Source organism: Schistocerca nitens, chromosome 9 (genome assembly GCF_023898315.1).
Source record: "Schistocerca nitens isolate TAMUIC-IGC-003100 chromosome 9, iqSchNite1.1, whole genome shotgun sequence".
NCBI lineage: Eukaryota > Metazoa > Arthropoda > Insecta > Orthoptera > Acrididae > Schistocerca > Schistocerca nitens.
This window is the reverse complement of record NC_064622.1, coordinates 453,336,046-453,624,403: the sequence shown is the minus strand read 5'-3', so window position 1 is coordinate 453,624,403 and position 288,358 is coordinate 453,336,046. Positions and strand designations below refer to the sequence as shown.

The 288,358-nt window shown below is 43.1% G+C and overlaps 1 protein-coding gene and 6 non-coding genes across 7 annotated transcripts; 4 read left to right on the top strand and 3 right to left on the bottom strand.

Annotated features, from left to right (window-relative positions):
- The first annotated feature begins 59,451 nt into the window (after positions 1 to 59,451).
- LOC126203566 (fatty acyl-CoA reductase wat-like) lies at positions 59,452 to 265,717 on the top strand. The gene is made up of 9 exons (XM_049937892.1): positions 59,452 to 59,557; positions 101,128 to 101,446; positions 129,856 to 130,104; positions 161,811 to 161,956; positions 181,573 to 181,682; positions 201,494 to 201,677; positions 244,220 to 244,492; positions 258,924 to 259,181; positions 265,545 to 265,717. Exons 2-9 carry the CDS (start codon positions 101,153 to 101,155, stop codon positions 265,636 to 265,638), a joined length of 1,608 nt encoding a protein of 535 aa, XP_049793849.1. The 5' UTR covers positions 59,452 to 59,557; positions 101,128 to 101,152; the 3' UTR covers positions 265,639 to 265,717.
- Positions 265,718 to 276,444: 10,727 nt separating this feature from the next.
- Trnad-guc (transfer RNA aspartic acid (anticodon GUC)) lies at positions 276,445 to 276,516 on the top strand. The gene has a single exon. It is a non-coding gene; the product is annotated as a tRNA-Asp (tRNA).
- A 413-nt stretch (positions 276,517 to 276,929) lies between these two features.
- Trnai-gau (transfer RNA isoleucine (anticodon GAU)) lies at positions 276,930 to 277,001 on the bottom strand. The gene has a single exon. It is a non-coding gene; the product is annotated as a tRNA-Ile (tRNA).
- A 6,073-nt stretch (positions 277,002 to 283,074) lies between these two features.
- Positions 283,075 to 283,146, top strand: Trnad-guc (transfer RNA aspartic acid (anticodon GUC)). The gene has a single exon. It is a non-coding gene; the product is annotated as a tRNA-Asp (tRNA).
- A 107-nt stretch (positions 283,147 to 283,253) lies between these two features.
- Positions 283,254 to 283,325, top strand: Trnad-guc (transfer RNA aspartic acid (anticodon GUC)). The gene has a single exon. It is a non-coding gene; the product is annotated as a tRNA-Asp (tRNA).
- Positions 283,326 to 283,559: 234 nt separating this feature from the next.
- On the bottom strand, positions 283,560 to 283,631 carry Trnam-cau (transfer RNA methionine (anticodon CAU)). The gene has a single exon. It is a non-coding gene; the product is annotated as a tRNA-Met (tRNA).
- A 199-nt stretch (positions 283,632 to 283,830) lies between these two features.
- Positions 283,831 to 283,903, bottom strand: Trnar-acg (transfer RNA arginine (anticodon ACG)). The gene has a single exon. It is a non-coding gene; the product is annotated as a tRNA-Arg (tRNA).
- Positions 283,904 to 288,358: the final 4,455 nt, after the last annotated feature.

The following is a 288,358-nucleotide window of genomic DNA, read 5'->3' as shown; positions in this document are numbered from 1 at the left end:
TTCTTTTAATTTGTTTTTAAATTATGGTTGGTTATCTGTCAGACTTTTAATGTTACTTGGCAAATAACCAAAGATTTTTGTTGCAGCATAGTTCGTCCCATTCTGTGACAAATTCAGAATAGTGGGGATCATGCTTTCTTCTAGTGTTGTAGCTATGCAATTCGCTGTTATTCTTGTATTGGGATGGGTTATTAATAACAGATTTCGTAAGTGAATATATGTATTGCGAAGGTAATGTGAATACCTCTGAGTTCCTTAAATAAATGTCTGCAAGGTCACCTTGGATAGACTCCAGCTATTATCCTGATTACACGCTTTTGTGCAATGAATACTTTTTGCCTTAATGACGAATTGACCCAAAATATGATGCCATATTAAAGCAGTAAATGAAAATAGGCTAATAGACTAGTTTACTGATGTGTTTATCACCAAAATTTGCAATAACCCTAATAGCATAAGTAGCTGAACCTAACCGTTTCAGCAGATCATAGATGTTTTTCTCCCAATTCAATTTCTCATCAATGCATACGCCCAAAAATTTCGAATATTCTGCCTTAGCAGCAAACATCTGTTCATAGTCTGTATTTATCAATGGTGTTATACCATTTACTGTGTAGAATTGTATAAACTGCGTTTTCTCAAAATGTAGTGAGCGTCCATTTGCAGAGAACCACAGACGTCATATTATAATTCCCGTTGTCGCATCCAACATTTGTCCCACTTCTTTTCAGCTACTATCATACTTTCAGAGTTATTCTAGGTGGCAATAGTTAGTGACTCACCCTGTATATTAAGAACAATAAGGGACCCATGAGTGAACCCTGTGGGACACCATTCTTGAAACCTTCCCAGTTACAGGACTCTACTGATTTTTTCAGACTGTCTGTACTGTTAATTTCAACGCTCTGCATGCTTCCAGTTAAATATGTATCAAAAGATTTGTGCACTGTCCCACTCATACCATAAAACTTAAACATATGTAGATGAATTTCATGATTCACACAATCGAAAGCCTTTCAGAGATCACAAACTATCCCAGTGGGTTATGCTCGATTATTCAATGGATTTAATATTTGATCAGTGAAAGCATGTACAGAATTTTCTGTTGAAAAGCGATTCCAAAAACCAAACTGACACTTTGTTAGTACTTCATTCATGTATGTGATGCTACTCTTGAATATATTACTTTTTCAAGAATTTTGGGTGAAGTTGTCAGAAGAGAGATTGGGTAGTAGTTGTCAGCATCAGAACTATCACCTTTATTATGAATTGGTTTAACAGCGGTTTATTTCAGTCTATCAGGAAAAATGCCCTGTTTCAGTGACTTCTACATACGTGATTGAGAATCCTACTTAGTAGTTACGAACAAGTTTTAAGTATCCAGAATGAGATTTTCACTCTGCAGCGGAGTGTGCGCTGATATGAAACTTCCTGGCAGATTAAAACTGTGTGCCCGACTGAGACTCGAACTCGGGACCTTTGCCTTTAGCGGGCAAGTGCTCTACCAACTGAACTACCGAAGCACGACTCACGCCCGGTACTCACAGCATTACTTCTGCCAGTATCTCGTCTCCTACCTTCCAAACTTTAGAGAAGCTCTCCTGCAAACCGAGCAGAACTAGCACTCCTGAAAGAAAGGATATTGCGGAGACATGGCTTAGCCACAACCTTCTGCAAGGTTCGCAGGAGAGGTTCTCTAAAGTTTGGAAGGTAGGAGACGAGGTACTGGCAGAAGTAAAGCTGTGAGTACCGGGCGTGATTCGTGCTTCGGTAGCTCAGTTGGTAGAGCACTTACCCGCGAAAGGCAAAGGTCCCGAGTTAGAGTCTCGGTCGGGCACACAGTTTTAATCTGCCAGGAAGTATCAAGTTTTAAGTACTTTGTTGGCAATGTCATCAATTCCCTGTGAGCTCTTACTTTTGAGTGAATTCATTATTTTCCTTATTTCAATAAGAAAGTTGGACTGAATTTCATTTTTATCAAATTGCATTGGTATAGCCTCTTCCATATACAGCCATGCATTTTCTAATGAATAGCTTGATCCAATTTTCTCTACAACACTTAAAAATGATTATTAAAAATGTTTTCTACTTCTGACTTCTTGTTAACAAACTTTTCATTTAGTTTGATAAAAATTCAGACTTCTTATGCTCTGGTTTGCCTTGTTTCCCTTTTAACAGATGTGTTAATCTCAGACATACTTCTGGACCTTTTAACAACTCTTCTTAATACAGTGCAGCAGTTTTTATAATGTTTCACTGTTTTGGGATCATTACTACTCTTAGCTATTTCCCATTTCTGTTTACAAGATATTGTAATTCCTTTAGTGAAATGGTTCAAATGGTTCTAAGTACTATGGGACTTAACATCTGAGGTCGTCTGTACCCTAGACTTAGAACTACTTAAACCTAACTAACCTAAGGACATCACACACATCCATGCCCGAGGCAGGATTCGAACCTGCGACCGTAGCAGCTGCGTGGTTCCGGACTGAAGCGCCTAGATTCATTCGGTCACAGTGGCCAGCATTCCTTTAGTAATCCATGGCCTTTTACATGATTTCTTACAATTATATTTCACTATTTTCTTAAGGAAACTGTTTTCAAATACACTCACAAAGGTATCATGAAACAGGTTAAATTTTACATTAGCACCAGGTTGCCTGTACACCTCATCCCAGTCTAACTTTAGCAAGCTTTCCCTAAAATTTTCAGTTGTTAAATCGTTAACTGAATGCACTATTTTGGAGGACTGTTTTGCATTACTGTATGGAGCTATATCGTATGCTGTAACTAGCTGTGCATCATGATCAGACAGACCATTCTTAACGGGAAAAGTTTTTACTCGATTAAATTTATCTTCACCTATCAAAACATTATCTATCAATGTGCTGCCTTCTTTACCACCCGAGTAAAAAAATCTATAAATTGAAAGAACCAAGTAATACTTCAAGGTCAAGCTTTCTATCAGACTCTTTCAGAAAATCTACTTTGAAATCCCCACAAACAAAAATTTGCTTTCTCTGTCTGACAGACAGCAGAACAAAGAATCCAAGTTTTACAAAAATAGTTGAAAATTTCTGATTGGGAACCTATACATGGCTAAAATTATAAAATTGCCGTTATTTAGTTTAAGCTCACATGCACCTGCTTCTATATGTTTCTCTATTCTAATTTTTTTTAGTTTCCACATTTTTCATACTATGACAGTATTTAACTTATATGGCAACTCCCCCTCTGTGCGTAGTGTCTCTACTTTCATGTGCTGAAAGCTTATATCCACCTAGATTTACCATTTCCATTCCAGTGACTATAAGATGTTCAGACAGGCATAATACATCTAGTCCACCCTCAGCTTCTAAATCTAAACAAACAAGAAGCTTATCTACTTTGTTTTTAAATCCCCTGATATATTAACCCATTCTTTTACTCCCATCAGTAAACCGCGTTTCAATTCCCCATTTGATTTGCTGTCGATTCTGACGAGGTAAACCCTATGACTGAACTGTTCACAGTAACTCACTCTCTGCCCTACTTTTCTGTTCATAGCGAATCCTACTCCCATTATAACAATTTCTGCTGCTGTTGATATTATTCTGTACTCGTCTGACTAGAAATTCTTGTCTTCTTTCCACTTCACTTCACTGACATCCACTATATCTTGATTGAGCCTTACGACTTCCATTTCCAGATGTTTTAGCTTCTCTACAACGTTCAGACATCTAATATTCTCATGGTCACTTTCCTTTGGTGGTCCCCTCCACAAGATCCAAATAGACAACCAGTCTGGAATCTATTGTCAACAGAGATATCATCATGACAATTTTTCAATCATGGGTCACATGTCCTGTGCACACACATAATGTGTCTTAAATGTAGTGGTTTACGTAGCCTTCTATATTCTCATGCCGTTAATCACTGCTGATCCTTCCGCCTTTTAGGGGCAATCTCCCACCTGTAGGGCAAGAGAGTGCCCTGTGCATCTGTCCATTCTTCCGCCCTCTTTGACAAGGCAGATGACGGAAGGTGGGTGACTTGATACGCCGTATGTCTTTGGCCGCCATTGCTGAGGATTTGTATTCAAAACTGAAGCTGTGGGTCACCAGATTATCATCTGCTCTCTACATTTGTCACCAGAGGAACTGCTGGCTCCCTGCGCTCGCTGGTATTTTTAACAACTCCCCTCTGCCTACTCCTCCTACTCAGAGGCTTTAATGTCCTTAATGAATTCGGATAAACATGTTCTAGGAGAAGCGTCTTTGTTTAGTAATCGAAAGATCCTCTGCCCCAGGTTCAAAACCTATCACGGCTTGAATATTGATTAGTAATAACTACTGGGAGCCGAAGACTTCTTGCATAAGAAGTCACCATCATTCTGCCAATGGCCTTCTCAAATAGGGAAGAGGAGTGGACAGAGGCTCTGGGCACTCTTTTATCCTTGGGGTGGGAAACTGCTCCTAAAGGCGGAAGAGTCAGCAATGATCAACAGCATGAGGATGCAGAAACAATCGAAACCACTCCATTAAAGACACATAACATGTGGCCTGTAGTTGAGAAGGTATCATGATGATCTCTAAATTCGCAAAAGATTCCGCGATAGCCCCCAAATTCCGATCTCTGGGAGAGGACTGCAAAGGGGGAGGTGACCATGATAAACAGATTGAATAATCAAGTAATGGATATCGTTCTACGAGTCGGGGCGTGGAATGTCAGAAACTTGAATGTGGTAGGGAAGGTAGAAAATCTGAAAAGAGAAACGCAAATGCTCAATCTAGATATAGTAGGGCTCAGTGAAGTGAAAAGAAAGAAGACAAGGATTTCTCGTCAAATGAGTATAGGGTAATATTAATAGGGGCAGAAAGCGAAATAACGGTAGCAGGATTCGTTAACGATAGAAAGGTAGGGCGAAGAGTGTGTTATAGTGAACAGTTCAATGAAAAGGTTGTTCTTGCCAGAATTGACAGTAAACTAACACCGATAATGATAGTTCAGGTATAGATGCTGATTTCGCAAGCTGAAGAGGAACAGGTAGAGAAAGTATATGAAGATACTGCAATGGTAGTGCAGTACATAAAGGGAGATGAAAATCTAATAGTCATGGGGGACTGGAATGCAGTTGCAGGAGAAGGGGTAGAAGAAAAGTTTACAGCGCCTGGGACAGGGAATGAGTGAGCGGAATGGCTAGTTGAGTATTGTAATAAATTTCAGCCAGTAATAGCGAATACTCTGTTCAGGGATTACAAGAGGAGGCGGAATACTTGGGAAACACAGGGTGATATGGGAAGATTTCAGTTAGATTACATCATGGTCAGACAGAGATTCCGAAATCAGGTGCTGAATTGTGAGGCATACCAGGAGCAGATACAGACTCAGATTACAAAGCAGTAATGATGAAGGGTAGGGTGAAGACATTAGTCAGGAAGAATCAATATGCAAAGATGCAAAGGAATGGGATACAGAAGTACTAAGGAATAACGAGACACGCTTTGAGTTCTCTAAGGCTATAAACACAGCAACAAGGAATAGCTCTATTAGCAGTACAGTTGAAGGGGAATCGACATCTCTAAGAAGGGAAATCACAGAAGTTGGAAAACAAGTAGGTACAAAGAGGGTAACTGGAAGAAACACTTCAGTTGATTGATGAAAGAAGGGAGTATAAATATGTTCAGGCATATTGAGGAATACAGAAATACTAGTCGCTGAGGATTAAAGTTAATAGGAAGAGCAGGGAAGCTAAGGCGAAATGGCTGCATGAAAATTGGGAAGAAATCGAAAAAGAAATGATTGTCGGAAGGAGTGTCTCAGCATACAGGAAACTCAAAACAACCTTCTATGACATTAAAAGCAAGAGCTGTAGCATTAAGAGAGCAAACGGGAATTCCATTTTTAAATGCAGAGGAGAGGGCGGATGGGTGGAAAGAGTACATGAAGGTCTCTATGAGGAAGAAGAGTTGTCTGATGTGATAAGAGAAGAAACAGGGTCGATTTAGAAGAGATAGGGTATCCAGTATTAGAATCAGAATTTAAGAGAACTTTGGAGGGTTTAAGATCAAGTAATGCAGAAGGGATAGATAACATACCATCAGAAATTCTAAACACATTGGGGGAAGTAGCAACAAAACGACTATTCACGCTGGTGTGTAGAATGTATGAGTCTGGTGACATGACATCTGACTTTCGGAATAATAACATCCACACAATACCAAAGACTGCAAGAGTTGACAAGTGCGAGAGTTATCTCATAGTCAGCTTAATAGCTGATGCATCCAAGTTGCTGACAAGAATAATATACAGAAGAATGGGAAAAAAAAATTGAGGATGTAGTAGATAGCGATTAGTTTAACTTAAAAAAGGTAATGGCACCAAACAGGAAATTCTGGCATTTGCGGTTGATAATGGAACCAAGACTAAAGAAAAATCAAGTTCATAGATTTGTCTACCTGGAAAAAGCGTTCGACAATATAAAATGGTACAAGATGTTCGAAATTCTGAGTAAATTAGGGGTAAGCTATAGGTAGAGAAATTCTGAGAAAAAATTGAAATTCTGAGAAAAATAGGGAAAGAAACGGGTAATATACAATATGTGCAAGAGCCAGGAGGGAATAATAAGAGAAGACTACGTAGAACGAAGCGCTCGGATTAAAAAGGGTGTAAGACAGGTTTGCAGTCTTTCCCCCTTACTGTTAAATCTGTACATCGAAGAAGCGATGACGTAAATAAAATAAAGATTCAGGAGTGAAATTAGAATCCAAAGTGAAAGGATATCAACGATTCGATTCGCCAATGACGTTGGTATCCTGAGTAAAAATGAAGAAGAATTACATGATCAACTGAATGGGATGAACAGTCTAATAAGTACAGAATATGGACTGAGAGTAAACTGAAGAAAGACGATAGTAACGAGAAGTAGCAGGAATGAGAACAGCGAGAAACTTGACATCCGGAATGGTGGTCACGAAGTAGATGAACTTAAGAAATTCTGCTACCTAAGCAGACAATTAACCAATGATGGGGAGCAAGCAGGCCATCAAAAGGCAGACTAGTACTGGCGGAAAGGGCATTTCTGACCAAAAGCAGTCTACTAGTACCAAACATAGCCCTTAATTTGTGGAAGAAGTTTCTGAGAATGTACGTCTGGAGCACAGCATTATATGGTAGTGAAACATGAACTGTGGAAAAACCGCAAGAGAAGGGAATCGTAGCATTATTGATGTGGTGCTACAGGTGAATGTTGAAAATTAGGTGAACTGATAAAGTGAGGAATGAGAAGATACAGCACAGAATAGGAGACGAAAGAAATATGTAGAAAACACAAGGCAAGGAGAAGGATCACGATGGTAGGACATCTGTTAAGACATGAGTGAATGACTTCCATGGTACTAGAGGGAGCTGTAGAAGGCAATAACTGTAGAGGAAGACAGAGATTGGAATACATCCAGCAAATAATTGAGAATGTAAGTTGCAAGTACTACTCTGACATGAAGAAGGTGGCACAGGACAGGAATTGGTGGTGGGCCGCATCAAATCATTCATCTACATCTACATCTACATACATACTCCGCAATCCACCATACGGTGCGTGGCGGAGGGTACCTCGTACCACAACTAGCATCTTCTCTTCCTGTTCCACTCCCAAACAGAACGAGGGAAAAATGACTGCCTATATGCCTCTGTACGAGCCCTAATCTCTCTTATCTTATCTTTGTGGTCTTTCCGCGAAATATAAGTTGGCGGCAATAAAATTGTACTGCAGTCAGCCTCAAATGCTGGTTCTCTCAATTTCCTCAGTAGCGTTTCACGAAAAGAACGCCTCCTTTCCTCCAGAGACTCTCACCAGAGTTCCTGAAGCATTTCCGTAACACTTGCGTGATGATCAAACCTACCAGTAACAAATCTAGCAGCCCGCCTCTGAATTGCTTCTATGTCCTCCCTCAATCCGACCTGATAGGGATTCCAAACGCTCGACCAGTACTCAAGAATAGGTCGTATTAGTGTTTTATAAGCGGTCTCCTTTACAGATGAACCACATCTTCCCAAAATTTTACCAATGAACCGAAGACGACTATCCGCCTTCCCCACAACTGCCATTACATGCTTGTCCCACTTCATATCGCTCTGCAATGTTACGCCCAAATATTTAATCGACGTGACTATGTCAAGCGCTACACTGCTAATGGAATATTCAAACATTACAGGATTCTTTTTCCTATTCATCTGCATTAATTTACATTTATCTATATTTAGAGTTAGCTGCCATTCTTTACACCAATCATTCAGAAGACTGCAGAGCCCCCCCCCCCCCCCCACCACCACCACCTCCAAAGATACTCACTCTTATTTGCCCCAATGATCGAGTTTTAGAGAGCCTCATGGTGTCTCAGGAGGTGTGCATTATAAACAGGCATTTCTACCGATTTCAACACTGTACTGGCTTATCGTCAAATAATACTGACCTCTCGCTGTGGCCCCAGTCGTCATAGATTCGGCTTAATGGTAAGTCACTGAGCCTTCATTCGAGTGACCACTTCCCACTTTGGATTCACCTGCTGGATGGAGCACTACGAAAGGATGCCGCCAAGATGGACGATCAGCAGAGGAAACTGGACGCCGTTCAGCCAGCTGTGTTTTAAGACTGAGGCTGCGTCCAGGAATTGGTGGACCACATCACGCAAGTGATTCACCATGCGGCTATCTTATCCACCCAAAAGTTCTCAGGTCATCTTAGGAGGCAGCCTGTACCTTGGTGGCCCGATGTGTGCTGCTCAACAATGAAGTGTCTGGTTCTGTGGCAACAGAAAAACTTTTATCCTGACTAGAGTAACGATTGGAGCACTTGTTCTACGAAAGATTGGGAAACCGTCATGAGGATTTCCGGTAAAATCAGTCGGTTAACTACATCAGTGATGCTGAAGCAGGGGTGTTTCCAAACACACCTGGAAACGTCGCCCAGACGATGGCAGATGACTGCTACCACCGCCAGCCACGATCCAGTGTTCAGTCGTTACCGTGCCGCCATGGAGAGGTAAGTTGTACTTACACCTGCCCAATATCCATGTGGGAGCTAGAGTCGGCACAGTCAGACACTCATGATACTGCACTCAGTCACGACCAAATCATAGCATCTTGCGGAACTTGAAAACGGAATCAAAGGAATTCATCTCACAATATTTTAATCCGAAATGGAAGATTGGCCAATTTGCGATTGTGATACCTCACCTAAAAATAGCAAAGGCCTGAACGTGTCCTAGTATACACTGGAGTATCGTCTTAACGAGCTGTGTGGAGAAGACACTGGAGCGAACGGTTAATCATCGTCTGGTCTGGTCGTTAGAGATCAGGCAAATACGTACTTAGCCGCTGCCAGTGTGGTTTCAGGATATGTCGACCCTGTTAGAGGCAGCTATCCCGCACACTTTCCTACGTAAATAGCATTTTATGGGTATATCCTTTGACATCAGTAAGGCGTACACCATTACTTGTATACACAGTATTTTAGGGTGGCTTCACCTGTGGGGTTTCCGTGACCACCTCCTCATCTCCATTCGGTCCCACTTATTGTACCGCTTTTTCGGTAACGTGTTGGCGAAGCACTGACGGATAGTTTTGTGCAGGGAAATGATTTTGCCCAGGGAAGTGTCTTAAGTGCTAGCCACTTTTCCATAGCCATCAGCAGCATCACGTGTACAGTAATTCGTGGACGATTTTGCAGTTTTCTGTTCATCCTTCAACACGGCAGCAGCGACTCGTGAGTTACAACTTATTGTGACGAGGTTGGAGGACTGGGCTGCAAAGACCGGTCTTCCGTTTTTTGCAGATAAGTATGTATGTCTGTGTGTGTGTGTGTGTGTGTGTGTGTGTGTGTGTGTGTGTGTGTGTGCATTTCAATCGTTCTCAACGTAAATTTAATTTACCTGATTTGCATATGAATGACAGCATTTTACCTTTTACAGACTCGATGTGGTTTGTGTGTGGTGGCTAACACGCCTGAAGGTAAGGGCTTTGTAGGCACTGAATATCTTGAAGTATCTTAGCCGCAGGTGTTGGGCGACAGACAGAGCGTTTTTGTTGAGGTTTAGTGAGATATCGGCTAGAGTACAGGTGCACAGTATGTGGACCAGTGAGACGACCTTACCTGATGATCATCGACGCTCAACACCACGAGGGGATCTGGTTGTCAACGGCATGCCACCAAGTGCTTACAGATCAGCCCCATGCAAAGGGTCTGTGCCGAGGGCCATTCGGTGGAAACGCCTCATGGTGCGTCAATTATTGAAGACTCTCGTTGCTCCAAATTCACCTTTCACCACACTGTCGTTCTTCCAGCTATGTAAGGCTGGTCTTTCCTCCAGTCGTTCACTCGCAACAAGGTCATTTGGAATCCGCTTGATGTATGAACTGGAGTCACTTGGTGTGGGGCAAGTACAACGCCAAATCCAGAGTTTTAACTGACCGCCCCATGGTTACCGCAGAGCCGCAGGATAATTTTATATTTATTGAAGAACAACAGAGGCTCCGCTGATGCATATGTTTTTAGTTTGATATTTCCCGACCTTTTAAATGAGCTGTCTTCACGAATAGGCCTAAACAGGGGGATTCCATTAGCTTTTGTTGCGTTTTACCTGATCTTGAGCTCGAGACTCGGTTGCCTCAAGATTTTAGCATCTTCGATGTCGAAAGATTTGGAACCTTGAGGGCGCTGTAGCAACTGAGTTGAGCCATGCCTGCTAAAGTACTCGCCTGTTCCGATACCCTGAGTGACCTTCAGCCTCCACAACACATTTATCTAGTAGATAAAGCTGTCAAGGATATCCTGGACGTCCTGCTGCACTTACAAAGGTATCTTTCTGCTGGGTGCTGGGGCACATGGGTACTAAAGGGAACAAAATGGCGGATATAGCAACCAAGGAGGCGTATCACGACCCTCAGTTTGACCAGTGTGCTATGCCCCTAGTCGCCGTCACCTTGCTGTTGAGGTACAGAAAAAAGACGGTGGCTGGAGGTTTCAAACAGAAAACTGCGTCTGGTAAGGAACACATCTCAGCCATGACGTACCTTCTCCCAGCGACGCCCAGGTGCTTCTCATTTGTCTTCGCTTAGGGCACAGTCCATTGAGACGGGGCTTCTTGCTATGGCGATAGGATCCTCCCATCTGAGGTGATCATGTGGTGCACCACTTTTTAGTAGACTGTATTTTCTTATTTAGTTAAGAGGACAGAAGCTCACTTATCGTCCAGTTTGCCTTCTATTTTAAGTGACAGTCACACGAATGTGACGCATCTTTAAGATTTTGTGCATGTCTGGCTATTTCCTAAAATTTTAGGGCGACGATTGTAAATGTTTTGAGGGCAGCGTTTTCTGTAGCTGATTGGCTAGCCACGTATTCCTGTGAATCTATTCTGGTTTTCCTCTTGGGTTTCTTGCGTTTTAATGGACTGTTTTAGGATATCTGACCATTTTTGGCTCTGTCTTACATGATGTGTTCTAGTGTGGTTGTGCTGGTGATCATAGGAAAGATTAAGGGAGAATGAGTGAAGTTTCATGTCAGATTGGTTTTATCGAATTTTCTAAGTTTTAACCAAATTATTTGTCTCTCATTTTCCTATAGGCGCTGATAACCTCGTCGTTGAGCAATCCTAATCCGAAACACACATATATACCTGACGTTGGATATCAAAATTCCTCTCATTTTTTATCCAGCGACAGGGCCCAAAGGCTCATTAGTATAACACAATCTTATTCCATCCCCCAAACAATGACGGCGTAACTCAAACTCTATCTCCCACCTAAGGACATCACAAACCAATAAAATACATTTAGAACTGTGTGCAATATTTGATAAAACAAAACGTACAGCTACAGCATTTCTTTTTATATCAATATATCTTACAATAATGCCACCACCTGGGGAAATCAGTATACTCCTTTCCCTCGCTGCTTATCCCAGCTTGTACATCACAGCTTACGTGCCCTACTACTGACACCTGCTCTCTCTTCTCAACAATAAACCAACTTAAAAGTCCTTTATATTTAACACACAAAACAAAAATACAAGCAGACTCGTGTAGACAATGATTACTGAAAGTGTCTTGATAGCAGCACTAAATTTGAGTAAGAAGTGGACACTGCTAATAGTCTGCTGCACCAAAAATACCTACAGACAGTGCAGTCGCCAACTCCGATGTGGACGAGCCATCTCTCCTCACGGCGGAGTCTGTGCCTCACTCTGGACTGATCTCCAAACTTATATCTCCCATGGCCCATGCATCAGGCGGCTGACCTGGTATCATTTTATGAAGAACACGGCCATTTTTGACAGTGCAACGTGCGTGCTCCATCCTCACCTTCGACTTCCCGTGCTTGTGCAACCATTTTGGCCTTGCATCTTTCTTCACTTCACCGAACAGTTTCACCACACAAGATATTTGTTCCGTGTGTTCACGGCACCAAAAATGCTGAGAACTTGTGTCTTGAAGCTGTCATGCTCCCCCAATAGACTCAAGTCACAGACGCAAAATAAAGGCTCACCTGAAGTTTCTTAGCCTCCACCAGGCAAGAATTCAGTTACACCTGTGAATGGCCTAACTGTTTTACATCGAACCACGCCACTTGTTTAGTAATACAAATCTCGCACAAGCATTGTACCTTCACATCTATTGCCGATCTCTCCCATTCCTGGGTACATAGCTCGTCTCCAGTAATGTTCCACTTTATCTCACTGTCAGCCACAACAACCCCTGTGCTTTCCTGGCAAATTTCCCGAAACACTTGTCTTTCATTAATAATTTGTATCCCTGTTTCGTTAATTTCTCCTGGACTAGAATAACCCAACTCAAGCAATGGCACACATCTTTCAATGTTACATTTTAGTCCTAATCAGAATTTATTTCTCAATAACCGCTTTAGAAAATTGCACTTTGGAAGACTAGCACCAGATGTGCATCTTCCATTTTTCACAACCAGATACAAGAAAAAAACTACACTACGCAACACACAACCTAGCAAACATTGTACCGCAAACATGACACACGCTAAAAAACCTTCCAAAGTTACACAACGCTGGTGCAACGCTGGTATCAGAACACGTTGACACAATACAAGAAACGATAAGCAGTTATGAAAATAAAACACAGATTTAATTAGATGCGTGAGTAATTTAAATTAAACTCCGCCGACTTTGTAACATTCATTACAAGCACTACTCAAAATTCATTGAAAACTGCCACCAAACGAGTCCTGATCAGTGTCGTTAATTTTCATTCGAAACACAATCAGTAAAGTAAAAAATTGGCTATGAGCACTATGGGACTTAACTTCTGAGGTCATCAGTCCCCTAGAACTTAGAACCACCTAAACCCAACTAGCCTAAGGACACCACACACATCCATGCCCAAGGCAGGATTCGAACCTGCAACAGTAGCGGTCGCGCAGTTCCAGACTGTAGCGCCTAGAACCGCTCGGCCACAACGGCCGGCCATCAGTAAAGTAACAATTCCGGAAATCTAAACTGCAGAAGGTCTGTCACTGTAATGCAAAACATTGTGACTGGCGTGAGAATATCCCAAATGATCGAATGCGGGACAGCATCGTCAAGTAATGTAAAACGCCATCTGTACTAGCAAGCCTTCTGCCTCCTTTAGCGACCTGCACCGGTAGAGCCGTCTGAGAGACGGACTGCTTTTCACGAACCAGATATGGATGTGAAACTGTCGCCCAACGAATTGATCGATATGAATAAAATGACCCTCGTACACGAATACCAATTGTTGATTATCATAAACAGTAGTATTGATTTCATTAATAAGCTGGACGTTCCTGGCCGTAATTGACCCAAATTTCTGACGTTTACTTATCGTCTGACATAAATGAACAAAATAAGCAATAAATTACACGTTAACGTGATTAACAAGATATGAAATGAGAAAAACTTACAATAATGAACACTGAAACAAATCGAAACCAGAGCTAAGTTAATTTATCAAAGCCTGCAACGTACAACTGAAACGGAAAGACTGTCGTATCAATTGGATATGCTCGAAAAAGGGTAACAGTGTGCACAGATAGCTCCGGTCGTGCCACGAAGACATATGAAGTCCACATGCAAATGAGAAAGCCTGCTCTGTCGAGGGTGAGCACTTGAATACCTGACAGGTGCTAAGCCACAGGTCTTAATCAAGTTTAAAAACATCACTCCAACGAACTGCTAAGTACGGTTGCGCGGGCAGCCTGTGCAGTCAGATACTGGAGAGTCGAGGGGCATGCTGCTAGCCGCTACTGGTCAGCAGCTGTGTGACTGAATCAACCCCCAGAAATGCAAGTCTGCCTTCTGTCGCAACTCCAAAGTCGTGCCTCTCCGTGTCTCTAAAATGAAGATTTAGCCTTCCCCATCTTCGTCCAGAGAGTCCGAAAATCTTTCCTCTCCACTCTGCCTGAAACCTACGCAAAAGGTACTTCCTCATTCTGAAGTGTCTGCTATACACTGTACAATCATACTTCTTTTTACAGCAGTGATCCACTGCCCCACACAGCAAATCTTTGGTAAGTTATTTCTCTTAATAAGTTGTCTTCTCTTAAAAAGTTGCCTTCTTACATACACATTTTGTAACACCCCACCCGTTGCTTGTCCGATTTTGCGTGTGTTCGCCCGTGACAAACAACTTATACAGAAATTCGGAGTGGAACTGTACGCAAAAATGGATAACGCTAGATTTAAAAGTGGTCCTGTCACCCCTAATTAATCTGCGGTGGTAGTCTTGACGATAAATCACACCTATTTTTACTTTCAAACACGAACGATCACGAACACTTAGGGTGTTCAATGACATTAAACACATACACAAAAATAAAATAAAGCAAAAGGGTGAATTCAGGATCAACTACTGATAGTAAAGGCTCTACTGAATCACAATAATTTCATTATAACCTTCAGATCAATGCTGAATAAAACACAATGAACAATTTATAAATTACCCTCCTAACTGGCATTTGCAGTGATCTGTGTCAAAATCGGTCCAAAACGCGATCTCTTATAACTTGGCTGACCGACTGACATCGACACAAAACGTCAAATAAGAGGAACCACTACACCCCAAAGTACCGTGAAACTTCTGTGGAAACAGCAATTGCACGTGATCCAACTATTTAACGTTACTCCTAATACAGGCCGAAGCGGGAGCGATCTCACCGTAATATTCCTGTTGCAGCGGCGGTCTGCGACGGCGACACGCGGCTGTGCAGTTGGCGTGTGGCGTCTCGGAAAGTACACTCCTACACTACTCGGACAACAGAGCGCTGTCCATAAACTTCTATATTTGCAACGATCTTCCCGGCAGCAAAGAGCTGGCGTGGCAAACGTCCTCTCAGTATGAGAGCCCAGAATGAAAGAACTCTACAGTCGAGCAAGATCGCTCTTCACCTCTGTTTTCCCACCTCAACTTTTACCGAGCGAATCACATCATTAGAAGCTCTAAAAATAGCTAGTTTGCCAGTGCTGACCAATGTATGGCGTGGGAAAAGAATTCTTTTCCACAATTCTTCCCTTGCTACAAAAGGTTCGTATGAGCAGTTGCCAGCGGGTTCGTGCGCATGCACAGAGCTGAATTGGTGTATGACCAGTGCCTTCCTCCCGCTTCTGGCTACTTGCAACGTGCCTGTTTGGTGTATGAGCAGTAGCAGCAAATAGCCAGCTGCTACCCGGAAAAATTTTTCCGGCGCGCCCAAGCTGCCAGCTTCGCGCATGCGCAGAGCAAGGTGAATTATAAGTGGCGGGGGGGGGGGGGGATCCTTCTCCACGTGACCCATGTATATGTTTCGTGTCTTCGTAATATTGCAGGTCTCTTCGTTTACAGCTCCCACGTCAAATGAAATCTAAAGAGATTTCTGTGGCCGGGAGCCATCAAGTGAATTAATATACATTCTCATAACCATGAAAGACCAAAATAAGTTAGGAATTTCAATTTTCTGATTTTATACTATTTCCACGTTATTAGCAATCACCCATTTATGTCTTGATAAAGCTATTTCTGTCTGTTTTACAGAGAAATTTGCCTCTATTAATTTCTTCCGCTGAAGCAGTTAGTTTATTTGAAACGAAGTGTTGCATTCCGCACTATCGGCTACTTTCAGCTTCAAGTGCAAATTTTAATTTTCCTGGACGAATGGCATTATACCATAATAAAGAACCAAACATGAGAATACAGTACTGGACCTCCAAGAAAATTGGTATCACGAAACCCACATGAAAAGCTGAATATCAGGTACTTCAGAGTGCATCTTGACATCGAAATGTGCAATTAGAGCGGAATGAAGCATTTTAGTACGGTTTATGAAATTCCGATGCTTCAGGCGTAGTCTTTGATGTCCCGTTTATGACTCTGTAAGATCTCTTAATGCTATATACGTACTAACATACTTAAACATTTACTTGAAGCTGACTAATTAGGCAAATTTGGTCAGTAGTTTTGAACTAAATATTTCGTTTCAAATATAATGACAGCTGTAGCAGAATTTTACAAATCTGCCTTCTGTGAAAGTGTTTTTCGAAAACAAGGCACCTGTCTAGTACTTCCTCTAGGCCTGAAGTTATTTCTTCATTTGTGTTTACGTCTTAAATTTATAGAATGCCAATACCATTTTTTATCGTTTTAACTCCCCACATGGCTTCTTATTTATTCCTAGAGTAGAATATAAACTGTCAGTTGTATAGTTTCTTTGCCTCACAGACAACCTTGTTAATTTTTTTCACATTTTCAAATAGTCATGAAATTTATTGTCCTTAGCAAAATGTTGTGGTACTTCAAGCTGTGGAGTCTAATTTTGAAATGATATTGTGCCAAGAACTGCTTCCTTATTTGCATTCTTTATCAGGTGGGATATGATAAAACAAGTACAACTAGTCCTCTCAACAACATGCCGCAGGGCTGCACATGGCCATGTGATGCCCCACCACGCACGAAATTCCACCAGAAATGCGACGGAAAGCGTATGAGCAGACCAAGCACCAAGCACGGGCTGCCTACGTCATCGTAGATGCACATGCGCAGTACAGCCTGTTGGTTGGCGCTGTCTGGTAACTGCTCAAACGAACCTAAAATTTCACAAGTAAACTCCGCCCACGCCGGCTGGGAAGGACCACAGCTGTGGGCAATAACACGTTTACTGGTAGTTTTACCCAAGAGACCACTCGACATTTTCCCGGCAAGATTCCCCGTCGTAGCGAACACAGACTCCTGCATTAAAAGTTTTGTTATTCGGAACTCCTGGCCTGCCCCACTTTAGTTACTCGAAGGCGTAAAATTAGTGGGACATAGGCGAGAGCACGCACAGGAAAGCCCGTCCAGCTATCCACTGCTCTGTTTTGGTAAACACTCGAACACCTGCAGCCGCACGTCCTTCAGAGGTTGGCGACCGCTGTGGCCTCTCTAAACGGATTACAGAAATCCCCCAGTTCACCGTTCATACCGTTAGTCTGTGGCCTTCGGCGGCTAGCCGGGGACGTAGCCGAGCTCTGTCTCGCATACTGCCTCCCCGCAAAATCTTATAATTACAAAATCGCAGAATTCTCGCTGCATTACCCAGCCACAGTGCCGTTGCGGTTCCACATAGATTTCCTACACCGTACTATAGAGTATTACTCCAACAAACGTCAACTACTTATCTACAAAGCGATTGCGCCGCTGTCTGTCGTTAAATGGACTCATGTAGGGAGCAAAACTGTTGCCACCTGACGAGTTCTGTTAGTCAAAGTAACTAAAAATATGATTTCCGTTTTTAAGAATACAGATAAATTTAAATGAAATTATATTTTATATGAATGAAAAGTTCTTGGAAATGCAATAGAAATAATAAATATGTGTATAGTTATGAAAAAAAATTAAATAATTTTCAAAATGTGCCACACCACAATGTTCACAGAAGTTAATCTTGTTGCTCATCTGTCATTTGTTACGACTGATAATATTCCAATCTCAAGTCGAAAAAAAAGTAAGATTCTCTCTTGTACTTTTTTGTGATAATTGTAGGATTTTTTTATAGTACAATACCATAAAAAAGAAACTAGGAAAACAAGAACTTCGACAGTGTACTAACGCATTGCATAACTACGAAAAACGGTGAGTGTGATACTTTTCATCCGAAAACTGGCAGAAACATGTTTGAAAATAAAGTGGTATCCCAAGTTTCCATAACCTCAAGAAGTTCCCGTAAAACTTGGTTTGTTATAGCGCCTACATTACGTGTGCTGGAGGAATTCCACAACTAAGCCTAGAGGTGAACAGTAGGCGAAAACAACATTCTGCAGGCCTCCAGGAGGTGGAGGATCTGCCTGCTGACGTGATTGAAGGAGGGATGGAAGGTGATCTGGAAGACACAGGGGATCCTGTTTTATATTCAGAGTCTTACAGAGCTCTGGAAGAGTTGCCATCAAAATAGGTAGAAAGTCTATGTACATTCCCTTGGCTATATACTCATACGCTGTTACCCACTTTGGTTACATACACGACATCACAAAACCCAGGTCAGTGACCTATCCATAATATCAAAAGTTGCATACATTTATCTGCAACATTATGATGGTGCGCCAAGCCACATCCCTGTTTCAATGATGTCAACGAACGGAAGATGGTGGGATATAAATTAAAGATGGCGGGCGGCAGCAATTTTAAAAATACAGTATGTAGTTTTTGCCACAGTGCACCATGTTCAATAGTATTCAATTATTTATCAAAAATTACATCAACACACACACACACACAGAGATAAAGTAATATATCGCCCTTAAATTATTTTTGCGTCGTATTTATTTTTGTAGTATTCGAAAGTACTTGAAGGTTGCTCAGAAGTATTTCGACGCTATGAACTTTTTGCACCATATTTAAAAGCGTTTACATAAAAATTAACTAAGGTAGTCCTTCCGTTATGTAAAGCTCGAATCGAATCTCAAATTGATGATTTCCCACATCTACATTATTCTACTATGATTGTCAAGTATCAGAAGTCACAGAGGCGATATCATCAAAACCGAGCTTCTTGACTGAGCGTTTTGCTTGTTGCAACACGTCTTGTCTTACTGACAATCAGCGTAATATGGTAAGTATGCCTGCTGCGGTGCAAAAGACAAGTGGATTCTGCTGCTGATCGAAGTTAGAGCTTGGAGTTCACTTTTTACTGAGAGTAAACAATGTTTTTCTCAAGTAGAAAATTTGTTTTTCACTACTCATTCTATGCTCGTAATTCTGAGCGTATTTTGGAAGCTGAACTTGCTATGGAAGAGAACAGGTAAAAGTCGACTACAATATTCTGGCTCAATGGAGTGTTCAGCAACAGCATTAAATACAGACACTATGAAAGGTGCATGTGTTTTGACTCAGAAAAGATTTCTTCTCCTTACCCTGCAGGCATTAGATATATGAAATCAAACTCGTAAATGTTGTTCAGGGGTAGCCTTGAGATCGTAGGACAACTCGTAGGTTACATTTATTGGACTCATCCTAGATAAATATGATCTATGATAAGAGCAGCTACTGTTGTAAAAATTCTTTATTTCTAACAAGGAAAGCACAACTGGTTTCAGGACCTGTGTCCCATCCTCAGGTGCATCTGCAAAATGATAAATCAGTAATAACATCTTTTTTTTGTTATGGTTTAGGGGCCAAGAGATGAATACACTAAGCAGATTCAGAAGGATGTAGGTTGCAGTAAGTACTGGGAGATGAAGAAGCTTGCACAAGATAGAGTAGCATGTAGAGCTGCATCAAACCAGTCTCAGGACTGAAGACAACAGCAACAACAACATGGTTTTAGGGCGAAAAACTGCTATGGTCTTTAGCGCCCGATCTGTGACTTAGGAAAAAGGTAAAAAACGAAACTGGAAACCAGCAGCAATGGGAGCAAAACTCAAAAAAGTGGGGAAACCAAAAACAGAAGGAACGCTTAAAAGACCACTATGGAAGGGGGGTTGTTTGTCCCCAAAAAGAGCTTCAAATTACTGACGTCATCTCACTGGCACTAATGAACTCGATCACGCGATCGGCTGATCGCGTGTCATCTGCTAAAATGGAAGATATATCAGGCGACAGCTGTAGACGGGCGCGTAACGGAGTAAAATAGGGGCACTCAAGTAAAAGGTGTCTCACCGTCCACAGTTAAGAGCAGTGGGGACAGAGTGGGCGAGGGTCGCCGCTTAAAAGATGTCGATGGCTAAAAAGACAGTGCCCTATCCGGAGTCTAGTTAAAATTACCTCCTCCCGACGACGAGTTCGGGATGAAGAGGTCCAAGCACAGGGAAGAGCTTTCATGTCCCGCAATTTATTATTGGGAAGTGTCGACCAATGTGCGTGCCATAAAAGAGCAACACGACGACATAAAACACTCCGTAGATAGGCGAAGGGAATCATGCGAATAGCTGGCCGAAGAAGAGAGACTACAGCCTTGGCCGCTATACCGGCCGCCTCATTTCCACAGATACCAACATGTCCTGGGATCCAGAGGAACGCCACAGAGACGCCCCTCAAGTGGAGCAAGTGGAGGCAGTCCTGAATCCGGTGGACCAGAGAGTGGACAGGGTAGAGAGCTTGGAGACTGAGGAGAGAGCTGAGAGAGTCTGAGCAGATAACATACTGTATCCGCTGATGGCGACGGATGTATTGGATAGCCTGGAGAACAGCGTAAAGCTCCGCAGTATAAACCGAACACGGGTCGGGAAGCCGAAATCGATTTGGGGTGTCGCCAACAATACAGGCACTCCCAACACAAAACGATGGTTTTGAGCCATCAGGGTAAATAAATGTGGCATCCTTCATTTGTGCGCGGAGAGCAGCAAATGCCCGACCATAAACAAGAGAATGAGTACCTTCCTTGGGAAAATAACATCTATCCACAACATTGAAATAAGAAAAGCTAAAAGGAATTAACAGAAATTCTTAGAAAACCCCTGTACGCACATTAAAATGTGAGTCTATTAATGATGCACAACTGAGGTTAAAATATGTTAAAATAGTCTATTAAATCTTTCTGGGTCTATGACCAAATTATCAGTCTGTGAAACCACCTATGAGACACAAAAGAATGAAAGACATTAGGTGTCAATGGACATTGATTCAGATATATGAATGGGGCAAGGTGAAACTTCATGTCGGAGCGGAATCTGAACTCGGGCCTTTTACTTACTAGGCAGATGCGCTGAGCACTGCCCCGACTGGACACACTGATTTCCAGAACCGCACGGGCTACTCCGGCATGTCTCCTGAACAAGTTGAAAATTTTTCTCTGACCAAAAACCAAATATGAAACTATTTTTAAAAAAGGACACTCTAACGCAACTTCTTGAGTACATATGCTGGAGGGCAGTGAATATCAAGCAGCTTATATTGGCCAGACGGGAAGGGCTTTTAAAATTAGGTTTCAGGAGCATTTTCTCAGTAGAGGGGGCAGGCTAAGAATAATTCTGCCTTCACTGAGCACCTTAAATCCAGTGGCCATCAGCCATCTACATTCGGGTTTTGCACCACGTTCCCAAAGGAAAGAGGATCAGTCTGCTTGAAGAGATCGAAATTGCTAAACGTTCACACGCTAAGAAGGCTACGTTATTCAGTGATCAGTCGCCAGGAAAAAAATCAGGTTTTCTATGATTGCATGTTTTCCATTTTTAAACAATCTGTCGACTGTCATGTGTGTGCAGCTGTAATTTATTTTTGGCATTGGTATCTTTTAGCCTTGTGTTTGTAGTCTAATCTCTATTTTATTGCTGTACGTGTTTTACTTCAACATTCTTTTACACCGCTTTTGAACATAAAGGTTTTCTATGTCTCTGTACATAGTTTTCGATGCAACATGTTCTGCATTGTGTATATTAGTACATGCTCTATTACGTCTTTATGTACACCCAACGGTTGTCCCGCATGGCGACTGTTACTAATACTATTCCTATAATTTGCATGAGCTCCTATCATTCATATGTACGAGTTTGCACTATGTGAATACGGACGGACCCCTGGGGCCGTTTAGTATATGGCTGCGTTTACAGTTCGCACATGAAGTCCTGTTCTGCGCTGCTATGCCTGTCGTGGCCTCCGTGAGGTAATACGCATTTTTCGGTTTCTCCTTCGTTGTCTACTCATGCCTGATCCGGGTGATTTTATTTCATTAATTTTTAACATTTTTTTTTCGTGCAGTTTGCCTTTTAGTACGTTTTAAATGTCATCATATTTTCAAGATGGACGTGTTTTCACAGAAAATTTCTGAGTTTTTGACGCCTGTTGCTTACGTCTATCTGTATAATTTTATTCGGTCAGTTTTTGAAGCTAATTTTGTTTTTGTTGCAGTCCAAGATAGGACGACGCCGGATTTATTGCAATGTTGTGGTCCCCTTATATTTTCAGATAACCTGATGATGCCCCATCCTGGCGAAACGCGCCGTTCTTCAGATAATAAAGAAAACTGTGCAACCTATGACCGTTTTTAAACGGCAGTAATAGGAGGCTGGTTCACCACCATGCCAAAATGGAATGGAATCCTTCCGACATTTCGGCCACTATTGCAACTGGCCTGTCTCAGGGCTCCTGAAGATAATATGTTGTTTCGCCAGTACACAAATAAACTATTGGCTATTACGAAGTTATCAATACGCCGATAATATTAATCCTGTGAAACAATGTTAATTTGGGACCGTTACTGTGTGTAATGGAACGGTATCTGATTGTTTTTCGTTCTCGAAAGATTCCATTAGAAAGGAAACAACAGCAAAACAAACAGGAATTGAACCAAGGTGCTGTTAGTAATCAAGTAAACTGTAATTCCGCAAAACTAAACGGTCACCAGCCCAATTAGCAAAGTTGTACCAAGTACTAGCATGGTTCATAAAGAAAGTTAACTATTAGGATTGACTATACTTGATCTGGAATTCTGTTTTGCTCATAAGATGCAAGACTGTAGCGCAGTTTAGCAAGAAGTAATGTACCAGTGGTTTAACATGAACTACACTGGAGGAATATTAATAAGTTCGGGCAGAAACTGGCTCTCAGTAACACTTACTGTATGTACATTACAATAGAAAGCTACTGACCACTGTAGATGAATGACTACTAATGGTTGAGCACTAATTACTTGTGCTGAGGGTTCTTTTATAGGTTAATTATTGGAAATTACTACGAAAGAAATAGTTTTCAAGTGATCTCAACATTTGCAATGATTATTATTTGTATTGTCAAGGAACATTCAGTTCTTTATACTATTTAACTCGGATGGGACATGTGATACCTGAATGTATTATAGTCTGAATAACTGTAGCTATCTGCATACTATAGGACACACAAGATAGAAGAATAGCAGCTGTACTTCCTGAGTATTGTTATTGTAATTTGAAATTTAAAACTGTCTCAACTATTAGCATGGGGACCCACAAGCTGGGCCAGAATTAAACTAGGATCTATGTTGAACATTTTAGTCGCAACACACTGATAACTATATAACACATGAAGTAATAAGCACTGTTGATGAATCTTCCTGGCAAATTAAAACTGTGTGCCGGACTGAGACTCGAATTCGGGACCTTTGCCTTTCGCGGGCAAGTGCTCTAGCATCTGAGCTACTGGCGGAAGTAAAGCTATGAGGACAGGGCGTGAGTCGTGCTTGGGTAGCTCAGACGGTACAGCACTTGCCCGCGAAAGGCAAAGATCCCGAGTTCGAGTCTCGGTCCGGCACACAGTTTTAATCTGCCAGGAAGTTTCATATCAGCACACTCTCCGCTGCAGGGTGAAAATCTCATACTGTTGATGAATCATTGAACTGAATGCTTTAAATCTTCTCTGGGTGATTGTGTTTTGATGAAATTTTAGCTATCCTTTTTATGAAAATTACTTAAAGTATTTCAGAACTTATGCTGACTGAAGAGTTATGAAATTTAGTACGCCACACAGTGTATTAACTGTAGTGAAAGTTCAGTGAACAGACTTTTTAGTTTAATAACATAAGATAGTAGGAAATTTAGTAGCAGTTAGATAGGAAACTGTCTAGGTAAATACGAGTGCTCAGCACACAGTTTACAGAACACAAACTTATTATTGAAAAAGAAGCCGCCTAACTGGTTCATGCAATTGTAGAGCATTCATCCGATAATTTGAGGCGAAGGTGGCGCTATTTAAAAAGTATACTTGGCTCTTACTAAGAAATTAGCTTTGAAAATTTTATTCTTAGCATCGGATTTTCGTAGTACAGTGCCAGTCAAACTAAGCCATGAATAATAACCCAAATTATGTCCACATCTGAGGCTATATTATATAATCTAGCCGTTCTTTCGCCTCGTTCGATTCACAAGATGCGCACACATTACCTGCTAGCCACCGACTGATTCATGCCACACAGGAGCCTTGCAGATCGACCACCAGATCCACCTTTTTTCTATGACAGCCTAGCCAGTTCCGTTGTGGAAGGTGTGCCCGCCTATTTTTAGTCGTATTACAAATCTACTTTCCCTATGCATGAACCAGTATTAGAAGTAAAGTTTTAATATTTTCATTCTTTTACGGTACATTACTTTTGAAATTACATCCATAGGTTAATTAAAATTACATAAATAGTCATAAGTAATGAATAAAGATATTTACACAGATGTTACATCAATCAGCTTCGTGATACAGAAGTCACCATAAGCAATAACATACAAAGAAGTTAAATAAGACAGTTATAGTTCATGTAGATAACAGTGTTACAAGAGAGCTTCTCGAAATTCTATCTGTTTGCCGCACTCATCGTGGTGTTCCGCCACCGCTGACTTTGTGGGTTGTCTTAGTCGGATATATCTTTGATGTTGAGATACCAATCTGCTGGCCGGCCGCGGTGGTCTCGCGGTTCTAGGCGCGCAGTCCGGAACCGTGGGACTGCTGCGGTCGCAGGTTCGAATCCTGCCTCGGGCATGGATGTGTGTGATGTCCTTAGGTTAGTTAGGTTTAAGTAGTTCTAAGTTCTAGGGGACTGATGACCACAGCAGTTGAGTCCCATAGTGCTCAGAGCCATTTGAACCATACCAATCTGCTGATTGGTCTGCCCATCTCGCCTACATACAGTAGTCCATACTCCCACCCGATTTGGTAGACTGCAGCAGTGTTTAGCTCGTCAACTGCATCTTTCGTTGAGTCTAGAACACATTTTATTCTTTTTCTGCTTTGAAAAATCGGCCTGATACCTGCTCGACAGAGAATTTTGCCCACACGTTGAGTAACCCCTTGAACAGATGGTAGTAGGGCGATGTTTTGATCTTTCTTCTGAACTTCGCTATTGTCTTCATCCTTTAGCGCCATAGTTTTATCTGTCATCTTCGTCCCATAACTTCTGGCTCCAAAAAGGGACGTGACGTTTCGTAGTTCATCTTTCAGATGTTCTTCATCTTTGATCTTATGGGCTCTCTCAGCTGAAGTGGGTAGGGCGTATTTCTTCTGTGCGGGGTTATGGTGGAGGAGGCATCTAGGTAGCTGTGAGTGCTGGTGGACTTCCTATATGTTAAGTGGCCAAGTTTACGAATAGGCTCCCGGTAAACTCCAACACAGAAGAACGGCAGCATGCCTTTCTCCATTTCCAAAGTGAATTATATTTTGCTGTGTTGCTGACTGAGATCTTGGTGGAAGTTCTGTAACTCTTCACCTCCATGTGGATAGACAACGATGGCGTCATCAACATACATTCTGGCCGTAACGGTATGGACGGGAGTGCTACTACCATTATCATGTCTGCTGCAAAAGACGAGAGCGGGGAACCCGTAACTGCACCATCTATCTGTTCATAGAATTCCTCGTTCCAACTGAAATAGATGGTCCGTAAACAGTGGTGCACTAGCTCGCAGATATCGGGTGCCATGCGTTCCTCTAAGATGTTCACCGCGTCGAACACTGGTACATTTGTCAATAAGGACTTCACGTCGAAGCTGACGATCAGATTCGCAGATGAGATACACTTTTCTTTTAAAAGCGCTACAACATGGGAGGAGTCCTTAACGTACGGATCGGTGTAGCTCACCGAATGGTTAAGCTTCGGAGTCTCTTCGGTACGCCATATATACTTCGTGCCTGTGGAACTTGTTAGATTAGTCTTCTGGCCATGTCGAAGTTGATTCTAGTTTGCTTTAGCAATGCTTCCGTCGTTTTGATTAACCTGGCCGTCGAATTCCCCTTTATCGGTTCACGGAGAATATCCTCGAGCCTTAGAAAGGCTACTCGCAATAGTGGCCGAAAAGTCGGAAATTTTGTATCTGACAATGCCGTTACAGACACAGAAGAATTTTATTGACTGTGCAGAGGGCCGCGGAAGCTTACGCTTACACGTATGATAAAACATGGCATGAAACAGAATATCCTCTTCAGTCCTTGTCCTGCCAGGAGGCTTCTCTCTTAGGAACACCTAAAAACCATCGTTGAAACAAATATAAAGTATGAATGGCCCTACATCCCAAATCCCCATCAGAAAACTTACAATGGTCTGTGTATCAAGGCTCGTCACACACAGACAAAATACTTTGATTCAACAGTTGCTTCCGCTCTTTTAATTGGAGGCCTTTATCCGTTGATGTAGAACCTCCTCTGCGAGAGGCTTTCTGGCAGGCCTAGGATTTCGTGCTATGTACCATGGACGCACTACTTGAACATATGTTATGTATGATTTATGAATTTACATTTTAATGTACGACAGCGCTTTTTTTCTTAGAATTTCTGTTGGATCATTGATAATGTGGTCCCGCTAACAGCAACGTGCGCCTAGATAAATAGTTCTGGAATTTTGGAATTCAAAAATGGTTCAAATGGCTCTGAGCACTATGGGACTTAACATCTATGGTCATCAGTCCCCTAGAACTTATAACTACTTAAACCTAACTAACCTAAGGACGTCACACACATTCATGCCCGAGGCAGGATTCGAACCTGCGACCGTAGCGGTCGCTCGGTTCGAGACTGAAGCGCCTAGAACCGCTCGTCCACATCGGCCGGCACTGTGTGATTCTTTCACTGGTTGTGTGAACCATCTTTTGCATAACCATTTTTCCTTCGACTGATTACAGGAATTGGTGACTGTCCCAGGATGTATTTATGTCTGAATGCACTCTGAGACAGAAATTAGACAGTGAGTAAATGGAACACAAATATATATTTGTTGGTTATTAGATAACCGCATGTAATAATTTTGCACTGCTCCAAGGGGCACTTTGTTGTATATATATGTACACCATTAGTCTAGGGTATATAATTAAGTGTCTGCATATTTACAAAAAGGTGTAGCAGTACAGCACTATAGGACCAGCGAGATGACATCGCAGTGAGACATGGAGCTGTTGCATAGCCAGCCATTCTCTGAGAAGCCTGGAACGAGGCATTCCAGTAAATATGAGTATTCAAATCCTTTGAGATATAAGTTTTCTTAGTAGAAATGTTTCCTTGTGTGCTTATCGTGCAATGTTGGCGTTTATGTCCAAGAGTAAGTTGTGATAGTTATTGATTTAATAGACGTTTACTATTAGCAGTAAATGTCTTTTAAGAGGTTTCACAGTAAAGTAACTCTAGTATGGGGGAGAATTGTTATTAAAGTAGTATATTATTTGACTGCGAGTTAGATATGTTAGAATGGATGACGCTGTGAAGACTTACTTGGAACATGCATATTGTGGCACTAAAGAAAGTGCCGGAGGATTTATAGAAAAGTCTGGAGAAGGGTAAAAGCGATAGAGAATTGTTACATTCTGAATTTAGTACTAAGTCTAATAATGGAGTATTTGCTATAGAAGTAAAATTGTGTGACCAGGCGGCACTAGCTGGTGCAGTGGGCAAAGCCATAGAACCACAGGAATTGTCGATAAGCCTTTTGGTTAAGGATGTCACTAATCAAGTCACAGAAAATAATCGAAGGTTTCGGACCCAAATTAATCAACTGGGAAATATTATGGGCTCCTGAGCAGAGAACACCAAATTGGGGATGGTTGAGAAGATGAAGCAAGACAACCACGATTTAAATAAAGTTGGAAAGCTTTTGATGTTGTTGAGTCACAGTTATGCAATACTTTTAAAAGAGTAAACCCCCTTTTGAGTGTTTATTCCTATATTTGTCTTCTGTACTATCTAGATTTCGGCTTTTATCCCATTATCAAGTACGATGCTAAATGTTGTTGGACAATATTATATCATATCTACTGGGTCAGTCCAAAGTAGGTAAATGAGACTAACAAATGTCTTTATAAAGTAACTGTAACAGTTACATCTTAAAGAAATGTGTTAGTGTTGTTAGTTTCTTCTGTAAGAGAAGTGACTCCACCAGTGAACCTGGTGTAAGTAGCAGAACTTAAGTAACTTCAGCTCCTTGCAGTAAGGAAAGTAGTTGTTGCCATTACAATAGAGGAGACACTACATTGGAGTTCCACCAGTCATTGAACAACAACATCAGTCTGGATCAGATACATACGTGAGAGAACAGACAATGGGATTTTGTGGACGAAGTTAGGAATGTAAACGGGTGGGATCATTTTGCAAACGTTTCTGTGCATCCAGTAATTATTTTAGAATCTGTTTACAGAGATTTACCTTCCTCCTGGGACAGCAATAAAAGCGATAGTTTATTGTAAGTCTTTTGGAGGAAGACGCTTCACAGTGGGCAACGTTAAATCTGAATAATTTTACCATTGTAGAAGATCTCTCTTTAGCAAGTTATGCCAATGTAGGTGAGAATGTGTTCGTCAGAAGCCAACTGAAAAGTAAACTGAATGAAAAACATATTAAAAAATTTTTATCACCACGAGGAAACTTTCCAGATAAAAGTAATACCTCATTGACGACAGCATTTGTAAACTAAATAGATACTGGTGAAGAAGCAGGAAGGTTTCATCTTCATGATACAAGAAAATATGAGATTGTTCACGTGCATATTTTGTTCGTGATAATCGAGGAAAAGGGACAAGGGAAGTAGGTTATTGGAAGAAACAGGGGCGGTGATGTGTGAAAGTAAGACAGAAGTGCGTCCCTGGAAGAATTGTAAGAAAAAAGAATTTGAAGTTGGAAAGGGAAACCTCGAGAAAACCAAAAGTTTATATTTAGTAGTAGTTCGACAAAGGGAGCAGCGAATATAGTTGGAAGCGTTCATGGAAACTACGTGAAACAATTTAAAGTTCTAAGTATCAAGAAGGCTTAAGCATTTTTTTCCTTGGTTTTGTGTGTGCGATCTCGTGTGATTTTCTCGTCAGATTGGTGTCCGCATAAAGGAGTAAACGCATTCAGTGGTGGATAAATTTTGAGTCTTTGAGAATTATGTGACTTCCTTGTTCGATGTGTCTTTAGCAGAGTAAGTGCTTATTAATGTTGTGTATTACAGGAGGACAAACTCTTTCTAATTTTTCTATATTTTAATTTCCTTTGTGAAGATAATCTTGGAGATGAGTAGTTAATTTCACGGGTACAGCACCTAATAATGTCAGTATACGTGGTTTAGTGATCTCAACACGAAAGTATGTGTGTAAGGGGAGGAGACAGAACAAGAGGGTAGCTCACGAAGAAAACAAGCATCGAATTTGTCTTTCATTACAGTTTTTGTACAGGTGAACTAAGTTCAAGGAATGTATGATGAAAATGACCTCTGGACCTTATCAGAATTTAATAGGGGACCAGTAGAATAAAATTAAACACTTAATTCTATCCCCTAGACTATTGGTGTACATGTATATACAACAAAGTGCCCGTTGGAGAGGTGCAAACTTATTACAAGCTGTTCTATAATAACAAACGAATATATATTTGTGTTCCATTTACTCACTATCTAATTTCTGTCTCAGAGTGTATTTGGAGTTTTAAATTAGATAACTTTAGATTTGGTAAAGGAACTGGGAATCATTAAAAGGGAATATAAGAGTCTTGGCTTCTCAACTAGAAGATTAGGTATTGGAGAAAATGGGACATGAGTAAATGTTGCTAGTTTGGTATATTAACATTTCAGAGAGATATAATAACACGTCAGCTATGTTAAGTGAGGATCCCTAATACGCTGAGGCGGGGACGAGTGACACTAACGTGGCAAAAATAATTTTGTGCAGTACGTTAAGGTTCAATTGTCACCTCAACTCATTTCAGAGAGAATTATACCTAAATGTGTAACAAAAACTTGGGTATTATAGAATGGTGTATTGCGAAGTAGTATTTGTATTTTATGTGTATTATTGTAGAGTAGTCGTGTGGAGGCGGGAAGCTGCCATTTCTGGTGGAGTCAGCGATTCCTGCCAAACGGGCTTCAGGTGGCGAGCATCACCTACAGTCAGCATCTTACAACTATTCCATTTAGCGACCGGAGAGATCAAGAATTGAACTATTGTTACCAAAAAAATGTTCAAATGTGAGTGAAATCTTATGGGACTTAACTCCTAAGGTCATCAGTCCCTAAGCTTACACACTACACACTATTAGCCTAAGGACAAACACACACACACCCATGACCGAGGGAGGACTCGAACCTCCACCGGGACCAGCCGCACAGTCCATGACTGCAGCGCCCCAGACCGCTCGGCTAATCCCGCGCGGCGAACTATTGTTACATGTGAGCTACCGCTTTTCATTTATTCGAGCTAATGGTTACAATAAGGTTTAACATGGATGTACTGGGAGTTGAAGGTTGGTCTGAGCTCAGTACGTCTCGTTTCCCATAAGAAAACGTCGCACCGAACACAGTTACGATGGTGTGGTGCTGCTCTGGCCAGTTCTACGGGAGGATTGAACTACCACTACAAATAGTAATTCTATTACTGACCGTACATAGCTCCTAAGGTTTTATATACTATTATAGATATTATGAGAAAAACTAGTTTGAGGTGTAGGTTAACAGTATACACCTAGCTGCTTTAATAAGCCAACCGACATTCGACAACAGTATTTCGTTATGCATCAAAAGCCTGAAATCTGTAGAAATGTGAAGCAAATTGTGTATAGTATTTTATTATTAATTAATAATATAAGATACGTATCTTTATATGGATTAATAAAGAGATTCCAAGAGAATCTAACATCCACTAACAAGTGGCATTAAAAAGGATATAATCAGAACTAAGTGGCAAGTGAAAGCCCAAGATATGTATAGCAAATATTCCAATCTCTCGTAGCTGAACACTGAGCCTTGAGTGACTGTAGATCCAAGGGCAAATATGATTTATCGGATTGCTCATGGCATATCTAAGTTAATTCATGTCCACAAAATAATTAATCTACGTGGCATAAAGAATAACGGCTGAAAGCAACCCCCCTACGCTAGATCCAGACCAGCCACAGCTTGCCACAAAATTTAACTCATGCCTATAAAATAATAAATCTACCTGGCATAAAGGATAATGGTTGAGAGCATCCAGCTTACCCTAGATCCAGACCAGCCAGGGCATGCCACGCGAGTTAACTCTTGCACACAAAATAATAAATGTAACTGGTGTAAAGAATAACGCATGTGAGCAACTCGCTTACCCTACAACTAGTTACAAGAAGAGATCATATTTAGTTACTTTAGGCCAGCAGACAATGAATTTTAAACAAAACTTACATAGCATGTCTGTTCGCTACGATACACTACCAAAGAAAGACAAAACAATAATGAATGAGGGATCCTAGTTACAAAATAACACTCGTATGTTTTAGCGACAGGACATTTCAGCATCGCTGACCATCGATGAGTTTCCATTACAGTGTCCCAGAATACTTTTGTGAATGCATTTCATTGAGCTACTAGACTTTATGGGACATTTTTCTTCTCATAACGACATGGTTATTAGAGTAGATGTGCCTTACGCAGAAGCTATAAAAGATAAAGCCTTTGTACAGGAGTGTGCTCTTTACAAACATTAATAACATTATATTCTTCCTGCAAAACACGAAGAAGACCTGAAGTTGTTCTGTTAGACGAATAGACCTCAATGCTTCGCAAAAAAAAAAAAAAAAAAACGAAAGATGAACACTTCATTAGTTTTAATTCTGCTGGAATGTTTTTTGGTGGGAAATGGTGGCTGACGATACGGAGATTCTTTCTTTTGCTGATTATGTTTACATAGCTTTAAAACAGGTATTTACCAAATGAAGTTGCGTCTAAAACTGAGAAGGTGTTACTGTTGAAGCATTTTTCATAGACACATATTTTCCATATATGAGGCTAGTAAACTAGCTTACAGTCTGATTTTATTAGGATTAAGTGGAGTTATAAAATTTCTTCATTCAGTCAACGATAAACGTAAATCTTGATTTTCTATAATACTAAGCAGGCTTGATGTCTTCAGATGTGCAAATGACGGTAGCTAAACCGAGAAACTTTTTAATGAATATAATGCAAAGTAGAGTTAATGTCCTCAAATATACAGGCGACAATAGATGAACTCTTGAATGAAATGCAAATTAAACTCATTGTCTTCGGATGTGTAGGCGATGGTGAATGAACTGGAAAAATATGTTACTGAATACAATGCAAAGTAGACTCATTGTCTTCGGACGTACAGGCAATACAATTCAAAGCAAACTCGATGTTACAGACGACAGACGAACTGAATTTTTTTTTTTTTTACTGAACACATTGCAAAGTGCGGTCAATGTCTTCATGTACTCAGTGGCATCGGGGTCAGCGCGGGGGAGGACGCTTGGCTCCGGAACCCTTCTTTTTCCTCCACCACAGGTGTTAACCCCAGGCTAGCGACACCGCATGATCAGCTTACTAGTAGTACACCATGTAGTCAACAGGCGACCGACGCGCGACACTCATTACAAAACAGGTGGGACAGGTAGTACCATGCAACACAGAGGCTGGAGGACGCAAGGCAGTCAGTGTCTACATCCTTGATTAGATCTCCTAGCTTCGATAAATAAAATTAGCAGTCACGATCCGCAACTGTAGGGACGTATGTCATTTACTTGTTATAGGTTGGTACTAGTGTTTATGTTGGCTGACTCTGCAAGCTACTTATATTAAATGGAAATTGATTTGTTTTGCTCCTAGAGGAGTCCATAGTTCAGTGATTTATTACTAACACAAGTAATCCCACTGCACACACTATGAGTGTCCCATCACAACACAGATAGCAGCTGTATCCACAGACAGTCCACCAATAAAAAGTAGTTCTTAACGTGGACTCAGTAAACGATCAACAACAAACAGCCGACAGCCAGTTAGCCTCGCTCGCAATCTCAGGCATCCCGGAGTAGCCACACACCCATATTACCCGAACTGGTCAGAACATGAGTACCACGAGCGGCGAGCTGTGGTTTTTGTCACAAATGCTAGGTACCTAATTAACAATTAACTGTCTCATATAAGATTAACAAAAGTCGAAGAGACCGTTATGGTTGTTTTGAATTCAACTTAAAAGATAATCCTTTACACGAAAACTTAACAGTCCAGCTATAACTGTACCGCCGCACGAATTTCCTTTCTAGCCTTTTCTAATATATCACCGTTCCTCTCAAAGATCTACCCAATAAATGCTTTGGTAAATTAATCTCCTTGAGCAGCAAAGTTTTGGTTTATTCTCTTATCGTGCTCAAGTGCTAAGTCGTTAATCTGTTGTGTCATTTTTGATGGTAGTCTGAATATGTTTCAACATTTTAACGTCGTCAAACATTTGGTTTACAATAACCAGAATTTCTCGATAACCCACAGTAAGATCCGAAATTTCGATTTTCACTGCATCTAAAGTCGTGGTTATTTGGTCATTGATGTATTTGACTATGTTATAAAACTATCATGTCCATCCTAATTGATTACTTTTTAGTGTATCATCCATTTTAGAAGATCGTCCTCTGGCAATATGAGACGACTTTTCTTCCATTTTATAGGACTGTTCTTTTAAACTATCATCTATTTTAGAAAATTGTTCCCTCACAACGCGAAAAAATTTTCATTCATTTTAGTAGAATGTTCTTTCAGCCTAAGATCAGTTTTGTTGGTTGGTTCAGCATCACGAGTAGCTAATTCATTCTTTATTTTAGCATCCCGAGAAGTCATCATTTCTGCTAATTTTTCAAACTAATTATCGAATGATGTGAGAGGTTGTCTGCTCGTCGTATCTTCCGAACTAACTGGCATTTGTACGACTGCTTCCTCAAAAAGAACACTGATATTAGCAATTTCGGGCTCTGAAGCATTTGCATCCGAATCGGCCTTCTCCATTGTAGGACCGGAAATACTGCCGCCATCGACAACGATTTTATTTGTAGTCTCGGGATCCGTCTCCATTATTGATGGTTTCCAGATTTTTGTCACAATCCAATTTACTGAATATAGTAACATTCAAACGATAGTTACAATATCTCAGTTAACACTTACAGTAACTAAAAGCTGCAGTAGCAGCTACGTAGACAGACAGACAAGATGGACACTCTTGAAACAAAACATTGGAACGACTAGCATTCCATCTTGCTGGCGCGTAAAAACGGTCATGTTTGACAACTTATTTTAACAATGTTCTGAATTATTTTAAGACTAACAAAATTCGCCATTCAAGATAGAAAATGAGCCAAATATACGAGAAAATTGTAGAACATGTAAAGGTAGTGTCCCTTACCATTTCCATACAATGTTGCATTGTAACAAATTTTTTTTCTCTCTAGATGTGTAATTCTGTCTTTTATAAAATTTTACACTTGGTCGATGTAGTCCTTTGGTTTGCAGCAGTTATACTCACAATAACTCGTCGGATGAAATACATAAAACAGAAAAGATAAACATTATAATACACTTACAACTATTTTCCATGATTCACGTTGGGCGCCAGATAATGACGTGCTACGTCTTTTTACTTTACTTTGTTTTACTTTTGCAACTTCACGGGAGACTAGCGCTTCATTTTAAGATAGTGGACCACTAAATATAATAAACTGCAGCATCACTGTTCCGATACGGATGCCAGAATCATTAGTAACAAAAGCTGAATCCAAGATGTACTAAAATGATCGGCATTTAATCTCAGGGCCGCTGATTACTGTGAGCAAAGATAAACTAATGAGTGGGCGCGTTCGGTCATTACGTGTCCTCACAATCAACTGCCAACTAGGCTGGTTCCAGTATGAAATACATTACGCTATAGAGAAGTAGTGTAATTATCCACACTGGAGTAGGTATACTTTAAAAAATTACAGTAGTTTTAAGAAGAGATCGCATTTCATTACTTTACGCCAGAAAACAATGTATTTTAAACATAATTTACATAGATTATCTGGTCGCTACGGCAGACTGCCAAAGAAAAACGAAACAAGAACCGGTGAAAGCCCGTTCTTACAAAAAAAAAAAAAAAAATAGAAAATTTCTTACACATTTGTGTGTTTTACCGGCAGATCACTTCATCATCGCTGACCTTCAACGAATTTTCGCTACGGTATCCTAGAATACATTTGTATTCATTTCATTGAACAATTAGACACTGCGTGAGGTTTTTCTTCTACCGTACATAAAGTATGGAAAAGTAAAAAAAGGAATATATGCACAGGAGACTGGCTCTTTACAAACATTAATAAAACCACATTCTTCCTACAAAAAGGAACACTTTAAGATTTAGTTTACAATGAAAGAGAAAAAAGTTGCAACGATCGATAGAAGGCATACGTTGTCGTGTGCATCGAGAGGCACTTCGCGCTAAATTTGCAAGCCTGTAGAACGTGAAGAAATTGTTAGTACGAATATCGAAGTTTCTAAAGTCACATACATTATTCCTCGATTAACTCCAACAGTTTTTGTTGCAACTGGATCAAGATCATTAAGAATTTATACATTACTGCAAAGCACATTAGTAAAATCAAGGGGCATGCCTGGAATGATTTTCAGATTTAAAACTCCCTGCTATTGAATTTATGAAGGAAAAAGGAGAGCAGGAAAATTAGAACGTCCGAAATAGATTGCCAACCTCGCCTTTGAAGTGGGCGAGGCTGAAACTGCCCGCTATAAGACTTTGAAATGTGAGAAACAATTTCTGATTTCATGGGGAGGCATTTAAAAGGAAAATCGCATTGTAGAAGGCACGCACTCTGACAAACGCAGTCAATTTTCCTGTCCTTATTCACGTTAAGGAAACCGCGACGTTTGTAGAATTTATGACGACACTGAAAGCATTACAGGGACAGTTTTCTGAAAGTTTTTAGGAGACTGACGGTCTCATATCCGTTTTCGAGCTCGTTTCGAGAACTTTCTCTTTTCTCTTGCCAGTGGCCTTGTGCATATGCAGATGTAACTGATTCATCTGCAAGGTAATTTCTGTTTTAAAGACAAATCGTTTCACGCTGAAACAATCCAGAACGACTACATTGTTTTCCTCAGGTGGTTCCCACGTCCCCGTAATGAGACCGCAAAAAGTATTACATTTCAATCCACATGTGTGTGTGAAATAGATTTTTCCGATTATGAAACTACATAAGTCAAGATTATGTATCAACTTGTGTGCAAAAATTTGAGGAAATGTCTCGTCTATCGGTATGGCGACAAAATGTACCAGATAAAAATTATGTTATGTGCTTATGGCGCTAAAAATAATTTATAATACTGAAAAAATATTTTTTTTTGTGATTTGTGTTGTTGAGAAATGTTAAACAGGAGACCAGATGGTATGCAGTGCGAATGCACTGCAATTTAAATGCAGTGTATTTGCAGTTTCCCTTTCCCCTCCTCCTCGTAGCGTGGCGTAGCAATGGGGTAAGTGTGTAGTGCAACTGAGTGCCATGGCACCCGTGCAAGAGCATGGTTTAAGAGCAGTATTCATGGCTACCACTACAGGGCAAAAGCGTGAAATGCATTTCGTGGTAGAGTTGCGAAACAAGTCAGGTACTGGTATAGTATTTTATTGTTAGTTAATAATATATGTTTTTGTAAACTCTATAAAGAAAGGGATTTTAATGGAAACGTAAGCCCATTCATCTAGGTGACATACTGACGGGATTTGCGGTCAGTCGCCTCCCACACAGTCAGATCTTAATGAACGAGTCACACCATCCTTAAGAATCAATGCAGGTGAATATGAGCCTGACATATTCTTCCGGTTTAGCTCACCGACTTGTCAGTTCTTAGTGTTTGGACTCCTTCCCTTAAGATCACAGCAAATGAATCCGATCCCGACATATGCATTCTACTCCAGCCCGCTCCAGACGCTTACTGCTAAGCATATTTTTATTGAAGTTAACGCCTGCGATGATAGTGTTCGGGATATCGAATCCTATTAATGTGCAACAGATTCAGTAACATGCAGGTCGAGTACCAGCTCCACCATAGGTTTTCCTGCCTGCCTACAGACAACTCCGTCACCTACGAACATCCCACATCTTATACAAATACACAACGAGCGGCTGTACAGTACATGGAAGAGGTCACATCGCACCAGGATTGTCGATTACCCTTCCCTCTTAATCACACACGCTGATCAAGTAAAACGTTACCTGTATACTTCCATACCTATTCTAATTCATCCGTATACGACGTATATCCACAGTGTACAAAAATGGTTCAAATGGCTCTGAGCACTATAGGACTTAACTTCTAATGTCATCAGTCCCCCTAGAACTTAGAACTATTTAAACCTAACTAACCTAAGGACATCACACATTTCAATGCCCGAGGCAGGATTCGAACCTGCGACCGTAGCGGTCGCGCGGTTCCAGACTGTAGCGCCTAGAACCGCTCGGCCACCCTGGCCGGCTCCACAGTGTAAGTTCCGTTTGGTTATATAAAACAAACGTGTACACATACAGAAAAAGTATTTGTTGCACAAAAATCTACAACTGTTAAACTACTTTTCTACATAGCTTCCGAAATTTTGTAGGCACTTGTCATAGCGTGGCACAAGTGTTTGCATGCCTTCTTCATAGAAGGTTGTCGCCTGTATATTCAACCATGTGGTTTTCGAAATTTCTGTTTTCCAGTAACAATTTTATGAATTAGTGATCGTGAGATTTGCGGAACTTCCATAGCAAATGTAAACTTACGGTTGTGCTTAATCTTCTCTTCAATTGTGTGAACCAGTTCATCAGTAACCATACACGGGCGTCCATTTCGTCATCGTGCACTTGATCACGTCCTTCATTGAACAGTCTGACCCATCTCCCAACCATTGAACCACTCATAGCATTTTTTCCGTACACCTCGCAGATTTGCCGATGAATTTCCTTTGGTTTAACTTTCTTTTCATTTAGAAAACGAATCACAGACCTGATTTCACACGCGGCGGCATTTTCAATTACGACTGACATTGTGAAGAAGCACTACAAAGCACACGTCGGCAGCGGCGATCTGAAAATGGCGTACATGTGTTCTCCTTGAGTCAGAGTAACAGCCGCGCAGGCTCGGAACTGCGATCGCAGCGCGGCCGCGGATAGAAATAGAAACGGAACTTACTTTGTGGACGAGCCTCGTATTTCTGGGAGAAGTACGTCGTCTCTCCCAGAGATTTTCTCCCGACACATATGCCAACATGTACGATCCTAGCAACATCTACATCATATTTCCGCTTCGTAGATCAGTTACGTAACATGAACAGATAAGAGCTGACAGGAGTATGAAGTGTTTAGTTGTCTAGTCGATGTTACTGTTCAGCAGTAACCACATACGGGTCTATACATGTTAATGTTGGGACAGCAACTGACAGTTACCTCAAAATTAAAATGGAAACTGAGAATGTACAGTGAGGTGCAAAGGTGGGGCTCATTCAGATAGAGTGAGGGAAGCTGCCAAATGTGATGAGTGGCTGTTGACGCCTGGATACGACTCATTCAGTCTCAGCATTCCCGCCTTGGGCAGCAGGAGTGTTACTGTATTAACACTCACTGTATTTGATGTTGCTACGTTAAAAATTAACAGCTCAGGAGTCATCACAGGGTGTACTTGTAAAGCAATTCTTTGCAGACAAATTCTTTGTACATGAATTACATTTAGAAATAAGAATAGAGTCTATATACAGCTATATGGCACGGAAGACTCTAGTTTTAAAGAAAAATTTGTTAACGGTGGAGGCAGTCCGATGCACTGCATCATTGTACACAAATAACACTGAGTGACGTTTGGTAGCTAGGCGACAGTATTTCACAAATAATTGTTTTTTGTGTGCTGTGAGTTCCGCATTTATTATATGAAAAATCTGTTGAAGTATGTACGAGGGTTGGAACTTAATATTGGTAACTATTTATTTACAACCGATACAAAAGAGTTACATGTTTGCACCTGCTACTGTCCTTCAAAGTAGTCACCAGCGATGTGGAAGTCTTAGTATACCGTCGGCAGAGCCTGTTCTGTTGATGGTGCGAATGGCGCGGTCTACTGCCTGTCGAATCTCAGGAACAGTTGTGAAGCGAATGCCACGAAGTGGTTCCTTCGTCTTCGGAATCAAATCAAAGTCGACCGAACAGAGCAGCCACAGCTTGCGCTGTATGCGCCCGCGGACTGTCGTCCAAAACGACGGATGGGTTGCGCAGAAAGTGTTGCCGCTTCTTTCATAAAGCTGGTCGCAGGTGATTCTCCAAAAACGAATGGTAATACTGTGCGCTGCCGTGGAGGAACGTAATGCGTTAGGATAACACCATGACAGTCGTACACGAGAATCACCATAACTTTGACCATACTGGGGCTGTGACGGATTTCGACTTTCGCAGCGACCCATAATGACGCCATTCGTTGGATTGGCTTTTCAGTTTTGGCTCGTACGGTGTGGCCCATGTCTCATCCAGTGTTACGATACGGCGTAAGAAAGCCTCTCCTTCGCGCTCATGGCGCTTCAACTACTTCTGAGCAGCGTCGTAACGCATCCGTTTCTGCATTTCCGTGAAGTCAAGCAGAACCCGTATTGATTCAATTTTTCGCATGCCCAGGCTTTCCTTCAGGATGCGAAGCACAGTCGTATGCGCCAATCCGAATTCATGGGCGAGCTCACGAATCGTATGTCCACGAACGCGGCAACAGGATGCACTTCTTCAGAGACGCTAAGACGACCTGCCCGATGCATGTCTGTCACAGTTTGCGGACCTTCGTTGAAGGCTTTTCCCAACGTACCATTGTTCTGTACGGCAATGCCGATTCCCCGCACGCCTCTCGAAGACCTTGACGACACTGTCGTGCAATGCGACCTCTGGCACATTCAATCTTGATCGAACTTCGTTCTTCCGGTTTCGAAAACGGTGACACCGTTACGTTAGACCGCTCGCTCACAAGCGACTGTGCTTCCCTCGATTGTGTGCACGTCAGTGACGTGGGACAGGCGATTCCATTTGCTCGGAGGTAAGGTAGGCATGTCAACAACGTGTGCTATCATCGACAATAGTAGATTCCATTGCATAGTGTTTCCATAGCAGTGTTGCCGTAGCAGTTCCAACCTACGTATATCATATTCCAGTGAACCTTCTTTGATTTTGGAATGTTTGAGTAACCGAAACCACGAACAGTACATTTATATCTCAATACTTGAGTTACCGAAATTACGAACAGCTCATTTACATCTCAATGCTCCCACTATCTTACGCAAAACAGTACCACATGTCCACTCTCGCTCCACTGCAGCAAATACCACTTCTGAAGATCACGTATATTCATGGCATTTTTTGCTTTAGAACTACACCCTGGGAGGGCTCCTGAGCTGTTAATTGTAATGTAGCAACTCAAAGTACAGCGAACATTGATGCAGTAACACTGCTGCTGTCAGAGATGGGAATAATGAGATGGAGTGAGTCGTGCATAGCAGTGAACAGCCCATAGCTATAAACGGCAGCTTCTCTTGCTCTATCTGAATGATCCCCGCCTTCGAACCTCACTATACATTCTCAATTTCCACTTTGGGGTCATTTTCAGCTGCTATCCCGACACTAACATGTATTGAAATCTGGATTTGCAGGACAGAGCGGATTAGGTTGTGGAAAGGGGCCCAAATCAGTAGCTGCTAGCTGCACAAACATTCAAACTTTATTTGCTAATAACAATCACACATGCCCTTAAAGGAATTCATAAACAATGCGGCTGAAGGTCAGAACACAAGTTATTAAAATTGCGTTAGGGAATACACACATCTGAGGGCCTTAGTTACAAAATAGAAGAACTGAGAGCTTAACGACTGGCTAACAAGTACTCCAGTAAGGAAATTTTAATAGGTTTTAGACAAATTTTAATTTAATTATGCTGAAGACCTAATCTTAAGATATTTCACATAAGGTTCAGCTGAAGGCCATATACAGAATAACTCAAGGCTTAATGCCTGGATAACAAATAAGGTAGAGAGCAAATTTTCAAATGATGGTTTTATCTTTTTCTTTTTTTTTTTTTTCTTTTACTTCAGACGACTGAAGGCCATTTCTTAAGATATTTCACATAAGGTTCGGCTGAAGGCCACATACTGAATCAATACACGGCTGATGGCCTCACACAGTACTTGAGACAAAAGAAAATCACAATCCAAAACTACAGTACAGTGGTGCTCAGAAGTGTCCCAAGGGTCGGCCTGGGCAGGAAACTCTAACAACAGGTAAGGTGAGACAGGCAGCCAAGCATAACACTATATAATGGGGTGGCAGCACTACTTAGGTATGGCTGAAGAACCAACCAACAACCTAATCAATTCCCTTCCACCCAACCAATGGCACGACAACCGAAATATCAGCGAGGACGAAGATTGCAGCAGCACTACGTCTTGATAATTGGCATCTAAATACAGTCAAGGCAAAATAACCACCCAAGGAGAAAAAAAGGAGAACAGCATCAAGCTGTCGAACTATACGCCATGCCAGACAGTATCAACACGGCAAGGAAAAAAAAATACTGCCGGAAAACGATGCTAACGACCAGGGCAGGTAAATTGAAGGTTAATGGCCATAAGGCAGAAGATACTGCTGGTGCATTTCACTAAAGTTACAATCATTTCAATAATTAAATACCATACAGGAAAACGGCTGCAAAATTTGCCGACTCCGGCACACCGCCGGCCGAAGTGGCCGTGCGGTTCTAGGCGCTGCAGTCTGGAACCGCGAGACCGCTACGGTCGCAGGTTCGAATCCTGCCTCGGGCATGGATGTGTGTGGTGTCCTTAGGTTAGTTAGGTTTAACTAGTTCTAAGTTCTAGGGGACTAACGACCTCAGCAGTTGAGTCCCATAGTGCTCACAGCCATTTGAACCATTTGAACCGGCACACCATATGTTGCTGCTTGTGGGGACGGCCCAGGAAGCAACAACCGTCAGTGAACGAAGAGATGTCACAGCAGTTGAGGTTTCGTAACAGGTTAACTTATTAACTCCAGTATCCAGGTTCCGTGGGCGCCGAACTCTGCAGCTCTCGCAGCCAGTGCCTCACAACTCCGACCACTGGGACACACCTGCCGCGGCCCCGGCCTGACCACACGACTCCCTCGCTGCTCTGTCGCAACCACCTGACTACCCAAAAAAAATGGTTCAAATGGCTCTGAGCACTATGGGACTCAACTGCTGAGGTCATTAGTCCCCTAGAACTTAGAACTAGTTAAACCTAACTAACCTAAGGACATCACAAACATCCATGCCCGAGGCAGGATTCGAACCTGCGACCGTAGCGGTCTTGCGGTTCCAGACTGCAGCGCCTTTAACCGCACGGCCACTTCGGCCGGCCCTGACTACCCACACACCCATGATAATCGACGGTAGTGGTGCGCTGTACCCTCCACCATGCACTGTGCAACTGCTTGTAGTGTATTTGTTTTAGATGTGGGATCTTCGTAGGTGACGAAGTTGCCTGCGAGCAGGCGGAAGACCCGTGGTGGAGTTCGTAGTTGACCTCAATGTAACTAAATATGTTGTATATTAATAGGACTAGATGTCCCGTACACTGTCATCAGAAGTGTTAACTTCGTATAGTCCCTGGTAGTAAGCATCTGGAATGATCTGAAGTAGAATGAATTTGTCAGTTTCGGATTCATTTGCTGGGATATTAAGGCAAGCAATCCAAACGCTAAGAATTAACATGTCACTCAGCTAAAGGATTCATCTGCAGAGATTCTTAAGGGAGTGTGATACGTTCACTAAGATGTGACTGTGTGGGAGGTGAGTGACCGGAAGTCCCGTCCGTGTGTCACCCAGAGACTGTTGCACTACGGTTGGACCGAGGTGTAAGACGTACTTATATGACTGCTGTTGCTGGAGGAAACATTGACACTGATTTGGTCTGGCTTGTACTTGGTTAATTGGCTCCCGAAGTGCGGTACGAATAAGTAGATATTTACTGGGTTTACTTCTAAACAAATAACTACCCCAACATGTATGTGTACTAACCCTCTGGATATACTCTACTCTAGACGGAATACAGTGTCATGGTCGGTGCAGTATCAATCAATGCCTGTTGTGAAAAAATTGAGCAATGCTGTGATTAAGTCCCAAATCTCTCCCTTGTTTTACACTATCTGTGAATTATGGGTGGATGTGTGAATCTGTTGGACCAATGTAAATGTTTCAGTGGATAGTGCACTGGAAACTCTGTGATCCTATTAGATCCGTATTATGGAGGCATAGCGCTTTGTCTGTCGTTCTGTTTCACTGTGATTTGGGGCAGGAATTCTTCAATTACAAATCCATGAAGTTACTCACGACATCCAAGGAAACCGACTCCGGTCTAGGCATCCTCCACTAAAGACCGCACAGGCTCTGCACCAAACCAACTTTAAAATAAATGACCGATGGAAAGAGGAATGGGAGAGCAGAACAGCAGTAAACTGCCACAGTATGCCACGCATCTTTAGTAAACCAAAAGGATTTGATTGCCCTCGCAAAGTTTGGTCAACTCTTAATCGCATCAGAACCAACTGTCGGAGATGCGCCGACTCCTTACACAGATGGGGTAAGCTTCCTTCGGCCGCTTGCGACTGTGGCGCTGAGAGACAGACGGTCAAACACATCGTGCAGGAATGCCCACTAAGGGCATACGAGGGTGACCCACGGGATTTCCTAATGGCGACCCAAGAGGCAATCGACTATTTATTATCCAAGCTGGACGTCTGCTTGTGATTGCTCTTGTGTGAGTGTAAATTTACAATTGGCGGTGTCCTTATATACAAACATTTATTGCTCTGTTTATAGATATGTGATTTTTTTTAAATCGTGTTGTTTCTGTAATTTTTACTGTGATGTTATGAGCCATACGCTAAATAAATAAATAAATAAATATGGAGGCATACTCCATTTGAAATAAAGTGATGCATATCTCATGAAACGGTATGCTGTCAACGAAGACTCTGACTCCATTACATTGTCGTTTTCCTAGCTTAATAATCACAGGAATACGATAAAGATGATAAGGACATGTACAGAGAAATATTTATAGTCATTCGATACTAATTATAGGTGTTCAGCTTCTGAATTTCTTTGTGCAGTCCACGAATATTGTGCCACGTTGTAACTTTCCTCCTGTATGTTAGGGCGCTATTTTTCTCGTTGTGATAACTCTGTACGTAGTCAGTGACGGCTGGAGGACTAGACAGCCGTCTCACTGATGGAACAGTGCTGACGGAACATGTCGGAGATTCGAGAGAATTAGCCAGGGTCTGTGACTTGGCGCACAAGATCTCTTACTCGTCCAATTCAGGCGATTCAAGTGCTGTATATCGAAGACTGGAGTATTTGTGAGAATATAGCAAGCAAGCGACACTCTGACGATAGGGGAAAGTTGGGATGTGAGCACTATACAGCTTCTTCTAAGTGTTGTGGACAAACATATTATAACCTCGTTTCGAGAAGGGACTTTGTTTTCTCGATAAATAAGGGCAAGATTTTTCCGTAAGTTTTGTGTATCGGTAAATTATACCTCACAAGCCATCTTACGCTGCGTGGTGGAGGGTACCCTGTACCACTACTAGTCATTTGCTTTCCTGTTCCACTCGCAAACAGGGCGACGGAAAAAGACTGTCTATATGCCTCCGCAGGAGCCCTAATTTCTCGTACAGTCTCTTCGTACTCCTTAGGCGAAAGGCATGTTGGCGGTAGTACAATCTCTCTGCGGTCAACTTCAAATGCAGTTCTCAAAATTTTCTTAGTATTGTTCCTCGTTGAGAACATCACCTTCCCTCCAGGGATTTACATTTGAGATGCCGAAGGATCTAGCCACTAATTTGGCGGGAGCCAACAGAAACTATTCTACAGGGCCGTATTGTGAGGGAAACCTAGGTCTGCGCACTCACGTGGGATGGTCTGCAGACAGGTATTTTGCTATTGTTCAGTGGGTCGACAGCCAGAAAGTAATTAGCAGTGCATATCTTCAGCTATTTGATGAAGGTTACCACTCATTTTGGTATCGGAGAAAGTGACTACCTAGCCTGTGAAAAGTCCCCAGCCTGCCAGTGTGGCCGAGCGGTTCTAGGCGCTTCAGTCTGGAACCACGCGACCGCTACGGTCGCAGGTTCGAATCCTGCCTCGGGCAAGGCTGTGTGTGATGTCCTTAGGTTAGTTAGGTTTAAGTAGTTCTAAGTTCTAGGGTACTGATAACCTCAGATGTTGAGTCCCATAGTGCTCAGAGCCATTTGAAAAGCCCCCAGAGACGTCACACAAGCGTCTCTAATGATTTCCTGGCGAGTGAAACCGAGTCCAGGTAAAAAACTACTCACCCCGAAAAGGAGCTCTCATGATCAATTTAATTAGTTGTTCAATCAGTTTGATATCAATGACGTGCCGAAGCGAGGGCGGAGTACCAGTGGTATGGTTCATGAGTTCCAGTGACACTTCTTAAAGAAATTTTAATCTCTCATCTGCACAGGGAAACATGGGCATCGAAATAAAAGAAGCTCTATTATGGAACTTATAAAGTGATACGTAGTATTTAAACTGATATTTGCAACTCCTCTGTGCTGCTGTTTGGCTACCTTAAGAGACTCCGCAGGTGACGAGCATTTGACGAGATTCGAAAGTGAGGAGACATTCTGTGACAGAGGTAGGGCGAGCTCCTAGCACTCCGTCATCAGCCAAAAATGAGTTTAATATTCTACTGCGATGAAACTTTACGTGACAGATATTAAGCTAACAGGTATTTTTTACTTGATGAGGAAATATAGCGTGTGTCCTACTGTTGTACAGCATTTTCACAACAAGTAACGATTCTTTAGCAACGTGCAAATACGTTTATGGTCTGATTTCTTCTGTCTTCGAAGATAGTTCGTATGAAAGGGAAGAGCTTATATTTCACGTGAGAAGTTCGTGGTGTATGATCAACAACGTCCCCGTTTCGGAATGGGTCAAAGTGATTTTTTTAAACTAGGGAGCCTATGTCAGCGGTGGAATTACGGTTACAACTATACATCCAATCCATGCTTGCTTGTCGCACAGTGTGCTAAGGGTTAGTGACCCCAGTCCGCGGCCAGTACCAGGAGTGGTCACGAGGTTTCCGCGACCAGCAACTGCAACGGAAGGCTCCGACCTGTCTGTTCTCGCCTGTAGCGAAGGGGACAAGTCCCGGCGTCGGCGCTCGTAGCGCTCTCTGGGTGGCTGAATAGTGAACTAACTAGTATACTGGATGAGCGGAGGTAGAAGCTGACGTGCGTGTATTCTCCGATTTTTATGCATAGATTTGAGAATCACCGGTTGATACCTGGGCGGTCACTGTTTCGGAGTCTCCGGCTTTTGAGCATCTAATACGGCCGGCATGTTGATGCCAGGAGATGGACGCACGACTACTGATGTTGGTTGGCCAATGCGGGTGCAGACCTCGTCCTCGTTCGATACAAAGAAACGTGAAACAACAATGTATTTTGACAACATAGGACGGACATCGATTATCGGTAACCCGAATATTAAATCCAAAGTACTGCTAATAGCAACGATAATAGTACCACCAATGCGCTGTTACAGCAACTACTGACAACTGTGAACGATATGAACACTATATTCCATGATATGAACATGACTTTCAATACAGCTTAGAGTAACTTAAAATGTAACGATTTGTCATACGGTTTTTCAAATTTCAAAACTGAGCAAAAATATGTGTTGGATTATTTCGAGTATCACACAAAAATTCAATGATCTGACAGAAGATCTATACACGGAGCAATCTGAAGATTTAAAAGCGAGCTGTGGTGGGTGGCGCTAGGGTGTTCTACTTTCATCGCTGATACACAGCTTTCGTATGTGGTGGTAGGAGCTTTGATTTCTGCGTCCTGCCATTTGGTCTGAATATAAGTGCAGTTGTATTCATCACAGCGTTATATAACGTATTAGAACCAGAGCTACTTTACCGAGAGAGGTGGCGCAGTGGTTACCACACTGGACTCGCATTCGGGAGGACGACGGTTCAATCCCGTCTCCAGCCATCCTGATTTCGGTTTTTCGTGATTTCCCTAAATCGTTTCAGGCAAATGACGGGATGGTTCCTCTGAAAGGGCACGGCCGATTTTCTTCCCAATCCTTCCCTAACCCGAGCTTGCGCTCCGTCTCTAATGACCTCGTTGTCGACCGGACGTTAAACACTAACCACCACCACCACCAGAGCTACTTACAAGGGAACGTCCCCATCGCACCCCCCTCAGATTTAGTTATAAGTTGGCACAGTGGATAGTCCTTGAAAAACTGAACACAGATCAATCGAGAAAACAGGAAGAAGTTGTGTGGATCGATGAAAAAATAAGCAAAATATAGAAACTGAGTAGTCCATGAGAAAGAAAGGCAACATGAAGGACAGTGTGAGCTCAGGAGCGCCGTGGTCCCGTGGTTAGCGTGAGCAGCTGCGGAACGAGCGGTCCCTGGATCAAGTCTTCCATTAAGTGAAAAACTATTTTTTTTATTTTCGCAAAGTTATGATCTGTCCGTTCGTTCATTGACGTCTCTGTTCACTGTAATAAGTTTAGTGTCTGTGTTTTGCGGTGCGCAAAACAGTGCGATTACTAGACGGAAGGTCGTGCCTCTCCAATGGGAACCGAAAACATTTGATCGCAAGGTCATAGGTCAACCGATTCCTCCGCAGGAAAACACATCTGATATATGCTATCCGACACTGGTGACGGCATGTGCGTCACATGACAGGAATATGTTGTCGAGCCACCTAACTTGTACACTTGGCGAATGGGTAAAAAGATTCTTGTATATCGCCCGATTTAGGTTTTCTTGTGGATGTGATAATCACTCCCTAAAAAGTGATGGAAAACATAAGAATTTGTCACATAAACTGCAGCAAATGAATGCAACAGTTTCAGAGTCGCACAGTTTTCCCTCTGCTCTGTCAAAACATATGTTTTTAACGTTTTCAAATTTTTCCGTGTGTAGACTGTCAAACCATGCATATGTCCAAGCAAATCTGACCATGCCCTGGAATTTTGGAGAGCGAAGTTTATTATGTGTGAGTGCCTGAACTTTGATAATTGTCTGAAAATAAAAAATTAAAATTCTTTACTCTAGGGAAGACTTGAACCAAGGATCTCTCTTTCCGCAGCCAACGCTAACCACGGGACCACGGCGCTCCTGAGCTCAGATTGTCCTTGATGTTGCCTATCGTGCGCATGGACTACTCAGTTTGTATATTTTGCTTATTTTTTCATAGTTTCACACAACTTCTTCCTGTTTTCTCGTTTGATCTGTGTACAGTTTATCAAGGCCTATCCACTGTGCCAACATATAACTAAATCTGAGGGGGGTGCGATGGGGAGGTTCCCTTGTTAGCAAGGTTACAGTCTATGTTGACGACTTGTTAATCACCACCCCCACGTGGTCAGAACACATTCAGCTCATTGTGGAAGATTTACAACGTTCTTCAGAATACAGGACGACAGCCAATTTAAAAAACTCTTACTTTGGCAGGGAGAAGGTAAAATTTCTTGGTCACATTATCTCCGAACAAGGTATCCTCCCTGATCCTAAGCAACTCGATGCCAAAAAAATGGCTCTGAGCACTATGGGACTCAACATCTGAGGTCATCAGTTCCCTAGAACTTAGAACTGCTTAAACGTAACTCCTAAAGACATCACACACATCCATGCCCGAGGCAGGATTCGAACCTGCGACCGTAGCAGTCGCGCGGTTCCGGACTGAAGCGCCTAGAACCGCTCGGCCACCACGACCGGCAAACTCGATGCCATACGCAATTGTTCTGCACCTAGGAACAAGAAACAGCTTAAAGCTTCTTTAGCATTAGCGTCGTTCTTCCGTAAGATCATACCCAAACAACTGCTGAACAGCCGCGCGGTGTGAGGCACCATATCACGCATTGCGCGGCCTCTCCCGTCGGAGGTTCGAGTCCTCCCTCGGACAAATGGCTCTGAGCACTATGCGACTTAACTTCTGAGGTCATCAGTCGCCTAGAACTTAGAACTAATTAAACCTAACTAACCTAAGGACATCAGACACATCCATGCCCGAGGCAGGATTCGAACCTGCGACCGTAGCGGTCACGCGGTTCCAGACTGAAGCGCCTAGAACCGCACGGCCACACCGGCCGGCCCCTCCCTCGGACAGGGGGGGGGGGGTGCTGTTCTTATCATATGTTAATTTTAGAAGTGTGTAAGTCTAGGGAACGATGACCTCAGCACTTTGGTCCCTTAGAATTCACACACATCTGAATTGATGAACAGTGACCCCCTGCTTAATTTATTATGCAAAAACAAACCATGGCTATGGATGACAAGTGCCAATAGGATTTCAATAATATTGAAGAGGCATTAGTGAATGCTAAAATGCTGAGTGACCCCGATATGGAGAAGGACTTCTCTATGTGCACAGACGCCCCCTCACATGGTCTTGGGGGATTGTCTGCTCCAGATGAGAGAGGAAGGCGGTAAGATATTGCCAAAGGTAATTAGTTTTGCTAGCCGCACATTAACTGAGGCAGAACCATCATAGTCTGCATCAGAATTAGATATTTTGGCAGTAGTCTCGCCATTCAAAAAATTTGAGTACTGTTTATGGGGTAAGAGTACAAAAGAATATTGTGATCACCAATCCCTTTCATTCTTGTTGACATACAGATTATTGCACAGGAGTTTGTCAAGATGATGTCTATATCTGCAAGAATTGAGATTCGAAATTATTTGTATCAAGGGAAGTCACAACATCACTGCCGATGCTCTATCAAGGTTACCTCAAGGACTAGATGAATTTAGTGACTTTTTGAAACGGGATTCTGAAATAAGAACTCTTTTTATGCAAAGTAAAATACCGCAATCTGACTACAATAAGTTTTGTAAACACGTGAAAACCAAACAACAATACGACCTAAGATGACGCAAGGTCAAACAAAAACTAACACAGAAAGGCAACGATCAGGTAAAATTGTGGCACACGGAATGTAAGGGTGTTCTATTCCATCGCAAACATATTGACTCAGAAGAATGGTGCGTTTGTCTCCCTGAGAAATACATTCAGGAATTCATAATGTAGACCCATGAAGTGTGGGGACACTATGGGGCAGGTAAATGTACCGAGAAGACAGGTAAACATTGCTATTTTCCAAATTTGAGACGACAAGTACTTCAAGTACTACGAAAATGTACAGTCTGTCAGAAGGCGAAACATTCTAACTCTTCCAAACATATCGAGTTTCACCCGATTTTATTTAAGAAACCTCTAGGTTTAGCTCTCGATTTAGCTAGTCCTTATCCAAGAGGCAAGGGTGGAGTATGACACGCAGTAGCACTATTTCATGTTAGGTGTACATTGTACAACACTGTGCAACAGCGACCTCCATCAGGAAAGGGATCGAAGAAGATTACTTGAGGAGGATAGGAAAGCCACGAGTGATACTTACTGATAATGCCTCACATTTTATAGGACAGAAATGGAAGTAATTTATGTCATCACAGGGTGTAAAACACATCTTAGTATCAAGACTTCTCTCCGAGTATTTAAGGAATTTAATCAGCTCATAAGGACATATACGCCGCACACACACACAAAATGGATAGAATACCTCACAGCTCCCATGCAGGTCATAACAATCTTACAAATTCTTCCACTGGTTTCACACCAAATGAATTAACGTTTAACACTAGACAAAAGAACGAATAGAATCACCCCTATCAAAAATACCAGCGGTGGAAATGACACTGGAGGAGAAAATTAAACAAACAGTAATCACACTGGAAAACAGGGCTGAATATAAGAAGAAAATCTACACTCCTGGAAATGGAAAAAAGAACACATTGACACCGGTGTGTCAGACCCACCATACTTGCTCCGGACACTGCGAGAGGGCTGTACAAGCAATGATCACACGCACGGCACAGAGGACAAACCAGGAACCGCGGTGTTGGCCGTCGAATGGCGCTAGCTGCGCAGCATTTGTGCACCGCCGCCGTCAGTGTCAGCCAGTTTGCCGTGGCATACGGAGCTCCATCGCAGTCTTTAACACTGGTAGCATGCCGCGACAGCGTGGACGTGAACCGTATGTGCAGTTGACGGACTTTGAGCGAGGGCGTATAGTGGGCATGCGGGAGGCCGGGTGGACGTACCGCCGAATTGCTCAACACGTGGGGCGTGAGGTCTCCACAGTACATCGATGTTGTCGCCAGTGGTCGGCGGAAGGTGCACGTGCCCGTCGACCTGGGACCGGACCGCAGCGACGCACGGATGCACGCCAAGACCGTAGGATCCTACGCAGTGCCGTAGGGGACCGTACCGCCACTTCCCAGCAAATTAGGGACACTGTTGCTCCTGGGGTATCGGCGAGGACCATTCGCAACCGTCTCCATGAAGCTGGGCTACGGTCCCGCACACCGTTAGGCCGTCTTCCGCTCACGCCCCAACATCGTGCAGCCCGCCTCCAGTGGTGTCGCGACAGGCGTGAATGGAGGGACGAATGGAGACTTGTCGTCTTCAGCGATGAGAGTCGCTTCTGCCTTGGTGCCAATGATGGTCGTATGCGTGTTTGGCGCCGTGCAGGTGAGCGCCACAATCTGGACTGCATACACAGGGCCAACACCCGGCATCATGGTGTGGGGAGCGATCTCCTACACTGGCCGTACACCACTGGTGATGGTCGAGGGGACACTGAATAGTGCACGGTACATCCAAACCGTCATCGAACCCATCGTTCTACCATTCCTAGACCGGCAAGGGAACTTGCTGTTCCAACAGGACAATGCACGTCCGCATGTATCCCGTGCCACCCAACGTGCTCTAGAAGGTGTAAGTCAACTACCCTGGCCGGCCAGCAAGATCTCCGGATCTGTCCCCCATTGAGCATGTTTGGGACTGGATGAAGCGTCGTCTCACGCGGTCTGCACGTCCAGCACGAACGCTGGTCCAACTGAGGCGCCAGGTGGAAATGGCATGGCAAGCCGTTCCACAGGACTACATCCAGCATCTCTACGATCGTCTCCATTGGAGAATAGCAGCCTGCATTGCTGCGAAAGGTGGATATACACTGTACTAGTGCCGACATTGTGCATGCTCTGTTGCCTGTGTCTATGTGCCTGTGGTTCTGTCAGTGTGATCATGTGATGTATCTGACCCCAGGAATGTGTCAATAAAGTTTCCACTTCCTGGGACAATGAATTCACGGTGTTCTTATTTCAATTTCCAGGAGTGTATGATCGGAAAATGAAGAGTTTTACACATTTAACTCAAGGCAAACGAGTTCTGTTACGAACGCGTTCTAAGTCAACAAAAATAGGAAACGTTAACGAAGAAGTGGAAATTATTTTATAAAGAACCGTATATAATTTCCAAAATCCCATGTCCTAGAGCTTATCAATTAATTTACGAGAGGACTGGTCGAGATAAAGGTCTCTATCCCAACAAGGACTTAAAGGCATTTGTGAAAGAAACATTTTTGACACAAGTATTTTTACTGAAAACGGCTGTACATAGAGTATGTAATAGTAATTTAATTTCCTTTTTCTTTTAAATGTTAGTGTTAAGGAAACATGTTTAGATAAAGAGATTTTTGCTTTTATTTTGATGTATAAAGTAGCAGGTAAGCGAAATTGAGAGAGGGATGTTCAACGATACGGCGCTTCGCCTGACGCGGAGAGCGACGAAGCTGAGCAGAACTTGCGACGCACAGTATAGTGCGATCGCAGTGGCGAGCTGAGTCAGCAGACGACGTGAAAGCAACGACTCACGCGCCTGCACGTATAAACACGGCCGCAGCAGGTTTAAGTATTAGACAGCTGACATGACAAACGACCGCCAGGTAACGCAGTTAAACGCGACTCGCACACACACATATTTACAGGAATTATGTACATATAGGAAGAAAGAAGGAATAACCATATTATAACTATAAACTTAAGGTGGACTAACTCTAATATATGTATGCAATGTTGAACTAAGGAAATGAACAAGAGACTACGAGTACTATCTACATAATATAATAATGTTAATCTACTATATATTGATATGTACAGGCGTTTACAGGAAGTGTACTACAGGACGTGTAACATACATTTAAGAGTATGAGCGATGACAGCTACAATGAAAGCAGGATACAGGGATGACGAGCACAAGTATCTCACGCTTTATAGAATGTTGTAGATACTTTTCTTTACAGGTAAATGTAAGTGGAGCGGGTGATGTACTGGGCAGAACAGGTGAATAAAACGTCTGCATACTGAGGTAAGAGAATGATTAAATCAATGGCCACTGAGCTAGTACACGTTTAATTTTAAGTTAGTTTTAAGTTTTTTCTTTTCAGTGATCAGTGCATCAAAAAAAAAAAAAAAATGGCTCTGAGCACTATGGGACTCAACTTCTGAGGTCATTAGTCCCCTAGAACTTAGAACTAGTTAAACCTAACTAACCTAAGGACATCACACACATCCATGCCCGAGGCAGGATTCGAACCTGCGACCATAGCAGTCTCGCGGTTCCAGACTGCAGCGCCTAGAACCGCTCGGCCACTTTGGCCAGCTGATCAGTGCATCGACAAGGCGTCAAAGAAGAAATGATAAGCTTCGAGAGTGGCATGGTACCATACAAGTTTAACGCGCCGCACCTCAAGCGAATAAAATATATATATAAAATATATATATAAAATATATATATATAAGTAATACGAATGAACGATTCATGGAATACGCAGTAGCATTCCGGTAAGTGACGTCGTAATGATGTATGTTTGTTGCTACCGAACGAGTAAGGGGCCGACCTACACACAGTCACTGCTTCGGAAACTCCCAAGATCCATTTTTCTCTTTACAATATGTATATGACAACATATATGACATTAAACACATGTCATGAATACTTAAGGTACATTTCGTCTGAAGTAAACAATGTCTGTTTCACATAGTAGGAACATAACCAGAATCTAACATGAACAATGCTGATTGAGAGTCTTCTTGTAAGACGATGTATGAGCTATACGCCCTTTCCTTAGTAGTCCGATGGGCCTGTAGTCAAATAGATTCCGTCCACATTTCTAGAGCCGATGCTAAGCGTAGTTACAGAAGCAGCGCGTAGTGTATTTGAAATAGATACTGATGCTTCCCCACCTGCACCATAAATAAACAAGCTTCTATGAATAATGTGAAAGGAATTATGTGTAATGTTTCTTACGTAAAGATTTGTGATACCAAACATACGGATGCATATATGTATATAAGGACGATCTTTGTAACTGCAGTTACGTATATGTATTCTAAGATATGAATGTAAATAAGCTTATTATTTACAAAGTAAAGTTATATGACTGTGAAAATGATCGAAACAAATTTCAATATGAAGTACGTGGGAGTGGAATGTCGGACATAATATGTAATATATGAATGTATTACAATTTTAACTATGTAAATAAGAGTTTGTTCAAAGAATAACAGCATACGAAAGCAGACAATTTATGGAAAATAAGTAGTTAATAGAGCTGGACGGCAGTTCGGCAAGGAACCTGGGTAAAAATGATTTTTTTTTCCCAAAAGAAGTGTGTTGACGCTTAGTACGCGTGTGCAAACCTACAAACATTTTTACTAAACTACATTGCACTTTTAATAAATGGGGAAGTGTTTTTTAAGGAACTTACCTTATCGGCGGGTGCTGATCGACGGATTTCCTCTCCGCTGAATATGCGCTAGACGGGTAAACATTTGGTTCCGGGGCCGTAAGATTGGAGGTCTGTTGTGATGGCATCGACACTACCACAAACGCGCACCTTGTTTCCAAAAAATGAAAAAAATATCTGTGGAGGAATCCACGGTGCAACACGCGACTACTTCGTTGCTTTACTCCGCGTGCAATGGGCACGCACGAGATGAAAGTATTCAGAGACGACGCAGCCGGTAAAAGCCCCAGTTCAAGGCCGCCAGCTACCTGCCACGCGCGTAGGCGCAATAATGAAAGAGTCCTGACCACGCTTTGTTGAATACGCAGAGTATTTGATATTTGTACATCTTTTTTATAACTTGTTTTTCCTTTTAATTGTTTGTATTAATATCTGTAGATATAGTAAGGTAAAGCTGACATCTCCACTTAACATGCCATACCCCTCCCCCCACATCGGAAGTAGATAGCGACCAATTAACCCTCCGTTTCTCGCGCAAAAACTCGTGTCATCGTCACTCGCGCGGATGACTGGTGTCATCCACAAAGCAAGCAGTCCATTTGCACATTTTGAACGGTCTTTATGACCGTTTTTTTTTATTTTTTATTAAATCTAATTATAATACATTTAATATTTGCACACAGTATAATATATTCTAACGTTTGAAACAGTTTGATCATTCGAAGAACAATATCTTCAGCAGAATTACTGGCATTACATGGTCCCTCTTGTTGCTTACCGACGTACGGCTCGAAATTCAAAGTGTAAGCTGTTTTTACATCAACCAAAGCAAACACTTTAACCCACACTTTGCTGGTTTGCTAGGAATATATTGACTAAACAGGCAGTTTCCTCTAAATGCCAAAAGCTGTTTGTCAACAGTAAGATATTCACTAGGTGAAAAATATTTTTGGCAGTTGTTCGTCTTCATACAATGAAGGCTTTCACGACCGGATGGTGCTGTTGTTGATAATTCTTCCGGGTTGTATGGCCGTGGTCCAGGCAATTCTTCTATTCGGCAGGACTCAGCAGGACCAGCCATACAAGATGTCCAACCTAGTATTGGACGAAACGTTAGGAATAGAAGAATTCCATGTTCCACGGGCATATAACCCGGAAGAATTATCAACAACAATTGTTCGTCTTATTGTATTTTATCCTTATAAGCATTTTTTCATATTTTAATGTAAATCTAGTAAGGTTTCTATTACGTTCTAAATTAAATTATAGGTCTTATGATAGTCATGTGATATGACGGAAACCGGTCACCTATGTTCTTGTAGCATACGTGGTGCGATCAAGACTGAATTTTAAAAAGATAAATAAAAAATAAAATCTTTTGTCGCTGTTTCAAAAATGTTTATTAAAATTGTTCGTGAATATTTCAAGTACCTCTCTAATAGCAGCCAACTTGTCAATCTCTATGCGAACACCTGTATCACGGATATTACCAAACCTCAGACACCTCAACAGAAACCTGATCGGTTTTCACTTATGCGTAAGTAACATGATTCAAGTCCGTTTCTCTTTGAGTTATCCCACAATTTCGATAAACTCTTCGTAGAACATCTCAAAGACACACATAGATACAACAAACCAATGAAAGCTCTGATCTCTATCGCATCTGTTTCTTTAGCGTCCCTTTCCACAGAGAAGTTACCACGAACTTAATTGATGTATTCATTACTGCATGTTGCGATAATGCTTATTATGTTTTCATCCAAGAACCAATTCAGAATTACTATTTCTGTCTTTTTTATATGAGCTTGAGTTTTTTGGTTCAGGCAAATGCGTAATAAAATTACAAGATCTGCTTCTAACACTGGTAGGATATTTATTTTTCCTCCGTTTAGTTATTCCATCTTTCCCTAAATAAACTGCATTCTCTTGAGTTACTTCTTCCTGTGATTCATATTCATTATTTTATGACAGTTCTTGATCTGTTCCTGAATCATGACCGCTTTCATGAACAGAATCCTCAGTCTCTGAGTCAGCGCTATCATTGTGAACATCTTCATCACTCAGCTCATTGAACCATTCCAGCCATACATTAGGATCTCTACTATGTCCGAAGTTTTTGCCTTTGACATTTATTCTACAATTTAAAAACAAATTTACGCACATGAAAGATCGATTGAATCTAGGAAAGCAATAAAGTAATACAGACTTACTTTGCTTCAGACTGTGACAGCAGAGCTCACGCGGACGACAAGTTTCCTCCAGACTATAATAATCTTTCATAAGCAATGTATCTTTCGTAACTGAAAGATAACAGTGATTGGAGGTAACAGCCGGAGAGTTGACAGAAAGGTACTGAAAATAGCGCGAACTCAGTCCAGCCCTGTCAGATAAAATTGAGCTGGAAAGTCATGTGGACGACGAGTGTCATCCGCGCGAGCAACGGACGGTTAATCATATGATACTGCCTAACACTGTACACCTTCACACAATGTCAGTGTAGAATGTACATAAATTTCATGCCGATTCATGCTCTTTGTGTTAGCTGTTGGGCTGCCTCCCAGCATGGTCATTCCGAAATCGACCAACAGAACTCACACACATTTCTGAACTCGCTGACTACGCATTTTGCAACGCTCTACTTGCCCTGATTTCTAAAATCGTTGATTGTTTGGAGACTATAAATCGTATTAACTTGCTGATAAGGTATTTTTCTTGTTAGAAGTTGTCAAAACTGTCGGCAGTTGATGACTTATCAGTAACATATGTATAAATACGAAACAACTACTAGCAGATATAACACATTAGTATTGCTGGCAATTTTGCTGCAGCTGTTGCTCTCCTCTGGAAGTACATCATAACATTAGAAAAAATGTAAGTCTAATATTCGCTACTGCTACTAATAAAATGGTATTCCACTTATAATTTAGTTTTCATAATTCGAGCAAGAAAGGTTTTTCCGACTTCCACGTAAGAAAGCTAGGTAGCATATGGGTGATTTTGGAACGGCCAAATGCATTGGAAAAGAGGCAGCGGTATGTAATCTTGAGAATAAGGAGCATCAACACGAAATCTGAAGCAGCGCTGCTGGTTGATATGAAACACTACAAAAGATCGAAGACTGCCTTGTGTGTTTGGACCAGCCTGAATAAAGGCAATATGAGCAACTAAAAAAAAATGCATAACTTCAACTGAAATACATTCCAAAGAAGCAACAGAAGTAATGAGTGGTTCCTCGCTAAGGAAGATATGGAATATGGGGACATTACCCACCAACAGAACTTCATCATTTGCGTTATCAAAAAGATTCTACTGTCATATCCACCACATTTATCACAGAAAGCTGCAATACTGTTAGTAACAAAGGGGAGCCATTGTGGACAATGTCTACCAATAGAATTTGATTAAGTTGTTAAACAACTGTTTCATTCTTTGGATTCTCGAAAGGGCTCTTTACAATGACGTCTACATTTAGCCTATTTGAAATCGGAATGTGGACATATCAGCAACATAAAGCGGGTCTATGTGGACATGATATACCTCGTTAACATTTGTTGTTACCGCATATGTGTCACTAATTGCACTGTCAGGAATATTTTCGAAAGGTGTTCTGCTGTAGACTGAAATACTAACAACGTCAGCAACAAAGTTTGGGTTGTTTAACGAAGATTTCAGTTCTGTCTCACTTTATTCACCTGCAATTTTGCGCCCCTAACAAACTCGTTTGTATGGGACTGCAGCACAATTATCAGAAGACAGTAGGCCACTGTTCTCTGCTCGAAACACACGCCAGCTGGATTTCGTCGCCTGACACGAATCGAAACAAGCAGCGATGCTGCAGGTTAAAAGCACTGGTAAGACATTGCCGCAAGTTTCAACACTCACGGGCTATATCAGTGATATAAGCGGGACTGCAGCGTAAACATATCCTCAACATACTCTAGCATAGATTAGCTTTTCTGTGCATATCTTGTCAATTTGAGATGTGAACAACACACCGTTTGCCCGCATCCCGTGGTCGTGCGGTAGCGTTCTCGCTTCCCACGCCCGGATTCCCGGGTTCGATTCCCGGCGGGGTCAGGGATTTTCTCTGCCTCGTGATGGCTGGGTGTTGTGTGCTGTCCTTAGGTTAGTTAGGTTTAAGTAGTTCTAAGTTCTAGGGGACTTATGACCACAGCAGTTGAGTCCCATAGTGCTCAGAGCCATTTGAACCATTTGAAGCCAACACACCGTTTCTGAAGAAGCTGTCGTGAGCTAAACGCCTTCAACAGCGATGTACTACAGAATTTAGCGTTTATGTAAACAGTAAAAAGTGTCCGTTGGTCGATACACTTAAGAATCACTTGCAGAAAGAACTGACAGATTTGTATGATACATGCCGAAATACACTGTGCTTGTTGAACGTATCAGCAAAAGGAAAACATTCAGCGGTGACCAAATCTGCAATTTAAATGACCGTGATTATGCAGTCAATAGGGCGAAATTACTGAGCACGGACGTGAGAATGTAGTTCGCATACCAAAATTATGTAAATTGAAGTGACTAAATGTTGTCGTAGTTAGCATACAGTAGCTTACGCATCCACTAGCTCTCACGCACAGTCTGGCGTAACGTACACGGAGCAAGAGGCCACGATAGCGACGAAGTTACGACAGATTCTTCACAGAGGTCGCCTACACTCTGGCATCGGTTTTCAGTCGTGTGGCAGTTAGGTATGTCAAAACTTTTCCTCTCATCTGTAGTTCCGTTCAGCAGAAATGGGATGACGTGCTCCCATTTCTGCAAATGCCCCCATAACCAAAAGTGTAGGGAATTTACGTACGTGGAGCGTAGAAATAAACGTTTGGGGCGTCCACCGATAAATCCATTAGTCTCGAAACGTCGCCAACCATTTTTTATGCACAGTAGCATGAAAATGCGCTGGTGCATAATCATGCTTGAACGACACCTGTAATCTTTGCTGACATGCCACATCTTACAGCAAGTAGGCAAAACGTTTCTGAGAGTTACCAAATATGCAGCAACAAGTCGAAAAATCATGTTCTATTTATTCACCTTTGCAAATCGATTTCAACTGATTAACAGCCATCATCGGTGCTTGCAGCCAATATGTGCCATGAGTAGTAATACTGTATTACTACTCAGTTCACATATTGGTTGCAAGCACCGATGAAGGCTGTCAATCAGTTGAAATCGATTTGCAAAGGTGAATAAATAAAACATGATTTTGCGACTTGTTGGTGCATATTTGGTAATTTTATGGTTTACAGTCGCTGCACAACTTGGGAACCACATGGAGCCCACCATTCATAAGTTCCTGAGAGTGTCTTGACACTAACAGTCAAATATATTTTCGTTACGAAGATTGTAAATGATGTTCTTCGCCAAGTCATGTCTTTCTAACTATGTACAATGATTTTCCACACGTCACTTTCAGTTCAGAAATACACCTCCCGGAAATGAAGGAGTTTGGCAGCACTGTCCGTGAGTCATATTTGAACTCCCAGTTTCACTTTTTGCTTGTGGTCATTTTCATCTCAACATGGAGAATCTGATCATTGCTGGAAGTGGCGGCGGACTAAGCCCGTCGGAGGCCCGCCGCGGCGAAACTAAAGAAGACTCCTGGCCTGGTTGGAAACTGGTGTGTTTGGGGTAACGTAAAAAGTGAATAATATAGCTGTAATGGCTGACAAAGACATAGGTGAGAAACTTAGAACACGAAACAATATTTAGCACAGATCAGCCACAGTGCAAAGAACTATTAACGAATAGAGTGAAAAAACTAGTATTTTATATGTCTGGAAACAAGACTTGTACAAGTATAATATCAGTTAGATTCCTAATAATCATCTTGTGGTGCAGTTCTTCTTGTTGTCTCCGTGCTTGCTAAGAAAATAGGATGAGAAGTTCCGCCTTATGCAAGACACCTTTTTTCTTTTGTTTCACCCATACATGTTTCAGCACCTCTGTGCCATCATCAGTGGGTTTTATTTTTATTTTTAACTGTAAATTTGTTGTTAACATATTAAATTTTCGTCGTTTCCAACATTATGTAAAGGTTGCATTTATAACTTAATTGGCGAAAAGTAACATACCTTGCATTATATTATTGTCCTCTTGTTTTGGTAGCTGTTATGCTACAAAATATACAACATGTCATCTGCAAACAGCAAAACGTAATTTATTTTCTATTTGTTATGTATTTACGAACGGAAATAAGACTGTATCACGTTTTCTTTCAGTAACTTACAGTTTTAAAGTTGTGGTACGTTTTCCTGTTTTGTTGGAGAAGTAAATGGGCTTACTTCTTTATGGGGCTTATTTCTTTCTTTCAGTCTCTCTCTCTCTCTCTTTCTCTCTCTCTCTCTCTCTCTCTCTCTCTCTCTCTCTCTCACACACACTGCAAACAGCAAAACGTAATTTATTTTCTATTTGTTATGTATTTACGAACGGAAATAAGACTGTATCACGTTTTCTTTCAGTAACTTACAGTTTTAAAGTTGTGGTACGTTTTCCTGTTTTGTTGGAGAAGTAAATGGGCTTACTTCTTTATGGGGCTTATTTCTTTCTTTCAGTCTCTCTCTCTCTCTCTTTCTCTCTCTCTCTCTCTCTCTCTCTCTCTCTCTCACACACACACACACACACACACACATACACTCTCTCTCTGCCCCAGTACTCATCACACACAGGCAAACCCACATAAACCACACACAACTAACACCAAATACAATTCAAACTCGCGCGCCTCAGCCAGCAGAACACGCTACGAAACAAATGAACGCCACACAGCCACAACAACACGTAATGGCAGCGAAAACTCCGCCTATGTTTTGAGTAATCGAAAAACTGCATTACCACACGAACACAGGCAAAGAAGTAAGCCCATTTACTTCTCCAACAAAACAGGAAAACGTACCACAACTTTAAAACTGTAAGTTACTGAAAGAAAACGTGATACAGTCTTATTTCCGTTCGTAAATACATAACAAATAGAAAATAAATTACGTTTTGCTGTTTGCAGATGACATGTTGTATATTGTGTAGCATAACAGCTACCAAAACAAGAGGACAATAATATAATGTAAGGTATGTTACTTTTCGCCAATTAAGTTATAAATGCAACCTTTACATAATGTTGGAAACGACGAAAATGTTAATATGTTAACAACAAATTTACAGTTAAAAATAAAAATAAAACCCACTGATGATGGCACAGAGGTGCTGAAACATGTATGGGTGAAACAAAAGAAAAAAGGTGTCTTGCATAAGGCGGAACTTCTCATCCCATTTTAGATTCCTAATACTGGTACGAGACAGTAGTTGTTATTGAGATCATCAGAGTACATTTTTTCATGCCTTTATTTTAATGAAATTCCTAATAACGTCATCGAAATCTGTTTCATTTGGAACTTTTCTCTCAGCTGATAAAGTGGACAAATAAACTAGTCGTTTTTAAGAAATCGTAGAGGGAAGATACACTGAAGCGCCAAAGCAACTGGTATAGGCACGTGTGTTCAAATGCAGAGATAGGTAAACAGGGAGAATACGGCGCTGCGGTCGGCAACACCTATATAAGACAAAGGTCCGGCACAGCGATGGGACACTGCATCTCCGAGGTAGCGACCAGGTGGAGAATTTCTCGTACGACCATTTCACGAGTGTACCGTGAATTTGAAGAATCCGGTGAAGCATCAAACCTCCGATATCGCTGCGGCCGGAAAAGGATCCTGCAAGGCCCAAACCAACGACTACTGGAGAGAATCGTTCAACGTGACAGAAGTGCAGCTCCTCCGCAAATTTCTGCAGATCTCAGTGCTGGGCCATCAACAAGTGTCAGCGTGCGTACTATTCAACGAAACATCATCGATATGGGCTTTCGGAGCGAAGGTCCACTCGTGTACCCTTGATGACTGCTCGACACAAAGCTTTACGCCTCGTCTGGTCCCGTCATCACCGACATTAGACTGTTGATGACTGGAAACATGCCTGGTTGGACGAGTCTCTTTTAAAACTGTAGCTAGATGATAGACGTGTACCGGTATAGAAACAACCTCATGAATCCATGAACCTTGCATGTCAGTAGGAGACTATTCAAGTTGGTGGAGACTTTCTCATGGCGTGGGGTATGTGCAGTTGGAGCGATATGTGACCCCTGATACGTCTAGATACGACTCTGACAAGTGACACATATGTAAGCATCCTGTCTGATTACTTACAACCATTCATGTCAATTGTGTATGCCTACGCACTTGGGCAGTTCCAGCAGGACAATGCGATCCCCCACAAGTTCAGAATTGGTACAGAGTGGCTCCAGGAACGCTCTTCTGAGCGTAAACACTTTAGCTGGCCCGAAACTGCCCAGACAAGAACGCTAATGAGTATATCTGGGATGCCTTGTAACGTGCTGTGCAGAAGAGATCTCCACCCCCTTATACTCTTACGGGTTTATGGACAGCCCACCAGGATTCATAGTGTCCATTCCCTCCAGCACTACTTCAGACATTAGTCCATGCCACGTCGTGTTGCGGCACTTCCGCGTGCTAGCGCGTGCCCTACGTGATATTAGGCAAGTGTACCAGTTTCTTTGACTCTCCAGTGTAATTTATTATTCGTTCCTGTTCAGAAAAGCTTGTCTCGCCTGATGAGTTTGAGACAAATATGGTTAAGGAATATTGAACAACAAGTGATGTTCAGGGTAATAATTCGCTGAAGTCACATTTAATGATAAACTGAAAGATTTGTTGACTTGAGCATCCACACTCGTATCGCTTGCACACAGTTGCCTGCGACACCTTTTCACTTCTTGCAGCCCCTTCCCCATTACTAAACTCATATTTAATTTCTACCATGGTCTGCAATACTACAGCCAGATCGTCATCGGAAACTTCAAGCGTAAGTTTTTTTCAACAATTCGGAAAACCTACTTGATTTCGTACATGACCATGTATCGTTGCGGCAATTCTTCTATAATTCGATCTGTGCATTCAAACATGGATCGACGTACTTCTTCTTGAACTGATACTCCAACGTCATGAGCTAGTTGGCTCTGCAGTTTTTTATTTACGCTTCTCCTTCCTCTTCGATCAGTGTTAACGTCCATAAGATTGTAATTTTTTGTTCCAAAAGTAACAGCGTTCCCTATAACTTTATTTCGTTCCGTCAGCAAATGAACATCCATGGTTTTTAATTTGGCGACTTCTTTATATAAAGGCATTTATCGTTGGGCTATATTTACTTATTCCAGTGTCGTGTTCCAGAAGTTGATGCAGGTCACAGAGGTAAAATCAAATATACAGGGTGGGGCAAATAGAAGTGGCCCGGACGAGTGGATAATGTCGGATGTGAATGTATACTTCTTACCACATCCCGTGGCCTGCACACCACATGTACGGCTGCCACGTGATCCGCGCTGCCACAGAGCGTAGTGCGGGCTGTTGTCAGTGTGAGTGGGGCAGAGCAAACGGGGCGATGACATTCACAATGGAGCAGCTGGTGTTCACTGTGGAAAGTTACGTGACAACAAAGTCGAGGAAAAGGTGTGGTCAGTTGTTTGCTGAGAAGCTTAATGGCGTCAGAGTGCCAGCAAAGAGTGCCATTCAACGCTTAATCCGAAAATGGCGTCAGTCAGGATCTGTTTTGAACAAAAAAATCATCACCGAAACGTTCCCAGCACACGAGAATATATGCTGCAGTTCACCAGAAAATGCTTCAGAGTCCTACCAAATCAACCCGATGCCTGTCACAAGAGACCAGCCTATCACGCCGATCATGTAGGCGAATGTTCTACCTGGACCAGCACATGCATCCCCATGGAGCGTCTGTTGTTCATTCATTAAAACCAGCAGAAGCTCCTCAGCGCCTCCAGTTTTGTCAGTTGCTGTTCACTGAGATTATAATGAATGGCTTGGATCTGTTCTTTATGTATGATGAAGCCTGGTTTCAACTGAGCTGTTATGTCAACTCATACAATCGATCTCGGTAGCGGAGAACCCGCATAATTTCCACGAAACACCATTGCGTAAAATGAGAAGGTTTGGATTTGGTGTGCATGTTATTTATTTATTTATTTACACGTCAAGTTCCGTAGGACCAAATTGAGGAGCAAATCTCCAACGTCATGGAACGTGTCAGTACATGAAATTACAACATAAAAATAATAACAGATAAAAATGTTCATGAACCTGAAAGAAGTCAGTCCACAAGTTTAAGTAAGCGCTATCAGCAATACAATAAGAATCAGCTTAATTTTTCAAGGAACTTGGGGCTCTGAGCACTATGGCACTCAACTGCTGAGGTTATTAGTCCCCTAGAACTTAGAACTAGTTAAACCTAACTAACCTAAGGACATCACAAACATCCATGCCCAAGGCAGGATTCGAACCTGCGACCGTAGCGGTCTTGCGGCTCCAGACTGCAGCGCCTGTAACAGCACGGCCACTTCGGCCGGCCTTTCAAGGAACTCCTCGACAGAATAGAAGGAGTCACCCATGAGGAAACTCTTAAGCTTCGATTTAAAAGTGCGTTGATAACTGATCAGATTTTTGAATTGGAGTGGCAGCTTATTAAAAATGGATGCAGCAGTATACTGCACGCATTTTTGCACAAGAGTTAAGGAAGTCCGATCAAACGCAGGTTTGATTTCTGCCGAGTATTAACCGAGTGAAAGCTGCTTATTCTTGGGAATAAACTAATACTGGTAACAAGAAACGACAGTAAGGAATATACATATTTTAGAGGCCAATGTCAAAATACCCAGACTCGTGAACAGAGGTCGACAAGAGGTTCGTGAACTCACACCACTTATTGCCCAAACCGCCAATTTCTGAGCCAAAAATATCCTTGTAGAATGCGAAGAGTTACCCCAAAATATAATACTGTACGACATAAGTGAATGAAAATAAGCAAAGTAGACTAATTTTCGTGTCGAAGTATGACTCACTTTTGATACCGTTCGAATAGTAAAAATGGCAGCATTAAGTCTTTGAACAAGATCCTGAACGTGGGCTTTTCACGACAGCTTACTATCTATCTGAACACCTAGAAATTTGAACTGTTCAGTTTCACTAATCATATACCCATTCTGTGAAATTAAAACGTCAGTTTTTTTTTTTTTTTTGTATGTATGCCGGTCGCATTATAAGTCCTATCTTCTTTCATCAGACGTTGACTTCGACGCGTTACATTGCCACTATTTTTAAACCGTTTGTGGCAGCATTGACCTACAGTCACTTCCAACAGTATGGAGCAACTGACCATAGAGCCGGCCGAACCTTGGAGCACATTTACACGATCTTCACGCCTGACAGGGTTGTTAGCAAAGGTCAGTCTGGTCGCAGCCCGAGCTGACCGACCAGGTCACCCTATCTTTCGGTGTGCGATTACTTTGTGTGGGGAGCCATCAAGTCTAAGGTGTATCACAACAACCCTCATAGTCTTCGAGAACTGCAGCAGACAATTTCGGATGAGATTGGAGCAGTCCAACTACGATCCGCCTCCAGCGACTTTCTGGCCAGGGCCTAAAAGTGCTAAGCGATGGATGGTGGACATTTTCAACATGTACTATAGCCAGGTTTTGTATTTCCTTTCCTCTGTTGTCTTTCTCTGTACCCTAGAACTGTTATCCGGGCCACTTTTTGCCCCATCCTCTAGAAGCTTGCTGCAGATGTAGGATCAAGGCTCGTCTTAGATAGATCTTGCATATCTTCCAAAATGTTCACACCCTTTTTCATGTTTTTTCTTATAACTTTAACTGAATTGTAATGCGTACTCCAGAACATATCAGAAAATAGTTTCAATCTGGTTTTTTCTACAAGTAATTCCCATGTCTATATAGAAGAAGAGAAGAATCAATGTAACTTGTCTGGAGTTCCAAACCAGATAACGCTAGACGGAACTAACGAGAATTCGTGAATACCATAAAGATTTATGGAGTGACTAGCACAGGGATTGAAAGTAGCGTTTACACTAACTTCCCGAAATGTTCGTTGTACTCCTCCATTCATACCTGACACTGACGTGGCATTCCCATAGCTTGAGGTCTGTACTACCCAATATTCAAGCCATCTTTTTTCAGCTGCAGTTGAATATATTTTGACATTTCCTCTGCAGTCTTCCACGACATCCAGCATACCAAAGAAGGATTCTACAGCTTCCACAATGTTATGTTATGTATATTCGTATCTACTCGTAATTATTCGGCTCATTTGGTCAGCTCTGGTTCAGCGGTAGTGTTGTCAAAAATTATTTCATAATATTTAGCATTTGGTGATCTACAGTAAATTTAATTTACACGTTCTCCCAAAATAAAAATAAATTCATTCTATACCACTGTTGTCAAATAAGAGTTTAGTCCACCCGTGGAATCTTCAAGCTCTAAATAATTCTCTTTTAACACTGGATCATCTTTCGCCATCAATTGCAGAAATTCTGAGAAACTTCCTCTGTTTTCCGATGAAACGTCATCGCATTGACCACAGAAAGCAATGTTCTTCTGGGCTGAAAATAGTGTAACATCTGAAAGGCGTTGTAAAATGTTTTTCTCCATTTCTCATTCTATCATTAACTTATACTCGTATTTGTAAGCTGTAGTTTTAGTGCAAATGTGTAAATGGTATATATATAAAAAAACTTTTTACGGAGAATAACTACGTCTGGTAGACAACTGGATGTCGTTCTACAGTTCTTAAGTTCGATGCAAAGTGTTAGCAGAAAACTGTAAAAATTCTGAACACATCCTTTGAGAACTGCTATGGCCTTATAATAGGTAAGTAGAAGATAACTATGTTTGTACTTTGCATATGTGTGGAGCCTCCAAGTGCCTCTTAGTTAATGAATGTACACTCCTGGAAATGGAAAAAAGAACACATTGACACCGGTGTGTCAGACCCACCATACTTGCTCCGGACACTGCGAGAGGGCTGTACAAGCAATGATCACACGCACGGCACAGCGGACACACCAGGACCCGCGGTGTTGGCCGTCGAATGGCGCTAGCTGCGCAGCATTTGTGCACCGCCGCCGTCAGTGTCAGCCAGTTTGCCGTGGCATACGGAGCTCCAACGCAGTCTTTAACACTGGTAGCATGCCGCGACAGCGTGGACGTGAACCGTATGTGCAGTTGACGGACTTTGAGCGAGGGCGTATAGTGGGCATGCGGGAGGCCGGGTGGACGTACCGCCGAATTGCTCAACACGTGGGGCGTGAGGTCTCCACAGTACATCGATGTTGTCGCCAGTGGTCGGCGGAAGGTGCACGTGCCCGTCGACCTGGGACCGGACCGCAGCGACGCACGGATGCACGCCAAGACCGTAGGATCCTACGCAGTGCCGTAGGGGACCGCACCGCCACTTCCCAGCAAATTAGGGACACTGTTGCTCCTGGGGTATCGGCGAGGACCATTCGCAACCGTCTCCATGAAGCTGGGCTACGGTCCCGCACACCGTTAGGCCGTCTTCCGCTCACGCCCCAACATCGTGCAGCCCGCCTCCAGTGGTGTCGCGACAGGCTTGAATGGAGGGACGAATGGAGACGTGTCGTCTTCAGCGATGAGAGTCGCTTCTGCCTTGGTGCCAATGATGGTCGTATGCGTGTTTGGCGCCGTGCAGGTGAGCGCCACAATCAGGACTGCATACGACCGAGGCACACAGGGCCAACACCCGGCATCATGGTGTGGGGAGCGATCTCCTACACTGGCCGTACACCACTGGTGATCGTCGAGGGGACACTGAATAGTGCACGGTACATCCAAACCGTCATCGAACCCATCGTTCTACCATTCCTAGACCGGCAAGGGAACTTGCTGTTCCAACAGGACAATGCACGTCCGCATGTATCCCGTGCCACCCAACGTGCTCTAGAAGGTGTAAGTCAACTACCCTGGCCGGCCAGCAAGATCTCCGGATCTGTCCCCCATTGAGCATGTTTGGGACTGGATGAAGCGTCGTCTCACGCGGTCTGCACGTCCAGCACGAACGCTGGTCCCACTGAGGCGCCAGGTGGAAATGGCATGGCAAGCCGTTCCACAGGACTACATCCAGCATCTCTACGATCGTCTCCATGGGAGAATAGCAGCCTGCATTGCTGCGAAAGGTGGATATACACTATACTAGTGCCGACATTGTGCATGCTCTGTTGCCTGTGTCTATGTGCCTGTGGTTCTGTCAATGTGATCATGTGATGTATCTGACGCCAGGAATGTGTCAATAAAGTTTCCCCTTCCTGGGACAATGAATTCACGGTGTTCTTATTTCAATTTCCAGGAGTGTATTTTGACGATGTGTGGAATTTGATTAAAATGATCTGGTTCTGAGTGTCTCGAGATTTGGAGCCTTCCCCCTTTCTCAGTAGCCCCCTTAGTCCGCCACGACTGGTTACTTTAATTATGCAAAATAATTAATTGATCAATGGTTACCTCGACCCCTTGGTGACACCATGGCACATGGGTCCCCTCCCTCACCACCCCTCGCCCATTTCTTCCCCTCTCTCCTCTCCCCTCCAACCTCCTCTCCCCCTCCCCCCCACCCCCCAACGCTGGAAATGGCGGGAAAGGGAAACTCGGTCAGTCTGAGTTGAGGTGTCAGACTGGGAGGGTCAATGTTGTATTTACTTAAACAATTTATTTATTTAAATATTTAGGAATGCCCTCTCCAGAGGATATCCCACCCCTCCCAAAATAATGGAATGAAAAATCACTAGGTCTGTGTTGGACTGGGTGAATCTCGCAACAGTAGGGTAACATGTCGTCAGTCACATTTCATTAAACAATTTAAGGCTTTGGAATTCTGTTTAAACAATTTTCTGGAGATAAGGCAGTGTTGGGATATTGTTTATTCAACCAGATTGCAAAGATGGATTTCACAAAGTTTATTTACTTATATCTAAAGACCAAATTACACCTTGAAATTGTCGATGTCACACAATTTGTGCAAACAAAGAAAAAAAAAGAAAAGGAAAAAAGAAAAAAGAAAATATAACAGCCGGCTGAGGTGGCCGAGCGGCTCTAGGCGCTACAGTCTGGAAGCGCGAGACCGCTGCGGTCGCAGATTCCAATCCTGCCTCCGGCATGAATGTGTGTCATGTCCTTAGGTTAGTTAGGTTTAAGTAGTTCTAAGTTCTACCGGACTGATGACCTCAGAAGTTAAGTCCCACAGTGCTCATTTGAACCAAAAAATCACAGTACCACTTGTAGCTGAGGCTACTGCTTAATCTGCTCTCGGTGCTACTGCAGCACCATATCCACTCTTGCATCACTGGATAGGACATCTGAAGGGCAATGGACTCGCAGGCCTGCAAGAACAGCTGCAGCAGTAGTATCGGGAACCATCCTCTCAATACCCCATATCAGCCACCTTCGCCATTGGGGTGGATGTAGCCATCATTTGGTTATAGTGTTAGGAATAGCAACGACCCTGTGGCTAGCGGCAGCTCCCTCTCCCATCCCTTAGTGAATGACATCAGACTAGTAACATCATACCGCTGTTAGAACACTCAGTGATTGTGGACGCATTTGTGGAGCGAATCTTGTTCACTAGGATCGAAAACCCTGCAGGAGAGTAGCACGACCCTGTCGAATTTCTAAGCGCGTGCCTTCCTGTTGTGGAAACGGAGCTCCTCGAAGTTATTGGTGATCAAATGAGGGGCAATGCTGTGTATCGAACTGTCGCAACCCCCAAAACTGCCTCTGGCCTTGAAGAGACAAGTCTTCATTATTCTTTTTTTTTGGGGTGGGGGGAACAGATGGCGTGATAACATGGAGCACATCAACCGTCGAGTGGTCTCATGAATCCACCTTGAGGGCTATACTTCCGAGAGGGTCAGCTAAAGCACTTAGCCGAATACTACACCTGAACATCCATGCACATCTCTGTGATCCAGTAAGTAGAGGGTCCACAGCTCAAAAGAAGGCAGATATTAATGATGAAAATAAAACCGACCAGGCTTGTCTTGCATGGTCAGTCCTGACTTGCGAGAGAAATTACAATCATAAGGATCAGCAGCAGCACACATCTCAATATGGCGTACGTACTGACTTTCATAACTGTTATAACTTTATCGAGTTCCCCATCAAGATGCAGGACATACATAAATTTGAGGCTCAGAATACCAGAATATCGTTTCATGTTTATGGGCAGGGAAGTGCAGAACAAGCATATAGTCGTCGGTCCCTTCCCATTTCTCAAAATCTGCAAGTGACCGTAACAGGCACGTAGACATGCTCTTATTCTCAGATGAGAAAAATAAGGAGAAAGACAATTGTCATTATGTTTTGATAAAAGACATGTCTCACCATCTCAGCTCCCAGGTGAGTAAACATATAGGTAAAGAGCATATTTGATTAAGGTGCCTCAGTGCTGTTCCCTCAGACAAGTTATCAGCAAAACATATAGTAGAATTCACTTACAACGACCCGGTGCGTGATATCATGCTTTTGAGAAAAAAACTTTCTTAAGTTTAAAAATGCTCATTATGAGGAGCGATGACTGTTTGTGTTTTACTCTGAACGCCACCTCGCTCCTGGGACCCCCCGCGAATGTGACCCTACGGCCTCACACACTATCTTCACAGAAAAACACGTACCATATGCGGGAGCGTACCAAACTGTGTCGTCCTGTGATTCGAGTCTTAAACGGCACAAATCTTATGTCAGGGACAATCCTGCGATCTGCCTTCTCACTCAACTTGAAAGACTTTCATGGGAGGATGATAAGCTTTACAGCGACAACATTCCCACGACCAAATCGAAGGAGAGTGAAGATCTGTACAATAACGCGGTTGACTGTCATATCTGTGGTCTCTCATCAATAGGAAGCGGAAATTCCTCTTAAGGCCCACCGTCATCTTACGGGGAAGATCCATGGCGCAGCTCATAGTGCGTGCAGTTTAAGGTACCAGTTATCAAGGCAGTTACCTGAGTATAATGCTCACTTTCTTGTTCAGCACTTGGCCGATTTCGGCATAGAGAAAAATTAGGTCAGTGTCCTACCTGAGAGCTTCGAGAAATATGTATTTGACAAACTGCCTATTGGCTTCTGTCTCGGGTTCTTCGGCCGACGTTCATCTAATGATTTTTCTGACGTTTCGCCAGCACGAGTGGCTGGCATGGTCAAAGCTTCACCCTCCATTGCCGGTGGTGAACTGGAGCCGAGCTCGCGGGCGCAGACTATATGTACCTGGCGCGCCAACGTCCGAGGACTTCTCCGCGGTCATTTCCGGTGCGGTTCTCCTCTTGCTACCTACGACGGTCGTTCGCTGCAGTACGGGAAGCCAGGATCCGTTTACCTTAAGGCTTTCCTCTTTCTTGTTCAAACTGTTCGCGTGTTTTTGTATCTCTACAGCTTCTCTGAACAAGTGCGTGTGATAGTGGTTCTCTACAGCCAGAACTTCCGTGTCGGCGAATTTTATTACGTGGTCGGTCTCATTCAATGCGTGCTCTGCGACGACCGATTTCTCCACCTGCCCCAAACTGCAAGAGGAGAACCGCACCGGAAATGACCGCGGAGAAGCCCTCGGACGTTGGCGCGCCAGGTACATATAGTCTGCGCCCGCGAGCTCGGCTCCAGTTCACCACCGGCAATGGAGGGTGAAGCTTTGACAATGCCAGCCACTCGTGCTGGCGAAACGTCAGTAAAATCATTAGATGAACGTCGGCCGAAGAACCCGAGACAGAAGCCAATAGTCAGTTTGTCAACAAGTGGCCACGAAAGCCTCAACAATTTTGAAATATGTATTTCATTCTCCAAATGAATGACGCTAAGAGTTAAACCCAGCTTCCCTGCCCCTCTACGTTCTATTCAGGCACCACTCCAGAAACTCATTGAAACTCTACCTCGGGAGAATGTGCACATCACTCGAGCTGCCTTCCCTGACGAGGAAAAGTTTCAACTTGTGACTAGGAAGGGGGTTTTCCGATGCGAGTGTGTGGATAGTATGGAGAAACTCAATGAAACCAGGCTACTCGACATAACTGTGTTCTCCAGCAACCTCACAGGCGATGCCATTACGGATGCTGAGTATGAGCAGGCCGTGAATGTCTGGCGGGAATTGAATATCCCCGCTTTAGGAGAGTGTGCATGGCTTTACATGGACACAGATGTGCGTTAGCTTGCGGACGTTTTCGAGATATTCCGGAGACTATGCATCACCACATATTCTCTTGATCCCGCCTTTTATTGCACAGTGCATGGGTTCTCTTGGGACGCTATGTTCAAGAAAAACGAAGCGCAGCATCGAACTATTCACCGATCCCGAAATCCTTCTTTGTTTAAGAGAGGGATCCGTGGGTCACTTTACCAATGTGTCCATAGACACACCAAGGCAAATAAGTCACAGATGGGTGACCGGTTCCACTCATTCTCTGATTCGAGTTACATCATCTACTTAGATGCAAATAACTTATACGGGCACGCCATAAAACAGACACTGCGGATTGGAGAGATCCAAGGGTGCCCAAAGACGAACGCACGGAAGTACGTGGAAAAATCAAGGAAGGTATGGCGAGTGATTCTGATATAGGGTATGTTGTAGAGGCAGAATTCAGATATCCTATTAGTTTGCACAATGCACACGCCAATGTCCAGAGCAGCTACTTCTGCGAGGAGGCTCGAGTCCAAAACTGATTACAACGCTGGGGGATAAGAGGAGATAAATTATTCACTATCGTAATCTCCAGCAGTGTCTCAGCGTGGGTGTGGAGGTGGTTAGAATCACCCGGGCTGCCTCCTTCAAGCAGCCAACCCCCCTTCCTCCCCCCCCCCCCCCCTGAGTGAAGGAGTGTATTGTTTTGACTTTAGACAGCTTCCTCGACGTGTGACTTTGAGAAAGAATTTTACAAATTAATGAATAATTCAATTTTCGGCTATACAATGGAGAATTTGAGGGAACGGCGTGAAATTTTGATTACAACCTAATTTGCTGGAGGTTATGGCGTAAGAAAATTCATCGCCTCACCAACTTTTAAGTGCGCTACCATATTCAATGAGAACTTTGTTGCTGTGGAGATGGCGTAGGCTGCAGTAGGATTTACGAAAACTGTTTACGTGGGGATGTGCAAATTAGACCTATCCAAACTCCACATGTACCGCTTTCGTTGTGGGTTTGCAAAAACTCATTTCGCAGATTCTAAATTACTTTATATGGATACAGATAGGTTCATCTGCTGGGTGAAGAACTGCAGTCCGTATGAAGTAATGAGGTTCCACGGTAACGAATTCCACCCGCCCTCATATACGCTCGATAATCCGTACGGTATTGTTCCACAGAATAAGGAGTTTATAGGGCTTATGACGGACGAGGCGAATGAACTGCCGATTGTGGTGTTTCTAGGTTTGCAGTAAAAATGTAAGCTTATCCCACATTGGAAGATGCCACCGAGAGACGGGCTAAGGGTGTGCGTCGTATGGCATCGAGAGCCCTTTCTAACACAGCCTCTGCACATGGTACTGCAAATTAGCATTCGACAGAGAGGATACGAGATGTAAACTGTGCTGCAGTGTAAAGTCGGCCTGTCACCTCTTGACGATAAAAGGGTCATTTGTAATGACGGAACTGAAGCTCTCCCATACTCACGCTATTCGCTTGTAGCGAGAGAAGGTGTGGGGGACAGGGTGGGGGACTCCGAGTGAGAGGGAGAGAATGAGTGACAGAGAGAGAGAGAGAGAATGCATGTGTGTGTGTGTGTGTGTGTGTGTGTGTATGTGGGTATAAATTTTATTTATTATTTATTTATGCACACAGTATGTGTGGGCTGTGACAAAGAAAAAAAATGGTTAAGAGATGTAGAAAGCATAAAAAGAAATATTTTAGTATCTCTTTTGCTTGTCACCTAAATATTTATTTATTAATACACATCGTGTGTACTGTGCACATATGCAAATATATTTGCACACAATATGCATCATGTAAACAGAAATAGTTTTTATGTTTCGCCTACTGCTAGCCGTTTAGTCCGATTAGTTTTTAAGTGTAGATGTACATCGATTCATTCATTTCACTGTAAATTACTTCGTCTGTTTAGGGTGGACGTGTAAATCCATCCACTGTAAATTATTCCATCTGTTTAGGAGGAATTTCTTTAGTATTAGTGTAAGACAAAAGTACCTTTTTATTGGTTATATCCCTTTTTATCTGTGATGTGAACCAAAATATTTCAACCAGTACCACTTTTAATCGGTGATGTGATTCAATATATTTAAAACAGCGCTAATCGGAATCTATGACCTGAACCAAAAATATATCTGTAAAGGATTTCGGACAGCTATGATGTAAACCAAACCAAAAGAACTCTGTAAATTACTTCAAAAATAAATTCGTTACCATATATCTTTGTTGTTATTTCACAAATCGCTATCCTCACAGACGTATATAAAGGTTGTACAAAACGCATAAGGTATTAGTTTGACAGAGAAAAACAAAATACATGAAATATTCGCATGGGACTTTGCCTACCATACTGCCCACACTAGATTATGCTCACAGATAGCACGAGACCATGTGTGTTTCCAAAGATATGTAGCGAACATGTCTAAAATAGTATCGCCAGTGCTTGAGGAAAATCACTGGCATGGTATCTGGAGTAAACTACATGGATTCGGATGAAATGAATAAAAAAAAAGAAAAGAAACAGGGAACACACATATTTTAAAGTAAAAATTCATTTGTTTCTTATCCAACTTAAAAGTAATTTTACATTTTCGTTATCAGACACAACACTTTTTACCCGTCTTCTTTGTCTTTTGTCGATGAAGAGCACGACACCCACAGATTTCCAGGTCTTGAATGGCAGCAAACTTGAAGAATCGAGGCATCCATGCGATCTTATCCTTCCTCTTCACGTAGATAATGGTATCCATGTGGTCGAATAATCGAAGCGACGTCACCGTGTTTTTATAGTGTATGCCAGAACTATCCCAGTAAATTTCATGGCAGAAATGTGTTAACCATGTGTTTTAGCACACGGCACATCCTTGGAAGGTCTAGGTGAAGCAATGTTTGCTGAGAATGCCTCTATCATACCTGCATCTTAAGTGCCTGCTAGGAGTGCAACATCTTTAAATGTGAACGGTAAGTTTATCATCATTGGAACCCTGAGCATCTGCAGTGATGTTCACACCTTGAGATACCATTGCATAACGCACCGATGAGTGAGCAGTAGCAAATCACGTGGTCGTGGAGAACTAGAGCAATGTTGCATTGTGTTCTGGGAAATTTGTACATCTATAGCTCCAGATTTAATTTTAATATGCTGTTTTCAGCGGTCTATTACGATAACTGGCACCAGCTCCTTGAATTTCCTCTTCACCGCACGGGGTAGCTGTGGGGTCTGAGACGCCTTGCCACGGTCCGCGTGGCTCCCCCCGTCGGAGGTGCGAGTCCTCTCTCGGGCAGGGCTGTGTGTGTTGTCCTTAGCGTAAGTTACTTTAAGTTACATTAACTAGTGCGTAAGAAAAATGTTCAAATGTGTGTCAAATCTTATGGGACTTAGCTGCTAAGGTCATCAGTCCCTAAGCTTACACACTACTTAAATTATCCTAAGGACAAACACACCCACCCATGCCCGAGGGGGGACTCGAACCTCCTCCGGGACCAGCCGCACAGTCAATGACTGCAGCACCTCAGACCGCTCGGCTAATCCGGCACGGCGGTGCGTAACATTAGGGACCGATAACCTCAGCAGTTTGGTTACATAAGACCTTACCACAAATTTCCAAATTTTCTCCTTCCTGTTCATAGTATGAAACACAAGACTTTGCATACATGTCATATGCTAGACTATGCACATTTTCATCCCAATGCAGGCGTAAATTATTATAGAGGTAGAATTCGGAGTCAAGTTACTTTCAGGCATTATTTAATTTGCAGTTATAAAATTTGATGAAATCATATGCTATATTCCCTCTTTATTGGTCTGACACGTAAGTATGATGAACCTGGTCGTCTCCAGTTGGCTGGGGGTTTTAATGGACCGCATTCGTCTGCTTGCAGTCGGTAGCCCTGGGTGCTCGAAAACCTCACATGAACAGAAAGATATTGATAGAAATACACCGGCATTAAGAACTTTTAAAAATTTCAAATGCTGCTCACCGTGATGTGTGGCATTTTCCATTTTACTTTATTAATGGTGATCTGGTTCTTCTCTTTAGCTCCTTGAATGTATGGGTTGTTAATCGTTGCACTCCATACCAGAACATACAGAACAATTAACCACATGAACCATAATCAATTTTAAAGATATACGAGCAGTAAATCTCTTGTCCGCCTCGATAGCTGAGTGGCCAGCGCGACGGAATGCCGTGAAAATGGGCCTGGGTTCGATTCCCGGCTGGTCGGAGATTTTCTCCGCTCAGGGTCTGGGTGTTGTGCTGTACTCATCATCATCATCTCATCCAATGGGGTTGCGACAAGAAGGGCAGAAGCCACCCTTAAATTAACCCTTTCAAATCCGACAATAAACATGCCTAACCTGCGAAAATGCTGGACAAAGGCACAAGCATAAGAAGAAGACACGCAGTAAATCTCTTGCTCGCGTCAGTGAACAATCCAGCATTTTCTAAATCGTTCGGATCTGAGGGAGAAGCAGAGAAATACATTTTAAAGAGTTTTTGTTACGCCTACATTGCGTGTACGGTCAATCTGCCTAAGTAGGTATTAAAGTCTTGGTAGTGATTAAAATTGTACAAGACACGTCTTCTGTCGGTGAAGTATCGTTGTAACTCTTCTGGCTGCTCCAAATAAGTCGAAATGACTTTATTTGCATTTTTCTCAACTTACGCCAATGAGTGGGTTCCTAACCGCCCTGTCCCCATCCCCGCTGAGAGACCAGCAAGGGCAAGCGTGAAGATGGGGATAATTACACTTCATGTCTTGGGTGTCAGCAGAATCTAGGTGTTTCAGGCCATTTTTAGCTTCATTCATTGCTGTCAGGAAACAGTTTTTAAAGACCTTCTTATTCAGCATAATCATTTCTTTAGCGCACAATGTGCAGCATTCATAACTCACTTGAATTCACACACAAATCGAACTTAATTTTACCAGACATGGTTTTTATCACCTATAAATGATGCAATGCGCTGTCCTACGGCAATATCCCTTCTCACACGTATTGCCTTGGTTTTAGCAGCTAAAATTCGATTTGTACAGTGATTTCCTGGCAGATATTTATGTTTTGCTTATACAATGTCGTGTTGCGAACACGCCTCGTCAAGCAAGTGGTTCCCCTTATCACCATGAGGCAAACATTTTTGAAGCTTTATACCAGGTCAGCAGCAATAATTTCCCGGAATGTGCAATTTGATAGGAAGTCTGTCGAGAATGCATCTTCTGTCACGCATCTTATGCTACTGTGCTGGTTGTGCTCTTTGCACCCCATTACATAGCAAATCGTTAGCATCCACCCAGATGTCTTGTGTTGCACAAAAACCAAGCCATTTGACTAGTGCTTTATTCCCTCCACGTTTTACGATGTACTCTATGAGAAACACGTGTGGTTCTGAGCTCCACCACAGCGTAAATGCAACCTGAAATTCCCGCGCCACTGATGTAAGTTCTTGGTATTGTTCTCTGCACTTTGGAAACTGCGAATATCTCACTTGACTGGTTTAGGAGTTATGACTTCTCAAATGCCGTCTTGTGTTTTGAGATATGTACCAAATCATCCGCATTAAGTTTCTGTTTACGTGGATCAAGCATTTTAATGCGATAGTACACCATATCCATGAGTCCATTATCACGAACATCGGTTGGTCTCTTTTTTTATTGTGCTGTGTTTGGTTCTATTATACTGAGCAATTATTTCTAGTACGATATCTGTCCATTTTTATGAGTCGCGAACGTTAAAACGCATTCACATTTGACCTTTTATTGTTCTGTTCAGACATCCCACAATATTTGCCTTCAGGGGGGTTAATGTTGAGTAATAATGTATTCCACACCGCTGAATCATGGTCTTGAAATACGTATTGCAAAACTCTGTATCATGACCGGTTTGGAGGTTATCATGGTATCTATTATTCCCTGTCTGTAACAAAATGCAACATTTCTCCGCATTTTTCTTTTGACAGGTAATGCACAGGAAAATTTGGGATATTTATCAGTATCCATTATTTTCATGTGAATATTCTCTCATATGTACAAGATCAGCCTTCCATAAGTCATCCAAACCTTTAATCATAACATGTCTACAAAAGTATGTTTTACGTTCTGGTTTGTGCAGTTCTTCAACTACTGTCTCTATACTCATTCGATTATACATCACTCTCTGTTCTGAATTGAGATAATTATTGATATAACCTCAGCCGAATGAGTGGTACTGTCATGAGCAGTCCTAGTCGATCTGTTATGAGTCTTTAATCTTTCACACTGAATGTCAATACCATCACCACTGATATACCGCCCATCTAATAATAGTGGCTTTATAGCGTCTCTGTATTTCCCATCGTGTTGGTTTCCTGCTTTCCTGTGTACACTAATCAATTGTGGTATTTCACCATACGTCTCCAGATCTATCCTAGCGTCACTGTGACGGTTAATCGTCATTGTTGTGTATTTTCACAGAATTCATCGAGAGATTCAATACATGGTTGAAACATTTCTCGCAGTATCTGCTCTCGACTCAAATGTCCTAACCTTATCAAACGTAACTTCCCCTGAACAGCCTTCCATGCCGTGATGATCTTGTGCTTAGTAGACATCTTGCTATATACTAAGTGGACTGCTCCGTAGGCTGCACCATATATACATTTCACCCAACCTTTACAGTTACATCATGTACTTTCTTTCCAGTTCCATTAACTTTTATAGTTAAGTCGTCTACTTCCTTCCTCTGAATGATGTCTCTAATTCCTTAACCCTAGCGCCTAATTCGTTGATCAGTCTCAGAAGGGTCCGTCTCCAGCTCCTTGACTTAACGTTCGAGTGACTCGAATTTTCCATTCATGTACAAATACATGCTCTGTCTATGTACACCTACCCTCTTGGGCTGTCTGCCTGACATACATGTAAACTTGCCCGTGGTATGGTGTATAATAACATACTCATCACTGTTTTCATAGCTACATGCAAAGAAACTTCTGGAGCTTTCATCTCTATCTGCCATCATTCAGTTTTCTTGATTTACCAATAACAAGAAAACGGTATTTTGTGTAATTCCAGCAGTCTGCACATATAATTACAAAATCATTGAATGACATGTCAGTTCCTACTTGGTAAGTGTGTTTTAGATTCAAATTGTCTTGTTTGAAAGCTATAATGCGATATGCGTTATGCCACACCATCTGTTTCACGATTCTGGATTATGTCTGACTTAAATAAAAGGCGTCAATACCCATACAGCGACCAAAACAGAAACATAGTAGAATTTGATCTTGACTTTCCATGGTGATATTATCAAATACGAACACTATGTCTGGCTTTACTTTTTCTGGTGGGGGTTTGACCACTTTTGCTGAATCTCGTAATGTTACACCATCTACAGCCTGCAATATCTTTTGCAGTAGCTGGAACGTCGGTTGAAACAATGTTTTTGAAAATACACATACATGCTCAATGTGGACTCCATCCAGGTGTGTTAATAGTGATTTGAGGACATTTGTCTTGCTACACTTGGATGGACCCACACTTATAGCTCTTATGCTATCAGGAAGGAGTATCCCATTCTTCTTCTTCTTCTGGTCTTCTTCCACATCATCACAGGACCAATCACTTACAGCAAAGTCCTGATGCTTCACCCACCATTCCATGAATCCACCTACATCAGATCAAGGTGTACAATGGCCTTTTACAGAAAAATTAACACTTGTAATAATAATAATAATAACAATAATAATTATTATTACTATTACTATATGTGTAGCCACTGTAGGTAGTATAATCATCTTACTAACTGAGCTACCATGACTACATTATAAAGTAAGAAATGATGCACCAGATTTGTGATTTTCTACCTAAGTATATATACACAGTATATACATATTTTATTCAAAAATTGTACATAGGATGCAGTACAACTGAGAAATGAACAGGTTCTTTCTTCACCATCACTCCTGTACAGAACTTAGCAAACGACAGTTTCTTATATGCATGGAATTCAGCTTGAAGTTCTCTGAAAGTTATTAGTTGTCCATTAGTTTTTTTGCCACTGTATTGATGCACAGTATCCACTCAGAGAAAGTTTATAATCTCTTTTTACACACTTTTAACACAGTGCAGCCACCTGTTGAGTCTTTCTGACTCACAGGAAAATGTCATCCCTAGACAGAGCGTGTTTGCAACAGTGGAGTATCACAGATAACTGATTGTGTTCTCTGATTCCACACGGAGTGCTGAGTCATCGTACACTGTAGTAATTGAGAGAGTTAGAGTACAACAGTTAATATTTATTAAAAATGAAATTCCTCCAGCTGTACTTAAGATTTTTTTATTTACTTCGCTACTAGTTTCGGCGTTGCGTCAACGCCATCTTCAGGCCCGTATGTTTTGCTGAAATCAGTTCTGCGTGGCTGAGTCTAGAAGTCCGCGGTGAGATCAACACGGGCTGTACATGGATGGCGGGCAGAGCACCTGTTGATATTACCGCGGACTTCTAGACTGAACCACGCACAACTGATTTCAGCAACGTGCACGGGCCTGAAGATAGCGTTGACGCAACGCCGAAACTAGTAGCGAAGTAAATAAAAAATCTTAAGTACAGCTGGAGGAATTTCATTTTTAATAAACATTATCCCACCTTCATCCAGTTTAAATATGGATGTACGAAGAAAACAGTTAATGTCTGGTGGGGTACGAGTTGCATAATACTACGTGGTCATCTGCTGATTGATACAGGGTTCAACAGTTTTCATTTCATCCCACTCATGCTCAGTAAACTGCACTTAAACATTTTAGATACATTTTCCATTTCTGACAACACAAATCAGTCATTGCCTTCTACAGCTACTAGTATACCGATATTTAAACATTTTGGATCTGTAGATATTAAATTGTATGTTGAAGTGAAAAGTATTAGAGTGCTAGGTGCAACTGCTAGCTTCTCATCTACAGTACCTACACCTCGTTCTTCTTGCAACAGCGTTGAAACCTTCTGAGATTCATGTTGGCAGCCAGTACTGACCTGTACCATGTGGGGAGACCACTCGCACACGTCTGTGAGTCAGGGACAGGCTGGGTGTATTCACCACTGAGTGGTACAGACAACAGCACATCATTATCCAGCTCCAGCATTCTGACCATGTACGCAACACAAGCCCATGGTGCCGATGCTGATGCTTGTCCTGGCGTGTTGGAGGTCATTGCATCATGGTCATTACTGCCAATGGTCTGGACACGTCGGAGGTCACTACTGAAAGAAGAAGAAGCAATAAGCATCCACAAAAACAAAGAAACTAGAGCTGAACACAGGAAAAAAATGAAATTGTAGTGAAGCTATATACGTATGACTTCTATGGTTCTTCTCACGCAGCTGCTATAGTGGACCGCATGATCTCGACTGCTGCTGGTGACTCTTCATGGTTCTTCTTCTTCTTCAAGAGCTGACTGAGACGGGCGAGATGTCACATGTGCCCAATGTATGTGACATTGTGATCATGTGACTGGATATGATGTTGCTGCACTCCTCACTCCTATTGGACACTACCAATTCTCAGGTCCCGGTGGAGGGGGGCAAGACCTGTTTGAAGAGACCTCTGGTAGTAGTTTTGTGAGCTTCCTCACTCGGTCAGAGTTGGTACTGACATTGATCTCTCAAACATATAGACAGGACATTTCAGAAATGTTAGACAGTTCCAACAGAAGCAGAAGTCTACTTCAACCCATCCTACTGCATCACCATTATTTGTTAAAATGTATTCTTCTTCTTAAGCTCATCCATTACCTTCCCTTTCCAGTCTTTGTGCAGGGAACTATGGACACAGCCCTCAGCTGCATGATTACAAGTAATGTATCTGTTAAACTTTCACTTGTCCTAAACAGTCATCTCGTCCATTGATCAAGTCATATAAAATAATCTTACGTCCATCCTATCCGGCACTTCAGCACAGACTGAAGCTCCCTCACAAGTGGAGGAGGAGAGAGGGAGTGGGGAGTGTGAATGGCCAACAGCACCTTCTGGTGGAAGTGCTGTGAACTATGTCAGTTGGTCTCTGAACCTCAAGGTGAACACACAAAATGTGATATTTCCGCCAATAAATTTGAATTCCCAGCTATTTTCTTCTTGGAGGAGTGGAATGTCCTCTGGCGGTTGCATTCCAAATCGTTTAAATACATAAATCAATAAACAGGGTGGAACTGATTAAAAGAATACTATATTAACAATAACAGTTCAACATACACTCAGCATGTTTCCCTCCATTTCCAGGGGTGGGGAGGCTGTGGAGGAGGAGTCGAGGAAGTGAGGGAAGGGATGGGAGAGAGGTAGTGGGTAAGGGTAATGTCATATTGAAAATTCCGCATATTATTGTGTCTGGTTTTTAAAGATTAAAAATTTTCAAAACAATGAATTTTTATGATTCTTTCTGTCAGATGCTGAAGAAACGTGACCACAAAGTTTTCTATAACTAATAATAAAAAATTCACATTTTCTGTGTTTAGAAAAATAATTTTAGCGTACATTATATGCCAAAGACACAATATGACTTCTGTGTAAATGTAATTTGTATCCAGTCTTACATGTAAAATTGATAGAGATTCAGTTCTTAATCATTGAGTTAAACTTACCTACATCTGAAACATTTACCTGGACTTACTCCTATTCAGTAATTATTAATGGTGCAAACTTCAATACCACATCATCTGATTTTTGTAATAAGCATAATGTGGTTGTTAAGTACGTCATTTAAACTCAACTAAATTCTTAATCTTTGCTGTTCATACTTTAGTTCATGCGTAAACTCCTCGGTCTAAATAGCGTCACTCTCTCTCACAGTTAAAAAGTTAGGAACGGCATCTAATCTGCAGCCGGTTTCCATGCCAATTTAACAATATGTTTATACATACGAGACATTTTCTTGAATGAAATAACCTGTTAGTTATCCTCGTAGACAGAGGTCAAAGGAATGTTGTTGTTGGTGTTGTTGTTGTGGTCTTCAGTCCTGAGACTGGTTTGATGCAGCTCTCCATGATACTCTATCCTGTGCAAGCTTCTTCATTTCCCAGTACCTACTGCAGCCTACATCCCTCTGAATCTACTTAGTATATTCATCTCTTGGTCTCCCTCTGCGATTTTTACCCTCCACGCTGCCCTCCAATACTAAACTGGTGATCCCTCGATCTCTCAGAACATGTCCTACCAATCGATCCCTTCTTCTAGTCAAGTTGTGCCACAAGCTCCTCTTCTCCCCAATTCTATTCAATACCTCCTCATTAGTTATGTGATCTACCCATCTAATCTTCAGCATTCTTCTGTAGCACCACATTTCGAAAGCTTCTATTCCCTTCTTGTCTAAACTATTTATCGTCCACGTTTCACTTCCATACATGGCTACACTCCATACAAATACTTTCAGAAACGACTTCCTGACATTTAAATCTATACATGATGTTAACAAATTTCTCCTCTTCAGAAACGCTTTCCTTGCCATTGCCAGTCTACATTTTATATCCTCTCTACTTCGACCATCATCAGTTATTTTGCTCCCCAAATAGCAAAACTCCTTTACTACTTTAAGTGTCTCATTTCCTAATCTAATTCCCTCAACATCACCCGACTTAATTCGACTACATTCCCTAATCCTCGTTTTGCTTTTGTTGATATTCATCTTATACCCTCCTTTCAAGACACTGTTCATTCCGTTCAACTGCTCTTCCAAGTCCTCTGCTGTCTCTGACAGAATTACAATGTTATCGGCGAACCTCAAAGTTTATATTTCTTCTCCATGGATTTTAATACCTACTCATAACTTTTCTTTTGTTTCCTTTATTGCTTGCTCAATATACAGATTGAATAGCATTGGTGACAGGCTACAACCCTGTCTCACTCCCTTCCCAACCACTGCTTCCCTTTCATACCCCTCGACTCTTACTATAAATATGCTTTACTGGAGATCGTTTTGCGCATTTGGATCACGCGAATAAAATGCGCGGGAGCCAATCCATGGATAAAACCCAGAAGAATTTGTCAGCAGGTTGAAGTTTATTGATAACGTCACATGAAACGATTTATCAATCAGTAAATCATTGATAAACCAATTCTCCAGGCATAATTAGCCATTGCTGCAACTCGTATCTCAGATATATTAAGTACAGGCAATCCAATGAAGGAAGACTGTGATTGAAAAACCAATTTTATTGTGAAGTTTTACACATATTCTATTGCCCTTCTACATGACCGCCATCCAGATCAAAACACATACTCCATGTCTCAATAGCGTAACGAAATGTAGAACTTAACATTTCAACCATAATGTGGCCTGATACTTCACTGACACGATTACGTGGATCAGTCAGACCATTGACGCTGTTAGTGTACACTTTGTACTTGATGTACCCCCATGCAAAGAAGTCTAAGGATGTAAGGTCCGGTGAATGGGAAGCCCACAGCCGAGGTGGCGGTCTCATTATCCACCTCACCTGAATGTTTCTGTTCAGGTAATCGTGGAGGCGCATCCTCCTGAAGAAATATAACCACCTACCGTATGTCATCATCCTGAAGCTGCAGTTCGAGGAACAGTTCTGACTCTCGAGGTAGCTGTTACCTGTTATTGACCTTTCGGCACAGAAAAATGGGGCACACACTTTTGCTTTTGTCACATGCAACCAAACATTGACCACGGTGCATCGCGTTCCCACTCCTGTATCTCATGTGGTTCTTCGTATGCACATATCCGGCTTTGTGTCTGTGCACTTTCCCACGAACATGGAATGTCCCTTCATCGGAGAATAAAACGTTGTCCATTCAATTCTCGTCCTCTGCAGATTCCAGGAGGACAATACATAGCCCGACGACAGGCTAAATCCTCGTCCTCAAGATGATGCAGAACATGAACTTGATAAAGATCTTTTCGTTGAGTGAAACGTAGGATTTTCCACACTGTGTTGCCAGGGACTTCAATTCCCTAATGAGGCGTCGAAATGATGCCTTATGACGCCTATGACTGGAAATTCAAACCTGCTGCACTGTTTCTGCCGATACGCTTGGTCGTCCACAACGCGCCTCATCACACACATAGCCGGTACGCTTAAAATTGTTCACAAGCAGACGAATATGTGCCATTGATGGGGCTCGTTTGTGATATTTACGGGAAAATTCCACTCTGGTGTCTTCATGTGGTAATCCGCGTACCCGTGCACGAACAATAGCAACACGTTCTTCTCTGTAAAACAACTAACATGAATGTACCAGAATCTGCAGAGAAGAGAAAAACCAATTAGCGTTTTCATGGAAGCAAATAGTAACTTGAGGGACACCCTGTATGCATATGATACAATTTACATACAGGGTCCTTGGGAATAAAGATAATTAACTTTCACTGATGTGGAGTCACGAAGACCTTCATAATTTACGGTACCGTTGATGCCAGTGTTGGAACCAGTCTGGGGAATCCGCAGAGTGGACTGTACAGGAGTAGTGTATCGCATTCTACCAATATCACGGCGGACGCGTAGTCATGAAAGCTTATTCAGTATCAAAATTCATTATTGAGCATGACTTCCGCAAAAGAGGGCGCAGCCTGCCTCCGAAATCAGTCATCGAACCAGGGGCGTCCTACCTCAGCATAGCGCTGGCAGTATGGAGTGAGTACGTAGGGCCAGCTGGCAGCTGGGGCCACCAAACAGGAATACTAGTTAAGACACAAAGAAATTAACGCATGCTAGTGGGGAGACATTTCCTTCAATGGGGAAGTCAAAAATTTGTGTCGGACTGGAATGTGGAGCAGAGGTACAACAAGGAACACCAGATATATATTTTTCCCATGTGGAATGTTTATATATATATATATATATATATATATATATATATAGAGAGAGAGAGAGAGAGAGAGAGAGAGAGAGAGAGAAGTCCATTAGTAGTGACCGGGCCAAATGTTTCACGAAATAAGCATCAAACGAAAAAACTACAAAGAACGAAACATCTAGCTTGAAGGGGGAAACCAGATGGCGCTGCCATAGATCAAACAGACATCAAATGCATTTTTTTAAAAAGGAACACGCACTTTTTGTTATATATTCGTGTAGTACGTAAAAAAATATCAATGTTTTAGTTGGACCACATTTTTCGCTTTGTGATAGATGGCGCTGTAATAGTCACAAGCGTACAAGTACGGGGTATCACGTAACATTCCGCCAGTGCGGACGGTATTTACTTTGTGATACATTACCCGTGTTAAAATGGACCGTTTACCAATTGCGGAAAAGATCGATAGCGTGTTGATGTATGGCTAATGTGATCAAAATGCCCAACGGGCGTGGGCTGTGTATGCTGCTCGGTATCCTGGACGACATCATCCAAGTGTCCGGTCCGGTCGCCGGATAGTTACGTTATTTAAGGAAACAGGAAGTGTTCAGCCACGTGTGAAACGTCAACCACGAGCTGCAACAAATGATGATGCCCAAGTAGGTGTTCTAGCTGCTGTCGCAGCTAATCCGCACATCAGTAGCAGACAAATTGCGCTAGAATCGGGAATCTCAAAAACGTCGGTGTTGAGAATGCTACATCAACATCGATTGCACCCGTACCATATTTCTGCGTACCAGGAATTGCATGGCGACGACTTTCAATGTCGTGTACAGTTCTGCCACTGGGCACAAGAGAAATTACACGACGATGACAGATTTTTTTGCACACGTTCTATTTAGCGACGGAGCGTCATTCACCAACACCGGTAACGTAAACCGGCATAATATGCACTATTGGGCAACGGAAAATCCACGATGACTGCGACAAGTGGAACATCGGTGACCTTGGCGGGTAATGTGTTCAAATGGTTCAAATGGCTCTAAGCACTATGGGACTTAACTTTTAAGGTCATCAGTCCCCTAGAACTTAGAACTAACATCACACACATCCATGCCCGAGGCAGGATTCGAACCTGCGACCGTAGCGGCCGCGCGGTTCCAGGCTGTAGCGCCTTTAAACGCTTGGCCACCACGGCCGGCGGTAATGTGTGGTGCGACATTATAGGAGCAAGGATAATTGGCCCTCATTTTATCGATGGCAATCTAAATGGTGCAGTGTATGCTGATTTCCTACGTAATGTTCAACCAATGTCACTTCAAGATGTTTCACTGCATGACAGAACGGCGATGTACTTCCAGCATGATGGATGTCCGGCACATTGCTCGCGTGCGGTTGACGTGGTATTGAATAGCATATTTCATGACAGGTGTATTGGTCGTCGAAGCACCATACCATGGTCCGCACGTTCACCGGATCTGACGTCCCCGGATTTCTTTCTGTGGGGAAAGTTGAAGGATTTTTGCCATCGTGATCCACCGACAACGTCTGACAACATGCGTCAGCGCATTGTCCATGCATGTGCGAACATTACGGAAGACGAACTACTCGCTGTTGAGAGGAATGTCGTTACACGTATTGCCAAATGCATTGAGGTTTACGGACATCATTTTGAGCATTTATTGCATTAATGTAGTATTTACAGGTAGCCACGCTGTAAAAGCATGCGTTCTCAGATATGATAAGTTCACAAAAGTACATGTATCACATTGGAACACCCGAAATAAGATGTTCAAACGTACGTACGTTCTGTATTTTAATTTAAAAAACCTACCTGTTACCAACTGTTTGTCTAAAATTGTGAGCCGTATATCTGTGAGTATTAGAGCGCCATCTATCACAAAGCGAAAAATGTGCTCCAAATAAACATTCATATTTCTTTACGTACTACACGAATATGTAATAAAAATGGGGGTTCCTATTTTAAAAAAACGCAGTTGATATCCGTTTCACCTATGGCAGCGCTATCTAACGGGCCAACGACAGCGCCATCTGGTTTCCCCCTTCAAGCTAGACAAGTTTTGTTCTTTGTAGTTTTTTCGTTTGACGCTTAATACGTGAGATATTTGGCCCGGTGACGATCAATGGACCACCCTGTATAAGCGGTAACCCACATTCGCACTCTTTGAAGAATCGAAATCCCGCGTACAGAATACCATCAAACGTCCGATTACTTTACAGATGAGTTACTTTTGTTGAGATTACCTTTGATTTTATGAGTAGTTTCAGGCTGTTATATAATCCTCATGCATTACCAGTTTTTTTAATTGCTTCTAGTCGGAAGTAATTCTATAGGTGATAACCAATCATTTTCTTTCCATTCATACATTTAACGATATACACTACCAGAAAAATGCAACATCCTCAAGGACTGTGTTCAGTCTCGCCAGGGATACGTTCCTACTGTAGGATTGTATTGTTAGTGATTCATTTCTCATGGTGATCAACGTTCAGATGGCGCTCAGGCGGCATGTTTGTGCACCTTCTGTTTTGACACCACTGGTAGTAACTGTGCTGAGTTCAGAGGTGAACAGTGTTTGCATGATTCGTTCTAAGGAACATCCACGCCCCACCGACGAGTACGTACTAGAGTGGATCAGCTTCGTCCATTTATAAATGGCGTCGTATTGAGGGCCTGTGGGAAGCTGGACTTACGTATCATCGGGCTACCGCACATGTTGGTGACGTGTCACTGCTTTCAACGGCGCTCTGTGGTACATTAACACACCTGTAGACCACGTTCTGCACGTCTGGAGAGTACAAACGCAAGGCAAGATCGACGCAATGTGCGAGCAGCAGTGGCTCACCGAAGATTATCAAGCGACGAAATTTGGACCTAATGTGTCATCAGGTACCATTGGGGACCCCCTGCTTGCAGCAAAATGTTCAGTCTCGCCTGGCTAGGCTACCACTGACCACGACACCGCAGAGCATAAGTCTAGTCTTCTGGTATCGCGAATGACTTGACTGGAGAGTGGAATGGCGCTCTGTTGTCTTCAGCGACGAGAGTAAGTTCTGTCGGTATGTGGGTGATGGAAGAAGACGTGTGTGCCGTAGCCCCGGTGAGCTGCCTATGTCAGAGCGCATTCGCCCACGACACGAGTCCCACCCCAGGATTCGGGGTGTGGCAGGTGCGGGGAGAATCAGCCACAACTCGATGTCACATTTGGTAAAGTAATTGGTGCCCGCTACGTTTCGCAGGTTGTTATCCCCTTGCTGCTGCCATATCTTCGGCAGGGACGTGACGTGCTTTTTCAGCAAGACAGTGCACGTCCACATTCAGCTGCTGCGACGCGACATGTTCTTCGGGGTGTACAATAACTGCCCTAGCCAACAAGATCACCAGATCTCTGTTCAATTGAACACGTATGGAACATGAAGAAGCGGGAAGTACTCGTTCTCCAGGGCCTGTAAAAACTGTCGCCGAAATGTAACAAAATGCAGAAGACGCTTCGGACTGTCTGAGGCCGGATGGCATTCGGCAACATAATGATAGTTTGCGTGCGAGAATACACTGCTGCGTTGCCACCAGAGTGCGGATATACTGTGCATTGGTGGAACTGTTTGAAAACCCTTTACTCTGGCATGTGTGTTTCATGTGGTCTGAATTTGTTATCATATTCTCCTTCAATAATGGACTACCTATCAACTCACTTGTCAATAAAATGACCTTGAACTTGAAGGTGTTGCATTTTTACCGGCTATATAACATTCGTGGCATGGTCGAAGATGTTTCAGTTACTGTATATTGATGAGACTTCGGGGCATTATCGACATGTCCGGGAAAGTTGCGTAATATTTACTTCTTTTTGTGTCGGACGGTTTTAAGCTTCAAAAATGTATCCATCGATCAGGTTCTAGAAATTATCACCTGGTCTACGATAGGGTTACTGTGTATCCTTTCTTTAGTGCTCAATCCGAGAACTTGTCGGCGGAAGTTTAGTTGAAAGCAGAGTCGGCAGCAGCAAATCCGCAGTCTTTACGACCTGTTACGTGATCTTAATAGTCCGTTAGATTTTATGACGTACATGTAACACCACATCTCGAAGGAGATTTTAGTTTATTCGGTCCTCAATGTCGGGGTCTCCCAGTCATCCAGGCCAAACTCCAAGGATATGCTTACAGAAGCCTTTTTATGACTTCTATGCTGTTATTTATTGAAGGTAATAAACACCCTCTTCTTTTTATTTAAAACACATTTTCCTTTAACAACTCTACCTCTTTCCTGTTCTTTACGTTTTCTAACTTTACTAATAATGTTTCCTAAGCCAGTAAATGAGGCAGTTTGTTGTAGTAGATCGCTGTGGGTTCCCCTCCTTTGTCAGCAGCTATCAGATTTGTTTTAGACCTATTTATTTTGATGCTATTTGGGATATAATGCTTTCATTTGTTACTTATATCACAATAAAATAAGATCTACTCAAAATTTGTCAAAACTGAGATGTCTGTCCTAATGCTGGTCAAGGTCAACTTTGCTGAAGGATGAGATTTCGTGTCCTTACAATCACAGTCTTCGATGCCATCCAGTTGATGAAGAAGTACTGAAAATTCGAGTAGCTGGCTTCTGATTTCACGACTGTGAGTATCAGAAGTACCATGGAGGTGAGTCCGCTACAGGAACGTCACTGAGTGCAAACCACGCACCCTGAAGCGAGAGCACCGCCGCGAAGGAAGGAGCGCTCTTAAGTAAGCGTGCCTGAGCAGAGGTTGTCAGCTGCAAGCTGCCAGTACGAGTCTTTCTAGGGAGTTCCTGCAGAAGTTATATCGTCAAGTCGTCAAGTGAGATAGAAACAGTGGTCGACAGACAGCGGTTAGTCTTCAGTAGAAACTGAAGAGTGAATAGAATTATCGCGTGTGGACAGAGACCGACTGCCTAGAACTGAGTACTGTTAGTTTGGAGCTGTTCTTCAAATAGTGCATCAAGACATAAAATTAGTTTTCAGAGAACAATATTCAGCTTGTATTCATGCAAATTTAGCAGATTTTCTGAATTTACGAATACCACCCTGCAGGTTACGTCACAGTCAGTCTATGTTGGCATTCCATGAGACGAAATTTCGAGTTTCCATTCCCATTTGATACAGTTTGAACACCAAAAAGGTATTATACAGGAATAGCGCCGCAAAACAGTTCGATGCTATGACTAGGTGGTAGTTTAAATTCAGTTACCAAAACAGATCTTACCATGCTCATCTACCAGTTACGTCATCTTACACAGTGACAGCAAACATCTTGACTTTTCCAGTGGAAAGCATGAGAAAAATTATGCAGTGAGTGGAACAAAGTACTAAAAAAAGGGCATCATACATAAATCGGTTGGTAAAAAGGAAGAGTAATAGGCTGTCAACAATTATATTTAAAAAAATTCTATGTCATTGTAAAGAAAATAACCGCGTAATCGTTATATCTACACAGATGAAAAATATTTTTCGGCCCTGCGTTTAGAGCAATATGCCACTTTGTTTTGATATAACAAAAATCATTTATTTTCGTATTACAACGGAAATAGAAGACGTCCATCAGGACAGGTTGAAATAGACTTTCCGCTGCCTTTTCCACCATTCTTCTTCTATAACAGTTTCAATGCAGTCCACATTACTTCTTCCTAAAGTGGTCTTGGTCGGGACATTCCACCTTACTCTGGGACTCCCTCTTGCCTTCAGACTTGGTCTCCATAATTCCTTTGGTATTCTTCGATCTCCCATCCTCTTTGCATGTTCAAATCATTTTAACGTTCTGTTCGCTGTTGTATCATTCAGCTTTTTTACTCCAAGGTCATTCATAACTTCTTCATTTCTCTTCGATTTCTGCAACAAAGGTAGGAATTTCATCTCACTGGCTTGTATTTTTTATAACTTGCTTTCCCACAGTCCTTGTCCAGGTCCCCGGTGCGTACGTCATTATGGGTATAAATTACATATTGTTCAGCACTTCCGTACACTTTTAGCCACCTCCCTTCCCCACACTAAGCCCCTCAGACACTGGCAACACGCATTGCTCTTTTATACCCTGTTGCTAATTCATGCCTCAATCCTTGTATTGTGCGTTACCACACTACCGAAATATTTTAAGTTGTCGAATACTATTCCTTAATATTAATTTATCCCTTACTTTCTCCGTTTTCTCTGGGTACCGCAATAGTCTTGCTTTTGGGCAAACTGCATTTTATGTCATATTCCTTGACTTTTTCGTTTAATATGGCTAGTTGTTCTTGGGCGTCCTTACTGTTGGATCGCCGCAACATCTAATCGACAAATAGCAATAACTTCATCTCACTCCCTCTATGAGCTTATTTTATCTTTTTCACGATTTTATCCATAACCATTATACATAATAATGGAAGTGTGGTGTCACCAGTACTATTAAAATGACAAAGATGAAGCTTTCGTAATACTTTGCTGGGAGAAATTCAGTTGTTTTCTCTTCCCAAGGTTCCCTATACCATTCCTCTGAGGAAACTGCCCTACGCCTTCACTAAATCCAAAATTGTTATCACTGTAACTTTTCCATACTTCCTATGCCTTTCCTTCAACTGTCTTCTTCTAAAGATTGGGTCCACTATTGATTTGCCATGTCGATAGCCATGTTGCTCCTCATTTGTCTTTTGTGAGATATGTGTGATCCCTCGGTTGTTACCATATTCTTTCCAGCCTCCCTTCTGGAACACTAGAATTATTGTTCCCTTTTCCCATTCTGTAGGTACATTTTTCTGAGCCCATATACAGTTTAGCAAGTTATATAACTACTGGCTGCTATCCATGGCTACACTCACATATCATTAGTTTTATTGTAATGAGTGATGGGAAGTAAGTAATCTACTGTACGTCCAATAACGTTAGCCGTCTTCAGGAGTCTGCCTGTTCGAGTAAGCGCAGCTCGTGATGTGCACACCCCGCTTCCCCACAGCTCTCACACTGCATGTCGTAGTGCTATTCACTGTGTATCTGTCGAATGGTGTATGCAGAAGAGCTTGGGCAGATGCCCCCGTCTATGCACTACGCTATTGAAGGAGCTATACGTCGTGCAATGTGTACATTGCGCATCAAATTTTGTAATTTTTTAAAGTGGTTATGTTCGCTGAAGTAATAAAGACGTTCCATTCCCTACTTCACCCTCGCAGGAGTCTAGTTTCAGTTTTTTTTTCTAATGTACTCTATGCTCTTCCTCAGGATTCAGGCTCCATGACAGATTTTATCAACATCGGTTCAGCAGTTTAGTCACGAAACTGTAACAGGTAAAGTGCGTTTCAAACTTATAATATTAGTATGTAAGTATGGATTCTAGCCCACTAGATCCTCTTACCTTCACCATCTCCACAGCTACCTTTCCTGTTTTCATTCTTCTAACTGCTAGTTCCACTTCTAACAATGTAACATATTTCTCTTCTTCCAGGTCCAGGTCCCCCACTGTACCACTACTGCTATTTTGCACATTCAAGTTTATCAAAGTACTCTAACCACCTTCACCTTATTACCTACGATTGCGTCATTAGCTCTCCAATTCCCGCTTTTACCAGCTTTGAGTTAGTGCTTTCCTTCCTCTTACTCCTTGTAATTCCATAAAGCATCCTTTTACCCACATTAACACGCCTTTCCATCTCTTGCCATGCTTTCTTCTTGTCTGTTACTGCTTCGATTTCCTGCTCATTCCACAGTGGTGTTCCTTTATCGTTCACTCTTCCAGACAGTTTACCACAGGTGTTCTCTGCAGAGCATATAAATGCCTCTTTCAACTCACCTCGTGCGTCTTCCACGCGTCCACATTTAGTGCTTGTGTTTTAAAGCTTACGTAAGTGCTTACATTTTTCTTGTTCCTGCGAATGTACTGTTTCCATAATTTTATTATATTCTCCCTTCCTGCTTTTATTATTTCCATATCATCTGTTTTCGTCTTTACCTCCACTTTTCAAATGTCTCCATCAAAAGCCACTTTTGGGAGCGCATTTACATCCGCCAGCTGTCTCCGATTTTACTTTCCACCAGAAAGCAGTCAATAAACGTCTTCGTTCTTCAATCTTCCCAACCGTATCTTGTTATATTTTGGCTATTTTTCTTCTTGAATCATTAGCCGCCCATAATTAAACCCTACCTTACTCCAAAACCATCCAGTTTCTCTCCTTCCTCATTTTTTCCCATATTCGTGTCGACCAATGAGGCCTTCTTTCCATAGCCTTTCATTTCCCACATGCGCACTTACGTTATCCGTCGTTTACATATCCGTAATATCATTCTCTAATTGGTCCAGTGTCAGAATGTAACGAAAACATCACTCCATATAAATTCCACAAACGGTTTTTGTCCGAATATTCATAACCAAACGAAGCGTGAAACATCAACAAACGGAGGATTAAATGGACCAGCACGATGTCTAGTTTTGCAAAAAGGGTTTATTTGTATTAAAGTAAAAGTACTAGGTTTATTTCTGCAAAGAAATATTGAATTGCTTGAATTAAGAAAACTTTATCAGTGATTTGATGGCAAATTCTTGTCCGAACTTTCATAGCCACATGAAGAACGTGAAATTGGAAATGGAGTATCAAAATGACCATCATGACGGTTCGTGTTCCAAAACGTATTTTTGTCAAACGAAGAGTGGGAAACGGACATCACATTGAGCAACGTATGGTGAAGTTAAAAAAAATTTAAAAAAGGAAAAAAAAGAAGAGAAAAAATGTTGAGAGACGATCTACCACCCGCTGTTCTACGACTGAGTAGCACTACACTACTGCTGTAGCGGCTGCTTGTGAACATGCAAAATCTGAGACGTGTCGAAAGCGTTGCCTGCCACAGACGCTTAGGAATTGCTCTAGGGCTGTCCCTGCACAGGTACTTTTCTCAAGTGCTCAAGAAAGGTAGGCAGCGTCACCGACAGTATCCTTTGCCGTTTTACTCATGAATATGTCAATGCTGTACTCTCCCCTGATCGGCACACCTGTTTTTGCAAATCAGGGGCCTGAGAAACGGTAAACACACTTCATTGCCTTGGTTCACGTTTGAATTTCGTAGAATGATTTTGAACGGTCCTTGTGGTTCCACCCTGTGTTTCACAGCAGAAACTACAGTAGCGTGGTGTTGCAGTCTCATGGTACGCTTGTAAAAGGGGCGAATCGTCCGAGGAGTGTCAGCAGTCGCAAAAGCGTCCAAGAACGTCACTGTGTGGGGCGTAGAAATGCAAGCTGTAATTTTGAACGGCGGAATGTGTGTGAATGGACGCCCCAAGGTAAGGGGTGACTTCACTGACGCTCTTTATGCCAGCTCCTAAGCGGCGCTGTGTTTATAATTTTTTCCCCGGCCACCGACATGAAAACCGCCTGATTTCAACGCTGGAGTTCGCTATCCTGATTGACATCGCAAAGGCGTCACGAAATGAGGGTGAGTGGTCGTTAAGTGGTGGTGTGACGCTCTGACACAACCTCAGTGGCGTTGTGCAGAAGCTTGGTGAAATTTGGTGCCAATGTGACGTCATTAAGCCCTCTTATGCATCATAAGATGTTCTGAGCTTATGTACATCATAACAGCAGCTTAATTGGAAAGTGACACTTCCTCCAGAAATTTCCATATCCTACCATGTTTCCAGTTCGTTCATTCGTTATATGATTCCATTTAAGTGATTACGTCATCGGGAGTACGCATTGAGTAGCCTGGGCAATATCACTGCTGACGAACTAGGAAGTGAATGTTTTGAACAGGTTGTAATTACTATCCAAGGAACAGAATTTTTGTGTGGAGCGTCCTTTCTTACGACAGAACCATAAATCAGGCTTCTTTCTGATTTGGTGGTCTGGTGGAATGATGCTTAATGTCTGGGTTAAATTCGCACGTCAAGGAACCAGTTTTAGCGAAAACAAACGGACCCCGTTTACCTCTGGTAACGCCAATTGAACAAAACAGGGCTGCACATTGGTTCATAATCTATATTAAGCGTGGTGACCCTTCGCTACCTATTGAAGGAGAGTGGGTATAAATTGGGAAACGAAAGAGAAGACGTACCAAGCTGAAATAATCTCGGCATTAAATTCCTTAAAATAATGGTTGTTGCCGGTTTCGACTCTCATTCACATACAGAACCTTTCATCACACCAGTACACGTCGAAGCATACCACACTTAGTCAGTGATGAAAAGGAATTCGATTGTCAATGTCTCTTCGTGTGTAGTCAACAACGATAACAACGTCTCCAGTGTTTGACTCCCACTCTGCACAGAACTTTTCGTCACGTTATTTCCAGTTGGGACATTTGCACATCTTAATACTGGTGAAATAAACCGATATTTAACATCTGTTCTAGGAGACAAAGAAGCTAAGTGCGAGATTCAAACCCCAGTATTGCAAAACGTTTTCGTCTCGCTGTTTCAATTTAAACCATTTCGTTAGTGGTGAAAAATTGCGGTATCTTACATTTGACTCTGCTTAGTTAACATTCCGATTAGGTGCTGGACTCGAATCCCCCTTCTTTTCGCATTTTTGTGATGTCAGTTTTCAGTAGTATTGCTAGCCGTACAGTTCTTTTTTTTCTGTAGTTGTCTCCTGTAGTAACCCTTCTGTGTAGCCAAACGACTGAGCCACGAAGAGAGCGAAAGACCTGCTACGGACTTACTTTCTGTAGGTTGCATATAAATCAAGAGGAACGCAGTTCAGGTCATTCGCCTACTTATGAGAATAATAGTACCATGTCCTGAATAAGTATGAATCATTACTTATAGCTCGCTAAAGTTATAGATTTTAATACAGTAATGTTCTTTCAGAGCTAGAGCATTTCCATTTAAAAAAGTCGCAATAGGGAGGAGGAGGAGCTTAGAGTTTAACGTCCCGTCGACAACGAGGTCATTAGAGACGGAGCGCAAGCTCGGGTGAGGGAAGGATGGGGAAGGAAATCGGCCGTGCCCTTTCAAAGGAACCATCCCGGCATTTGCCTGAAGCGATTTAGGGAAATCACGGAAAACCTAAATCAGGATGGCCGGAGACGGGATTGAACCGTCGTCCTCCCGAATGCGAGTCCAGTGTGCTAACCACTGCGCCACCTCGCTCGGTCGCAATAGGGAAGCAGAGCAACAACGGCCAAATGAATGCCCCTTTACATTAGATATTTCTTTTCTTTCCGGTCCTTCAGACAACCAAAAGAAGGAAACAGACACACAAACAACAAAGACTACATAATATATGCATCGTACATAGTTAAACATTTGCTGTTTCTCATATCATAGGCACGAAGGAAGAGTACTACCATTATCTTTTATTTTAGATCCTGTGACCATGCAACCATCTTCTATGCATCTGTTTGCAAAAAGTACAGAAAGACACCGATAATAATAAGTTATTCTACGAAATAAGTTAGCTGTTACTTGATGGAAGTTCTAAGAAAAATAAAGAACTATATAGCGGTCTTCTGTTTAGATTGTTACAGAGAACAATGGAGTTATTATAGTTCATTATGCGTAGAACATAACTATCATCTGATTCAGAATATCCAGTATAAATTATGTTTCTGTTCCAAGAATTTAATCAAGGCGATAAAAAGCTCAACTAATATCAACGAGTATTAATATTTGAGTTTGTGCTGATGACTGATAAACTACATCTGACATATTGAATCCCAATATAAATGTAAAAAATAGTAATTTTTACAAATCAATCTGATTCACTGTTTCTGAATTATTTACTATGTACATATTTCAGTTCTTAGTGTGAATATGTAGAAAGTATATCAAATACTTTTTTCCTAAGATATTTTGCGACTAGATCAGATGTGATACATATTGATTTCAATAGACGTTTGCTGGACGCACGAAGAAGTACCTTTCTCTTTGTTAGATTCTCATATGGCTCCTTTTGTTCCGTTTTTAAAAGCGGGCAATTAAGGGGAAGTGGTTGTCATCGACCATATTTTCATTTCCATGTTCACAGTATGGTGTCCTCTGCAGATACGTTTCAATGAAAGCAAATATATCTGTAGCCACAGTATAGCAGCATCTAAGTATATTTTAAATATTCCAAATATAACAGTTGTTGATGTATTTCGATAAAAATGCGACCTAGAACTATTTAGCTTATCTGAAGAGTGTGACGCATTAAATAATCAACACTTGTTCTCAGAAGGAAGATAAGTTTAGCGACATTTAACAAACTGTGTTGACATATTGCTAAGGGCTGAATGAACAAGATAATAATGTCCTGAACAGGTCCAGTTTTACAAACAGATAATACATTAAGAGTGTGATTAAATACGTAAGTGAAAGAAGTGTAACTATAAAAGGCAAATTTTTTTAACGGGGAAAGTGAAACTACAGTAATAGAAGTAAAGGAACTACGGGGTATGTTAGTAGGCGGGGTAATTTACAAAGTGATTTGGATGGCATTATGAGTAGTATCTGAACTTGTATGTGGCAAGCAAGGGAACCGTGTCACATCACTCAGTACTTTACATGGGCGAATGGGCTGATGGTTATTAATATAACTGCGCTGGCTTCCGCGGCCAGAGTCATTTGACATAAAAGTTTTCTGACTATCGCACCGCGTCATAATGTCCAAACTATAGTGGGGAAACCAATGTCACAATATAGCAAACTGAGAAGGAGGTCACTGTAACCGTGGCCGAAACTTTGGTTTATCTACTATAGCTTTGTACATTACGACGCATATGAAAATGAAGAAACTTTTATGTCAGCTGATGATTATCAGTTGCCGTTATTTCAAGGTATCTCGCCTTCCTTTTTCAGTTTACGTAAGACTTTATATTGCACATTGTAACTATGTCCTGTGATTTGTAAAATACGCTACTGGCCATTAAAATTGCTACACCACGAAAACGACGTGCTACAGACGCGAAATTTAACCGACAGGAAGAAGATGCTGTGACATGCAAATCATTAGCTTTTCAGAGCATTCACACAAGGTTGGCGCCGGTGGCGACACCTACAACTAGCTTACACGAGGAAAGATTCCAACCGATTTCTCATACGCAAACAGCAGTTGACCGGCGTTGCCCGGTGAAATGCTGTTGTGATGCCTCGTGTTAGGAGGAGAAATGCGTACCATCACGTTGCCGACTTTGATAAAGGTCGGATTGTAGCCTATCGCGATTGTGGTTTACCGTATCCCAACATTTCTGCTCGCGTTGGTCGAGATCCAATGACTGTTAGCAGAATATTGAATAGGTGGGTTCAGGAGGGTAATACGGAACGCCGTGCTGGATCCCAACGGCCTCATATCACTAGCAATCGAGATGACAGGCATTTTATCCGGATGGATGTAACGGATCGTGGAGCCACGTCTCAATCCCTGAGTCAACAGATGGGGACGTTTGCAAGACAACAACCATCTCCACGAACAGTTCGACGACGTTTGCAGCATCATAGACTATCAGCTCGGAGACCATGGCTGGGGTTACCCTAGACGCTGCATCACAGACAGGAGCGCCTGCGATGGTGTACTCAACGACGAACCTGGGTGCACGAATGGCAAAACGTCATTTTTTCGGATGTATCCAGGTTCTGTTTACAGCATCACGATGGTCGCATCCTTGTTTGGCGACATCGCGGTGAACGCACATTGGAAGCGTGTATTCGTCATCGCCATACTGGCGTATCACCCGGCGTTATGGTGTGGGGTGCTATTGGTTACACGTCTTGGTCACCTCTTGTTCGCATTGACAGCACTTTGAACAGTTTACGTTACATTTCAGATGAGTTACGACCCGTGGCTCTACCCTTCATTCGATCCCTGCGAAACCCTACATTTCAGTAGGATAATGCACGACCGCATGTTGAAGGTCCTGTACGTGCCTTTCTGGATACAGAAAATGTTCGACTGCTGACCTGGCCAGCACATTCTCCAGATCTCTCACCAACTGAAGTCTGGTCAATGGTGGCCGAGCAACTGGCTCGTCACAATACGCCAGTCACTACTCTTGAGTGACTGTGGTATCGTGTTGAAGCTGCAAGGGCAGCTGTACTTGTACACGCCATCCAAGCTCTGTTTGACTCAATGCCCAGGCGTATCAAGGCCGTTATTACGGCCAGAGGTGGTTGTTCTGGGTACTGATTTCTCAGGATCTATGCACCCAAATTGCGTGAAAATGTAATCACATGTCAGTTCTGGTATATTTGTCCAATCAATACCCGTTTATCATCTACATTTCTTCTTGGTGTAGCAATTTTAATGGCCAGTAGTGTAATAAATATTATAAAGCATCATGCGATTTTTGAGTCGTAATGTACAGAATCCTCTACCAAGAAAGAACGGAGCACAGACTTAGAGATACCTCGGTAGCTGATGTCGAGGGTGTAAATGTAGATGTGGATGACATTTAGTATTACTTTGAACCTTCTGATGTTGGTTCATCTTGTTAGGATTGCAGAGCAGTGGAGAGGCAGGATGCCGTGCTGCGAGCTGCACCCCCGCGTGATGACGCCCGAGGACGAGCAGAGGGAGCTGGAGGCGCTCCCCCCAGACTGGTGGCCGCCTGGAGTGCTGGAGCGGCGCAGCCTCGTCGCCGCCTTCTACGACGGCGCGGCGGTCTTCCTCACCGGCGCCACCGGCTTCGTCGGCACCCTCGTACTCGAGAAGCTGCTGCGCTCCTGCCCCGGCGTCTCGACGGTCTACGTGCTCGTCAGGGACAAGAAAGGCGTGCCGCTGCGGGAGCGGCTGCGTTCTCACCTCGACAAAGTGGTAAGAGTGCGAGTGTTAGGCAGTTAACACGAGATACTTCACTAGAAAACTAAGTACACTGACACACCTGTGAACCATCAAATACGGCGGTTCACAAACAACAACTCAAGTACGCAGGTTATACCAAAACGTTATCGTGGATGTAGGGACCAGGAGGTGCTGTTGAAATAACACACACTGCTAGAGATACCTTTTTATTTTAAAAGACTTTCTCAATAATAAATTTTTAAGTCCGGCACTTAAAAAAAATAATTCTAAAACAGTTTCAAATAGCTGACAAATTTTCTTTATGAAAAAGAGATTGCAAGGTATGACGTTAACAACTTCCCAATTATAAGATTTTAAACAATTCCTTTAAAAAAACCTTTAAGTAGCTAGTTTGTACTAAAGTTAAAATAGTTGTCTCTTGCCAATTAAATAACTTACGTTACACCTGTCAGTTGTTAAAAAATAAATGTGAATAAGCCAGCACACAAACCTTCACATTAAAGGCAGTTCGCAAAAAAAAATTTTCCTTACCTGGGTGAGGGAGTGACATGTCTAAAGGGGCCCAGATCAAAATAGTCGGAATAGTTATTGGTGGTCTACAGGGCCACAGCAGATCAGCCCCAAAACTTGCATTAGAAGCCACCATCTCCCCGAGTTACCCAAACCAGAAGATGTAGCAAGGGCGGTGCCTGTACAGACTCTGAACCACCGAGAGACACGACGCCGAACTTAAATCACCCAATCAAGGTGTGAATGAAACGGCCCGACCAAGAAGCAATTACCACATTCCCCATTCCCGCGGACAGGCAAACGAAAACTGTCGCGCGAAGACCCCAACAAAACCACTGGTGAAGTAACTCATACACTTCACCACTAGAACTTGAGAAACCCCTTATATATATATATATATATATATATATATATATATATATATATATATATGTGTGTGTGTGTGTGTGTGTGTGTAACTCTGTTACATAAAAACGTTACTCAACTTCTCACACTCCACCTCAGCGCCGGAAACACGTTGCACTTCCTTATGCCCGCCAGAGCCAACCGCTGCCAGTGGTTTCAACGGCCGATAAGAAGACATACTGTCCTACTACGCGCTGGTCTCCTGCACCACGTCTTCTAAGCTTCATAAGCCACGTCCATGCGGGTAAGGCAGACTCAGCCCCTGACAGCCAAGAGGTCGGCCAAAGCACGTGGCGAGCAGTTGACGACCCCCAGCAGCAGGGCCTCGCTCGCGCCACCACCTCTCTCGGTCACCGCCCTGCACGTACTCCTCGATCGTCACGCGACCTTACACTTGCTCCACCTCCCGCCAGAGGGCGGTAGCGATCAAACAGTGCGCCAAACCGAAAGCGCCACCGCAAACACTAGACGCGAAGCTAAAGCACTCCGCCTGGCGCGCTTTTCGAAGAGCCGGACACAATTACATCTCACCTGAACACCTCCATTTGCCTGAATGTGGCAGAAGAGAGGAAGAATTAAACATGTAACTAGCATTTCCTATTGAGTCGTAATGAGTTTCCAGTTATTCCAGCTACTAATGAAAGTATTTGATACTGTGATAAGATTACTCCCAACACCATACATACAGATGCACGATACTTCTCGTGTCCTGCTCACCTAAGCCACAATCTCTCACCCTGTCCCCAGATGTGTGAAGCGTAATGGGCGTCAGAACATGCTGCAAACTGCAACACAGCAGCTCTGCCCAAGATGTAGTCTGTAAGTGAAGCGTTGTCTACCGTGCCTCGACTAGAGGTTTCATACACCACGTTCCACGTTGAAGTCTACGCTACTGCTCCTTGAACCAAAGTGTGCTCTACCATACGTCACACAGAAGTGTACTCTGTATTGACCTGTAAGTTCGCTCTCCACTCTACAAATATGCACAATTCTTGAGCACCTTTAATAATCAAAATGCTAAGTGTTAGTCAATGATATATTGTTACCAAGTGAAAAATCTCCTTCCCATGTGAAAATTTTTCAACATTAATCAGTCGTTATATACCAGACCGCTTCGATGTTTTAGCTAACGGTCACCTCCATGCAGTCACTTATCGATAAATAGTGTGTCCTGCTTCTCACCGCTATGGGGTTTATTGAGGTTACCAAACGAGGAGGATTCTTACAACTTATCAGGGCCGATGACATCCATCTAAAGTGGTGACAGCAAGACGACCTTTTTCTCTTCGAAGAGAAAGGGATTTTTGTTCACAAAGCTTGCCAGCCACTTCCGATGGCACATCAATACGTTTATCTATCACTTATTGCCCATCCCATAGTATTCTCGGGCCGGCCGCTGTGGTAGAGCGGTTCTAGGCGCTTCAGTCTGGAACCGGGCGACCGCTACCGTCGCAGGTTCGAATCCTGCCTCGGGCATGGATGTGTGTGATGTCCTTAGGTTATTTAGGCTTAAGTAGTTCTAAGTTCTAGGGAAATTATGACCTCAGATGTTAAGTCCCATAGTTCTCAGAGCCATTTGAACCATAGTATTCTCGGAAAGCGACTTCTCAGCCCACAACAAAGTTTCTTTAAAGTTTTCTTTGCCCAGATGTCCCTCCTAGCAAAAACTGCGATTCTCTGCGAGTGCAGGCGTTAGTCATGCCAAATTAAGTACTTCTGGGAATGCAGTCCTGCACCCACATTGTAGAAAGCATTATGTGAAACCGGCAGTAAGGCTCCAGCTATCGCCATCCCTGATAATCGTGGGTTCGGCGTTCCACATCCGTCGCAAGTGGTCGTTGTCGCTTGCACCCTGCTCTAAAAGGTCAGGCTCAAAACTCCCGGGGGAGTCGCACATCACATTGAGTCATTGGCCTGGGCTGTCCAGCTTGGACCACCAAGCACTTAACTGAGCAACAGAGAAGATTACATGCAAGACCCTAATCAGGAAAATAAGAAATTGATATAGTGGTATACAGCTTCTTCTGACAGTCACTGATGTCCCTCATTACGATCGTTAACTGACTACCAGGTGATGGAAACTAAGTTTGGGTAGTAATGATTATAAATCAAATTATGTCTGGCACTTAAGACACGCGTGTCCAGCAACTGGCTGCTGCGTATCACCATCTGAAAATATTTTGTAATAATAGTGTTAAGTTATGATCTAAAATAAGCTTCTGTGTCCATAATTTGGTCTTCTAATGCTGCAGATATAATAAGAGACTACAAGGAAGCCAATTAGTACTGATCTACATTGCATGCATTTCACCTCAAGTGTATATGCCATTGCTTTGCCTACGTGCAGGCACAATGACTTCGCAGTGCAGGATAGCAGTAAGTTCCCGCCCGTGATCATTGACCCTAGATCATCACATCACCATGTGACAAGTCACGTCCCTACTCTTGCTTTCCCCTCTCTCATCCATAATCCCACTTTTCCATCAACTCCGCAGCCAATCACAGTATAGTATCAAAATGAGGCAGTCAGTTACTTGAATCAAATTCGAAGATTGGCAGTATTTCCGAAAAAAACTGAGAAGCTTCACATGAATTGCCGTTATCTTCAAAGATATTTGCATAAAATTTACGACGTGTTCAAAGACATTAAGCTGAGTACCTAGCATTGCCCGCGTATGTATTTCTTCCAATCTTCTATTAGTCCATCTCCCTTCCCCGTCTCTCTGTCCCTCTCCTGCTTCCCTGCCCTCTCTGTCTATCTGCTACACTCCATCTCTCAGTCAATCTCCTTAGCCCCCCACACTCTGTACATCTCTTGTCCCTTCTGTCTGTCCGTCTCCTACTACACCTTTCGCTTTCCATTTTTTCCTCACCGCTCTTCTGTCCGTCTGCTCCTTCCCCCTCTGTCCAACTGTTGCTTGCTACTCTGTCGACATTCCCCTTTCCCCTCTGTCCATCTCTCCTCCTCCTCCGCCTCATTATATCTCCTCCTCCACCCTCTGTCCACTTCCTCCTCAATCTATCCTCTCTCAATCTATCTCCTCCTCCCCTCTCTCCCCTCTCCTCCTATTCAACTTCTCCTGCCCCCTTTCGTTGTACATCTTATCCACAATCGTCTGTCTATCTCCTCTTCCCTCCATCTTCTCCTCGCCACCGATCTGTGTCCATCTCCTTCCCATGCTCTGTCTATTCATTTCCTCCTCCCCACTACATTCTCCACGTCCACGTCATCCTCATCTCAATACGAGGCTGGTGGATCTTACTTCCATAACTTTTTTTTCAGATCGTAACTAATATGTGAACCTAATTTAATTTAATTCGTTCCAAGGGTTTAGGATGAGCTTTTTTCTTGTGGTTTTCCCGAGTATCTGCAGGTCTAATATATTTCACAGAGATCTGAAGCATTTCAAGTGTATTTGTGGATATATTTTTCATATACCTCAAGCGAATTTCGCCCTGTAGTTTCATTTTCACATAGCTCAACGTTTATAACGTATCTCTTGAGCTATGTGTCGTACAATGATATAATTTTGCTGGTGCAATCAGCGGCAAATGTGGATACCGGCTACGGAATTCCCTATGAATAGAGTCAGTAGCTAAGAAGTAATAAATTAAAACGTCATGAATGATGCGGCAGCTTTCGAGACATCTCAGTGTTTCTGACGTCATATCTCCTGAACTAAGTGTCGTATAATGACATATTTTTGTTGATACATACAGTGATATATGTGAATACTGTTTCCAAAATGTGTCGCGAATACAGTTAGTTGTAACGAATTAAGAAATTAAAACCTCATGCATCATGCAGCAGTTTCTCTGAATTATCAGCGGACGTGTAGTAAACCATAAACATTTTTCCTTTCATTATTTTGTTGGGGTTGTCAGAGAGAAAATATTTCCTATATGTTTGAAATTATGTGTAATGTTTGTTGCAGGTCACTAAGTGCTCCCATTCTTAGATACTTGGTGAAATAAGTTTGAATATTCGCGCATCGTGACCTAAACTGCACTTTCAGCCTATACCCACCACTTTCATAAGCAGGTGTTCTTAGCCCCACAGCGATTCTTCCCAGACAATAAGGTATACATGTTCCACGTTTGACTGAAATCGGTCCAGTGGCTTATGAGCAGACGTCGACAAATCCGGTATTGCGCGGATATTCATTTTATGTCCTTCTGCAATAGACTTGGTTTAGATGATACTAGACAGTTTCCGTATGTTGGGCGCAGCTAGCTCGCATGTCTAACCGGCTCGATCTAGATGGTAAGGCCAAACAACTGCGAAATTCGAAGTTGTGACGCCAACGAGAAGCGGCGAAAGTCAACAACTGTCTTTTGTTGTATCAACAGCGTGCTGGGCACAAAACTCGTTGTGGAGAGTGATTGTTACGAGATTGTTATTTAAGTACGGAGAAGTCATATTAAGTATTACTAAGTTCTGTTTGTATGAGTATGATGCAACATAATACACGTTTCTGTAGTTTCATCTTCATTGCGATTATGGAGTGTTGTGCACCTAAGGCTAGCAAAAATTACACAGCAGGAAGTGAGGTTAATGTGTTGAAGTTTCCTAACGACGTAATGAGATGTAAGTGGCTCCACTCAAACCCAGGGCAGTATCTCGTAGTTACAAATTATTCAGTGGTAAGTATTGTTTCGGATATAATTTAGTACTACACGTTTTAGTTTGAGGTATGTCATCGTTTACCGGTTCACTTGGCTTTAATATATTACTATAAATGTACTTAACTGCCCATTGTTTAGGTGTGTCACAACGATTTCAAAGCTACCTACAGTATCAGCCACAAATGGAGAAACCGTAGCCGCTCCACTTTCAAATCCACAGCTTGTTTAAAACGCCGTGCTAGATGTTTTATGATCCCACCCGCGTACCTGCCTTCAGCTGGGGTGCCATCTAGACACTGACCAGAAGACACAGCGCGCTGGAGGCAGCACTGTTACGACAGTGCATCAAGATCAGTGCAACAGACCATAATGAGTATTTCAATAGTATTCCGTATAACAGCATCCAGGCACTGAAAGACGACGTTGATGTAACGGCTTTATAGAACAATTAAGTGAAGACTGTGAAAGAAGACATTGTTATTTCTACGTGTATCTATCTATCTATGTAGTCCCATTACTTAGTGCACATTGTGTTTGATAATCATTTGAAAGTCATCTGTTCAAAAGAAGTTTCATTAAACAAAATTCTAGTCACTGAATTTGTTCTTGCTGTTCTACTGGAAACAAATAATTGTCTGAATACAACCGACTGTGATGTGATTGCCTAAGTGTCATTGTATGACAATATTACTTGTAAATATGTGAATCATTTACTAAACAACTACTGTTGGCACCATTTAAAATTGCCCCAGATATTCCTAACAGTCCATACGCACGAAAATAAAGCACTTTTTTTTTTTTACAAATTTGTTAATCATGTTGTATATGCTATGCACGAAATTAATCGCCGTTATGCATTCTTAATTGGTTTTACCACATTTCCACATAAACAACTGTGTGTGTTTTCTCAGTTAACTAACCTCATTCGATATATTGATAATTTTTACTAATGGACCGTCTAACAGCAACTGAATAAAACATAAATTTATTGCCATACGCGTTTCGCCTTTATTTTCTGCATGGCATCATCAGTGGCAAGTTGCGTGGACAATTTCCTACATATTACACTCCTGTTGCATTTTTGGTGTTGTTCTTCTTCTTATGAATGCCAGTTTGCGGTTTTTTCCCCACATTCCACCGCACTATGAACTGAAGGCTTGTTTCAATGCAATGTTTTTAGTGCAATGCTTTTCAATATACCGTAATATTACACGCAACTGAGGAAGACGCCTACAAAAGTTGAAGATGTCAACCTCATTCGAGTATTGACTCAAACATCACCAGTTTTGCGAACGGGTGTTGGCTGCTTTGTATTACCATCGCCACTTGGCTATGAGGTCACGGTACGGTTGTTTGGCCTTGTCTGAAGATGGTATTGGTCTAACGCAATTTTGTAAACGTCTGTATGCCAACACCTCTTCATAACTCTATAGACGCCTGTTGTTTTTGCCTACAGCCGTTTGCGCTTGACAACTGAAAGCTGTCAAAAGCGATGCCAGGTGTCAGCGATATTCTTGACTCGACTGCACAGTTGCTTAATAGTAAAGAAAAAATGTATTAAAACTTTACACATAATGCGACATTTTTACACGAATATCAGTGTTCGTGGCGTCATATGTTCTATCTATCATACAGTCATATAATATTATACGTAGATTCAGCAGTGTGTCTGAATGCTGTCCGCAAAATGAGCTCCGAATAGGGTTAGTAACAAAGAAACAATACATTTAAACGTCATGCACAATGCATATCTTCTGAACCATGTGCAGTACCACGATACAACTTTTTATATGCATTTATCGACATATGTTGTTACTTTATAAGGAATTTATTGCGAATAGAATCAGTAGCACAGAAGGAATAAATTTAAGCGTCACGCATGATGCGGCAGTCTCTCACCCAGTGGATTCTTCATGACATCATATCTTCTGCCCTATGATAGGTACCCGGTTCTTACCCCAACAGCGATTGCTGACAGTAACGAATATGTGTACCAAGTTTGATTGGAATCGATCCAGTGGTTGATGTAATCCATACTGTTGTGTTTCATAAGTGTAGTATTTAAGTGGAGCAATCATTCAGAATTCTGTGAACTTAGAAAAGCTTTAGTTGCGTTGGCGTCAAGTATGTAGTACTTCCAAAAATATTGTGTTAACGTCACTTGAACTGGCGTGATGTTTAAACGTAGCTGAAACAACTGACGTCAAGTTCAAAGACATTTGTCTCTCAATAAAATGTTCATGAACACACACACACACATACACCGGATAATGTTCCACTTCTGTAAATATTGTACTCTACACCACAGTACATTTCATCTCTCTCTGTCTCTCCCCCTCTCTATACCTCTATCTCGTCATTAAATTTCATTTCCACAACTGCCTCATAATTAGAATAATGCTTATTTTACTGACATGTAATACATTGCATAGGGAATGGAGGGAAAAAGGAACTAAAGATATAGATTTTATTACAAAAAAAATTCATACATAAAAACACAGTGAACTTTGACTTGCTTCATACACAGTAGAAACATGACAAGTTAACGATTATCTTCCACACTTTCTCGAATATCCTCTATTGCAAACAGTAGATTGTAGAAATTCAGGTAAATATTTGAGATAACTGTATTATACAGCCAAGTTTTAACAGCTGTATCCGCCTTAATAAAAACGAAATGCCACTGAATTGTGTTTTGCAGGCAAACTGTATACAAAATTACGAATACATGTATCATAAGTGGAACGATGATGTTGACGATATTGGCGTCTATGTCTTTCATTTTGTAGCTATAATGCCCATTCTGCACATTGGCATCTTTCAGGAAATCTCGCATCTGAAAATAACGGCTCCACTGCTCCTGCAAAAAAAAAAAAAAAAAAAAAAAGTATGAAATGAGCGTATGGTATCTTCGGCCGGGAGGCCCCATTCGGGGAAGATCGGCCGCCGAGCGCAAGTCTTATTTCAGTCGACGCCACATTGGGGACTCGCGTGCCGGTGATGAGGGCATCACAACACGCAGTCCACGGGCGGAGAAAATCTCCAACCTGGTCGGGAATCGAATCTGGGACCGCTACATGGGAGGCAAGCACGTTACCACTTTTTTAAAATCTCATTTTGTTCGTTATTGTTCGTTCTGTTTGTTCGGCGCAGGCGTCTGATCACGCTTGATCAAGTTCATCATTGAACCATTTACTCCGTTTTTTGTTGTTGTTGTTGTTACAGAGGGCAGTTAACCCTCTGACCGAACACGCTGAGCCACCGTTACTACTCAGCTGAGCAGGCGGACACTGTTAAAGAAACTTCAGTCTAACTATCTAACCGTCGGTTCGCGCCTGTTGACACGCACTTTCAGATAAGCTAAATAGTTCTAGGTCGCATTTTTATCGAAATACATCAACAACTGTTATATTTGGTATATTTAAAATATACTTAGATGCTGCTATACTGTGGCTACAGATATATTTGCTTTCATTGAAGCGTATCTGCAGAGGACACCATACTGTGAACATGGAAATGAAAATATGGTCGATGACAACCACTTTCCCTTAATTGCCCGCTTTTAAAAACGGAACAAAAGGAGCTCTTGTCCTGAATATTATTCTGAAAGCTACCATTTAATTCACGTAACTTTCTCCAAACCCCAACAAGAAGAACAACAACGCAAGTGACAAAGATGGTATAACTGCGCGTGTACCACTCAGAGCGGTATTCAGTGGCTCACCAGCTGAGACCACATTGTGATACTGGAGATTATCCATTATACATCGGAAATGCCACTTCCTGCAGAAGGAATCGATTTTCTGTGGTGCAGAAGGCTTTCCAGTCGAAGAAGATGTTCCACATCGTTGTGAAGAAATGAAGACATAGCTGTGAGCAGTCTCACGTTAGGAACAACAAAAAAGTCATAAGGATGACGTCGTTCCCTTTTAGCTTGAGTAAGATTCTGACACTGTGTACTCCTTGAGGAAAAAGAGAGGGAACATAGCCATGTCACACAAAATCAGGTTCCCTTCCTAAGCTTGCGGGAAGTCTTTTTCTTTTTTTTTTCCTTTACCTTGCGTAAGATATCAATTGTGCCTCACAAGGCTTGTAAGGTTAGTTATATATTCTGTATATCCAAAATGTCGCACTTCCTCGAACGTGAACACAACATCACTTGCTAAAAAGAAGTTGCGAGACTCCTCACATATCATTAACATGTAATCACCCAGATTTGTGTACGCTTTTTAAACCCAATTGGTTTAACGTGTCATACCTACGAGGGGGTGCTGAAAAGTAATTCCTACAAATTTTTTATGTAAAAACTGTTAAGACTTTCTAAATAAAACTAAATTATGTTACATCTTTGTTCTTCGTATCTTCATATTTGCAGCCCTTTGCACACTGGAAGTTCCGAACTGTAGGGTGTAAAATGGCGATGCGTAACATCATTATGTCGGTGCGTGAGAAACAGCGTGCTGCAGTCTAATTTCATTACATCCTTCAGCACGACAATACCAGACTACATACGAGCGCTGCGATATCTGCAGCAATCCGACGCCTTGAATTCATTGCCATCGATCATCCTCCGTACAGTCGTGACTTGACCCCATCCTATTTTCATTTGTTTCCAAAATTTAAAAAACACCTCCGTGGAATTCTGAATGATGAAGCGGTGCAGACAGGTTGTGGCTGCATCAACGGAGCCCAAATTTCTACAGTGACGGTGTCAACAAACTGGTCTTTGGTAGGGAGAATTGTGTTCGTTACCAAGGAGATTGCGTTGAGAAGTGGTCATGTAGATATGAATATTTAAGATGCAGAATGTTAATAACGTTTGTTTTATTTAAAAAGCTTTAAAAGTTCTCACACAAAAAATTCGGAGCCGTTATTTTTCACTACGCCCTTGTGTAATAGAGTCGTGAATAAAGACGCAGTATGCTATCGTCTTTTTTGGAAATGATGTTTTTTTTTTGCATTGCAATTATGATGTCAATGACAGACGATTTCATTGTTTCCTCATCTTGGCGTGAGTAGTTGATGACATGATGGGACACTTCTGGAATTTGTACGACTCATGAGCGGATTTCTCCTTAATCGTCTCTCTCAATAACACGGCGACTGAAAATGTCAGTATATTTCATATGCTTGTGCAATACGCTTGGTGCTAAAATCGAATGATATTTAGAAGATTCAGATATTCCTTCAACTCTGTTATCTATATTACATCGGATATGTTTCAGTCACTGGAAATCAAAAATGGTTCACATGGTTCTGAGCACTATCGGACTTAAGAGCTGAGGTCATTAGTCCCCTAGAACTTAGAACCACTTAAACCTAACTAACCTAAGGATACATCCGAGGCAGGATTCGAACCTGCGATCGTAGCAGTCGCGCGGTTCCGGACCGAAGCGCCTAGGACCGCTCGGCCACCGCGGCCGGCAATACGACTGTGGCAAAGGTTCGATCGTTGCTTGACGTTTATGATGGGTGGTGAAAGATTCAGTCGCAGTTGGATATCAGAACATACGATTATTTGAAATAGAAAATTGGAAATTTGTGGTAAGTTCTATGGGACCAAACTGCTGAGAACATCGGTCCCTAAGCTTAGAAACGATTTAATCTACCTCAAACTAACTACGCTAAGAACAACGCATACACCCATAGCCCAGGGAGGACTCGAACCTCCGACAGTAGGGAGCCGCGCGAACCGTGACAAAGCGCCGCGGACCGTGCAGCTATCCGGCGCAGCTTTGAAGTAGACGACTGCAAAATGTTTGTTTGGGAAACAGCTCAGATGACTGCAGTTCCTGGAAGCAGAACATTGCGTGCCATTCAGGGTAGCTCACAGATGTACGTGTGTCTAATGTCGATGGAGAATAGCGAGTGCTTACAAGTGTTGTGGCGTGTGAGAAGTGCTGATCTCATATTAACTCTTGCACCTTAAAGAGCGCCAGGTGAATTTTTCTTACCACATGACTGTGGCCAGCTGCAGTGCAGAGATGCACAAAGAGAGAGAGAGGGAGAGAGAGGGGGGGGGGGCAGTCAAGTTACTCGTACTTGAGTATGGATACCCATTTCCTGTTGTTTTGAAGTCCAGAGATATAACATGCACATTCGAGATTAAGTTTACCTGACTATATGTTGTGCAATATTGTAAACACAAAGCATCGCTGGAGCCGAAGCTGTCAGAAACTCTGGTAAAAAATAACATTAGAAGATCATAAGAAAAAGACAACCGACATTTACTCTCCAAGATGCCATATGAACCATTTCATACCAGCGAAGACGTCCATTTGATAATGGCAAGTCGCCGAAACGAACTCCTTATATCACTACGAGCAAATAAATAGTACTGCAGAAAACTTGTAGCTAAAATAAAATATGACATCTTGGGTTGTCGGGTGTTCTGCCGGATATCAGCGTCGTACTTGCACGATACTTCGGTCACGTAGCTCGTAACCTTCATCAGGTCGCACCTGATGAAGGTTACGAGCTACGTGACCGAAATATCGTGCAAGTACGACGCTGATATCCGGCAGAACACCCGACAACCCAAGATGTCATTAGACCGCCGGGAAAGCCTGAAGAGTTACAGCAAAATAAAATATGTTTGTAGAAAGGAGAAAAATATAAAAATGCAGTAATGAAGCAGGCAAAACGGAATACAAGCGTCTCAAAAATGAGATCGACAGGAATTGCAAAATGGCTAAGCAGGGATAGCTAGAGGACAAATGTAAGGATGTAGAGGCATATATCTCTACGGGCAAGATAGATACTGCCTACAGGAAAATTAAAGAGACCTTTGGAGGAAAGAGAACCATTTGTATGAATATCAAGAGCTCAGATGGAAACCCAGTTCTAAGCAAAGAGGGGAGAGCAGAAAGGTGGAAAGAGTATATAGAGGGTCTATACAAGGGCGATGTACTTGAGGACAATATTATGGAAATGGAAGACGATATAGATGAAGATGAAATGGGAGATATCATACTATGTGAAGAGCTTGACAGAGCACTGAAAGAGCTAAGTCGAAATAAGGCCCCAGGAGTAGACAACATTCCATTAGAACTACTGACAGCCTTGGGAGAGCCGCTCCTGACAAAACTCTACCATCTGGAGAGCAAGATGTATGAGACAGGCGAAATACCCTCAGACTTCAAGAAGAATATAATAATTCCAATCCCAAAGAAAGCAGGTGTTGACAGAAGTGAAAATTACCGAACTATCAGTTTAATAAGTCACAGCTGCAAAATACTAACGCGAATTCTTTACAGACGAATGAAACAAAGGTGGTAGAAGCTGCGACGGGGCGGTAAAAATAAAGAAGAAATGCGGTTGCAGAGTTCTCACGAATGTCCATATACAAATGTTGGTTAAAACTGTTATTGCAAATTTTGGCTTTCACGTAAGTCTCAGGGGATGATTTCCACACTTGGTGCATTAGTACACTTCCACACCCGCGCATTTGTTATAGTTTTTGAATTAATTATTCACTCAGTACAGTTTATGCTAGGGAACAAGAATTTTTCACGACACAGTACAATCACTGTTTATTGGCGTTGTTCTTTTGTTTCACACAATGCAACTAGCACTGATGAGACAGTTTACAGTTTTACTTTAATCATAATTTGACTCCGAGCCCCCAATAGCAGTAATGTAGGCTCCTATAAACGAAACTTATTCAAATAATTCGAACAGAACCACAAGTTCCATTGTCCTCTTTGTTCTAGCAGTTTTGGCGCGAAATCACAGATCGACGTATGTTCACTTACGCTGATGTACACCTCGTAATTCGCCCTCACACAAATAAACATAGCACTCCCAGTTCACCAAATATATGCTTGCACACTGGCACTATTGAACAATACTCTTTGTCGTAATAAATCGGCGCGAGAAGACATTCTCGAACGACCACATGTCGACCTCCAGTGGGGCTCGCTCGCCACCCACCCTCCAAAACCACTGCCGAACGACTGACCCCTGGCCAAATTTTTTACACAAGGATGGGGCCCCTCCACGCCCACACCAACGTGGTGACCAAACCAAAAGTTCTACTGTCACCTCTGTAAACATGTTAGTTTTGAATCAGGCGTCACAGGATGCGGGCTGTGATGTTGTCCATGCGTCTGGGTAAGATTACTCATTAACATGGTCCATCAGGAGATAGAAGTGGTCGAAAACGATTGAAGGGTAGTGGTTGTAAGGGCAGAGGAAAAAAAGTGCTAAGGCAAGAGCCAAGGGAAAAAAAAACCTCTGCGACAATAGGACGGGTAGTAAGGGCAGTAGCGGCTTGCTATCTGCGACAGTGCATGCAAGGTGTGGTTGTGTTAGTTCGAGGTATCGTGCATCGTTACCTTTGACGTTGTTGGAGCTTGTTGCGGCGCTTGCTGCAGTTGCTGCGTCCCTGCAACAGTTCAAGGTCGTTGTGGATTAGTGGGCGATCGGTCATAGATCGGCTCACGGACGGTGTAGGGGGTGTGTGTGGCTGGTTTGCGTGCTGTGTACAGTACGGTTTCCCTGCGGTTGCCTGTTTTTCGGCTAGTCGCACATCTGGGTTTCCAGTAATAGCTGTGTTGCAGGGGCTCGCCAGTACTGTCGTGTTAGCGTTCTATAGACCATAGAAGTTCAGTTCCTAGCCAGTAATGTCTTTGGTCTGTTATGCTTCCATCTATGGTTGTGATCATAGTTACCCAGAGAAAGGATAAACGGGTTACGCGAGTGTCTCGTGTTATTGTACAGACGTGTGGAGAGTTTTTGGAATACCTGCAAGATAGTATCTAGACGGTATTCCCGGTGAAGGTCCGCGATGCGTGTGTAGCGCGGAGAGTTGCTTATGATTTTGAGTACTTTGTTCAGTATGATCTGCAGACGGCGCAGGCGAGTTGGCGCAGCGTATCCCCAGACAGGGGCTGCGTACGTCATCAGGGGTCTAATAAGTGTCATGTACATGGACCTAGACACCCTCCTGTTCAGTGTGCTACGCCTGTTAAGCATAGGGTAGAGTTGTTTGAGCCTCGCGTTAGCTTTGTTGGTCACGTCTTGAATGTGGTGCCCCCAGAGTAGTTTCCTGTCCAGCCAGACACCGAGGTATTTGACCTTCTCGCGGAAACGTATTGGGCGCGTGTGTAGTGTTATTGGGTTGCAGTGCTGATGTTTGCGCAGTTGCTTCGGTCTTCTAGTGAACAGAACGGCCTCGCACTTGTCGACGTTTACTCTAACACGCCATTTCACCAGCCAAGGCTCCGCCGTTCTGAGTGCAGTCTGTAGTCGTGCCTGGCCAAGATGGCCGCTCGCTTATATAGGCTCGGACGTCAACGCCCTGGTTATGCAAGTACCAATCTCACCAGTTAAGGTTACAAATTTTGATACATACATCCCTCGACAGAAATAAGTACACCATATGAACCGCGCTAAAAAGTACATCTTATTTACCATTTTACATTAATTTCTAGGATTATTCTATCGCCCGAAAATCAAGTTTTAGTTTTTGCAAAATTTCGCCACTTAGTGCAGATTTGTTTGTTGACATCTGTGCTGCAAAGTTTTAACATAGAACTGCATATAGCAGCGTTTTTAGACGTAATCTATAGCGATCTATACATTGCACTGCTCAAAATCTTAATATGTATAATAATTAATTAATTGTGGGCGATAAATGTTAATAATAATTTGCAAACAATGAAAACTATTGCAAGTGATGTGTATAGTATAACGTAACTAGTTTAAAATACAGGTGATGCCACCCAAAATATTATATAGTGCCGTTCTTTACGTCATGAATTTTCTATTGAATTTCATAAACAATTTTCCCTCAAACTTTGTTTGTTGCTCTTTACGGACTTAATTATAAATGAATCTTAACATATGACTACGGCACTCGATCCGCTATGACGAAACGTTTTTAATGAGTGTTCGCTAATTCCTGTAAGTAGTTATTTACTATTTTTATTAATCTCTCAGTATTCGTGATATTAACCGATTTTGAGGTTACCATAACTTTTGCGTCTGATTACTTGAAATAAAGATCGATCTTTCAGAAGTTGCGTATTGCTGACCACAATCCACTGCCGCATCGCTCTTCACAGTAAGTTACATAGTTTTCACGTAATGCGCGAAAAACCAAATAATTTCCCAAGTTGCAGGCCACATGGCCGCCCGGCGACCGTGGCAAATCTCGCGCGGGCGTGCCACGCGCTTCTGCGAATCGCGCACCATGTGGCGGACTCGCTCTCCACAAAGCAATCCTTGCATACTAGAAATATTCATCTAGTAACGGGGGTTTGTACCGTCAGAAATCCGACCTCGGGGAAGATCAGTTTGGATTCCGTAGAAATATTGGAACACGTGAGGGAATACTGACCCTACGACTTATCTTAGAAGGCAGATTAAGGAAAGGCAAAGCTACATTTCTAGCATTTGCAGACTTAGAAAAAGCTTTTGACAATGTTGACTGGAATACTCTCAAATTCTGAATGTGGCGAAAGGCTATTTACAATTTGTACAGAAACCAGAAGGCAGTTATTAAAGTTGAGGGACATGAAAGGGGAGCAGTGGTTGGGAATGGAGTGAGACAGGGTTGCAGCCTATCCCTGATGTTATTTAATCTGTATATTGAGGAAGCAGTAAAGGACACAAAAGAAAAATTTGAGTAGGTATTAAAATCCATGGAGAAGAAATGAAATGAAATGTCGTGTGACGAGGGCCTCCCGTCGGGTAGACCGCTCGCCTAGTGCAAGTCTTTCGATTTGGCGCCACTTCGGCGACTTGCACGTCGATGGGGATGAAATGATGATGGTTATGACAACACAACGCCCAGTCCCTAAGCGGAGAAAATCTCCCACCGAGCCGGGAATCGAACCCGGGCCCCTAGGATTGACAGTCTGTCGCGCTGACCACTCAGCTACCGGGGGCGGACGGAGAAAAAATAAAAACTTCGAGGTTCAAAAAATGGTTCAAATGGCTCTGAGCACTATGGGACTTAACTTCTTAGGTCATCGGTCCCCTAGAACTGCTTAAACCTAACTAACCTAAGGACATCACACACATCCATGCCCGAGGCAGGATGCGAACCTGCGTCCGTAGCGGTCGCGCGGTTCCAGACTGTAGCGCCTAGAACCGCTCGGCCACCCCGGCCGGCACTTTGAGGTTCACCGATGACATTGTAACTCTATCAGAGACAGCAAAGGACTTGAAAGAGTAGTTGATTGGAGTGGACAGTGTCTTGAAAGGAGGATATAAGATGAACATCAACAAAAGCAAAACGAGGATAATGGAATGTATTCGTATTATGTCGGGCGATGCTGAGGGAATTAGCTTAGGAAATGAGACACTTAAAGTAGTAAAGGAATTTTGCCATTTGGGGAGCAAAATAACTGATGATGGTTGAAGTAGAGAAGATATAAAATGTAGACTGCCTCTGGCAAGGAAAGCGTTTCTGAAGAAGAGAAATTTCTTAACATCGGGTATAGATTTAAGCGTCAGGAAGTCGTTTCTGAAACTATTTGTATGGAGTGTAGTCATGTACGGAAGTGAAACATGGACGATAAATAGTTTGGACAAGAAGAGAATAGAAGCTTTCGAAATGTGGTGCTACAGAAGAATGTTGAAGATTAGATGGGTAGATCACATAACTAATGAGGAGGTATTGAATAGAATTGGGGAGAAGAGAAATTGGTGGAACAACTTGACTAGAAGAAGGGATCTTTTGGTAGGACATGTTCTGAGGCATCAAGGGATCACCAATTTAGAATTGGAGGGCAGCGTGGAGGGTAAAAATCGTAGAGGGAGACCACGAGATAATACACTAACCAGATTCAGAAGGATGTAGGTTGCAGTAGGTACTGGGAGATGAAGAAGCTTGCGCAGGATAGAGTAGCATGGATAGCTGCATCAAACCCGACTCTGGACTGAAGACGATAACAACAACAACTATAATACCAAGTGGATAATAGTGAGAACAAGAGCTGCCCCTCACTTTCTGCACTTAAATCGTAAACTTGTGTCGATAGATATGAACCAGTGACTGAAGAGTTAAATGTGAAATTGATGGAATGGTAATGGCGTGACAGTCACTTGGAAGATTTCCCGTGTGACGCCAATGAGTGGAATGGAACTTGTTGTTGAATAGTGAAAGAACGAAATTTCACCATCTTTGTTACATTAGTGATATGATTTTCATATTGTGTGAGTTTTCTTGTAAAACGCAACTCGGTGCCTTTTCCAATTTATTAATGCACTACTGCCGTCAAAGCTTAACTATCTAATGCAATTGTCTCTACTATTTACTCAAACAGTAGTTACCTCCTGTTTGGAATAGTTGATATCATAAAAAGTACTGACGATGATTACATTTGTGGTGCCACCGCCAGACACCACACTTGCTAGGTGGTAGCTTTAAATCGGCCGCGGTCCATTAGTACATGTCGGACCCGCGTGTCGCCACTATCAGTAATTGCAGACCGAGCGCCGCCACACGGCAGGTCTAGAGATACTAGCACTCGCCCCAGTTGTACAGCCGACGTTGCTAGGAAAGGTTCACTGAGAATTACGCTCTCATTAGCCGAGACGATAGTTAGCATAGCCTTCAGCTAAGTCAATTGCTACGACCTAGCAAGGCGCCATTTCTCCTTTGCTATGTATCTAATGAAGCATGTACAGTAACAAGACCAATGTTCACCAATTGTGGATTAAAGTTAAGTATTCCAGCAGCTACGTACTTTTCTTTATAGCATTCATTAAGTATCCTGTTTCAGACCTCACGCCATCCTGCGTGAGCTTATAGCGTGCATTTCGTCTTCCTCAAACAACACGGTGTTGGCACTTCTGCCGACACATCAACATTCGTGTGATGTCGCAGTATTAGACAGTAGGTCAATGTTCATAGTGATTTTATGTCTATATAATTCTGTTTTTTTTTTTTTTTAATTTCCTTTCTAACATGAGGGGGTGATGGAAAGTAATACCTTTGATTTTATATAATCCATTATGGAGTCGAGGTAGCAGTTGTCGTTATACTGATTATCACTGCTAGCATTCAACCGCGATTCTTATACATATTTTAACAACGCGTTTCAAGAGACAATGCTCTCATCATCAGGTTGTAAAATCGATGTCATGAATTAAACGGACTAAAAAGACCAAATATCATCACCAATAGTGGGGAAGTCCATAGAGTAAAACAGAATTAAAAGTATATTGGACTGTGAGTCCTCGTCTTACATTGAAGTTGTTGACACAAGTCAATGGCCGTCCCATAGCTACCGAATATGCTGTCGACTGCGCCGGCTCGGGAGCTGTTGTGGACTGACGTGCCTAGGTGTTGTGGCGTGGTTACAGCCGTATGCTTGACGGTAACGCTATGCTATTGGGCGCCTCATTTCCTTATTGCATTGGTCTGCCATCGTTAGCCTATCGCAACTCCGTCATTGACATGCTACAAGTTTAAAGTCGCATGCCTGCCCTAAAATAATTCTAAAAACCCGCTAAAAAATCTCATTTCTTTAAATTTATCTTGTACATTTAGCATATTGCTTTGTTTCTTTTCATGGATAGCTATCTCGAATTCCTCTAGTAAATCAAGTTTCCTCCCTTTCTTTTCTACATGCAATATTTCTACGTTGTCTTCTATGCTATTAAGGGGATGGCCTGTTTCATATATATGGTTCGCAACAGCTGATTTGTCATAATTCCCTAACCTGAACGCATCTTTATGTTCTTTATACCGGATCGCGAATGATCTTCCTGTCTGCCCTATATATTTTGCATCACAAGTTCTGCACTGAATCTTATAAACTCCCGATCTTTCAAACTTATTTCTCTTCTCGCCAATATCGTGCTTAAGGCTATACCTCACTAGGTTATTAGTCTGAAAAGCTATTTTGACATCGTATGGCTTAAAAATATTTGCTATCTTTTGTGAGACTTTTCCGTAGTATGGCATCGTGATAATTTTCACTTTCTCTCCATCAGGTTTATTCTTTTTGCGCTTATTACTTTTCCGTAACAGTTTTTTAACCATATCTATTCTGTAACCGTTGTTCATCGCTATTCTCTTAACGGTATTAATTTCAGTCTCCCTATCTTTTTCACACATAGGTATATTGACTGCCCTATGCACGAGACTACGGAAAGCAGCTTCTTTATAAGCCTGCGGATGGCATGAATCATTCGGGATCACAGCATCAGTAGTAGTTTGTTTTCTATAAACGGAGAACGCATGTTTGTTGCCCTGCTTTTTTATATTCAGGTCCAGGAACTGTAAACTATTGTCAGTTTCATACTCCACGGTAAATTTTATTTTATTATGTGCGTCGTTGAACTTTTTTACTATTTCCTCAATGTCCTCACGGGAACCATCGACAAGTAACAGGGTGTCGTCTACATAACGTTTGTAATAAACAATTTTATCCATAATGTTATCGTCAGAATTTAGAACTTTATCTTCAAGGTCATTGATAAAAATGTCTGCCATAGTACCTGAAATACTGGACCCCATGGCTAACCCATCGTCCTGAATATAAAATTTGTTATTAAACGTAAAATAATTAAAACTTGTAATGAGCTGAAGGAGTTCAATAAATTCAATTGTCTCTTGCGTTGAAATTTTACCGTATTTCAGGAAATTTCTCTTAATGATTTCTATAGTTTCGTTAACCGGAACACTGGAGTATAAGTTCTTAACATCCAACGAAACCAAACGGGAAGTGTCAGTGACTGGCGTATCTTTAATTTCACCTATCAAGGTCATACTACCGGTGCGCGGTAGTATCACCTTGATAGGTGAAATTAAAGATACGCCAGTCACTGACACTTCCCGTTTGGTTTCGTTGGATGTTAAGAACTTATACTCCAGTGTTCCGGTTAACGAAACTATAGAAATCATTAAGAGAAATTTCCTGAAATACGGTAAAATTTCAACGCAAGAGACAATTGAATTTATTGAACTCCTTCAGCTCATTACAAGTTTTAATTATTTTACGTTTAATAACAAATTTTATATTCAGGACGATGGGTTAGCCATGGGGTCCAGTATTTCAGGTACTATGGCAGACATTTTTATCAATGACCTTGAAGATAAAGTTCTAAATTCTGACGATAACATTATGGATAAAATTGTTTATTACAAACGTTATGTAGACGACACCCTGTTACTTGTCGATGGTTCCCGTGAGGACATTGAGGAAATAGTAAAAAAGTTCAACGACGCACATAATAAAATAAAATTTACCGTGGAGTATGAAACTGACAATAGTTTACAGTTCCTGGACCTGAATATAAAAAAGCAGGGCAACAAACATGCGTTCTCCGTTTATAGAAAACAAACTACTACTGATGCTGTGATCCCGAATGATTCATGCCATCCGCAGGCTTATAAAGAAGCTGCTTTCCGTAGTCTCGTGCATAGGGCAGTCAATATACCTATGTGTGAAAAAGATAGGGAGACTGAAATTAATACCGTTAAGAGAATAGCGATGAACAACGGTTACAGAATAGATATGGTTAAAAAACTGTTACGGAAAAGTAATAAGCGCAAAAAGAATAAACCTGATGGAGAGAAAGTGAAAATTATCACGATGCCATACTACGGAAAAGTCTCACAAAAGATAGCAAATATTTTTAAGCCATACGATGTCAAAATAGCTTTTCAGACTAATAACCTAGTGAGGTATAGCCTTAAGCACGATATTGGCGAGAAGAGAAATAAGTTTGAAAGATCGGGAGTTTATAAGATTCAGTGCAGAACTTGTGATGCAAAATATATAGGGCAGACAGGAAGATCATTCGCGATCCGGTATAAAGAACATAAAGATGCGTTCAGGTTAGGGAATTATGACAAATCAGCTGTTGCGAACCATATATATGAAACAGGCCATCCCCTTAATAGCATAGAAGACAACGTAGAAATATTGCATGTAGAAAAGAAAGGGAGGAAACTTGATTTACTAGAGGAATTCGAGATAGCTATCCATGAAAAGAAACAAAGCAATATGCTAAATGTACAAGATAAATTTAAAGAAATGAGATTTTTTAGCGGGTTTTTAGAATTATTTTAGGGCAGGCATGCGACTTTAAACTTGTAGCATGTCAATGACGGAGTTGCGATAGGCTAACGATGGCAGACCAATGCAATAAGGAAATGAGGCGCCCAATAGCATAGCGTTACCGTCAAGCATACGGCTGTAACCACGCCACAACACCTAGGCACGTCAGTCCACAACAGCTCCCGAGCCGGCGCAGTCGACAGCATATTCGGTAGCTATGGGACGGCCATTGACTTGTGTCAACAACTTCAATGTAAGACGAGGACTCACAGTCCAATATACTTTTAATTCTGTTTTACTCTATGGACTTCCCCACTATTGGTGATGATATTTGGTCTTTTTAGTCCGTTTAATTCATGACATCGATTTTACAACCTGATGATGAGAGCATTGTCTCTTGAAACGCGTTGTTAAAATATGTATAAGAATCGCGGTTGAATGCTAGCAGTGATAATCATTAATACCTTTGAATTTTTCGAGTAAAAACTCTTAATGTTTCTTTTTTTTTAATGAAACAAACATTATTAACAGTCTACATTTTTATTCTTGATGTCTATATACACTGTTTATTTCTCAACAATCACTCTGGTGACGAACACATTTCTCGATAAGGGAGTACTTTGTCGATACCGTCAGTGTATGATGTTTGTCTTTGTTGACGGAAGCACGACTTCACCTCTGGTTCACTGTCAAAGTGAACTTCCCGAAGGCGTTCTTTAAGTTTTGGAAACAGATGAAAATCGGATTTATGGAGGATGACGGGTAACAGGGAACCCAAGCGCCGGTTTGCTGCAGATACCGCAGTACTGCTGTGGGATGTGGTTCAAATGGTTCAAATGGCTCTGAGCACTATGGGACTCAACTGCTGTGGTCATAAGTCCCCTAGAACTTAGAACTACTTAAACCTAACTAACCTAAGGACAGCACACAACACCCAGCCATCACGAGGCAGAGAAAATCCCTGACCCCGCCGGGAATCGAACCCGGGAACCCGGGCGTGGAAAGCGAGAACGCTACCGCACGACCACGAGATGCGGGCCAGGTGGGATGTGGCTCTGTCATGCCGGAGAAGAGGGTGCTCCATGTATGGGAGAACTCTTCTAATTCGAAAGTCGATTATAACACACTGTTTGTCTCTAACGACGTAGTTGCGTTACACACCACAGTGTTACACTCTAGGATTAAACGCCCTTTAGCGTCAGAGGGCTGCAAATTTGTAGACGTGAAGAATAAAGATGTAAAAAGCTTATAATATTTCTTTTATTTGAAAAGCTTTAATGATTTCACATAAAAACTGCGTCGGGCTACCTTCCAGCATGGCCTCAAACACCATAACGCTGTTGTCTTATTAAAGCAAGCATTATGACCGTTATGAGGCAGAGGTGGAAACAGTTTTGGATGTTTTAAGTATGGATCAGAGATTGAAACAGAGAAATACAGGAATGAGAGAGAGATAGAGAAAGGGAGAGAGAAAGATATTTACTGCCGTATGTGGAAATTAAAAAAAAAAATGTTTGTTAATTCCTAACGGACCAAACTGCTAAGTCCATCGGTCCCTAGATTTACACACTACCTAAACTAACTTATGTTAAGAACGACACACACACCTATGCCCGTGGGAGGACTCGAACCTCCGGAGGGGGGATCGCGCAATCCGTGACATGGCGCCCTACACCGCGCGGCCACTCCGCGCAACGTGGAAGTTTGGCGACAAGACATTGCAGTGTATACTGCGGTGAAATGTTGTGCAGTGTGTGTGTGTGTGTGTGTGTGTGTGTGTGTGTGTGTGTGCAATCAGAGGCAAGTATTATTGAACATAACGTCAATTTACGAAGATATATTTGAATATCATGCCAATTCCAATTAAGCTTACGTAACATGGCTCATTTTTACCAAATTTAGGTGACTGACTACCTTATTTTAATACTATGCTAAAGACATCCAGGGGTAGGAATGTGTATTTGCGTATGTGTGTGTATGTGAGCGTGTGTGTGTGTGTGTGTGTGTGTGTGTGTGCGTGTGTGTGTGTGTGTGTGTGTGTGTGTGTGTATGTGCAAACGCTATTTTAGGTGAATCGCATCTAACATGAGGCCGGTTCTAGTAAATCTTACGCATTTCTTTTCTTTCTTTTTTTTTTTTTTTTTTTTTGGAAGTAACATATTTATGAACTTTACACCCACTGAACATTGTTAAGGCAACTGATTCAGTACTCCGGTGAAGTTGACGGCAGTGAGGGTGGGATAAGGGAAATAGGGTAGCGGTCGGGTAGGGTAGGGGAGGGGTATGGCTTGTCACGTGATGAAGTTGAAATGATTAATAAGGCGGCGTATCTTACCGCCATCTTGGACTGCGAAGTATTTGGTCATCCGCAGTAGCTGTTCCATTTTAAGTCAGTGATACCGCAAATATCAATACCGCATTTAAGCGAAAAGTGGATCAGGATCGAAGTACACACTACTGACGTAAATACTGGCGATGAAAGCCTGATTGTAAGACCATATTCATTATTGTTAAGAGGACAACTTCCTCGTGCCAAACCATATTGGTTTCCCAGACATATCTGATGATGGAATGTACTTTCCAAAATCGTCTATGTCTGTTGTGTGAATAATCATGATCAATGAACTGCAGCACTGGAAGTTGTACTCTTTCACAATAATAAAAGATACTGACATATCTCACTTCATCCTTATAAGAATTCTCAATCATATTCCTTTCAAAGCTAGCAGTTGTTCAAGAATTCACCAAGACTATTGTTACTATTCTGTTGTCAAATGCGCAACTACCTCTGTCCTCTTTCTGACTACTGCTCCTTAACAAGACAAACTTCAACCTGCCCTCTTCCCCGTTTAAGTCCTGTAGTTGCCACACAATTTTCAAACTGGTAACATTACATCCTTGCCTTATTATTTGTCGACTGACAGCCTCATTCGTCCACCTTTTGAATACTCCTTTGCGTGCTGTCCTTACCAAGAACCCAAATGGGTTAACTCTGAAACTTTTTGCAAAGGAGATGATCATATTGAGAATATTTATGGAAGAGTATGTGTGCTGTGTATATATTTTCCGAGACGTGGTATGTCCATCTTGATAGCTGTATGGCATAATTCCTCCTCCATTAAGTCTGAGGTCTGACGTTGAAACCAATATGTTTTCTCTTACGTCATATGCACTGTGGTATGTCCAGCGACCTTCAGAACAAACAGTAGGATAGACCATACGTCCTTTCAAAACTTACAATTCAGTGGATCGCATCAACGCTTGTGTGGGTGAATGTACTATCACTTGGGAAAATGCCTGCCGGGGTGGCCGAGCGGTTCTAGGCGCTACAGTCTGGAACCGCGCGACCACTACGGTCGCAGGTTCGAATCCTGCCTCGGGCATGGATGTGTGTGATGTCGTTAGGTTAGTTAGGTTTCAGCATTTCTAAGTTCTAGGGGACTGATGACCTCAGAAGTTAAGTCCCATAATGCTCAGAGCCATTTTTTTTAACTTGGGAAAATAACACCTGGGCAGCAGAGATATATACTTTTACTGTGTTTCATAGATAACACAGAAATTCAAACGAATTTCCAGCTATTAATAATAACGACATACAGCTGCTAATGTTAAATTTGGTAGTGCACGGCTTCACATCACGTGGAGAAAGATCCTTGTTCTAATATTTGTCTTTAATTAGCTACCACTGTACCGCTGTCCTGTAACCTACCAGCAATGGTACTTCTTTGATATTAAATGGAATGTGCCCTGCCACGCCAGAGTGCACGTGTATGTTTAGTAGAGATAAGAAAGAAGAAATAAAGTCTGCTCTATGTTGGGAAAGGTCATACAAGCACTTTCCTCACATATACTCAATTATCTGTCCTAAGATAAGAGAAAGCTAGTCAAACACTACTTTCTGGGGAACCAGATCGTAAGAAGAATATGTTGTATTGGTCCTGGGTACTGTAGAACGTGACACAAATTTTTCTAAGTTTCCTTAGCTTGTGTCCCGGTAGTTAACGCCGCTGCTTCTAGATGTCAGGATTCTAGGTTCGATCGCAAGCCGGATCTTTTATTCCCTCAAGACCGGGTGTTTGTATTGTCCTCGTTGTTCCGCCTATCCTTCCTCACAAAGACATGCAGGTCACCGAAGTGGCGTCGAGCAGAAAGGCTGGCACCAGGTGGTCGGCCACCTGATGCGCGTCTGCTGCACAACAGTACAACACGACCATTTCCTTTTCCTACTCATCGCTATGAACTGCAGTATAAATGTAGCACACTACCGGATCAGATTATGAAAAAATAGAACGGAAGATAGATTCGTGGCAGATTAAAAAAGTGCTCCTGACTGGCTCGAACTCGGCACTTTGCCTTCCTCAGGGGACGTTATCACCCTCTATGACTCTCAAGACTCACGCATACAGCTCTGTGTCTGCTTGCAGGGAAGCGACAGCGCAGTCTTGCATGTCTGCACTCCATTCTGCGAGGACGTTTCATAACAATGAACATACCACCGTAGGGTGACAGATTCGTTGTTAATCCAGTGGAGAAACTTGTCATCCAAAGAAAACACTCTGGAGGTCTGTACCATGGACTTCTAAGGTTTGGTAGCAGTAGCTGAGGTCCAAAGCCGTTCCTTCGAATGTGAGGGATTAGAGCATTTTTTAGTAAGTACCTAACAAAATGAATGTCGACAATGTGTCGTTTATGCTAATGACATGGATTCTGTAAGCCGGAACACGGTGGTCGTTTATGTGGTTACATTTCCTGTTGCCCACCAAATTGTTCAGAAATCCACGGCAAATTTACGCTTTTAACGAGGAAAGTCAACTCACAATGGCTGGAAAATTTTGTCATAGTAGTTCTAAGAACGCTCCAGGAATACGCCCATTACTTCTAATAAGAAGGCCATTTCCACAAAGCTACTGCTAAACTCCCTTTGAAACAAACGTGAGAGAGGGAAATCAGTTTCATATATCGTCTTCTTACAGCTGCGAGTATGAAGTATGGTGCAGTTTGTTTAATGGTTTTCGGAGTCGTGTCAATTGTTTTATAGGAGATAAGGTCACTCTTAAAGGAACAGTAAGAGCTAACGTTTATGAAATACTTCTAAGTCACTACATTAATTCAAAGGCTCAAGCCTTCTTTGCATTCTCCGCTGTGGTAACGGAGAATTTCCCTCAAAATGAATTGTATAAAATTCCATGGACTATTGTTCTGGATTTCGATTGCTATCTGAACATTGAATTTTTTGTTTGCTTACTTACTCACCGGTCATACCGGACTCGAGAGTCCATACCGCAGCAACGTATTTTCACCATCTGTCCCTGTCTTGGGCTATTTCCTTCCATTCACCTTCAATACCTAAGCCCCTCAAATCAGCCTTCACACTGTCCTCCCATCTACGCCTCGGTCTCCCCACAGGACGTTTTCCCTCTAAGTGCCCTACCAGTACTCTGTGCGCTGCCCTGCCCTCATCCATTCGAGCTACGTGACCCGCCCATCGCAGCCTACGTGATTTAATAATACTGATTATGTCAGGGCTTGAATAGAGTTCGTGAACCTCTTCGTTATGCACTTTCCGCCACTCTCCGCTAATGTCATCCCTTTTTGCTTCGAAAATTTTCCTCAAATTTTGTTTTCAAATACTCGAAACGGCTTTTCATTTTGCACAGTGAGAGACCAAGTCTCACACCCATGCAGCATAACTGGTAGAATAATAGTTTTGTATATTCTAATCTTGAAATTCCTAGACAATATCCCTGATGAAAGTAATTTATTCAGTGAGAAGTAGCACGCATTTCCCGCCCGTAATCTCTTCTTCAGTTCAGATTCAGTCTCATTTCTCGAAGTGATGTCCACGCCTAGATACTTAAATGTGTTCACTTTTTCAAACTGCATGTCTCCAACTCTTAACATTTCCTGATCTACTGCTGTTGGCATTCTAGTAGTAACCAGGTATTTAGTTTTGTCTTCACTTATCCTTAGGCCTACACCTTCACTAACCTTGATTAACGCATTCGCATTTTCTGTTACAGATTCTTTCCTATCGCTAATGATGTTTAGATCATCTGCATACCCTAATATCTTAATATTTCCATTTAACTCCACACCCTCTGAATTATCTGCTGCTATTCGTACAATACATTCTAGGACTAAATTAAAAAGTAGCGGAGACAGGGCATATCCCTGTTTAAATCCGTTCTTTATTTCAAATTCTTCTCACTCCACTTTCCCCACGCGTACTCTACCTTTTGTGTTTTTCAAACTCGCTTCTATAAGTCGAACATACTTCTTTGGTATTCCAAGTTCCAAAAGAATTCTGTACAATTTTGATTCCAATACTGAATCATACGATTTTGAATTTTTTGTTACAGAACGGAAACTCCAAGCACCGACTCGTGTTTCCATTATTTTGTTGAACAGCTGCAATCATGAAGGAATAATGACGATCACATCGTCCTGCAGTTTCTAAACTTCTCAGAGGAGGTTTTAGGAACCTGCAAACAGTATTTGTGGTATATCTCTTCAGGCTTTTCCGGCGAGATCTTGACATGTGGAATAATCGGGTCTACTGCCGGATGTTTGTGTCGCTCTGGCACAATATTTCGGCCACGTAACTCGTTGCCTTCTTCAGGTGCTACCTGAGACTGCCCTCTGGGCGCTGGGCATAAATACTGGACAAGATCCTCCAATACGGCAGTCTCAGGTAGCACCTGAAGAAGGCAACGAGTTACGTGGCCGAAATATTGTGCCAGAGCGACACAAACACACAGCAGTAGACCCGATTATTCCACATGCCAGTATTTGCGATAACACCTTACACGGAGTATGTGGGAGGTCCTAGGTGAGATGCCTTACTTGTGCTGTCCTCAGATCTTCAGCAAGGCGCGCGAGGCGTGCCCGGACTACCTCCGCAAGGTGGTGGCTGTGGCGGGCGACTGCACGCAGCCGGGACTGGGGATCAGCCAGGCTGACGCCGCCGAGCTCACCAGCAGGGTGTCCGTCGTGTTCCACGTGGCCGCCACGGTGCGCTTCGACGCAGACCTCCGGACTGCCACGGTCACCAACGTTGGCTCCACCTGCGAGGTCATTGCACTCGCCAAGCGTATGCCCAACCTCAAGGTGAATGAATGGTGGTTGACATTATTTATATTCACAGCCTAGTAGATCTAGCGTATCAGTCTTCCTTATCGGGTGCAGTTCATTCAAACGTCAATATAAAAAAAAAGACGATGCATGCAGGACAAGCTATTACCAGGTAATCGATTCGTGAACGTTTTATTGGAAGGAAGGAGAAAGGAAGACTGGTTTAACGTGCCGTCGACATCGACGTCGACGAAGCATAGGCTCACATTGTGTCAATGATGGGGAAGGAAATCGGCAGAACCGTTTCTAAAGGAACAATGCCAGCATCTGACTGGAGTAATTCAGGGAAATTATGCGAAACTTAAATCTCTATGGCTGCGCCCAGGTATAAACCGTCTTCCTCCCGAATGCGAGTCCAGTGTGCTAACCACTGCGCCATGTCGCTTTCACAATTTCAAATAATTACATACAAACAAATTTTCCTGTCAATGCACACTGCTCATTATTCTACTGAAGCCAGATGTACAAAGAATTAAAGAATTTCATAGTTGATGGATTAGGAAAGAGCATCTGACATGTACGCTGCCTAACAAAACCTGAAGCACACAGAAGGGGGTAGGAGAGTAAAAGAAGCTTCACGGATCGAGAGGATATATGATAATACACAACTGGCCATTGCAATTGCTGCACCAAGAAGAAATGCAGATAATAAACGGGTATTCATGGGACAAATATAGGATACTATAACTGACATGTGATTACATTTTCACGCAATTTGGGTGCATAGGTCCTGAGAAATCAGTACCCAGAACAACCACCTCTGGCAGTAATAACGGCCTTGATACACCTTGGCATTGAGTCAAACAGAGGTTGGATTGCGTGTATAGGTACAGCTGCCCATGCAGCTACAACACGATACCACAGTTCATCAAGAGGAGTGACTGACGAATTGTGATGAGCCAGTTGCTTGGCCACCATTTACCAGACGTTTTCAATCGGTCAGAGACCTGGAGAATGAGGGCAGCAGTCCAACATTTTATGTATCCAGAAAGGCCCATACAGGACCTGCAACATGCGGTAGTGCTTTATCCTGATGAAATGTAGGGTTTCCCAGGGATCGAATGAAGGGTAGAGCCACGGGTCGTAACACATCTGAAATGTAACGTCCACTGTTCAAAGTGCCGTCAATGCGAACAAGACGTGACCGAGACGTGTAACCAATGGCACCCTATATCATCATGCCGGGTGATACGGCAGTATGGCGATGGCGAATACACGCTTCCAATGTGCGTTCACTGCGATGTCGCCAAACACGGATGCGGCCATCATGATGGTGGAAACAGAACCTGGATTCATTCGAAAAAATGACGTTTTGCCATTCGTGCACCCAGGTTCGTCATTGAGTACACCATCGCAGGCGCTCCTGTCTGTGATGCAGCGTCAAGGGTAACCGCAGCCATGGTCTGCGAGCTGATGGTCCATGCTGCTGTAAGCGTCGTCGAACTGTTCGTGCAGGTGGTTGTCTTGCAAACGTCCCCATCTGTTGACTCAGGGATCGAGACCTGGCTGCACGATCCGTTACAGCCATGCGGAAAAGACGCCTGTCATTTCCACTACTAGTGATATGAGGCCGTTGGGATCCAGCACGGCGTTCCGTATTTCCCTCCTCAACCCACTGATTCCATATTCTGCTAACAGTCATTGGATCTCTACCAACGCGAGCAGCAATGTCACGATACGATAAACCGCAATCGCGATAGGCTGCAATCCGACCTTTACCAAAGTCGGAATCGTGATGGTCGCATTTCTCCTCCGTACACGAAGCATCACAACAACGTTTCATCAGGCAACGCCGGCCAACTGCTGTTTGTGTATGAGAAATCGGTTGGAAATTTTCCTCATGTCAGCACGTTGTATGTGTCGCCACCGGCGGCAACCTTGTGTGAATCAGAGCTAATCATTTGCATATCACAGCATCTTCTTCCTGTCGGTTAAGTTTCGCATTTGTAGCACGTCATCTTCGTGGTGTATCAATTTTAATGGCCAGTTTTGTATTTAAGTGATTATAATATTGCAGTCAAACAGACAAAGAACTTGGTAGAACGAGCTACCTTTCAGTATAACGCTACACCGCCTCTGGTCTGGAGACAGGCAATGATTCGGTAGAGAAGACCATCATAAAGCCGTCGTGTCCTCACCAGAGGCAAGCTAGCCCACACGTGTTGTCACTGGCCCTGTATATCCTGGATGATACGACTGCGAGACAGTTATCGTCCGAGGTGGTGCCACATATTTCATCGGCAAGAGATATGAGGATCTTGATGGCCACAAAATGCAGACACCTCCTACAGACATGTGCCATATGTCGTGTAGAAAAATGAAACGACGATACAGTCACGATCAGCAGCGACCTGAATTGATAACCGATGGCTCTCCACGTCATAACGTGATGCGTGTCACCACTGAGCCGTCCAGAACATTGAACGAATGGTCGTACCGTTGTGAAATCAGAATTCCCTCAGTCACTACGAGCAGTGATCAGAAGTAACACCCGATGGCTTCCCACTGCATGAGGCCACCAGTAACACCGCTTTCACCAAAACGTTGGAAGAGTGCGGCATCTGACGAGGCCGCCGGCATACTCGCCGACGATGGTGGTCCCGTGTACTGCAGAACCTTCATTCATCGCCGAACACAATTCGACGATATTTGTGGTGTCACCGCTAGACACCACACTTGCTAGGTGGTAGCTTAAATCGGCCGCGGTCCATTAGTACATGTCGGACCCGCGTGTCGCCACTGGCAGTGATCGCAGACCGAGCGCCACCACAAGGCAGGTCTCGAGAGACGTACTAGCACTCGCCCCAGTTGTACGACGACGTTGCTAGCGACTACACTGATCGAAGCCTTTCTCTCATTTGCCGAGAGACAGTTAGAATAGCCTTCAGCTAAGTTAATGGCTACGACCTAGCAAGGCGCCATTTGTACCATTGCATGTATCTCAAGATAGACTCACTTGTATCATCAAGAATGCTGTATACCAAAGGACGATATAAAAGTTAAGTGTTCTAGTAGCTACGTTCTTTTCTTTATCACATTCATTACGAATCCTGTTCCAGACTTCGCGCCAGTCGGCGTGTGTGTACGTGTGCCCTTTCGGCTACCCGTCTCTGTGGACTGGCTGCCTTGTCAGTCCACTACAATATTCATCACCAGTCCGTGATTCCCGGTCACTGAAACGCTCTATACGCAGCCGTTTGTTTTGAGGTGTTAACGGCATCCTACAAAAGGGGTGGTAATTCCTTAAACCGGTAGCCGCTTATCTCCGACCACCGGTGTGGGATAACGCAGACCGTTGCAGGGACTCCATTAGACATTCTCGGATGGCTGGCGCATATGTTAAGGGTTAAAGACGTGCCCGGTGCACAGCACAGTATTCCTCTCTTGTGGTGACCAGACGTATTCGATTGCAGACTTGACGACGAGATTGCCTTTCCTGTAGTTCCCGTGCAGTCCAACATTGGGACTCTACCACACCTAAATTTCACAAAATTATCGATATTGCTCAGTTCGACCACCTGGTCAAATGTAGGCTCACAATGAAATGATTCAACGTCTGACACCGTTCGTACACCTTATATACTATACCAGGATGGTAACAATGCTACACACAAACAACACTAATCAACTCTTGGGGCCATTCTATTTCCCACAGAGAGTCGCAACTCTAATCATATGCATACCCGCCGATGGTGTGTATGTGTACCAACTTATATTGACATCAGACTACGAGTTCTGGCAATTTAGGCACTGAAAATTCATTGTATTCCTTGTAACGGTGCATCAAACAGATTCAAAACAGCATCAAAATAGTGTGTCATCTGATACGCCAGCTAAACCCGCTGGGCAGAAAGGTTAATAGGATTGTGGAATGGGCCAAATAGGTTGAGGTCAGTTTCACCTTCTAATTGTAATTTATTGTAATTTAATAACTCTTACAACCAAAGAGGCACATAGCCGCACCTTTACCGAATGCAACTCTTTCACGGCTGAAGGCCTCCAAACAAGAAATCTTAACAAATCAACAAGATAAAAATCCAGTTAAGATAGCAATAGAACAATTAAAAAAACATCATAGCAAGTAGATAGAACAAACATATGCAAGATGCAATACAAATGGCTGAAGGCCACAGTTACATTTCAAAATTTTAGAATATATTACGATAGACGTTTAAAAGGCAGAAGGCCAGAATGTTTAAAAAGGAAATCTTAAAAATCAACAAGATAAAAATGCAATTAAAGAGGCAAATCAAACAAGTAAAAAAAAAAACATATCACGGGTAAGCAGAAAGCCTCAAGGCTAAGCAGACATAATAAACATATGCAAGGTGCAATACCAATGGCTGAAGGCCACAATTAAGATTCAAAATTTTAAAATATATTACCATAGTCTTTTAAAGGCAGAAAGCCGCAATGTTTAAGCTTGAAAGATAATTTTAAAAATAAGGTTACAAGACTGAAAGCCCACAATTAATTTTGCAAAATTTTTAAATTTTAAGTAGCTGAAAACAGATAATTAACACCGGTGGGAAAGACAGTAAAGACAACGGAACTCAGACGCCTCCAAAGAGGTCGGTCTGCCCTCGTTCACTTAGGCGAGACAGGTGGTGACCCTAACTACACTTGATACGTCGGAACCCAACCAGGGGACAGCCACGGACCGACTGACACAACCACTCTATTCCCATCAATCAGTACACGGGAACTCAAACAGAAAAGATTACAAACGTGATAATCAACAATGGAGAATGTATTAGCTGTCAAAATTACACACCATGTTGGACAGTGAGAACAGGCGAAGAAAGGACGCTGCCTGAAATTACGTTAGTGGCCAGGGCAGGTAACCAGAACGCTAACGGCCACAAGGCAGAACATTCCACTGGTGCACCAACATAGTTAATTGCACCGCATGTCGGCTAAATTTCAGCAGTAGAAACACTCGGTGTTGCCCACAGGAAAACCTCCCCAACAGCAAACCACCGAAACGAACCACCACAACACGAATGGACGTGGCTAGGGTAGTTGAAACCATTACTAAACTTTGACGTCCTGGGTCGGTGAACCAGGAAGCTCGTAGCGATCGGACAGCTCCGCACTCGCTCGGACACTGCGCAGGGGTTGCCAGCGGACCCAGCCGACTGCACAGCGCGGAGATAACTTCCCTCGTCCGCAACAACCGTCCGACTGCCTGCAGAATGCCGACAACAGTTAAAATTGTCGTCAGTGGAAACAACGGCAACTACATACACAACCTGAAAAATACTTGCACGAGGACATGAACGATACCCAACAGTAACTAAGCACACACGAAGACAATCGGGAGTCGATGCACACACACAGCCGACTCATGAACGATCGGCGAGCCAAAACGCCTCGTCCGGTAGGACGACCGACGGACGATCCACCGAGACCGTGGCCCGGCTCAAGTCATGCGTGGCGGCGATGGTCGGGCGAGCCATGTCGACGCAGACCTCACTGCTGCTCCAACCCGACAGCACTAGTGGCACATTGAAACTCCCGACTGGCAGGTCCGGACTGAGCTCCAGACGCGTTCCAAATGACTGGTAGCCCAAGTCGCGACCCGAACTCACTCGCTTACGACAGACAACGACCGGGAAGTAATAGCAGTCGAGCAAAGAGGGGACATATCGATACGCGCAGCAAGCGCCGGTCACGGACAGGCAAAGCAACAACTCAGTGACACCAGTAATTTAACTTAACGTAGTGAGGTGGAAGTACGTTCAAAACAGGCTGTAAAACACATGATGACGGGAACACGAGCCACGTACGACTCGTCATCATTGAAGCAAGTTCTTCTACAGATCATACGGTCTAGGCGAAAGCAAATTGATTGAAAAGTTGTTAACAAAATGTAACGTAATTGTGTTATTATGGCGGTGAAATTTTTGAGCTTAGTTGCTGTACTTGCAGAAAATTGTAATGAATTAAGGATGGGTCTGCCTTTTAGCAAGTACGCAAGTACACAATTGTTATTTTAGTTTAACACCCAGCCATGTTTCACCACAGTTGCGCTATCACCAGTGGGCTTTCGGTTTTATTTTTCTGAAATACATACCAACAGATTACATTTAGGTTAGGAAATATGTTACAGCGAATGTTGTTAAATTGTATATGTTATTTGCGGAACGCACTCGTGGTCTAGGGATTGCATCTTTGATTAGTAATGAGAACGTCCTCAGTCCTGGGTTCGAAACCCGCCACCGCTTAAAATTTGATTAATAATCAGCATTGGCGGCCGAAGAGTTACGACACAGAAGTCACCCTCGTTTGCAAATGGCCTTGTCAAAGAGGGCGGAGGAGCGGACAGCGATTCAAGCCACTCTCTTGTCCTTGGGGTGAGAACCACCCTCAAAGGCAGAAGAATCAGCAACGATCAACGGCATGAGGATGCAGAAGGCAATGGAAACATTGCATTAAAGACACATAACGTGTATCCACAGGACACGCAGCCTGTAAATGTAAAAGTGTCATGACGATCTCCCCACTGACAAAATACTCCGGTATAGTCCCCCATTCATATATCGGGGAGGGGATTACAAAGGGGGAGGTGACCATGAGAAAAAGATTGGATAACCAACGAAGGGATAGCAATCTACGAGTCGGGGCGTGGAATGTCAGAACCTGGGACGTGGTAGGGAAGCTATAAAATCTGAAAATAGAAATGCAAAGGCTCAATCTAGATATAGTGGGGGTCAGTGAAGAAAACCGGAAACAAGGCAAGAATTCCTGCTCCGACGAGTATAGGGCAATATCAACAGCAGCATGAAATCTTGTAACGGGATTAGGATTCGTTATGAATAGAAAGGTAGGGCAAAGAATGTGTTACAGTGAACAGTTCAATTATAGGGTTGTTCTCATCAGAATCAACCGCAAACCAACACCGACCTTGCAGGTTGAAGATGAAGAGACAGAGAAAGTATATGAAAATACTGAAAGGGTAATGCGGCACCTAAAGGGAGACGAAAATCTAATGGTCATGGGGGACTGGAATGCAGTTGTAGGGGAAGGAGTAGAAGAAGAGGTTACAGAAGAATACGAGCTTGGGACAAGGAATGAGAGAGGGAAAGACTAATTGAGTACTACAATAAATTTTAGCGAATACCCTGTTCAAGAATCACAAGAGGAGGCGGTATACTTGGAAAAGACCGGGTCATGCGGGAAGATTTTGGTTAGATTACATCATGGTCAGACAGAAATTCCCAAATCAGATACTAGATTGTAAGGCGTACCCAGGAGCTCAGATGGCAATGTAGTACAGATGAAGAGTAGGCAGAAATTCAAGAGCAGGAAGAATCGATATGCAGAGATGTGGAATACGGAAGTACTAATAGATGTAGACACGCTAAAGGTTCTCTAATGCTATAGATACAGGAATGAGGAATAGTTCAGTGGGCGGTTAATTGAAGAGGAATGGACATTTCTGAAAAGGGCAATCACAGAAGTTGGAGCGAAAAACATAGGTTCAGAGAAGATAACTGTGAAGAAAACATGAATAACAGAAGATATTCTTCAGTTGACAGATGAAAGAAGAAAGAACAAAAATGTTCAGGGAAATTCAGCAATACAGAACTTCATGTCGCTGAAGAATGAAATAAATAGGGAGAGCAGGAGAACTAAGACGAAATGGCTGCATGAAAAATGTGAAGAAATGGAAAAAGAAATTACTGTCGGAATTGACTCAGAATATAGGAAAGCCAAAACAACCTTTGGTGACATTAAAAGCAAGGGTGGTAACATTATGAGTGCAATGGGAATTCCACTGTTAAATGCAGAGGAGAGAATGGATAGATGGAGAGAGTACATCGAAGGCCTCTCTGAGGGGAAGATTTGTCTGAGGTGATAGAAGAAAAAACAGGAGTCGATTTTCGGGGAAGAGATAGTGGATCCAGTATGAGAATTTAGGAGAGCTTTGAAGGACTTAAGGTCAAATAAGGCAGAAGGGATATATAACATTCCATTAGAATTTGTAACATCATTGGGGAAAGTGGTAACAAAACGACTGTTCACGTTGGTGTGTAGAATGTATGAGTCTGGTGACATACCATTTGACTTTCGGACAAATGTAATCTACACAATTCCGAAGACTGCAAGAGCTGACAAGTGCGAGCACAGTCAGCTTCAGCTCATGCATCTAAGTTGCTAACAAGAATAATATACAGAAGAATGGAAAAGATGTGCTAGGTGACGACCAGTTTGGCTTTAGAAATGGTGAAGGCACCAGAGAGGCAATTATGACGTGCGGTTGATAGTGTAAGCAAGACTAAAGAAAAATCAGAACACGCTCATAGGATTTGTCTATCTGGAAAAAGCGTTCGACACTGTAAAATGGTGCAAGATGTTCTAAATTCTGAGGAAAGTGGGTGTAGGGTATAGGGAGAGGCGGGTAATATACAATATGTGAAACAGGCAAGAGGAAATAATAAAAGTGGACGACCAAGAAGAAAGTGATCGGATTAAAAAGGTGTGAAACAGTGATGTAGAGTTTCCCCCCTACTGTTCAATCTGTACATTGAAGAAGCAATTATGGAAGTAAAAGATAGGTTCAGGAGCGGAATTAAAATTCAAGATGAAAGGATACCAATGATACGATTCCCTGATGGCACTGCTGTCCTGAGTGAAAGTGAAGAAGAATAACAGGATATGCTGAATGGAATGAACAGTCTATTGAGTACAGAATATGGATTGAGAGTAAATCGGACGAAGACGAAAGTAATGAGAATTGCACAAATGAGAACAGTGAGAAACTAAACATCAGGATTGATGGTCACGAATTAGATGAAGTTAGGGATTTCTGGTACCTAGGGAGCAAAATAACCAATGACGGACGGATCAAGGAGAACATCAAAATCAGACTAGCACTGGCAAAAAAGACCATTCCTGACCAAGAGAACTCTACTAGTATCGAATATAGGCCTTAATTTGTGGAAGATATTTCTGAGAATGTTGTTCTGGACTACATCATTGTACGGTAGTGAAACATAGACTGTGGAAAAATCGGAACAGAAGAGAATCGAAGCATTTGGCATGTGGTACTACAGGCGAATGTTGAAAATTAGGTGTACTGCTAAGGTAAGGAATGAGGAGCTTCTGCGCAGAATCGGAGAGGAAAAGAATATGTGGAAAACACTAACAAGGAGAATAGACGGGATGATAAGACACGTGTTTAGACATCAGGGAATGACTTCCATGGTACTAGAGGGAGCCGTAGAGGGCCAAAAATGTAGAGGCAGACAGAGATTGGAATAGGTCCAGCAAATAATTGAGGACGTAGGTTGCAAGTGCTGCTTTGAGATGAAGAGGTTGGCACAGGAGAGTAATTCGTGGCGGCGAGCATCAAACCAGTTAGAAGACTTATGACCGGCCGGACTGGCCGAACGGTTCTATGCGCTGCAGTCTGGAACCACGCGACCGCTACGGTCGCAGGGTCGAATCCTGCCTCGGGCTTGGATGTGTGTGATGTCCTTAGGTTAGTTGGGTTTAAGTAGTTCTAAGTTCTAGGGGACTGATGACCTCAGAAGTTAAGTGCTCAGAGCCATTTGAACCATTTTTTGTAGAAGACTTAACCCCTCCCTCCCCCCCCCCCACCCACTCCACCCCAGCAAAAAAGTTACGTATCTTTTATTTTAAATTGTGTGTGAGCCCTTTGGCTGCCAACCGAACTCGACCACAGGCCTAAGTTAGTGCACCATATCACCTGCAAACATAAGGGGTGTTAAGATATCGTCCGCACTAAACTTTTGTTTACAATCCAATCTTTAAAATATATATTCCGAGCATAATTTGTCATGGTTGAATTATAAACAAAAATTCAATGCAGACGATATCCTAACATCCTTTATGTTTGCATATGACGTGGTGGACTAACTCAACTTAGGGGCTGATTTCGGTTGGCAGCCATAGGGCACAAATAGTTTAAAATATAATATAAAGCACGTATGTAATTTTAGTTATAACATCCTACGTAACGCATTTCGTAAAATAAATAAATCTGTATACATGTAACTCAGAAAAATAAAAGAAGCAGCACACTGAGGATGTACATTTTTTAGTATTAAACCAAAGCGATATTTGTGTACCTGCGAAAGGTGAACCATCCTTAATTCATTATGACTGAATTCTTTCCTGAGGGATCTAAGACCTATTCTTAAACAACTGAATAAAGACAAGAGAATTAGGCAGAGAGTACCAATGTAAAATAAGAATGGAATACTACGATAAATACAGTACTGGAACCATTGTAGAAATAAATTTCGGAAATTTTGTTTTTAAAAACGCTACACTTATTAAAATAGAAGGAATTTTTTTTATTTATCTGGATAGTTTTCGACACCTATGTGTTATTATCTCTGGTTCCCGAGAGTTTTTTTTTCAGTTGTACCTCTGTGGTAGACTATCTTTTCCTGTTGAAAATGTACGCACCGATTTCTCAAATTTTTGTATGTGTTTCACTCTCACCTGTTTCCTCACGATTTTTACGCGAAACGGAATTTGGGAAAACACTTATGTCACCATACTCATAGAGAACAAGCAAAGAATAGGAGAAAATGGATTACATTATATATGTTAGATAAAACTGAGGAACATAGAAGTCGTAGGGGAAGACTACATACCTGTCACTCACCCTTTTTAATGCGAGCGCTTCGTTCTTGGTCGTTAACTCTTATTATTCCCTCCTGGCTCTTTTACATACAGAAAAAGAAAACTCTACCGAACTTTGCATAATGAACTATGAAGCATAAATATTTAGGCTAAAAGGAAATGGATGAAACGTCTAAGTAGAGAAAACCTCTTGCAAAAGGAAGACGAATTAGAAGTAATGCACAGAAGTTTTAAAGATGCAGCAGACAAAGCTCAAAGAAAAATCAGGAAGTAAGGTGTAGGGGTAAAAATGGAAACATGACAGAATCCACTTTTTTTTTTTTTTTTTGTCATCAGTCTACTGACTGGTTTGATGCGGCTCGCCACGAATTCCGTTCCTGTGCTAACCTCTTCATCTCAGAGTAGCACTTGCAACCTACGTCCTCAATTATTTGCTGGACCTATTCCAATCTCTGTCTTCCTCTACAGTTTTTGCCCTCTACAGCTCCCTCTAGTACCATGGACGTCATTCCCTCATGTCTTAGCAGATGTCCTATCATCCTGTCCCTTCTCCTTATCAATGTTTTCCACATATTCCTTTCCTCTCCGATTCTGCATAGAACCTCCTCATTCCTTACCTTACAAGTCCACCTAATTTTCAACATTCGTCTATAGCACCACATCTCAAATGCTTCGATTCTCTTCTGTTCCGGTTTTCCCACAGTCCATGTTTCACTACCATACAATGCTGTACTCCAGACGTACATCCTCAGAAATTCCTTCCCCAAATTAAGGTCGGTATTTGATATTAGTAAACTTCTCTTGACCAGAAATGTCTTTTTTGCCATAGCGAGTCTGCTTTTGATGTCCTCCTTGCTCCGTCCGTCACTGGTTATTTTACTGCCTAGGTAGCAGAATTCCTTAACTTGATTGACTTCGTGACCATCAATCCTGATGTTAAGTTTCTCGCTGTTCTCATTTCTACTACTTCTCATTACCTTCGTCTTTCTCCGATTTACTCTCAAACCATACTGTGTACTCATTAGACTGTTCATTCCGTTCAGCAGATCATTTAAGTCTTCTTCACTTTCACTCAGGATAGCAATGTCATCGGCGAATCGTATCATTGATATCCTTTCACCTTGTGTTTTAATTCCACTCCTGAACCTTTCTTTCATTTCCATCACTGCTTCCTCGATGTACAGATTGACAAGGCTACAGCCTTGTCTTACACCCTTCTTAATACGAGCACTTCGTTCTTGATCGTCCATTCTTATTATTCCCTCTTGGTTGTTGTACATATTGTATATGACCCGTCTCTCCCTATAGCTTACCCCTACTTTTTTCAGAATCTCGAACAGCTTGCACCATTTTATATTGTCGAACGCTTTTTCCAGGTCGACAAATCCTATGAAAGTGTCTTGATTTTTCTTTAGCCTTGCTTCCATTATTAGCCGTAACGTCAGAATTACCTCTCTCTTGTCCCTTTACTTTTCCTAAAGCCAAACTGATCGTCACCTAGCGCATTCTCAATTTTCTTTTCCATTCTTCTGTATATTATTCTTGTAAGCAGCTTCGATGCATGAGCTGTTAAGCTGATTGTGCGATAATTCTCGCACTTGTCAGCCCTTGCCGTCTTCGGAATTGTGTGGATGATGCTTTTCCGAAAGTCAGATGGTATGTCGCCAGACTCATATATTCTACACACCAACGTGAATAGTCGTTTTGTTGCCACTTCCCCCAATGATTTTAGAAATTCTGATGGAATGTTATCTATCCCTTCTGCCTTATTTGACCGTAAGTCCTCCAAAGCTCTTTTAAATTCCGATTCTAATACTGGATCCCCTATCTCTTCTAAATCGACTCCTGTTTCTTCTTCTATCACATCAGACAAATCTTCACCCTCATAGAGGCTTTCAATGTATTCTTTCCACCTATCTGCTCTCTCCTCTGCATTTAACAGTGGAATTCCCGTTGCACTCTTAATGTTACCACCGTTGCTTTTAATGTCACCAAAGGTTGTTTTGACTTTCCTGTATGCTGAGTCTGTCCTTCCGACAATCATATCTTTTTCGATGTCTTCACATTTTTCCTGCAGCCATTTCGTCTTAGCTTCCCTGCACTTCCTATTTATTTCATTCCTCAGCGACTTGTATTTCTGTATTCCTGATTTTCCCGGAACATGTTTGTACTTCCTCCTTTCATCAATCAAGTATTTCTTCTGTTACCCATGGTTTCTTCGCAGCTACCTTCTTTGTACCAATGTTTTCCTTCCCAACTTCTGTGATGGCCCTTTTTAGAGATGTCCATTCCTCTTCAACTGTACTGCCTACTGCGCTATTCCTTATTGCTGTATCTATAGCGTTAGAAAACTTCAAACGTATCTCGTCATTCCTTAGTACTTCCGTATCCCACTTCTTTGCGTATTCATTCTTCCTGACTAATGTCTTGAACTTCAGTCTACTCTTCATCACTACTATATTGTGATCTGAGTCTATATCGGCTCCTGGGTACGCCTTACAGTCCAGTATCTGATTTCGGAATCTCTGTCTGACCATGATGTAATCTAATTGAAATCTTCCCGTATCTCCCGGCCTTTTCCAAGTATACCTCCTCCTCTTGTGATTCTTGAACAGGGTATTCGCTATTACTAGCTGAAACTTGTTACAGAACTCAATTAGTCTTTCTCCTCTTTCATTCCTTGTCGCAAGCCCATATTCTCCTTTAACCTTTTCTTCTACTCCTTCCCCTACAACTGCATTCCAGTCGCCCATGACTATTAGATTTTCGCCCCCCTTTACATACTGCATTCCCTTTCAATATCCTCATAAACTTTCTCTATCTGTTCATCTTCAGCTTGCGACGTCGGCATGTGTACCTCAACTATCGTTGTCGGTGTTGGTCTGTTGTCGATTCTGATTAGAACAACCCGGTCACTAAACTGTTCACAGTAACACACCCTCTGCCCTACCTTCCTATTCATAACGAATCCTACACCTGTTATACCATTTCCTGCTGCTGTTGATATTACCCGATACTCATCTGACCAGAAATCCTTGTCTTCCTTCCACTTCACTTCACTGACCCCTACTATATCTAGATTGAGCCTTTGCATTTCCCTTTTCAGATTTTCTAGTTTCCCTACCACGTTCAAGCTTCTGACATTCCACGCCCCGATTCGTAGAACGTTATCCTTTCGTTGATTATTCAATCTTTTTCTCATGGTAACCTCCCCCTTGGCAGTCCCCTCCCGGAGATCCGAATGGGGGACTATTCCGGAATCTTTTGCCAATGGAGAGATCATCATGACACTTCTTCAATTACAGGCCACATGTCCTGTGGATACACGTTACGTGTCTTTAATGCAGTGGTTTCCATTGCCTTCTGCATCCTCATGTCGTTGATCATTGCTGATTCTTCCGGCTTTAGGGGCAATTTCCCACCCCTAGGACAAGAGAGTGCACTGAACCTCTATCCGCTCCTCCGCCCTCTTTGACAAGGCCGTTGGCAGAATGAGGCTGACTTCTTATGCCGGAAGTCTTCGGCCGCCAATGCTGATTATTTATCAAAATTTAGGCAGTGGCGGGGATCGAACCCGGGACCGAAGACGCTTTTGATTATGAATCAAAGACGCTATCCCTAGACATAACAGAACAAAACGGTATGGAAGGACTTGGCTCAAGATTTATATGAATCGCAAGACCAGAGAAGTCTAAGGTTGGATATGAAATAGTATATGACAAAATGTATCATGTACCAAAGACAATGGGATTTGAAATAAGCCAAAAAGATCTGAGAAAGGGGAAAACAAAAGATTATGACAAATTGCTAGCTGAAGCTGTAAGGCCTTTAGTAAATGAAACAATATCGCGCCTCAGAACTGTTAAGGCTTTCGTGGCCACTTCTTGACACGCTACCTTTTTGCTCATGTCTCGGATTCTTCGGCCGACATTTGTTTAATGATTTTCTGACGTTTCGCCAGCAACGCTTCACCCTCCATTGCTGATGGTGGACTGGAGTCGCGCTCGCGGCCGCAGATTATACACTGGAGCGCCAAAGAAACTGGTATAGACAAGCGTATTCAAATATAGAGATATGTAAACAGGCAGCATACGGCACTGCGGTGGGCAACGCATATATAAGACAACAAGTGTCTGGCGCAGTTGTTACACTGAAGAGCCAAAGAAACTGGTAAACCTGCCTAAATCGCGTAGCACCCGCTCGAGCACGTAGAGTGGACTCGAATAATGTTTGAAGTAGTGCTGGAGGGAATGGACACCGTGAATCCTGTAGGGCTGTCCATGTATCCGTGAGTACGAGGGGCTGGAGATCTCTTCTGAACAGCACGTTGCAAGGCATCCGAGACATGTTCAATAACGGTCATATCTGGGGACTTTGGTGGCCAGCGGAAGTGTTGAAACTCAGAAGAGTGTTCCTGCAGCCACTCTGTACCAGTTCTGGATTTGTAGGGTGTTGCATTGTCCTGCTGGAATTGCCCAATGCACAATGGACATGAATGAATGCAGGTGATCAGACAGGATACTTACGTACGTGTCAGAGTCGTATTTAGACATATCAGGGGGCCCATATCAACCCAGCTGCACACGCCCCACACCACTGCAGAGCCTCCACCATCTTGAACAGTCCTCTGCTGACATGTAAGTTCCATGGCTTCATCTGGTTGTCTCCATACGCTTACACGTCCATCCGCTCGATACAATCTGAAACGAGACTCGTCCGACCAGGCAACATATTTCCAGTTATCAACAGTCCCATGTCGGTGTTGGTGGGCCCAGGCGAGCCGTAAAGATTTGTGTCGAGCAATCATGAAGGGTACACGATTGAGCCTTCTGTTCCGAAAGCCCATATCGATTATGTTTCATTGCATGTTCTCACGCTGACACATGTATCGACCCAGCATTGAAATCTGCAGCAATTTGCGGAAGGGACGCACTTCTTTCACACTGAATCATTCTCTTCAATCGTCGTTGTTCCCGTCCTCGCACGATCTTTTTCCGTCCGCACCGATGTCGGATATTTGATGTTGTACCGGCTGCCTGATAATCAAGGTATACTCGTGATACTGTTGTACGGGAAAATCCCCACTTTATCGCTACCTCGGAGATGTTGTGTCCCATCGCTCGTGCGCAGACTGTAACATCACGTTTAAACTCACTTAAATCTTGATAACCTACCATTGTATCAGGAGTAACCAATCTAAAAACTGGGCCGTACACTTGTTGTCTTCTATAGGTGTTGACACCGCGTGCTTGCGGGGGCCCTGTACGATATTTGGTAGGTGTATGAGTTCTTTGAATCTTCAGTGTATGTACCTGGCGCGACAACGTCCAAGGGCTTTTTTCGTGGTCATTTCCGGTGTGGTTCGCCGCTTGTTACTCTCAACGGTGGTTCGCTGCAGCACGTGAATTGAGGACTATTCACCTTGAGGCTTTCTTATTTCTTGTTGCAGTTAATTTCATGTTAGTGTGTTTCTATAGCTTCTCTGAACAAGCGGATGTGATAGCTTTTTTCTGCAGCAAGAACATCCATGTCGGCGAATTTTACTGCGTGATAGGTCTCACGCATCGCGTGCTGTGCCTCGTGAAATAGCTCGTGGAATGGCAACTTCTGCTAACAGCTGGAAGGGGTCGCCGTGGGCAGTCCAGTGGTGGCCAACTTCCTCATGGAACATTTCGAATCACAGGCACTGGACTTAGCACCTTATAAACCTAAAGGTGTGGTACCTCGTACATCGACGATATATGTTGGAACGACTGTACGATCATTAAACACCAGGATCACAGAATATAAGCGGCACTGCAGGTTGGGGCAGGTGGAGAAATCGGCCGTGGCTGAGCAGGCGCTGTATGTGACCAACCAGATGGTAAAATTTGCCGACACCGTCGGCACGGCAGGTACATATAAACTGCGGCCGCGAGATCGACTCCAGTCCACCACTAGCAATGGAGGGTGAACCATTGACAATGTTAGCCATTCGTGCTAGCGAAACGTCAGGATACCATCAAACAAACGTCGGCCGAAGAACCCGAGACAGAAGCCAACGGACAGTTTGTGAATATCGAGGCTGACCAACTGTCTCAGAGAAATATATGATAAGGTCATTTTGTCTGAAGATTTAGCTTAAACTACTCCAGTCTTTTCATTAAAGAAATACGAACCAAAGGAAGCAAAGGATACTGGACAAGTAATAGCGTATGCTCCATAACAAAAGTCGTGTGTAGCATCTTACTTGAATGGTTACAAAGAAACTTGTGGTAATCATGGGGGGGGGGGGGTCTGTTTTGATTCAGGAAAGGAAAACAGACTTGAGAAGCTATTGGATGGTAGAGAATGAACGGACCAATAATAAGTTAGGTTAACAGTAATATGTACACATGTTATGCTGACTGGAAAAAGGGGTTTGGCAGATGGAATGTATATGTTCAGTCATTAAGTCTCCCAACAACTCATTGACGACTTCGCTGTCCCAGCCTCTGAATACTCTAAAAAATTAGGCAATAAATACGTACGTACACTTTTCAAAAGTTCAGGAAAGGAAAGGATTGTTTAAATGATAAGAATAGTATATGCCACACATAAAACTTTCATCTTATTTCAAATCAGTGAAAAACAGACATGGTCAGACATGGAAAGAAATTTACACAGTAACTCAGCTTTTCAGCGCAGAAGACGGAAGACACGATAGAAGTGAGCTAGTGCTCATAAAACGAATAACGCATGTCTAGGAATGTATATAAAGTTTTGATTTGAAATACAGATTGTTGTGGATTGGCAAGAGGGCCAACCCACTAATGTAAGAGGAAGCCGAAAGGCACGCGTTTTAGCTCACGCAGGCTGGCGTGAGGTCTAGAACAGGACAAGGAAGTTAGACTAGAAAAAAAGGATGTAGCTAGTGGAATACTTAACTTTAATCCATTAATGTTGAACGTAGCTCTTGTCTGTACATTATTTACAATATCAATAGCAACTGATAATGGCGCCTTGCTAGGTCGTAGCAAATGACGTAGCTGAAGGCTATACTAACTATCGTCTCGGCAAATGAGAACGTATTTTGTCAGTGAACCATCGCTAGCAAAGTCGGTTGTACAACTGGGGCGAGTGCTAGGAAGTCTCTCTCTAGACCTGCCGTGTGGCGGCGCTCGGTCTGCAATCATTGATAGTGGCGACACGCGGGTCCGACGTATACTAACGGACCGCGGCCGATTTAAAGGCTACCACCTAGCAAGTGTGGTGCCTGGCGGTGACACCACATTCCTCCCCCGCAAATCGGCGTACGGTTGTGTTATAAGGCTTCCGACCGCCATGGGGAGGACCCCATTTTGACGTATGCGACGAGGTGGGGAGCCTAACAACAGGCGAGGCTGTGCCACCCGCACCCTGCCATTCGGTCCGAGGGGAGCTAGGAAACGCCTGAAAACCTGCTCCAGGGTGCACGCCGACATGCGGTGTATGCGCCCGTAGAGAGACAGGAGGGGCCGAAGAGTCGACCTCCATCGGGCCGGGGCACCCGACGGGCGAAGACGACATATGGTCCGGAGCGGGCAAGAGTTCCATGGCGGAGGACAGCTGGTCACGGGAAGCGATCGGCAGCGCGTGACCCAGGGAGGCGCCCGGCGGCTGTAGCGACGCGTCCACTGCGGGCGTCGCCGGCGGGAGAACAGGCGGCGGCGGCGGCGGCGCGTCGCCATGGGGCAAAATGGAAGGCAGCGTCGGTAACACCTGGGGCTGAGGCGAGCCAGTAGATGGGTCCCCAGGGCGCTGACCGGACGGCACCGTCGCTGAAAGCAGACGGGGAGCAGCAGAACCCGTGCGACGACAGAGGCGCAGCTGATTGAGATGCCGGCGCACCTCACCAGAGGCCCCCAAAACCAGATACATAGCGCGGCCGAGGCAGCGAAGAATGCGCCCTGCGAGCCAACGCCGTGAACCTCGATAGTGACGATAGTAGACAACGTCGCCTGGAGCAAAAGCAGGTGTTTGCCGCTGCACAGGAACCTGATGCGGCGGATGGAGCAAAGACATCAAGGTGCGATGAGGGCGACCGTGAAGCAACTCAGCCGGCGAGCGACCATCTCGGGGCTGAGAGCGATACGAGGACAAAAAGAGCAATAACGCGTCCTCCCGAGAATGAGACTTTCAACTTCAACATCTGTGACTTGAAAGTCCTGACCAAACGTTCAGCGGCACCGTTTGACTGTGGCGAAAACGGCGCGGACGACAGATGTTGAATACCATTGGCCTTGCAGAATGACTGAAATTCTGCGGACATGAATTGTGGGCCATTGTCGGAAACAATAGTCTGTGGCAGACCTTCAATGCAAAAGATGGCAGATAACGCTTGGATGGTGGCAGATGACGTCGTGGAAGACATCCGGACAAGGAAAATTACTGAATGAATCTACCAGAACCAACTATCGAGCATTCCAGAATGGACCAGCAAAATCGATGTGTAAGCGTTGCCAAGGGGAAGTGGCTTTTGGCCATGCAAAGAATTTCCGCGGCGGTGCGGATTGGTGTTCGGCACACGCCATGCAAGAAGAGCACATATTCGTAATCGCAGCATCGATTCCGAACCAAGTACAGTGCTGACGAGCAAGTTGTTTCGTTCTCACTATACCCCAATGTCCTTGGTGGAGAAGCTGTAAGACAGAGGACTGTAACGAACGTGGGACCACGACCCTGGACTGATCATTATCAGAACGCAACAGCAAAACACCACGTCGTACAAAAAGTCTCTCTTTGTGAGCAAAAAATCGGCGAACCAACGATTCCCCGATCCGTGACTTTGACAAGGGCCATTGCATAGCAACAAAACGCAGAACGGTAGCAAGGACAGGGTCAGCAGCTGTGGCTGTAGCTACACGATGAAAATCAATCAGAAATGATTTGACCACGTCCTCGGTTTCCGCATCAATGATCATGCAAGCAAGTTCGGAGGAATCGAATGCTCTATCCTCAGCAACAGGCAAACGGGACAACGCATCGGCGTTTCCGTGCTTAGCAGTGGACCGATACAAGATATCGTAGCGGTACTGCGAGAGGAAAATAGACCAGCGAATGAATTATTGCGCTGTACGTGGAGGTACAGGCGTTTTCAGATGAAAAAGGGATGTCAAAGGTTTGTGGTCTGTGATGATGGTAAAGTGACGACCATACAAGAAATCATGAAACTTAGTAACACCAAATACGAGAGCCAATGCTTCTTTCTCGATCTGTGAATAATTTCTTTGCGCAGACGAGAGCAATTTGGACGCAAAGGCAATAGGGCATCGTGCGATCCATCTTTGTGCGCAAGCACAGCACCGATCCCGAAATCCGATGCATCTACCATCAACAAAAGGGGTTTTCGGGGATCGAATGGCGTAAGGCAAGTATTGGGAAGCAACGCCGATTTCAACTGGCGAAAGGCGCGTTCGCATTCCGTCGTCCAGACGAACGGAACACCTTTACGGCGTAAGCGATGAAGCAGAGCAGAAAGGGAAGAGGCGTGGCGCACATAGCGATGATAAGAATTGATTTTTCCCAGCACACTCTGTAGCTGCTTCAAATTCTGCGGCCAAGGCAAGTCTTGTATGGCACGGAGGTGCTCTGGACTGGGATGTATGCCTTGTGCATTGATTACATGTCCCAAATATGGTAAGTCACGAGCAAAAAACACACATTTGTCCTTCCGCAAGCGAAGACCATTTTGTCGCAAGACCTGAAATAATGTTCTGAGATCGGCTAAATGTTCTTCTTCCGTCTTTCCGGAGATCACAATATCGTCCAGATAGTTTGCTGCAGTAGGGACCGACGCACAAACAGTTAGCAGATATTGCTGAAACAATGCAGGGGTGGATGCACACCCGAATGGCAGTCGTTTGAATCGATACAAACCAAGATGCGTGTTAACCACCAAAACGCGCTGGGATTCTTCGTCCACCTGTATTTTCAAGTACGCATCTGCTAGGTCCAACTTCGAAAAATATTTACCCAGGCACAGTTTGTCAAAAAGATCTTCTGGTCAGGGTAAAGGAAAAGTTGCAATCACTAGTTGTGGATTCACTGTTGCCTTGAAGTCCACACAAAGTCTCAATTTTCCAGAAGGTTTTGGCAAAATTACTAACGGTGATGCCCAGAGAAGCCTGCACACGTTCAGTCACACCTTGTGATTCCAAATCGTTTAATATTTTTGCGACCTCATCACGCAATGCGTGGGGAACATTGCGCACTCTGAAAAATTTCGGTTGCGCGTTTACTTTCAGTTCCAAATGTGCTATATAGTTCTTAGCGCAACCAAGGCCCGGTGCAAAAATGTCTGCAAATTCTTCACATAGACGAGAAACACTCTCTGAAGGCACAGTCTGGTTCACTGATAGGACCTGATTTACTATAGACAAGTTAAACAACTGAAATAAATCTAATCCAAACAAGTTCACTGCAGAAGAAGAACGAAGGACGTACAATGACACAAGTTTTGTTTGTCTCTTGTATGTTGCAAGAAGGCTGCACTGTCCTAACACAGGGATATGCTGTCCAGAATAGCTACTGAGCTTAACATTTGTGGCACACAACGGAGGTGTGCCCAGCTGTTTGTACTTGTCTTGATTGATCAGTGAAACTGCAGCTCCGGTATCGAGCTGGAATGGTATCACTTTGCCGTTAATGTCCAAGTCGACAAAAAGTTTATTGTCCTGTTGACGACAAGAGCGACTGTCCCATGCAACGTGAACTGACACTGGTACAAAATCACTTGCGACTTGACGGGATTTCCGGCGATGTCGACGCACACTATGTGTGGGACGAACACAGTCATTGTTAGAGAGAGTGGCACTGGACGGAGTGGAATGAACTACATGAATTTCCATGGGCGAAGTTTCGCGAGCCTGAGTATCCTTGGTTCGATTCCGATTCCGGCGCGAAGCAAAGGGCCTGGAATGGTTGTGAGTGTCCGATCTGAGTTTTTTCTGGCAAACACTCTGAACATGTCCTTTTTTATTACAGAAAAAGCAAATAGCTTGGCGTGACAGGCAATTCTCACGCGAATGTCTAGTAGCACACCGCGGGCATGATTTCAGCACTGCATTTGCTTGCCTGCGCGGCACACGTGGCTGAGAGCCTGGTGGCAGCTGTGCGGTCGGGCGCGAGGGCTGTTGACAGCTCCGTGCAGCTCGCCCGGCGGGCCGGTGAACGTGACACACGGCTGGTGAAGTTTCAGATGATTCCTGAGCAAAGTCAAGTGTGTCCTGTCGATCCAATATGTCCATCACTTGTTGAAGAGAGGGATTGACTAGTTTCAAAATCTGTTCCCGTATACGAACATCAGAAACGTTCTGTGCAATTGCATCATGTACCATAGTATCTGAATAAGTGAGTCCACGTTGACACTCAAAAGTACAATCCCTAGTAAGGCCTTGCAAAGTTGCAACCCACTCCCTATTAGTCTGACCTGCCGTACGTTTTGTACGAAAGAAGGTATACCGTTTGGCAACTACATTGACTGATTCTTTGAAATATGCATCTAATTTCGTCGTAGGACAGAGTTGCTACGTCGCGCCGGGGAAATAATTTGACTATCACACGGTACGTATTCACGCCTACGGAGGAAAGGAGAAAAGGCTGCCGCTCATTACCTTGAATTCTGTAGGCAGCGAGATGGAATCCAAATTGGCGTGACCACTCCGTCCAGATTTCCAGTGCAGCATCAAAAGGTCGAAAAGTTGGTGCAACAGCGTGTTGTGGCTGCATTAGCGGAGGAGCGGCGGTGGAGCGGCGGCCGCCGCATCGTTTTGCATTGCACGTTGACCCTGGACGAGCTGTCCAAGGGCATCCAGTAAGGCCTGATTCTGTAAGCGATAAAATTTGGACAGTACATCTGGAGATTGTGGCGAATCCATTACACAAGTAAATCAGGGCAATATCGATAAGAACGCGGAAAACCTCGTCGCCAAAATGTTGTGGATTGGCAAGAGGGCCAACCCACTAATGTAAGAGGAAGCCGAAAGGCACACGTTTTAGTTCACGCAGGCAGGCGTGTGGTCTGGAACAGGACAAGGAAGTTAGACTAGAAAAAAAGGATGTAGCTGGTGGAATACTTAACTTTAACCCATTAATGTTGAACGTAGCTCTTGTTTACAATATCAATAGCAACTGATAATGGCGCCTTGCTAGGTCGTAGCAAATGACGTAGCTGAAGGCTATGCTAACTATCGTCTCGGCAAATGAGAACGTATTTTGTCAGTGAACCATCGCTAGCAAAGTCGGTTGTACAACTGGGGCGAGTGCTAGGAAGTCTCTCTCTAGACCTGCCGTGTGGCGGCGCTCGGCCTGCAATCATTGATAGTGGCGACACGCGGGTCCGACGTGTACTAACGGACCGCGGCCGATTTAAAGGCTACCACCTAGCAAGTGTGGTGTCTGGCGGTGACACCACACAGATCGCTGTTATCTTTCATAGGATATCTGTGTTTTGCAATATCGTCTTAGACGAAATTCTTGTAAATGTAAGAAAAGAAGGAAAGGTGCACATACGCGCTAAAGCTAAGCTCTACCCGTAATGCGAATAAAGAAAAGATGTATATTTTATAAAGAAATATCTTACGGAGTTGGCTCAAGTAGCTTGCTGTAGTCCGCGAAATATGTTGATACAGACTGTAAGGACAGGATGCTGGTAAAGGAACTCTGCATGGTTTAAGACTGGCGACGAGCTTTCGCTGAGACGAGTACTTTTCAGTGTTTGTATAGAGAAATTAACGTACAAGGCATTAGAAGAAGCAAGAGTCATACCATCAACTGGAGAAAGGCTGACAATATTTTATGGAGAGGATCAAGCAGCGATGGTAGAATCAATCGATGTACTATAAATTGTAAGACAGGGTCGTTACACTGGGGAGTGAATATGCAGTGAATACAAATGTTGGAACGGTCTCAGAGATGATAATCACCACACGTCGAGATTTCGTGAAGTTATCATTCGAAGGAAAGGCTTTCGAAAAATTAAAATCATTTTGTTAAATAGAAAGTTTCGTTTTTAGCTAAGTAGAAAAGATAAGAATCATATATGTACCCAGAGAATTGGAAAACGTAAAAGGTTTGCTGATAGATAAAACCATTCCGAAAGAACAAAAATGGAAATCCGTTAAGTTTTCGGAGTGTAGTACTACATGGTAGCAAAAAATGAAAAGTCAAAAATATAGATAAATAACAGTTTTGGAATGTTGATGTGGAGATTAATACTTACTGTGAAATGGACAGTCGGAATATCGAACTAGGAAATATTTCTAAGAACAGAAGACAAAAGGAAGAATTTAAGGTTGTTATTGGATGGGATGGTTATTGCAAAGAAATTAATTTCAAGGAAGACTCACTGAAGGAATGATTCCAATAAAGGGAGGGAGCGGAAGAACAAGATTTGGTATTTTAGATGACATTAATAATAGGTGAAGTTATCAGGATACTAAGAAAGTGGCACAGTACAGGGAAATAGAGACAGTGTCCTGTAGGAAGGCAAGAACACCAGACAAAGAGAGACACAGTGTAGCTGCAGGGTCCTACAAGAACAGATGAACTGACTGACTGAACTCGAAAATTAAGTCAGTAGTTGCCATGTTCTGGGATATTCTACGGAATTTAGACTTTGTTTCAAAAAACACGAAGAAGCTCTAAAATAACTACTTTGGAATTACAAAGAATATATACTTTGACTTCAATTCGAAGTACGTGAATTCCTTACTTTTAAAATGGCAAAAAGTGCTTATTTAAAATATGTAGTGTAAAAAAATCTTGTTTTCGATTAAAACATTAAAAATTTATTCAAAATCACATTATTCTATTATTAAATCCCTATGTGGTGTTCAACCTATCAACTCCAAAAATATGGGTTTGATGACACGATATCGATGCAGAATATCAAAATATTATTGAAATAGCCGGCCGCGGTGGTCTCGCGGTTCTAGGCGCGCAGTCCGGAACCGTGGGACTGCTACGGTCACAGGTTCGAATCCTGCCTCGGGCATGGATGTGTGTGATGTCCTTAGGTTAGTTAGGTTTAAGTAGTTCTAAGTTCTAGGGGACTGATAACCACAGCAGTTGAGTCCCATAGTGCTCAGAGCCATTTGAATTTATTATTGAAATATCATGGTGGGTGGCACACAGCCGCATCACTAAACTTTTTACTACACAACCTGTTTCTGTCGTTGACGGACTGATTCCTCGAGTATGATATAACGGAAAACCAAAATGAGGCGCAATGAGCCATTGCGGAATTCCAGGCCACTGGGGAGGAAGGGTACCGTGGTCGACAACCTATAAAAAGTCAACCTGAAGAGTGAATCTCAGCAGCTGAAAATGATCCATTGTCATAATATTGGCAGTGTTATGTGATTTTGTCGCCAGAAGTGGAGCCTGCACCTGTGTCTATCTACACTCCTGGAAATTGAAATAAGAACATCGTGAATTCATTGTCCCAGGAAGTGGAAACTTTATTGACACATTCCTGGGGTCAGATACATCACATGATCACACTGACAGAACCACAGGCACATAGACACAGGCAACAGAGCATGCACAATGTCGGCACTAGTACAGTGTATATCCACCTTTCGCAGCAATGCAGGCTGCTCGTCTCCCATGGAGACGATCGTAGAGATGCTGGATGTAGTCCTGTGGAACGGCTTGCCATGCCATTTCCACCTGGCGCCTCAGTTGGACCAGCGTTCGTGCTGGACGTGCAGACCGCGTGAGACGACGCTTCATCCAGTCCCAAACATGCTCAATGGGGGACAGATCCGGAGATCTTGCTGGCCAGGGTAGTTGACTTACACCTTCTAGAGCACGTTGGGTGGCATGGGATACATGCGGACGTGCATTGTCCTGTTGGAACAGAAAGTTCCCTTGCCGGTCTAGGAATGGTAGAACGATGGGTTCGATGACGGTTTGGATGTACCGTGCACTATTCAGTGTCCCCTCGACGATCACCAGTGGTGTACGGCCAGTGTAGGAGATCGCTCCCCACACCATGATGCCGGGTGTTGGCCCTGTGTGTCTCGGTCGTATGCAGTCCTGATTGTGGCGCTCACCTGCACGGCGTCAAACACGCATACGACCATCATTGGCACCAAGGCAGAAGCGACTCTCATCGCTGAAGACGACACGTCTCCATTCGTCCCTCCATTCACGCCTGTCGCGACACCACTGGAGGCGGGCTGCACGATGTTGGGGCGTGAGCGGAAGACGGCCTAACGCTGTGCGGGACCGTAGCCCAGCTTCATGGAGACGGTTGCGAATGGTCCTCGCCGATACCCCAGGAGCAACAGTGTCCCTAATTTGCTGGGAAGTGGCGGTGCGGTCCCCTACGGCACTGCGTAGGATCCTACGGTCTTGGCGTGCATCCGTGCGTCGCTGTGGTCCGGTCCCAGGTCGACGGGCACGTGCACCTTCCGCCGACCACTGGCGACAACATCGATGTACTGTGGAGACCTCACGCCCCACGTGTTGAGCAATTCGGCGGTACGTCCACCCGGCCTCCCGCATGCCCACTATACGCCCTCGCTCAAAGTCCGTCAACTGCACATACGGTTCACGTCCACGCTGTCGCGGCATGCTACCAGTGTTAAAGACTGCGATGGAGCTCCGTATGCCACGGCAAACTGGCTGACACTGACGGCGGCGGTGTACAAATGCTGCGCAGCTAGCGCCATTCGACGGCCAACACCGCGGTTCCTGGTGTGTCCGCTGTGCCGTGCGTGTGATCATTGCTTGTACAGCCCTCTCGCAGTGTCCGGAGCAAGTATGGTGGGTCTGACACACCGGTGTCAATGTGTTCTTTTTTCCATTTCCAGGAGTGTATATCTGACATGCAATGACATTTCATTTGAACTATCTGTTCACTATAACTCGTTAGAGTGCTGTAAATTTTGGGCAACTAAAGAGCACCAAAAGACGTATATGTTGTTGATAGTTCTAGATGAGCCCGTGTCAAACTGAAACTGAATTTCGCGTCCATTAAGCTCAAAATTCACTAATACTGTTTTATCACCTTGAGAAAAAAATACGGTAAACATTATTTTCAAAATCACGCTCCATACTTCCCGTGTCACCGGCGCAAGTAGAGTGCTTGGTGGTGCGACGTTGCTTCTGTAAACAAACGTCTGCCTAATGACACCTTCCCGACAGAATAGGCACTATATCAGCTTGTAAATACAGGACTGACTGTCATTACTATGGAGCACTGACTACAAAAATATACGTTAGAGAACTGACGTCCAGTGGATTTTGATTTGCACCCTTTGTGTGTGACGGAACTATTCCAACATTTTTGGTTCATTTTACCATTTCGTTTACCGTTGTCATTGAAGGATGCATGTGGACCCGTATGAGAGTCCACCTTAAAACCTTTCTTCCTCTGTGTTCGAGAGCTTGTTCTGTTTGTTTATTCTATTTAAAGTGTTGAGTTACCGATAAACACTCTTCAGACGTGGGATTATTCAAGTGAATAAGAGCAATTCGTAATCCTTCGTCTGAAACATGAACGATAAGTTGGTCTGCGACCACTCTATCGGCTTAAGAAAGATTAAAGTCCTGATTTTCACATTTAAATTTACAATCCCGCATAAGACTTTGCAAAATTGTAACGCATTCCGTCAGTGATTGTACAGATAACTTAACATGTCTTACAAAATTTATGGAATGACGTCGGCCTGAGAATATTACTGTGGTGTGCGTACTGTAAGACCTTCAGTACACACACCATCAGATTATTTGACTTGTAGGCGAGTGTCAGCAATATGTCTCGTGGTCTTATCGTGGCGTGTTTATCTTATGCCGTTAGGTCAGACGATAGAAATGCCACTTGCACGCTTAGAGTAGCAGATTGACGGTGACCAACTTTAAACAGAACTTTATTAATTTTCACACACATTTATTAAAATAATAACAAGCATAAAAATTACTTAACTTGGTTCTGGATGCTATTTACAATTGACAATCTGAAGTTCCTTTGGTATTGGTACGTTAATCTTATTCTTACATATATCTCTGATACTTGACGAAAATGTCTATACATTTATCTTCACGGCTATTTACAGGAATATGGTAATCTTATTAGACACAGACTGAAACTTGACTATAGACTGGTACAGATAGATGTAGAACTCGTACAGACTGGTACAGACTAATGCAGACTGGATAATCGGAGGTCTGTACACTCGTTATAATACCTCCCGCGTTCATGTATCACTGCGCGAGTGTGATCCGCGAGGAGAAAAGATTCTACGTTAGCAGCAATCTCATTGGCTGCGTTACATATTAATACGCGGATCGCCGGAAGCAGAATTTGGTCCGTCTATATGGCAGCGCCATCTCGTAGTGCGGAGACGGACGAGCGCTGCGCCTACGCTGTTGTGCTTAGCGGGGCGCGCTCTAGTGGGAAAGTTGTGTACTATGTAGACAACAATTACTCTCAAAATATTCCGTTAATTTTCTTTGTATGTTCTAACACACACTGGTTCCTATGCGAATAGTTGGTGCTCAAAGCTACCGCCAGTATTGGATAATACGGAAACACATTTATTTACCTCACCCGCCATTCTGTGTGCTGCAATACAGCCTGGCTACGTATTTGGACCATTGTTCCTTTGGGTGGAATGCTGCTACCGCCCGCCTGACGTCCTCTTGCCAATGGTCGCGTTCCTCCAACCGTTGTAACAACGTTTCCTGAGTAGCACTGCTGCGTAGCAAGAAGTTCAATATTTGTACAGTAACATTAGTTTCCTGCGGAATCTGGACTGTACTATAGGCAGATTAATTTTCTCAACCGAAACTTGATAAGGATCGATGTAAGACATGGCTGAAAGATCCACAAGAAAGTAGCACAACTTTCTGAGTTTGGAATCGAGAAGTCTCAACGTCCGCTACAACCATCGACTGTCTTTAACTCAACACTGTGAGTCAGCAAAATGTGGAAAACCGTGCCCTCTTGGAATATAAAATACCTCGTTGCTATGATTCACTCTATTTCCTCTGAAGTAGATCCTCCTCAATGGCCGCCAGTGCGTGCTATTACCAGTTACAGATACCTGGTCAAGAGTGAGTGTTGCGCAGGTCTGGTAGTCCACATGACTGCACCAGATATTAATGGACAGACGTCCTTTCGCTGTCACAACTACAGACTGTGCCACTGATATATAGTGGGTTGATTTCCTATCAACTGCGTCACTGTATGTGGGTGATCACCTTCCTCACGATCGGGTTCTGGAACACCACTTCACGAATTATGTATTGCAACACTCACCGCGTCCGCTTCCGGAAATGGATGGGTGAAATTTCCAACATAGTCCACCTTGACGCTGAAGACGATATCCACAATCGTCAGGTTTCACTGCTACAGTGAGGCTCTGGCTAGGTACAAGAGCCAGCCCAATTCAAAGACCCTCACAAACTCTCAGGCGATAAAAGAATTGTTTTTAGGAGCAAAAAGACGACATGATAAGTACAGTCCATGAAGAATAAGAATACATTTGAGACCTGTCTTACTGGGGGCACCCAGTTGCTGCTGTACAGCGAAACGGAAGCCTGCAAGACAATGTACCTTACAGAGCCTAGGATTAAGGCGGAGCATTTCGTAAAGCTGCCGCTGCAGCCAGTCAGATTTCAGACTCCCCACACCACACAGACGCTGCTGGCAGTGGCAAATGGGACTTTTGTTTCATCACTTTATCCGTTTTGGGACAGGATTCTGCGTAGTCTGCATCAAGTGATTCATTACTTGATCAGCATAACGTTCTTTATACCGTATGCGGCACCTCACCTGGTGTAGTAAAAAAAATCCTTCTTACACTTTTTATTTTTTTGTGCCTCGCTTCAAATCTCTTGACTCATCGAAGTAAGTTATTTTAATCCCCTTTTGAAAACTGGGAAACGGAGTACATGTCGAATGTTTGTCTCACCAGCTGGGTTCAAATGGCTCTGAGCACTATGGGACTTAACTGCTGAGGTCATTAGTCCCCTAGAACTTAGAACTAGTTAAACCTAACTAACCTAAGGACATCACAAACATCCATGCCCGAGGCAGGATTCAAACCTGCGACCGCAGTGGTCCTGCGGTTCCAGACTGCAGCGCCTTTAACCGCACGGCCACTTCGGCCGGCTGTCTCACCAGCTGCTTGAGACAGATCTGCCATGTCTAGATATTAGTATCTATATAGCTTCTCTTTCGTTCTCAGTGTGGACAATAGAGATATCCCTCCGCCTTTGATGACTTGTCCTTGCTGAAGACGGCTCTACAAAAGGCCTTCCAAGACGCCTGTACGTAAGGTGTTCCTTCTCAGCGTTCACAAAACTGGATTACTACACTACGTGGGATTAATGTCTGTGAACGTCTTCTCTCTTTCCCTCCTCCTTCATGCCAACAACAACAAACTGTAAGTTATAAATTGCTTAAAAAAGACTGGGCAAATGGAAACAGAAGTAATTTTTAAGTTTTTCAGCTGGTTATAATGGTCCGTGTTCTGGCTTTGATTTTAGTGAATAGAGGATAAGTGCTCTCATCCCACTGTTGAATCAGAAAGCCACGCAACTATAAAAAAGGAGGAATGGCTTGCAGGGGATTCAATCAGTGAACACAACTATCTGACAATAGCATATACCGCACTGGTCACTCATCTCCATATAGGACACTGCCCAGTAGATAATGTACTTTTCCTCCATCAGGAATACATCTGTCCCCTTTCTGCCCCTCTCCCACTTTAAATGACTAGGGCATAAGTATCGTTGTATACCACATTTTAACAGAGAATTTCACATTTTAACGAGTAAGCCAAATTTAACCAGGGACCTGTCTTCTGTTTCAGTTGGTAGTGAGAAAAGATAGCAAAGCTTTTGAGATGACGTCTCTCATGTATACTGCAGCGTAAGCTTTGAGGCTGGAGCTTCTAGTTCGTAGCAGAACGGCTGGCTCATAGTTTTTTAGTCATACAGTTAGCAGCTCTAATTACCTGTTTTAGCGTTTTAATTCCCTTTTAAAAAGTGTGTGTGTTTGTGTGTGTGTGTGTGTGTGTCTGTCTGTGTGTGTGTGTGTGTGTGTGTGTGTGTGTGTGTACAGTGAGACAACAATTATCATACGGTTATATGTGTTATATGTGACAAGAGAGTCAGAGCTAGCTTCGCTTTCGTGTGACAAATCTTTGTAATCTTAGGTTTCAATCACATTTTTAAGGAACATAACAATAAATGATCGCCATGTAGAGAAAACTTTCGAGCCTATGCAGTATACTTATGAACTTTTAACTATGAGTATAATTAACAACGGAATGTAAATCATGATACTGCAATTTAAATTAAAATGAACTGTCGAGATTGCAATAATATATCTTTATACTTCCGGTTTCGGCTTATATACAAGCAATCTTCAGAATTTTTTGGCCCCCTATAGCTGGTGCTGATGGTTCCTCGGATTTCTCGTGGTACCGCCAAAAAATTCTGAAGATTGCTTGTATATAAGCCGAAAGCGGTCAATAAAGAAACATTATTGCGATCTCGATTGTTCGTTTCAACTTAACATACAACATCAGATCGCTCCTCTCCGTGGAATATGTTGTCAAAATTTATGTAATACCTCTATCGTTGACAGTCTTGGCTGTATGAATTTTAGTAACATGGAAATAAAAAAATAATGTAATTACTCGCATATGAAGATCTTAGACAGGGGAAATCACAAAACAGAATGAAATTAAAAACTTCAAATTTCTTCTGTTTGCGTTTTACAGAGGAATCAGAAAATTTCTCGTTGTCCGTCAAGCTGTAAAACTCCCTGTGGCAATGGATGCATTTCTCAGAAATTTTGCTGGATAAAATGCCGTCCAAACATCTCAGGTTTGCTAACCAACTTCTTTTTATTTCGACAGGAAAGAAATTTGACGTTGGAACAAATACAGTTTTTGTTCCTTGATTGCCGTTGCTATTAACAATAGCAGAAAGAGTGTTGCGTTCATACTTTACGTTCCGAAGCGAGAACATCTTACTGTGTCGCTACCATAGGCCCTAAGTATTACCGTAGACGTGACGAGGTTGTTATTTCTTGATTGCAGGCTCTTGTCTACATGTCGACGGCGTATTCACACGCTCCCAGACATGAAATCGACGAGAAGTTCTACCCTCCAGCACTGAAGGGTGAGGAGCTGCTCAAACTGATCAGCGTCATGGACGACGGGCAGCTGGCGCAGATACTCCCGCTGTGAGTGATTAATTTTCACAGTTTCCTGTTGTAGAGAGCTGGTTGCAGCATTTATTTGTCCACATACAGCTGGAATCTGTGTTGTTGTTGTGGTCTGCAGTCCACAGACTGGTTTGATCCAGCTCTCCATGCTAATCTATCCTGTGCAACCTTCTTCATCTCCCAGTACTTACTGCAACCTACATCCTTCTGAATCTGCTTAGTGTATTCATCTCTAGCTCTCCCTCTACGACTTTTACCCTCCACCCTGCTCTCCAATGCTAAATTCGTGATCCCCTGATGCCTCAGAGCATGTCCTACCAACCGGTCCCTTCTTCTTGTCAAGTTGTGCCACAAACTCCTCTTCTCCCCAATTCTATTCAATACCTCCTCATTAGTTATGTGATCTACCCATCTAATCTTCAGCATTCTTCTGGAACACCACATTTCGAAAGCTTCCATTCTCTTCTTGTCCAACCTATTTATCGTCCATGTTTCACTTCCATACATGGCTACACTCCATACAAATTCTTTCAGAAATTACTTCCTGACACTTTAATCTATACTCGATGTTAACAAATTTCTCTTCTTCAGAAACGCATTCCTTGCCATTGCCAGTCTACATTTTATATTCTCTCTACTTCTACCATCATCAGTTATTTTGCTTCGCAAATAGCAAAACTTCTTTACTACCTTAAGTGTTTCATTTCCTAATGTAATTCCCGCAGCATCACTCGATTTAATTCGACTACATGCTTTTGTTGATGTTCATCTTATATCCTCCTTTCAAGACACTGTCCATTCCGTTCAGCTGCTCTTCCAGGTCCTTTTCTGTCTCTGACAGAATTACAATGTTATCGGCGAACCTCAAAGTTTTTATTTCTTCTCCATGGATTTTAATTCCTACTCCGAATGTTTCTTTTGTTTCCTTTACTGCTCGCTCAATATACGGATTGAATAACATCGGGGATAGGCTACAACCCTGTCTCACTCCCTTCCCAACCACTGCTTCCCTTTCATGCTCCTCGACTCTTATAACTGCCATCTGATTTCTGTACAAATTGTAAATAGCCTTTCGCTCCCTCTATTTTACCCCTGACACCTTCAGAATTTGAAAGAGAGTATTCCAGTCAACATTGTCAAAAGCTTTCTCGATGTCTACAAATGCTAGAAACGTAGGTTTGCCTTTCCTTAACCTATTTTCCAAGATAAGTCGTAGGGTCAGTATTGCCTCACGTGCTCCAACATTTCTACAGATCTTCCCCGAGGTCGTTTTTCACCATTCGTCTGTAAAGAATTCGTGTTAGTATTTTGCATCTGTGGCGTATTAAACTGACAGATCAGTAATTTTCACATCTGTCAACACCTGCTTTCTTTGGGATCTGTAGAGGTTCGAATCTTCAGAAGAAGAAAAAGAAACCTTACTCTCCTGTTATTTATTTTTATTGCTATTTGGTGTATGTACTACGCTGTTAGCTGCACATTACAAAGGTAATACAAACTGGCGAACCTAAAAATTAAGATCACCCGCCCAATAGTCTGCTGATCCAGCTCTGGAACGCAATCTAACAATGATTCTGAGTGGCATGGATTCCATAAGTCGTTGATACTGTTACCTAGTGTGGTGTCACCGCCAGACACCACACTTGCTAGGTGGTAGCCTTTAAATCGGCCGCGGTCCGTTAGTATACGTCGGACCCGCGTGTCGCCACTATCAGTGATTGCAGACCGAGCGCCGCCACACGGCAGGTCTAGAGAGACTTCCTAGCACTCGCCCCAGTTGTACAGCCGACTTTGCTAGCGATGGTTCACTGACAAATTACGCTCTCATTTGCCGAGACGATAGTTAGCATAGCCTTCAGCTACGTCATTTGCTACGACCTAGCAAGGCGCCATTACCAGTTACTATTGATGCTGTAAAACATGTACCGTCAAGAGCGATGTTGTCCAATTATGGATTAAAGTTAAGTATTCCAGAAGCTACGTACGTTTTTGGCTATTCTCATTTCCGTGTCCTGTTCCAGACCTCACGCCAGCCTGCGTGAGCTTAAACGCGTGCCTTTCGGCTTCCTCCTAGTGGATTGGCTGTCTTGCCAATCCACAACACCTAGAATAACTATTTATTACCTTTATGTTGAAATTAACTCAAGACAGAATTAGTTAATTATGTTTGCCTCTCACCATAGATTTTTGTTTGGTATCAAACTGATAAGGACGAAAAAAAAAAGTTTTTTTCACGAGACAAATGGACGATGAAAGAAGTCCTTGGAACGTTTCCGGAGGTATGTGAGGCCAGCCATCTACGCACAGATTCCGTATTTCACTAAAATTACAGGACAGTGGTCTATGGACGCAGGGCTGGAGCCCTGCAGCGTTGCATGTGTCTCCGATCGGGTTCAAAAAAGCGAGTTTGTGGTCAAGGCACCAACGAGAGTTCACAAAAGTCAATAGAGATCGATCGAGACCTTATACAGCTATCCTGCTGCAACCTGTCATCTCCATAGGAGGAGATATCAAGCTTGAAGTGACACAAACGATCGGCAATAATATTCACGTAGTCCACCGCTGCCATGGCGCGTTGGAACAATACTGTAGATCCCACCGCGATCTGGTATTACGTCTTATACTCTTTTCATTGTATGTCAATGATGCGTCATCAGTTTCGTCATACTACGACTACGAGGCTTGACTGAAATGTAATGCCTCCACCTTCGTAAATCTTCAGCAGTTGCAGACTTGGTATGTGGCAGGTACTGGCTTGTTCCGTAGCCTCTTATCTACAGCTCCAGTTGGTGGGAAGCCTTAGCATTGAACGGTTGTGTCGTTACAGTGTAAAGTAGGGAACCCTGCGCACACGGTCGGTCCATGCGATTTAAGCAACGTGCAGTTACTGATTTTTTCACAGCAGAAGGTGTTACCCCAAAGGAGATTCATCAGAGAACGAAATCAGTTTATGGTGATTGTGTTGATGTGAGTACTGTGCGTTATTGGGCGAGTAAGTTTAAATATGTTGGGGCGGGAACATCTCACCTGCGTGACAAACAAAGAGTTGGACGTCCTGTGACAGCAGTCAAAGAGTTTCACAAGCAAAATGTTGAATGATTCGCCGGCCGCGGTGGTCTCGCGGTTCTAGGCGCGCAGTCCGGAACCGCGCGACTGCTACGGTCGCAGGTTCGAATCCTGCCTCGGGCATGGATGTGTGTGATGTCCGTAGGTTAGTTAGGTTTAACTAGTTCTAAGTTCTAGGGGACTGATGACCTAAGATGTTAAGTCCCATAGTGCTCAGAGCCATTTTTTTTTTTTTTTTGTTGAATGATTCAGGACGATCGTCGCATCACTCAGAGCGAAATAGCAAGCACAATCAGCATTTCATAAGACCGTGTTGGTCACATTATTGCTTTGTTTGGCAATCGGAACATCTGTGCACGATGAATACCGCGGATGACACACCTCAACATCTTTCAACTTACTCGCCTCTCGACGCACAGTACTCACATCGACACAATCACCATAAACTGCTTTCATTCTCTGATGAATCTCCTTTGAGGTGACACCTTCTGCTGTCAAGAACTAAATGACTGCACGTTGCTTAAATCGCATTGACCGACCGTCTGCACAGGATTCCATACTGAACACTGTAACAACACAACCGGTCAGTGCTAATGCTTCCCACCAACTGGAGCTACAGAGAACGGAACAAGCCAGTACCTGCAGCATACCAATGCTGCCAACTGTTGAAGAGTTATGAAGGTGGAGGCATTACTTCTCAGTCAACCCTCGTACAATATGGATGCTGATCACCCACAGTGGAAAACCAATAAAATGAAGACAGCTATCGAGAATCGCAATATCGACTTGGGTGCACTATCAAACGGGCGCAGGATATGGGGCTAAAGCTCAACCCATCCAAACCCCAAACGATATGGGGTGGGCATTCTAGGCTCATTAGCACGAATCAAAGTGAATACCTACTATCTTGAGTCCTGAGTGGAGCAAACATCAAATTCTTTTTCAGCAAATATACACTCCTGGAAATGGAAAAAAGAACACATTGACACCGGTGTGTCAGACCCACCATACTTGCTCCGACACTGCGAGAGGGCTGTACAAGCAATGATCACACGCACGGCACAGCGGACACACCAGGAACCGCGGTGTTGGCCGTCGAATGGCGCTAGCTGCGCAGCATTTGTGCACCGCCGCCGTCAGTGTCAGCCAGTTTGCCGTGGATTACGGAGCTCCATCGCAGTCTTTAACACTGGTAGCATGCCGCGACAGCGTGGACGTGAACCGTATGTGCAGTTGACGGACTTTGAGCGAGGGCGTATAGTGGGCATGCGGGAGGCCGGGTGGACGTACCGCCGAATTGCTCAACACGTGGGGCGTGAGGTCTCCACAGTACATCGATGTTGTCGCCAGTGGTCGGCGGAAGGTGCACGTGCCCGTCGACCTGGGACCGGACCGCAGCGACGCACGGATGCACGCCAAGACCGTAGGATCCTACGCAGTGCCGTAGGGGACCGCACCGCCACTTCCCAGCAAATTAGGGACACTGTTGCTCCTGGGGTATCGGCGAGGACCATTCGCAACCGTCTCCATGAAGCTGGGCTACGGTCCCGCACACCGTTAGGCCGTCTTCCGCTCACGCCCCAACATCGTGCAGCCCGCCTCCAGTGGTGTCGCGACAGGCGTGAATGGAGGGACGAATGGAGACGTGTCGTCTTCAGCGATGAGAGTCGCTTCTGCCTTGGTGCCAATGATGGTCGTATGCGTGTTTGGCGCCGTGCAGGTGAGCGCCACAATCAGGACTGCATACGACCGAGGCACACAGGGCCAACACCAGGCATCATGGTGTGGGGAGCGATCTCCTACACTGGCCGTACACTACTGGTGATCGTCGAGGGGACACTGAATAGTGCACGGTACATCCAAACCGTCATCGAACCCATCGTTCTACCATTCCTAGACCGGCAAGGGAACTTTCTGTTCCAACAGGACAATGCACGTCCGCATGTATCCCGTGCCACCCAACGTGCTCTAGAAGGTGTAAGTCAACTACCCTGGCCAGCAAGATCTCCGGATCTGTCCCCCATTGAGCATGTTTGGGACTGGATGAAGCGTCGTCTCACGCGGTCTGCACGTCCAGCACGAACGCTGGTCCAACTGAGGCGCCAGGTGGAAATGGCATGGCAAGCCGTTCCACAGGACTACATCCAGCATCTCTACGATCGTCTCCATGGGAGAATAGCAGCCTGCATTGCTGCGAAAGGTGGATATACACTGTACTAGTGCCGACATTGTGCATGCCCTGTTGCCTGTGTCTATGTGCCTGTGGTTCTGTCAGTGTGATCATGTGATGTATCTGACCCCAGGAATGTGTCAATAAAGTTTCCCCTTCCTGGGACAATGAATTCACGGTGTTCTTATTTCAATTTCCAGGAGTGTAGATCGGACTGAGCACGTACTGGAATGCGCAAGAATGCATCAACGTCCCTCCATGTCCCATAAGAAGCTCTCACCTTTCTACCTAGAGAAGAAAGTTGTACGAACAGTTACACTTCCAATTATTAATTACAGCGATGTCATCATGCACGGATTTTCTCAGGAAAGCTAGCGGTACCTGGAACTGGTTATGAATGTCTGGATTCGTTATATCTGTGATGTCGACTCTTTGATCGTATTTCACCATCATATGCACAGCAACCCTGGCTGCGGGCAGACAAACGCGGAGATTTCCGTACCCCTCATCTTCTCCAGTGTCTTATCAACGACCATTGTCCCTTATATCTCTTCTCGAATCTGAAGCTCTTAGCTGAACGAGCAGGCAGAAATTCTGATTTCGAGTCAGAGTAAAAACCTTTCTCTCCCACTCCATCGTTCAGCCACTCCTCCTCAGTAGCAGGAATTCGACTCTGGAATAATCTCCTGCATTATGTTGGAGAACTGAATAACAACTCCAGTTTCAGACGACAATTAATGACATATCTATTACAGCAACAACAGCGGTTACCATCGTGCCTGGACGCACTCGTTTACCATTGCACATCCTTCTTTTCAACCAGATCTTCCTCATTTACCGGCATTCAGAGTTTGTGCAATCTCCTTAAATTTTCTTTCCCTTGAACTCGCTATATCAGAACACATCTATTTCGTACACATATAAACCCTTTAATATACATGCCACTATCATTTATTCTTACTATTGTCATCATCATCATCATCATTATTATTATTATCACTATTATTATCATTACTGTTATCACTATCAGTGGCGGCAGCAGCAGTAGTACAAGTACTGCCAGTACCTACTTCATTAGGGCATAGTCAGTTGAATTTACTCACATTTTGACCAGAAAGGAGCATTACTATTACCTCAGTGTTTTGTGTTTTCGAATCACTTCACACATTAACATGTACAACTGAAAACACTTGAAAGTACAATGAGGACTCAGAAAGAGAAGAGGACAGTTGCAGGTGTGTTTAATTAATAACGACAATAACTGTATTTATTCCAAAATGCATTACACAGTACAATCAGAAACAGTTAACAAATCTTTAAAGTATCATTTCTTCCTCTACTAACTGCGTTGTATTATAAGACCTTATTTACATTTGTATTCCTTGCTAGAAGTAAACAAGCTCACGCATCTGAAAATGAAAATCAGTATAATGCACATTCACGAGTTCATATTGTTTACGTGTATAGTTTTTACCATAAGCACCTGATCGGTACAAGATGCGCACGACCATGAGTTGTCATAATTGTAAGACAAACAAGAAAATTCCCTCTTTCACGACCCCTGCTCCACAGCGACCTTTCTGTTAATAACACAGTTTATAAACTACTTAGACTGGCTAAGGCGGCACCATATTTGTTGTTCATTAAATACCTCCATGCAATCTACTTTCTCTCTGCATTCCAAACGCTATGGAGATAATAGGAACCGACAATTTTTCAGGCTCCAGTTCAAAAATAATTACATTATAAACGACAGGACTATCGATAGTTAAACCAGACTACCGGTAGTGACGATAGTGTAAATACTATCGATTAATCTATAGATCATGGATGTTTCAGTAACATTACTTTGCTAGAATTACAATGTCATCGGCAGACCTCAAAGATTATTTTTTCTTCTCCATGAATTTTAATTCCTACTCCAAATGTTTCTTTTGTTTCCTTTATGCTTGCTCAATATACAGAATGAATAACATCGGGGATAGGCTATAACTCTGTCTCATTACCTTTCCAACCACTGCTTCCCTTTCATGCCCCTCGACTCTTATAACTACCATCTGGTTTCTGTAAAAATTGTAAATAGCCTTTCGCTCCCTGTGTTTTACCCCTGCCACCTACATAATTTGAAAGAGAGTATTCCAATCAATATTGTCAAAAGCTTTCTGTAAGTCTACAAATGCTAGAAACGTAGGTTTGCCTTTCTTTAATCGATCTTCTACTGTAAGTCGTAGATACAAAAATATAAAATATCGACTTCATTTGCTACATGTCGCCGGCCGGTGTGTCCGTGCGGTTCTAGGTGCTTCAGTCCGGAACAGCGTGACCGCTACGGTCGCAGGTTCGAATCCTGCCTCGGGCATGGATGTGTGTGATGTCCTTAGGTTAGTTCGGTTTAAGTAGTTCTAAATTCTAGGGGATTGATGACCGCAGAAGGTAAGTCCCATAGTGCTCAGAGCCATTTGAACCATTTTTTTGCTACATGTCGTGGATGTTAATAAAAACAAAGTATTATATACAGGGAGGCCCAGTTAAAAGCTTTATTACATATATCTCTGGAACAAAAATAGATAGACTTTCACTGCTATGAACGTAAGGCAGTAGCTCATGAAAATAAATGCTATGAGACGTTCTAAACGTAAGCAAATATTAGTTTCAACACAATTTCATGTTTTTTTTAATAGACATCCAATATTATTTCTTAAGCGATCAATAACATGGAAAATCATAAAAAGACCAACACTGGTTGCGTCGCAATACGTCAACTGCCAACTGTATCACGAGAAATTGCCTGGTGTAGGTCACCTTTTGTGCAGGTGACAGGACACAGTAGATACTGAAGCATATGTTCAACAGTCTGTTATTGCCCACAAGGCTGGACTGTGAAATAGTGAATGATAAAATGGATCATGTACCAAAGACATAGGGTTTTGGAATAAGTTCAAATGGCTCGGAGCACTATGGGACTCAACTGCTGAGGTCATAAGTCCCCTAGAACTTAGAACTACTTAAACCTAAGTAACCTAAGGACATCACACACATCCATGCCCGAGGCAGGATTCGAACCTGCGACCGTAGCAGTCGCGCGGCTCCGGACTGAGCGCTTGGAATAAGTCATTAACGATCCAAGAAAGGGGAAAGCAAAAGGTTATGACAAAATGGTAGCTGAAACTGTAAAGACATTAGGTTATGAAGCAATATTGTGGCGAAAAATTGTTAAAGCTTCATGGCTATTTGTTGGCAAACTGCCTTTCTGCACATGTGTCGGGTTCTTCGGCCGACGTTTGATGATTTTTCTGACGTTTCGCCAGCGGCTGGCATTGTTAAAGCTTCACCCTCCATCGCTGGTGGCAGACTGGAGTTGATCTGGCGGCCGCAGATTATATGTACCGCCGTGTCAACGTCCAAGGGCTTTTACGTGGTCATTTCCGGTGTGGTTCGGCACTTGTTACCCGCAACGGTGCTTCGCTGCAGCGCGGGAATCCAGGACCGTTCACCTTGAGGCTTTCTTATTTCTTGTTGAAATTATTCTCATGTTTGTGTGTTTCTATAGCTTCTCTGAATAAGCGGGTGTCATAGCTTTTTTATGCAGCGAGAACTTCCGTGTCAGCGAATTTAACTGCGTGGTAAGTCTCACACATCGCGTGCTCTGCCTCGTGAAATAGCTCGTGGAATGGCAGCTTCTGCTAACAGGTGGAAGGCGACGCCGTGGGCAGTCCTCTTAGTTCAAAATGGTTCAAATGGCTCTGAGCACTATGGGACTTAACATCTATGGTCATCAGTCCCCTAGAACTTAGAACTACTTAAACCTAACTAACCTAAGGACGCCACACAACACCCAGTCATAACGAGGCAGAGAAAATCCCTGACCCCGCCGGGAATCGAACCCGGGAACCCGGGCGTGGGAAGCGAGAACGCTACCGCACGACCACGAGATGCGGACTCCCCTTAGTTGAGTGGTGGGCAACTTCCTCATGGAACATTTAGAAGCACAACCACTGGACTTAGCACCTTATAAACCTAAAGGTGTGGTATCTCGTACATCTACAATACCTTTGTTGAGAGGAACCATAGTGAGGAACAGTTCTGTGACTTCCTAAGATACTTGAACGGTCACCATGCCAACAGAAAATTTAATGGAGGTAGAAAAGTACAAACAGCAACCTATTCTGAATGTGATGTTAACGAGGTATGGTGAAACCCTGAGACAGAGAGTGTATCGAAAACTGACACACACACACCGATACGTGCACAAACTGTTAAAACACCACCCGAGCCAGAAAAAAAGACATGATTAATACCCTCGCAACACGAGCAAGTAGAATACGTGAGCCGCAGTACCTCAGTCTCGAGATACTACACATTGAAAGCGTTCTGAGGGCAATGGATACGTCACCACTTACATAAGAAGTGTCACAGAGTCTAACATCCTGCGTAGTGACACAATGGAAAAAGAAATATTGGGGACGGTCTTTCTGCCATACATTCCGTAAGTAACGGGCAGAATCGCTCGTATATTGCGTAAACGCGGCTTAAAGACTATCTATTAATAGACAAGAAAGATTAGAACATCTCAGATCGACAAAGGAGAGGATCATAGAACATAAACGGCATTGCAGGTTGATGCAGGTGGAGAAATTGGCCGTGGCTGAGCATGCTTTGTGTGAGACCGACCACATGGTAAAGTTCGCTGACAGAAGTTCTTGCTATTGAGAAGAGATGGCACATTCACTTGTTCAGAGAAGCTATAGAAATACACTAAAATGAAAACACCTTCTGTAGGGTGTATACTAATTGTGTATAATAATTATATGTTATTTAGGGTTGTTCAAAGCAGAGATCCAGCAGAAAAATAGTTACAGGGTTTGTGAACATTTTAGAGACTTTTACACGTTAAGCCACAATATTCGGAAACAGCAGCATCCGAACAAGGAAAGCCGGCACGTGTGTCGTCATTGATCACGTTTCTGCCCAACTTGGGAAGGCCGATGACCAGAGGAGTTTCCGTAGAAGCGGTAGTCAGCACTTCGCCAGATCAACGACCAAGCAGATGGGCAATGCTCCCAAGGAGAACAACAACCAGCGCGGCTTGCACATCAGCGGTCAATGCTTCAGGAACTGTCAGCATACTGAACTTACGTGTGTGACGGCCTGGCGATGCGGAGGACTACAGGGCAATGCCCGACCATACCAGCCTTGAGGAAACCTAGGAAAACCGGCACGTGTGTCGACATCGGTCACGTTTTTTCACAACGTGAGAAGCATAGATCAACGACCAAATAGTCAGTCGCTGCCCTAGAAACATTGCGACATTGGCAAAACACCGAATAAATGTCTCCAACGAACGGGGATGAGGAGGTCGTTTGAGGGGAGAAAGAAGAGACGAAGAAACGTCGCCTGGACGGACAGACCGATGGTTAGTCAGCGGACGTCATACTTCGCTGCAAAGACTTAGACGCTACGCTGCTCGGCAGGAGATGTCAGTACCGGGTCCATGCGTCAATGCAGAAGATGTCATGGCAGAGGTTACCAGAAAACAGTTTGTGTGGTACTTACCCAGGTGGCTGGTGAGATCGAAGGGATTATGGCGTCACCAAATGAGTCACCTGTGAACCTAGAAGCCGATGGACTCCACCAGAAGACGCCGAACCTGAGGGTCCCTGGTTCGATTCTGGGACGGACCACTCCTCGCCACGCCTTTGCCACATTTTAATAACGCAACGAGCGAATTCGCAAGGAGAAGACCGGGCCTCCGCCGCAATGAGTCACGGTTACTGAAGCCAACACGCGCCGTCGCCGTATCAGCGGTCACTGGAATCTGCCACCTACGACTCTGCGCCGCACCGCTGCCACGAGGAATTAAGCGAGTTAAACACGTCGTAATACTCTGTTTATTAAAAGGAGCTTATGCCTCAATAAATGACTGTTCGTGGAACCACCAATGTTTCTCTCACACCTCACCCACTCAGCCAAGTGCAGAACCTATTCAACAGCCCACAAAGTTTCGCTTTACCTCCCACCATCCCAGACAAAATAATGACCTTTGCTCCCCTCTGCCACTGCTTCTCAATATCTACTGTCGCTAAGCTCCGACCAGCCACACTTCAACAAGAAAGCTGAAATCCTCAATGTGAACGGATCCTAGGTTCCGGTAGCAGTGAGCGAAATGCACTGGAAATGACCACGGAAATGACGTTGGCAGGTACATATATAATCAGCAGCCGCGAGCTCGGCTCCAGTCCACCACCAGAAATGGAGGGTGAAGCTTTGATAATGCCAGCCATTCTTGCTGACGAAACGTAAGAATATCATCAAGCAAGGTTGGCCGAAGAACTCGAGACAGACAGAAGCCAACAGACAATTTGTGAATATCGAGGCTAACCAACTGTCTCAGTGAAATATATGGTAAGGTCATTTTGTCTGAAGATTTAGTTTTAACTATTCCAGTTCCTTTATCAAACAAATACAAAGCAAAGGAAGCAAAGAATACAGGACAATTAATTTCATGTGCCCCATAACAAAATTCGTATGTAGCCTCCTATGTAGAAGGTTACAAAAAAACTTGAGGTAAACATGGTGGTGGGTCTGTTTGGATTCAGGAAATGAAAACAAACTTGAGACGCTATTCGATGGCAGAGAATGGACAGACCAAGAATGAGAAAGGTTATCAGTAAATGTGTATACATGTTATGATGACTGGAAAAAGACGTGTGGCAGATGAAATGCATATGCTCAGTCATTAAGTCTCCCAACAACTCATTGACGACTTCGGTGCTCCAACCGTTGAATATTCTAAAAAAAATAGGGAATTAATAGTCTACATCCACTTGTCAAAAGTCAAGGAAAGGAAAGTATTGTTTAAATGATAACAATAGTAAATGCCACACATAAAAGTTTAATCTTATTTAAAATAAGTGAAAAATACGCCGGCCGCGGTGGTCTAGCGGTTCTAGGCGCTCAGTCCGGAACCGCGCGACCGCTACGGTCGCAGGTTCGAATCCTGCTTCGGGCATGGATGTGTGTGATGTCCTTAGGTTAGTTAGGTTTAAGTAGTTCTAAGTTCTAGGGGACTGATGACCACAGATGTTAAGTCCCATAGTGCTCAGAGCCATTTGAACCATTTTGAAAAATACGTACATGGGTAGACACGGGATAACTCACCTTATTAGCGCAGAAGATGGAAGACACGATAGAAGTGAGCCAGTGGTCATAAAATAGTAGAAGCAATTTACATTTTCTTGTTTTATCCAACGAATAACGCATACAAAATTGTCAGAGCTTTCGTGGCCACTTGTTGACAAACTGCCTAATGGCTTCTGTCTCGGGATCTTTGGCCTACGTTCATCTGATGATTTTTCTGACGTTTCGCCAGCACGAGTGGCTGGCATTGTCAAAGCTTCACCCTCCATTGCCGGTGGTGAACTGATACCGAGTTCGCGGCCGCAGACTATATGTACCTGGCGCGCCAACGTCCGAGGGCTTCTCCGCGGTCATTTCCGGTGCGGTTCTCCTCTTGCTACCTGCGACGGGCGTTCGCTGCAGTACGGGAAGCCAGAATCCGTTTACCTTAAGGCTTTCCTCTTTCTTAATGAAGCAGTTCGCGTGTTTTTGTATATCTACATCTTCTCTGAACAAGCGCGTGTTATAGTGCTTCTCTACAGCCAGAACTTCCGTGTCGGCGAATTTTATTACGTGGTCGGTCTCACTCAGTGCGTGCTCTGCCACGGCCGATTACTCCACCTGCCCCAACTTGCAATGTGGCTTATGTTCTTTGATCCTGGTGTTGATTGATCGTCCAGTCATTCCGACATAAACTTTTCCGCATGTGCATAGTATACGGCACATTCCTGACATTGCAAGTCGGTCCCTTTTCTCCTTTGACGATCTAAGACACTCTTTGATCTTCCTTGTCTGTTTGAAAATCGTATTTACGCCGTGTTTGCGCATTATACGGCCGATTCTGTCCATCACTCTGGGAATGTATGGCAGAAAGGCCGTACCCGACATTTCTTTTCCTGATTCCTTACTTCGCCGAGTGTTTGGCTCTGTTGCACTTCTAATACAGTTTGTGGAATACCCATTGCTCCTCAGAATCCTTTCCAGGTGTTGCATTTCGCGTCTGAGGTGCTGCGGCTCACATATTCGTCCAGCTCGCGTTACTAGCGTATTAATCAAGCCTCTTTTCTGGCTCGGGTTGTGAGATGATAGTTTGTACAGGTATCTGTCCGTGTGTGTTGGTTTTCGATACACGCTGTGTCCCAGGATGGGTCTCAGAATGTGTAGAAACTTTTGATTTGAAATACAGACCGCAGTTATCTTTCATGGGAAATCTGCGTTTTACAACATCGGCTTAAATGAAATTCTTGTATATGTAATTAAAGAAGGAAACGTGCACATACGCGCTAAAGCTAAGCTCTACCCTTATACGAATAACGAAAAGATGTATATTTTATAAAGAAACATCTTACGGCGTTGGCTCAAGTAGCCTGCTGTAGTCCGCGAAATATGTTGATACAGACTGTAAGGACAGGATGCTGGTAAAGGAGGTCTGCACCAGACAGTGGTGGTTTAAGACTGGCGACGAGTATTGGCTGACACGGGTATTCGAAGAGGTATTATACCAGTTTGTTATTCCGCATCAATACTTTTCAGTGTTTGTATAGAGAAATTAACGTACAAGGCATCAGAAGAAACAAGAGCCGTACCATCAACTGGAGAAAGGCTGAAAGTATTTTATGGAGAGGATCAAGCAGGGATGGCAGAATCAATCGATGTACTACAAATTGTAAGAGAGGGTCGTTACACTGGGGAGTGAATATGCAGTGAGTTCATATGTAGGTATGGTCTCAGAGATGAGAATCACCATATGTCAAGATTTCGTGAAATCATCATTCCAAGAAAACCAAAGAAAAATTTGGATTAGTAATCAAAGCTCTGAGAGAAGAAACAAAAACTTTGAGTTTTACCAATGATGTCGTAATTCGGTCGTAGACAGCTAAAGACTTGGAAGAGCAGTTGAACGGAATGGACAGTGTATTGAAAGGTGCAGATAAGATGAATAAAATCAAAACAAGGATAACGGATTTTAGTCGAATTATGTCAGGTTATCATTAGGAAACAGTTTAGAAAACGCGACAGTTAAAGTAGTAGATGAAGTTTGCTATTTGGGCAGTCAAATAACTGACGACATCAGAATTAGAGAAGACATAAAAAGTAGAGTGACAATGGCAAGAGAAGCATTTCAGGAGAAGAGAAATTTCTTAACATCGAATATAGACTTAAGTTATAACACTACAACAGCTACTGCTATGCCATAACCTTAAAGTAAGAGGCAGGTCGTGAAATAAAACTATCTTGTTAAAGCAATTATGGTATAAAGCAAGAGAGCAGTGTTACCCTCTGAGAGGAATTTTGTTTTGTTGACGGTGTTGTACCTAACGGAGGTGGCTTATCGGAAGTGAAAGTCAGAATTACATAAATATTCAAACAGTAACAAATAATATTTTACCTAGCTACACTGTTTAAAGAATAAAGAAAACGGTCGCCAGCCTACTTAGTCAAGAGAATGATTGACATTCTTGTTTAAGAAAGCAGTTATGAGTAACTTTGACGGACAAACACAACCTATTTTTTGCCACACGCGAGTGCAATGAACTCTGACACCTGCATATATTAACGTTAAGTCTGGAGTTGACAGAGTTGAACAAATTATTTGCATAAATATAACAGATAACAATACACAATATTACTTTCAGGACTTATTCAAACTGAATGGTCTTTATAACATTACTATTAATATACAGTGTAGAATCACAAATTGGACAAAGGTTCAGTATTAATTTTCAAACATTTTCCTAGTTGACACAAAATGGTAAATGTAGTTCATTGCAAAATTATGAACTGGTCACAGGTTAAGTCTCTCTCAGTTAAATACTATGTAGAATGAAAGTTAAATGGAATTCACTAACAGGTCACTTCCACTATCATTTGAATAAAGAAATTATTGTTTTCCTAGATAGTGGTCTTTTTGTTAATCGTTATCTAGCATGAGCAAAATAGACTAACTGTTGATCCTGTTACACCATTAATATGTACTTTTAATACACAAGGGGAGTCCAATATTGTACAGAAGTTCACTTGAATAGGAAGAGTAATTGAAACTTGCTATAATTAAGTAACTTTGTGCATTTGAACTACTTTCAATGGAGGGGGGCCCTTAATCTTGACCACTGTTGCAGAGCATACTAAACACACTTTCAATACACTAAAGAAACGAGGTATTAGTTCTCAACTCTTACTGCAGTAGAACACAACTTGACATATCTGTAATAAACTGGCTCACCTTTTGCGATTTGCAACAAGAGCAATGTGATCATTTAGTAAGCAAAACTTTACCACCCTCAGTTTTAAGAACTTTTAATTTTGAAAGTGGTAACAATATATTAATAAGCAGTTTTAATAGAAAAATTATTCTCAGCAAGCATCATGTACTTTAGCTCACTCTCTTGCCACATTAATTTTAACTTTCTTTCAACAAAGGACAATCGGTCACAATAATATTGTGATCGCTTCCCAGTTTTGGTTATTGATAATTTGATACCAGTGTCTGAGTTTAATTTGTACAGCACTGAAGATCTGATATCAATGAAACATCAATATTACGGCCAACGCTGACCTTTCTTTTCATTTTAATGCGGAAAAATAGTCTCCTCTTTGCATGCTATCATTTGCCAAAATCTTGTTTCGATATCTCAGACCGTTTATGATATGCGAGGGTTTTATGAATATTTCATTCTGGCTTTTTCACTGGCGTCTGTGTTCGTGACGGAGACCTTTACACATTCCATTTTCTGGATATAGTGATAGCCTTCGAGGTTTAATGAAGAATTCAGTATGTTATCTAAACTTTATATGCAGCAACATATGGTCAAAACACACACCAAATCCAAATTCGTAGCGATCCCTACAAACTCTACGAATTTCTCACAGTAGTTTAGCTAATACCAAATTATTACAATAACTATGATCATTAACGAAATAATAGGTAATTCATCATGAAGCTGACGAATGAAGCTATAAGGTGTGTGAGACTCAGAGTTTATTACCGTATAGTTTCTCTAAAATCGTTTGAGAAAGACTACAGATCAGCCAGCTTGGGCGACTGACAGGTTAAGCGCCGAGCAGGCCTGGCGTTATCTTCACATTCTGACGCGTTCAGCACATCCCGGCAACTACAGTTTCCTCCATTCGTTCACTACTCAACTGTCAAAAGTCGCAACTAATTTTAAACGCACCATAATTCAATGTTCCAGGATTCACAGTGTTAACAGTGTGCCGAGAGTACCACACTTCAGATATTACTGTTCACCACAGACAACGCCGTAGCCGACGGCCTTCACTTAACGACCGAGAGGAGCAGTATGTTTGTACAGTTTTTAGTCCTAATAGACAAGGAACAGTATGTGAAAGAACTGCAGAAGTCAAAGTGGGCTACCGAGCGAGGTGGCGCAGTGGTTAGACACTGGACTCGCATTCGGGAGGACGACGGTTCAATCCTGCGTCCGGCCATCCTGATTTAGGTTTTCTGCGATTTCCCTAAATCATTCCAGGCAAATGCCGGGGTGGTTCCTCTGAAAGGGCACGGCCGAATTCCTTCTCCATCCTTCCCTAATCCGATGAGACCGATGACCTCGTTGTCTGGTCTCCTTCCCCGAAACCAACCAACCAACCATCAAAGTGGGACGTACGGCGAACGTGACCGTTAGGACAGGGCGGTGAAATTGAGCGCTACGAGGTCTGGCAGCAGGCGACAGATCCTTTGGTAACAGGGTGAGGTCGCCTGCACGCGCCTCTCCTGGGTTCGTGACCAGGTCCGTTGGACCGTAAACGACTGGAAAACCATAGCCTGGTCAGATGAGTCCGGATTTCAGTTGGTAAGAGCTGATGCGAGTGTTCGAGTGTAGCGCAGATCAAACTAAGCCATTAACCCAAGTCGTCAACGAGGCAGTGTTCAACCAGATACTGGCTCAATAAAGGAGTGGGCTGTGTTTAGATGGAATGGACTCGATCTTATGGTCCAGCTGAACCGACCATTGTCTGGAAATGGTCATGTTCGCCTACTGGGAGAACATTTCCAACGAAACAACGATAGAATTATTGTGGATGACAATGCACCATGTCACCGGGCCACAATTGTTCGCGATTGGTTTGAAGAACATTCTGGAGGATACGAGCGTATGATTTGGCCAACCAGATCGCCCTACATGAATCCCATATAATATTTATGGGACTTAATTGAGAGGTCAGTTGGTGGACCAAACCCTGCGCCGGCAACACTTTCGCAATTATGGACGGCTATAGACACAACATGATTCAATTTTTTTTGCAGGTAACTTCCAACGGCTTGTTAAGTCCGTGCCACGTCGAGTTGCTGCACTACACCGGGTAAAAGGAAGTCAGTCGCGACATTGGGAGGAGGGTACCCCACCACTGTACATGTCAGCAGGGTGTATAAATTTTATTGTCTCGTAACTAGAAAGAGTGTTCCTTCTTTGAAGTTCCACTAAAGCTACTGGATAAAACAAGTTCTTAGCTGAAACGTCTGTGCTGTATTATCACTTACCAATGCACGAGATACTACCAGTTTCGCACTAATCAACTGTTCCTGACCAAAAAAAACTACTGGCCATTAAAATTTCTACATCACGAAGATGACGTGCTACAGACGCGAAATTTAGCCGGCAGGAAGAAGATGCTGTGATATGCAAATGATTAGCTTTTCAGAGCATTCACACAACGTTGGCGCCGGTGGTGACACCTATAACGTGCTGGCATGAGGAAAGTTTCCAACCGATTCCTCATACACAAACAGCAGGCGATTGGCGTTGCCTGGTGAAACGTTGTTGTCATGCCTCGTGTAAGGATGATAAATGCGTACCATCACGTTTCCGACTTTGATAAGGGTCGGATTGTAGCCTATCGCGATTGCGGTTTATCGTATCGCGACATTGCTGCTCGCGTTGGTCGGGGTCCAATGACTGTTAGCAGAATATGGAATCGGTGGGATCAGGAGGGCAGTACGGAACGCCATGCTGGATCCCAAAGGCCTCGTATCACAAGCAGTCCAGATGACAGGCACCTTATCTGCAGGGCTGTAATGGATCGTGGAGCCACGTCTTGGTCCATGAGTCTACAGATGGGGACGTTTACAAGACAACAAGCATCTGCACGAACAGTTCGACGACGTTTGCAGCAGCATGGACTATCAGCTCGGAGACCATGACTGTGGTTACCCTTCACACTGCATCACAGACAGGAGCGCCTGCGATGATGTACTCAACGACGAACCTGGGTGCACTAATGGCAAAAAATATTTTTTTTCGGATGAATCCAGATTCTGTTTACAGCCTCCTGCTGGTCGCATCCGTGTTTGGCGACATCGCGGTGAACGCACATTGGAAGCGCGCATTCGTCATCGCCATACTGGCGTACCACCCGGGGTGATGGTATGGGGTGCCATTGGTTACACGTCTCGGTTACCTCTTGTTCGCATTGACGGCACTTTGAACAGTGGACAACACATTTCAGATGTGTTACGACCCGTCGCTCTACCCTTTATTCGATCCCTGCGAAACCCTACATTTCAGCAGCATAATGCACAACCGCACGTTGTAGGTCCTGTAGAGCCTTTGTGGATACAGAAAATGTTCGACTGCTGCCCTGGCCAGCACATTCTCCAGATCTCTCACCAATTGAAAACGTCTGGTCAATGGTGGCCGAGGATCTGGCTCGTCACAATACGCCAGTCACTATTCTTGATGAACTGTGGTATCGTGTTGAAGCTGCATGGGCAGCTGTACCTGTACACGCCATTCAACCTCTGTTTGGCTCAATGCCCAGGCGTATCAAGGCCGTTATTACGGCCAGTGGTGGTTGTTCTGGGTACTGATTTCTCAGAATCTATGCACCCAAATTGCGTGAATATGTAATCACATGTCAGTTCTAGTATAATATATTAGTCCAATGAATACCCGTTTATTATCTGCATTTCTTCTTGGTGTAGTAATTTTAATGGCCCAGTAGAGTAGCTTATAAAAACGAATATCATTCCGTTCATTTTAATTCACACCGAACATTGTCTCATCAGCAGCAAATGTAAGCACAGAACTCGCGAACTCTGATCAAATTTACCTCAATCAGTAAATTGTTTGAAAGTTCATACGATGTTTTAAGTTTATAATGTTCGATCACAGTTTACCATTGTTCAGTGATATCAGTAATCGCTGAGAATGCACTGGTGTTCGAACGTGTTTTTCATTATTCTTGTCCTGCTAAAATATCTCTTTCGGAAGATCTATCTAAAATTGAGCGGGGTTTCAGTAGCAATGTCTCTGTGTTTCAGGCTTATGGGTGACTGGCCCAACACATATACCTTCACAAAAGCAATCGCCGAAGATCTAATACGCTCTGAAGCCGTTGGGCTACCTGCCTCGATCATCAGGCCCTCCATAGGTAAGTTCAGCTGTTATATCTCCATGAGATGTGCGTTCACCTAACCGTTATGGCAGAGCTAGAACCACGGTTCACTAGTATCTCTCAGCACGCACGTATGGGAACCATATTCCTTAGGAAGCAGAAAATAAATAAAGCACTAGCGTAACGTACACGTAATGAAGTATGTTCACAAACAGGATGGTTGTGGAGCTCATAGAACAAAGAAGTGGCAGACGTTAGTTTTATTCCATGATCGTTTACAGTTTAAAAAGTAACAAATTACACCATCACAAGTCACAATTTGAGGTAAAAGCTTAACACAAAGCATATTGAAAATGAATATTTGTCTTCATTGTTTCATGCGAGTTGTTGACAAACGAAAATTATGTTCTTCTGCATCTACATCTACATAAGATACTCCGAAGCCACCGTAAGGGGCGTGCCAGCGGCTACCCTGTACCGCTACTGGTTATTTCATTTCCTGTTCCACTTGCAAATAGAGCGAGGGGGAAATGAGTATATGCCTCCGTATGTGCCCTAATTTCTCGTACCTTATCTTCGTACTGGTACAGGGTACTCGCCGCCACGCACCATACAGTGGGTTGCGGAGTATCTATGTAGATGTAGATGTAGATGTCTATCTGACGCTTTACATGTTTTCTCCGTTTTGCTTTTTGGGTAATTGTTTGCATCCCTCATTCTACCCTTATTACTTCGATTTTAATTTCGTCATCACTAGTGAAGCTTTTCATAGATCATAAAAAATCATTACCGATGCTTTTAGTTGCCGTATATCTTTATTTCACTATGTTCACATTTCTCCCTCATATACTAAAGTGGCAACTGCCATGACGTTACAAAATTTCAGTTGTGTCACTTTCCCTGTTTTACTCTTAAATGTTCTTATTGCACCATAAAGCTGGTGAGTATTAGTTTCTGTTTTCTATGTATCGACTTGTCGTTCATATGGTACGTCACTTCCTAAATATCTGTAACGGACTACATGTTCTATCCGTTTACTTTTGAGGACTGTTTCTGTTCGTATTATGTAAATACCTAAAAAGGTTATGATTGTAATTTTATTTATAAATATAGTCAGATTGTAGCTTGCGGATGTCGTATTTAGTTTCTGCAAGGCCATTTGTAATTTGTCGTCGCTGTCTTGTATGATACTTAAACTATCCGTGAATAACATCGCATTAATATGTTTAATCCTGGGGTTTTCGTTATGGGCTGGTACCCTTACATGGAAAAAGATAGACACTCGAAAGTGTTTCATCGAGCCTCGGAACAATTCTACTAAAATATAAAACGACCCGGCATGAAGAACGACATCAAAAAAGGATTAATGGACGTATCTGTTGTAAGGTAGTGATAATAATAATAATAATAATAATAATAATAATAAGAACAACTTCGCGTAGCAGAATGGCGAAGTGGACATTTTTCTATTGGGCGCCACTTCGGCAACTATCCCTGTTATCCAAACGGGGAAAGGGGCCTTAGTTTAACAGTGACCTTCTCACAGATATAAAATAGAACAACTAACAATCACTACTGCATACATTTATGACTGGGAAGGAAGGTGCAACTTTCTCTACATTCCGGATGTGCATGATGTGATTATGATGTCACACAATTTCATCACTGTATTACTTGTCTGGGAAATCATAAACAGCATTACCAAAAGCTACTGATGTAGCGAACTGACCAGTGCAGCAGAAGACATGCGAATTGTGGTACCTGCAGTCTGCATAGTTTCGCATACTGCAGACAACGCCCTCTTCATGCAGCCATTGTCACTGAGAGAGACACAGCACTGGTCGAGATTCAGCAGTAAAACAGTCCAAATACCCGTCTGGCCATCCTGTGTTAGAATTTCCGTGATTTGTCAAAATCGCTTAAGTTAAATGGTGGAACGGTTCCTTTGTAAAAGGGCACGGACGATTACCTTCCCCATCCTTATCCAATCAGAGTTCGTTCTTCGTCTCCACTGACCCCTTTTTCGACAGAAGTTTCATCTGCCTTTGTTTTGTAGCCATCTTTCTCTGTCTCTGGCTATCTTTACCATCTGGTTGTAGTTCCTGCATTTCATTCCACTGCTTCTCTGTATTATGTTAATGAACTTTTCCGTTTAATTAGTTACAGTGTTAGTAGTTGATTGCCAACTGCCTTGACACAATGGTAACACCGGTTCCCGTCAGGCCACCGAAGTTAAGCGCTGTCGGGCTTCGCTGATACTTGGGTGGGTCATCGTCTGGGTCTGCAGGGTGCTGTTGCCAAGAAGGGCGCGCTCAGCCCTCGCGAGGCCTACTGAGGCGCTACTTGATTGAGAAGTAGTGAACCACTCAGGAAAATTCATAGCGGCCGGTAGAGCGGCGTGCTGACCACATGACCCTCCGTGTCCACATCCGGTGACGCCTAAGGGCTGAGGGATGACACGGCGCCGGCCAGGGTGGCCGAGTGTTTCTAGGCGCTACAGTCAGGAATAGCGCAACCGCTACGGTCGCAGGTTCGAATCCTGCCTCGGGCATGGAAGTGTGTGATGTCCTCAGGTTAGTTAGGTTTTAGTAGTTCTAGGGGACTGATGACCTTAGAAGTTAGGTCCCATAGTGCTCAGAGCCATTTTTGATGACACGATGGCAGGTCGATACCGTTCAACCTTCATGGCCTGTTCAGATTTTTTATTTTTTTTTTTTGTTAGTAGTTCATTGCACATCTTTTTCCGCCTACATTGTTTCTGTGGCTCTTCTCGACACACATATTTCTTTTCCTTCAGAACTATAGTTTAATATACTCCTAATAAATTATTGTAATAAAGTTCTTCCTTGTTCCTGTATTAACATCATCGTTCGTTAATAAATAACTCTTGTTTCTAAAGGCATGTTTGGTCATTAAACTGGTCGTTTTCTACCCATTATATTTGTGTTGTCATCTCCTTGTAAGGATACAGGCGATGCTGTTTCAGTGTCGACTATAGCCTAAATCGCCACTGCCTCTTGGATGTAGCGCCACTGATTCCGGGAATCCCTATCATTCTAGAAGCAGCGAGAGCTTTTGCACCGGTCGTTCTGCGGGGCGCGGGATGGCAGTCTGGCGGTAGTGATAGGACGGAACGGTTGAGAGAGTGCCTAACTTCGTGGATTGTAGTGGCAATGGCTACCTCTGCGAAAGAAATAGAAACCCTATGTGAACGTGATTGTTAGTATGAAAGAGCTAAGGCAGACAGCAAATATAAGCTGATATTATTTTATTGAATTATAAAAGGATGGTGCTTCAATATTCAGTCCTTATCTTAGCTACCCATTCACGTTAATGATAATTATTTGTAACGAACTAAAGTTTCTTGTTCAGAAGATGGGAAGGAGTGAAAGTACATGTGCCACTAGATACATTGTCACGGCTAATTAGTTAGGCACACGTTCGTTGGGCGGAAGATCCCCCTTTTAGCTGTCGAACTGAACTTTTGCCCAACACAAAACAGACAGCTTTTCCAAGAAAATTATTAAAATAACGGGTGAAGGAGGGGAGGGGGGGAGTATCTAACAATAGTAATGCGCGACAGGACTTGCGACTGTAGCAAAAATTCGGAGAACCGAACTGTAAATAATGAATGCGACCAAGAAGAAATAGAGTGAACAGCAAACAGACGCAGAGTAATTTCGATACCGCAACCAGATGCCACGCCAGTCTTCGCAGTGGCTTATAAGGCGTTTTGTTCAACCGGTTTTTGAGTATTGTTCATCTACCTGGGAACCCTACCAGGCAGGACTGATAGAATAGATATGGAAGATACAACGAAGGGAGGCGCGTTTTTCCACAGGATCGCTTAACCGGCGCGAGACTGTTACGGAGATGCCCAGCAAAATCCATTGACAGGCATTACAAGAGAGGCGTTGTGCATCACGGAGAGATTTAGTATTAAAATTTCGACAGCGCACTTTTCGGGAAGAATTGGACAACATATTACTTCTCCCGACATATTTCTCAGAGAATGACAACGGGGAGAAAATTTGAGAATTTACAGGCAACAAAGAGGGTTATCGACAATTTTTCTTCCTATGCACTAATTGCGAGTGAAACAGAGTTGGAGGGCTCAGTTAGTGGTACAAAAAGTACTCTCCTCCATACACCATTAGGTGGCTTACGGAGTATGAGTAGATGTACATGAGGAGAACTCAGTATGCAGCACCTGGCCGACGGGGATAATTCGAAAACGTATGTGTCGTAAGAGCTAAGGCCATTAACAACGATGAGAATTTAAAAAGAAAACTAACAACAGTGTGGACTGAGATTTGCTATAGGGTGAAAATTGGAAAAAAGTGTGTAAAAAGGACGTGTGACGTGTATAGTAAAAGTTTCAATTTTGTAGAGAGGTGGTTAAGACTTTGTTGTGACTATAAGAGAAAGAAATTTACCAAAATGGAACTGTTGGATGCCAGAAATAAAATCGAACGGGTGTAGATAGACAAAGAAAGTGGGTTTTGTGAAAATGGAGAATTTTCACGTAAGTTGATAGTAGAAAATTGATAAAAGAGGAAGATATTACGACAGAAATAATCAGTTATCCAATAGGGACTTGAAGAGAAATACGTCTACCAGAGCCCTCGTTTTTCTGCCATGTACGAGGGTTGGAACTTTAATAGTGGCAACTATTTATTTACAGCTCTTACAAAATACATACGTGTTTCACAGCTTTACTGACCTTCAAAGTAGTTACCAGCATTGTGTATAAACCGTTGCCAGCGATCTGGAAGTCGTAGGATATTCTTAGCAGTGCCAGTTGTGTTGACTGTTCGAGCGGCGCGGTGTATTGCTCGACGAATTTGTAGCAGTTCTGAGGCGAATGCTGTGAAGTGTTTCCTTCAGTTTATAAATCGAGTTGGAATTACGACGGCTTAAGTCAGGGGAGTGCAGTAGGTAGTATAGCACTTAGCAGCCCCATCAGTGAAACGAGTCAGTAACAACTTGCACTGTACGTGCTTGAGCATTGTCCTGCAAAATGATGGTCAGGTCCTGCAGAAAGTGTCATCACTTCTGTCTGTATGATGTTCATTTTCGTAACACAACTTACGACCAGCTTAGAGACATAAGTGATGACACTTTCTGCTAGACCTGACCATCATTTTTCAGGACAATGCTCGACACATACAGTGCAAGCTGTTACTGATTTGTTTGACTGATGGGGCTGATAAGTGCTATACCACCTACTGCACTCCACTGACTTAAGTCCTCCTGATTTCAACTCGATTTCTTAACTGAAGGAAACACTTCGCGGCATTCGCCTCAGAACTGCTGCAAATTCGTTGGGCAATAGGCCGCGCCGTTCGAACTGTCAACACAAATGGCTCTGCTAAGAGTATCCTACGACTTCCACAACGCTGGCAACGGGTTATACACAATGCTGGTGACTACTTTAAAGGTCAGGAAAACTTTGAAAAACGTATCTATTTTGTACTAGCTGTAAATAAATAGTTGCCACTATTAAAGTCCAACCTTTGCACATGGCAAAAAAACGAGGGCTCTTTTAGACGCAGGAAGTTGGCTTTGTGCGATAGCAAACAATGATTATAACGAGTTATTACTATCTGGAGTAGAAATAAAATGTGTGCCCGTAACTGGTTTTAAAATTAAAGGAGCTACTGGGAAGGCTGGAAAAACTATTTGCTGCCAATCAATGTCAAAAGCGAAAATGGGAGAAGAAACTTATTGTGTTGATTCTGTCATGGTGCCTGGATTAGAAGAGGGACTTGTTATTGGTTTGATTGGCTCTCAGAGAAAACGGGAAAAGTGAATTGAGAATAGCAGAAAACGATGAAATAAAAATAAAAAAACGCAGTTTAAAGAAGGAACAGCAGTACATACAAAGTCTTCAGGAATTTACCTTGTGGTTGTGAGGCAGGACTATGGAAAAGACAGAAAAATGGCAAGGGAAACGACAGAACACTGGCAAGGGAAATCGAAGAAGATGAAGATCACGTAGAATGGAAAGAACAAGATGGACTCACCCCAGAAGGAGTACGAGCGAAGATGAAAGGCATCGCAAGCATGGAACCCAAAGGAACGGAGAAGTTAATTAATTTGTTTTTGGAATACAGAGAAGTATTCAGTAAGAGACATAGCATCACAAAAGGACCGCCATACAGAATTAAAAGGAAGCCACACACGCCGTCTTTTTCACTACCAGATAAAACACTACTTGCTCAAAACTGGCTGTGGAAAAGGCAGTGCGAAACGTGTTGTCATCAGGTGTGATCGAACGGGTCACCAGTCAGTATAACATACTCTTAGAGGTTCTTGCTAAGAAAAAGGGGCAAATTCGTCTGCTTTCGGGTGCTCGGCAAGCGAATGCAGTATTCGATCGGGAACGAGATAGACCAGTAAATGTCAAACAATTTCTTCAGAAATTGAAAGGGATGCAATTTTTCATAAGTCTAGATTGACAACCGGCTACCGCCAGTTACCCTTCTATATGAAGGCTATTGTTACCAGTATCGGATGATACCTCTTGAGTTAAACGGCAGTCATCCGGAAATTAGACGGGGTGTTAGGAGAAAAGTTATTGAAGAAAACTGCAGTTTACTTTGACGATTTTTCACTATTTAGCAAAAACTGGGAAGGACATCTGTAGGCTTTAAAATAAGAATTTTCGAAGTGTAAGTCGTCTGGGGCCCGTTTGAATGCATGACAGGAAATTAACTTTTTGGGTCACGTAATTGATGCTGACGGTATAAGGCCGAATCTAGACAAACTAAGGGGTATAAAGGAATTTCTATTGCCGGGAAACAAAAAGCCGCATAAAACTTTTTCGGGTAATGTGGATTCTGCCGTCGATTCTTAAGTGACCAAGTGCTGAACAGCATAATGTATGGTCCTGATCAGATAAATGTACAGAAGACTTTCAGAAAATTAACGAGACACTATGAAATGCTACAATACACTAGCCCTCCACTATCACCCTCTGGAACGAAGACGACCTGCTCATCCACAGAAACTACTTAGGGATCCTGTTTAACTGGAATCGAAACGGGCCAACAATGACTTTTCATGACTGGAATATTATGTTGATGATGATGACGATGCAAAGTCTTTTACCATCGATATTCATTGCATATAATAAAAAGGCATTATTACTCATATAACACTAGTACGAAGTAGTTAAAAGAAAGAACACTATCATATTTAAAAAAATTTAACATTTCTCAACAATATTTCATGCACAGAACAAACCCCATGCGGTCATTCATGTTTGCGTATCTACATATTTTGCACTGGAGTGACTATTTTTACCAACCTTGCTGAGACTTAACAATCTGTCATTCATTTTGGTCCTTGAGGAAATAGCTTCCTAAATATTGGTGTTTTCATATTACCAGTGCTTACTCATTTTGGAAAAAATACTTTCTATTTTTGCATTTGAGTCTGGAAGGTAAAGGATAAATTCTATAAACGAGGGAAGGTTGTTATTACAATGTTTTTCTTCCTTAATTATAATTTTTTCTTCCTGAATTCTTTGAAAATTTGCGTGCACCTATCCTGTATTGCTATATTGTTATCATTCCATGCACATAATTTTTGTACTAAAATTATTTTAGCCATACAAAAGTCATCAAACAGGAGTGACACAGGCAGGATTACATAACTATGTCTTGTATTATTGAAACACTGGCCTCCACATCTCACAAATTTGGTTTTGATCTCAAAGTAGATCAACCGAAATCGGTGTCATGCGGAAAATTCTAACTCCATGAAACTACTGTAGATAGTCATATGGTACACTGTAGAACATGTTTACAAATGAATAAAATCTATCTTGAGCTGGTCGGTCACACTCATACAGTTTCAGTAACAAGACTTTAACTTGGAGACTCAAAACATTAGCTACTATTTCTCCTATTTCTTACCTACGTTTTTAGTAGCTCACAACAACGCAATGCTTCTGAAAAACTAGCATCCAGCCTTTCAATATCTAGAATACTTGTTTTAAAGATATATAGCTGACTGTGCGCAAACCAGAACCATAATTCTGATTCCTCGTTATTCAAAAATGAATGCAAATCAGCAGGGCACCTTGATTCTGACAGAAAAAGTGATTTTAAAGGTGGATACAATTTTACAATCCTTTCAAATGCAGGCAATAATGCTGACCACCTTGTGCTGATGTAACCCAGTACTAGGTGATATTCAATATTCACAGGTTTGCAGAGTTCCTTTAGATGTTCCATCCGTACATTGTATATATGGAAACACTTATAAATTTTACCCACGATGTTTCCTGCATCGACTGGTTACTTGCCTACCGCTGTTTCCACGCTGTACTGAGTAACCAATCCCTACAAGAGACTTTGTCAGACTTACTTCTAATTTGCTGAAAACGTTTTCCTTACCTTCTCTTCTGACCCCGTAAAACACATTATTCATATTATCACCTGAGAGGCACACAAATTTTGACTCCAAATTATGGGATTGTATAACATGCAGTACACGCTGTGATAAGGCAGCTGATGTTTTATTTTCGACAGAACAGAAATTCTACAATTTTACACATAACCCACCTTAGGGTTTGAAATATCACACAATGAGAGGAAGTAATTTAGTGCTGGTATCGACAGAAACGCTTATAGAATTCACTTCATTAAGGTCTTCAGTAAGAAACTATTTACACCGTGGAGCCAACACATTATTAACAATACATTCTGTTTTTGTCCTTGCACAACTAAACTTGATATCATACAAGTTCTTAATTATTTTCGATGTGGAGCCCATGAAGTTATAACTGTGACACACAGTGTGGTAGGTAGGCAAATGTTCCTTCTGGCACAGCCAATTTTAATTCTTCATTGCCTGAGATAGAAGGAATTCGTAAAAGTTACTAACACAAAAAGAAAATTTTGCAGTAGTTAATAACAAAAGTATAAGATTTCAGTATTCCATTATTCTGTCAACATACCTAATGTTGTACTGGATCAGAAGGCGTTCATCTTCGATGATGTTGCTGCAGCTGTTGAACCCAGTTTACGTTTCTTAGTTTTCTCGTGCTGTAAAATGTCTCAACTTCCACCATGTGCTATGGAAAATATGTTGTGGCAAGTTGTGTAACAAACCTCAAAATTTATTTTGGTACTTTCCCAGAAAGGATACTTTTCCTTTAGTTTAGTTGAAAAGAAGCCCTTGCGTTTAGGCTTAATTTGAAGAAATGTTCTATCGCAGTAGGGGAAAGAAAGATTCTCTGAATACTGAGCGTGAATACAATACTGAAATGATTATTCAAAAAAACTGAACAAGAGTACATGCGCTTCTTAAAACATTCGTGACTCAACAGTCACCACTGAGCTGAGGTCGACACAGAATGCACAGAAAATGAATAACAATTGTCGATTTCCCAATAAAAGAACAAAACATGTCATTATGGTTTTTACTTCTCAACTAAGTTATGCATTGTTGCTGATTGAAAGTAAATTCTAACATGGTTTAATGCAATCCTGATATAGGAGGCGTGGAAGGGGTTGAAGGAGGGGAAGTGACTGTTGACCGTTCCACTCTTGTGTGGAAGCAAACAGTTACTTCAACAGAAACCTAACAAAGATAAATAAATCTATAACATAGAAAAAAGGTAATTTTACGATGTATTTTCAAAATTACAAATCCCAATATTTTCAGATAATTATACATAACATAAATACAAATCAGCAGTATTAATTTATGTCATAATACGTATTTGCGAAATTTCAGTATACGGGACATTTGTATCTCCCCACGGGGGACGCCGGACACCTGGGCCATGAAAGGGCACTGTTCCGTTTTTTTTACGGGCTTACATCGCCCACGCTGATAACTAAAACGACAATGAAGCACTTTCGTTGAAGTTAAAGGGGGCTGCATTTAATTATAATTACATTCTACTAGCAGTCAGTGTCAATCCCCTCCCGTGTGGCCTTCGAAATCCCGCTGATAGTAGACGGAGTAATGAGGTTCCAGGCAACAACAGCAGCTGTTTGTGTTTTGTCGCTATTTTTCACCGGGGCAGTAGAAACAAGAGGAAGAGGAAGAGAGAAGCAGAACATGTTTCATTTAAGCTGTGTTCTTTTCTTGTGTTGGAATGATGTGTTACTGAAGTCTAGTTACTGCATGTAGCCATCGTAATTCCTGTTATTCATAGTGCCTCGCAAATGCGTAAACTGTGTTGGCAATTTTTGCTACATTTTCGGACAGACCAATAACGCCATATGTTAGCAAGGCGTACAATTATACTTTGGCTATGAAATTCGGGACTAAGACAAGCCCTGGGTTCCTCATTTGTGTTGCATATCTTCGTGATTGAATAGTAAAAGATCTTCGATGGACTTTGCTACACCCATAACCTGGCGAAAATCACCGAACCATATGAATGATTGTTACTTCTGTATGACAACTCCATTAATAGATAGTATTTCCAAGAGGAGAAAGTCCTCCTTCGCATATGATAACATACTCTCGGCCATGCGGTCAGTGCCTCACGGAGAGACATTGCCTGTCCCCTCTGTGATAGTGAAGAGGGCGGTAGCGAAACTAGTGTGCCGCACCTTCAAAAGCCAGTCCCAGTTCTTCGAAACATCCTGTTTTATATGTCCTAGCGGGGGATCTGGAATCACCGAAAGGTAGAACTGAACTGTTGGCCTCAAGACTACAACAGTGAAACTATGTTGATAAAAAGGTAAATGTGGCTGCATTCCGAAACAACCACACGTCATTCCTTCCATTTTTTTCGCAAGTGAAAAACCTTGGTATTTTGTAGTGATGTATGAGCCTAATGGAGCAATTAGCTGGGTACTGACTGAAAAAGAGATCAATGAAGGTTGTTCATTGATTCCTCCAAAGGAAGTCTCAAGTGGGTGCTACTGCGTAATGGCAACTTGTTACCATCGACTCCGATTGGGTATGCACCTTACGCGAAAGAAAAAAATGATAACACGAAACGTTACTACTGCGATTGAACTGTGACAAGTTTAAATGGCAGATTTCGGGGGATCTGAAAGTCATAGGCGTATTACTTGGACTACAACACGGCTACATCCAATTCTGTTGCTTCCTGTGCCTCTGGGATAGCCTCGGCAAAGAACTTCACCACAAAAAGACAAGACTCCAAAGAGTTTGTTGGTTTCATGATAGCGCGAGACCCATGAGGAAAACATTAAGGACTTGTGAAATCTGCCAAAAGATTAAAACATCAACAGTGCAGCCGAAGGGGTACATACACCAGATATAACGGAAATAAATTAAAGAAACAGTCGCTGTGGATGTAGTCGGGCCTCTACCAAAGTCTGTGGTGGCTGTAAATTACATGTAAGTGACCACTGAACTATTTTTCTGTTACATGAGGTTGTATCATGTTAGAAAAGCAAGTGGACATAAAACGGCAGTAAAATGATGAAGGAATATTTTAAACATGTGTGTATACTAAGAAAAGTGATAATGGAAGTCAATTTATAAGTAAAGTGTTGGTGGAAATGTTTAAACAACCTAGAACCCGTATCTATATCCAGATACAGAAAAGTGCCACATCTGGCAGATTGAGTTACTAAGGAAATTAACTTTTTGTGTATAGTATACTATCATAATAAACATAATAATGCAGTGCAATGGACGGGTAACGATGAAGATATAATAAATTATGTGCCTCATGACTCTATGGGATATACTCCAGTTGAGTAACTATCCAATAATACAAAATAAAGTGTAATTCAAGAAAACCTTAACTACATGCTCGAGTGAAATGCAACCTGGGAAGAGAAACTAGAGAGGCAAAACCAACACTTTCGAAGAAAGCAGAAGAAAGAAAGAAACAATTTCACAAGGTGGTTGACTGTATCGTGAATCATGAGGGAGACATAGTGTTGATATGAAACCATGTCAAGTCAAAGAAGGAGGAAGAAGAAATAAAGAAGTGCCACCATGTGTATAAAGGCTCATACAAACTGATAAGGTTGGAGCATCCAAACGCATTAAAATTGGAAGAGCACCGAAGTGGTAAATACCGCGGTAGCGAGGATGTGGAAAATAAGGAAAGATATAATATAAATCCACTTCAAATATCTGTGAATTAAAATAAATAGGAAAGATAAATGGGAGAATGTATCTGAACGAAGACCGGTAACAAGACTGTGTTAGTATACAAGATATTATTATTTGGTCTTGTTGAAGTCTATTGAGCCTAGAACTATAAAACAGTGTGATATGTTTAGTAAATTCAACATGTGTATAGGATATGGACGCTGTTAGCCAGTGCAATGTGTAAGATAAACTGTGTACTGATATAACGAACTACTACCTTTGTTGACACGGGTTAAGACATGATGCAGGGGTTACCCATCTGTCATCTGAAGCTGCTGTTGGCGTTCATCAAATGTTTCATTGTAAATCGTCACCATGTGAGGGCAACACCGCAGCATGAGGCAGCATGGTGTTGAGCCAGCAGCTGAGATCGGTGCGAGTAAAAACCATTCGGCTACATTCGGAAACAATCGAGTGCATCAGTACAGCGAGTCGTCGGCAGGAGCAGTAGTGTCGCTACGCTCAGTAAGGCTGTAAGGCGTGGTTGCTGTGGTAAAACGCCAGCAGCCGAGATGGGCGCGGCTTGGAGCTACTTGGTTGCTTTCGGGAAAACCTGAACAGTGCACTACAGCGAGTCATCGCGAAGAGCAATAGCGTCGCTGTGCTCAAGTATGGAGGCGAGGCAAGGCAGAGGCAGAGCCACCTAGTAACAGAGATTGGCAGCAGATCACCACATAAGCGGCTGGCTGTGCATTGGGTCAACATCCGCGGTAGCGGCGGACAGCTGGGGGACTGGACCAGAATAGTCGCTCTGTCAGTAGCACGGCATTGCTTTGAAGACAGGCATGTGCGAGGCAATTGTGCGACGAAATGAAATGATGCTTGTGCAGGATCCTTTCCCTATTGTTTTAATAGTGTTGAACCCTGTGCAGAATGAGATTAATAACTGACCAGACCATACAGCAACTTCTTAGATGCTTGACATTTTTCACCAGCCTGAAAAAATTACAAAATGGGAAATCTTATAAATTAAAAAAATATTCGTGATAATATAGATGTAAATTCCTTCTTTAAATACTTTTTAAGTGCTTTCTCTCTCTGTATCTCAGAGAACCGACTGTTACATATGGTGTATAGCTAAATGGAAGAAACATGATTTAGATATAATGTTGTGGAGAGACTCTTCGTTCATTACTATGATATCTACATTGTCTTCTTTTCGTTACTATATTGCGTGCTAAACGTACGTGAAGTGAAGTGATTGGGAGCAGTGTTGTTTCTCTTGTAGCAGATATACACATTGGAAGTAGACTATGTTTTTTATATGAAAAGTATTGCTGTGTGTGAGTTCTTAAGGGACCAAACTACAGAGGTCATCGGTCCCTAGACTTACCCACTACTTAAACTAACCTATGCTAGTAACAACACACACACCCACGCCCGAGGGAGGACTCGGACCTCCAGCGGGAGCGGCCACGCAGTCCATGACGTGACGCTTGCAACCGCGCGGCCACTCCACGCGGCTGCAAAGTATTTAATCTTTACAATTTTATCTTATGTTTTATGTGTACACGATGCCCTATACTGAAAGTTTTTTTGATCACCGTCAAAAGCCAGGGAAAGTTAAATTTTGTCGGTTGTGCTACGAATACTTCCTGCTGATATCATTTGGTTCTTGCGGAATTTTAATTTATATTTTGGGCACCTCTCGGGAACTATATTTGTTTTATTTTCAGAATTGTGATACAGACGATGCCGTTTCAGTATCAACTTAAGCCTTAGGCGATACTGCCTATTGGAGGTAGCACCGCTGATTCGACGAATCGCCATCATTCTAGAAGCAGCGAGAGTTTTGGCGCTGGCCGTTACACAGGGTGTGGGAAGGCAGTCTGGCGGTAATGATAAGACGGAATGGAGGAGCGAGTGCCTAATTACGCAGATTATAGAGGCTAAGGTTACTTCTGCGAAATAAATTGAAACTCTGTATGAAATTGCTTATTAGTGTGAAAGAGCTAGGGCAGATAGGTATTAAACACAGATAAACCTGAACATTTAGACCACCGACCTACTATCAGTATAAACATGTTCAGGCGATGGCAGCGTCATCTGTCGAAGAAAGACTTCTAGCCAAACACATGCACAGTGCATGCAGAATCAGTGAGCGTGCAGTCCATGTGCGGAATGGGGAAGGTGCACGATCCATCTGAGTTTGACTGGGGGCAGATTATGATGGCCCACAGGCTCGTCACGAGGTTTTTAGAAACAGCACGACTTGTCGGGGTTCGAAGAGTGTTGTGGTGAGTGTCCTCAACACGTGGTGAAACCGAGATGAGACCTTGTCCAGACGTCGTGGGTTTGGGCGGCCACTCCTCACTGCATATTTCAGATGTTGTAGGCTGGGGAGACTGCGAGACTGTTAAAACACAACAGGCGGCGACTTGTGGCACAACTAATATTAGACATAAATGCTGGGCGGAGTACAAGTGTGTCTGAACACACGGTGCTCCGACCTCTCCTAACGATGGGCCTCTGCAACCGATGACCCAAGCATGTGCCAATGTTAACACCATAACGTCGGCAACTACGATTCAAATAGGTACGTAATCATCGATACTGGACGTTGGTCCAGTGGCAGAGCATCATATGGTTTCTTCATGATGACGGTGGGAATGTGCGAATCCGTTGTGTTCCAGGACAAGAGCTCTTTGATACCTGTACTGCTGGACGGAGGCTAGCTCGCGGCGGCTCCATTACGCTCCGTGGAACACTAACATAGGAATCCATGGGTCCACTGGAGCTCGTGTAAGGCATCTACAACTACATCTGCATGACTACTCTGCAATTCACGTTTAAGTGTTTGGCAGAGGGTTCATCGAACCACAACCATATTATCTCTCTACCATTCCACTCCCGAACAGCGCGCGGGAAAAACGAACACCTAAACCATTCTGTTCGAGCTTTGATTTCTCTATTTTATTTTGATGATCATTCCTACCTATGTAGGTCGGGCTCAACAAAATATTTTCGCATTCGGAAGAGAAAGTTGGTGGCTGAAATTTCGTAAATAGATCTCGCCGCGATGAAAAACGTCTTTGCTTTAATGACTTCCATCCCAACTCGCGTCTCATATCTGCCACACTCTCTCCCCTATTACGTGATAATACAAAACGAGCTGCCCTTTTTTGCACCCTTTCGATGTCCTCCGTCAAACCCACCTGGTGAGGATCCCACACCGCGCAGCAATATTTTAACAGAAGACGAACGAGTGCAGTGTAAGCTGTCTCTTTAGTGGACTTGTTGCATCTTCTAAGTGTCCTGCCAATGAAACGCAACCTTTGGCTCGCCTTCCCCACAATATTATCTACGTGGTCTTTCCAACTGAAGTTGTTCGTGATTTTAACACCCAGGTACTTAGTTGAATTGACAGCCTTGAGAATTGTACTATTTATCGAGTAATCGAATTCCAACGGATTTCTTTTGGAACTCATGTGGATCACCTCACACATTTCGTTATTTAGCGTCAACTGCCACCTGCCACACCATACAGGAATCTTTTCTAAATCGCTTTGCAACTGATACTGGTCTTCGGATGACCTTACTAGACGGTAAATTACAGAATCATCTGTGAACAACCTAAGAGAACTTCTCAGATTGTCACCCAGGTCATCTATATAGATCAGGAACAGCAGAGGTCCCAGGACGCTTCCCTGGGGAACACCTGATATCACTTCAGTTTTACTCGATGATTTGCCGTCTATTACTACGAACTGCGACCTTCCTGACAGGAAATCACGAATCCAGTCGCACAACTGAGACGATACCCCATAGGCCCGCAGCTTGATTAGAAGTCGCTTGTGAGGAATGGTGTCAAAAGCTTTCCGGAAATCCATAAATCCAGGTGTATGCCTCACGAGGGCCAAGAAGTACCGTATAATGGTTGCAGACCATGTACACCCCTTCATGAAGCTCATTTTCCCTAGGGCAATGGCATTTTTCAGCAACATATAGCGCCATGTCACTAGGCCAGTAGTGTAATCGAGTATTTCGTGGTACATAGTGGCGAGTTACAACTGATGTCCTGGCCCCCAACTCGCCAGATTTGAACTCAATCAGACGCATTTGGGAGGTGATTGAATGTGCAGTGAGAGCTCATCGTCCCCCTCCTCGGAATTTCCTGGAATTTTGGTGACAGGTGTATCCAGATGTGATGCCAACTATCTTCAACGACCTACCAAGGCCTTTCAATGTACGAATCATCGCCATTGTTATCCGTGCCAAAGTTGGACATACCTGGTGTTAGGTATGTGGTCATTATGTTCCGGCTGATTGCTTTAAGTATGATATTATTTCCTTGAATAATGACACGACCATGTTTCAATATTCAGTCTTTTTCTTACTTACTTGTTCATATTAATGACAATTATTTGGAAAGAACTAAAAGTTATTGTTGAGCAGGTGCAAAGGACTGAAAGGATATGTACGACTAAGTACACACTCAGGCCAATTATTGGGCTGGTAAATAAACTAGTAGTGTTTTTTCATGAGTGTAATAAACATAACAGGTGTACATAACAGGGTAATTAGTCATCAGTAACATATGCTCCTTCATTATTAAAACATACTGCCAACGCTGGGATAACTTTCCGGCTCCGTGACTGTAAAATCACGTGGTTTTGAGGTGAACAACTCGTCCAGCCGTGCGCCGAGCGCATTTTCATCAGGAAACGAAATTTCTTGACGCTTGCTCAATAGAATGGGGAAAAGTAGAAGATCTGACGGCTCAAAATGAGGTGGGTGCGGAATGAATTTCCAACCCAACTTCTGTGTAATGCTTTTTGTCAGTCTAGCAGACTGCAGGTAGGTGTCATCGTGGTGTAACAGCACTTCACACAGTATCCTGGTCGTTGTTCCTGGACTGCGTCTGCAAGACGTCTCAGTTGTTGATAATAAATGTCAACAGTGATGGATACACCTCGGGAAGCAATTGTTAGTTCACCACACCGTTGTTATTCCCCCAAATGCATGAACATCTTTCACGGATGTGTACAGGTCTTTGTGAGCGGAGTTGCTGCTTTGTTTTCGCTCAACCATTCTTTTCTTTTCGTTATGGTACCATAAAGATACCATTTCTCGTCACCAGTTACAGATACAGATACAGATACAGGACAGGAATGGTGGGTGTTATTCACGAGCCAGTGGATGACGAACAAGCGGGGATGCACCTATGGCAACCACTTTTTTTTTTTTTTTTTTAGATTATGCCGTACCCCATATACCCGAGTTTTGAACTTTCGCTATTTCATGCAAATGTCGCACGATGATGGAATGATAACAGTCCATCACACCTGCCAGTTCTCGAGTACGCTGATGTGGATCAGTGTGGATTAATGAGTTTAAACGATCTTCATCAAATCCCGAAAGTGTTCCTGAATGAGAGCCGCTAATGTCAAGACGATCCTTCTTGAAACGAGAAAATCCTTTCCTTACTGTTCTTTGCCTAGTGCAATTGTCCCATACACGCAGCAAATGTTTCTGGCTGCCTCCGCTGCTGTCACCCGTCAACTGAACTCAAGTAATAGAATATGTCGGAAATATTCCCATTTCTCAACTTGACACACTCTTTTGTAGCGTCCAGAGCTCCACTCATTATGTCCAATCGACAGAACGACAATATGTGAACTTAAATAGCAAAGTTGTTGTTGTTGTGGTCTTCAGTCCAGACACTGGTATGATGCAGCTCTCCATGCTACTCTATCCTGTGCAAGGTTCTTCATCTCCCAGTACTTACTGCAACCTACATCCTTCTGAATCTGCTTAGTGTATTCACCTCTTGGTCTCCCTCTAGGATTTTTACCCTCCACGCTGCCCTCCAATGCTAAATTTGTGATCCCTTGATGCCTAAGAATATGCCCTACCAACCGATCCTTTCTTCTTGTCAAGTTGTGCCATAAACTCCTCTTCTCCCCAATTCTGTTCAATACCTCCTCATTAGTTATGTGATATACCCATCTAATCTTCAGCATTATTCTGTAGCACCACATTTCGAAAGCTTCTATTCTCTTCTTGTCCGAACTATTTATCGTCCATGTTGCACTTCCATACATGGCTATACTCCATACAAATACTTTCAGAAACGACTTCCTGCCACCTAAATCTATACTCGATGTTAACAAATTTCTCTTCTTCAGAAACGCTTTCCTTGCCATCGCCAGCCTACATTTTATATCCTGTCTACTTCGACCATCATCAGTTATTTTGCTCCCCAAATAGCAAAACTCCTTTACTACTTTAAGTGCCTCATTTCCTAATCTAATTCCCTCAGCATCACCTGACTTAATTCTACTACATTCCATTATCCGCGTTTTGCTTTTGTTGATGTTCATCTTATATCCTCCTTTCAAGACACTGTCCATTCCGTTCAACTGCTCTTCTAAGTCCTTTGCTCTCTGACAGAATCACAATGTCTTCGGCGAACTTCAAAGTTTTTATTTCTTCTCCAAGGATTTTAATACCTACTTCGAATTTTTCTTTTGTTTCCTTTACAGCTTGCTCAATATACTGATTGAATAACATCGGGGAGAGGCTACAACCCTGTCTCACTCCCTTCCCAACCACTGCTTCCCTTTCATGTCCCTCAACTTTTATAACTGCCATCTGGTTTCTGTACAAATTGTAAATAGCCTTTCGCTCCCTGTTTTTACCCCTGCCAACTTTAGAATTTGGAAGAGAGTATTCCATTCAACATTGTCAAAAGCTTTCTCTAAGTCTACAAATGCTAGAAACGAAGGTTTGCCTTTCCTTAATCTTTCTTGTATGATAAGTCGTAAGGTCAGTATTGCTCACGTGTTCCAGCATAGTAATAGTGAAATATAAATAAAAATGTCAGTCGATAAATTAACCCATCGCATGCAAAAAAAAAACTCTACGAACTTATTGGTCAGCCTAATACTTAGGCACATGTTTCTTGGGCATAACATCCCCCCATAGCTTAATATAAAACAGATAGTTTTTTCTTCAAAGAAGTAAAGGAAATTGTTGAAATACCCGTGGGGGGAGGGGGGGGGGGAGGATCGTACACTTTTCTGTGTTTCGTAAGTAGCAAATACTTTCCTAACGGAAGTCATAATATGGCACACAAGAATTCTTTTAATATACAGAACTAGTATCTGCTACAGAAGTAAAAGTTGTGATCTGTCAGAAATATTACGGATAAAAAAATAGCGATTTACGAGAACATTGATTTTTAATCTGATGTGAATCATGTATAGAGGTCAAAGCCCTTTTGTACCCTCTGACATACTCCATCTCATTGTCAACAAAAATTATCTCGCTCGCCACTTACATCCCCATGAGCCAATAAACGATCTTGATTATACTTTGCTGGTGTGCAGAAGGGGCAATGTACCGCAACACTTTTTTTTTGTGCCCAGTTTTACTTTTAAGGTGTAACACGCACCCCGAAGTGTAATTTTTCGTTTCAGATTTAGAGGGACTGTCTTCAAAACGAGGAAATATTAAAAAAATGTTTTAATATAAAATATACATAACAATGTTTTTTTTTTATATATCGTCGCTTCGAAAATATTACTTCTAAATCTTAAACGCTAAATTACCTTTGTGGGGTGCTTTTTACCCCTTAAAAGTAAAATTGAACGCAAACAAAAAAAAAGGATATTGCTCTATTTTTGCCCGCATACACGCCTGACAAGTTTCATGAAGATCGTTTGTTTACATTTGACAATGTTGTGGCAGACATCGGTCAGACGGTTTGAAGGTGATATGTTGCTGCGTTCCTACAGTGTCGAGCACCTACCAGGAACCACTGGCACTGTGGGTGGGCAACATGTATGGCCCTACTGCCGCAGGGGCCGGATCGTCTGTGGGACTTCTGCACGCCATGCATATGGATCGCAGTGCATTGGTGGATGGCGTGCCTGCAGACATGGTGGCCAACGCAACCCTCGCCTGTGCGTGGGACACCTGGTGAGTTCTCTGTCTGTTGCAGGATCAGATCCAGCTTTCAGATCTGTGACCTTACAGGTCCTTCCGTGTGTTTCCCCCCTCCGTCCACCAAACATAACCTGCGCTACCCCCTTTCTTACTTGCCACAGATGTTTAGTACATGAATAATAAAGAAAATAAAATATTATGATACAAAAATAAATTGTTTGATTATAATAAAATATATAAAATAATGTAACGCAGTGTTTGCATCACTGATTAGTACATCATATTATAAAACCAAGAAATTTCAATTACAGGAATAGAGAATTTGAAATCACACATCACAAGAATCTTCCAAGTATATGCATAGTAAGTTTGTATTAATAACTGTAATAGCTTAGATTAAATAATTATTTACACAATATAAAATGTTAGCTGCAGACTCATTCAGCCTGTAACTGTATATCTTTATCTGGTTGGAATTCTAGCGGTCACAAACAAGTGCATCAACGAAGAGACACGCTTAAGAAGTCAACTGAAAAGAAAGTTATTGTGTTACAGGTTGCTTGTAACTTGTAAGATTCTTTGGCGCTTTCGAGACAATAAGTGTACATTCTATGTAATTACTGCGAAGTTATCTGAGAAATTTGGAATTTTGTATATGCTCAAGTATAGGCGCTTCTATTAATTTCTTTGTCCGCCCCTCGTGGTCTCGCGGTAGCGTTCTCGCTTCCCGAGCACGGGGTCCCAGGTTCGATTCCCGGCGGGGTCACGGATTTTTCCTGCCTCGAGATGACTGGGTGTTGTTGTGTCGTCTTCATCATCATCATTCATCCCCATTACGGTCGGAGGAAGGCAACGGCAAACCACCTCCATTAGGACCTTGCCTAGTAAGGCGGTGCGGGTCTCCCGCAACGTTCCCCTCCGCTCTGTAAAGAAGCATGGGACTTCATTTCCATTTCATTAATTTCTTTTCTTTTACTTATTTATTTTTGGGACTACCACATCAGTAATTGCGTCGAATGATTCAAGAGCGCCGACGTGGCATGGACTCGACCGGTGTCTGAAATAGTGCTGGAGGGAATTGACACCATGAATCCTGCAGGTCTGTCCATAAATTCGTAAGACTACGAGGAGGTGGAGATCTCTTCTGAACAGAACGTTGCAAGGCATCCCAGATATAGTCAATAATGTTCATGCCTGGGGAGTTTGGTAGCCATCGGAAGTGTTTAAACTCAGAAGAGTGTTCCTGGAGACACTCTGTAGTAATTCTGGACGTATGGAGTGTCGCATTATACTCTTTGAATTGTCCATGTCCGTCGGAATGGAACATGAATGGATGTAGGTGATCAGGCAGGATGCTTACGTACGTGTCACCTGTTAGAGTCGTTTCTAGACGTATCAAAGGCACCATATCAGACGCCCCACACCATTACTGAGCCTCTACCAGCTTGAACACTCCCCTGTTGGCATGCAGGGCCCATGGATTCTTGAAGTTGTCTCCATACCCGTACAAGTTTGATACAGTTTGAAACGAGACTCGTCCGATCAGGCAACATCTTTCCAGTCAGCAACAGTCCAATGTCGGTGTTGGCGGGCCCTGGCGATGTGTAAAGCTTTCTGTCGTGCAGTCATCAAGGCAACACAAATGGGCCTTCGGCTCCAGAATCCCAAATCGATGATATTTCGTTAAGTAGTTCGCACGCTCACACTTGTTGATGGTCCAGCACTGAAATCGGCAGAAATTCGTGGAAGGGTTGCACTTCTGTCACGTTGAACAACTCAATTCTCTTGTCGTCGGTCCCGTTCTTGCAGGATCCTTTTCTGACAGCAGCGGTGTCGTAAATTTGATGTTTCACCGGATTCCTGGTATTCACAGTACATTCGTGAAATGGTCGTACGGCAAAATCTCCACTTCATCGCTACCTCAGAGATCCTGTGTCCGATCGCTCGTGCGCCGACTATAAAACCACGTTCTAAGTCACTTAAATGTTGATAACTTGCCAGTGTAGGAGCAGTAGCCGATCTAACAACTGCTCCAGACGCTGGTTGTCTTGTATAGGCGCTGCCGACCGCAGCGCCGCATTCTGGCTGTTTACATATCTCTGTATTTGAATACGCGTGCCTATACCAGTTTCTTTGGCACTTCAGAGTATAAATATCTACGAGTTTCTAATGTGACGCAGAACAAGCATTGGCACCTAAAACTGTCGGCAAGTCCCTTGGGATTAAGAAAATAATATTAAATGTTTCTTAGTGGAATTTTATAAAACGGCCAGAATATACGTGTCGTCCAATCCATATGTTCATTATAAGAATCTCAGAGATGTGTACGAGTGTGAGCAGGAGAATTATCATCTTGGTAAATGATATCCCCTACAGGTAACAATATCTGCTTGAGACAATGAATATGACCACATTACCTGTTCCATTGCCTTGAATCAGAAAATTAGGCGAGCAACTGAAGATAAAACATGGAGGAAGTCTGTAGCCATCCAAAAGAAATTAGATCGATTGAAAATGAGGACACAGGACAAAAGAAAACTGGGGAGAAGCGATGCTGTTTGGTGGGGCTCAAGGGGCTTACCAGTGGAACTCCCACGGGCGTCAGTCTAACGTGCAAAGCTGGAGCTCTACAAGCCAGCGGGTAAATTTTTATAGCTTAGGAAGTTGTATCACATTTCAAATAGAACATAGTTGCTTTTCTTCCGAAGAAAACAAGACCGAATATATCCAGAAATTGAAACACAATCTGTCTGGTGTCACTTGCACTCAAAATACTAACAACAGAACTTTGTCGAAGAATGGAAGGTAAACTGAAAGTTGATTACATAAGAATGAGTCTGGTTTCAGCACCAGTGATTCTGTAACCCTTTTGGTGTGGCAATACCTCACCTACACAATGATCTGTGGTGTCATAATGTTCGGTTATACATCAGCTCTCTAACGACTTTACATTTGCTAAACAGCACATCTTTGGACCATTATAATTTAGTGGGCAGGTTAACAAAGTTTTATAAATACATAATTTGCATAAATTAATCCTGTGTCACAAACAATGTTATCAAAAAATGATAACTATCGTCTGAATAAAAATACGTAATTATTGACAGTATTTCATGCATAAGCGAACGATGGTCTTACACAATTGCGGATTCATAAGAATACAAAGGTAATTAATGTAGTGCATCAGAGCGACGTAAATGGAAGACATGCATGCAAAGTTTGACTGACAGCCCGTTAGTCACAAAATTCAAAGATCAGCACAGAGAAGTCTGAAAACAGACTTTCGTGCTGTGCCGACACAAGACATCAGACGTTAGCGATGATTTAAATGCCGAGCCAAACTGATGCACGCTCTGTGACAGTGAATTACGCTTCTGAATATGGCCCCATGACATTGCTTATAAAGCTCGCCTATGACATTGTGTTCGGAGAAACGGTTTCTTCCCTCCTGCAAATAGTATCGTGTCTGGGTCTTCAGATTCGTCCATGGGAAGGCGTTGGTTCAACGGACAGAGGTGATGATTGCCTGTAGTAGCCTGATAGTTCACTCCTTGGATTACTGTACTTCCTGTACACCTTCTACGCCCAATATGTATTTCTTAAACGACTGAATAACTGTGAACCTACATCTCGCTGTTGTTTACTCGAAAGATTTTCGTATGTTCAAAATGGGACTTAACTTCTGAAGTCATCAGTCCCCTAGAACTTAGAACTACTTAAACCTAACTAACCTAAGGACATCACACACACCCATGGTCGAGGCAGGATTCGAACCTGCGACCGTAGCGGTCGCGCGGTTCCAGACTGTAGCGCCTAGAACCGCTCGGCCACTCCGGCCGGCCTTTTCGTATGTAATGCTTAAGATTACCGGATAGTGTGTCTAAATGGAGTGCTGCCTTATCTCAGTACATGGTCAGTTCTGACGTGTTAATCTAACATATGTCGGTCGTTATTATGCAAAGAATGTTTGTACAAGTCAAATTTGTGATTTAGTTTTCTTATGATTGAAATGAAGAATGTTCTAAAACTATGCTCACTCACAGCTCGACCTTGCCATACTACGTCCCTGTTCCGCTACATATTGGTCGCAGAGCGTGGATTGGGCTTGGGGTAAGTGATAAAAAAGACAAAGTTTAGGAATATTTACTAACTGGAAACTTTTTGCAAATAGTGCTACGTTGCAGCTAGTGTTTTGGTATGAGTGGAAGGGAGGTGACTAGGCTGACAGGTCCGAGTAAAGCCTATGAGTATTAAATTCATAATACCAATCGTGAGGGAAACTCATCTATGCTGGTGAGGCAGCTGCAGGAGCGACTTCAGCAAGCCGTGGCCCCAACTAGCCTGCTCCTAGGAGCGGTAAGTATGGCTGTCTCCGACGTACGGCTGCCTTAACAGAGGTGCCCTTGGTAACTGTTGTTGAAGTCAGCAAAACATCAAGTTCACAGATCATTGTAGTTTGGGGAAGAGTTATACAATATCTGAATCGATTCAGTGATTTACACAGCGTCAACGTGATGGAGGACTCTTAGAAACCCAAAACCTTGTTAGAAGAACGAGTGAAATTGTTAAAATTTCGTAGCCAGACAGTTTTGAATAAGGTAACTAACTTATAAATGGACAGTGAAAGATCTCCCTCGAACGAACTTGAATGTAATGAAGCAGTGGTTTCTGGATGCTTGATAGTATGTCTGAAATGTTTACTAAGCCCCCTGACGTCATGGTAGGATTGTTATGTGCAGCAAATGTCTCGTTTATTAGTAGTAGGGTTGATATTGAGCATACATTACATTTCCTCCTCGACCTACAACATAAGGCAGAGTAGTATCGATGAAAAAATATTAAGTATTATCAGCCGTTAATCTGAATTGTTTCTGGGTATTTAGAGTAGTTGCTATGGGAGGCTCTGAAGGAAAGGTTTCGTTTTGCTCAATTTCATGAGTTAATTTGCAACAAAACATTTGTTTAATAGAGCTCGACATGAATCAGTAGAAAAACCATTTGAGGACAATGTTAACAGAATTAAAAATGGTGTTCGATGTTTGTATCTCTCGTTTTCAAAGCAGAAATTAATAACAACATATAAGAAGGAATGCGCACATCTGATAGAACACGAAGAACATTTAACGCCCACCTACAAAAATTTGTGCGACAACAGTAGTTGATTTCGCATGTTGAAGCTGTAAGGGATTCTGACAGCAAGCGACAAGAAGGGAGCGTCTCAGCATTTCTGTGGGAGAAGGATCGAGAGCCTACAGCTAGGGAACGCAACTTGGATACGATTAGTTTTTCAGGGGTAGCCACAGTGGACATTTAGCCAGGAACTGTCAGGATAAAAATAGAGATGTCAGTAGCTGACGGTGGAGAGAACAAGTGCCGCAGTGATTGCTGGAGTGTTACAGGATCCTTGTGGCACCGTCTTCTCAGGTTTCTTTCATATGTGCTACTATTAATGGAGAGCCACCATGTGTAGTGTTCGATAGAAGCCGTTCTTTTACCTACATCAATCGGGAATTTATGTGTTACATCAGGATATTTGTAAATTTCTGGTATTATCCGGAAGATATGAACCATTCAAGCGAAATGTAGATGTTTGATCTGGTTGGTCAGTTATGTATACATAACTTTAGGTGGCTATTTAAGTCAGGGTCGCCCAGGGGCTGTTAACTCCACTATTTTTGGGGGCGAATTTTGTCTATCATGTAGGGTTAGTCCCATATCGGTGTAATACAAGGCTGTTTTTCATTTTGCTCCTCAAACGGTTATTAAATTCTGCAGACGTACGCCACTTTGGTGGTTACTACTCGTGGTGCTCGAGTGTCATCTACTTATGAGTTAAGTAGTTTGAATCCAGGACAACATGAACAGCTGGAGAACTTCTGCAAGGAGTTTGGAGATGTTCTCATTGCTGATCTAGATGTGTCGAATGTAACATCGCACTAAGAGACACTAATCCAGTTAGGCGCCCTGTCTCCCCCATAAATGAAGCGATTATAAGCTGAGATTAGAAGCTGCAAAGTAGGAATTAGAAGATCCTCCTTGCCTTTCATCAATTTTTCTGGCCCAAACCAACGTGATGAGGTACGCTTTGGTGTGGATTACCACGCCCTGAATAAGGAGGCCACTCTACAATCTATACTGTTGCCTCATTTACATTTGTGCTATTCACTGTTTCAGAAAGCGAGAGAGCATTTAATCAGGCTTATTTTCAGTTGCCCTTGGCTAAGGAGCGAAAACCAGTAACGGCTTTTGAAACTGATTGGAATCTTTTCGAATACAACCAAATCCACTTTGGCCTGTAAATAGGAGCTGCCTTGTTACCTCATATTATCGACAACGTATCTTCGGATTTAAAGTTTAGCTATGTATATCAGTGTTTAGATAAATTTCTTATTTCTTGTCAGAATTTTCAGGAGCATCTGGATCCTGTTGTGAAGGTTTTTAACCGATTGCTATGAACTTGATTAAGCCATCTAAAGTAAAATTCGCCCAATCTGAGATATTATTTTAGCGCGCATAATTTTACCTACGGGAGTTGGTATTGACTAGATCCGCCTGGAAGAGATTCACATCAGTTAACTGCCTAAGAACGTAAATTAAATGCCTCAGTTCATAGATATGGCGAATTTTTCCCGAACGTTCGTCTAGAATTATGCCCAGTTAGCCAAGCGACTTAACGAGCTAAGATGAAGGGGATAGAATTTGAGTGAGTTCCTCTACAGCATACGTTGTTCGAAGTCTTGAAGGATTGGCTGGAAAGTGCTCCATTTATAGAGATGTCCGATTTCGAGAGGGGAATTTACTATGGTGGACATATGTGCCTCGCAGTCTTTCCCCTATGGAAGTAAAGTACTCCATGTGTGAACTCTAGACTTTCTCAGTAATCATCGGTCTGTAAAAATTTAAGATGTACAAGAACATCGCGCTTTCCAACTTTAACTTGGGAACCAATCCCTTAGATGGGTGCTTATGAGGTCAAGACCGATAGGGCGGGTTGGTGAGTGGACGATTAGGATTTCTGTCTTCAATTTCAAATACATCCATAAGACAGAAGATTTCGTATCTGATGATCTTGTTCGCATGTTTCGTTAGGAGAATCAGAGGGAATATGAGGAAGAAAAAAATGTTTGTTGTATTAATACAGTACGAGGCAATTTAACTGTGTCCTATTTTGATGGGGCTTCTGCTCCTTTTAAAGGATGTAGGTGACCGACAGTATACACATCCGGGGTTGTCTCCAGTTAAGGAGCGGTTGAAAAAGGGCGAGACTCTAAGACCATATGTTTCGAGGAGAAATATATCGCGTTGCATGGCAAGGGGACATCAGAGAGATAATATTGTATTACCATCTTGAATGGTTGCTTATTATTCAAACACCACCATCAGACAGCCGTAAGTGTTCACTTGCATAATGACAAAACGAGGATGAGAATTAGTGAAAACTTTATTTGGAAAAGTGTGGACAAAAAAATTAAGAAGTTGGACCACACATGTCACATGTCTTTACTGAGTAAGCCCGCACAGAACATCCCCTACGGAGTACTGTCCTCACATGTAACACAAGCGCCGATTCATAAAATGTAGAATGATCTTGCCAGTCCGGTTCCACCACCTCAGGAAGGGAGCTGATTTTCGCCAGTTTGCGACAATGTATGGACGCGCTACTGCTGGTTAACTCCTACTATGAACATAGCTACGCAAATGCAGAAAATTATTGATCACTTTCGGCAGCGAAATTAATGTTTCGAAATGGGGGTGCCTCATACCAACACGAGCTCCATATTACCACATCTGTTGACTCAGGGATGGAGACGTGGCTGCACGATCCGCTACAGCCATGCAGATAAGATGCCTGTCATCTCGACTGTTAGTGATACGAGGTTGTTGGGATCCAGAGCGGCGTTCCGTATTACCCTCCTGAACCCACCGATTCCATATTCTGCTAACAGTCATTGGATCTCGACCAACGCGAGCAGCAATGTCGCGACACGATAAACCGCAATCGCGGTAGGCTACAATCCGACCTTTATCAAAGTCGGAAACGTGATGGTACGCATATCTCCTCCGTACAGGAGGAATCACAACAATGTTTTACCAGGCAAAGGCGGTCAACTGCTGTTTGTGTGTGAGAAATCGGTTGGAAACTTTCCTCGTGTCAGCACGTTGTAGGTGTCGCCACCGGCGCCAACCTTGTGTGAATGCTCTGGAAAGTGTTATATCCTAGCCAGTAATGCCACCCGAGCCCGCTGCCAAAAGGTTGGCAGCATCAAAGTCCGGACGCCGTCCGCATAAGCAGCGCCAGCGAGACAGGAAATCGCCGCAAGTCTGCGCGCGCCACCGCTGGCTTCTGGGTTCTTAAGCGCTGGAGTCGCGAGCGCTAGGACAGTTCTGTATTCGCCGCTCAGTTGTATACTCGCCACCGAATTGTGTACTTGCTAGTCAGTTGTGTGTTCATCGCAGCAGAGTTGTTGTTTGTTGTCAGCCGACGCTGACGTAGCCGCTCCGACTCGAACTAGACAGATTTCTGTAAACACGGAGTTCACTACTGTGTTTCTGTATCTTCGTTAATAAAGATAAGTACCGACTTTTATTTAATCAGAGTGTTTGGGTTTTCATCCTTCTGCTCACTGTTCCAGCGGACCGGTCGGCCCGCTATTAAAAGCGTGGCGGTGACTTCGTAAGCCGTTTCTACAGCGAATTGTTTGTCGCTACGAACGCCGCCACAAAAGAAAGCTACTCATTTGCATATCACAGCATCTTCTTCTTGTCGCTTAAATTTCGCTTCTGTAGCACGTCATCTTCGTGGTGTAGCAATTATAATGGCCAATAGTGTAAATCCTCTCTTTTTTTCCACTTGATGTATTCGAATCTCTATCTTCCTCTGCCTACAGTTTTTGCTCTCTACAGCTCTCTCTAATACTACGGAAGTCATTCCCTGATGTCTAAACAGATCATCCCGTCTCTTCTCCTTGTAAGAGTTTTCCACATATTCCTTTCCTTTCCGATTCTGCGCAGAACCTCCACATTCCTTACCTTACTAGTCCACCTAATTTTCAACATTAGTCTGTAACACTACATCTCAAATCCTTCGATTCTCTTCTGTTCCAGTTTTCCCACAGTCCATGTTTCACTACCATACAATGCTGTGCTCCAAACGTACATTCTCAAAAATTTCTTCCTCAAATTAAGGTTCTATGTTGGTAAGGAATGTCCTTTTTGTCATTGCTAGTCTGCTTTTGATGTCCTCCTTGCTCCGTCCGCTATTGGTTATTTTGCTGCCCAGGTAACAGAGTTCCTTAACTTCATCTACTTCGTGACCATCAGTCCTGATGTTAGTAAGTTTCTCACTGTTCTTATTTCTGCTACTTCTCATTACTTTCGTTTTTCTTCATTTCACTCTCAATTCATTCCCCGTGCGCATTAGACAATTCATTACATTCAGCAGATCACGTAACTCTTCTTCACTTTCATTCAGGACAGCAATGTCATCAGCTAATCTTACCATTGATATCCTTGCACCTTGAATTTTAATCCCACTCCTGAACCTTTCTTTTATTTCCATCATTGCTTATTCGACCTGTTTCTTCGATGTACAGATTGAACAGTAAGGGTGAAAGATTACATCCCTGTTTTATACCCTTTTTCATCCGAGCATTTCGTTCAGGTCGTCGACTCTTATTCCCTCTTGGTTCTTGTACATATCGTATACTACCCGTATCTCCCTACAGCTTACTCCTATTGTTCTCAGAATTTCGAACATCTTGCACCATTTTACTTTGTCGGACGCTTTTTCCAGGTCGACAGATCCTGTGAACGTGTATTGATTTTTCTTTAGTCTCGCTTCCATTATCAATCGCAACGTCAGAATTGTCCCTCTGGTTTCCGAAGCCATGCTGATCGTCATCTAACACATCCTCAGTTTTCTTTTCCATTCTTCTGTATATTATCCCTGTCAGCAACTTGGATGCGTGAAACTGTTAAGCTGACTGTGCGATAATTGTTGTAATCCTCAGCTCTTGCAGTCTTCGTAACTGCGTGGATGATATTTTTCCGAAAGTCAGATGATATATCGCCAGACTCATATTTTCTACCACCAATGTGAATAGTCGGTTTGTTGCCACTTCCCCTAATGATTTTAGGAATTAGATTGAATGTTATCCATCCCTTCTGCCTTATTTGATCTTAAGTCTTCCCAAGCTCTTCTAATTTCTGATTCTAATACTGGATCCCCTGTCTCTTCTAAGTCGACTACTGTTTCTTCTTATATCAGACAAATCTTCCCCGTCATAGAGACCTTCAACGTACTCTTTCCACCTATCCGCTGACTCACCTGCATTTAACAGTGGAATTCCCGTTGCACTCATAATGTTCTCACCCTACTCTTAATGTCACCGAGCGTTGTTTTGACTTTCCTGTATGCTAGGTCAGTCCTTCCGAAATAATTTCTTTTTCGACTAAACCTTTTACACAGGGAACTGCAAGGAAGGCTTTCTTGGTTAATGCGATCTCAAAATAACGTAACGGTGCTAAGTCAAATCTTAAATCAGGAGCTCTGTTGAATAATATTCTACTCGTAACTATGACACATAAACAAGGCTTTACCAATACTTGGATATAACAACAAACATTCAAAGATTAAAAGAGCTTTCCCGCAACATGATTTCAATGGAACCTTGCATGACTTGAATCAGATGTTATCCAAAACTCCGCTTTCTAAGGGAAACAGAACATTAATCTTATCCAAGAGCAAATTATATTTGCTTTTAAAACAATTTCAAGAAACATTTTACAAAAATCAAGATGCCTGCTGATCTGTGCTTTATAAAACAATCCACAAATGGGTATCAACATAAGTACACAAAATACTGAAAGCTCAAGGAACAGTCCAACCACACATGGTACCATTCACAGTACAGATTTGAAGACAATGCTTTCAAACATCGTCTGTCTATAAAACAAAATTGATTGGTGGCATACATTAATACCATGAGCTGATAAGTGCTTGGATACCAAACTGTAAGCTCACTGTTTATTCGTTTGCGTTTTCCCTTCTGTGCTAAGATGAAAATCCTGAAGCAACACGGCGAAATCCTGCCAGATATCATCAAATAACACCAGCCGTGCGTGTTGCGACTGTTGACCTTTACATAAAACAGACAGCACGTTCATCAGCGCATTCACAACTTGTAACCTCGACGGTGATCTAGATGGCCCAGCAAGCATAACTCTTTCACGTCAATGCTCAGTTCAAAATCGAAACGTAACTCGGACGCTATCTTAGTTCCAAGTGACCCTGTGGACGTCGACTGTAAATGCTGCCATCGAGCTTCTGTCCAAGTAACATTGTACCAACATCTTGGCATTAATTCCACACGCAAACATTTCCTTACTGCCCGCTAGATTGGCCAGCTCTTCCATTCGTTGGAGGTGGCGAGTGCCGCGCCGGCCTGCACGCAGAGCTTTAAAGCCTGATCGCTCGACCCCAGTGTCACCTGGCGAGACTTCAGGGAAGGCAACACCTGGTTCAAAATGGTTCAAATGGCTCTGAGCACTATGGGACTCAACTGCTGAGGTCATTAGTCCCCTAGAACTTAGAACTAGTTAAACCTAACTAACCTAAGGACATCACAAACATCCATGCCCGAGGCAGGATTCGAACCTGCGACCGTAGCGGTCTTGCGGTTCCAGACTGCAGCGCCTTTAACCGCACGGCCACTTCGGCCGGCTGCAACACCTGGGGACACGGCCTCGGTATCTTTCACTATCGACAGCAGAACGGCTCATTCTCCCCCACTTTAACAAAACCAAGAAAGGGTAACCACGACACGGTTCTATAATCCTGATGACCTTTGTAGTCTAACTTAAGCTGGCCAAGATGAACCCGGTTGTGTACTTCCTGACGAAGCAACTGGGTGGTGTGAATTTATGGACAACTTTTACGTGGCCGTATGAAACGGTCTAACATCTTTTCCGTAATTCTCTGTCCACCTTTAGTATTTGCTTAAAGGTTCTTAACGTGTAATACGACCACAGTGTGAAGAGAAACCCCAATACAGCCTAAGTTATACTCTCTCACACGCAAGATAAATGTCATGATTGGGCGCAATTAGTTTGCCTGTAATAATGTCTCCGTCCGTATTTTCGGGTAAGAGTTCGCCAGCCATCCACAAATTACTAAGCAACAAATTGATGGGGCAGTCTAACGTGAGCTTAGACGGACTTGCGATACGCATTTCATGTAATGAAGCGTTAAATGTGAAAACCAACCAACTGACTGATCAAATTCAGGGAGGCTATGGGAATGAAAAAGCTGACTTTAAATTCCTGTTAATCTGCTCCACAATAGCATGATGCGGCATCGGGTTCAGCATTAACGTGTGAAACAGCATGATCAAAGCAAAACTTTCCAAAACGCTTGCATTATTCGATATCTAAACTTCGGCGGCTAAAAGCTAAAAGATGTGGTAGTCAGAAGTTGTATGGTAACATTTTCTGTAGTTGACGTACTTGGAATGACCCAAACAAATCTAGTGAATACATTCAAAGCAACAAATACGTAACGAAGACCATTTCTAGTGTGTGGAAGAAGTCCTAAGTTATAATGCAGATTTTATCCATTGGGCAATTTTCCCTGGAAGAACACAACAAACCCCAAGACATGATGGAATTCGGCTTAGTTAACTCAGATAACTCACATTGACCGAGTAGTTTTTTAAGATTTTTTTAAAGCCCGTTCCACATCAGGTGTTCCGTAATTTTTTGAACCACCTTCGCCAAACCCAAATGACTGCCACTGAAAGAGTGAACGGAATAATTGAATACAATCAGTATCATGTGCTTTGGCAAGCAAATCTTCAGCTGATTTACTAACAAAATAAACAATTTCCAGTGGAACACCACCTATCAGTCATATCCCTATGGCAAAGTATTTTCAGAATATTTCCATGCTCCATATCCTGTTACTGCTCCTCCGTCAGATGCCTAAATAACATTGTAAACTCGGTTAACACCACAGCTACCCCTGCAAATGCCTTCTCATTGAGATGATAATGCGAGATAGGAGGGAGGCTCTTCTTAATACACCCGACCCCAGGTACCCAAAAATCGATTTTCAGACCTGCGAATATGGTTAACCCTGAATTTAAAGGGCGAGACGTGTACTACCCATCGTGCAATGTGACCTGTTTTCCTAGACCTAGTAAGTACCCAGCACAATACCTTGTTATTCGCTTCCAAATAAATGGTTTAATGTTAGAGGTAAATCGTAAACTTCACTGTGCGAAGACGATGGCTAGGGCCTCCAACTCGTAGACCGAGTACTTTTTTTCAGATTTCGACAGCGATCTTGAAGCATATATTAATGGCCTACATTTGCCTTCTTTTTCGTGATGTAATACGACAATAAGGCCACTATAGATACGTCAGTTTGCCCAACAAAATCCTGTCTACAGTCCGGGATGTCCAAGACAGAACAGATACAGAAGTTTTCAGGGTATCTACATCTACATCATCTACATCTATACTCCGCGAGCCACCTTACGGTGTGTGGCGGAGGGTACTTATTGTACCACTATCTGATCCCCCCTTCCCTGTTCCATTCACGAATTGTGCGTGGGAAGAACGACTGCTTGTAAGTCTCCGTATTTGCTCTAATTTCTCGGATCTTTTCGTTGTGATCATTACGCGAGATATATGTGGGCGGTAGTAATATGTTGCCCATCTCTTCCCGGAATGTGCTCTCTCGTAATTTCGATAATAAACCTCTCCGTATTGCGTAACGCCTTTCTTGAAGTGTCCGCCACTGGAGCTTGTTCAGCATCTCCGTAACGCTCTCGCGCTGACTAAATGTCCCCATGACGAATCGCGCTGCTTTTCGCTGGATCATGTCTATCTCTTCTATTAATCCAACCTGGTAAGGGTCCCATACTGATGAGCAATACTCAAGAATCGGACGAACAAGCGTTTTGTAAGCTACTTCTTTCGTCGATGAGTCACATTTTCTTAGAATTCTTCCTATGAATCTCAACCTGGCGCCTGCTTTTCCCACTATTTGTTTTATGTGATCATTCCACTTCAGATCGCTCCGGATAGTAACTCCTAAGTATTTTACGGTCGTTACCGCTTACAATGATTTACCACCTATGGCATAATCGTACTGGAATGGATTTCTGCCCCTATGTATGCGCATTATATTACATTTATCTACGTTTAGGGAAAGCTGCCAGCTGTCGCACCATTCATTAATCCTCTGCAGGTCTTCCTGGAGTACGTACGAGTCTTCTGATGTTGCTACTTTCTTGTAGACAACCGTGTCATCTGCAAATAGCCTCACGGAGCTACCGATGTTGTCAACTAAGTCATTTATGTATATTGTAAACAATAAAGGTCCTATCACGCTTCCTTGCGGTACTCCCGAAATTACCTCTACATCTGCAGATTTTGAACCGTTAAGAATGACATGTTGTGTTCTTTCTTCTAGGAAATCCTGAATCCAATCACAAACCTGGTCCGATATTCCGTAAGCTCGTATTTTTTTCACTAAACGTAAGTGCGGAACCGTATCAAATGCCTTCCTGAAGTCCAGGAATACGGCATCAATCTGCTCGCCAGTGTCTACGGCACTGTGAATTTCTTGGACAAATAGGGCGAGCTGAGTTTCACATGATCTCTGTTTGCGGAATCCATGTTGGTTATGATGAAGGAGATTTGTATTATCTAAGAACGTCATAATACGAGAACATAAAACATGTTCCATTATTCTACAACAGATTGACGTAAGCGAAATAGGCCTATAATTATTCGCATCTGATTTATGACCCTTCTTGAAAATGGGAACGACCTGCGCTTTCTTCCAGTCGCTAGGTACTTTACGTTCTTCCAGAGATCTACGATAAATTGCTGATAGAAAGGGGGCAAGTTCTTTAGCATAATCACTGTAGAATCTTACGGGTATCTCGTCTGGTCCGGATGCTTTTCCGCTACTAAGTGATAGCAGTTGTTTTTCAATTCCGATATCGTTTATTTCAATATTTTCCATTTTGGCGTCCGTGCGACGGCTGAAGTCAGGGACCGTGTTACGATTTTCCGCAGTGAAACAGTTTCGGAACACTGAATTCAGTATTTCAGTATTCAGTATTCAGTATTCAGTATATCAAAGACTCACTGGTGAATATGAGTCCAGCAAAAACATTCACTTTTTTGGCGGAGGTGGTTGAGGGGCGTGTCATGCTGGGCAGCGTTTAGGACGAAGTTACCAAAAAAATGGTCATCCCGACAGGCAGCGTCACACCTTTTTTACCTTTAAGTGGTCATAGGTCGCAGATAGCTTTAGTTCTACTTTGTTCAGTGCACGAAACGCTGTCTACGACAGTATGACAATGAAATTTGAAGTAAACTAACCTTGGAAGGTTTGGCAGGCAACCTGGTTTCCTTACATTGGTGTAAAACCTAACTAATGTGGTGAAGATGTTCAAGAAATGTTTTGCTACATATGAGAGCATCCTGAAGGTAGTTGTAAACGCAGTGAAATTTCAAATCCCCTAAAACTGCATCTCATAACCCAGACAGCACAGCAGCTTCAGTGGACAATCCAAAGAAAACACGATTAAATTCAAAGATACTATAGTCTCTAGGGAATTCCTTAGGTGGTTTACACTTTTCTGTCAAAAGAATCTGGTAATAAGGTAAGAAAGCGATCCAGAGAAAACTAAAAAAAACCAATACGTAAATGGTCCCGGCGGAGGTTCGAGTCCTCCCTCGGGGATGGGTGTGTGTGTTTGTCCTTAGGATAATTTAGGATAAGTAGTGTGTAAGCTTAGGGACTGATGACCCTAGCAGTTAAGTTCCATAAGATTTCACACACATTTTTCACCAATACGTAAATGAGGCAACGGTACTCATCCTAAGATGACATTTTGATTTAAGGCACGATAGTCCACTACAGGACGATAACCCCCCCCTCCCCCCCCCCCCCCGCCTGATCTACGGACTTAGAAAATGGGTGAGGCATCTGAAGATATCGAAGACCTAGTCGCGCCACCCTTCAGAAGCTGGTCGACTATACACCGAAACTCTCTCATCTTGGTAAGTGACAAACCCCTTGTCTAACAGGAATGTTGAATGCGGCACTGACATTTTTTTTCTTAAATGATTGAGATTGAACATTTAGACTCACTACTAACCTCACAAAATATCTGCTGAGCATTAATTTACGGTAGGGAATCTTCGCTTCCTCCTTAATGCTAAATAAATAGCTCGCTTCTGAATAATTCTTCATCAAAAAATCACATTCCTAAATCCCATGGAGGGGCCATGCAGTATCCCAAATTTTCGGTTTGAACTGACACTGCCCAGTTACCGATTACAAGCTACCACTGGCCGCAAAACATCTTTTCTCAACATGAGCTAACGGTCCAAATCCTCGATACCGAAGGTAATACCGTTTAAAAAGGAAACCAAGCCACCGGAATCAACCAACAGAATTTAAAACTGAACATATAAAAGGTAATGAACTAAGAAGCAAACCATGGATTTTCTGACACCGAAAGAGTTGTCCAGAGCCAGTCAGAGGCCACGTTACCAAATGGTGGTGTTATTTGCTTCTAAGCACTATATGAGGCTGTGGACAGTGCCTAAGCACATGACCGAATTTACGGCAACGAAAGCACATAACTTACGTCAAGTCGTCTTCGTGGGGAAACAAGAGTCAACGCATTTCCACAAGTATCCTTCCACTCCCGTCTTAACTTCGAGCTGTGTTTGTTAATATTTTCTTCTGAATAAATAACATAATGTAAATCAGCATACGAGGCCTTCGTTCAAAATGGTTCAAATGGCTCTGAGCACTATGGGACTTAACTTCTGAGGCCATCAATCCCCTAGAACTTGGAACTACTTAAACCTAACTAACCTAAGGACATCACACACGTCCATGTCCGAGGCAGGATTCGAACCTACTACCGTAGCGGTCGCGCGGTTCCAGACTGTAGCGCCTAGAACCGCTCGGCCACCCCGGCCGGCGACGCCTGTGTATCTCAAAATACGATACGTGGGAAATTGTTTGGGCGCGTTCTTTGAAGAATAATATCTACTGTTCCATGCTCTGATAACATGGCACGTACTACTATTCCAGATAAATGAACACTTTCTGCGTGTTTGTCTACACACTACAAAGCAATTTGTACCCTAAAGAAGTGTTTCTTCTCTAAAAATATTTTGATAACTGCTAATTATTGATACCAACGGGTTTGCCCAAGTTTGGTTTGCTGGTTATCATCCTTTGAAACTGCGTCTTCACTTAATTGTGGAATATCCGACTCCATTTCCCCTTGAAAAATTAACAGACTAACTTTTTGCTGTAAAGGAAATACACTCCTTGAAATTGAAATAAGAACACCGTGAATTCATTGTCCCAAGAAGGGGAAACTTTATTGACACATTCCTGGGGTCAGATACATCACATGATCACACTGACAGAACCACAGGCACATAGACACAGGCAACAGAGCATGCACAATGTCGGCACTAGTACAGTGTATATCCACCTTTCGCAGCAATGCAGGCTGCTATTCTCCCATGGAGACGATCGTACAGATGCTGGATGTAGTCCTGTGGAACGGCTTGCCATGCCATTTCCACCTGGCGCCTCAGTTGGACCAGCGTTCGTGCTGGACGTGCAGACCGCGTGAGACGACGCTTCATCCAGTCCCAAACATGCTCAATGGGGGACAGATCCGGAGATCTTGCTGGCCAGGGTAGTTGACTTACACCTTCTAGAGCACGTTGGGTGGCACGGGATACATGCGGACGTGCATTGTCCTGTTGGAACAGCAAGTTCCCTTGCCGGTCTAGGAATGGTAGAACGATGGGTTCGATGACGGTTTGGATGTACCGTGCACTATTCAGTGTCCCCTCGACGATCAGCAGTGGTGTACGGCCAGTGTAGGAGATCGCTCCCCACACCATGATGCCGGGTGTTGGCCCTGTGTGCCTCGGTCGTATGCAGTCCTGATTGTGGCGCTCACCTGCACGGCGCCAAACACGCATACGACCATCATTGGCACCAAGGCAGAAGCGACTCTCATCGCTGAAGACGACACGTCTCCATTCGTCCCTCCATTCACGCCTGTCGCGACACCACTGGAGGCGGGCTGCACGATGTTGGGGCGTGAGCGGAAGACGGCCTAACGGTGTGCGGGACCGTAGCCCAGCTTCATGGAGACGGTTGCGAATGGTCCTCGCCGATACCCCAGGAGCAACAGTGTCCCTAATTTGCTGGGAAGTGGCGGTGCGGTCCCCTACGGCACTGCGTAGGATCCTACGGTCTTGGCGTGCATCCGTGCGTCGCTGCGGTCTGGTCCCAGGTCGACGGGCACGTGCACCTTCCGCCGACCACTGGCGACAACATCGATGTACTGTGGAGACCTCACGCCCCACGTGTTGAGCAATTCGGCGGTACGTCCACCCGGCCTCCCGCATGCCCACTATACGCCCTCGCTCAAAGTCCGTCAACTGCACATACGGTTCACGTCCACGCTGTCGCGGCATGCTACCAGTGTTAAAGACTGCGATGGAGCTCTGTATGCCACGGCAAACTGGCTGACACTGACGGCGGCGGTGCACAAATGCTGCGCAGCTAGCGCCATTCGACGGCCAACACCGCGGTTCCTGGTGTGTCCGCTGTGCCGTGCGTGTGATCATTGCTTGTACAGCCCTCTCGCAGTGTCCGGAGCAAGTATGATGGGTCTGACACACCGATGTCGATGTGTTCTTTTTCCATTTCCAGGAGTGTAAATCACCCAGCACTTGAATTTGAGGAAGGGAGGCAACTTCAGTACTCAAAACATTCAGATTCGAAATCCTTAATATACAACACTCTCACGTGCATCATGTAACAGCTTAGCACAAGTAGCGCAGCGATAGTCACCTCTTTTATGGTGCTTATGGTCTAGGAGGTCCCGCAACCACTGTATAGGTTTAGCCTCTGTACCTAACTGTTTCTTCCAGCAATCTGAAGCTCTTAGATCAAACACGACGTTCCAAATAAGATACACCCACTACAGCACAGTGTACAGATGCCACCCTAAAACAACAAAAAAGATTAGTAGAACCTAGAAACAAAATAAGCGTTCATTCACACGGGGCTGACCATATGCCTACCCAGCTGTCTCAGAACTACCATATATATAACATTCAGCTTAAAGTACGAAGCCCACACACAGAGAAACAAATACACTGAAGATCGAAAGAAATTGGTATAGCCATGCACTTTCAATTACAGAGATATGTAAACAGCCAGAATACGGCGCTGCGGTCGGCCTATATAAAGCAACAAGTGTCTGCCGCAGTTGTTAGATCGGTTAGTGCTGCTACAATGGTAGGTTATCAAGATTTAATTGAGTTTGAACGTGGTATTATAGTCGGGGCACGAGTATCTCCGAGGTAGCGATGAAGTGGGCGTTTTCCCGTATGACCATTTCACGAGTGTTCCATGAATACCAGGTAAAACTGCCTATTGGCTTCTGTCTCGGGTTCTTCGGCCGACGTTCATCTAATGATTTTTCTGACGTTTCGCCAGCACGAGTGGCTGGCATTGTCAAAGCTTCACCCTCCATACCGGCAATGGAGGGTGAAGCTTTGACAATGCCAGCCACTCGTGCTGGCGAAACGTCAGAAAAATCATTAGATGAACGTAGGCCGAAGAACCCGAGACAGAAGCCAATAGGCAGTTTGTCAACAAGTGGCCACGAAAGCCTTAACAATTTTGTAATACCAGGTAACTCCCGGGGTACTCCTTGTGGTGTCACCGCCAGACACCACACTTGCTAGGTGGTAGCTTAAATCGGCCGCGGTCCATTAGTACATGTCGGACCCGCGTGTCGCCACTGTGTGATCGTAGACCGAGCGCCACCACATGGCAGGTCTCGAGAGACGGACTAGCACTCGCCCCAGTTGTACGACGACGTTGCTAGCGACTACACTGACGAAGCTTTTCTCTCATTTGCCGAGAGACAGTTAGAATAGCCTTCAGCTAAGTTAATGGCTACGACCTAGCAAGGCGCCATTTGTACCATTGAATGTACCTCAAGATATAGTCTCACTTGTATCATCAAGAATGCTGTATACCAAAGGACTATATAAAAGTTAAGTATATGAGAAGCTCCGTTCTTTTCTTTATCACATTCGTAACTTAGCCTGTTCCAGACTTCACGCCAGACGGCGTGAGTTGACGCGTGCCCTTTCGGCTTCCTTCTCAGTGTGGCGTAGTTAGCTTGTTACGCCACAACACTCCTGATGACGTTCGAAGGAGGTAGGCGGCCGTGTTGTGCAAGTGGTTGCAACGGCAATTCTATGTTCCCTTTTTTTTATATAAATAGAAGTCTGTACGCTACTTTGAACAGCCAGCTTTCAGATGCATTACTGACATAATCTTCGAACTCGAAAAATGGTCCTTCCTGTTTTGAACTATTTAATAATTCTTCGCCGGCCGCGGTGGTCTCGCGGTTAAGGCGCTCAGTCCGGAACCGCGCGACTGCTACGGTCGCAGGTTCGAATCCTGCCTCGGGCATGGATGTGTGTGATGTCCTTAGGTTAGTTAAGTTTAAGTAGTTCTAAGTTCTAGGGGACTGATGACCACAGATGTTCAGTCCCATAGTGCTCAGAGCCAAAATAATAATTCTTCCAACTCAGCCTCAGTCAATGATGTAACGGCATGATGTCACAATTGAGACTGATTACAAACGATATAGAACACTAACTGAACAGGAACAATGGATAATTCGAACAGATGACAAGTGATAATGTCATGTTAATTGTTGTAAACGCAGCGCCTTTGTTGACTTATTGAATATTGAGAATAAGTATAAACAATGAAAGTCATTACTTCTAGCAAATATGAGACAGCCAGAAAGTGCTTGGCTTTGGAGTAATGATATTAATGGCGGGTCACACCCAAACATTACATATGTAACTTTTAAGGTTTATGAGCAGACGACTTAAAATATTTAAAACTTTTGTAACCACATACTGCTCTTGCTTTTTCAGACACAGTCACCAAATTTTGTGAAGTTATTTTGATATGTAAATAATAAGAAACGAAATTTATAAACATTTCGGGGCATATGGACCTAACAGAACAGCAGAGTTAAATCAGTTCACGTTTGAATGATTTTTGGTGAAGTAATGTTGTTCCCCCAATGAACCATGCACCTTGCCGTTGCTGGGGAGGCTTGCATGCCTCCGCCATACATATAGCCTACCTTTGCTGCAACCACAACGGAGGGGTATCTGTTGAGAGGCCAGACAAATTTGTGGTACCTGAAGAGAGGCAGCAGCCTTTTCAGTAGTTGCAGGGGCAACAGTCTGAATGATTAACTGATCTGCCCCTGTAACACTAACCAAAACGGCCTTGCTGTTGTGGTACTGCGAACGGCTGAAAGCAAGGGGAAACTACAGCCGTAATTTTTCCCGAGGACATGCAGCTTTACTGTATGGTTAAATGATGATGGCGTCTTCCTGGGTAAAATATTCCGGAGGTAAAATAGTTCCCCATTAGGATCTCCGGGTGGGTAATACTCAGGATGACGTCGTTATCAGCAGAAACAAAACGCGTTCTGCGGATTAGAGCTTGGAATTTCAGATTCCTTAATCGGGCAGGTAGGCTAGAAAATTTACAAAAGGAAATGAATAAGTTAAAGCTAGATATAGTGGGAAATAGTGAAGTTCGGTGGCAGCAAGAACAAGATTTCTGGTTAGGTGAATACAGGGTTATAAATACAAAATCAAATAAACGTAATGCAGGAGTAGGTTTAACAATGAATAAAAAATATGAACACAGATAAGCTACTACGAAAATCATAGTGAACGCATTATTGTAGCCAAGATCGACAAAGCCCATGCCTACCACAGTAGCACAAGTTTATATGCCAACTAGCTAGCTAGGCAGATGATGAAGAGATTGAAGAAATATATGATGCGATACAAGAAATTATTCAGGCAGTTAAGGGCGAAGAAAATTTAATAGTCATGGGGGTCTGGAATTCGATAGTAGGAAAAGGAATAGAAGGAAAAGTAGTAGGTGAATATGGACTGCGGGTAAGGAATGAAAGAGGAAGCCGCCAGGGAAATTTTGCACAGAGCATAACTTAATTGTAGCTAACAATTGGTTTAAGAATCATGAAAGAAAGTTGTATGCGTGGAAGAGGCCTGGAGACACTGGAAGGTTTCACATATATTATATAATGGTAAGACAGATATTTAGGAGCCAGATATTATATTGTAAGACATTTCCAGGGGCAGACGCGTAATCTGACCACAATTTATAGGATGTGAACTGCAGACTAAAACTGAAGAAACTGCAAAATGGTAGGGATTTATGGAGATGGGACCTGGATAAACTGAAAGAACCAGAGACCGTAGACAGTTTCAGAGAGAGCATTGGGGAACGATTGATACGAACGGGGGAAAGACATACAGTAGAAGAAGGATGGGTAACTTTGAGAGATGAAATAGTGAAGGTAGCAGAGAATCAAGTAGGTAAAAATACGAGGTCTAGTATAAATCCATGCGTAACAGAAGAGGTACTGAATTTAATTCATGAAAGGAGAAAATATAAAAATGCAGTAAATGAAGCAGGGGAAAAGGAATACAAACGTCTCAGAAATGAGATCGACAGGAAGAGCAAAATGTCTAAGCAGGGATGGCTGGAGGACAAATGTAAGTATGTAGAAGCATGTATCACTAGGGGTAAGATAGATACTGCTACAGGAAAATTACAGAGACCTTTGGCGAAAACAGAACCACTTATCTGAATATCAAGTGGTCAGATGGAAAACTAGTCCTAAGCAAAGAAGGGAAAGCAAAAAGGTGGAAGGATTATACAGAGGGTCTATATAAGGCCAATGTACTTGAGCACTATATTATGGAAATGGAAGAGGACATAATGAAGATGAAATAGGAGATACTATACTGCGTGCAGAATTTGAGCACTGAAAGACCTAAGTCGAAACAAGGCACCGGGAGTAGACAACATTCTATGAAAATTACTGATAGCATCGAGAAAGCTAGCCATGACAAAACTCTTCCATCTGGTGAGCAAGATGAATACCCTCAGACTTCAAGAAGAATATATTAATTCCAATCACAAAGAAAGCAGGTGTTGACAGGTATGCAAATTACCGAACCATCAGTTCAATAAGTCACGGTTGCAAAATACTAACACGAATTGTTTACAAATGAAGAAAATGGTAGCAGCCGACTTCGGAGAAGATCAGTTTTGATTCCGCAGAAATGTTGGAACACGCGAGGCAATACTGACCCTACGACTTACCTTAGAAGATAGGGTAAGGAAAGGCAAACCTACGTTACCAGCATTTGTAGACTTAGAGAAAGCTTTTTACAATGTTGACTGCAATACTCCCTTTCAAATTCTGAAGGTGGCAGGGGTAAAATACAGGGAGCGAAATGCTACTTACGTACAGTAACCAGATGGCAGTTATAAGAGTCGAGAAGCACGAAAGGGAAGTAGTGGTTGAGAAGGAACTCAGAGAGGGTTGTAGCCTATCCCTGATGTTATTCAATCTATATATTGAGCAAGCAGTGAAGGAAAAAAAATTGGAGTAGGAATTAAAATCCATGGATAAGAAATAAAGACTTTGAGGTTTGCCGACGACATTTTAATTCTATCAGAGAGCAGCTGAACGGAATGGAGTGTGTCTTGAGAGGAGGATATAAGATTAACATCAACAAAAGCAAAACTAGGACATTGAAATGTAGTTGAATTAATTCAGATGATGCTGAGGGAGCTAGATCAGGAAAAGAGACACTTAAAAGTAGTAGATGAGTTCTGCTATTTGGGGAACAAAATAACTGATGATTGTCGAAGTGGGGAGGATATAAAATGTGGACTGGCTATGGCAAGGAATGCGTTTCTGAAGAAGAGGAATTTGTTAACATCGGGTATAGATTTAAGTGTCTGGAAGTCTTTTAAGACAGTATTTTTATGGACTGTAGCCATGTATGGAAATGAAACATGGACGATAACTAGTTTAGACAAGAAGAGAATAGAAGCTTTCAAGGTGTGGTGCTACAGAAGAATGCTGAAGATTAGATGGGAAGATCACTTAACTAATGAGAAGGTACTAATAGAGTTGGGGAGGAGAGGAATATGTGGCACAATTTGAGAAGACGAAGGTATCGGTTCTTACGGTAGGTTCTGTTAAGAGTTCACCAATTTGGTATTGGAGTAACGCGCGGAGTGTAAAAATCGTAGAGGGAGACCAAGAGATGAATACACTAAGCAGATGCAGAAGGAGGTCGGTTGCAGTAGCTACTTGGAGATGAAGAGGCTTGCACAGGATAGAGTAGCATGGAGAGCTGCATGAAACCAGTCTCTGGACTGAAGACCACAAAAATAACAACAACAATGTTGTCATATCTACCTTTAGCATTCAATGATAAAATTTCATGCGTGATCCATGGACAAGGAGTAAAAATTTGTTACTGCATTGAGTTTTTTATCGCCGATATTCTTCCTTTACGCATTAATTTTTTGTGATATGAGATATATGTTTAGTAACAGTGTTCACTCATAGCTCAATCCTTCGCTACCACTTCCCCGTTCCTACACTCAGTTAATTCTGATATAAAACTGAAGTGCGTTACCTAACCAGTCACTTTGAAAACATGCAGACATCACTTGCAAGTCTCGACATTAATTGCAGAAAAGTAACTAAGCCGAGAGAGGTGGTGCAGTTGTTATCACACTGGGCTCGCACTCGGGAGGACGACTGTTCAAACCTGCGTCCAGCCAACCTGACTTAGGTTTTCCGTGATTTCCCTAAATCGTGTCAAGCAAATGGTGGGATGATTCCTTTAAAAGAGCACCGCCGATTTCCTTCCTCATCCTTCCCTAATCTGATGGGGAGAATGACTTCGTCGTTGTTTGGTTCCCTCCCCCAAAGAAAGCACCTAACCAAACAACCAAATTGGTTAAAGTCCTCTGCTGCTTCAAGTTGCCCGAAAAAAGTTATAGTTTATATGGACGCTCTAATTCAGTCACCAAAACTACAAGCAAATAATCTAAGTGCAATGAAAATTATACTAAAAGCCTACACTTACCAAAACCACTTTAAGTCCAATGAAAGGTTAAAGTACAAGCCAATTCTGTGCAAAATTACTCTAAGTTCAATGGTAGACACCCAAAGAAAGTTAAAGTAATTGATCATTACAGTCCCATCGTTGCACTGGGTATCTCTACAGCCGCCATTTATATCACCTTCAGTGACGAAAGCCTAGTCTAAAGCCTGGGATACAGATGACACGTAGGCTTCCCTCACTATGAGCAGATGTCGGCTAACTTTAGAAAGGGGCTCTTAGCTTTAACGCAGAGGCGGGAATGAGGCTCCTTCTAAAGGTACCTGTGACCAACCTAATGCCCTCACGGTGGACTATATGCAGTATCGCAAGATACGATAGCCTCCCATACCCACACATTATGCATAGGTAATCAAGTCGGGACTGCACAAAAGTTATAATAAAACTGGAGCAGGCAGGCTCAATCTCCTCCTAACACCTAGTGTGCAACACACTTTTAAATATTACGCGCTCTGAGTGACCGAGTTTTCAAGCATGTCGGATGCGGGACACATATAAGTTTCCGATCTAAAATGAGACCCAGGTACTTCGCCAATGTCTTAGAATCTAAAACAGTGTCGCTCAGTTGAAGTGCTAAACGTTCGAAGCACAATGAAGAGGTTCAAAAACGACAGAGCTAGATTTTTCAGTGGGTAACTTAAATTCATGTCGACACGCATTACTCCAGCTTTTTAGTAGTGAACTTCATCTGGCGCATACTTACTCCAAGGCAGGAAGATAGTTCAGAGCTGTAATGTCCGGCCACAAATAAATAATACATACCGGAGAATAGAACGTTATCAATATGTATTAAAAACCGGGTCCCCCTTAAACTATTACTACACAACACAATTAAAGGACCATTTTTTCGAAACCCTGCAGCTGTCTGCTATTCTGACGCATAAGTTTGAAATTTTGTTCACAAGTGCCTACAAAGGCAACAGATTTCCTGTGTGTGGTGCGACAGCGCGGCGACGGGCGACGTCAGCCGCGGGCTCGGCAGCGCTTCAAACAGTAAGGTGTCGACAGATGCGACGAAAATGTGAGGACTCGGAAGTTCGTGGAGGAGTAAGGCGGGTAATCATTTCACATTTCCACCTAATTTCACCACAATTTTGCCGCATGCCACCGTCGAAGTGTCACGTGAAGGGAAGGTCGTCACACCCGCTGCTACTCACGTTTCATCCGTTCTTTTGACGCTTATGCGATGGAGGTCAGACCCGCAACGTCCAGCGTTGGAATCACGCGGTTTTAGTGTGTGGCCGAGGAAAATATTTCTGACTCACTCACTGGCGTCCAAAATCGACACGACTAGGGCAATGATTCCCATACATTTCGATCTCGAAAACGACAGTTCGCAGTGCTTTGAGCAATAGGAGAACGTTCTTACCAATGTTAAAAAATATATCGGCTCAACCACTTGTTTATAGTGTAAAGCACTGTCTACTTGCGATCGTTAACGGTGAACCCGTCGGTCATCAGAGGACTTCCATCTCATGTGTGATGAAACTTAACACATTCCTCTAAACGCACTTTGATTTACGCGATCCCCACCCTGTCGCATCCTGGGTGGCGTTTTGAAATCTGTTACTATAGATGGATATGGTGTGCTAACTCCAAAACTTAGTCGCATATCGAGAAATGTGGTTAACTTGGATTGGTTAGGTCTAGTGAAGCTCTATTCAGTCAAGAGAGGTGGAGTGTAGCTGTATTCGTCTGCTCGGTTGATGATTAATTCCGTAGCGATGTTCCAGGGTAGGTTGGTCAATGCCCAGGTGAGGATGGTCTTTTAATGTAAGATGGCGAGACTGCTCTGCCACCGCCATACACAGAGAGATTGATCGAGCACTATGAGCGAGGTCTTAGAAATATGTATAGCGTTGTCGTGTATACTTTGATCGTTTTTATGTGTTCGACAATTAAATGTGAATGGTTGTACTGAGCAGTCATCTATCAATGCTCGCAATGATACTTGCAAAGTAGAGAAGGTATGGTTTAGCTATGATACTGAAATTAGAAAAAACATTCTGTCACATGATTGGCCAGTGTTGGACTTACTGTAAAATTTTTCGCTATATCAGCTGTGATGGATAATATTACAGTAGATCGATGGTGTCCTCTCCCTCCCATCCGTGCATTGGGTACCACATAATGATTGCGTGACAATGCTTGTTTGAGTTGGGGAACAAATTTTCGTTCATGGACTGCAACTTCTGGGGTTGCTAGAACCGAAAACGGTGATAGTGTACTTGTGTGCAAAATGAGCAATCACTAGAAACGGAACGCAGAGTTATCAACCATTCGGTCACTGCGACATATGAGTTTAAATGTAGAGGCCGTCAATCACTTTTGGGGGGTAGTTTGGAAACTCGCCACAACGCCGCCAGACTCCTCTAGATTCCTTGTGTTGTTGCTGTCCTTTATTTAAAATCACCCAGTGTTATGCTATCGATCCGCTTAGAGTATGGGTGATCTAACTTTAAAATGGTCTCTGAAGCGTCTGTATATGTAATGTGATCTTGTCCACATAGGCAGCTGCAGTCAGAGGTGTCAGCCTTGGTGAGCTTTAGGAATTCTTGGATGGCCGCACTTTGAGTTATTCAGGGAGAGTATTGTGAATTCCATTTGTCCGCGCTGGAGGTGGATCGCATTGGTGCCTTCGTGACTTGTAAATAGGATCAGCTTTTATAGCTGGTAATTTTTTTTTACTGTTTGATGGTAGAGAATAAAGATGATAGGATGTTGAGGATCTGTTTTCTAGTTTGGGGCGTACAACATTGCGCGCACTTCCGGCGAATGGTCAAAACAAGGTCCTGTTGCAGTTAGTGAGGTCGTTCTGTTTCTAGACAGGCTGCAGAAGGTAATGGATATGTCTTTCTCCGACTTAAATTGCAGAGGTCAGATGGGGCAAAGATCTGGAAATGGGATCAGCTGAACGATGTGTAGGGTGTGACTAAAGTCAAGTTGGAATTTTACTGTAGCATGCAGGTTCGGGAAAGGTGACACGTTTTGCACTGGGTGCAGCCATCTTGAATAACGGTAATTGTGTAATCAACTGACGTGATGATAGAGCGCTCTGGTGGTTGTGATAGGAGCTAAACATAGTTGAACTTGGAGCTATTTTTGTTAGGTAAACGAATTGTATGATCTTCAGCCAAAATTCAAACTCCCCACCAAAATCGGACATCTTGAATGACACCTTCTGCTGGTGGCGATGTGTACTAACCCAGTTCGACTCCGGACTTTGTGGTGAACACATGCGCATGATATAAATAATAATAAATAATAAATGATAATAAATAATGATAATAATAAATAACCATAAATGATAATAAATGTTAATAAATGATAATAAATAATTTGAGCAGCTGTCCGGACGCAGAGACCTGTTGGAGTGTAGCTATCTGTAAGAGTTAACTTTGCCTTCCTCTAGACGACCGAATAACGAAGTAATAGTTAGTATGTGGTGGGCTGCTTTGGTGATCAAGTCAGAATTTGGGAAGATGATCGATTTCGGTTGGAGTGTTATTCGATGAGGATGTAGATTGTTCAGTTGACTCCTTCTGCACATTTTCTGCCTTTATTTAGTTGAGTGAAGATCGATTGTGGTGTGTTGGATACACGCTTGTCTGTTCTATAGACCTGGGAAGGACCTTTGTTGACCTGTAAATTATAGCGAAGATCTGGAATATGTCACATGACTGACAACAGTATTCGAGAGTGGAAATATCATCTTTCGTATGTTTTTTTATAGTTAGTGAGTGGTTTACAGCATGCTACACATGGATAAAGTTCAGAGTTTGTAGAGAATTAATTTGAAGTGTATATCTTGGGAATTTTGATGAAGAAGCGTTCGGTAGGGTGTAACCTAGTGGCTGATATTGAGAAGTACAGCTAAAATGATGTAATATTATGGAGAAAGTACGTGTGTTCTTGTAGTCTATGAGTCTGGGGATGTTTGTAGAAAAGCGAACACACAAGGAAAGAGAGACAGTAACGCATTTGTGCTGAGGGGAAGTGATCCCCAATTTTGTGCAACAGTTCTGAAAGTGTGTTCAGTGCGCTGATGTAGAAGGAGATTTTAGCGCTGAGTATCGAGTCTGTAGAGAGAAAGAGCAGGTTGACGGTGCTTCCCTAGGAATGGAGAGCATTGGGACATATAAACAGTGTAGGAATAGGGTAATTTTTTCGGAATCTTTAGAGATATATACACATTTGACAGAACAAATTGCACTTATCGTGTATGTTGTACTGTAAAGTTAACGCAAGTTACAATGTGTTGCCTTTGTACATATTGCATTGTAAAGTTAATATTGCTCATGTTATGGGATTAGTAGACATGATGACTGTGTGTGTCGTATCGTGAGTGAGGTATAGATTGAGGGGACTGTGGGTGCAATTTAGCGATCTCTGTAAAATAACAACATAGAGCCCCAGAAAGAAAAGAAAGAGCTGGATAATACTTCGATCCGAGAGTGATCACTAATTCAGCGGTTAAATTAGATAAGAGAAAATAAGAATTCTTGATTGCCTGTGTGGTGGGATATAGGAGGGGTCATCTGCATATGTTGAGAGCATGAAGGCTGAAACGTTAGGGGGATTGGGACGAGGTGTTATGTTGGTAAAGAGGTTATGTTATGTGGTGAATTTACATGCACGCAGAAGATGAGCCATGTGGAAAGGGAGCGTTACCTATTTGTGGTAGACTACACAATTTCCAAGAGGTTGACTTGGCTGTTTTTTCTAGTGAGCAGGCGAGTAGTAACTGTTTTCGCGGCGGCGTTAATCGTGTGTGTCAACGAGCTATGGGCTATGCTGACAACAGACGTGAAGGCAAGTCCAGACCTGAGACGCCGGCGGTATACAAGAGAAGAACAATGCAGTTTTCACATGTGCCAGAGAAGAGAGCCCTTACTGTTCGGCTGTCACGAGCGCGCGGAAGCTGAACTTGGTTGGAGGCTCTGGACTGGTGTTTGGGTGCGTCTGTTGCACTATTTTGCGAGCAGGTCTGTGGACTGTGCTGTGCTTTATTTGGAGAGATTAAGAATACAGAGTTCATCTGCGGATATTGTGTACTGCATTATTTAAGAGCAGTTTGCTGTTGTGTGGTGGAATTAGGAGTTGTTTAGGTGTTTGTGGGCTGTGTCACATGACCACAGGCAGATCAGTGCGGGTGTTTTGTGAGTGTGTGACAAATATACTCCATGCCTAAATAAAAGGGCTCAAAATAAATGGAGTGCAGTCCTTCCTTACTTCCCTGAGCAGCACAGCGCAGTCTGAGTGGGTTTTGCGCAATTTTAAAGCAGAGGATCTTGGTTTACGTCAAGGAAAGGATGAAAGAGTAGTCTGGTGGAGGGACTGAGTGCTAGACCTTGTGGACAATACGCTGTTTGCCGACATTATGGATAACTGTGGTTGGGTAATGATCTGATGTCAGGGGGGTGTGCTGTGTCGATGGTTCTAAGTACTAAATCGGTTGGACCGTGGACTGAGTGGCGAATGCAGAGGGTGGTGCTGCTGTCTATCTCTAATTGTTTAAATAAAGAGTGGTGTATGATTTGAAAAGTTGACGAATAGCGAGCAGGGTATTTTAGATGGATTATTACTTAGACAAATTAAGAGATGTTCAGTTCTATGGGCGTAAATGTTTTGAATTATTTAGGTGTGTTTCACATGTCTGCAGGCTGTGCAGTGGCTTTTTTTGACGGTTTGCAATTAGCAAGCGTGTGTGTAGAGCTTTATACATGAGTTATGTGGGAGTAGTTTGCAGGTCTGTATGCTGTGGGACATGTCAGAGCGTGTATTCTGTGATAAATATAATTAATCGGTAAATAAAGTGCTGGCAAATAAAATAAAGCCCTTCTTCTTCTATTTTGTTTTTGTTAGTGATGTTAGTTGGTGCATGTCCATTGATTAGGGTGTATATCTTATTAGCTGATTTTATTGTCATCGTGGAGAGCCGACCCGAGTAAGATTTGAAAGTTGCGACTGAATCAAGTATTGATGTATCTACTATAAAAAAACAGACCCAAACAACTATCGTGGAATCTCCTTATTGTCAATAACATACAAAATTCTGTCTAAAGCCCTACTAAACCGCGCAGAACCTCAGCTGGATTCAAAACTAGGCGAATACCAAGGTGAGTTCAGAAAAGGTAGATCTTGCGTAGAACTTGAAAAAATCATTGAAATATTTACATAGTACTTCAAACAAACGTTATGTCATCACGTTTGTCGACTTTAAAAAAGCATATGACAGTATAGACCGAGAATCCCTTTTTGAAGTATTAGCAGAATTTGGACTAGATCAAAAGACAACAAACATCATAAAAGAAACACTCACGGAGACGAAATCCAAAGTAAAATTTATGGGAGAATTGAGCACAGAATTTGAAATAGACACAGGAGTACGACAAGGGAATGTACTGTCCCCAGTGCTCTTCAATTGTGCTCTTGAAAAAGTTGTTAGAGAATGGAAAAAAGCAGGTGCACCAGCACACAGACTGGGACCAAGCCATAAGGGCATAGAATTACACTGTTTAGCATTTGCTGATGACATGGCACTGATCGCACAAGACATTACTGATGCACAGAAACAGCTAGAATTATTACAAGAACAGGCAGCTAAAATAGGATTACAAATTTCATTTGAAAAAACAAAATTTATGACTGACGTCAAAGATGCACCTTCTGATCTCAAAATTGGTAATAACTACATCTCTCGAGTAAAAGAATTTAAATATTTAGGTGAATGGATTGCAGAAAATTGTAATGAAAAGAAATCTGTCAGATCAAGAGTCCAGAAAATGGAGACGGCGTTTCAGTTAACAAAAAACATTTACAACAAAAAGAGTCTCTCGTGGAACTGCAAAATACGACACTACACAACAGTAATTAGACCCGAAGCTCTCTACGCATCTGAGACACTAAACCTTCAACACAGAACACTAAAAGAGGAATTAGAAGTGAAAGAACGTAAGATAATGAGGAAAATCCTAGCACCAAGAACTAAAGATGGGGTACATTATCGAAAACCCAATGCAGAAATACATAAAAATATCTCCAAAATAACAGACACAATGCGCATGAGAAGAATCCAATTCATGGGGCACTTAGAAAGAATGGACTCAAACAGATTAACGCACAAAATCCATACATTTTTAAAGAACAAAACCCCGAGATCGAACTGGTACAAACAGACGGAAGAAGACCTGAGAGAATTAGGGTCTCCAAATCTACATGATAGAAATGAAATCAGAAAAATCACAAACACACGGGGTTTTGAGGATGAAGAGAGAAACTAACCGACATACATGGTCTACGCAACGAAAGCTAGCCCATTCGTTGTTTATGAAGGAATACTGGGCGAAAAGGAAGGCCAACAAATGTTGATTACGCGTGGTCCTAAGTGATCCATCCGCGAAGAAGAAAAGAAAAAATGGCTCTGAGCACTATGGGACTCAACTGCTGAGGTCATTAGTCCCCTAGAACTTAGAACTACTTAAACCTAACTAACCTAAGGACATCACAAACATCCATGCCCGAGGCAGGATTCGAACCTGCGACCGTAGCGGTCTTGCGGTTCCAGGCTGCAGCGCCTTTAACCGCACGGCCACTTCGGCCGGCGAAGAAGAAAAGAAAGCCCTTCTTCTCTCGATCAGTCTAGTGCAGGCTGAGACCTTTTACCACCGGTTCCTAGGAGCAGGTGGTGGTCGGGTGACAGGTTAGTGGAGGTGAGCTTTGTTTGCCACAATTTTCTTATGTTGGTAGCGAAACACAAAGTGACTGCCAAAATTCAAAGTTCACTTATTTGTATAGAGAAAATGTCATATAAGTTAATGTACGTTAGTAAACTTTAATACAGCTCAGTGCATGAACATGGATTGGTAAGGGGATGTGGCGGTCGGTTGAGGATCGTGGTAGAGACTTTAACCATTTGATTCGAAGTCCAGGAGGGTGTGGCACTCGCGGAAATTCATTCCAATTCCTAGTGCACGTGGCGCTTTCCACAGCAGCGAGGTTAATTCATTGATCAGTTTAATTAAGTAGTGATGTGAACTTTGTGTTAGGTTAAAGTGCGGAGGGACGTAGGTTGCGGCGAGCGATGGTTCGCACATACGTGATTGTGTTTTCGAGGCGGATTTGGATTAGGTAATAGCACTATGTCGGTTGAATAATGAGACTCGCGTGATCTGTTAACTTAGAGACGGGCTTCATTTCGAACACATCGGCTGATTCCAGCATGTCCAGCGAAAATATGTTTACAGGGTCCAGCAGCTAGCACGGGCCAGCGCCCGCGGGCCGGGGATCTGTGACGTGGACCACCGAGTGCGCGCCAGCCGTTGTGTGATTCCGCCCCCAGGCAAACAATTTTGGCGGGAAACGGGCAGAGGTGACGAATACACGGGGTGAACGGACAACGGACCGTTGTGACGTCAGCCTCAGCAAGTTCGAGCGTGTCCAGCGAAAACATGTTTACGTCATGGGAGCGATTGCTGGTCTAGCGGCTAGCGCGGGCCGGCCCCCACCGCGTGAGAAGCCGCCTCACGTGACAGCCGTCGGTAGCGATCCGCGCGCTGGCCGGCGGGGCCTGGGGGTGGCGACGATTTCAACTAATTCGGTTGGAGCGCGGACGTCGTGGCGACTGCACTGGGTGTTGCTGCGATCTCAAAGATGTGTACTGATTGTGTTGGAGAACAAGTGATGACCGTACTGCTGGAAATAAAGATTTCAGTCCATTTCCCCTGCAAAATCAAATGATGTCACTTAGGTTACTATAAGTGCACTTTATTATTTGAGGCGATTTTGATGGGTTAGAAGTGAAGAAAGATAAGTGACCGCGAAACTACGTAGGATGTGGACTATTTAGTACGTGTGAACGATTATGGTGTTGCGATTTGAACTTGTGATTGATTTTTGTTATGGATGTAGCGCAAATGGCTTTCTCGTCGCGAAAATCGGACATCTTGAATAAATAATAATAAATAATAAAAAATAGAAGTACAATTTTCGAGATATTATCGTGTTGGAATTTGAATTTGGCGCAATTTTCTAGTGTAGGTAGACCAATAATAATAATAAATAATAATAAATGATGAATGATAAAGAATGATAATCAATAATAATAATAAAGAGAAGTACAGTTTTGCAGTTTTTGTATTTGGCGCTAATTTTCTAGTGGAGTTACGCCAATAATAAATAATAATAATAATAATAATAATAATAATAAATGATAATAAATGATAGTCAATAATTATAAAGAAAATTATATTTTTGCAGGCATTATCCTGTTGGAATTTGAATTTCGCGCCAATTTCTTCTGGAGGATTAGGTTGGTGGACATAGCCCAATTGGCCTATTTTCCCGCCAAAACTCAAAATTCCCCACATTTTTTCTGGGGTTTAGGTTAGTGGAGGTAGCCCAATTGGCCTATTTTCCCGCCAAAAGCCGCCATCTTGGAGACATCATGCGCTGTTGCCAAGTCTACATACCGCCATGCTGGACGACGTCATCCCTGTCAACCTGAATAAATTTGGCAACAATGGGAAGTGGGGTGGCACGAAGGTTGTCCCACTACTACCATGTTCTCTAGCTTTTTCTGGTTTATTACTGTTGTTGTGGGTGTAAGTATATATAGTTTGCACTGTAACTGGTGCTGAATTTTTGGTTACCATATGTTTTGGAAGGCAAAAATTAGTTGAATAAAAAAGATGCGAAAACATGTGAACTCAGATAATAATTGTTGTTACATTTATGGTCGACTACAATTTTCTCACACAAACTCAATCTGCCACCTCCTCTGAAGGCTGCCTATCAGACTTATTTCTAAATGCTGGGTTTATCGTTACGTGACGTAGTAAAATTGGAGGTACACGATCCTTAAAATTGTTTACCTTTATTCTTCTGAATCCAGTAAACGTAAAGTTTCTGAGAAAGAATAGTCTTTAAGTACTTAAGAGACAGCTACCTTACTTTAAGTGATGCAAAAGTTAAGAAGTAAAGAAGACTCCGTTTGATTGAATTTTGCATGGGAAAAGAAAGTAATCTTTGGGGGCCTTAAAAAGAGTCAATTTGGATTTTTGCATTTCCAGGTGACATAAGAGGTGAAACCTACCGTCAATTGGTGACAGTGCTCCTGCTAATACCACATTTACTAGTATGCAACATGTCCCTTAAAATCAATTTTCTGCACTCCCAACAATACATTTTCTCTACCAGTTGTGCCGTCAGTGATGAACACAGAGAAAAATATTTGTGTGATCGAACGAATACATCTGGGTAAGACTTCTTGGCAGATTAAAACTGTGTGCCGGACCGAGACTCGAACTCGGGACGTTTGCCTTACGCGGGCAAGTGCTCTACCATCCTTTTTTTTTTTTTTTGTTCGATATAGTTCGTTGCGTTTGGTCGGGGCGGACGTCACAAGACATCCGTTCAAACTGATCGTTGGTTCCTTGACTCAGTTTTTTTATTACAGAGAGCACGCAGCCCTCTGACCGAACACGCTGAGCTACCGTGCCGGCTTACCATCTGAGCTACCCAAGCACAACTCACGCCTCGTCCTCACAGCTTTACTTCTGCCAGTACCGCCTCTCCTACTGTCCAAACATTAGAATGCTGGAAACATCCCCCAGGCTGTGGCTAAGCATTGTCTCCGCCATATCCTTTCTCTCAGGAGTGCTAGTACTGTAAGGTTTGTAGGAGAGCTTCTGTAAAGTTTGGAAAGTAGGAGACGAGGTACTGGCAGAAGTAAAGCTGTGAGGACGGGGCGTGAGTCGTGCTTCGGTAGCTCAGATGGTGGAGAACACCTTGCCTGCGAAAGGCAAAGGTCTCGAGTTCGAGTTTTGGCCCGGCACACAGTTTTAATCTACCAGGAAGCTTCATATCAGCGCACACTCCGCTGCAGACTGAAAATCTCAATCTATATCTGGGTGGTTGGAATGACACAAAGCTGGTGGATCACTGATGCTATGTGTGCAGAGATGCTCCGCAAATTGACAAGAGGCAAGAAAAAAGACAATGGCGTCAAAAAGCGACCATAAAATTTCCTTCAGATCCAACTAACTGCCAGGTGCCTGTCATTAAGAGAAATTAAATGGACTTTCAATGTTGTTGGCATATGGTTCAAATGGCTCTGAGCACTATGCGACTTAACTTCTGAGATCATCAGCCGCCTAGAACTTAGAACTAATTAAACCTAACTAACCTAAGGACATCACACACATCCATGCCCGAGGCAGGATTCGAACCTGCGACCGTAGCGGTAGCTCGGTTCCAGACTGTAGCGCCTAGAATCCCACGGCCACTCCTGTTGGCATATGTAAATAAAATGTACCGTTTTCTCTTAATCCGTTAACATAAAATACTTCTACACATTGTATGTGACAGGATCTAAAGCTAACAAGTATTTTTATGACGAGTATTTGTTTTTCTCAATCCAAAATTTGTAAGCTTAGTTTCATGAAATGAGGGAAACATTTTTAAAATTTTTTAAGGGTAATTTAACTTCGATATAGAATCGCGGTGTAACTCGGCGTTTTCCACATTAACAAAGATTCCTAGAGGTGAAAGACGTGAAAAGCGATAGATACGAATCGTAGGACTGACTGGAGAGTACGAAATCATTGCCATCTCCAACACAGTTGTGTTATCAACGGTGGAGTGGTAACTCATGAACCCACACTCTAAGCTAATAAGGAGCTACCTGGATTCTAAGATCCATGCAAGGTGGTGGATGTCTATCTGGACCGAAGTCTTTCCCACATAGCTGGCGAGAGCAGCACTGTGATAGCTGCTGGGGACTTCTTTCTCCTCCCAGGTATAAGAAGGTGTATTAAAATAAATTCCTTGCGTTAGGATGTTGTTCAGTTTCCCGTATTAAGATAAAAATTCATCATCATCATCATCATCATCATTTAAGACTGATTATGCCTTTCAGCGTTCAGTCTGGAGCATAGCCCCCCTTATACAGTTCCTCCATGATCCCCTATTCAGTGCTAACATTGGTGCCTCTTCTGATGTTAAACCAATTACTTCAAAATCATTCTTAACCGAATCCAGGTACCTTCTCCTCGGTCTGCCCCGACTCCTCCTACCCTCTACTGCTGAACCCATGAGTCTCTTGGGTAACCTTGCTTCTCCCATGCGTGTAACATGACCCCACCATCTAAGTCTGTTCGCCCTGACTGCTACATCTATAGAGTTCATTCCCAGTTTTTCTTTGATTTCCTCATTGTGGACACCCTCCTGCCATTGTTCCCATCTACTAGTACCTGCAATCATCCTAGCTACTTTCATATCCGTAACCTCAACCTTGTTGATAAGGTAACCTGAATCCACCCAGCTTTCGCTCCCATACAACAAAGTTGGTCGGAAGATTGAACGGTGCACAGATAACTTAGTCTTGGTACTGACTTCCTTCTTGCAGAAGAGAGTAGATCGTAGCTGAGCGCTCACTGCATTAGCTTTGCTACACCTCGCTTCCAGTTCTTTCACTATGTCGCCATCCTGTGAGAATATGCATCCTAAGTACTTGAAACCGTCCACCTGTTCTAACTTTGTTCCTCCTATTTGGCACTCAATCGGTTTATATTTCTTTCCCACTGACATTACTTTCGTTTTGGAGATGCTAATCTTCATACCATAGTCCTTACATTTCTGATCTAGCTCTGAAATATTACTTTGCAAACATTCAATCGAATCTGCCATCACAACTAAGTCATCCGCATATGCAAGACTGCTTATTTTGTGTTCACATATCTTAATCTCACCCAGCCAGTCTATTGTTTTCAACATATGATCCATAAATAATATGAACAACAGTGGAGACAGGTTGCAGCCTTGTCTTACCCCTGAGACTACTCTGAACCATGAACTCAATTTACCGTCAACTCTAACTGCTGCCTGACTATCCATGTAAAGACCTTTAATTGCTTGCAAAAGTTTGCCTCCTATTCCATAATCTTGTAGAACAGACAATAACTTCCTCCTAGGAACCCGGCCATATGCCTTTTCTAGATCTATAAAGCATAGATACAATTCCCTGTTCCACTCATAACACTTCTCCATTATTTGCCGTAAGCTAAAGATCTGGTCCTGACAACCTCTAAGAGGCCTAAACCCACACTGATTTTCATCCAATTGGTCCTCAACTTATACTCGCACTTTCCTTTCAACAATACCTGAGAAGATTTTACCCACAACGCTGATTAAAGAGATACCTCTGTAGTTGTTACAATCTTTTCTGTTTTCATGTTTAAAGATTGGTGTGATTACTGCTTTTGTCCAGTCTGATGGAACCTGTCCCGACTCCCAGGCCATTTCAATTATCCTGTGTAGCCATTTAAGACCTGACATTCCACTGTATTTGATGAGTTCCGACTTAATTTCATCCACCCCAGCCGCTTTATTGCACTGCAATCTATTGACCATTTTTTCCACTTCCTCAAATGTGATCCTATTTCCATCATCATTCCTATCCCATTCTACCTCGAAATCTGAAACATTACTGATCGCATTTTCACCTACATTGAGCAACTCTTCAAAATATTCCCTCCATCTGCCCAAGGCATCCACAGGATTCACCAGCAGTTTTCCTGACCTGTCCAAAATACTTGTCATTTCCTTCTTACCTCCCTTTCGAAGACTGCTAATTACACTCCAGAATGGTTTTCCAGCAGCTTGACCCATAGTCTCCAACCTGTTTCCAAAGTCTTCCCACGATTTCTTCTTGGATGCTGCAATTATCTGTTTGGCTTTGTTTCTTTCTTCAACATAACTTTCTCTGTCTACCTGGGTTCTGGTATGTAGCCATTTTTGATATGCCTTCTTTTTCCTTTTACAGGCTGCCTTGACTGTATCATTCCACCAAGCTGTTTGCTTCATCCTACTTTTACACACTACTGTTCCAAGACATTCTTTAGCCACTTCTAGTACTGTGTCCCTGTACCTTGTCCATTCCTTTTACAATGACTGTAATTGACTACATTCAACTAACTGGTACCTTTCTGAGATCGCTGTTATGTACTTGTGCCTGATTTCCTTATCCTGAAGTTTCTCCACTCTTATCCTCCTACATATGGATCTGACCTCCTGCACTTTCGGCCTCACAATCCCAATTTCACTGCAGATTAAATAATGATCAGTGTCATCAAAGAATCCCCTGAATACACGTGTGTCCCTCACAGCCTTCCTGAATTCCTGATCTGTTATTATATAGTCAATGACAGATCTGGTTCCCCTGCCTTCCCAAGTATACCGGTGAATGTGATTACTAAGCCCATACTGGCACAGAAATCCAAGAGTTGTTTCCCGTTCCTGTTGGCCTCCATATCCTCTCCAAATTTACCCATAACCTTTTCGTACCCTTCTGTTCGATTTCCAATCCTGGCGTTAAAATCACCCATGAGCAGAACACTGTCCTTGTCCTTTACTCTAACAACTACATCACCGAGTGCCTCATAAAAACTATCCATCTTATCTTGATCTGTCCCTTCACAATGCGAATATACTGACCCAATCCTAATTTTCTTGCTAGACACTGTCAAATCTATCCACATCAGTCGTTCGTTTACATACCTTATTGCAACTACACTGGGTTCCATTTCTTTCCTGATGTAAAGCCCTACACCCCATTGTGCTATTCCTGCTTTGACTCCTGACAGGTAGACCTTGTATTCTCCCACTTCCTCTTCTTTCTCACCCCTTACCCGAATGTCACTAACAGCTAAAACGTCCAGCCCCATCTTACTTGCAGCCTCTGCCAGCTCTACCTTCTTCCCAGAGTAGCCCCCATTGATATTAATAGCTCCCCATCTCAGTACCATTTGTTTGCCAAGTTGTATCTTAGGAGTCCCTGGTTTGTCAGTTAGAGGTGGGACTCCGTCACCTCCAAAGGTCCGAGGCACTTTGCTCTGATTGTTGCCAGCATCATATTTAAAGTACCAGGGAAGCAGGTTGCTAGCCTTACTTGCCCCGAGTCCCATTGGGTTTTACCCCTAACGGCTGAGGGACTAACCGGTGGATTTGATAGTCTTTGCCATATGAGCACAAAGGTGACCACGACTCAGAATATGTCCGAGATGCCCAGCCTTATTCCAAAGTAACTGGTATCCCGTCTGTCGGGACCACTTACTTGGCCACTCATACGTTGCCCGTGGTTCATGAACTAGGACATGACTACAGGAACCCACACCATGAAGATAAAAATTTGAAAGTCTATTTTCTAAGGAAGGCCAGTGAGATGCAGGAACATGCTACTTAGTATCTTGTCGTGACGAGGTGCCGAGTTTCGTGCTACAGCCAATCGTGACTGAGTGTGGACAGTGATAAACCTGACCATTAGGGGATATGAAGTCCCAGCTTCCTCTCTCGGTAAGCACTCAGTAGTGACGGAAAGCTGAATCTCGTCTGAGATTAATGTGAGCCAAGTGCTCCTCCGTAGTCCGCGCAATATCGCTCTTGCTGTTTAGGGTGTGAAGTTCCCATCAGATGGCCAAAACTTGTACCTCCGTAGAGCCGTAGGTCTCTTATTAATTACCGAGTGGCATTTGTCATTTCACCAAGGAAGAGTGAGGATCATCATTAGTTTTCTAATGAGCAGTGTGTGTGAAGCTGGCGAGCATAAACATAGATCCTTGACTGAAAATGACCCTGTTGTAGTGCTGATCTTCATACAACAAGAATCTTTCGGCAGCTCGACCACTGGTGCAGCCCCATGGGCACTAAAGATTCCACTGGGGGAAAAAGCTGTCAAGGTAGTGGTGTGATGAATTTTTTGTGTCCCTCGTACTCTAGAATTTCGTTAGGGGGCAAGAAGTGGGAGCATTTCGTCACCTCGTGCTAAAAGTACACTATTGCAACAACTGCTTGCTGCTTGATACGTAGCGGGAAACTCCAAGAGTGGTATTAGTAAGTGGCGGACCATCCTGTATGTGACGTACACTGCTGGAGCACTGTTTGCAAGTTTTGAGTGGATAGCGAGAGTCGTGGACTGGTATTAATAAACGGCCATCGAATACTGTGACGTGCGCGATTGTACAGGGCAAAAGGCGAAGAATGATCCTACACAGCACTTTCACGACTGTAGTTTTTCTCGCAAGCTGGTGCATAGAACGACAGTCGAAATTTTGATAGTATGTCGTGCTCAATAGGCTAGTACACATATACTATGAGCTCAGCTTTGATGCGTTATTATCTGAATGCGAACATACGACAGGCACTCAAGTGAATCCCTCTTGCTGGTACCCACTGTCCTAGGACAGAAACGAGTGATCTGGCCTATTCATTGGCAAGGAGCAGAAATACAAAAGAAAAATGCGTAAACAAAAATAAGAAGTGGGTTAACAACTTTCCTGTACTTTTTGATGGCATGTGGCACTGTGTTCAACAACGCCTCTGCTCTGAATGTACGAGAGCGTGCTGGAAGGCAGTGCCACCGAATTCTTATTCTGTTCTCAAAATCGGTTGAGGTAATACGTGTCATGCATATTACTCTGTCGACTTGCCCGCTTCACCGACGCATTTTGCAACGCTCTGCCGCTAGAGGGCAGTGTGCACAATAACTACGTTGCTGCGTGACAAACAACGTACTGTAGACTCTCAGACAACCTAAAGCACAAATTCGAATAATTTTCCCTCACATGGAGGACTCTCTCATTTATCATGACAATTCAAGACCACATACGAGCGTTCTGACATCTGCAACAATCCGACGCCTTGGACTCCTCGTCATCGATCATCCTCCATACAGTTCGGACCTGGACCCATCCTCTATATACTCTTGATCTGATCCAACCAGATTTTCACCTGTTTCCAAAACTTAAAGAACCCCTCCGAGTGTAAGGGTAGGTAAGGTTACGATCCCGTCAGCAAAGTCAAACATTCTACTAGTGACGGAATCAACAAACTGGTCTCTGGGAAAAACGTGTTCGTCGCCAACGTGACTGTGTCGTCAAATAAATATGTAGACATGAAGAATACAGACGAGACTGTTAACAAAGAGCCGGCCGAAGTGGCCGTGCGATTAAAGGCGCTGCAGTCTGGAACCGCAAGACCGCTACGGTCGCAGGTTCGAATCCTGCCTCGGGCATGGATGTTTGTGATGTCCTTAGGTTAGTTAGGTTTAACTAGTTCTAAGTTCTAGGGGACTAATGACCTCAGCAGTTGAGTCCCATAGTGCTCAGAGCCATTTGAACCATTTTGTTAACAAAGCTAGTTTTGTTTTGAGAGCTTCAAGAATTTTCACATAAAAATTACGAGCCTTTACTTTTCAGCACGCCTTCATAGTATCAGTATTTCTGCAATACAAATTTCTCTGGACCAACTAAATTCTACAGTAGACCACCAGGTGTCGTGACTTTTGACACACCACTGAATATTCTAGTGCACGTGGCAGCGACCTTCTGAGATCTGAGTCTCTCTACTCACTGATGGTGTTACTATTGCAGGTGCAGACACAGCAGTCAAACTCCGACACAGCGGGCTACAGCTGAACCAGTCATCTACAACTACGTGTCGACGCCACGCCATCCCATATCCTGGGATCTTTTATGCCGCTACGTACAGAAAGGCACCGATTATCCCAGCATACGAAACTTATGGGTCGCTTACGTCGTACTGCTCAAGGAGAAATACTTGTACGTTATCGCCGCTGTCGTCCTCCACCTAATTCCAGCTATGATCGTAGATTCGTTTCTGTATCTCAAGGGAATGAAACCAATGTAAGTAACCCTGACAATTCTGTACTGACAGCTTTCATTTTTTGTTGCACAACCTTTGCTGTTGAATTCATTGTCCAAAATTTTGTGAGTTATTATTAACATATCTATGTTACATGATCAAAATTTCTGAGTATATAATGTAAACGTGTTCTCCAAGAGTGCGGTAAATTCTCTGACCTAACCCCAAGTTGTTTACCTCATGGTGCTAGTCCTCTTTCACAGGAAGAAGAAAATTTGTTTATCGGTACTGGACATTTCAACTGCTTGAACGCTGTAGGAACACCAGTAATAGCCAATGAAGCCCAAGAGATTCATCACAAATTACAACTAATCTACACTAGAATTTGAGAAAAATTTACCCCCGTAGGAGACATCAAAATAAATCAAATGTAATCGGAAAATGGAGCACAGTCTGAAAACGAAAGCTTGTACAAAACATACTGACAAACGTTTCTGCGGAACCTGCTGTGGCATCGAGTTATAGTAGAGAATATCATTTCGAATTTATCCTGTCCATACTCATGCTGTAGCTATATTCGTCATGGATTGAATGACACATCACCAACTGATGAAATACTTTGAGCGTAGGCCCCCACGATTATCATCATCTTCCATAAAACGTTCGCAGATATGTGACTACGTTAACGTTAGTTGCAAACAGCAATGCCATCAACGTTTCAGCCACATGGAATGGTTGCAGTAATGTTGATTTGTACAACAATACTTTGCATCCAGAAACGTGAAGGGTATCAATACTTTTTTCTGAAAGCGGATTGGTTTTATTCAGGATTCCAGTACACCATATTATTCACCAGTCTTTTGGTCAGAACTAACTATTTTTCAACATGAAGTTCGTTCAATGCGAAGGTCTTGCGCCATATTACTGGGACGGCTTGTATGCCCGCAGGGTACCACTCTAATGGGCGACATCGGAGCCGAGGTCTGGCTATATCAAACGTGCTGCTTCCCGCGGAGTACATCCTTCGATGGGTCGAACAGGTAGAAGTCGGAGGGTGTGGGATACTGGTGAGGATGAGAAAGAACAGCCCAATGAAGTTACGTGAGCTCGTCTCCGGTATGCAGACTTGTGCGAGGCCTTGCATTGTCATAGAACAGTGAAGTGCTTTATGGTGATCCGTCGATCATCTCGGATTAGGATTTCTGCACGTTTCAACGCTGCAGGAGTCACAGCTGCGTGCGGCCGGCCGTCACGCGGGAGATCTGAGAGTTCTGCTTCTGTGGGCTGCCACGTCTCCGTAGACATTCTGCAAGCGCCTGTGGATGTGTGCGATGCTCTGGTTTTCCGCCGAAGGAAACTCAGTGACAGCTCTGTGCTCCGAACGCACCTCCGTGCCAAGCGACATTTTCAGAACAATATACAGGGTGAGTCACCTAACGTTACCGCTGGATATATTTCGTAAACCACATCAAATACTGACGAATCGATTCCACAGACCGAACGTGAGGAGAGGGGCTAGTGTAATTGGTTAATACAAACCATAAAAAATTGCACATAAGTATGTTTTTTAACACAAACCTACGTTTTTTTTTAAATGGAACCCCGTTAGTTTTGTTAGCACATCTGAACATATAAACAAATACGTAATCAGTGCCGTTTGAAGAGGAAGAGAGCGCGCAGGGAAAGTTCCACAGCAAGGACAGAGCTGATAGTTCTGTCGAAATCTGGTGCAATGCCGGACCTGAGCTACGAGCAGCTTGTTATCGACACGTCGACATCAGTCCCTGAAAAATCAAGCAGATGGAGCCAGGCGCCATAGTTCCTACGAAGATTCGACAGGTTTTTTGCTCGCGTATCATGTCATTTCTGGAAACCCAGAATCTACTCTGTAGGAATGAACATGGACTCCGGAAACAGCGATCGTATGAGACCCAACTCGCTTTATTTGTTCATGAGACCCAGAAAATATTAGATACAGGCTCCCAGGTAGATGCCATTTTCCTTGACTTCCGGAAGGCGTTCGATACAGTTCCGCACTGTCGCCTGATAAACAAAGTAAGAGCCTGCGAAATATCAGACCAGCTCTGTGGCTGGATTGAAGAGTTTTTAGCAAACAGAACACAGCATGTTATTCTCAATGGAGAGACGTCTAGAGACGTTAAAGTCACCTCTGGTGTGCCACAGGGGAGTGTTATGGGACCATTGCTTTTCACAATATTTATAAATGACCTACTAGATAGTGTCGGAAGTTCCATGCGGCTTTTCGCGGATGATGCTGTAGTATACATAGAGGTTGCAGCATTATAAAATTGCAGCGAAATGCAGGAAGATCTGCAGCGGATAGGCACTTGGTGCAGGGAGTGGCAACTGACTCTTAACATAGACAAATGTAATGTTTTGCGAATACATAGAAAGAAGGCTCCTTTATTGTATGATTATATTATAGCGGAACAAACACTGGTAGCAGTTACTTCTGTAAAATATCTGGGAGTATGCGTGCGGAACGATTTGAAGTGGAATGATCATATAAAATTAATTGCTGGTAAGGCGGGTGTCAGGTTGAGATTCATTGGGAGAGTCCTTAGAAAATGTAGTCCATCGGCAAAGGAGGTGCCTTACAAAACACTCGTTCGACCTACACTTGAGTATTGCACATCAGTGTGGGATCCGTACCAGGTCTGGTTGACAGAGGAGATAGAGAAGATCCAAAGAAGAGCGGCGCGTTTCGTCACAGGGTTATTTGGTAAGCGTGATAGCGTTACGCGTATGTTTAGCAAACTCAAGTGGCAGACTCTGCAAGAGAGGCGCTCTGCATCGCGGTGTAGCTTGCTGTCCAGGTTTCCAGAGGGTGCGTTTCTGGATGAGGTATCGAATATATTGCTTCCCCCTACTTATACCTCCCGTGGAGATCACGAATGTAAAATTAGAGAGATTCGAGCGCGCACGGAGGCTTTCCGGCAGTCGTTCTTCTCGCGAACCATACGCGACTGGAACAGGAAAGGGAGGTAATGACAGTGGCACGTAAAGTGCCCTCCGTCACACACCGTTGAGTGGCTTGCGGAGTATAAATGTAGATGTAGATGTAGGCCGTATGCGAGTGAATTCTACCTGTGGTATGGGTCGCTGCATGGCAGCACACCGAGGGGGGAGGAAGGGGGACGTCCCTGTGGTGTTCGATGAGAACAGCGGTTCTGCGAATGGACAGCGGTTCTCTTTAGTGTTGCCCAGCAAGTGTATCATTCAGTGCGTTCTGTGCACTGTTGGCTTCGGAGCAGTGCTACTGCAAATGCATCTTATCCTATCTTGAAATGCACTCTCGTACTGGAGTGATCTGTGTTAAATTAGCCCCCTTGGGAGTGCTATTAAATCATTTCTAAGCTTGTGTTCGTCTCTGATCTTTTGTTTCTGCAGTGTCGAACCCTTTTTGTTCCTCCTTGTTCTAACAATATATAGGACTTCTCTAGATCACTTTAAATAGCTATTGTAGCTATGGTAAATTTGGATTCAAGAATCAGTTTTAGCTTTTGGTGTATTTGTTGATTTAGAGTAGATACAATGCTCGTGAAGTTGTTATTTACTGTTGTCTGCTATTTAATAACAAGTTTCCTGGCTTATTCTGTGCTCTCAATTTATTTTGAGGCAACGTTCACTGTAGTATCAAGTTCTCGCCAAGAGGGCATTCAGTGTAAGATATCTTGTCTCTAGTAGTTGAATGACGAAACCAGCCACATATACTTTTCATCGGTTTAAAGCTACCATGCCCATCTTCTAACGGTTAATATTTTCAGTTACACAGATGCTTTAATCAACACACGTCGTCTGCTCCTACACTGCACACGTATATTTGAATATTTAGTACAACCTTATAAGCTGTATCATTAATAAAAACATGCTGAAGTATTTGTATTTGTTTATATATATAATGTGAAATAATTGTATTTTATTAATTAAACAGCTTACAAATTGTCACAAAATATTAAAATGTTCTTGTGCAGTGTAGGAGCAGATCCCACGCACTTGATCAAAACGTCTATGTAACTGGAAATATTAGCCATCTGGAGACGGGCATGGTAGCCCGAACCCAGTTAAAGCACTAAAATGAATGACTTTCACGTTCGTCGAAGAACTGATCTGCAGCCAACGTTATAAATCAAACTTACAAATAAAGTCAGTATTTCTGTGTCACGCATTTTATAAATTATTTACAAGCTGACAACTTCCTTGCCAAGATAATCAAATTCATTAATTCAGCTGTTAACTTTTCTATATTTCAAGAATTAGTATCCACTATTCAAACATTAAGCCCTGTAAACTGAAGTATTCCGATTAACGATACGTCTCTAGCACATTTATGTAGACTCTTATCACAAGTACTCTTATGAGTAGTGATGTACAATATTTAATACATGATCAGTAGTATATACAGGATGTTGGGGGTATAGGTGCAGATGTTGTGATAACTGGTACCCTAATACTTACCGGTTTTTCGTGTCTTAGTTGTTTTTTCTCTGCGTCTAACAGTTTCCTCGCAAACATATCATGTAATTTACTACCTGGTGTTTTCTGGAAGGTCGTAAGTGCGCCATGAAATGGACTACTCCTGTCAGTATGGACCGACTATCCGTTTTGTGTCCACGCAGACACACTTAAATACCTGATCTGCTGCCCAGGGGAAAATAAACGTTAATGGTTAGCATGTACCATGTGTGTCTGAAGGTACTAGACAGCTTAAAAGCATACTACTTGTTATAGCTATAATTTTTAGTCTGAAATACTCATGTAATGTTGTTCACTGCACTGCCTTAAGTCATCAATAGAAATGTCTGCGCTTATACCCCCAACACCCCGTATATGCACCCTAAGTGCAAGGAATCTGCGGTAAAACCCTAAACCAACAACATTTCTGTCAAGATACAATCACACACAGGGAACATCAAGAAGCAGAAAGCTTTATAATCAGTGCCCACCCTGTTGTAGCCGACCGCTGTGGTCGAGCGGTTCTAGGCGCTTCAGTCCGGAACCACCCGGCTGCTACGGTCGCAGGTTCGAATCCTGCCTCGGGCATGGATGGGTGTCACGGTCTTAGGTTAGTTAGGTTTAAGTAGTTATAAGTCTAGGGGACTGATGACCTCAGATGTTGAGGCCCATAGTGCTTATAGCCACCCTGTCGTATGGTTGTGAGAATCGAGCTTTGAAAAGAAAGAAGAGCCATTAATTAAATTCATAAGAAAAACGGAGGGATATATTCTTAGAGACGAAATAAAAATGTGAAAGAAAATTTAAAGGCATCTAATATAAACGAAGAAATGGAAGAAAACGACCGCAACTGGTAGGGGTACCTATTAAGGAAGAAAGACTTTAGCCATGTTGGAAAGTGTTAGGTCTATAAATCGACTGCTCTGACAGATGTTGGACGCCCGTGGAAGTCATGAAAGGATGATGATGAATTACTGTTTACGTGAACGGACTACATGGTCGACTGTGAGGAAGACAATTACGATCACGCTCATGTTAGCAAACTCAACTCCGCGGCAAGACAAAAATCATTATTGTTTGAATGAACGGTCTGCCTGGCCGACCGTGAAGATGTTGATGATGACCACTTTCATTACGCTGTAGGGGCTGTAGCTAACACACAGTGATGATAAATATCCAGATGTTTCAAATAATTGAAGTCCCAATTAAGATAATTATACACCGACGGAAAAATTCACAATGCCAAAAGTAATTAATGTACAGAAGTGAGTTTCGGGAACACGTTTGTCTCGATAGCATATTTAATTGTGTAACTTTGCAAGTTCACAAGTTAATGTAAGTGCGACATAAGCCACTGCAAATGTGAGGAGCCGGTGCAATAGTAACTGATGTGACCGTCAAAATGTTGCACGCGAGCATGCAAGCGTGCACGTAATGTGTTGTATAGGTGCCGGATATCTGTCCGAAGAAGTTCTATTCCTGTAGCACTTTGTCGGTCAATATAGGGACAGTTAATGGTAGTTTATTGATGACGCTTGAGTTGTCGCCCGATACTGTCAGATACTACTCAAACGGACACAAATCTGGTGTTCGAGCAGGCCGAGGCAACATGTTGACACGCTGTGGAGCATCTTGCGTTGTAAGTGCGATTGGGCGAGTGTGACCCTATTCGCAAACACCTCCTGGAATGGCTGTTCGCGAATGAAAGCACAATACGTCGAATCCCCAGACTGACGTAAAAAATTGCAGTCAGGATGGGTAGGATAATCGCAAGAGTGCTTCTGCTGTCATACTAAAACGAAGCCCAGAAGTAGGACCAGGTTTATGTAGGTCTACTGCGTCTACCACGCAGTAAGTTTGGCTGCAGGTCCACAACTGGTCTCCTTTTAACCAACATACGACCATCACCGGCACCGAGGCAGAACCAGCTTTGATCAGAAAACCCAACAGACCTCCCCTCCACTGAGCTCTCGCTTAACATCACTGAAGTCGCAAACAGCGGTCGTTTGTGGTCAGTGGAATGCACGCTACAGAGCGTGTGGCACGGAGCTATCCTTGAAGTAACCGATCTGTAACAGTTATCTGTGGCACTGTGGTGCCAACTGCTGCTAAGATTGCTGCTACGGATGCGCCAGAGCCATACGCTGAACACTATGGTCATCCCTCTAGGTAGTGCCACGCGGACGTCTGGAACCCAGTATTCTTGCGATCATACATTCTCGTGAATACTGCTGCCAATAATCATAATTGTGGCTACATTCGTGCAAGTATATCTGAAATATAGCGGAAGGAACATCCAACTTCCCGTAGCCTTATTGCATGATGTCGTTCAAACTCACTGAGGCGTCGATAACGGCAACTTCTTGACTAACAATCTCAAAGGAAAATTACGTTCACGACTGTTACAGTGTTTTCTTAAAGCAAACCTGATTTGCATCCACTGGCGTGAAATTTCAGATGTAGAAACACACTTACCAACTTTCATTTATGTCGCACAACGCCTTCTTGGTGTTGCAATTTTTTCCCGTCAGTGTGCATTAATTGATGTTCATTCTAATTATTACAGTCTATTTTCAATGGTAATATGTGTTTTAAAATAGGAACGTAAGACTCAACTGATGTCAGTCAGTCCCCTTATAATTCAATAGTCACTCACATCTCTTAGGCGAAACACCAATATCATCTTTGCTTTCTAAATGACTTGTTGGTATTTGGTGACCATAGCACCTGCAGTTATGGTGCTGAAGGAATACCGCTATGTAAAGTAATTTGAGGACATAGTGGTCCACTTACCGCAGCTGACGATGCGGCTGACTTGAAAATTACACACACCTCGAGTCAATAAACGACAAGACTCCGCTGCCGCGTCGACGAGGCATTGCCTCAAACGTTCGTGCATGCCACCACTGCCAGACGGCGAACACTTACAATAGGCAGGCTCAGTGGCCTACCAGCGGTGAAGACAACGGAGGTGTCAGCGAAGAATATGGTGAGAGAGTGTTGCGACAGCTTTCACCTCCGACTGATTCCTGTAGTCCCCAAAAACCCCACATACTGGAATTATGATGTAGGCACAGCCTCACCTCATTCAAATGTTAACCTACACTATTAAACAGACCCCTAACCTGTAATTTTGCAACATTATTTGTCGAGAATTTAGTCATTTTCTGCAGTAGGCTACGGTCTTGTCCTTCCGTCACATTTTTTAATATTTTGTTTGCATAGCTCTCCTCTAAGAAGTTTTCGTTTAATGGGTCATATTTTTCCATATTTGCTTTTGTCCTGCTGGTATAAGCTCCACGTACTCGTAAACTGGATAGGGCATTGGCAATGTTAGTGTCTCTATACATACGGAATTCTTGAAGAGGTGAAACCCAAATGTAAATACACTCCTGGAAATTGAAATAAGAACACCGTGAATTCATTGTCCCAGGAAGGGGAAACTTTATTGACACATTCCTGGGGTCAGATACATCACATGATCACACTGACAGAACCACAGGCACATAGACACAGGCAACAGAGCATGCACAATGTCGGCACTAGTACAGTGTATATCCACCTTTCGCAGCAATGCAGGCTGCTATTCTCCCATGGAGACGATCGTAGAGATGCTGGATGTAGTCCTGTGGAACGGCTTGCCATACCATTTCCACCTGGCGCCTCAGTTGGACCAGCGTTCGTGCTGGACGTGCAGACCGCATGAGATGACGCTTCATCCAGTCCCAAACATGCTCAATGGGGGACAGATCCGGAGATCTTGCTGGCCAGGGTAGTTGACTTACACCTTCTAGAGCACGTTGGGTGGCACGGGATACATGCGGACGTGCATTGTCCTGTTGGAACAGCAAGTTCCCTTGCCGGTCTAGGGATGGTAGAACGATGGGTTCGATGACGGTTTGGATGTACCGTGCACTATTCAGTGTCCCCTCGACGATCACCAGTGGTGTACGGCCAGTGTAGGAGATCGCTCCCCACACCATGATGCCGGGTGTTGGCCCTGTGTGCCTCGGTCGTATGCAGTCCTGATTGTGGCGCTCACCTGCACGGCGCCAAACACGCATACGACCATCATTGGCACCAAGGCAGAAGCGACTCTCATCGCTGAAGACGACACGTCTCCATTCGTCCTTCCATTCACGCCTGTCGCGACACCACTGGAGGCGGGCTGCACGATGTTGGGGCGTGAGCGGAAGACGGCCTAACGGTGTGCGGGACCGTAGCCCAGCTTCATGGAGACGGTTGCGAATGGTCCTCGCCGATACCCCAGGAGCAACAGTGTCCCTAATTTGCTGGGAAGTGGCGGTGCGGTCCCCTACGGCACTGCGTAGGATCCTACGGTCTTGGCGTGCATCCGTGCGTCGCTGCGGTCCGGTCGCAGGTCGACGGGCACGTGCACCTTCCGCCGACCACTGGCGTCAACATCGATGTACTGTGGAGACCTCACGCCCCACGTGTTGAGCAGTTCGGCGGTACGTCCACCCGGCCTCCCGCATGCCCACTATACGCCCTCGCTCAAAGTCCGTCAACTGCACATACGGTTCACGTCCACGCTGTCGCGGCATGCTACCAGAGTTAAAGACTGCGATGGAGCTCCGTATGCAACGGCAAACTGGCTGACACTGACGGCGGCGGTGCACAAATGCTGCGCAGCTAGCGCCATTCGACGGCCAACACCGCGGTTCCTGGTGTGTCCGCTGTGCCGTGCGTGTGATCATTGCTTGTACAGCCCTCTCGCAGTGTCCGGAGCAAGTATGGTGGGTCTGACACACCGGTGTCAATGTGTTCTTTTTTCCATTTCCAGGAGTGTAGATCACATGTCTCACCTGCACATATTTGTGCTTTCTCATTAACTGACGATGTATAAACATCTATAGTGTTTAATTATGAATGAAGCGTATCTTACTACCAACGTGTACCATTTTGCTGATCTGGAGAAAACACGCAGTTAGAAACTAACGTAATTCTTACCATTTTTATCTCCTGTGGGGTAAATTCTGCCACCATTCCGCAGGCAGAAAATATTTTGAATGTATGCAAAGCTTTGTGGCTAAATGCTAGTACACTATTGCAATTTACTGTCGCAGCTCATTTTCACACTGATAAAGGTTTCTTCCCATATGCTGTGACTTATAAGCTGATAGGCGAATGTTGCTTGAAAAAATACTTAGTAAAGTTACTGAGTTTTGGGGATATTGTGTTGGTTTCCATTCTTGCAGTTTCGTTTCTTTTTTACATTATATGACTTTACACCATACTTTTCAGTTGTAGTACTATGCTTCTGTAATACTTATTTCAGATATTTAGTGATCATTACCAGTTGTAGAATCAATTATTCTTTCTAGAGTCACTCTCCTTATCCAGATGCTCAACATTTCATGTCTCCATCCCTGGCATCCCTGGCCTGGCGGTCAGTGTATCATGCTATTTCATACCTTGCGTTACCATGTAAGCACACGTACTGCATTTCACCAAATTCCTGTGTATTCCACTTTGGCTAGCTTTCCGCCATTATCAGCGTGTCGGCAGTTGATTTTCGGCTCTGTTCTAAATATTACTACCGGATGTCTTGTGGTTTCCTAACTGGTGATTTACGCAAGATAGTTTCGACAGCAAAAGCATTTTACCGCATAATTTTATGGTTGGTGACATTTGAGAGATTTCATATTGGTGTTCTTTACCTCATTACTCATGTGCCTCACAGATTTACCAAAATGCCCAATTTGCATAGCTAGTTCTGTAGATAGTCAATTTTCCTCAACAGATATTTCGATATTCACATTAACTGTCTGAGACTGTATCTCCTGAATTCCCATTAAAATTGTTGCCATTACTATTTTTAAACCTGACAGCATTTCTTTAACCCTCACAATACCCCGGTAGCTGAGTGGTCAGCGTGACAGACTGTCAATTCTAAGGGCCCGGGTTCGATCCCCGTCTGGGTCGGAAATTCTCTCCGCTCAGGGACTCGGTGTCGTGTTGTCCTAATCATCATTATTTCATCCCCATCGACACGCAGGTCGACGAAGTGGCGTCAAATCGAAAGACCTGCACCAGGCGAACGGTCTACCCGGCGGGAGGCCCTACCACACGACATTTCCATTTCCACAGCTGGGAGAGGGTGCTTCTGAACACCCGCCTTTTGAAAATATTGCAATCTCTTCATATACTTTACATTTTAAATTTTTTAAAAAAGTGTTAGTTGTTTTCAATTATTTCTTATATCAGATTATGTAATTGTATTAACTTTTTCATTAAAACTTTACACATAAATTTAAGTCTTGGTAGTGATCGTGATTTTTTTCAGCAAATGTCATACTCATATTTTTAGGTTCCGGACCCATCTTTCACATCTGTATATCTTTAAAAAGCATGTTATAAGCAAATGTCAACGACGGTTATCGAAACTTGTATTTAAAAATTTTTTTTTGTTGTTGTCATAATGTGCTACCCAAATCCCCACCCCCACTCAGTGTGCATATTACGGAAAATGGGTTGGTATCGCTAAGACGGAGCCAGAAGATAGGCAGGTCCTGGACCCCAATTATACATCAGTACTTCTTTAAATAGTATGTTGCTGTTAAAAGTTACCAACAACTAATGAAATTTGTTTTTCCTTTGAATTTTATTTTGGGTGGACGTGAACTACCACCGTTGGTAGTTCATATTATACACTCCTGGAAATGGAAAAAAGAACACATTGACACCGGTGTGTCAGACCCACCATACTTGCTCCGGACACTGCGAGAGGGCTGTACAAGCAATGATCACACACACGGCACAGCGGACACACCAGGAACCGCGGTGTTGGCCGTCGAATGGCGCTAGCTGCGCAGCATTTGTGCACCGCCGCCGTCAGTGTCAGCCAGTTTGCCGTGGCATACGGAGCTCCATCGCAGTCTTTAACACTGGTAGCATGCCGCGACAGCGTGGACGTGAACCGTATGTGCAGCTGACGGACTTTGAGCGAGGGCGTATAGTGGGCATGCGGGAGGCCGGGTGGACGTACCGCCGAATTGCTCAACACGTGGGGCGTGAGGTCTCCACAGTACATCGATGTTGTCGCCAGTGGTCGGCGGAAGGTGCACGTGCCCGTCGACCTGGGACCGGACCGCAGCGACGCACGGATGCACGCCAAGACCGTAGGATCCTACGCAGTGCCGTAGGGGACCGCACCGCCACTTCCCAGCAAATTAGGGACACTGTTGCTCCTGGGGTATCGGCGAGGACCATTCGCAACCGTCTCCATGAAGCTGGGCTACGGTCCCGCACACCGTTAGGTCGTCTTCCGCTCACGCCCCAACATCGTGCAGCCCGCCTCCAGTGGTGTCGCGACAGGCGTGAATGGAGGGACGAATGGAGACGTGTCGTCTTCAGCGATGAGAGTCGCTTCTGCCTTGGTGCCAATGATGGTCGTATGCGTGTTTGGCGCCGTGCAGGTGAGCGCCACAATCAGGACTGCATACGACCGAGGCACACAGGGCCAACACCCGGCATCATGGTGTGGGGAGCGATCTCCTACACTGGCCGTACACCACTGGTGATCGTCGAGGGGACACTGAATAGTGCACGGTACATCCAAACCGTCATCGAACCCATCGTTCTACCATTCCTAGACCGGCAAGGGAACTTGCTGTTCCAACAGGACAATGCACGTCCGCATGTATCCCGTGCCACCCAACGTGCTCTAGAAGGTGTAAGTCAACTACCCTGGCCAGCAAGATCTCCGGATCTGTCCCCCATTGAGCATGTTTGGGACTGGATGAAGCGTCGTCTCACGCGGTCTGCACGTCCAGCACGAACGCTGGTCCAACTGAGGCGCTAGGTGGAAATGGCATGGCAAGCCGTTCCACAGGACTACATCCAGCATCTCTACGATCGTCTCCATGGGAGAATATCAGCCTGCATTGCTGCGAAAGGTGGATATACACTGTACTAGTGCCGACATTGTGCATGCTCTGTTGCCTGTGTCTATGTGCCTGTGGTTCTGTCAGTGTGATCATGTGATGTATCTGACCCCAGGAATGTGTCAATAAAGTTTCCCCTTCCTGGGACAATGAATTCACGGTGTTCTTATTTCAATTTCCAGGAGTGTATAAAATGCGTTGTATTGTTAGGATTAAACTTTTATTCTCATTATATCTAGAATCCATCGTAACAAAACACAGGCAAACTATTAAGACCGGCCTGTAGATTTGTTTGGACCTGATAAATGTGTGATGTACTTCCTGCTATGATTTAATCCTTGTTTAAATGTGCCTCAACAATCAGCAAAGATAAAAAAAAGTACATAACATACTTGCAGGAACATCCAAGTGCAACTGTTATTTTTTATTGGAAGAAAGTTTCTTAATAAGAGGCTCGCACTTTAGAAGCACTCCATTGCCTACAAAATGAAATTGGGTTGTTTCATGGGAGGAGGCCAAACTGCGAGTTCGTCGGTCTCATCGGATGAGGGAAGGTTGGGCAAGGAAGTCGGCCGTCCCCTCTTCAAAGGAACCATCCGGGCATTTGCCTAAAGAGATTTAGGGAAATCACGGAAAACCTAAATCAGGATGGCCGGACGCGGGACTCAACCGCCGTCCTCCCGAATGGGAGTCCAGTGTGCTAACGACTGTGGTACCTCGCTTGGTGCCTACAAACTGATCTCCTCTTCCAGGAAGATTGCAATGAATATTTGGTACAAAAATTTGATAAGATTGCTTTATATGGAGCGGATCAAGAAACTCCCCATCGCTGTTCTGGTTATACTGAGGTGAAGAGTATAGCTACAAAGTAATAATGAGCTTCCAGTGAGTAGTTTTCTTTTTCTATGGGACATTTACTAAAATGCAATAGTATAATAATGCTTCATTGCTGGAACACAATGACTACATATTACTAAGCAATAACAAAAATGAACAACATGAAAACAACAAAGATAAAATGAATAACAATATTTTCCTATGTGTGCAGATTACAAACCTCCATTGACAAACCATTTAGGCTTGAGAGTTGTGCTCTTTTCCGAGCATAAAAGATAGGTGTGAGAATGATGAAATTTAAAATAAAAGGAGCTTCTTTCATCTTAATATGAAAACAACCCTTCGTCATAGCGCAACCATTCTTTGAGTATGTGAGGGGAGGATGATACGCTGGAAATTTGATGCTGTCCAGTGTTCTTGCACACAGTAAAAAAGTGATCACAAAGTGTCTCTTGGATGCATTCCTGACGCAATTTGTTGTCTTCAACCGTCACTGCCCAATCATAGTCGATTGGATTTACGTCTGGAGACTGCCAGACACCTCCATGCCTATACGTCTGTGTGTCTATTGACCTAACTGTGAGTTGCCCCTAATGTTTTGAAGCAGCTACAATCTTGCATCAGGTCGACTATAGGTTTCTCCATTACTGAACAGAGAGACTGAAAGGTTGGCATCATACATTCTTCTAAAACAAGAATTTGTTCCTCGGAGACTATAGTAACTAGAAGTTCAATCATTTCAACCAATGTTGCTGGAGTCAGCCAGCCCCCAAGCAGGCAAACTTATCGTTAACCATTTCCTGTGACAACAGTGTGACTTGGAGAGTAGCGAGTGCTTCATGCCCACAATCTACTTTATAATGTCACATATAGGAGATGATGCATTATCCACATATCCCACCGTTATTTGTCCGGTAATGGGAAGAAAGACTTGGCGCCAGTGTCCCACATTAACTCCCAAACCTTTCCAAGATGTTACTTGGAGTGAAGATGTGTGTCACAAGTGTTACTGACATGTCTCTCTGTTGAGGACGCAAAGGTACACGACGCCCTTGAAGATATTCACGAGCAGTGAGTTTTGTGCTGGCATCATGTTTCATTCTATTCTTCGTGACGCAAACAGTACCCAGGATGTTGTAAAGAGATTATGGTGTGTACCGTAGTTGTAATCTGTCTTTATTACTTTAACCGTCATAATGAATCGCAACGGAGAGGTTTGGTTCGAAGTACTGACATCACTTCGGTGTTTCAGACTGTGGAACTTGTACTCGAAGATTCATATGGTCTCACAAGCTCTGGAGCCATTCTGGACTAAAGAATGGACATTCAAAGATGACAACGTGGTGTCCCTGCTTGTCCGTCTTGGTGAAGCCGACAGAAAGCTGTTTCCCTTTGACATCGCAGATTACGACTGGGAGTGCCACCTCGCCAATACCATGCGTGGATTTCGCCTTTACATCATGAATGAGAGCTTCGACAACTTGCAGGCGGCCAGGAAAAGATATCATCGGTGAGTGTGTGTTGTTTTCCATGGTATTGCTTGCAACTGCAGTGTTCTGCACGTATGAAGGCAGCTGGTAATAACCCGCTGAGGTCGACATATTTTTTTGCAAAGTTACTGAGAAATAGTTGAAATAAATAATTATTTCAACTATTTGTCATGTTACTGTGGTATGATTTCAATGAAAGGAAGGACCGGAGTAAAGCGTAACTGGGATAGTTACTATCAGCCACACACATTACGTTACTCGCGGAGTATAGCGTTTTCAGCACCTCGTAAGTATTCAAATAACAAATAAAGTAAATATGCTACTACCCTTACTTGAAACCGAGCGAGGTGGCGCAGTGGTTAGCACACTGGACTCGCATTCGGGAGGACGACGGTTCAATCCCGTCTCCGGCCATCCTGATTTAGGTTTTCCGTGATTTCCCTAAATCGCTTCAGGCAAATGCCGGGATGGTTCCTTTGAAAGGGCACGGCCGATTTCCTTCCCCATCCTTCCCTCACCCGAGCTTGCGCTCCGTCTCTAATGACCTCGTTGTCGACGGGACGTTAAACACTAATCTCCTCCTCCTCCCTCCTCCTTACTTGAAAGCATTCTTCAGAAGTGCTTCCACAACCACACATGTGTTCATAGTCAGCGAATAGTCTAAAATGTCGCTTAGTGATTCAACAAATCTCGTGAAATAAATCACCACTAAGTAACCACTAAAAGTGGTCACGTGGAGCAGTTCATTGAATGTTGAGTATTTCTGTAAAACGAGTAATAATTATGATATTGTTATTCAGCAGCGTATCATTAGTTTTCCACATTCTTATCCGATCTTTAGAAAGGAAAATAGGGCACAGACTTTCAACATCTCGTAACCACAGTATCACCTTAATTGAGTGTAACATACACATGCGTCTGAGCAACAATTTATAAGTATCGTAACTGGTTTTGAACTTATTATATGAACAGAATTTTCTTCTTGCACACATACTATCTCGTCCCTCTATCTTAATCGTGATAACCAAGCTCTTTTTCGGTATCAAAGTTCTGTAACTGACGAAATGGAGTCTCTCACATTTCTGTTAGCAAAACATTCACAGTTGATACGTAAACTGCCCAGAATTGAAACATCCGCTACAATTGTGCAAAATGATTATTGCTGAAACATTATACAAAACCGTTTCGGGGTCGTAGAGCCGTCTTCAGGTGCAACCGTAAATTAAGAAGGAAACTGTGTGTCTCTCACATTAAGACCCATAAAATGCTACTAATAATACAAACGAAAAGAGTCAAAAGTACAAAATAATGAGCATATCAGTAGAAAGTGTACGAATCCGACTTAAGCTTAAAGGCGGCAAATTCAGCGTGCCTAGATAAGCCGTCACGCTAAAACCACCTCTCAAATGTGAGTGACGTAAGTTAACTGTATGTTTCAAGCGCCGACTAGGGCTTAGAGTCTAATTAAGCCTTACAGAGCCGGATCGGAGACTATATGAAAGGCCAGGAGCTGCAAAGTAAGGATAAAACTGATCCTACGAAAGACCAACCGACGTCAAGTCTGCAGCACGCAAATTCATGTAACTGTAACAAACGAAAACACTATTAAAACATCCGCAACTAAGCAACTAAACGCCTGACAAACGACGAGACCGCAGCGCCAGCCATTAATCAGTGTTTCGTGGAAAGAGGCAAAGTGGCCCGTCTACCAACGGAACGAGAACTGCGCGACTCTGCAACAAGCTGCACTGAAGTAAACACGCCGTGATGAGCGTCCCACCCGAGCAAAAGAGAAACTAACATAAAGTTAAAACCGACGCAAATAGTAATTTGTAACTGTAGCTAACAGTACATGTAGAAGAGATAAACTCTCCAAAAAAATCTTAGTGAACCAAGTGCGAAGTAACTGGTAAAAGTATAAAAACCTGAGGTAAAACCATTACAGTCAACGGACGCAAAACTTAGACAGGTCACATCTAATGTCAAACCACTCCACTGTGCGAGGTGCATATAGCAAGGAAATAAAAAAAATGCTATAATAAAAAGAAATGGTGACAGTAAGACACAGGCCAGAAACAATGAAAGTGCAGTCGTCGACAAAAGTACATATAATGCTGGATAAAATGAGTTCAGTAACCGAACAGGTAGCCCATCAACTAGACAATTAAGGGTAACAAACATAAAAATGGATAAAGAACACTAGGAACAGGAACAAGAGCAAGTTAGGTACATCAAAAATGATTAACTATTGCAAGCACTGAAAAAAAACTGTTTCAAAATATTAATATATTTGCGTTCTACCTGTCCGTTGAAAGAAATGGGAGGATTAGTAGTTGTTCCTTTGAAAATCTCTATCTCTTCTAGGATGTTCGGAGTCACGCCCTCAGGACAGACATGTTATACTGAGAGCTCGTCCACGAAATTACCCAGTCTGTGATCAGAAAGTGCAAGACGCATGGATAATGCCCTTTTGGGTTGACTGACGGGTGCAAAGCTCCTAGAACCTGGTGTGAAAACTTCCACCAGTTTGCCTCACATAATGCACCCACTTAATACAATAAAGCCCCGTTTTGTTAAACGGTTGACAAGCCTTATATTCAGGACTTATCAGCCACTGTCCATTACTATTAGATTTAAAGAAAGCATGAATAATATGTTATTTTCACTTACGAGCAACCGCAGCTAAATTTCCACGTTTTGAATGAAATGGTCCGCACTGTGTGTGAAGTAGTTTTCATTAGAAGTCGCCCAAAAGGATTTTACAGCCAGTGCGGATCATTTTACTCAAAAATCAGGGATAATATTTAGTTCCCTCAGTCAGTCAATTTCTCCGAAATATTCCCGTTTTAAGCAATCCTACCGAACTTTTTCATCTCATCTACATCTTGAAAATGAGAAATAAAATATTGGTGACAGGCATGAATGCAAATTACAGGGATTAACAACAGACTTGAATACTAAAACTGCGGCTTGGTGGGGTGGGGGCTCCTCGTAAATCTCCATTCAATATTTTCTCAGGGTTACAGAACAATACTAATAGATAAGACGGTTGGAACTTTAATGGTGGAAACTATTTATTTACAGTTCGTACAAAATAGATATTTGTTTCAAAGTTTTGCTGACCTTCAAAGCAGTCATCAACATTGTGTATAGCCCGTTGCCAGCGATGTGGAAGTCGTAGGATACTCTTAGCAGTGCCAGTTGTGTTGAGAGTTCGAGCGGCGCGGTCTATTGCCCGACGAATTTGTAGCAGTTCAGAGGCGAATGCCGTGAAGTGTTTCCTTCCGTTTAGAAATCGAGTTGAACTTACGAGCGTTTAAGTCAGCGGAGTGCAGTAGGTGGTATAGCCCTTAGCAGCCCCATCAGTCAAACAAATCAGTAACAGCTTGCACTGTAAGTGCTTGAGCATTGTCCTTCAAAATGATGGTCAGATCCTGAAGAAAGTGTCATCACTTCTGTCTCTAAGTTGGTCGTAGGTTGTGTTCTAAAACTGAATAGCATAGAGACAGATGTGATGATACTTTCTGCAGGACCTGTCCGTAATTTTTCAGGACCATGCTCAATCACGTATAGTGCAAGCTGTTACTAATTTGTTTGACTGATGGGGCTGTAAAGTGCTATAACACCTACTGCACTCCCCTGACTGACGCCCTCGTGAGTTCAACTCGATTTCTAAACTGAAGGAAACACTTCACGGCATTCGCATCAGGACTGCTACAAATACGTCGGGCAATAGACCGCGCAGCCCGAACTCTCAACACAACTGGCACTGCTAAGAGTATGCTACGACTTCCACATCGCTGGCAACAGGTTATACACAATGCTGGTGACTACTTTGAAGGTCAGTAAAACTTTGAAACACTTATCTATTTTGTACGAGCTGTAAATAAATAGTTTCCACTATTAAATTTCCAACCCTCGTAGTTTACTGAGCAGGAGCTTGCAGTATTAAATACAGGGCTTTTTTAAACAGCAGCTAGCCATTTACTAAGAAAAAGTTCAGAGTATAGTGGCTTTACTGGTTCAAAAAACAAGATTTCTGTAAAGTTGCAATGTTACATGATAAAGGTAACATGTCAGGCAAAGAAGAGGGAATCATAATATCATTAAAAGCGTTAATTAAACATCGGTTGATTATGAAGCCCTTACAGTATGAGTGGATAAAAGTAAAACACAAGCTGTTTATAAAGATATAATGCAATGTTTTATTAATAGTCATATTATTGAATGAGCTAAGCTTGATCCGACTAATAGCTTCCTAGCAAAATTGCAAACTATGTTTAAAAGCGTAAATCTAGTGTTGGAGCAAGAGCAAAAAGAAGACTGTTACCGAAGAACCCAGGAATCGCCACACTTAGAGGGGTCCTGAAGACTCAGAAGCATTGTTTCCCAAATAGGCCTTTTGTTAATTCGATGAGTAGCTGAGACCATGAGCCTCCTGGATATATAATAGCGTCCTTACCAGCATTACTTTTAGCCTCAGCATAACAGGGTTAAAATTTGGAGGAAGGTTATACAAGTTAGACAAGTAGCTACAATTCATAAGTAAGTTTTCTTTGACACTGAAAGTATGCAAACAACTGTTCCCATAAATGAGATCATGGGTTTGATTTAAAGTAATCTGCATGCATTTAGCACTTTTGAAAATGAATGCATTCTTAACATTTTGAAGTTGCTTATTGCTTTGTTGAAATACAATTATTGTAAGTTTAGTGAAGATATATGACAGTAGAATAAAGGCTCAGTTATGGGCTCTCCCCTGGCAACTACATTAGTCAATATATATACGTCCCACGTATAGGAAGGATTCTTTGATGGAAGTTCCAAATTTAGAGACAAAATGGTGGTATATGGAAGATATTTTTATGACATGATTAACACTAACTATGAGAACAAAGACCAATTTACCGATATGAACAAAGCCCTGAATAGCCTATGGCTCGACATTAATTTTATTATTGAGTATTACCAGAGTAGCGCTTTATCTTATCTGGACCTGGCACTTACTGTACATGACGATGGTATTGGCTTCAACGTTTACTTTAAACCAACCACGTCCGATACATTAATACATAACTCGTCCATACATCCTAGAACTAACAAACCGGCGGACATCATATCCATGATTCACAGATTGCATGAGGTCCCACTTTATAAATAAGACTCTAACGAGAAATGGGACACTATAAAGTTTCTAGGGTAACACCCAAATCAATCTTCAAAGCGCCACTGATTTCAGCATCAACTCTAGACCAATTTTTTTAGCCCTATGTATTGTAGCTTATAATTTAACATCAAAATTATTTAAACTGATGAAGATGCTTTAGCCTCAAAACCTTTAAAAAACACAATCAAATTACACGATTTAATAAAAAGTTATTTCAAAAGGCACAAATAATAAGACAGTTTAGCATCAGAAGAGAACAAAGGCAAAATTAACCATTGTAATATCAAAATCTATTTTACAGATAGCAGTACTTAGAAAAAAACACTGTACTGTTCCATGGTTTTAAACTTAGTACAAACAGTCTCACCATTATGCAGGTGGGATTACAACCCATATTTTAGGCCAACGAAGTGTGTCAGGGCCTCGCTCAGAAATTTACTCCAAGAGTTGGCCATTAAGCTCAACGCTGGTGGTAACCGGTTGTCCCACTACTTTTACATAGGTAGAATAAGGAGAGTATAAGTTTTAGAGCACTAAGAGAGAGAAAACCTTACCACACATGTTGTAGTAGCGTAAAAACAATCACACATCATTTAAAATGAGAAAACAGTTTAGCATCTATACCATCCATGAACTACCCAAATCAAATCTGCCTTATATTATTAGTTGCTGCAGGCCCCTTTGGCTGAACGGCGCACATTTAAGCAAGTGGCAAGAGCAGTTTATGGCGAAATACCAACAAGGCGATGCAATGGTTACAGGTGCATTCAAATTCTCCAAAGTACTCTGAAGTTACAGCTGGTCCTCCCCTAGAAATTCGAATAAAAAAAAAATAACGTAAATGAATGAGCAGTTCAACTCAAACGATGGCCATCAACTTCACTCGCCTTCAACACGACTCATTTACTATGCAATACAGAAGACAGGAGCTCCCCATTATCTCCCCTTAAATCATGGTGATAACTGCAGGAACAGCGCACGCAGCCTCGCAGCGTCCCAGAGAGCTCTAAGTCAAGGCACCGCCACGAGCTTACCAGAAATATTGATAAGGGAGTATCACTGATAGGCTCGATACGCATCTCCCACCTTCTTTAACTACAAAATTCAGTGACGCTCCAGAAGTTACGCAGCGATTTGAAAGCAATATCGACAACACAGACTGAACTGTTCGACTCTGTTAATATGATTTACATGTGGTTATGTTTGACTGTTGCAGCTTACTCGTTTTGCACTACACACTGCTCGCCATAGGGAGCGCGGTGCTCCTGCTCGTCCTCTGGCGGATTCTCGCCGCCCACATAGGACTGTGACTCCCACGCGGCTGTCCGGCTGCACCAGTAAACTAGTGAGATCCTGCAAGCGTGCCGTTTCTGCAGAGCCCGTGCACCACCTCACACAACACTGTCACATTCCATTATCAGTTCATATATTTACTTGATTTGGTGTAAAGCATTTTTTTAATTGTTGCAGTTCTTCATTCTAAATGTAAATTACCGAAGCTACATAAAAGTTTTATTTGTATTCTTATATTTATTCTTGTAGTTATATTATTAAGATTACTTCTATCACTATTAAGTCACCATAAACCCTAACTTTAATTGCTTATTGTTTATTGTTATGTCCGCTAGACCGTTTCAAATGTTTTGTACGTAGTTACATTAATCAGTCTGTTTGATGCGATATAAGACCTTATACGTCTTTCCTTGTGAAGAGTGTCAAGTGAATAAATGCACAGATGTTTATGACCCAAACCTGGAAATTTTAAAAATAATTCTGCATTAAAATTTCCTTTCGTATATTCGTCACCTTCCTTTTTCCTATTCTTCAGTTAATGTATAGAATAGGTTAATGTTTCTCGATGCGAAATCTGGAAAAAATACTTGTGAAATCAGTGTCGAGATCATATTTGGCGACAGAACTGAGAAGCCACCAAAGTGATATTTTCCCAACTTTTATTGTTGACTGGAATACACGCTTCGAAACTGTGAAGTTATCAGCGATAAAATACAGAAAGGAGATCATCTACAACATTTGCTGCAGTTGTACAGGTCGAAAGACTTGTTATAGGGGCAGAAACTCAGAGGGGAGTGAGATAGGGTTGTAGTCTATCCTTTACGTTATATAATCTATCTAAAAAGCACGCAATAAAGGAAACCATGAAGGAATTATGCAAAGGAATTCCTAGAGAAGGTGAATTTTAAGGCTTTTGAACGATATTGTAATTAGTAATAGACGACAAATGGCATAGGAGTCAAATGAACGGAATGGACAGTGTCTTGAAAAGATATTATAAAGTGAACATGAATAATAGTAAACGAAGAGTAATGGAGTATAGCCGAATTAAATTGAATGATTCTGAGAGAACTAAATTATGAAAACAGTAACCAAAAGTGGTATATGAATTTTGCTACTTCGGCTATCAAATAAATAGCGATGAAAGAAGTAAAGAAGACATAAAATGTTAACTGGCAACGGCAAGAAAAGAAATTTGTTAATATCTAATACAAATTTAGATGTTAGAAAGTTTTGTCAAAAGAGTTTGTCATGAGTGTGTCGTTGTACGGAGATAGGATAAACAGTACATACGGAAAGAAGATGAGAAGTGATGTTACGAAATGTAGTGGTCGCACAATAAGGTTTTAAACATGTGACACACATATTAACATATGTATGATAATTGTATTTGATGATATTCGGTAATAATGTTAATTTCATTCGGGCAGCTGAGAGATGATATTTAAGTCACCGAAGCTTGCGTTGGTGGTTCTCGCTACAAAATGTAGAAATTACAGTGACTTCTCAAAGATTCGTATTTTATGGTAATATACCTTCATTGATATCTACACCTTTAGGCACATACGCGTACAGATAAAACAAATTTATAAAAAATGCTCTTAAAAAGATTAAAAACAGTTATAAAATTATGAGTACATTTAATACGGTGGTTAAATACACGAAAGAAATGTTGTTTCTACCTTACATCTTCTCTTAAGCTTTCAGTAACTGCGTTCAAAAAATTAGTGCAAAAAAATGTTCAAATGTGTGTGAAATCTTATGGGACTTGACTGCTAAGGTCATCAGTCCCTAAGCTTACACACTACTTAACCTAAATTATCCTAAGGGCAAACACACACACCCATGCCCGAGGGAGGACTCGAACCTCCGCCGGGACCAGCCGCACAGTCCATGACTGCAGCACCTGAGAGCGCTCGGCTAATCCCGCGCGGCAAAGTTACAATAACTGTCTGCTGCACATCTAAATTTTTCAATTAGATGATCATGATCCCTTACACTTCGTTTTTATTTCGTTTCATCTTCTTTAAACTTATCAAAGGTTTTTATATTTTCCTCCAATTTCCGTTAAAATCTGCGTGCCTTTTTGGAAACGTTCTTGATGCTCTTCGGTTTTATGTTACAAGTACTCTTCAGTTTTAGTGATCAACCTTGTCATTATTTTTTATGTTACCTTAAATTTTCTCAAACTGTGATAAAAGTCTTGGCCTGCTGCAATATCCCCAGCTGCTACTCCCGTCATTCTCAAGTTAATTTCAAATCCACATCTCGCATGGACTGGTTACTTCTACTTGCTAGAGTTTTTAGCCCATTTGTTCCCCGCATACACTCCCTTTAATACCTCTCCCTCTTATACTTAATCTCCCTGCTTGTCAGCGGTTTTCTCTAGGGCAGTTCTCTATAATATTTTAGATTTATATTTTCTAGCTTTTCACTTTACACATGCTTTCCAAAAAGACACGCCCTAAACATATTGTTTAAGGAAGTTTATTGCTAGTTCAAAGAAAATATACGTCACTGGTTCTGATTTCTGATTGATGGTATCTTCTTTCCTTCAGCAAGTCTTCTCCTTCTTGTTCATCGACACTGATAATCCTTGACAGAGATTAAAGTGTTTTACATATTTTCTATATGGTTTTGTCCTTCGCTACGTTTATTCCTTCGTTCCACCCCTTATCTCCACGCACTTGTCGATTCATTTGAACCCTTTCCAGTTGTTGTAGTATTTTCATGAAACATGGTATTAATATATGCAGGTCAGGCTCCGTCTACAATTACAAGTGACATCGAGAAAGGGTAGTTTTCGTTGATTTTATTTACTTTCGTGCCACTGCTCTGCTTTCGTCGCGTGCGCTGACTACGAGGAACGAGAAATGTTCACTCTAGCAGATTTCGTGTCACCTGCCAAAGAGGTTGTATGACGCATACTCACTCTCCTGCATCTATTGTTGAACTTCAGCATCGTGTGATGAAATATTATTCGATTCTTAGCCGTTCTGAAGCAGCAGTTAACTAAATTCTGATCCACTACATTCATGCAAAGAAGTATGCACACGAGTATATCGAGTGTGAGGAAGGGGATGCTACGAATCGGCAAATAACCCGAGAAAGTCTCATCAATGAAATTCGCCTAGTAATCTTTCTTTCTCACAAATACTTCCTCTAGCGAACGATGTAGACTGAATTCAGGCTTCTGAACGTATATAACTAAATTTAATATGATAGAACGGCAAGAAAGGTTGTATATGGAAATCTCTACGACGATGTTTTCTCGGGTTACCGGCCTAGTTCTGCGGCAACGTTTCGACAAGATCTTCGCCTGAAGATCACAAGATCTTCACCTGACGACGAGTAGGAAACTTGCCGAAACATTACCGCAGAACGGCGCGTTGATTCGGCTGATAACCCGGGAAATCTCCGTCATTAAGAACAAAGCAGCTTAAATCACTTAATAAAGGCAAGGTCTCCGTCCAGATTGTAGACCAATCAGGTTCCTCTCAGAGTATGCTGATAAAATAGCTCCATATTTAGCAATTATATACAACCACTCGCTCACAGAAACATCCGTACCTAAAGACTGAAAGATTGCTCAAGTCACACCAATACCCTAAAAGGCAAGTAGGAGTAATCCGCTGAATTACAGGCCTATATCACTAACGTCGATTTGCAGTAGGGTTTTGGAACATATACTGTATTCGAACATTATGAAGTACCTCGAAGAAAACGATTTATTAACACATAGTCAGCACCAGATTCAGAAAATACCGTTCTTGTGAAACACAACTAGCTCTTTATACTCATGAAGTAGTAAGTGCTATCGACAGCGGATGTCCAAATGATTCCATATCTTTAGATTTCCAGTAGGCTTTCGACACCGTTCCTCACAAGCGTCTTCTAATCAAACTGCGTGCCTACGGGGTATCGCCTCAGTTGTGCGACTGGATCCGTGATTTTCTTTCAGAAACATTACAGTTCGTACTAATTGACGGAAAGTCATAGAGTAAAACAAAAGTAAATCTACATTAACGACATAGGAGACAATCTGAGTAGCCGTCTCAGATTGTTTGCAGATGATGCTGTCATTTACCGTCTTGTAAAGTCATCAGATGATCAAAACGACTTGCAAAATGATTTAGATAAGAGATCTGTATAGTGCGAAAAGTGGCAATTGACCCTGAATAAAGAAAAGTGTGGATTTATTCACATGATTACTAAAAGATATCTGCTAAGTTTCGATTACGCGATAAGTCACACAAATCTGAAGGCTGTAAATTCAACTAAATACTTAGGGATTACAATTACAAATAACCTACATTTGAACGTTCACATAGATAATATTGTGGGTAGAGCAAACCAAAGACTGCGATTCAATGGCGGAACACTTAGAAGGTTCAGCAGGTCTACTAAAGAGACTGCTTACACCACGCTTGTCCACCCTATTCGGGAGTATTGCTGTACGGTGTGGGATCCGCATCAGGTGGGACTGACGGATGACATCGAAAAAGTACAAAGAAGGGCAGCTCGTTTTGTATTATCGCGAAATAGGGGAGATAGTGTCACAGACACGATACGTGAATTGGAGTGGCAATCATTAAAACAAAGGCGCTTTTCGTTGCGACGGGATCTTCTCATGAAATTTCAATCACCAGTTTTCTCCTCCGATTGCGAAAACATTCTGTTGGCACCCATCTACGTAGGGAAAAATGATCATCACAATAAAATAAGAGAAATCAGGGGTCGCACAGATAAATTTAAGGGCTCGTTTTTCCCGCGTGCCATTCGAGAGTGGAACGGTACAGAGACAGCTTGAAGGTGGTTCATTGAACCCTATGCCAGGCACTTTATTGTGAATAGCAGAGAAATCACGTAGATGTAGATGTAGATAACCCGGGAAATCTTTATCATTAAGAACGATTGTCCTTAACTAGAGTAAATGACTTTCCAGGATACCGACCGGCTAAAATTTGGAATAAAGATCGCAAAAGTTTTCACATCGCTTTCTTTATACAGTGACTCTCATTGATGCTAGATGATCAGCAACTATGATAAAAAGTGTCAGGAAAACCTGCAGTGGGGAAATACCGATGTAACTGTGACTAATAATATATTGCTACATCTTGTTGCTTTTCGATGGATTGCATATTTTCACAAGACACATCTAACCCATCTGAGCAAAATGGACTCTGCCAAGTGGCCACAGAATGTCAGCCGACTGGAACTATGAGAACAAAACGCAAATGGAGAGGTTATATTATGGAGTGGAGAGGAAACCAAATGTCACAACATTTGGCCTCAGTGAGTACAGTCATAACTTACTGAATCAGTTAAAAAAAAAAAAAGTTTGTTTTTGCTGTTATGGCCAACTAACTCAGTCGCATTGTCGACATGACTCTAGCTAGCTCTGAGGAAAATTATACTCCGTAAGTCTGCCAACACAGTGCTTCCCTCAGAACTGTTCCCTGAGCTTAGCTGTGAGACAGAGAACAACTAAGTTTTAGCATTGATATCAGACTGAACTACTATCAGACGAAGACATTTGTGGTTTATGAAACTTGTTTACTGGTGCTATAATTATTTATCGATACGTATCGTTTGTTGTAAGATAATTACTGAAGAAAAAGATTTATACCAGTCAGACGTGGACACAGTATTCTATAAAATTAAAAGTAAGTAGCGCTTGTAGCGAGTGAGTAGATGAAAGCTATTACGAAAATTATACTGATGAATGAGTGTGCTAGGCCATATAACATCGCCTGATGGCAGGCTAACTGAACACACGGGTGACGAAGAACCACCCAATCCTCAATTACTAGAGCAGCAGCCAGGCTTATTTGGTGTCGAAATTTTTGACAGATGCTCAGCAAAGTTCCGTGGGTGTCTCCGAAAGTGTTGCGACATTAGAGGGGCCCTTTGCTGTTTTATTCGCACACATGTTACACTCCCGCGTGATCCCACCAAAGGAGGTCGGAAGACAGAACTGTTGAAAAAGCGTAAGTATCCTTTATTGGTTCGCATTAGATTCACCTTTCGTCGAATGGTTTTTAACTGTCCTTATTGCTTCCAACCTGTTCATGACAGCTAAAACTACAGCGGCACTGCACTCCAAAGGGGTGCGATAAAGTACAATGTTGATGCAGTACAGCAAAGTTCTCATAGAAAGGTTGAATCTTCCGACAGTGTCACCAGCGTCAAAGAATTCCAAGAAAATCTTCGTGGAGCTCGTCGTATTGCACACTGGCGATTTCGACAGCGGAATGTGTGTAAATTCAAACCCCCGGAGAAATGGGTGATTTCATTCAGGCATTTCAAGCCACCTCTTGAGGTCTTTTTCGTGTAGATTCTGAGCGGCAGGCTGTCTGAAATGTTTTCCCACGCGATTTCAACGCAAGGTGTCGCAGTTCGACTACTATCGCCGAGGTGTCAAAAGAATAAGCAAAACGTAGGTACAAGAGAGCCTGTGGCGATCTTTTATTCGTGCGATGCGTCAATGCTGACCTTGCTCAGAACTGACATGTAATTTGGCGGCAATGTGTTATCATTACAACACCTTACATCACACGTGAACCTCTGAGCTGGGGCCAGTTCTTTGAATGTGTCGCCATCCTGCTGTCTGAAACGTCACAGTGCCCAAAGGTCACGTTCAGGGGGCCATGAGAAGGAAGTAGGGACTTTTGAGTCAAGGCGTGTCAAACAGACGCAAACAACATTTTCCAAGTGTCCCACGTCACGTGACGAACAGCCAGTACATCCCCACACAAGAAAATGGCACAGTGGAAGCGTGATTGGCACATAACTCAGAGGTCTGTGCATCGAAACCACACTCTGTTACATTATTTCTTATACTGATTGAGTCGAGCTTGATTATTAAGCATAGGGCTGCAGCTGGGGAGCGTAGAATCAGCGTCAAAAGCAAACAATATAATTCTGAAATGGGAAGAATGGGACGACCCCTACTTAACACGTAGCGTTCTTTAAGACTTTGCAGCAACAATATTTCTAGATCGCAAAGTTAAGCTCATCGGACACATACGCACAAAATTCGAGCACGTTTGTGAGATAGAACTCGCGTCTCCAGCGTGACAGGCGGGGATACTAATCATTATACTACCAAGATTGATGAAGGACGTGAATCTAATGCACAGTAAGTTTTCCCATACGGCTGATCCAAGTCACATAAGCTCCTGATGCTCTCAGAGGCAGCTTCTACAGCAAAGCATGGGCTACTGCCTTCCAAGTAACGTAAGGTACATAATGGTGCCACTGGGGCATCAGCACCGCTCCATAACAATGTACAGGCTCTTCGCCACGTGACGCGCTGCGTTGCTCGACTGACGCTTGCAGGCAGCGATATTTACCACGATAACCTAGACATGCAGCTGCGAGACGCACAGGAGTAACAAAACACTAAACGATGCGGCGACATACGAAATCCACTGCCCAGCTGCAATTCGCTAAGAAACGTGTTCTCCATGGCTGAGCAAGCTCCCAAGGAAGATACCTCTCGTCCAGCTGCGTGGCCGCAGTGCGCCTGCAGAGCTTAGAGCTTGCCACGCATCTGCTCTCGCTGTTCGACAAGTAGCAGAAGGCAAGGTGCGCGTTATCCCACGTTTCCTCTCACGTTTCCTCTTCGCCACGTGACGTGCTGACTGCGTTGCTCGACTGACGCTTGCAGGCAGCGATATCTACCACGATAACCTAGACATGCAGCTGCGAGAAGCACAGGAGTAACAAAGCACTAAACTATGCGGCGACATACGAAATCCACTGCCCAGCTGCAATTCGCTAAGAAACGTGTTCTCCATGGCTGAGCAAGCTCCCAAGGAAGGTACCTCTCGTCCAGCTGCGTGGCCGCAGTGCGCCTGCAGAGCTTACAGCTTGCCACGCATCCGCTCTCGCTGTTCGACAGGTAGCAGAAGGCAAGGCGCGCGTTTTCCCGCGTTTTCTCGACGACGAGAGCCGGTTGATGTGCGTGTAAGCGTAGCATATGAAACAAGAATAGCACGAAGCATTGGTAGTCAGGTGCCAAAGTCGCAGTATGGCATCAGGTGGCGATCATATGTTTCTGTGGCCACCACTGGTTTGCAGCAAAGTGAATACCGCTAACTGAGAGCACTGTGTTGTAGCCCCAGTGGCGCAGTAGGAACAAGTCCTTGAACCATAATGTCTAGCCATCCGGAACCAACAACCATTGACGTCAGAAAAAAGTTTTTATTGAATTGTGCCAAAAAGATAGTGAATGCCTCTGAGGAAAGCATCAACATACTAGGAGAGTATAATGTGTCAAACCTCAGAATGCTAGAAAATAATGCAAGAAGCAAGAAATGCCCCAATCCAGCAGCCAATACAATGAGTGTTTGGAGCACAAAGTACCCTTTAGCAGTGGACTACCAAAAAGCTAGAAAATATGGCATCCCAACACACTTTCTGGCAAAATTGAACAACAACTTAACGGAGGACACTAGATACCATGGAAGAGTGCTCTGTAAAAAAGATGCTTTGGACTGGTGGATAGAACGAGTAGAGAAGCCAAACGACAATGAGATAGCAGTGATAGACATTTTACAGAAAGAACCAAGACATCAAGTTGAGGAGTACTATTCTATAAAATGGGAAGAGAGCAGAATTAGTTTTGTACCTCCAGAGCTTAAAAGAGAGACAGTTCCAACAAGAGAGACTCTATATGATATACCCCCAACTTTAAGAATACCACTGATCAAGGAGACATTGTTCCCTCATTTGACAATTCCAGATAGAACAATCTCTCCTGGATACCGGTTTCAGCTTGAGAACCTTGTAAAACTCTCTTTAGATAGTAAAATGTTGTTGCCCACCCAAATGAGAATTCTTCTCAACTCTATGGACAAAAGATTAAGGACACTGCCTATAACATCAAATATGACTGGAAGAATGATTCCAATGAAACACGCCATTGTCCATGATAATCTCCATCTAACAAACATTCAAACCCTGAGAGACAAACCTTCAGACTCCTCTTGAAACTATTGGAACTTTTCACAAAAGATCTAATTTTTCAAGCAAGGATAAATAACAATGGACCTGATGAAATACAAAAAGTCATATCTTCTACCACAATTGAGGGAACATCTCTTCTTGCAACACTGGAGGTTTGGAGAACCAACAAATATGTGAAATGGCTTCGAGCAGCAATGAATATGTCAATCAGCCTTGAATTTGAATATAAAGGCCTAAGACTATGTGCTCATCCTTTTAACACACTACCAAGAAAGTACGAGGACGCAGCACGTTTCAAATATACAAACACAATAGGTGAAGAACAGTATAACTTTGTCATGGGAGACATGAGAGGAAGTTTCACAAGAGATGGTGACATACTAATAGGGATGACATGTAATTACATAAATAATGTGAATCTAACTTACTTATTATCTATAATTGCAGCATTCATTAAATTTGGAGGAGTCACAACAAAAGCCACTGATTTGACAGAGATGGAGAGGCAAATACAAGAAAGAACAAGGAAACATCCATGGACAATATTGGGCCTTAAGGAATCTGAATATTCTACTATTATTAGGAAAAACTTAACAGAATTTAAGCTTGGTAAAGCAGATATGACCAAGGACACAGAATACACTACCACTTATGAAACAAAAGCCAATCTTGATGAAGCATTGAATATCCATCCAGATGGAACTAGCTTACATATAACTTATGAAGTGAGAGAAAAGGACACAACAATTCTACCCAAATCTGTTGTTTGTACCAATGCTTTGATGCTTAATTTCTTCGACTTCGAAAGGATGCTGAGGCAGAGAATACACTATTTTATAGAAAGAAAAAATGAGTTAAAGAAGATGATATCAAAAGGAAATTTTACATGGAAAAATAATTTCTTCAGAAGACACTCTAACAATTTTAGAGGGATCTCAAAAACAGCCAGATATATTCTACAAAAAGTGATGTCAGAAGGAAGGTGGAATACTGAGTATATGGCTTTTCTATATATATTTGTAAATGCTGACCCTCTTGCAAGCTCCCCAGCACCTGCATGTTTCAACGTAGGGGAATGGGAAGTCAATCTATTTGCCACCTCTGGAATTTTCTGTTATGATGAGACTTCAATGTCTTACAAGTTGAATGGGATCCCCATTCATAGTGACAGCCCCATCTTGAACACTGAAGACAAAATTTCAAGTTTTCTATATGGCTACCAAATTGTACCACACAACCCTGATAAAAAATACAAAACAGTGAGCATAAAACATTTTGAAGATGTACGCGATCAAATCCCCATTGGGACAAGATATTCCTTCTTTTTATTCGGGGAGAAATTTGATATAATTAGGAATCCAGATTTCAGCGTACAAGTGAGAGACACATTTAATAAAAGAATTGCCGAATCTATTGATTTGCTGGACTCTGCTATATATTCTTCTGAGGATGTCAAGAGGAAATGGTGGCCATCTTTTGGTGAAGAATCTGATGAGGATGAGAGAAGTGCTAAAGTTCGTGATTATCTTGATCCTGATGATTATGTTGTCGATTTAGGACCTGGCAGCTTCTATGATGACATAGAGATGTATGAGAAAGACATGTTAGATGACTAGAACATTTTTACTTTTTTTACGTGTAAATTGATATGAAAAAAAGTGGCGCAATTGGTTAGCGCACGATACTTATAAGGCAGTAGCCGTGAGCAATGCCGGGGTTATGAGTTCGAGCCTCACCTGGGGCATCCTTTTATTTCATAGCAGCTGTCTCTGACAGCAACAGCAGGCTAGGTTTGAGATGTATCAGCTATTTGAGTAACATAATTGTGCATTCGAGAGCTAGCTGCGTCTTCCTCGGTAGTATAGTGGTTAGTATCCCCGCCTGTCACGCGGGAGACCGGGGTTCGATTCCCCGCCGGGGAGGCACACTAGATTTTTAATTATTGCACTATCAGTCGCCGAACTTAGTGTAGACCGTTTACAGCTACTTGCAACAAGTGTCTCCCACACAGACAGCTGCCTGCATCGCATCCTCGGTAGTATAGTGGTTAGTATCCCCGCTTGTCACGCGGGAGACCGCGGTTCGATTCCCCGCCGGGGAGACGCGATTTTTACCTCACAAACCTGCTCGAGTGTTGCGCGTGTGGGGCGGAAGAGCATTAACTTTGCCATTAACTTGCTGCAAAATCTTAAAAAGTAATGCATCTTAGGAAGTAGTTCTCGCATTCTTCACACTTCAGAATTACGGGGTTTGCTTTTGAGGCTGAATCAATGCCCCCAGCCGACTCTCTAGGCGTAATAATCGAACTCGACACAATCAGGAAAAGAAATAATTTTAGCAGAGCGTGGTTTCGATCCACGGACCTCTGGGTTATCGGCCCAGCGCGCTTCCACTGCGCCACTCTGCTGTGTGGGGGTATACTGGCTCTTCGTCACATCACGTGGGACTTTGCTCGACTGACGCTGCGCTGACGCTTGCACGCAGCGATATTTACGACGATCGCCTCGACATGCACCTGCGAGATGCACAGGAGTAACAAAGCACTGCACGATGCGGCGACATACGAAATCCACTGCCCAGCTACGCGTTGGCAACTAACAAAATGCCGACTCTGCCATGATTCGAACCTGGAATCTTCTAATCCGTAGTCAAACACGCTATCCGTTGCGCCACAGGGCCAGTGGCAGCATTTCTTGCTACGAGACAAGTGCAATTCGCTAACAAACGTGTTCTCCAGGGCTCATCAAGCTCCCAAGGAAGGCACCACTCGTCCAGCTGCGTGGTCGCGGTGCGCCTGCAGAGCTTGGAGCTTGCCACACATCTGCGCTCGCTGTTCGACAGGTAGCACGAGGCAAGGCGCGCGTTTTTCTGCATTTTTTCGATGACGAGAGGCGGTTGATGTGCATGTAAGCGGAGCATATCAAACACGAATAGCACGAAGCATTCGTACTTAGGTGCCAAAGCCGCAGTATGGCCGCAGGTGGCGATCATATGTTTTTGTAGCCACCACTGGTTTGCAGCAAAGCGAATATGGCTAACTGAGAGCGTTTTGCTGTAGCCCCAGTGGGAGTCGTCAGTTCCGCTTCAGACGGCGTGCTGTGAGGACGTGTTAGCGCTCCGCTTAGCTGCTGTGTTTCGAAGTCGTGACTAACTCTTGTTGCTCTTCGTTCAGTGTGTGTTAGTGTTTTGTGTCGTTGTACTTGTGTTGTCGACGTCTCTTTTGTTTCTTTCTTGAAAGCGGTTTTGGCCGCTGTTTATCTGCTGATATGTCTACCATGTTTCCCCGGAAGCTTACTGTGCGATTTGGTTTTGACAAGTCTACCCGATATGTACAACCCAGTTCACTGGAAATTCATGACTGGATTGTTGATGTTGTTGGCCTCACATCTGATCAGATACATACGGCTTACTATGATCTGGAGCAATACTGTTTTTATGTCAAGCTGCTCTCACCTTTGGTGCTGGAACGGATCTTAAACAAATTTGATGGGGAAGCTGAATTCCGCCACCGTGACAATTCGGTGAGTAAGGTCACAGTTTCTAATGCTGATGTTGATTACAAGCATGTGCGTGTTTTTAACTTGCCCCCCGAGGTTTACAACTGTTTTTTAAAAGACGTTCTTTCTAAGTATGGTGATATCAAGCAAATTTGGAATGAACGGTGGTCCAGCCAACGCCGGTTGCAATGCTTTAGCGGTGTGCGTTCGGTCGACATGCATGTCAAGCATAATATTCCCTCTCATGTTCAAGTTTGTGGATATAAGGCGCATGTTATGTACAGTGGACAGACTTTGACCTGTCATGTCTGTAATGAGAGTGGACATATGAGGCAGGATTGTCCGAAACGGGTCTTTGTTTTGCAAACCCACTTACAGCAGCGCAAAAAGTTAACTCTGGCCGACCTTGTGAAGGAAACTTCTGTGACAGATGGGTCAAGTTCCCCCATCCCGGACAACGATGAAGATAGGGCGCAGCATCGTGCTGCTGACTTTCCACCGCTAGCGCGAAAGGAGACTTCAGACTCTTCTGTTGTTCAAAGTAGTGTCGTTACTCACAAGAGACGCCGCACTTACGATAGCGGTAGTGCAGACGAAGATGACATTAATGTGGCTAGGAAATCTGACGATGGCACTTCGCAACCGACGTTTGAGATTCCGGGCTCCGAACATTCCATGCTTTCGGTTTGTAGCGCCAATTCTCCGGTGACAGTTGCACAGTTGGATCCATTACCCGTAAACGACCAGGCCGCGGTAGCTTCAGTACCAAGCCTGTCACCTGAGGCATGTCAACCGATGCAGACCGACCGACCGACCGATGTTGACACCGTTTGTAGACAGGTCGGGGACGTGCGTGAGCGTCAACAGCTGGCTACGTCACCGCCTCAGCCCGACAACAAACAAACGGAAGGTTCCACCGTTGATAAACACTCAGCTCCCGAAAGAGAATGTGGACGAGATAGGACGCCGGAAGTAGTTATGCAGTCCGAGCAACCACCGTGTACAGCGGAGGAGGAGCTGGCACCTGACGTCAGCTCCGATCCTCCTACCCCGCCTTCCGCTGCGAATTTCTCTACGGGAGGTTGGCGCCGACACTCGGTGAAACCCAATGTCAATGTTGTTCGAAGGAAGCCTAAAAAGAAAGGTTCCCACGCCGATGCTGACGCACCTTCGAAGTCAGATTCTCACGAAGGTTCTGGCGTGGAATGATGGCCTGACAGTTGGTTAGATATCTCCGTGCTTCATGTTACAATCCTACACGCTTTCCACCCTCAATATTAACAGTTTCTCTACGACTCAGCGACTGACATCGCCTTTCTTCAGGAGGTTGTCTCGCCCCACCTCGACTTTCCCGGATTTGTAGGTTTTTACAATGTTTCACCGGAAGCGCACGTCGGTACTGCCATTTTAGTTCGGGAAGGCATTCCCGTACAAACCGTTGACACGTTAGAGTCGGGGAGAGGGATTGGGCTTACAATAGCAGGGGTCACTTTTGTCAATTTATATGCACCCTCTGGTAGTAGTCACCGGGCAGCACGAGCCGCGTTCTTCAAAGACGATATCATTTACCTCTTGCGGCGAAATCCCTCACCACTGATCCTCGGTGGTGACTTTAATTGTGTTCTGGGCCGCAAAGATCAGACTCCTAATTTTAATTATTCTGGTGAGTTGCGACGCCTTGTTGCTGACCTCAAACTGCACGATGTGTGGGAGGTAAAATACCCCACGCTGGTGAAATTTACTCATACCGTTGCCAACTCTTCTAGCAGAATCGACAGAATTTATGTTTCGGATGATTTAAAAAGCCACGTAACGCACGCTGAAACTGTTCCCGTCATTTTCTCCGACCATAGTGCATTGTTAACATGTCTCAATCTGCCACAACAACCTACTCGCCGAGTACGCAACCAGTGGCATCTAAATGTTTCTTTATTGTCGGACACAGAATTAGAAGACGAAATAACTGCTGCATGGGTGCTGTGTCTCCGTTCACTTCACAACTTTCGAAGTGTGATTGAATGGTGGACCAGACGGGCGAAGCCAAAGATCAGGGGTGTTTTAATATCCTTTAGTATCCGCAGGGCTAGGGAACGGCAAACCACCGTCGAGTTTTATTACAGTGTGCTACGGGATCTTTATGATCAGGCGGGAGCAGTGACGACACACCTGAAAGATGTCAAACTGATAAAAGCCAAATTACTGCGCTTGAAACGTCAAGAACTGGAGGGCCTTAAGGTACTGTCCAAAGCGAAATCCGTCATTGCAGATGAGACTGCTGCCTTGTATCATCTTATTCGCGACAGCAAAACTAGGCGAGGCACTTTCATAGACTAACTTCAACTCGAGGATGGTACCAAAATCAGCACGCAGCAGGGAATACTCCAGGCAATCTCCGCTTACTATTCAAACATGTATGCACCGGGGGATACAAATGTGGACGATTATGACGAACTTTTTGGCTCTCATACTCCACAACTTACGGGAGATGACAATGACGCTATTTCTTCGACTGTCGAAAATGATGATGTTTACGCCGTAATCTGCAATTCTGCCGTTAACAAATCACCAGGACCTGACGGCCTCCCCGTTGAATTCTATAAAAGGTTTTGGCATTTAATTGGAGACAAGTTCACCCAACTAATCAATGAAGTCTTACGGGGAACACCGGTGCCAGCAGAATTCAAACAATGCAAAATTGTACTTCTCCCGAAGAATAAGGGTTGCAAACGTTTAACTAACCTCCGACCGATTTCACTTTTAAACTCTGATTATAAACTTCTAGCTCGAGTACTCCATCACCGCATTATGCCGCTCACCGCTAAAATCATTTGCCCCCAACAGACTTGTGCTTTTAAGAAGACCATCCTACAAACTGCTGCTTTATACCGGGACGTCGTTGCCCTGACTCACGCATGCAATATTAAATGTGGACTGCTTTTTGTCGATTTCCACAAAGCGTTTGACAGGGTCGATCATCCGTATCTGATAGAGACGTTGCGCCGGATGGGGTTTCTCACCACCTCCATAGCCGTCATCAAGAACGTGGCGATGGGAATCACAGCACAACTCTCTGTTAATTGCCAGTTGACGCAGCGCATCGAAATACGACGAGGCGTCCCACAAGGCAGTCCCTTGTCAATGCTGCTTTTTGTTCTTTCTCTCGAACCCTTTTTACGACAGCTACGATGTCGGCTCACCGGAATTACAGTTTCAGGAATGAAAACTGTGGTGGGTGCATATGCGGATGACGTTGGCGTCATCATCAGAAATCAGGCGGATGTGTCACACCTCGAGTTGGCGCTCGCGACCTATTGTTCGGCATCCGGTGCGAGGCAGAACGTTCAAAAAAGTAAATTTCTAAACCTCAAGGGGCTTGCCCAGTTGCGCATTGCGTGGGCGACTCCTGTCCATCAACATAAAGCTATTGGAATGGTCCTGACGACATCCATTTTCCGAATGATCTCGATAAATTGGCGCGAGGTTTCACGGACTCTCCAGGGGGCACTGATTGCCAATCACTCCCGCTGCCTGGACCAATTTCAAAGGGTTCGTTTATTAAATACTTATATCTTGTCCAAGGCTTACTACACTGCCCAAATTTTCCCTCTTCCCGCCATGATAGCAAAGGCCATTATGTCCCGCTTAACAAATTTTTTGTGGCGTGGGGAATTATTTCGTGTCTCGTGCAAGACAGCAATTCTGGATCCTTGTCAAGGGGGCCTGGGATTGACGGACATTACCTGTAAAGCAATGGCATTATATGTCAACAGAACATTAACTATCATGTCCAACTCCCCGGAATGCCTCACGGCAAAGTTGTACAATATCGTCCGGCCACAAAGTGTCGACCCACCAGTCCATCTTCAGCACATCAGTTTTAAACTTAAACATATAAGGAACTTTTATCTTGAGTGCAGCTACATCAGCAAAGAACTTTTACGGTCGCCGACAGTCACGGCGAAAGCGATTCTAGCAGAACGGCAACAGCTGCACAGGAACAATGTCATAGAATCCAAGTTCCCTGGATTCGCATGGGACGTCGTCTGGAAAAATATTAGTTGTTCGGTTCTTTCGAGTGATGCATGGACAGCGTGGTACAAAGTTATCCATAATCTCATCTGTACTAATGAACGTCTCTTCAGAATAGGGTTAAGTGACACAAACCTCTGTGGCAAATGTCACCTTGTCGACACTGTGTGTCATCGATATACGTGTGGCGGCCATATTTACAACTGGCAGTGGATCAGAGAGAAACTTGCCCTAATCACCAGGACCGCTGCACACACTTTCACCCCTCAGCATTTGTACCGCCCCGCTGATCGCTACTTTCCTCAGACGAAAAACAATACAGTGATCTGGCTCATGGGGAAGTTCACCAGTTACATTTTTAACAACGTTGGAGGCGACAATCAACTTGAATTTTTAATGTATATGGAAACAGAATTTGCAAAGATGCTCCAGTACCCGGCTCATAAGAAGACATTTGGTAATATGCTCCACATTGTTTTCGAAAGGATGGGAATAGGCTAGTGACCACTGATTGTCTTTCATGGTGACATGGGAGGGGTTTGGAGCGCGAAGTACTGGCAGTGCCGCGAAGAGGCCCCACTGCTTTTGCGGCGCGTCTCTGACCCCGACCTCCATCACCAGGCGCACAAGAGACAGGATTCACTCCCGACGATTTTACAAGCCGGTTTTACATTACCAAACCATGCAAAAAAAAAAAAAAAATGATAAGGCGGAAAAAAAAGAGAAAAAGGAAAAAGAAATGAAAAAAAGAAAGAAAAAAAGTGGCGCAATTGGTTAGCGCACGGTACTTATAAGGCAGTAGCCGTGAGCAATGCCGGGGTTGTGAGTTCGAGCCTCACCTGGGGCATACTTTTATTTCGTAGCAGCTGTCTCTGACAGCATCAGGAGGCTACATTTCAGATGTATCAGCTATGTCAGCAAGATTAATGTGCATTATAGGCGCTAGTTGCGTCTTCCTCGGTAGTATAGTGGTTAGTATCCCCGCCTGTCACGCGGGAGACCGGGGTTCGATTCCCCGCCGGGGAGGCACACTAGATTTTTAATTATTGCACTATCAGTCGCCGAACTTAATGTAGACCGTTTACAGCTACTTGCAACAAGTGTCTCCCACACAGACAGCTGCCTGCATCGCATCCTCGGTAGTATAGTGGTTAGTATCCCCGCCTGTCACGCGGGAGACCGGGGTTCGATTCCCCGCCGGAGAGACGCGATTTTTACCTCACAAACCTGCTCGAGTGTTGCGCGTGTGGGGCGGAAGAGCATTAACTTTGCCATTAACTTGCTGCAAAATCTTAAAAAGTGATGCATCTTAGGAAGTAGTTCTCGCATTCTTCACACTTCAGAATTACGGGGTTTGCTTTTGAGGCTGAATCAATGCCCCCAGCCGACTCTCTAGGCGTAATAATCGAGCTCGACACAATCAGAAAAAGAAATAATTTTAGCAGAGCGTGGTTTCGATCCACGGACCTTTGGGTTATGGGCCCAACACGCTTCCACTGCGCCACTCTGCTGTGTGGGCGTATACTGGCTCTTCGTCACATCACGTGGGACTTTGCTCTACTGACGCTACGCTGACGTTTGCACGCAGCGATATTTACCACGATCGCCTCGAAATGCAGCTGCGAGATGCACAGGAGTAACAAAGCACTGCACGATGCGGCGACATACGAAATCCACTGCCCAGCTACGCGTTGGCAACTAACAAAATGCCGACTCTGCCAGGATTCGAACCTGGAATCTTCTGATCCGTAGTCAGACGCGTTATCCGTTGCGCCACAGGGCCAGTGGCAGCATTTCTCGCTACGAGACAAGTGCAATTCTCTAAGAAACGTGTTCTCCAGGGCTCATCAAGCTCCCAAGGAAGGCACCACTCGTCCAGCTGCGTGGTCGCGGTGCGCCTGCAGAGCTTGGAGCTTGCCACACATCTGCGCTCGCTGTTCGACAGGTAGCACGAGGCAAGGCGCGCGTTTTTCTGCATTTTTTCGATGACGAGAGGCGGTTGATGTGCATGTAAGCGTAGCATATCAAACACGAATAGCACGAAGCATTCGTACTTAGGTGCCAAAGCCGCAGTATGGCCGCAGGTGGCGATCATATGTTTTTGTAGCCACCACTGGTTTGCAGCAAAGCGAATATGGCTAACTGAGAGCGTTTTGCTGTAGCCCCAGTGGACAGTCGGCCTTCAGCGGCCGTGGCGAGCGGACGCGCGGCGTGTTTACGTCCTCGCTGCTGCTGGCTGTGTGCTGTTTACTGGTGCGTAGACGCTGTTCTCGCGGCCACAATAACGTGTTGTTGTGTGACAATGTTTAGAACCGGAACATGAACGACATAACGCGCAAAGACACGTTGAAATTTGTCTTCGATCACACCTATGCACGACCGAAATCTTTTGAGATAGAATTATGGATTGAGGAAAGTCTGAAACGATCCTTTGACGATATCATCGGCGTACACCTGTCGATCGTTAGTAGCGTTGTCTACATCAAGTTTAAAACCGCTGCTATTTGCGAACAGATTTTGCAGTCATGTAGTGGTAAGCTTAAATTTAAGCACCGTGATGGGAACGTCGGAGAGGTTAAGGTTTTGCATGCTGGATTTGGTCTTCGAACTCTTCGAATTTTTGAGTTACCATTTGAAGTACCCTCGGCTGACATCGACGCGGTGCTCAAAAATTATGGTAAAGTTGTTAGCAATGTTGCCGAAAAATGGGCGACGTTTAAGGTTCCTGTCCTGAACGGTGTTCGGCAGGTTAAAATGGAACTGCAGAGGCACATACCATCTTACGTTACTATTTGTGGATACAGGGCGATCGTAATATATGACGGTCAACCGCGTACCTGCTCTGGGTGCGGTGCCACGGATCACGTTCGTGCTCAATGTATCCAACGAAGGGTGACGCAGTTGCCACCAGGAGACACTCTGCCAGCTAATACGATGACTTCCCTACCGCTGACATATGTGGCGGCAGCCCGCACGAACATGGCCAACGTGGAACATTCAGTTGTGGACACAATTTCCAACGCCTTGGACGCCGACCGAGTGACGCCAACGGAAACTTCCACCACAGAGGACATCACTGATGTAACCCCTGAGGTTCCAACGGAAACTAACGAGCCAGTGGGTACGAATTTGGCCAACCTTTCCTGTGATGTACAATCCCAAGGAAACGTCAACGATTCGGACACTGGCAATAAACAGATGCCTGTATCAGCGCCAACGGCAGGATTCACTGGTGGGCAAGTTAGCGTTTCATCTCCAGAGGCTGACGAAAATGGAAGGCGAGGCAATTCACCGAAGACACATAAGAAAAGGAGGATTGCCCACAAGAATGTCGAGCAAACTGCACCAAGTTTGCGTGAGAAAGGTCTGCAGATTGCCCGCGACCTTACCGATGCCCTACATGGACACCCTGATGAGAAGCAACAGAGTGGCACCAGCGATGTGGCAGACACCACGAAGCCCCAGTCGGAGGTCGAAGACCATGCTCTCGCTGAACGGGAAAAGACTACACGACGGGTCCTCAGGGATAGCTCCACACACCTCCGTCTGGCTGAGATAGCCTCACACACCACGAGGGACTCAGTTCATGTTGGCGACTGGGCAGATGACGTAGACGGCATGTCAGTGGACACTGAAACGAATAAGGTCGGCTCGGCGGAAGGTGCTTCCTCAGCTGTGAGGGATGAAGAACTCAAAAGTACAGGACCTGCTTCAACAACTCCGACAGGGGACGCTGATTACTTTTCTGATACTTATTAATGGTTCCCACCGACGTCTCCCTTCCATACTTGGATTGAGACTTCGCACCACTGGCTGGCAATGCCTCCTCCGTTTCAGGACTACAAGTTAGCCACGTTAAATATCAACAAAATTACCTCGACTCAGAAGCTGTACAGTCTTCGCGACTACCTTTACAGCTGTGACGCGGATATTGTGATGCTGCAGGAGGTGGACGACAACCTTTACCTTGACATTCCTGGCTGCGAAGTGGTAAAAAACACCACTCCGGATAGCTCCTCCGGTACGGCTTTCCTAATCAAAGAGGGAGTGACCATCTCTGACGTCATTGGAGAACGGGAGAGGCATTTCGTGTCTAATTCACTGTATACGATTTATAAACATCTACGCCCCTTCTGGTAATCAAAATAGAGTGCGCAGAGCCCAGTTCTTTGCTACTGACCTGTTATATCTGTTACGACGGAATCCAGAAGACGTGGTACTTGGGGGTGACTTCAACTGCGTTTTAAAGCCTAAAGATCAAAGGCCGAATTTTAATGGTTGTCCTACTCTCGCAGAAACAGTGCGTCAGCTCGAACTGGAGGACACATGGGAAATACTACATGGGGACCAAAGCTGCTTTACATATTACACCGCACAAACTGCCAGCCGCATCGATCGGATCTATGTGGGGAAAACTCTGAGAGGGCAAATATCGGCAACGGAAACGTGGCCAATATATTTCTCAGACCACTTGGCCTACCACTGTACCATTCGTATGACCCGACAGAAAACGTTCCGTGGCAAAACAGGATGGAAATTACATGTAGACATCCTCCGAGAGCAAGGGCTACGAGAACAGTTGCAGGAGGTCTGGGAATCGAGTCTACACAGACAGGCTACTTTTCCGTCTGTCACGATGTGGTGGTGCCACTATACGAAGCCTCGACTTATTAGGTGCTTGAAGGCCTATAGCTACGCCAGGAGCCGCTTGCAAAAGGAGACCTTTGAATTTTACTTTAGATGCCTACGTGATTTATACTCCGAAACGTCTGTCACGCACGAAAACATCGTACAAATTAAAAGGATTAAGGCAAAGTTGTTACTACTGAAACGGAAACAAATGGAAAGTCCCAAAATCCGCTCTAGAGACACCAACAGTACTTCCGATGAACATCCATCCTCGTTCCACCTCGGCAGAGAGAAACGACGAGCACGACAACAACTGATCAGTAAATTGAAAACGGAAGATGGCGGCTTCTTGACGACTCAGCTGGAAATAAAGGATTATATCACTGACTATTACCGGAGACTCTATATGGCAGACCCGACAGACGATGAGATCATCTCCGCCATGCAAGATCTTCTAACAGCGAAACTAGCCGAGGCTGACAGGGAGTCACTGATGAGCGAAGTCACTGCGGATGAAATTCAGATGGCCTTGAGGAAGGCTCAGCCTAATAAATCCCCTGGCGCGGATGGACTTCCCATTGAATTTTATAAGGAATACTGGCATCTACTGGAAAATTGTTTTGTGCATATATGTAACGAAATTAGAGCGGGTCTGCAACTACCAGAAGACTTCAATGGCAGTCTACTAGTACTTGTTCCGAAACAACACTCACACGACGACATCAATCATTTTCGACCAATCTCCCTCCTGAATTCCGACTATAAGATTGTGGCCCGCGTGTTTGCCCATAGAATTAAAAACGTCCTAGGTACGATAATCCATCACAGCCAGTCAGCAGCAGTACCTGGACGTAATATCTTCAAAAGTCTTGCGGATTACAGGGAGATCATCTCGTTCAGTGCAATTACACGGTCGACTGCAGCAATTCTTGCTTTAGACCAATGTAAGGCTTTTGACCGGGTTTCACACCGTTATCTGTTCCAAATTATGAAACATCTTGGATTCGGTGACGACTTCATTACAGTGCTTCGCAATATATACACCGCTGCCACTTCTAAGGTCATTGTTAATGGTCAGTTCACCCGACCGATTCCTATTGAAAGATCAGTAAGACAAGGATGCCCCATGTCTATGCCTCTCTACGTCATAGCAATTGAGCCACTTCTCCGGATGCTCCATTCCAAACTTCAGGGCTTAACCGTCTACTCATACAACATAAAATGTATTGCCTATGCGGACGACGTGAGTGCTGTAATACGGTCGGAACGGGAGCTACGGGAGATCGCTGACAGTATCACTGAATACGAACGAGCATCAGGCTCCAAATTAAATTATAGGAAGACCAGATTATTGCCGATTGGGGGAGGCTTTCCGACAGATGGTACTTGTCCCTATAGGTTGTGCGAGACTGTCAAACTGCTAGGTATAAAAATGAGCAGTTGCCCTATAAGAACAACGGCAGTCAATTGGAAAGAACTCTTGGCCATCACGAAAGCCTGCCTTCAACAAAATAAAGGCAGAGAACAGAAGCTGCTTCAACGAGTTCAATTCATCAATACCAAGATTCTTTCCAAAATCTGGTATGTTGGGCAGGTTCTCCCGGTGGTA

What these genes read in the sequence shown, in the direction of transcription:
- LOC126203566 (XM_049937892.1), top strand. Translation starts at nt 101,153, where the DNA reads ATGCCGTGCTGCGAGCTGCACCCCCGCGTGATGACGCCCGAGGACGAG. An exon ending in CTGGCGCAGATACTCCCGCT is followed by an intron (nt 161,957 to 181,572) that starts GTGAGTGATTAA and finishes TCTGTGTTTCAG; the next exon opens with GCTTATGGGTGACTGGCCCA. An exon ending in CTCAAGGGAATGAAACCAAT is followed by an intron (nt 244,493 to 258,923) that starts GTAAGTAACCCT and finishes TCGGTGTTTCAG; the next exon opens with ACTGTGGAACTTGTACTCGA.